The 288358-nt window shown below is 39.8% G+C and overlaps 1 protein-coding gene across 1 annotated transcript; it reads right to left on the bottom strand.

Annotated features, from left to right (window-relative positions):
• Window positions 1-72631: 72631 nt before the first annotated feature.
• SATB2 (SATB homeobox 2) lies at window positions 72632-267754 on the bottom strand. Its single transcript, XM_023542575.2, has 10 exons — window positions 267533-267754; window positions 245220-245396; window positions 183652-183778; window positions 182170-182293; window positions 171211-171313; window positions 149608-150080; window positions 130265-130477; window positions 124099-124254; window positions 107792-107989; window positions 72632-73625 (listed from the first exon to the last, which is right to left on the bottom strand). The coding sequence occupies exons 1-10, from the start codon at window positions 267699-267701 to the stop codon at window positions 73164-73166; spliced, it is 2202 nt and encodes a 733-aa protein (XP_023398343.1). The 5' UTR covers window positions 267702-267754; the 3' UTR covers window positions 72632-73163.
• Between the last annotated feature and the right edge of the window lie 20604 nt (window positions 267755-288358).

The raw sequence follows: 288358 nt of genomic DNA, 5'->3' as shown, positions 1-288358 counted from the left end.
CTTCTCTGACCATAAGGTCATAAAAGTGGAAATCAATACTGGGAAAAGAAATCAAACACTTGGAACCTGAACAATACCCTGCTCAAAAAAGACTGAATTATAGAAGACATTAAGGATGGAATAAAAAAATTCATAGAGTCCAATGAGAATGAAAATACTTCCTATCAGAACCTTTGGGACACAGCAAAAGCGGTGCTCAGAGGCTAATTTATATCAATAAATGCACACATCCAAAAAGAAGAAAGGGCCAAAATCAAAGAATTAGCCCTACAACTTGAACAAATAGAAAGAGAGCAACAAAAGAAACCCTCAGGCACCAGAAGAAAACAAATAATAAAAATTAGAGCTGAACTAAATGAAATAGAAAACAGAAAAACAATTGAAAGAATTAACAAGACCAAAAGCTGGTTTTTTGGAAAACTCAACAAAATTGATAAACCATTGGCCAAACTGACAAAAGAAAGACAGGAGAGGAAGCAAATAACCCAAATAAGAAATGAGGTGGGCGATATTACAGCAGACCCAACTGAAATTAAGAGAATCATATCAGATTACTATGAAAAACTGTACTCAAACAAATTTGAAAACCTAGAAGAAATGGATGAATTCCTAGAAACACACTACCTACCTAAACTAACACAAACAGAGTTAGAACAACTAAATAGACACATAACCAAAAAAAGAGATTGAAAAGGTAATCAAAAAACTCCCAACAAAAAAATGCCCTGGTCCGGACAGCTTCACTGCAGAGTTCTACCAAACTTTCAGAGAAGAGTTAACACTACTACTACTAAAGGTATTTCAGAGCATAGAAAAGGATGGAATACTACCAAACTCATTCTATGAAGCCACCATATCACTGAAACCAAAACCAGGTAAAGACACCACAAGAAAAGAAAATTATAGACCTATATCCCTCATGAATGTAGATGCAAAAATCCTCAACAAAATTCTAGCCAAGAGAATTCAACAACATATCAAAAAAATAATTCACCATGACCAAGTGGGATTCATACCAGGTATGCAGGGATGGTTCAACATTAGAAAAACAGTTAATGTAATCCACCACATAAATAAAACAAAAGACAAGAATCACATGCTTTTATCAACTGATGCAGAAAAGGCATTTGACACAAAGTTCAACACTCATTCATGACAAACACTCTCAGTGAAATAGGAATAGAAGGAAAATTCCTCAACATAATAAACGGCATTTATACAAAGCCAACAGCCAACATCACCCTAAATGGAGAGAGCCTGAAAACATTCCTACTGAGATCGGGAACCAGACAAGGATGCCCTTTCTCACCACTCTCACTCAACATTGTGCTGGAAGTCCTAGCCAGAGTAATCAGGCTAGATAAAGAAATAAAGGGGATCCCAATTGGCAAGGAAGAAGTAAAAGTATCTCTATTTGCAGATGACATGATCTTATACACAGAAAACCCTAAGCAATCCTCCAGAAAACTACTGAAACCAATAGAAGAGTTCAGCAGGGTATCAGGATACGAGATAAACATACAAAAATCAGCTGGATTCCTCTACACCAACAAAAAGAACATCAAAGAGGAAATCACCAAATCAATGCCATTTACAGTAGCCCCCAAGAAGATAAAATACTTAGGAATAAATCTTACCAGAGATGTAAAAGACTTATACAAAGAAAACTACAGTACACTTCTGCAAGAAACCAAAAGAGGCTTACATAACTGGAAGAACATACCTTGCTCTTGGATAGGAAGACTTAACATTATAAAAATGTCTATTCTACCACAAGTGATCTATACGTTTAATGCAATTCCAATCCAAATCCCAACAACATTCTTTAATGAGATGGGGAAACAAATCACCAACTTCATATGAAAGGGAAAAAGGCCCCGGATAAATAAGGCATTACTGAAAAAGAACAAAGTGGGAGGCCTTACTTTACCTGATTTTAGAACCTATTATACTGCCACAGTAGGCGAAACAGCCTGGTACTGGTACAACAACAGATACATGGACCAATGGAACAGAATTGAGAATCCAGACATAAATCTAACCATATACGAGCAGTTGATATTTGACAAAGGCCCCAAAACAGTTAACTGCTGAAAAGAGAGACTTTTTAACAAATGGTGCTGGCATAATTGGATAGCCATCTGCAAAAAAATAAAACAAGATCCACACCTCACTGCATGCACAAAAACGAACTCAAAATGGATCAAAGACCTAAATATAAAATCTGAAACAATAAAGATCATGGAAGAAAAAATAGGGACAACGTTAGGAGCCCTAATACATGGCGTAAACAGTATACAAAACATTATAAGGAATGTAGAAGAAACACTAGATACCTGGGAAAAAAAATCAAACACCTATGCTCATCCAAAGACTTCACCAAAAGAATAAAAAGATTACCTACACACTGAAAAAGTTTTTAGCTACGACATTTCTGATCAGCACCTGATCTCTAAAATCTACATGATACTGCAAAAACTCAACTACAAAAAGACAAATAACCCAATTAAAAAATGGGCAAAAGATATGAATAGACACTTCACTAAAGAAGACATTCAGGTAGCTACCAGATATAGGAGGAAAAGTTCATGATCATTAGCCATTAGAGAAATGCAGATCAAAACTACAATGAGATTTCATCTCACTCCACCAAGGCTGGCATAATTCCAAAAAACACAAAAGAATAAATGTTGGAGAGGCTGTGGAGAGACTGGAACACTTATACAGTGCTGGTGGGAATGTAAAATGGTACAACCACTTTGGAAATCAATTTGGTGCTTCCTTAAAAAGCTAGAAATAGAACTACCATATGATCCAGCAATCCCACTCCTTGGAATATAACCTAGAGAAATAGGAGCCTTTACATGAACAGACATATGCACACCCATGTTTACTGCAGCACTGTTTACAATAGCAAAAAGATGGAAGCAACCAAGGTGCCCATCAGCGGATGAATGGATAAATAAATTATTGTGTATTCACACAATGGAATACTACGCATCGATAAAGAACAGTGAGGAATCTGTGCAACATTTCATAACATGGAGGAACCTGGTAGGCATTAAGCTGAGTTAAATCAGACAGTTGTAAAAGGACAAATATTGTATAAGACTACTGATAGAAGAACTTGAGAAATAGTTTAAACAGAAGAAAACATTCTTTTGTGGTTACAAGGCGGGGAGAGAGGGAGGGGCAGTCACTAATCAGGTAGTAGATAAGAACTACTTTAGGCAAAGGGAAAGACAGTACACAATACAGGGGAGGTCAGCACAGTTGGACTAAACCAAAAGCAAAGAAGTTTCCTGAGTAAACTGAATGCTTTGAAGGCCAGTGTAGCAGGGGCAGGGGTCTGGGGACCATGGTTTCAGGGGACATCTAAGTCAATTGGCATAATAAAATCTATTAAGAAAACATTCTGCAACCCACTGTGAAGAATGGCATCTCGGGCCTTAAACGCTAGCAAGCAGCCATCTAAGACGTATCAATTGGTCTCAACCCGCTTGGATCAAAGGAGAATGAAGGACACCAAGGACACAAAGCGATTATGAGCCCATGAAACAGAAAGTGCCACATGAACAAAAGACTACATCATCCTGAGACCAGAAGAACTAGATGGTGCCCGGCTAAAACTGATGACTGCCCTGACAGGGAACACAACAGAGAACCCCTGAGGGAGCAGGAGAGCAGTGGGATGCAGACCCCAAATTCTCATAAGACCAGACATTGGTCTGACTGAGACTGGAAGGACCCCTGCGGTCATGGCCCCCAGACCTTCTGTTGCCCGAGGACAGGAACCATTCCAAAAGCCAACTCTTCAGACATGGATCGGACTGGACAATGGGTTGGAAAGGGATGCTGGTGAGGAGTGAACTTCTTGGACCGAGTGGACACTTGAGGCTATGTTGGCATCTCCTGCCTGGGGGGAAGATGAGAGGGTGGAGGGGGTTAGAAGCTGGAGAAATGGACATGAAAAGGGAGCGTGGAGGGAGAGAGCGGGCTGTATCATTGGGGGGAGAGTAGCTGGGGGTGTGTAGCAAGGTGTATATTGGTTTTTGTGTGAGAGACTGACTTGATTTGTAAACTTTCACTTAAAGCACAATAAAATTATTAAAAAAAAGACAAATTTATTAAGAATCAAAGGATGGAAAAAATATATATATCAAACAAACAGCTGCCAGCAAAGATCAGGAGTGGCAACACTAATCTCAGATAAAATAGACTTTTAAAAAATCCACCATAACAGACAAAGAAAAAAAACAAAAAAACCAAACCCATTGCCGTAGAGTCAATTCTGACTCATAGTGACCCTACAGGACAGAGTAGAACAGCCCCATACAGTTTCCAAGGAGATCTTGGTGGATTCAACCTGTTGACCTTTTGGTTAGCAGCCCTAGTATTTAACCACTATGCAACCAGGGTTTCCTTCTTTGTAAAAGACAAAGAATGGCACTATATAATAATTACAGGGATGATCCATCATGAAGACATAACCATAGTAAATATCTGTGCACCCAATGACAGAGCTCCAAAATGCGTAAAACAAACTCTAACAGTACTGAAAAAAGAAATTGACAGTTCTACAATAATAGTAGGAGACTTCAAAACACCACTCTCAGTGAAGGACAGAGCATCTGAAAAAGAAACTCAACAAAGATACAAAAGATCAAAAGGGCACAACCAGCCAACTTGAACTCATAAATGTATATAGAATACCCCACCCAACAGCTGCAAAGTACACATTCTTTTCCAACACATATGGAATGTTCTCCAGAATAGGCCACACCTTAGGCCAGAAAGCAACACTCAACAAAATCCAAAATATTGAGATAACACAAAGTTATTCTCTGATCACAATACCATCAAAGTGGAAATTAACCACAGGAAGAGGACGGAAAAAATATCAAATACATGGAAACTGAATAACACCCTGCTTAAAAACCACTGGTTAATAGAAGAAATCGAAGATGGAATTCAAAAATTCCTACAATCAAATGAGAATGAAAACACATCATACCAAAACCTTTGGGACACAGCAAAGGCAGTGTCAAGAGGTCAATTTATGGCAATAGATGCAAGAATCAAAAAAGAAGAAGGGGACAAAATTAAAATATTAGCTACACAACTCGAACAAATAGAAAGAGAACAGCAAAAGGAGTCCACAACCACCAAAAGAAAGGAAATAATAAAGATCAGAGCAGAAATAAATGAAATAGGGAACAGAAAAACAATAGAATCAACAAAACCAAAACTTGGCTCTTTGAAAGAATCGAGAAAATCAACAATCCATTAGCCAAATTAACCAGAGAAAAACAGCAGGAGATGCAAATAACCCAAATAAGAAATCAAAGAGGGGGCATTACAAAAGACTCAACTGGAATAAAAAGAATCATAACAGAATGCTATGAAAAACTGTACTCCAACAAATTTGAAAACCTAGAAGAAATGGACAAATTGCTACAAACACACTATCTACCTGAACTAACCTAAACTGAAGTTGAAAGTCTGAACAGACCCATACAGAAGAGATTGAAAAGGTAACAACAAAAAAAACTCCCACCACAAAAACGTCTGGCCCAGATGGCTTCTCTGGAGAATTCTACCAAACATCAGAGAAGAGTTTACGCCAGTACTACTCAAACTATCTTAGAACGTAGAAAAGAAAGGCGCACTTCAGAATTCTTTCTATGAAACCAACATAACCCTGATACCAAAACCAGGCAAACACATCACAAAAAAAGAAAACACAGACCCATATCTCTCAAGAACACAGATGCAAAAATTCTCAACAAAATTCTAGCCAATAGAATTCAGCATCATATCAAAAAAATAATACACCAGGACAGAGTGGGATTCATACCAGGTATGCAAGGATGGTTCAACATTAGGAAATCAATCAAGGTAATCCACCACATAAATAAAAGGAAAGAAAAGAATATCATGATCATCTCAATCGACGTAGAAAAGGCATTCGACAAAGACCAACATCCATTCCTCATAAAAACTCTCTGTAAAATAGGTATAGAAGGAAAATTCCTCAATATACTAAAGGCCAGCAATACAAAACCAACAGCCAACATCATTCTTAATGGAGAGAGGCTGAAGACATTCCCCTTGAAAACAGGAACAAGACAAGGTTGCCTTTTATCACCACTCCTATTTAACATTGTGCTAGAAGTGCTAGCTAGAGCAATAATGCAAGAAAAAGAAATAAAGGGCACTGAAATTGGTAAGGAAGAAGTTAAACTGTCCCCATTTGCAGGTGATATAATACTATAAATAGAAAACCCAAAAGACTCCACGAGACAACTATTGGAACTAATAGAAAGATTCAGCAGAGAAGCAGGATAAAAGATAAACATGCAAAAATAAATTGGATTCCTATACACCGATGAAGAGAATAATGAAAAGGAAATCAGGAAAACAATATCATTTATAATACCCCCCCCAAAAATTTAAAAAATTAGGAATAAATCTAACCAGAGATGTAAAGGACCTATACAAAGAACAGTACAAAACACTACTGCAAGAAACCCAAAGAGAACTACATAAATAGAAAAACATACCATGCTCATGGATAGGTAGACTCAACACTCTGAAAATGTCAATTCTATCCAAAGCAATCTACAAATACAATGTAATCCTGATACAAATGCCATTTTTTAAAGAGATGGAGAAATTAATCATTAGCTTTCTATGGAAAGAAAGAGGCACTGGATAAGTAAAGCAATACTGAAGAAGAAGAAAGTAGGAGGACTTGCACTACCTAACCTCAGAATCTACTATACAGCTATGGTAGTCAAAACAGCCTGGTACTGGTACAACAACAGATACATTGACCAATGAAGAGACTTGAGAACCCAAATGTAAATCCATCCACCTACAGTCACCTGATCTTCAACAAGGGCCCAAAGTCCATCAAATAGGGAAAAGACAGTGTTTTTAACAAATGGTGCTGGCAAAACTGGATGTCAATCTGCAAACAAGTGAAACAAGACCCACGCCTCACACCGTACACAAAAACTAATTCAAAATGGATCAAATACCAAAATATAAAACCAGAAACTATAAAGATCATAAAAGCAAAAATAGGATCAATGCTAGAGACCCTAAAACATGGCATTAACAGGATACAAACCATAACTAACAACACACAAACTTCAGGACATATGGTAGATAAGTGGAATCTTCTAAAATTAAATACCTACACCCATCAAAAGACTTCACCAAAAGAGTAAAAAGAGAGCCCATAGGCTGGGAAAAAAACTGGCTATGACAAATCTGGCAAGAGTCTAGTCTCTAAAATCTATAGAAAAATCCAAAGCCTATACAATGAAAAGGCTAATCCAATTAAAAATGGACAAAGGATATGAACACACACTTCAACAAAGAAGATTAGAGAAATGCAAATCAAAACCACAATGACATTCCATTTCACCCCAACATCACTGGCACACAAAAAAAAGAAAATATGTTGGACAGGCTTCAGGGAGATTGGAACTTTTATGCACTGCTGGTGAAAATGCAAAATGGTACAACCATTTTAGAAAATGATATGGTGCTTCCTTAAAAAATTAGAAATAGAAACACCAAATGATAGGCAGGGCCAAGATGGCAGAGTAGTCAGATGCTTCTGGTGGTTCCTCTTACAACAAGGACCCAAAAAACAAGTGAATCAACTATATATGACAACCTAGGAGCCCTCAACATCAAAGGCAAAGTTAGGAAATTGGGCAAAGCAGCACGGGGAAGGAGAGATGGTTCAGAAGTGGCAAGCAGTTGCCGGACCTGACTTGGTAGTAATCAGCTCCCCTCAGGCACAATGGTGGTAGTGTTCTGGAAGCAGTTTCCTCAGGGAGAGCAAGTCGCACAGAGTCTACTCATGTCTCTGGAATCAGCAAAGAATGGCATTCTCCGCAAAAAACAAGTGCCTGCATCTAATTTACCACGCAGATCTAATAGCCCCCCTTGCAAAAGAACTCTCTCCCATTTATCTGACCCCTCCTCCTTTTGCCCAAGCCCCCAAGCTTGCTTCAGTAGCTGTCAATTTCCCTTGGTCTGAGATAGGTTCTGCTGCATATTCTGAGCCATTCTCCCAGTCTTGGAGAAGGAATAAATTACAAATGGGGGAAAAAGTAATCTGCTGGCTCCCCTAAACTGATAACTCAGGGCAGAAGCAGCTTCTGTCCAGGCAAAAATGGTCCACAGACTCTGAATGCCTTTCATGCATGCATGGACCTGTGTGGGCCCATTTCAGCAGCCTAGTCCCTTGTTGGCAGACTGCAACAGTGTATGTGCCTGAGTTCTGGCTTCAACTGTTTCAGCTCTGCAGTGGAGAGGTGGGTGTTTGATGTTTGACACCACTCTGCCTATTAAACAGGGTCCTCCCCTACCCACATAGGGGCCTGAGGATTGGTAGCTCCACCCTCACCACCTAGCTACCCACGACAGGAGTCCAAGAATAGGTGTTGCCTCCCAGTCCATACAGCCAAAAACATTGGTACCCATGGTCTGGCTGCAGAACCCACCTGCCTGTGTGCTCTAGGGAAAAGGTATGCACTTTCCTCACAGACACTCTAGGGATGGTTGTCAGACCCCTACCTTTCCCAGAGCATGACCCACTGCTGCAGCCAGATACCTGTGCCTTCACCCATCACCCCTGCTCCTCTAAGACTGTAGGAGAGAGCTTGCACCCCACATTTAGTGACTGTCTACCTGGACACCTAAGCAGAATCCATAAAAGAAAAGTGAATAGACTTCTAGGCTTATACACCTGGTAAAAGCTCTAGCCAGCTGGGGACAGGACATTCAAGCTTCAAAGGTGCAAATAATCAAGCTAGCTCACTCGAGCAACCTATTTGGGCATATCAAAACAAAACAAAGCAAGAAGCTAGGACACAGCAAACAAACATAAAATAAACTAATACAATAAGTTATATATAGTCAGTATCAAATCACATAAAGAAGCAGATCATAAATGCTTCAATAAGCTCCAAAAACAAAGATTCAAGGAATCTTCCAGATGAAGAGATATTCTGGGAATTACCAAAGGTAGAATACAAAAAATCAGGAACTAGATCAGGCAAAACACAGAACAAGCCAAGGAACACACAGACAAAGCAGTCAAGGAAATTAAGAAGGTTACTCAAGAACATAGTGACAAAACTAATAGGCTGCAAGAATCCATACAGAGACAGCAATCAGAAGTTCAGAAGATTAAGACTAAAATTTCAGAATCAGACAACTCAGTAGAAAATCAGAGGAGCAGAATTGAGGAAATGGAAGTCAGAATTAGTGAGAATGAAGATAAAACACGTGGCACCAATATATTTGAAGAAAAATGAGATAAATAAATTAAAAAAAATGAAGAAACCCTAAGAATCATGTGGGACTCTATCCAGAGAAATAACCTATGAGTGATTGAAGTACCAGAACACAGAGGGAGAACAGAAAATAAAGAGATCATTGTTGAAGATTTGTTGTCAGAAAACTTCCCTGATATCGTGAAAGATAAGAAGGTATCTATCCAAGATGCTTATCGAACCCCACATAAGGAAGATCCCAAAAGAAAGTCACCAAGACATATTATAATCAAACTTGCCAAAACCAAAGATAAAGAGAGAATTTTAAGAGCAGCTAGGGATAAACAAAAACTCACCTACAAAGAAGAGCCAATAAGAATAAACTCAGACTACTTGGCAGAAACCATGCAAGCAAGAAGGCAATGGGATGACAAAAATATAAAGCACTGAAGCTTAAAAAAAAAAATTGCTAGCCAAGAATCATATATCCAACAGAACTGTCTCTCAAATATGAAGGTGAAATTAGGACATTTGCAGATAAACAAATGTTTAGGGAATTTGCAAAAACGAAACCAAAACTACAAGAAATACTAAAGGGAGTTCTCTGGTTAGAAAATCAATAATATCAGATATCAACCCAAGACTAGAACACTGTACAGAGCAATCAGAAATCAACCCAGATAGGGAAATCACAAAAATAAATCAAGATTAAAAAAACACTCAAAACAGGGAAACAGAGATGTCGTTATGTAAAAGAAGACAGCATTAAAACAAAGAGGGACTAAGAAATATAGTCATAGATCTTTCATATGGAGAGGAAGACAAGGTGATATAAAGAAATAAAAGTTAGGTTTAAACTTAGAAAAATTCAGGTAAATATTAAGGTAACCACAAAGGAGACAAACAATCCTACTCATCAAAACAAACTACAAGAAAAAAATAGAGACTCAGCAGAGACAAAATCAACTACAATGAATAAGGGGAAAAGACAATATATAAACTACTCAGCACAAAAAATTAAGTGGGAAAAAGAAACTGTCAACAACACACAAAAAAAGACATCAATATGACAGCACTAAACAAAAAAAAAAAAAAACTCATACCTACCCGTAATAACGTTAAATGTAAATGAACTAAAAGCACCAATAAAGAGACAAAGAATGGCAGAATGGATAAAAAACATGATCCATCTATGTGCTGCCTACAAGAGACACACCTTAGACTTAAAGATACAAACAATCTAAAACTCAAATGGTGGAGAAAAATATAACAAGCAAACAATCACCAAAAAATAGTAGGAGTGGCCATATTATTTTCTGACAAAATGGACTTTAAAGTTAAATCCACCACAAAGGATAAGGAAGGACAGTATGTAATGATTAAAGGGACAATACACCAGGAGGCTATATCCATATTAAATATTTACGTGCCCAACAACAGGGCTTCAAGAACATAAAACAAACTCTAACACAATTGAAAAGTGAGATAGACAGCTCCACAATAATAGTAGGAGACTTCAACACAACACGCTGAAGGACAGAACATCCAGAAAGAAGCTCAATAAAGACACAGAAGATCTAAATGCCACAATCAACCAACCTGACCTCATAGACATATACAGAACACTCCACCCAACAGCGGCCAAGTATACTTTCTTTTCCAATGCACGTGGAACATTCTCTAGAATAGACCACATATTAGGTCATAAAGCAAGACTTAACAGAAACCAAAGCATCAAAATCATATAAAACATCTTCTCTGACTGTAAATTCATAAAAGTAGAAATCAATAACAGAAAATGCAGGGAAAAGAAATCAAACACTTAGAAGCTGAACAACACCTTGCTCAAAAACTATCAGGTTATAGAAGAAATTAAGTACGGAATAAAGAAATTCATAGAATCTAATAAGAATGAAAATATTTCCTATCAGAATCTTTGGGACACAGCTAAAGCAGTGCTCAGAGGTCAATTTACAGCAATAAGTGCACACATACGAAAAAGAAGAAAGGGCCAAAATCAAAGAATTATCCATACAATTTGGAAAAATAGAAAGAGAGCAACAAAAGAAGCCCTCAGTTGCTAGAAGAAAGCAAATAAAAAAAATTAGGGTAGAATTAAATGAAATAGAAAACAGAAAACTACTGAAAGAGTTAAGACCAAACGCTGGTTCTTTGAAAAAATTAACAAAATCAATAAACCACTGGCTAAACTGACAAAAGAAAAACAGGAGAGGAAGCAAATGACCCAAACAAGAAATGAGATGGGTGATACCATAACAGACTTACCTGAAGTTAAAAAAAAATCATATCAGATTACTATGAAAAATTGTACTCTAACAAATTTGAAAACTTAGAAGAAATGGATGCATTTCTAGAAACACACTACCTACCTAAACTAATACAAACAGAGGTATAACAAATAAATAAACCCATAACAAGAGATTGAAAAAGTAATCAAAAAACTCTCAACAAAAAAAGCCCTGGCCCTGATGGCTTCACTGGAGAATTATGCCAAACTTTCAGAGAAGAGTTAACACCGCTACTACTAAAGGTATTTCAGAGCATAGAAAAGGATAGAATACTACCAAACTCATTCTATGAAGCCAGTGTAACCCTGATACCGAAACTAGGTAAAGACACAACAAAAAAAGAAAATTACTGACCTATATTCCTCATGAACTTAAATGCAAAAATCTTCAACAAAATTCTAGCCAATAGAATTCAACAACATATCAAAAAAATAATTCACCATGACAAAGTGGGATTCATATCAGGTATACAGGGTTGGTTCAATATTAGAAAAACAATCATGTAATCCATCATATAAATAAAAGACAAGAACCACATGATCGTATCAATTGACGCAGAAAAGGCATTTGACAAAGTCCAACACCCGTTCATGATAAAAACTCAGCAAACTAGAAATAGAAGGAAAGTTCCTCAACATAATAAAGGGTGTTTGTACAAAGCCAACAGCCAACATCATCCTAAATGGACAGAGTCTGAAAACATTCCCCTTGAAAATGGGAAGCAGGCAAGGATGCCCTTTATTACCACTTTTATTCGACGTTGTGCTGGAGGTCCTATCTACAGCAGTTAGGTTAGATAAAGAAATAAAGCGCATCCAGATTGGTAAGGAAGAAGTAAAAGCGTATCTATTTGCAGAAGACTTGATCTTATACACAGAAAACCCTAAGGAATCTTCAGGTAAACTACTGAAACTAATAGAAGAGTTCAGCAGAGTAATCAGGATACAAGATAAACATATAAAAATCAGTTGGATTCCTCTACACCAACAAAGAGAATGTCTAAGAGGAAATCACCAAATCAATACCATTTACAATAGGCCCCAAGAAGATAAAATACTTAGGAGCAAATCTAACCAGAGACATAAAAGACCTGTACAAGGAAAACTACAAAACACTACTGCAAGAAACCAAAAGAGACCTACATAAGTGGAAAAACATACCTTGCTCATGGATAGGAAGACTCAACATTGTAAAAATGTCTATTCTACCTAAAGTGACCTATAGGTACAATGCAATCCCTATCCAAATTCCAATGACATTTTTTAATGAGGTGGAGAAACAAATCACCAACTTCATATGGAAGGGACAGTGGCCCTGGATAAGTAAAGCATTACTGGAAAAGAAGAGTAAAGTGGGAGGCCTCACACTACCTGATTTTAGAACATATTATACCACCACAGTAGTCCAAACAGCCTGGTACTGGTACAAGAACAGATACATAAACCAACGGAACAGAATTGAGAATCCAGACATAAATCCATCCATATATGAGCAGCTGATATTTGACAAAGGCCTTAAGTCAGTTAAATGGGGAAAAGACAGTCTCTTTAACAAATGGTGCTGGCCTAGCTGGATATCCATCTGCAAAAAAATGAAACAAGACCCGTACCTCACACCATACGTAAAAACTATCTCAAAATGGATCAAAGGCCTAAATATAAAATCTAAAATGATAAAGATCATGGAAGAAAAAATAAGGACAACACTAGGAGCCATAATACATTGCATAAACAGTATACAAAACATTACTAACAATGCACAGACACCAGGAGAGAAACGAGGTAACTGGGAGCTCCTAAAAATCAAACACTTATGCTCACCCAAAAGCTTCACCAAAAGAGTAAAAAGATTACCTACAGACTGGGAAAAAGTTTTTGGCTACGACAAACCTGATCAGTGTCTGATCTCTCAAATCTACATGATACTGCAAAAACTCAACAACAAAAAGACAGAAAACCCAATTAAAAAATGGGCAAGGGAGCACTTCACCAAAGAAGACATTCAGGCGGCTAACAGATACATGAGGAAATGCATCTGGGGTGTTAAAAGCTCACGGCCTTCTAAGATACACTGGTCTCACCCAGTCTGAAGCAAGGGGAATAAAGAAAACCAAAGACACAAGGGAAAGATTAGCCCAAAGGACTGATGGACCACAGGTACCACAGCCTCCACCAGACTGAGTCCAGCACAACTAGATGGTGCCGACTGCTCTGAAGGGTATCACAATACAGGGTCCTGGACAGAGCTGGAGAAAAATGTAGAACAAAATTCTATCTCACAGAAAAAGACCAGAGTCACTGGCCTGACAGAGACTGGAGAAACTCCGAGAGTATGGTCCTCAGGCAACCTTTTAGCTCCTTAATGAAGTCACTCCTGAGGTTCTCCCTTCAACCAAAGATTAGACAGGCCCATAAATGAAAACAAGACTGAAGGGGCACACCAGACTAGGGGCAAGGACTAGAAAGCAGTAGGAGACAGGAAAGCTGGTAATACGGAACCCAAGGTCGAGAAGGGGAGAGTGTTGACATGTCGTGGGGTTGGTTACCAATGCCACAAATCAATATGTGTACTAATTGTTTAATGAGAAGATAGTATGTTCTGTAAACCTTCATCTAAAGTGCAATAAAAAAAAATCTGGAAAAAAAATGATAGCGAAAGAAAATATATATATATTGCCCATCCTAAATACCCAGTCTCTTTGTAAACTTTACCTGTCAAACTTTTATCTGAGCACTTCACTTAGAAAAATATTTTACTTCCTTGAGATTCTATCCCCTAATATTCACCCAAGGTGATCTCAGGCTCAGTATGTCAACAACTGAACCTTCAAAACTTTCTCTCAAAACTCTCCCTGCGTTCTCTGTCCACCTGCCAATCATTCACCAGAGCTTGAGATCCTGATGCTGCTTTTGACTCCTCATCCTTTCACATATTGTTGTTATTGTGTGCCATTAAGTCAATTCTGCGTCATATGTTAAAAAAAAAAAAAAAAAAAACCCATTGCTGTCAAGTCGGTTCCGATGCAGAGCAACCGCATAGGACAGAGTAGAGCCACCCCAGAGAGTTTCCAAGGAGCGCCTGGTAGATTTGAACTGCCGACCCTTTGGTTAGCAGCCGTAGCACTTCACCACTACACCACCAGGGTTTCCAACTCATATGTTATCTGCAGCTAAATTTCTATTAACCACTAAAAGATCTCTCAGTCTATGGCTTCCTCTACCATTTTACCATCTTAGTCTTCATTCAAGCTCCCTGGACTTATAGCCTCATTACCATGGTCATAAACATCGCCACTAAAAATAAGCAAAAAACTGTGATCATAAACATTGCCACTAAAAATGAGCAAGAACTGACAGGACAGAGGTGCCAGAGACAGAGAGAAGAGATGCAGGAGAGAGAGAATGTCAGCCTACATGGGAAGGCCTAGGCCTGAAAGAGAGTGAAAAAGCGAGATGTGAAGGGTGGGGAAAGGAGTGATGACAGGAGTTGCTCAAAGCTTGAAGGTGGAGAAATTGAAAAGAAGGTAGGAGAAAAGTGGTTGAGATTATGAATTTGATCCCTTTAATTTACCTTTGTGGGCAGTGGTGGTTCAGTGGTAGAATTCTCTTTCCACGAGGGAGACTTGGGTTCAGTTCCCAGCCAATACACCTCAAGTGTAGCCACTACCTGTCTGTAGAGGCTTATATGTTGCTATCATGGTGAACAGGTTTCAGCAGACCTTCCAGACTAAGACAGACTAGGAAGAAAGGCCTGACAATCTACTTTTGAAAAGTCAGTCAATGAAAAATCTTATGAATTGCAACTGTCTGATCCACAACTGATCATGGGAATGACACAGGATCTGGCAGCATCTCATTCCATTGCGCATGAGGTTGTCATGAGTCAGGAGCTGACTCAGTGGCGGCTAACAACACATCTACTCTTAGAAGATAAGCAAAATACAACATTCCTTTTTAATTACTTTTTAGCTGTATACTGTTCTTCTCTGACATAGATGTCTTCTCCCAACCATGGAGATAGTCTTTCCTAGCACTGTATTGTCTACAACTCAGCTCTCAATTGTCTACTAAAATTACCTCTGCTTGGCATTCGAGGCTCTGAACCAATGGCTCCAACCCACCATTCCTTGCACCTGGCCCCCATCACAGTGCACCACCAATAGCTTCCTCCTCCATATGTATCTTTACTTTGCTCTTCTCTGTCTAAAACTTCTAGTCTCCAGCCCTGCCTCTCAAAATCCTCTCCATCCCTCAAGGCCTCAGGAACATGCAACTTGCCTGACTCCCTTATCTGGATGTGTTTTTGCTCCCTGTTTTGAACACAATCAGTGCTTTGAGTTTCGTCTCTTCGGCCCTGCTTCTTCTCTAACCTTGCGTGTCTCAAACTGGAATACTCATCTGTCGTTCTTGTAGAAGATACACAGCCCTGAAGCTGAGGACTAGGGCTTATTTATCTTGAAACACCTAACTGAATATTTTGCACAAAGTAGACACTGCATACATATTTACCTAACAAATAGTATTTAATTCCGCTGGCCTTCTTTATTTTTTGCCCCTTTTAAACAACAAGGTAAATTGTCCACACGGTTTTTGCGTGGGAATACTTCTCATGGAAAATCTTAGCCTCTTTATTATAGATGAAGCATCAATTAAAAAGCACAAAGTGACACAGTCTGAACCTAGAATATATACTGGGGCCGAGACCAAAGAAAGAGACAAATTTAAAGTTGTACAAACCAACAGTGGGAGGACCGACTATACTTAGTGACTAGACTGTCAGAGTGAAAAACCTCAAGTGGGTTGTAAATATAGGGTTGATTCTTTGGGGCGTTTTTTTCTTCTATTTGCTGATTTAGCTCCTACAATCAAGAGATTTTATTGTTATTCAATTTTACTGAAGGCAGACTAAATCAACTGATTTCATGTTTATTCCTGATTTTTGTTTTGGTTACCTTGGCTAAACTCTGTTTTACAAGGCCCTTTCAGTTTTTTTTTTTTTCAGTTACAGTGATCACAAATATGCTTTTATCTTTTTTCAAAAAAAGTCAGCTACTTCTTTGCTTGTGTCTTCAATGGAAATCCAACTAATTTGTTACAAAATGTGAGTTTTTGAAATTTGCAGAAATCCATAGTACTCTTGCCTTCTAACTTTCTGATTGATGAAAGTGCTGTAATTTCTTCCCAGCATTCAGTAGGGCCACTGCACGCACTACTTGCAGATGTTTGGTAAAAGAGGGATGTCTTGACATTTTGTATTCCCGAATGTAATGCCAATGAAACTTTCTTTTGTGCTCCTTATTCTCTAAAAAGAGAAGATAATATTAAAGGCATATCTTTCAAGGGACTGCTCTTTTCAGAAAAGCGAGTCTACTGAGTGTTTACTTACATATGATGACCTTAAATGGGGAAATTAGCAAAACAGCAATGATTAGTTTAAAGTTTCCCAAGCGTTGATTGTGCAGAGGTTTTAAAAGGCTGTCTCCTGGAGCTACATGATATGGTCATTAGGCATTTAGGGGAATGACTAGAAGATTAGACAAAGCAGACCAGCCCTCCCTCCAAAGTTCTAGGCAAAAAAAAAAAAAAAAAGAAAGAGAAGAAAAGAAAAAGTCCTTTTCGGTCCAATATACATTAACTAACAGAGACGTATATTCCTCTTGAACAATTGCTAACTTTCACATCCTATACCCATCTCCCTAAATAATAACCTTCCAGATCTAAGACTCTGGTTTTTGACAGTTCATCCCCATTGCAGGCACCCACATACATGCACGCACACTCAAACATTGTACACACACAAAGTTTTTCTTACGTTCTTTTATATTTGGATTTGCAGAGGGGACAAGGGATAAGGGGAAGAAAAGACTTAAAAAAAAAAAAAAATCCAGTAAGTTTGATCTAAACAAAATGGTTATTCAAATGGGTCCCCTACTAATTTCACAAAGATGCGTGATAATATCCAACATATGGCTTTAACTATGTTTTTTAATATTAGAAATTGAATGCACATTTTAAGACACAAGTTTTCCTGATATGCCGTTGATAATGCAGGAGAACTATTTTCCATTTGTTTCTAATTATCTTAAAGACAGCCTGGGGATCATTTACCCATGGTTTAAGAGCATTCAGATAAGCGCACAGATGCGACAGGCGGGCCTGTGTGTCAGCTACTGCAATGGGGCTGTGTGAGGGTGGCTTAGCCAAGACTATCCTCTTATGTCTGAAAACACTAGATACAGTTCCTAAGGTCAACCAGTACTAAAAAATAAAATCCTTCCATTGTCAACATTTTTAGGGTGTAGGCTCTGGAGACAGACTGCCTGGCTCCACCACTTAACCAGCCTGCTGACCTTGGGCAAGTGAGTTGACCTTCCTTGCCTCAATTTCCTCATCTGAAAAATGGGGCTGTGCCTCCATCATATGCCCATCATGAGGATTAAAGCATCTAGAATAGTACTCAAAACATAGAAACTTCTTGATAAATGATCTGGTACTGTTTAACTCTCTACTTCATCCCTCTCTGACTCCTTTCCCTTCATCTTGCCAGCAAGGTTTCTTCCAATCCGTGTGAGGTACTCTCCCTTGCTTCTGCCTGAACCATTTTCTCTTATTCTCTTAGCTTACCCACACTCCTGCTACAAGTCTCAGTGAAGACACCATTCCCTCCAGCCTGAGTTGGGTGGTCCTCACCTACATGCCCACAGCTCCTTGTGTTTCTCCTATGATGGTCCTTAAAGTGTGCCATTTTAATACTGACTCATCTTCCCCTTTAGACTCTAAGGTGTGTGTTGATATACTAGATGTGTCTTGCTCATGCTGCAATCTCACCTCATGAAAAAGTGCTTTGCACGTGTAATAACTGTATCTTTTATTTGCAAAGCGGAAAAAAAAATTCAGAGTGTACCCACAGAAAATAGACAAAAACACAGAGGAGGTAGGGGCAAATTATACGTTTGCCTTGAGAACATTTTCAATTTTAATCTTTCCTGAGACTCGGTGAGCCCTTTCAATTGGAAAATCCCAGCGCTTCTTCAGCTCAGGGATTTATTCACACACATGTACACACCTCACGTGCACATGTGTGCGTATACACATGCACACACCGTTACTGCTTCAGCTTTATTTCTTCCTTGCTCTCCTTTGGCCATGTCTATTATTTGCCTTGTCCTGGCTTGTCTTTCTTGTTCTTGTCCCATCTTTTCACTCATCATTTTCATTTATTTCCCTTAATTTCTTTGCTGCATGTTTCAAATTTTTGCTGCATTTGCCCTTACCGATCAATAATTTTGTTTTCAGCAGGATGGATTCTCTTTTTTTCTTCTGCTAGTGAATTGTTTTAATTTGGAAAGGATGGTTTTATTATTCTCATCATTTACTCTTTAGCATCCTTAATTCTTTATTGGTTTTGTTTAAGTTCTCTTCTACTTCTGTCTTTAAATCTGCCTCAATACATGGCAGCTGTCTCTCTTCTTTAAGTGATTGAAATCTCATAAAGGAGCTGAGCTCTTCCATTGCCTACTCCTGTCAGTGCATGTCACAGAGCAGCTCCCTTAAGTCCCATGCAGATCAAGTTGTTGGGGTCTGGGCAGAGGTGGACTGGCTGGCTGTGGGAAGTAAGGTTAGAGTGTCTTCTCCAGGGGCTGGTCAAGAAGTGCCAGCAGCCACCTAGGGCCTCTGCACTGAGGCTGGGGTCCAGCGCTGCAGGTCTGCTCTCTCCTCCCCAGGCTCCACTGGAGAGGTATGTCTCCCCACCACCCTGGCACCAGAAATGTGCTCTGCACCTGCTTCCCACTCCCAGGGCCTGTCCCTTCTTCTTAAGGATTCCAGACCTTCGGGGGACTGATTTTCCTACAACTTAAGTGTACCCAGGATGGCACCCAGAGGAGGATGACACCATGGGCATTTGTCTAGTCTGCCATTTCCCACTTTTTCATTTTAAAATTATCTGATGGGTTGGGATAGGGGAGGAATATGACAAACCACTTTATATTGAAGAAAAAAAAAAGCTCAAAGAAGGTGAAATACTTAAGATTAAAACAACCAATTAGGAGCAATTTCCAGTTTTTAAGAGAAAACTACAAAGTAAAACTTCTTTGAAAGTCACCCAAATTCAAACGGGAGAAATAAGCCTTGGAGCTTGATGAACTCTGAAATAACTGCCCCTGAAACACTGAATAGAGAGGCAGCGTGGCGATGAAGAACATAGGGCCAGGGCAAGTTGCTTCCCTTTCATTGCCTTCATTTCCTCATCTGTGTGAAGGGGTTAATATAGTACCGACCTCAGACAATTTTGTGAAGATTAAATGAGTCAATATTCGAAAAGTGATTAGGATAGAAATTGGCATATAATAAATATTCAAAAAGTGCTCAGGAGAGGAAATGTCATATAATAAATACTATAATAAAAAAAAATAGTGTTCGCTAAATAAAGTAAAAGAAAATATGTATCAAACTGGTATTTAAAGCCGTGAACACCATAGGGAAAGTTTTGATATCCAGGATGTCATTGGAATTGTTGTACTTTTAAAAATACCTTTGCCATAAAATGGATTCACCATCTGCCTACCTGAAAATGATCCTCTAATAGATACTATACAAGGAATGTTGCACAGACCACCCTACCATGCCAAGGGCTTCCAGTGAGAGGAGGGAAATGGGTGTTTTTACTTTATAATGTTTATTCAAGGCTTATGGTTTGTTGCAGTCCGTTTTCAACTTTGTGGTGGGAAGACAGAATACTATCAATTAGATAATTTTCAAAACAGCCTGTACTTTCAGGTACTTCAGAGATCACTACATCCACAAGACAAGGCAGAAAGGTATGTCCCAGGGCACCTGTTTTTTAAGCACCCCACGCATGTGCACACAGTTAGTTGCTCTATAGATTCTAACAGGCACTTGTACTCAACAAAGCCATCTTTCTGTCCCTTTCCTACCTCCACAGTCACAAAGGTGAAAGGAAGAGAAACATTATCAACATCTGAACAATGATAGAAATGCCAAAAGTCCTGGTACTTAAATACTTGTATAATGATAAACAATAAAAGCTAGCATTCCTGGATGCATCCTGGGTAAGCAATTTGCATTCATGATTTGATTTTCTAATAACTAGGATTTTTTTTTTTTTTTTTTTTACTTACCTAGTTGATTTTCACTTAGCTCTGCATGTTCTTAGTTTAGCTGCATTTTTTTTTTCCATTCCTAAAGGCCAGGAGATTAAAAAAAAAAAAAACAGATTTAATTTTATTTTAATAATTTTGATGAGCCAAAAGAGAGCGGCTGCGGTTTGGGATAAAAATGTGGTTTTGATCTGCGCAGAGCAGGGGTGTGAAGCAGCCCAACATAACTGGTTGGTGCCTAACTTCTGAACAAGCCTCAATCAGCTGTATAATTCACGCAAAACATTCAGCTTGATCCAGGCAACCAAGGACAATGTGGCATTTTATCCTACTTGATCCGGAGTGGAAGCATTGACTCATCCCATTTATCGTCAACCTTAGATGCTACTTAATGTCATAGGGAATCCAGTTCAGAGATAATCTTTTGATAATGATTTTTAAGAGCAGCTGAGGCTCATGCATTCAAGAGAAAACAAATATATGTGACACGCAGAGCCAGGAGGAGGTCAAGTCAGCCACAGATTTGGGTTTTCAAATCTCCATCATCGCCCAGGTCCTGACCCTAACCTTCTGTCTCCCACTGGCAAAGAAAACCAGGGTGTTCTGCCTCATATAACATGAGAAGTCACTCTACTGTGTGAAAGCCCCCATCAATTTTGCAGAGGTTTGCTGCCGTTATCACACTCCAGGTAAGCAGTTGTCATGAAGCATTAGAGCTGAAAGAGGCTGACAGCATAACTGTGGGCGAGCTCGAGGCTCAGCCCGGTGCAGCACCTGCCACCTGCTCAGGCAGCAGTGTCCTCTGTCAAGACACAGCCTGGCAAGAGGCTTCTGGAAGCACTTTGTATTGTGCCCTTCATTGACAGCACACTGGAGGGCAGCCTGTCTAGCAAGAGCAGGACAGAAACCTCTGCCAGCCACCTGCCTGCCCCCATATGGTGGCCATTTAAAAGCCCGTCACTTTCATAAAAAAGCTCTCAAATTATTCATTCATCAAGTGCCGTTTTGACCGGCCTGACTGCCTCAGTGAGTGATCGCCTGATTCTGTGGATTGGAGAGCTTTACTTTCCCAGGACTTCATTTGGGTGTCACTAAAGAAGAGTTCTGGTTGTGCAGTGGTTAAGCACTCAGCTGCTAACTGAAAGGTTAGCGATTCAAACCCACCATACCTCTCTGCAGGAGAAAGATTTAGCAATCTGTTTCTGTAAAGGTTACAACCTAGGAAACCCTATGGGGCAGTTCTACTCTGTCCTATAGAGTCACTATGAGTTGGAATCAACTCAATGGCAATGGGTTTATTCTTTAAGGAAGAGATTGCATAAATACAGCTGGATGAACAAGTCCAGTCCACTCGGTACTCTGGACTCCACTGCTTCCAGGAAGACAGCCCTAGGGAGCAGGGGAGATTTCACTTAGAGCCGGAATCCGACAAGACTCCCAGGATCCTCCATCATGAACAATGGGTGAGTGTCTGAGCAGTCTTACACATAATGCCTTGTTTCTTCACTATCCAGGTTCAGGGGCAAAAAGTTGGAAAAGGAGGGAGGACTCTGTTCAGAAGCCATAAAAAAAGAAGCACACTTGTGTGTTCATCTGAGATGTGAACAATACTCAGTACCAGTTGCTGTCGAATCAACTCCAACTCATGCAACCTCATGTGTCTTAGGCTGAGTTCTGTAGAGAAACAAAACCAGTGCAGAGTATAAATATATATAGAGAGAGATTTCTGTAAGGGAAATGGCTCACGTGGTTTTAGAGGCTGGAAAATCCCAAGTTCGTAGGTCAGGCTGGAGGCTTCTCCTGACTCATGACATGCAGCCACAGATTCTGGTGAATCCAAGATCAGAATGTCAGACAGCAGGTCACTGGCTCACATGCTGTGGAGGCCAACAAATTCCATGATCGGTAGGTAAGCTGCTAGCTCAAGTCCATAGAAGCACAGATCAGAACAGGAGCCAGCTGCAGGATCCAGGGCAAAAAAAAAAAAAAAAAAGCCAGTGAGCCTTGCCGGAAAGTTCACCTATATTGGATGCAAGTCATGTCCCCAAGGAAACTCTTTCAACTGACTGCTCACAACAGATCTCATCAGGGAGGTGATCACATTATATCAGATATCATTATGGAGGTGATTACATCATTAAAAAGCCAAACTACATCATAACTGCCAAACCACTGAGGATCATGGCCCAGCCACGTTGCCACACAACCTTATCACATCATGTGTGTCAGAGTTGAACTATGCTCCATAGGGCTTTCAATGGCTGATTTTTCAGAACTAGATTGCCAGGCCTTTCTTCCAAGGTGCTTCTGGGTAGTCTCATACCTCCAGTCTTTCAGTGAACAGCTAAGCACATTAACTGTTTGCACCACTCAGGGACTCCAAGATGTGACCAGTTTCCAGAAAATTTGCCAATGGAAATACACTTTAAAGAGGCCCAGAAATCCATTACTACTTGCATGCATGTCAAAATTCTACCATTATTTATTATTTTTTTTTATTATTACATTCATGAGATAATGTAAGTGTATTGTAACATTGGAATAAATATGTTGAAATTTTCTTCCTCATTTGTTTCAATGTTTTCTGACTATCTCCCTCCACCATCATGTAACCTCTATGAGATTAGGGCTCTTCTCTGTCTTATACAGATAGCACTGTAACCCCAGGGCCTGAATAGTACTCAACACATAGAAGGTACTCAATAAATACTTATTGGACAAATAAATGCATGAAAGAATTAAAGAGTAAATGAATGACACCTGGGGTAAAGCACCAGCTGTCTTATGACATGGCTTGTCACCGCTTTTGTGCAGGGGTGAACAGGTTGTAAGTGAAGCTAAGAAATAAGGAGAGAGAGTAATAATGATTTTTTTTCAATTATTTTTGGTACATTTTAGCTTAAAATCTACAACTTAAAAAAACCACTGGAATAGTAAAGAATAAGTGAACCAGGCACCCAAGAATTGGATGAAATTCTCTGTTGTATGAACATAAGGCTCATTCTGTATGCCCTACTCTCCAGAGGAGTGAGTTTAAGAAGGCAAGCAGGTGAGAATTTCTACCCTTTCTTCTAAAACTAGCTGCTAGACACCAGGTCCTTTTTCTTCACTCTTCCTGCCAGTGTCATCATCCATTCCTCTTACTTCAAGCCAAGCCTGTCCTCAGACAATCCCCACCCTGGAGCTCTCTCCTGAGAGCCAGCTCCTTCTATCTAACTGCTTCCTAAACATCCAGCTCCACCTGAGTATCTGACAGACCTTCAAATACAGCAGTCTAAAACTGAGCTCCTGGCCATCCTCCCACACCTGCTCCTCCTCCTGTGTCCTCCGTCTCAGCGAAGGGTGCCGTTTGCTTGCCATCACTCTCTCCAAAAATCTACAGAAATCCTGCACTCCTCTCTTAGCCTCCTCCCATCACACTCACATCCAAGGCTAGTCCTTCGTGTCTCTCACGTCCTTCTCTCCTCTTCTCTCCTTTGCCACAGCTACTAGTTTAGTTCAGGCTTTTATTATTCTCACATGGATTATTGCAATGGTCTCACATTGGTTGCCTGATGATCTTTCTAAAAATCAAACCTGAATATATTACAACCCTGTATCACCCAGGCTGGCCTAAAACCTCTTCACAGCTCCCTGTGTCTCCTAGGGTATGGCCAAGCTGCTGTAGTATGGCCCACAAGAGCATTCCTGATCTGGATCTTATCTCACCTCTCAACCAGCCCCTTCCCTTGTTCCTCTGCTTCAGCAATTTGAGCTAGAGTTTCTCAGTGGGTCATGTTTCATCTACTGGGCGTTGGTTCTCACATACATCTCCTTATAATCCAACATGCCACTTCTGCCCCCAACACCAGGTGAGTTAGGCCTTGAAAAGGGAAGATAGTTCTCTAGGTCTGGGCTATCCCCTCCCCCAAGATGCTAGAATGAGAAGGGAATAAAAGAGAGAAACATGGTCAATTTTAGGACTGCTTACTAAGAAACTTTGCCTGAAGTATATACAAACAGGATTATTAGGTTGCCAGGTGGGGTGAGTGAGGGTAGAAAGTAGACTCATTGCCTAGGAGACACTGAACTTCTGTTAAGGGCGATGAAAACATTTGGAAATGGATAATGATGATGGTTATACTACATGATTAACACAATTAATGTCAATGAATTGTACATGTAAAGAATTTTGAAATGCCAAATGTTTTCTTATGTTATCTATTAAAATAAAAGAATAAATTTAAAAAAAAATTAAAAAATAGAAACTCTGCCTGAGAATTCACAGAAGGTATTAGTTTGAGTCATTCTCTTTCAATGTTGGTTTGAGAAGTATTGGTCAGACTTTCATGATTTCTTATCTGGGCCAGCAGAATGCCTCCTGAATTATCTTGCCTTCGGTTTCCCCTCTAGCCCTTTTTCCAGCCCATTCTTGACACTGCTGTCAGCATCTTCCCAAACCTGAAATAAGTTCATGTCACTCCCCTGCTTCAACCTCTTCAGTAGCTCCCAATCTTCCACCCACCTCGTATAATATCTTCCTTCCATAACTCCCAGTGCAGTGCTTGGCAGATGCAGCAAATTGATCTTGAAGGTAATTAAAATTAGCAGTTGTAGATTGGGCCAACTAAATGTTTAATTTTAAGTGGGAATTTGTTAATATTGTTGTTAGCTGCCATTGAGTCTACTCAACTCATGGTGATCTCATATACAATAAAACGAAACATTGCCTAGTCCTAAACCAGCCTCTTAGTCCCCAGCAGTTTGAGTCCATCACTGTGGCTACTGTGCCAATTCATCTCAATGAGGGTCTCCCGTGCCCTTCCTTGCCCTCTACTTTACTAATTAATGACGTCTCCCTCTAAGCGATTAATCCCTCCTGATGACATGTCCAAAGCAAGGGAGTCTGACAATGTTCTGTTGTGATCCCTCAGGTTTTCATTGGTTCTTTTTTAGTAGTAGATCACCAGGCCTTTCTTCCTAGTCTGTCTCAGCCTGGAAACTCCTGAAACCTGTCCACCGTGGTTGACCCTGCTGATACTTGAAATACTGTTGGCATAGTTTCCAGCACCACAGTATAGTAAACTGACAGACAGGTGGTGGTGAGAATAGACAGATTTAAAACACCGACAACAAACATCACACTGGGGATGCCTCTGGTTAAGGTTAAAGGCTTTGCCTCTTTTCCTCTCCTAAATGTAAGCAGCAAGAAGTAGCTGAAACACCATAGGCTAGGAAGGCATAGGATTTGATCCAGATCCTGGTTCTGCCACCTGTGCGTGACTATGACTTACTCTCTGTGAGCTCTCATTTCCTTATCCATTGTGCAGATAGGAGTCCCTGGATGGTGCAAAAGGTTAATGAGCTCAGCTACTAACAGAAAGGTTGGAGGTTCAAGTACACCCAGGGTACCTCGGGAGAAAGGTCTGGCGATCTACTTCCAAAAAATGACCCACTCAAAACCTTATACAGCACAATTCTACTCTGACATGCCTGGGGTTGCCATGAATCGGAATCAACTCAATGGCAACTGATGAAAGTGAAGATTGTGATTCCTGTATCAGAGTAGTTGTGAGGGTCAAGCAGTGGAGACTCCCAGTTCAGAAGGAGACCTAGTAAAACAATACCCCTCCCCCATTCTGTTCACCTGCCTCAAATTTAAAAGGCATTATGGTTTATTTTTATGGAAAAAAACTTTTTTTTTTAAATGAAACAAAAATAACAACAATAAAAATGTTTAGTCCAAGGCTGGAGGTAAGATTTTGAGGCTTTGCAAGATAGCCTGGCTTTTGGTTTGTGTTTCCTTCTCTTCCACAAATATTGGGTTGTGAGAGCCTGGCTGAAATGGAAACTATAAAGGGATCATGTGACAAAAGGAGTGAACTCCAAGGGCGGAAAAACTCTGGTTTAAATTCTTTTAAATCCTTAAGGTCAGCGTCAGACAGGGAGTCGGGATAACCTAGCCAGATTGGCAGTAACTAGGAAGTGACTCAAGCCAAATAGCAAATTACTAGCTAATAGAACCAAGTCACCTTTATTGCCGCCGCCAGTCGAGGCCCAGGTTTGCCTGCCTGCCACTGGGAGCACGTTGGAGAGTCTATCCCCAGAGGGACCACCTACCACAGATGCCGGCTCCAGTTGAGGGCTTGGATGGAAGGTATTTAGATAAACTAATAATTGCACAGGGATGTGGTTTGCACTGGAGAAGTCAAGACTGTGTTTAAATGTCTGAAATTCCTGGTGTTGCTAATAATTGTAACCTCTGCTCCAATAAAACACACAATGTTATTGAAAAGTGTCCAATCACAAGGTATTATTTTTGGTCTAAAACAGATGCAGCCCTCGGCACTTAAAAGGAGAATGTCTGGATGGCTCTACCTCTGCTTGAAGGAAAACAAAACTCCTGAAACTTTGATCAAGGCCTCATTTCTGAGACACATCTAATGGAGAGACAGCAGCCTAGCAGCATGACTGTGATGCCGTTTGCAATCACAAGTCGGTCTACATTGGGAGCCCCTCTTATGGTGCTGGAGTGGAATGAAAGCCAGAATTCTGATCTAAGAGAAATGACCTAGTATTTGTTCCAGGCTGCGCATTAATATGTATTACCTCATTTAACCCTTACAGCAAACCCATTTTACAGATGAGAAAACTAAAGCCTAGAAAGATTTTAAAAACTGGCTCAGAGTTACCCTCCTATTCAGTGCGAAACTGGGATTTGAACCCAGAGCTGTCTGTCCAGAAAGCCCACATCCTTTGCATTCTATCATACAGCCTTCCCATGGAATTACAAAGTGCTAACTCCAAAGAGGGGTAACAGGAGTCAACTGCCATTTTTCAGATTCCTGCTTCATCATTTGCTATCTCTGTGACCAAGGATAAAGCATTTAACCTCTCCGTCCTTCAGTTTCATCACAATAAAATGGGGGCAAATAATAAAAACCAAAACAAAACAAAAAAAACACCTTGCCATAGAGTTGATTTTGACTCACTGTGACCCCATGAGTTACAGCGTAGAACTGCTCCATAGGGTTTTATTGGCTGTAATCTTTACAGAAGCAGATCGCTAGGTCTTTTCTTCCATGGCACCAGTAGGTGGGTTTGAACCACTAACCTTTAGGTTAGTCATTACTGTTGTTGTTGAGCACAAGCTGTTTTTGCCACCCAGGGACCTTACCTACCTAATGTTGTTGTATTCTTGTTAGGTGCCTTCGAGTTGGTTCTGACTCTTAGCGACCCCCTAGAACAGTTTGTTTTGTTTACCTACCTAATAGTACTGTATTAGAAGAGGTAATACAGGTAATGGGCTCAGGGTTGTGCCTCTAACCGTGTGCCCAATCCCTATGTTAAGACATCAACCCTCAGGCAAGCAAACTGGCTTCTCTCCTTGGCCCAGCCTGCTAGGAAGGACACCTGAGTTAGCTCAGAGGCTTCTCACCCTTGCCCAGAAGAGAGGCCAACCCCAGCCCCTACTAAATACCCTGCAGGCATCAATGACAAAAAGCCAGATGCTTCACACACCACAGGGCACTAGGTCATCCCACAAATTTCACATTGGGTTGCCCACCTAAGCATGCCCTGAAGAAATACTCAGCTGCCTCTGAGTCTTAGCCCAATGGCAGTAACTCACATTTCTTCAGTATTTCACATCGTCCTGGAGTATACCAATAAAGCTTTCCTGGGCACATGTGGAAAGCATTAGCGACTATGTGGATTCAGGCAAAGGGTAGTTAGTACCCAAATAAATCAGATTGCTGCTTTATCTAACAACCAGTAAAGGAAGGCCTGAATTCAAGATTTTCTGGCTGCAGACGAGGCTTAATGTTATAAAAAGAAAAAAAAAAATTACCCCAACTGGAAAGAACTAAAATCTTTAGGTATGCTAGTGCTTTCTCCTTAGCCAAAAATACACGTACACCAGTGTCATACCAGTTAATATCTTTCATGGGATATATTAAACAAAGATAAGGTATTCAGCAATTGTATGGAATTATGAAAAATTAGGCAGTGAGGTAAAAGAAATTCTTCGTTTTTCAAGTTAATCATTAACATTTCTCCGGGAAACAAACAACTGAGACTATTGTCTTATTTCCAAAGGTTGCCCACGGGTGAGTTAAAAAGCTAATTTCGTTAGAAGCAATACATAATCCAAGGGTGGTCATACAATCATTGCATGCATATGTGTCTGACCACAAAAACAGCTCAAGGAATAAGAAGTTTCAAAGTTAATGTAAAGATAGGATATACGAGGACATTTTCACACAGCTTTTGAACATGAGTATGCATCAATCAAATGCACAAATAATGTATTCATCGTTTAAATATGGCCAATTGACCATTATTCAATACATGTCCAGTGCCATGGCAGAAACTGACTTCCTCTTCAGTGCTGGTCCTGGATTCTTAGAGCAAGAGGTATGGGCTGTGAAAACAAAACTTCAAAGAAAGCACCCAAGTAAAGCATCAAGGAGAGGGGGGAAAAAACAGGATATTAAAATTTTTAATAACCAAGAAATTAAAAAGAGAGATCAAAGTTATATAAAACATCAGTAAAGTTATGAGAAGTTACACTTTTTTCATTGCTAAATATAATTAAATTCCATTAAACAACTATCAGTAACTGGCTTTGAAATGTAAGGAAAGCACTTAGCGCAGTGCCTGGCTCATGTAAGTACTTTGTTGTGATTATTATTAACTATTAACCCTTGTCCAGAAATTGGTCTTACCAATGGAGTATGTTACATCTTTTTTCTGCTCTTTGAATGTTTCTTCTCTGGGGAGCCAACGCTGAAGGAAGATTTTTGCCTCCTTGGGATAAAGCCTTGAAAAAAGAGATTCAAATCATGGTGTGACGAAGATACACCAGACACTTGCTCAGAGGCCTGGACAACTTTCATTTGCTGAGACTCTCAATGTATGAAGGGGGAAAGGAAATCCCAAAACAGGATTACAAAATTTATGTTTTAAAAACACAGTCACAAATTTATGTCTAAAAACAAAAATTACCCATTGCAAATTTACATTTTAAAAACAAAAATTACAACACATTGTGCTATGCCCAATAGAAAGACAGGATTTACTTTTAAGAAATCGAAATGTTTGGTCCTGGAATGAGAGAGACATTTCAATTTGCCTGAGGCTTGTAGTACTCCCTTTACCACCAAGACTGTGTAGAGCCTCAGAAGCCCATCTAGTCTAAATGTGAGGACCCCTGTGATGGGACAGCCTTCCAGGTGGCTGTCATGTCCTCCTCCCTGCTTCAGTACCTGACCACAGTGTCCCAACCCTTACATGTGTGAGGTAGCACGTGAGTCAGGTCAAAAACAAAGCCTGGTTTCCGCCATGTGATGGAATTTGTCTGCTGTGTAATCGCTGGTTTCTTTGGGTATGCTGTGCGTATGAGGGTTTAATAGACATGATGGATATTTTTGTACCATTACAAAAGGAAGGCAAGAAAAGAGACAACACTCTTCTATATTCATTTTAGCTACAGGGTTATAAGTTATTAGGTAAATCTTTGATCTTTCTGTGATTACAAAACTTAACATAATTTTCTAAGGTGATGATAGTTCTTGGTAAAAAGAAAAAAAAATGACAGACTACAAACATAGCCAAAGTTTCCAAAGACTCACATCCATATCACAGCCTATGACAAATTAATATGTTAAGCCAGTCAGTTGGAGTATATTTGAGTATATGTCGAGCTCAGTTTTCTTTTTGGGCAATTTTTTTCATTTTCTGTGCTCTGGCACCTCCTCTGCCCTGGAAAGAGTCCCTGCAACTGATTATAATAATAATGATGATAATAGCTAATATGTATCACATGCCACCCACCATGCCAAATCTTTTATATGCTTCATTTCATTTAATCCTCATAACAGCCTTATGAAATGGGTACTATTATTTTGTAGATAAAGAAACAAACTCAGAAGATTTAAGTAACTAGCCCAAGATCAGAGGATGAGTGAGTAGCAGGAACAGATCTTGGGCACGAAATTGCTTATGTCAAAGCCCCATAGTCTTAAGCACTACACAGCTTCCCCTTTGGTATATGTTTCCACCTCTGGCATAATTTAAAAAAAAAAAAAAAAAACAGTTGCCGTTGAGACTATTCTGACTCATAACAACCCCAGGTGTGTCAAAGTTTTCCAATGGCTGATTTTTTGTAAATAGAACACCAGATGTTACACCCGAGGTGCTTCTGGGTCTACTTGAACCTCCAACCTATCAGTTAGCAGCTGAGTGAAAGGTTGTAGGTTCAAGTCCTCCCAGAGGCACCTCAGAAGAAAGGCCTAGAAATCTACTTCTGAAAAATTGGCCACTGAAAACTATGGAGCATAGTTCTACTCTAACACACTCATGGGAGTCACATGAATTTGAGTCAACTGGATACCAACTCATTGCTGGCATAATTTAGGTAAGGCTGTATGCTTCTTTAAATTGATAGTTCTCATTCTCCAGTGGTTAGCCTTGAGCTTTGTGGAGTGACTGGTTGGCCAACGTGTATATATAAGTATCAACAGAAGCCATGGAAGTTATTTGGCAGTGGTCATGTTCTTTCCATTGATTTGGAGTAATTCATTCTTAAACTCTTAGTGAACCAGTCAAGGTCCACTTTCAATGTCTTTTGATAATTTATGTATGCTTAAAAGAACCCAGAGAGTTAATTTTGACTTCAGGCCAGCTATCAATATTAATCAAATTATGATTTTCTTATGTGATGTTGTTGATGTTAGGTGCCATTGAGTCAGTTCCAACTCATAGCAACCCTATGTTCAACAGAACAAAACACTGTCCAGTCCTGCACCATTTTCATGATCCTTGTTATGCTTGAGCCCATTGCTGCAGCCACTGTGTCAATCCATCTCATGGAGGATCTTCCTCTTTTTCACTGACCCTCTACTTTACCAAGCATGCTGTCCTTCTCCAGGGGCTGACCCCTCCTGATAACATGTCCAAAGTATGTGAGACGAAGTCTCGCCATGCTTGCTTTTTAAGGAGCATTCTGGCTATACTTCTTCCAAGATAGATACCCTGCTGGTATTTGAATACCAGTGGCATAGTTTCCAACATCACAGCAACAGGCTAGCCCCCACAGTACGACAAACTGACAGACGTGTGGGGGCCTGTCTTATGTTGTAAGGGCCCAAAACTGAAATTTACAATAAATTCACAGCTGCACATTAGACATTTTATATTTCCAGGTCTCTGGTGATTCAAGATATTAGGCCAAATCAGCATCTGTTAAACTCTGATGCACAGAAATATTATGTCTATCACGATACATTATGGGAGAGTCTTCAAATAAGAACAAACAATCCAACACAACAAAAAGAATAACACTTGGGTGCCTACTCAAACAGCATGCCAGTCCCAATACTGAACACTACGTAGAAACTGATCATATGCCCCTCATTTTACAGATAAAGAAACTGATGCTCCCAGGATGTCATAACTTGCTGGTGGCCTCGCAGCTAGTAAAGGACAATGTGGGGATTCTAACAGAGGACAGACTCTTAACTGTTTCACTACCCTTATTCTCTAACCACACTATCAGTGCCTTGAACTTAGGGACAGATAAGAGTCATCGAGTGACTGGGGCATAGAATGGAATCCTGCTTCAGGCAAGCCATTTAGTCACTTTTTCTGCCTAGAGACTATTTCTGGAGACAAAATGAAATGGAGAGTTATCTTCAACTGTGTCTATAATTCTGATTAAATAATCCAGCTCCTGAAGCCTCTATTGGTTTTAAATTCAGATTATCTAAAAAGATAGAAAAATCACTCAATTATGCACATTCATCATCTTTTCCAAGTATAAAATAGAAATATCAAATCAAGGCAGCAAATGGGGCTCATCTCGGGTGGAGGGGGCGTAAATCAAAATTAATACTTTTATTAGTCAAAAATACATTTACTCCAACATTGCCTTTGATGCTGAACCTCATTGTAAGTGCTCACTAGTTACTAGTTATTTTGTGGACCTCGGTGGACTCAGAATTGTTATTGTGTGCCATCGAGTCAATTATGACTCGTAGTGACCCTATAGGCTACAGTAGAATTGCCCCATAGGGTTTCTAAGGCCATAATCTTTACAGAAGCAGTCTGCCACATTTTTCTCCTGTAGACCAGCTTGTGGGTTTGAACTGCAAACCTTTCGGTTAACAGCCAAGCACTTAGCCGTTGCGCCATCAGGGATCCTTGAAATCAGAGTCAGATTCAGTTATTCTCTGACAAGCCACGCCACCCTGAAAAAAAGCGCTAAGGTATTCTGAGCCACAGTTTACCATTGGTAATATGGTGAAAACATCTGCTTGTCTATCATGAGTATCAAGTGCTGCACAAATTCAAGGTAATCCAAGAGAATGTGGAAATTATTGAACAGTATCATTAGTATCACACACAAGTAAAATTATTCTGAAAATCATTCAAAAGCAGTTGCAGCAGTACAGCAGAGAACTGCCAGAAATTCAAGCCAGATTTAGAAAGGCCATGGAATGAGTGATATCATTGCTGGTGTCAGATAGATCATGGCTGAAAGCAGAGAATACCAGAAAGATGTTTAACTGTGTTTTATTGACTATGCAAAGGCATTCAACTGTGCAGATCATAACAAATTATGAATAACAGTGCTAAGAATGGGAATCCCAGAACACTTAATTCTGCTCATGTGGAACCTGTACGTGGACCAAGAGGCAGTTGTTTGAACAGAACAAGGAGATACTGCATGGCTTAAAGTCAGGAAATGTGTGAGTCAGGACTGTATCCTTTAACCATACCTATTCAGTCTCTATGCTGAGCAAATAATCTGAGAAGCTACACTATGTGAAGAGGAATGTCGCATTCGGACTGGAGGAAGACTCATTAACAACTTGCATTATGCAGGTGATACAATCTAGCTTGCTGAAAGTGAAGAGGACTTAAGTACTTGCTTATGAAGATCGAAGACATAAAGAAAACAAAAATCCTCACAACTGGACCAATAAGCAACATCATGATAAATGGAGAAAATATTGAAGTTGTCAAGGACTTCATTTTACTTGAATCCACAATCAACACCATGGAAGCAGCAGTCAAGAAATCAAATGCCATATTGCATTGGGCAAATCTACTCCAAAAGACCTATTTAAGGTGTTCAAAAGCAAAGATGTCACTTTAAGGACTAAGGTGTGCCTGACTCAAGCCATAGTTTTTTCTCAATCACCTCATATGCGTGCGAAAGGTGGACAACAAATAAGGAAGACCAAAGAAGAATTGACACCTTTGAATTGTGATGTTGGCAAAGAATATTGAATGTACCATGGGCTACCAAAAGAATGAACAAATCTGTCTTGGAAGAAGTACAGCCAGAACGTTCTGGTGCGACTTTGTCTCAGGTATTTTGGACATATCGGGAGGGACCAGTCTCTGGAGAAGGACACCATGCTTGGTAAATTAGAGGGTCAGTGAAAAAGAGGAAGACACTCGATGAGATGGATAGACACAGTGGCTGCAATGATGGGCTCAAGCATAACGATTGTGAGGATAGTACAGGACCAGGCAGTGTTTCATTCTGTTGTACGTAGGGTTGCTATGGGTCGCAACCAACTCAATGTCACCTAACAACAACAATACTACCACCGCATCCTTTTTCTTTTGTTACATTCAAAACTTATTTCCTGGCCGTCCGCCACCAGTACTAGGAAAGTTACTTTTTTTTTTTAATTCCAAATTTGACGTTATTATATATAACAGAAGGTTTTATTAGTTTCAAGAGTGGAAAGATATTTTTGGCTTACAGCTTTTTAACTCTCCTAATGACTATACAAATATGTCTAATCTGATTTGGATTTGTGTTGTGCTTAAAATCTTGATTTTATTCTTTAGAAATGTTTTAAATTATTGACAGATAACCTAGTACATTGCCAGTAAGGTAAGGGTATTATTGTCAAATTAAGTATATTTCTTCAACACCCAGTTACTCAAACCCAACCAAATAACTGGTACAGAGAGAAAGTATTATTAAAAAAGTATTTTTATAAGGAAAATTAATGAGGCAAAAACATGTGGTCATCTCCCACATCAAAGAATCATAGTTTTTAGAGCAGGATTGTCTGAAATGGCAGTAAAAATACATTTTAGGGGTGGCTGCAAACATTAGATTCTCACATAAATACTTACGGATAAGGTTCAAGGCAGATCCACACAAAAAAATTCCAGTGGTGAGGTAAGACAAAACACTTCAAAGGTCTATACATTTGCTCAGCCATCAGAAAAGACCTTTGCAGCTATGTTCCTAAATAATTTTTCCTTGCTTCTTATTTGGATCCCTGGTGCTCTAACTCTCTTTTTCCTGCTTTTTAAGTTTTGGAGAACTAGGAAGATAGTTTACCACGTTCTAACTTCTTTGAGCTTTACTTCTGAGTGCAACCACAGTTAAGGTCTATTCCATTTGCATAAGGACAGATGATACGAGTAGCATCAAATAAAAGTTTTCCATCATTGAGCAGCAAACTGAACAGTCAGTGGGAAATCACCTTGATTTGTGGTAAATTCACTTTCCCTGGCTTTTAGCGATCTGACAAAATCAATAGCAACTATCACTGGTGCGTAACGCAGGTCACAATTGTATTTTCTTACTCGTGTTCTAAGTCAACTTTAAACTTTGAACCACTGAGGCACAGACTTTTACCAGCTGTCCAGAGCAAAACATTTCAATTGGATCTTTTTCTTTCTTGGCTTATTATTGTTTTTATGTAGTTTTATGCAGTCAGTCTTCATGAATACAGAATCGTTTCAGATTTTAGAGAAAAGCACTGTGGCCACATCCAGCGTCTACCTTCTCCTCTACCAGGTGAACAAAGCCAGCTCTAGTGGCCCGGCTTGGAGCTGCGGCAGGAGACAGCAGAAAGCTCCAGTCAGGCTCCCCTGAGCACCCACCCCGCTCCCGAACCTGCTGGGTCTCCAGCCAGGCCCTGTCCATCCACCCTCAATGAATCGAGTCGCCAGGCCTGACACTATTTACTATTTACTCTTTTTATTATTATTATTATTCCATTCACATCCTCAATCAGAAGAATTTAACTATTGTTTTTTCCTAGACAGTCACCCTGAACTTGTTAGCAGCCAGTGCAGAGCCATCTACTAGCAATGTACCCCTTCTACCCCCCACTCTACCTGGTCTACCTGGTGATAAAACATGCCTGACACTGACATGGTTATGTTCAAACACTGTGTCATTCTTGGCTTGCTAAATGATGTATGATTGTTAGCGTTGTGTGTCCATGATTCTCATGGTTTGGCAGTTACGATGTAGTCATATAATGATGTAATCTCCCTGATGAGATTTATATAACGTGATCACCTCCATGATGGGATCTGCTGTGAATAGCCAATCAGTTGAAAGGGAGTTTCCTTGAGGGTGTAACCTGCATCCAATATAGGTGGACTTTCTGGCAAGGCTCCTGGGCTTTTGTTTGCTCTGGATCCTGCAGCTGGCTCCTGTTTATCTGATCTCTGATTCTTGGGACTTGAGCTAGCAGCTTGCCTGCCCATCTTGGGATTCATCAGCCTCTACGGTCTGCATCTTGGGTTTGCCAGTCTCTGCAGCTATGTGAGTCGGGAGAAGCCTCTGGCCTAACTCACAGGCTTGGGACTTTCCAGCCTCTACAACTGTATGAGTCATTTCCTTGATATAAATCTCTCTCTCCCTCTTTCTCTCTCTCTCTCTCTATATGCATGTATGTATGTGGGAACCCTGGTGGTACAGTGATTAAAGCGGTTGACTGCCAACCAAAAGGTCAGCGGTTCCAAACCATCAGTGGCTCTGTGGGAGAAAGATGTGGCAGTCTGCTTCTGTAGAGATTTACAGCTTTGGAAACCCTATGGGGTTGTTATGAGTTGGAATCCACTCCACAGCAGTGGGTATATATGTATATATGTGTGTGTGTATGTGTGTATATGGCCTTAGTGGTTGGTGTGTAATTTGAATAACAGTCGTATTAACTGGTCTTCCTTGTATGCCTATGGATATTATCCTATCACTGACAGCCTTGTACTTCAGGATAGATCTTGAAATGCTCTTTTTGACGATGAATGCAACACCATTCCTCTTCAAGTTGTCATTCCCAGCATAGTAGACTACATGATTGCCCGATTCAAAATGGCCAACACCAGTCCATTTCACCTCAGCAATGCCTAGGATATCAATGTTTATGCATTCCATTTCATTTTTGACGATTTCCAATTTTCCTAGGTTCATACTTTGTACATTCCAGGTTCCAAATATTAATGGATGTTTACAGCTCTTTCTTCTCATTTTGAGTCAAGCCATGTCAGCAAAAGAAGGCCCTGAAAGCTTTATTCCATCCATGGCATTAAGGTCGACTCTACTTTGAGGAGACAGCTCTTCCCCAGTCATCTTTTGAGTGCCTTCCAACCTAGGGGGCTCATCTTCCAGCATTAGATCAGACAATGTTCTGTTGCTATACATAAGTTTTTCACTGGCTAATGCTTTTCAGAAGTAGAATGCCAGGTCCTTCTTCCTAGTCTGTCTTAGTCTGGAAGCTCAGCAGAAACCTGTCCTCCATGGGTGACTCTGCTGGCATCTGAATACCAATGGCACAGCTTCCAACATCACAGCAACACACAAGCCCCCACAGTACGACAAACTGACAGACACGTGGGGGTACACACCAACCACTAGGGCCAAAGATGAAGAAATAGAAGATTTTTATCAGCTGCTGCAGTCAGAAATTGATAGAACATGCAATCAAGATGCATTGACAATTACTGGCGATTGGAATGCAAAAGTTGGAAACAAAGAAGAAGGACCAGTAGTTGGAAAATATGGCCTTGGTGATAGAAACAATGCCGGAGATTGAATGATAGAATTTTGCAAGACCAACGACTTCTTCATTGCAAATGCCTTCTTCCACCAACATAAATGGCAACTATACACTTGGACCTCACCAGACAGAACACACACAAATCAAATTGACTACATCTGTGGAAAGAGACGATGGAAAAGCTCAATATCATCAGTCAGAACAAGGCCAGGGGCCGACTGTGGAACACACCATCAACTGCTCATATCCAAGTTCAAGCTGAAACTAAAGAAAATCAGTACAAGTCCACAAGAGCCAAAATATGACCTTGAGTATATCCCACCTGAATTTAGAGACCATCTCGAGAATAGATTTGACGCACTGAACATTAGTCACTGAAGACCAGACGAGTTGTGGAATGACATCAAGGACATCATCCATGAAGAAAGCAAGAGGTCACTGAAAAGACAGGAAAGAAAAGACCCAGATGGATGTCAGAGGAGACTCTGAAACTTGCTCTTGAGTGTCGAGCAGGTAAAGGAAAAGGAAGAATTGATGAAGTAAAAGAACTGAACAGAAGATTTCAAAGGGCTTCTCAAGAAGAGAAAGTAAAGTATTATAATGATATGCAAACAGCTGGAGATGGAAAACCAAAAGGGAAGAACACGCTCGGCGTTTCTCAAACTGAAAGAACTGAAGAAAAAATTCAAGCCTCGAGTTGCAATAGTGAAGGATTCCATGGGGAAAATATTAAATGATGCAGGAAGCATCAAAAGAAGATGGAAGGAACACACAGAGTCATTATACCAAAAAGAATTAGTTGATGTTCAACCATTTCAAGAGGTGGCATATGATCAGGAACCGATGGTACTGAAGGAAGAAGTCCAAGCTGCTCTGAAGGCATTGGCGAAAAACAAGGCTCCAGGAATTGATAGAATATCAATTGAGATGTTTCAACAAACAGATGCAGAGCTGGAGGTGCTCACTCGTCTATGCCAAGAAATATGGGAGACAGCTCCTGGCCAACTGACTGGAAGACATCCATATTTATGCCTATTCCCAAGAAAGGTGATCCAACCGAATGTGGAAATTAAAGAACAATATCATTAATATCACACGCAGCAAAATTTTGCTGAAGATCATTCAAAAACGGCTGCAGCAGTATATCGACAGGGAACTGCCAGAAATTCAGGCCGGTTTCAGAAGAGGACGTGGAACCAGGGATATCATTGCTAATGTCAGATGGATCCTGGCTGAAAGCAGAGAATACCAGAAGGATGTTTACCTGTGTTTTATTGACTATGCAAAGGCATTTGACTATGTGGATCATAACAAACTATGGATAGCATTGAGAAGAATGGGAATTCCAGAACACAGGAACCTTTACATAGATCAAGAGGCAGTTGTTCAGACAGAACAAGGGGATACTTATTGGTTTAAAGTCAAGAAAGGTGTGCATCAGGGTTGTATTCTTTCACCATACCTATTTAATCTGTATGCTGAACAAATAATCCGAGAAGCTGGTCTATATGAAGAAGAACGGGACATCAGGATTAGAGGAAGACTCGTTAACAACCTGTGTTATGCAGATGACACAACCTTGCTTGCTGAAAGTGAAGCGAACTTGAAGCACTTACTAATGAAGATCAAAGACCACAGCCTTCAGTATGGATTACACCTCAACATAAAGAAAACAAAAATCCTCACAACTGGACCAATGAGCAACATCATGGTAAACGGAGAAAAGACTGAAGTTGTCAAGGATTTCATTTTACTTGGATCAACCATCAACAGCCATGGAAGCAGCAGACAAGAAATCAAAAGACTCATTGCATTCAGCAAATCTGCTGCAAAGGACCTTTTCAAAGTGTTGAAGAGCAAAGATGTCACCCTGAAGACTAAGGTGGGCCTGACCCAAGCCATGGTATTTTCTATCACATCATATGCATGTGACAATGATAAGGAAGACCTAAGAAGAGCTGACGCCTTTGAATTGCGGTGTTGGCAAAGAATATTGAATATACCATGGACTGCCAAAAGAACGAACAAATCTGTCTTGGAGGAAGTGCTGCCAGAATGCTCCTTAGAGGCAAGGATGGTGAGACTGTGTCTTACATACTTTGGACATGTTGTCAGGAAGGATCAGTCCCTGGAGAAGCACATCATGCTTGGCAGAGTACAGGGTCAGCAGAAAAGAGGAAGACCCTCAACGAGGTGGATTGACACAGTGGGTGCAACAACGAGCTCAAGCATAACAACGATTGTAAGGATGGCGCAGGACCAGGCAGTGTTTCATTCTGTTGTGCGTAGGGTGTCTATGAGTGGAACTGACTCGACGGCACCCAACAACATCTAACAACATGTGTGTTATATATATATGTACATATATATATATAAACCCATTGCCATTGAGTCAATTCTGATTCATAGAGACCTTATAGTATATAAAAAATTGAAACCAAACCCATTGCTAGTGAGTTGATTCCGACTCATAGAGACCCTACAGGAAAGAGTAGAACTGCCCCATAGGGTTTGGAAGGAGCTGCTTTGCCGGTTTTACTTCTCTAGAGAACCCAGCTTAAGACATGATGCTACAGGATTGAAATTGAATTTCCCATCTCCATCCCATCTCAGTTTCTTCCATTTTTTATGATCAATATACACTCTTACCAAGAAGAAAAGCCCGTTAGCTCACTTTCTGCTTTACCTTTGTAAAATATAAAGTTTGTTGGTTTTTAATTGATAATGTCAAATCTCTGACTCTTCTTTTACTTGCTTTTTTTCCCCCTCAGATGGAAAGATGAAAAAAGCCAGATGAATTACATTCATTCACTCATCCTTCTCCAACAAAAAACAATTATTTACAAAACTAGCAAATGGCCACCTAGTATGAAGCTTATTAGCAAGCTATTTAGAAGACTGTTTGAGAACTTGTCGGCCCACTCTCATCACTCGGGGAGTTTTAAAAACACTGATGCCTAGGCTCCACCCCTAGAAATGTTGAAATAATTGGCCTAGAGTATGGCCTGGGCATTGAGATTTTTAAAAGCTCCCATGTGTTTCTAAATGCTGTCAAGTTTGAGAACCACTGATTTAGAGCTTCAGGAAAGCTAGATTTGAGCAAATTTAGCAAGTCAGGAAAAAAATTAAAAACTTGTAATAGGGGAAAAGACACCTTGATTTTTCCGTTGGTAGAACATAGACGCCATTTTTTAAATTCTTGCCATGTTCTGGTAGAAAGTTCAAGGGTCTCTACTCCCTCTACAATTTTCCTAATATCCTCCTTTCTCTTAGAGTTTATTCCTTGGGTTTCTTTGGTTTTTACTTGGAGTGAATATATTTTTTAAACATTACCGAAATCCATTCTGATCTTTTTTTTGCAGTACCGCAACTTTTAATAAAGAAGATCAACTTTCAGACAAAGTTGGAAGTTGCTTGGTAGGAATTTCTTTTTGAAGTTGCTTGGTAAGAATTTTTGTAAATACAAATCCCAGCAATGAAAACAGAGGACACAACCTAAGGGATTGGGATCATTTCTCCCCGAGTAGTGACTGGTGACTGAGTGTCAAAATGACAAGCCAGGAAAACAGCAGGTGAAGAAAGAATCCTGGTTGGTAACAGCTCAGATCAGTGCAGACTGAAAGAGACAGTGTGGTCCTGAATATTCGACCTTAATTTGGAATTTCCTTGTTTTGGTGAATTTCAATCCCTTGCACTAATGTCATGCAGTTATTTTTGCATGGTTTATTTTCTTTTCCTTTTCGTCATTCAATATTCAAAACAACATGAGATGTACGTTCTTCTTCACGTGGAGAATGAATTCAGCAACAACTCAAGCCCATAATTCCTCTCTGCATGGAAGGAGATGCTGGACATCTGCTCACCCCATCTACAGAACAACGTGGTACGTTTATGTGGAATCACTGAGGGATACAAAAATGTAAGCTGAATCAGGAGTAAGGAACCTATTAAATACACTGTTTTCTTTAAAAAAAAAATAGTAATAATTTATCAGCCTGTCTACTTAAGAGTGAAGTTTACATAAGACCAGTGTATTTGTTCTCATCATATTGTATCCCAAGGCTAAACAGTGCCTGGCACATAGGAGGCACTCAATAAGTATTTGTTAAATGAATGCCACATTCTAGAGAGAGTCCCTGGCTGGTGCAAACAGTTAACAAGCTTGACTACTAACCAAAAGATACCCAAACATACCTTGGAAGGAAGGTCTGGCAATCTACATCTGAAAAATCAGCCATTGAAACCCTTATGGAGCACAGTGCTGCTCTAACATACATGCGGTCACCATGAGTTAGAATAGACTCCACGGCAACTGATGATTAAAAAACCAAATCCATTGTCATCAAGTTGATTCCAACTCATAGTGACCGTATAGGACAGAGCAGAACTGCCCCATAGGGTTTCTAAGGAGTAGCTGGTGCATTTGAACTGCCAACCTCTTGGTTAGCAGCCAAACGCTTAACCACTATACCACGAGGGTGGTATCAATTCCAATTCCAAATGCCAAATTATGAAAGCAGAGAAATTCTCAGTGTATTTCCGTCTCACTTTCACTGTAAAGACATGGGATTAAAATGGGTATTTTTTTCTTAAGAAGGAGTCCTGCTGGCACAATGGTTTAACACTCAGCTGCTAACTTAAATGTTGGTGGTCCCAACCCCCAGCAGCTCTGTGGGAGGAAGATGTGGCAGTCTGCTTCTTTAAAAATTTACAGCCTTGGAAACCCTATGAATCAGTTCTACTCTGTCCTATAGGGTCTATGAGTCTGAATCAACTTAATGGTAATTTTTTATTTCTTTTTTTCTTTGATAGTCAAGTTTGACCCTCTGTGCACCCATCCTAACCCAGGCAATGTTCAACCACCACTCTACCATAATGTCCAGGAGCGATCTCGTAGAGCAGCCAGACTCCCATAGAGGGCCCCACCTTGTTCGCTCAATAGCTCCCATCCTGGCCCCATCCTTAATCCTCCTCAACAGTGGTTCATAAGCATTAGAATTCATAAGAATCACCTGGAGGGCTTGCTAAAGCTTAGTTTGCTGGGCACCACATTCACGCTACAACTGACTACACCTGTGTAGTAAAAGCGCCCTCTGCCTGGATTGTTTGACTAAGCCCTGAGTTTGCACCAAGACTAAGTTTGCACTAGACTAAGAAAACTGCCTCCTATTTTGTGCCTCTGAATCTGAGTTCTGACTTTGATAACCTACTTCCACTGCAGTCCCTCCCAGAATGGTTTTGCTCAAGCTGCCTAATTTCTGAGCCCTGAGCCTCAGATTTCTCATCTATGAAATGGACTCATTTCTTTTTATAGACTATATTTTACAGCAGTTTTAGATTTATAGAAAAATTGAGTAGATAGTACAGAGAATGTCCACATACCCCTCCCCCTGCACACAGTTTCCTCATTATTAACATTTTGAATTAGTGTGGTACGTTTGTTACAATTGATGAATCAATATTGATAGACTATTATTAACTAGATTCCATAGTTTACATTAAGATTCACTCTTTGTATTGTACAGTTACATAGGTTTTAGAACTTCATCTTACTAATGAAGAGCAAAGACTACAGCCTTCAGTATGGATTACACTTCAACATAAAGAAAACAAAAATCATCACAACTGGACCAGTAAGCAACATTGTGATAAACGAAGAAAAGACTGAAGTTGTCAAGGATTTCATTTTACCTGGACCTGCAATCAATGCCTATGGAAGCAGCAGTCAAGAAATCAAACAGTGTATAGCATTAGGAAAATCTGCTGCAAAAGACCTCTTCAAAGCTCTCAAAAGCAAAGATGTCACTTTCAGGACTAAGGTGTGCCTGACCCAAGCCATAATATTTTTACTCTCCTCACACGCATGGGAAAGCTGGAAAAAGACTGAAGAAGAATTGACATCTTTGAATTATGGTTACTGGAAGAGAATATTGAATACACCATGGACTGCCAGAAGAACAAACAAACCTGTCTTCTAAGAAGCACAGCCAGAATGCTCCTTAGAAGCAAGGATGGCAAGGCTTTGTCTTATGTATTTGAACATGTTATCAGGAGAGACCAGTTCCTGGAGAAGGACACCATATGTGAGAAAGTAGAGGGTCAACAAAAGAGAGGAAGACCCTCAACGAGATGGATTGACACAGTGGCTGCAAAGATGGGCTCAAGTATAGCAAAGATTGTGAGGATGGTACAAGACCGGGCAGTGTTTCATTCTGTTGTACAAGGGGTCAGAACTGACTCAATGGCATCTAACAACAACATAGATTTTGATAAATACATGACATGGATCCGTTCTTACAGTACCATACAGAATATTTTCACTGCCCTAAACATCCCCCTTTCTTTCTCTATTTGTTCCTATCCTCCATTCCCTGAACCCACGGTAACTACTGATCCTTTACTGTCCCTATAATTTTGCCTTTTCCAGATGTCGTATACTATGAATCATACAGCATGTAGCCTTTTCAGACTAGTTTCTTTCACTTAGAAATATGCACGTCTTTTTTGTTCCTTAATAACTCACTTCCATTTATCACTGAATAGTATTTCACTTGAGCTGTGACCTTCAGAAGCATTTAACCTTTTTTTCTTCCCTTTACCTGATGCAGGAAGGCTAGAGGATGCTAGAGTTGTCTTATTGCCTTTTCCGCCGTCCAATAACTCATTGCCATTGATTTGCTTCCGACTCATAGCAACCCTATAGGATAGGATAGAATTGCACCATAGGGTTTCCAGGGAGTGGCTGGTGGATTCAAACTGTGGATGTTTTGGTTGGCAGGAGAGCTCTTAACCACTGTGTCATGAGGGTTCCTCAGGTCAGATAAGGAGCATTTCTATCCTGCACATGTGGGGTCGCCATGAGTCAGAATCAACTGGATAGCAACTAACAACAACCAGTTACTGGATCCAGTGGCTTCTGTTCCCAATAAGCTGATCTTGGTTGTGATTCTATATTCTGTCTCTCAAGTTTATGGGGTGACAGTTTTTCCCTGTGATCTCAATTTTGTGATAGATTTAAGAAAAATTACAAGTTTTCAGTCTGTTCTGCTTTTTTCTTGTTGTAAGGATTGAAGTGATACTTCGAAGTTCTTTACATATATGGTGGCACTGAATGCCACATTTCTTAGTTTGTAAGATTGTTGAGAAAACTAAATGTCACAATGTGTGTAAAACTCCTATCATAAAAAAAAATAGTGTCCATCAAATAGCGAGTAATAATAATTATAATGATAAAACCTGTTGCCATTAAGTCAATTCCGACTCATAGCAACCCTATAGGACAGAGTAGAATTGCTTCACAGGGTTTCCAAGGAGCAGCTGGTGGAGTCGAACTGCCTACCTTTTGGTTAGCAGCTGAGCTCTTATGGCAAGACACTTTCTCCAGTACTTTACATGTATTAACTCAATTCTTACAACAACGCTATAATACAGGCAATAATAATGTTCCCATTTTACATGGGTGGAAACAGGTACAGAGAGCCTTTGTACCTAAGAGGGAATTTTAACCTGTGCATTCAGACTCCAGGATACAGGCTGACATAATCAATGCCCCCAGCCCCACCCACCTTCACCAGACCCTGCCTTGTCCTGGAGAGCCCTCCCAGGGACAGGAGTCCTGCCTCTGCACCCATCCATGACTGAGGTCCCGCTGCTGCAGCCAGATCTCCCAACTCCTCTTTGTATCTCCCTCAGTGCACGGCTCTGGAGCCACCCAATTATTTTGAGCCACTAGTCACATCTGTTCCCCTTGCCAGTCACATCTGTTCCCCGGTCTCTCTCCCCACCTGCTTCATGTGTCAGCATTCTATCCTGATCTCACTCAGGTTACAGACAGTCTGGAAGAAAGACATTTCAAAGATGAGTTCTGGGTTAGCAAAAAATGAACATTAACAGAAACACACACATAAACACACACACACACACACACACATACTCACCATTAAAAAGAAAAACTGTGGCATGGTCCTCAGAGATCCTGCCCTGCTGAGGGGGATGATCAAAGATTTGAAGAGGCTGTTGAGCGACAGCTTTCCTGGGAATAGAAATGATAGAATGTGACAAAGAGCAGTAAGACAATGAGTTGGAACTAGAAGTACCAGCGTGGCGCAAATGGTTAAGCGCTGGGCTGCTAACCAAAAGGTTGGCTGTTGGAACCCACCCAGAGGCTCTTTGAAAGAAAGCCCTAGCAACCTGCTTCTGAAAAGTCATGCCATGAAAACCTTATGGAACACAGCTCTACTATGAAACATGTGAGCTTGCCATGAGTCAAAATTGACTCAAAGGCAACTAGTTGGGGTTTCTGGTAGCATCCAAGTAAGAGTTTCAATGTCCCCGACTAGTTAAGACCTAATCATCCAAGGGGAAAGCAATCTTGTCCAGGGAGAGGCATCCAGTGAGGGCAAGAAACTGCAAGAACTCTCCGGAGACCCACTGCTCCAGGCATGCAGACCTAATGACTTAGAAGTCATTCTTGCTTCTCTCCTTGTGGATGGCATGTGCCTTCTGTGACTCATTCTCTCATGGAAAGTGAATGGTGTTGGGGAACTACATTGTGGTCACTCAAGACTTCACACCTTCCTTGTCATCTCTCTCTGGCACCTGGTGCCTTCAGGGACAGCCCTGGCAAAAATGCTTGATTTCCACCAGTACCTCCTGCATTGATCTAAACGGTCCTTTACGAGGGATCAATTTACATCAGGAGATCAGTATTCTAGCATTGCTGTTCATTAGAATTCATTAGTAGCTAAAATCAATTTCCCATTCTGTGTATTTTACTTCCCTGAAATCATCCATCCAGCATAGCTTTCTAAGAATTTTTGGTTCAATTCAATACCTAGTGTCTCACTTCCATACTAACAAAAAGGATCAGTGTCCGAGTGGTATACTGGTAAATGCTTAACAATTGGTTCTTAAAAACAAAAAAGGCTGGGGCGGGGGGAGCGGGTGGTGATTTGTAGCATTTATCAATTCCTATATTGTAAGTACTCCCACCATGGCCAATGCCAAGCTATCAACATGTCACCACCAAACATGGAGTTGTGAAGAGATGCACATTAGCACTACATCATATAGCATTACCACCTTGTTGTTAGGTGCTGTCATAGATTGAATTGTATCCCCCAAAAATATCTGTCAACTCGGCTGGGCCATGATTCTCTGTATTGTGTGATTGTCCACCATTTTAAGTGATAGACCACCATTTTATGTGATTTCCCTATATGTTGTAAATCCTATCACTATGATGTAATAAGATGGATTAACGGCAGTTATATCGATGAGGCCTACAAGATTAGGTACTGTCTTAAGCCAATCTCTTTCGAGATGTAAAAGAGAAGCAAGCAGAGAGGCAGAGGCACCTCATACCACCAAGAAAGCACCACGAGGAGCAGAGTGCATACTTTGGACCTGAGGTTCCTGTGCTGAGATGATCCCAGACAAAGGAAAGATTGATAACAAGGACCTTCCTCCAGAGCTGACAGAGAGAGAAAGGCTTTCCCTGGAGCTGACACCCTGAATTTGGGCTTGTAGCCTACTAGACAGTGAGAGAATAAATTTCTCTTTGTTAAAACCATCCACTTGTGGTATTTCTGTTATAGCAGCACTAGATGACTAAGGCAGGTACCACTGAGTTGGTTCCGACTTATAGCGACCCTACATACAGCAGAACAAAACACTGCCCGGTCCTGTGCCATGCTCACAATGGTTGCTGTGTTTGATCCCATGCTGCAAACACTGTGTCGATCCATCTCATTGAGGGTCTTTCTTTTTGCTGACTCTCTACTTTACCAAGCATGATGTTCTTCTCCAGGGACTGGTCCCTCCTGATAACATGTCCAAAGTACATGAAACGAAGTCTCACTATCCTCGCTTCGAAGGTGCATCTGGCTGTACCTCTCCCTAGCCCCTAATCCCTAACCCCATATATACCATATGTATGGTGAGACTGTACCACCATGTAAATAGCCTCAAAAGCATAGATAATAGTAAAATGTTGGAAAATAATTAGGAAGTGATGAGTTTTCAGTATTTATAACCTCTGTTTTTTAACATTTTTTAATTGTAAGTTTATATAATTTGATTTTTTATAGTGACTGTATTTAGCAACTAGCTCAAAACATTCCTGAAAATTTAACAATCACCATGCTGATCTGAGTGGGCTCTAACGTGCTCTAGAAAGGCAGAACAAGCATTGCAATAAAAGGAAGGGCCCCAAGATTTAGCTAAGAGAACCTAGGTGACCTGCTTAACTTTCTGGTTAACCCAAAAACCAAACACCTTGCCATCAAGTCAATTCCAACTCATAGTGACCCTATAGGACAGAGTAGAGCTGCCCCATAGGGTTTCCAAGGAAAGCCTGATGGATTCAAACTCCCAACCTTTTGGTTAGCAGCTGTAGTTCTCAACCACTATGCTTAACTTTCTGGTTAGAGTAGGTAATCTCTTAAGGTTTATTCTATGATTTCAAAATTTTCCATCACCACTGCAAAGACTCTGTTCTGTTGCCCTTTACATTTTGTACTTGTAGATTCCTATCTATTCAAACCAAATAATAATAATAAAAACCTTTGCAGTTCAGTCAATTCCTTTGCCATCGAGTCAATTCCAACTCATAGTGACCCTATAGGACAGAGTTAGAACTTCCCCATAGGGTTTCCAAGGAGTGTCTGATGGATTTGAACTGCTGACCTTTTGGTTAGCAGCCATAGCTCTTAGCCACTGCACCACCAGGGCTCATAAATTAATAATTTTCAATAGCAATAATGGTTAACATTTATTGAGGACATACCTGTGCCAAAAAAAAAAAAAATTTTTTTCCAGAAATGTATTAATCCCTTAAATCTTCACAATTCAATGACATAGATGCCATGATGATAATCATTTCAAAGAGGAGTAAGTGAATAAATTGCTGAAGGTCATGCACCCTGACCTCTGTGCTCTTAATCATTACACTCCAGATACATAAATAAATAATAATTTCATTATGCAGAGAACACTTTTGGGCTATTTGGAGTTGTCATTTCTAAAGGAAACCCTGATAAAACAAGATGGTGTATATCTGGGAGCAGATAAGCTGGTTTGAGTGGGCTCTCACATGAAATTTCTTTCTTTTATCCATGGTGAGTTGTTTTGGGTTTTTTTTTAATGGTTCTAATTCTAAAATGTTATGACCATGATGTATGGTCCCTTCTTTTTTATCTAATATCTATAATGGTTCCTGACAAAGGAAAGAATACTTTATTAATTTTTAAAAATACTCTTTTACTACACAATAAGAAAGATGGCAGCATTCAGTAACGTAAACTTCCATAAACAAATTAGATATTCCCTTACCCCCCAATAAAATCTTATAAGAAACCACCAATTACTGTGAGAATTATCTTCATTTTAACCATCTGGTTCTTCTGAATAGAGTGTGTGTGTGTGCGTGTGTGTGTGTGTGTGCGCACATGAGCTTGAGAATAAGACAGAGAACTGTTGTTATCTTGATATATTGCAACATGTGAAAATAATTGCTTTTCGTGTGGTTAATACTCGTATCACACACAATACAACTTTAGGGCAAAATTCTTGTCTGTGTTCCATATAAATAATTTGACTCCAACATTCAACTTTCCATATATGTACAAAACTGACTAGACATTCTAACACTGACTTAATTTTGCATAAAATTTTCCAAACTAATTCAATAATGAAAACCTATCCCCAAGAACAGGGAGTTAGTTTATTTCCATAATGTGCATTAAGCATGTGATTTGAGTTCTTTAAAAAGGATACTATATGTGTACCCTAAATGCTGCTTATTCTTTTTGCCCTCCACATCTACTGCTCACCCTCTATTGCCTGGCTCTGTGCCTGGGAGGCTGACCTCTTTATTTCCCATCACCAGCCCCTCAGCCCTTTGGCTTCTGGTTGGTTTGAGACAATGGGAGGATTTGACAGAGGAATGAAGCATGAAGAAAAGCGATGGAACAAGGGATTTACACCCCTGCCTTGCTATGGTTCTGAAGGACTACTATATTCTGAGGCCGCTGCTGCTGTCATACAGCCCCTCTTGTCCTTCCACCTCCTGGTTCTTTTAGACCTGTGATAACATCTTTCTACTGTTACTAATCCCTCGGGCACCCAACATTCCCTGTTGGTTCCCTTAATGCTGAGCATACCTCTATAAACAGGCGTAGTGGTTAAAGTGCTCAGCTGCTAACCAAAAGGTTAGTCGTTCGAACCCACCACCCACTCCATGGGAGAAAGATGTGGCAGTCTGCTTCCATAAAGATTACAGCCTTGGAAACACTACAGAGGCAGTTCTACCCTGTCCTATAGGGCCGCTATGAGTCAGAATCAACTTCACGGCAATGGGTGGGTTTATTAAACTCACTTTGGCTAAACCCTTCACATATGCCATCTCTTCTCTGCCAAGATATTCACTGAAACACCACACTTAAAAAAAGTTAAGTGTGTATATAAAAAATTGAAAATTATGGTTTTGATGACTTGTTACATAACGTGTCATACATACACACACACACCACACAAATATATACATTTTTCTTCTCTCTCAATAGTCCTTTAAATAGAGAGTAAGTCCTGGGTTATTCAATTATTCACATAAAACTGACTTAAACAACTTTTCAGGAGACATACTTGTTGCATAAATTGAGTTATCCTGGAAATTCAGACACCTAAGAAAAGACATGATTAAAGATGCATCTTTATTCTCTGACCATAGTTTTGGCTGTTAAATATTGAAAGCTGACAGATCCTGGAAGAAAATAAGATCCATCTTACTTCAGGCTGTAGAACTCTGTGATTTCAGTGGTTAAGAGCTCGGCTGCTAACCAAAAAGTCGTCAGTTCAAATCCACCAGCTGCTCCCTGGAAACCCTATAGAGCAGTTCTACTCTGTCCTGTAGGGTTGTTATGAGTGGGAATTGACTCTATGGCAATAGGTCTTACCACCTCAAAGAACTCTATCTTGCTGCCTGTGCAGTCAGTGTCAAGCCAGTCCAGGGAGGCTGAGATCATCTACCTCTGTAAAAATCTCAGCTTCCTTTGCCTAGTCAGTCCAAACACCAGCTACTCGAGGCAGCTCCTTCTTTCTTATCCCCATTCACCCAGGGCTAGGTCAGCAGGAACCCGCCCCTTCTCTGTTTTTTAGGTGGTCTGATAATCTATTGAAAGCACTCAAAAACTGCAGGGACAGGGCTACTTTTGGTCTGGGAGAAAAAGGATACAAAGACAAGGGGCAAGTTCTGGGAGGGGTCTCTGGGAACTTCTATGCCGCTAGCAGAAGCCTTACCTTCCCTGGAGCAGATTTTCACTTTAGGTGAGCCTCTGTCTTCCAAGACCTTTATTGGCCTCACCAAGGGCCTTGCCTCCTAAGGCTTAGTCAGCATCAGAACCCCAGGTAGTTCCTCTTGGTAGGGTTGGCCCCCCACTCATTGGCATCAGGTGTCGTTTTGCTCTGAGAATCCAGAACCAAAGGCTAAACAGTTTACTGCAAAGGGATTCCACAGCTCACATTGTCCTTTGTACTTTATGTCCGTGGATTCCTTTCCAGTCGAACACAAATGAAATGAATTAATAATAAATTTCTATAATAACAGCTAACATTTATTGAGCCAAATATTACATGGGATATCCTTTTAAAAACCGTTCATTGTTTATCTAAAATTCAATTTTAACTGAATGCCCTGTATTCTTTTTCTTCCAAATCTGGCAACCTCACACATATATAAGTGGCACTGGTTACCCTATTGGGTAGCACAAATGCAGAATGTTTTCATCATCACAGAAAATGCTACTGTAGAGTGCCGTTCTAGATTATTGTGAACTCAGTTTACATAAATGTGCTTATTGTTCATAAAAACCAACTATAATGCTAGACATCATCATCTTGCTATTGACATTTTGACAAAAACAAACATCTGTGTAGTTGAAAGTCTGAACGTTACAATTAGTTTGTTTTGGGGGTGAAATAAGCAGAGACAAAGCTTTTTGACCACCAGCTTTCAAGTTAACATTTTAGGGAGCAGGATAGTCACTTTCCCAATAATTAACCCATTGAAATAGTCTTCCTTTCAATATCCCACAATGAGATCCTTTTTTAAAAAGTTTTATTGCAAAATACAGTCTTCACACAAAAATGTGCATAAACATATTTGTACAGTTTCAAAAATAATCATAAGGGTTGACATTCCTTTGTGATGTCTGTTATTAATGTGCTGGTTACTGCCATGGGATTGTGCAGATTTCTCCCCTTATAATTTCCTAAGCCTTGCCAGAATTTTTTTTTTTTATGTTTTAAATTCCCCTTTAATCAGCACATGGTAAATGTGTAGTTAGAATTCTTAATAAATTATTTAGAAACAAAAGAAAGAGGTTGTATTAAGGGGAGGTATTAAGAATATTGACCTCTGTTTCTCTAATAAGAGTGGGAGAAGCAGGACTCTTCCAGCCCAATCAATACCATTAATTGGTTATTGTAACAAGTGAATAATTCTCTCTACCTGTTCTCCTCCAAGTTTAGGAGGAACTAATCTGGTCAATTAACCTTTGGCATCATGGATTTGAAGCAGTTTGGAAGAAGGTTATTTTTCAGTTCCCTAGGCTATTCTTTTGTTCCATGCACTTTAAGAGGAAACTCTGTTCAAGACATTCCAACAAATCCAGAAGGAAAAATTCTGACTCCCCTGATGCTTCGGAAGTGAGAATCACAAGCAGGCCTTGGGCCTTTATTTCCTAAAGGAGACAGCTGTAGCAAGCTCTCAGTGAGGGGCTAAGAGCATCTTGCTCTTTATCTGGCTTCTTTGATCAGGCCTTTAGTTGGGCATCAGTTTACCCATTGGTAAATTGAGTTGAATAATATATACTTACAACTCCATAGTAAATGAATATTGAAGATCTTTGGCTAAAGAGGTCTATGAATATGTAAAAGCACTGTGAATACAAATCAAGAATTCATGACTTAGTAAAAGCTCAATATGTTGGTAAATCTTGAATTTTTGCAAATGCTGAGATGTTTAGCTTTTATTCAGAATATATAATAGTTAGGGATTGAGGTTTAGCCAAAGAGGCTTTATGCAAAGGACACATATGTAACTACGTACAGTAAAAGCTGTACAGCTGGCATGTTGGGAGAAATTGGAGGCACCAATCAGTCAAAAGTTCTGACTAACAATTAATTTTTCATTGCTTTTGGTAGCTCTTGTTTCTTGTCTTGGCCTCCCTACTAAAGCCTAAATGAAGCAGGGGAAAGTTGGAGATTTTATTCTAGCAAAGCACCTTGTTGGCACAAAGTTTATTGGAGCAGAGATGGAGCTTAGCCCCACCACCATGCAAAGCCCCAAAGAGCCAAGGAGAGAGCAGCTCCCTATGTACAAGGCATGGGATCCTTAGAAGGGGCATTCAGACACCAGACAAGCACATGCTGAAATGGAACACATACATGCAAATGGATTTACAGATGAGTATGGGCAGAGCCGTTCCTTGTCCTTTATGACTTTGGTGCTGATTAGAAAAATAGATCCTTTTTCTGGACAGAAGTAGCTCCATTCCAGAGCATGTGATTTGGTGAGCCTCCACTTGCCTCTTTACCTGGGCAGCTGTGCTGCGAACAACCCAGCATCGTATGAGGTGGTCCTGAGTAAAAACTCTGGGGAGTTCTTTGACCTCTCCAGGAGGTCAAAGTGTGAAGAAGTTTTATTAGGTTTAATTTTTTATAAAGTTGACAACTTCTTATTGGTTCCCAATTCTGGGGATTGGGAGCTATTATTGGTCCATGAAATCCCCAAATCTAGGAATAATTCCATGGACTATCTTCCCAGCGTGGCACAACCCAAAGTAGCAGATAGCTGAGAGTCATCCCTGCTGATGAGGACTTGGCTTTAAGTGTTTTTGTTCGATGATGGTGCTGAAGATTTCAAAGCCTTCCTAATATTCCCAGTGTGGTAGGCCTCCTCACTGCCACCAGAGCTGAGCCTCCAGGCTACTTGCAGGAAGCAATTTTGGATATGCTCAAGTACTTTAACACATAATTGGTCAAAGCCCACTGTTCTACTAATTGAATCTGCAGACTTTTAAAAGTTATATTATTTCTAACCTGCCTCTGATGTAGAGAATGTTTTCTTAAGTTTTGATGAGCCTTCTGATGTTTAGCACCCCTCCTTGATGCTTATCTACTGGAGCATTAGCTGCAAAATGTATTCCCAGATAATCTAATGAGCTTGGCTGCCGTATGGAAATATTTAATAGTGTCCTACTGAATGTAGAAAAATGATTGATGAAGACAATTTTACTTTTGACTGAGCTATTTTTACGGGAGCGAGGTATCAGGACTAGATATCACTGGGGGCCACTCCTAGTTTCTGCTAATAAAAGCATGGCATCAGTACATTGGAGGACACCTCCCCAGCCAGGGTGGGTCTAAGTTATTCCACCTTGGATTTTACTGTTTTCTGCTTTACTTGTTCCCCACTCACTCACATTTGTCTGGAAGGCAAATAACATGACTTTAACAAACATTTCCATATTTCTTTAAATTGAACACTTTCTACTAGGCATCCTGCTTGGTTTGGAATACAAAGATATTCAGAGAAAACTATTATTTGCAGTACACGCACTATGCATTATATTCTTTATCCATAATTCTAAGAAAAAATACTGCAAATAGGTATTATTTTCCTCTTTTTACAGATGCAGAAACTGAGATCCAGGTTAACCAATAGTGTAAAGTCACAGAAAGGTAGCAGTGGAATAGTCCAGATTTTCACCAGATCTTTCTAATTTCAAACCAAATACCATGCTGTTTGAATCAGACACAGTATCTTTCCTCAAAGAGTTCACAGTCTAAAAATTCCATCGCCGTTGGCATAAGCATACTTTTGGGCCCCAGCACCTCTGAATATCTCTCCTATGTTTAGAGAATTTCCCACCTATTAATCTATATTTCTCCAAGACAGAAGACAGAAATTCACTTTCTCAGTCTTTCTTACGTATGACTTAGGCTCCTCCAATCAGATGCATGTGGATACTTTGATCTGAAAGGGAGTAGAATAAATAAAACATGTGTTGGGGATCCATTCTGCTAAGGGTAATAGTGGAGACACCCAGCCTTCAGAAGCAACAGGAGTAGAGATTCCACAGGTAGCATCCAGTGCCCAGGATCAGGGTACCAGGTTCTGATGTCTGTGCCTCATTGTACCATAGCACAGCCTTTACTGGAATAGCCTTGGACAACGATCCTAGCTGTGTAACCTCTGATCAGGTTTTCTGATTCTCCCATAAATTCTTTGATATAGATAATCTTTTAGTAAATTCCTTTTCAGCTTCACTAGCTAGAGTAGGTCCTATCATTGGCAACTAAGGATCCTGACTTTGTTTCCCCACAATGACTTCTCTATAATAGACATTCCATAGGTTTGGTTTGTTGGTTGATAAATGTTTGATTGAATAGAGTAAATTAATATAAGATTTCTAGGCCCTTCAGCCTCCTGGTCAGCCTTTATCTTCTGAATAGACCTCAAATTATCAATATCCTTCCAAAACATGTCATCCAGAGCTGAAAACAATGCTATAATGTGGCCTGATTTGTATAGAAGAATAAAGGATGATCACCTCCTTTGATCTAAGCCATATAGCTCTATTCATGCAACCTGGAATGGCATTAGTTCTCCTGTTAGCTATATCACATGGTTAGTAAAAGAAATCTAAAAACTTGTGAGATTTAATGGTCAAAATCCAATGTGAGCTCAAATGCGTGAGGTGGTTACCAGAAAATTCAATGCAATCTTAGATGGAATCAATAATAGTTAAGGAAAAGCTGAGCTTTATAGTAATTAGAGCTGACTGAAGGTGGAATGGGTGGGGTTCCAAAGACAGAAGCTCTTAGTCATAGAGAGACAAAGGCTGCATGGCCTCCAGACAAGAACGCCTACTTTGAATAAGAGGATATGCCAGACAACAAAATCCTTGGTTCAGTGATTCTCTCTTCCAAGACAGCATAGAATCCCAGACTACAAATTGATTCTGAATTTGGGCTTAAAAATATCAGGCTTGGAGGCTCTTTAAGATAAGGGACTTACACATTAGGTGCTTTGGTTATGCATTACAGAAATATTCAGGTGAAGTGTATGTCTATAACGCAATTTAAATCCTTAGTCCTGGTTGAAGTGGGCGAAAATTCAAGACCCAACTAGATGAAAACCTCTACAAAATGTTCTCCATTCAACAAAGATTTATTGGTTAAAAATAAGTCTCCGTGAGGCAGGGACAAGATGGCAGAATAGCCAGATGCTTCCTGTGATCTTTCTTACAACAAAGACTCCCCGCTCCAAAAAAAGCGAATAGATTATATATGACAATCTAGGAGCCCTGTACAGGAAGGACAAAGTTGAGGAGTCAGACTGAGCAGCAGCAGGAGGGAGAGACAGTTCAGAGGCAGCAAAGAAGTGCCAGACCTGACCTAGCTGGCATCCTACAGACTGGATCATTTGGCACACGCTAGCTAAGGCAAACAGTAACGCTCAGGACAAGTTTTACCACGCTGGGAGAAATCGAGCAGTGTAGAGTCTGCACAAGCGCCCGGACTTGGGGAAGGCAGTGCTGGATGTGCAAAAGTTAAGTGCAAGTGTCTAACCTACCACTCAAAATCAAAATAACCTTTACCTTCTGGGACTTCCATAAGGGAGAAGTGCCTCTTCTCCCTTACCTATCCCTCCCCGCTCCGCTCTGGTGCTGGTCCGGCAGTGTTCAGCAGTTACCGCACCCCGTAGGCCAGAAGTGGGACTGGTTGCACCTGAGCCAGCCTTTCAGCTTTCGGGAGGGAGCAAACAAACAAAAGAACAAACAAACAAAAAAAGAAACCGCCATCCCGTAAGCTGGGAGCTCAGGACTAACTGCGCCCAAACCAATCTCACAGCTTTAAAAAATGCCCACATTCCCTAAGCCGTAAACTCAGGGCAGGCACTGCTCCTTTGCCCAGGTACAGGCATAAGGGGTCCACAGACTTCGAATGCCTTTCACCCTTGTCTAGACCTGTGTGGGCCCAATCAACAGCGTAGGCCCTCATTTAGCATAGTACAACAGGGTATATACCTGAAGCCTATTTTCAACTCTAACAGCTAAAGGGGAGTGGCAGATTCCTGATGTTTGACACCACCCTGCCTATTAAGCAAGGTCCTCATCCACCCACCTAAGGGGCTGAGGACTTGCAGCCTACCCCATTCCACCTAGCCACCCATGGCAGGGGTCTGAGAATAAGTGGTGCCTCCCAGTCCTTACAGCCAACAGCATTGGGTGCTCAAAGTCCAGCTGCAAAACCCACCCACCTTTGGGCTCTAGGGGATAGAATCATGCCCCCCACCTAGGCATTCGGGGCAGCCATCAGCCCTCTACCCAGCTTAGCACATAACCCCCTACTGCAGCCAGATACCTGTGCTTACTCCAATCACCCCTACGTAGCCCTGCCTGTCTAGGGCTATAGGTGAGAGCCTGTACCACACACTTGGTTACCAACAACTTGGACACCTGACCTGAATTCACACAAGAAAAGTAAATGGACTCCTGGACTCACATACCTAGTAGCAGCTCTAACCACCTGGTGACAGGATGTGAGAGCTTCAAACATGCCAATAACCAAAGTAGCTCACATGCCCACCCTATTTGGGCATATTAAAAAGAAACAAAACAAGAAGCTAGGACACAGTAAGAAAACATACAATAAATAAATATAATAACTTATTAATGGCTCAGGAACCCTGGTGGTGCATTGGTTAAGAGCTATGGTGAGGTATGACTGCTAACCAGAACAAATGTTGGCTGTTTGAATCCACCCGATCATTCCTTGGAAACCCTATGGGGCAGTTCTACTTTGTCCTAAAGGGTCGCTATGAGTCAGAACCCACTTGAAGTCTCCTAACAGCAACAACAAAATTGATGGCTCAGAGACAATGGTCAATATCAAATCACATAAAGAGGCAGACCATAATGGCTCCAGCAAGCAACCAAAGAAAGAGAAGGTCTTGGAATTACTGGAGGTAGAATTCAAAAAAGATTAATATACAGAGCTCTTCAAGAGATCAGGAAGGAGATTAGGCAAAACTCAGACCAAGACAAGAAACACACAGACAAAGCAATAGAGGAATTTAGGAAAGTTATATAAGAGCAGAATGACAAATTTAACAGGCTGCAAGAATCCACAGACAGACAGCAAATAGAAATCCAAAAGATTAACAATAAAATTTCAGAATTAGACAACTCAGTAGAAAGTCATAGGAGCAGAACTGTGGCAATGGAAGTCCAAGTTAGTGAGACTGAAGATAAAGCACTTGACACCAATCTATTTGAGGAAAAATCAGATAAAAGAATTTAAAAAAAAATGAAGAAACCCTAAGAATTATGTGGAACTCTATTAAGAGGCATAACTTATGAGTGATTGGAGCATCAGAACAGAGGGGGATAACAGAAAATACAGACAGAATTGTTGAAGATTTGCTGGCAGAGAGCTTCCCTCATATTGTGAAAGATGAAAAGATATCTGTCCAAGCTCATCAAACCCCACACAGGATAGATCCCAAAAGAAAGTCACCAAGACACATTATAATCAAACTTTCCAAAACCAAAGGTAAAGAGAGAATTTCAAGAGAGGCTAAGGATAAACGAAAAGTCACCTACAAAGGAGAGTCAATAAGACTAAATTCTGACTACTTAACAAAAACCATGCAGGCAAGAAGGCAATAGGATGACATATATAAAGCCTTGAAGGAAAAAAAAAAAATGCCAGCCAAAAATTATATATCCAGCAAAACGATCTCTCAAATAAAGGTGAAACTAGGGCATTTCCAGATAAAATAAATCTGTGCCCCCTGGTGTTTTCATTGATATGAGGCACACATAAGAGACAAAAAACATAAAACATAAGTAAATTATAGACTATACTAGAAGCTATGAAAAAAAACTAAAGTAGGACAGGACAAAGGCAGTGCAGAGGGCAGGGGCAGGGTCAGCTGGCAATTTTAAATAAAGTAGTAGGAGTTGTTCTCACTGAGAAGGTGACATTGAAGCAGGCTTGGAAGGAATTAAGGGAGCCAGCCATGTGGCTGTCTGGAAACAGAGCCTCACAGTCAGAGAGAAGACCTGGAAGAGCAAAGGCCTTATGATGTGAGTGGGCCGTATGTGTTCTGGGGCCAGCAGGGAGGCCAATATGGCCAGAGCCAAGTAAGCAAGGGGGAGAATAGTAGGATCAAAAGTCGAAGGAGGGTCATATCATGTAGGGCCTTGAAGGTCATTGTAAAGACTTTGGTTCAGTCCTAAGTGGGCTACAGGTTAAATAAAGCAAGAGAGCATTTAGGAGGCTATTGCTACAATCCAGGTGAGAGACGATGGCAGGTCTGAGGCTGGTAATAATGCTGATGGTGAGAGGCTGTACGATTGTGAATATATTTCGAAGGTAGAGCCAACAGGATTTTCCTGACAGATTCAATGTGATGTGTTAAAGAAAAAGAGTAAAGGGTAAATCCAAGGCTTCAGACCTTGACAATTGGAAGACTGGAGTTGCCATCCGCTTGGTGGAGAAAATTTGGTGAAGAAAACAAGGAGGTCATTTGGGGACATGTTAAGTTTGCCATCCAAGTGGAGGTGTTGGGTAGGCAGTGGAACTTACTGGATTGGAGATCAGGAAAAGGTCTGGGCTGAAGATGGAAGCTGGAGTGTTGTCAGCATAGAGGTGTATTTAAAGCCCTGATACTGGATATCACCAAAGAAGGTGTGTGGATTCAGAAAAAAAGGAAAGTGGAAGGAGTCCTGGATCACTCAGAGCATTGCAGGGTTACAGAGAAAAGAAGCGATCAACAAAATAGACTGAAAACAAACAGAAACTAGGTTTGAGTCAAATGAGAGTATGGTGTCATTAGGGTTTAAATATCTCATTCTTAAGGCTTCAGAAGGCTACAGATCACCTTAGCCATTTCGTTTGTAATGTAAGAAAGAAAACCGTATTTTAATTCTTGACAGGAGGAAGGAAAGAGGAAAGAACGGAGGAACATAATAGAAAAGAGAATGGAAGAAAGGGAGAAAAAGAGGGACAAAAAAGAAAATATAGCATAGCAATCTTTTAGGCACAAGTGTTTTAACTCATATGTTAAAAATCAGACTTAGTCCTACTCTAAAACTCATCTGAACAATTTTCAGGTCATGTTTAGCATTTTATTAACTGTCTGAGGAGAGAAGAAAGAAAAAAAGGAAGGAATTACCTAGATGCTTTTAAGTTGTTATTTAAGTTTTACACTGATTCTGAGATGTAAGAATTATATTAGTTCCATTTTATGGATGAAGAAACTGGGGACCTGAAAAATAACATACTCAAGCTGTAAAATCAGTTAAGAAGTGGATACTAAGACAGCTCACTGCCTTTTCACAACCAACATGAGACAGGTTTGCTATAAAGAATTTTCTCATTATCTTTACCTTAAGGGTGGGTTCATTGAACTTCTGAGTTCAAAGTTGCTACTGAGTCCCCCAGGACTCCTTCAGTCTGTGCTGGTTTGTGTCGCAATAAAATTATGCTTGTTAATGGACATGAATAAATTATATTTATCTCTTTAATTAATCATTGGTCTGCACTATTTATTATACTGTTAATGGAATATATTTGCAATTATGTTTCCATATGTGAAGGTAGCATTTTAAACTTTTTAAAAAGTCCCCAAAACAGCTACTTCTAGATTCTTTTGGGACAGTCCTTGTAACAGAGCATGGTGTTATTTAAAACTAGGTTTTTCCTTCAGAAAAAAACTCCACCAGAAATGTCTTACTGGGTCAAGATTATAAAAAAGTGTGTTCAAAAATGTTAAAAGGCCACCTCATATAAAATATGCTATCCAATATATTGATATTCACACAGCCTTCCCAGGACAGTCTAGGACCCAAAAAAGAAAAAAAAAAAGAGAAAATGTGATACTAGGGAGAAAATGCAAGCTTTGGAGCCAGGTAGTCCTGGCCTGGAATCCTGGCTCTACTACTTCCTAACAACATTAAATTTGCAGGGTGGTCAAAAAACTAGAGAATCCAAACCACCTGTCTCTCATTGCATCTTTCATTCTTAGACTCAATATGTCAATCCTGGACATGTTCACCCAGAGGAAACACTGTCTCCTCTGTCTCCATAGGTCCTGTGTCACCTCCACCTGCCCACTCCACCTCTACTTCTACCTGCCCACCTCTATCTTTGCATGGTCAAATGTATTCAAAGACTTCATGCCTTTCCATTGCACTTTACAGAGTCCCACTTCACCCCCATCCCAGATGAGTTGTTGTCCAAATATTTCTTAATTATCTTTGATGCAGACTCTAAGAACTTATCATTCTCTACTCACTTTGAAATGATAAGTATAATCTAGATATTAAACAAAATGTGCCCACTTCATGTATGTTCGTTCTTCAATGATAAGCATTTGAAACCTAAATTGATGTCTTAAACTTCACTCTTGGAGCTCCTTGAACTGGCATCCTCTGGGGTTACAGAAAACAAAACTCTTATATACTAATCAGTTCAAATGTATTCAGAGCTGTTTTGACTCTGCATTAAAAATTCGGGCTACCTTTGGTGAAGGGTAAGATAGTATACAATACTGGGCAAGCCATCACAACTTATTCAAGGCAAGGTCATGGAAGCTCCATAGGCACATCCAAACTCCCTGAGGGACCGAATTACTGAGCTGAGGGCTGTGGTGACTATGGTCCCGGGGAACATCTAGCTCAATTGGCATACCATAATTTATAAAGAAAATGTTCTACATTCTACTTGGGTGAGTACCGTCTGGGGTCTTAAAAGCTTGTGAGCAGCGATCTAAGATGCTCCACTGGTATCACCCCGTCTGGCACAAGGGAGAATGAAGAAAACTAAAGACACAAGGGAAAGATTATTCCAAAGGACTAAAGTACACAACTACCACAGTCTCCACAAGACTGAGCCCAGCAGAATTAGATGGTGCCCGGCTACCACCACTGACTGCTCTGAAAGGCATCACAATAGAGGGTCCTGGATAGAGCTGGAGAAAAATAAATAAAACAAAGTTTTAACTCACAAAAAAAGACCAGACTTATTGGTCTGACAGAGACTGAAAAAACCCTGAGATTATCACCCCCAGACACCCCTTTAGCTCAGTAATGAATACACTTCTGAGGTTCGCGCTTCAGCCAAAGATTAGACAGACCCATAAATCAAAATGAGACTAAAGGGGCACACCAGCCCAGGGGTAAGGACTAGAAGGCAGGAGGAGACAGGAAAGTTGGTAATAAGGAATTCAAGGCCAAGAAGGGGAGAATGTTAACATGTCATGGTGCTGTAACCACTGTTATGAAACAATGTATACAAACAGAAAAACAAACCCAGTGCCGTCGAGTCGACTCTGACTCATAGCGACCCTATAAGACAGAATAGAACTGCCCCATAGAGTTTCCAAGAAGTGCCTGGAGGATTCAAACAGCCGACCCTTTGGTTAGCAGCCATAGCACTTAACCACTATGACACCAGGGTTTCCACAATGTGTATACTAATTGTTTAATGAGAAGATAATACGCTCTGTAATGCTTCATCTAAAGTACAATAATAAACAAATAAATAAAAATTCAGGCCACAATTGGTGCTTTATAAACATATTTGTTGAGTAGATCATTTGAGTTGACTGTATATTCCTATAGTCATACCACCAATCTTAATTAAAAACAACCTCAAAATGTTTTTTAAAAAGCTTAAATGTTGCTTTATTTTCATCAGGATCCCCGAAAATCAATAAACAATATTAATGAAAAAGAATGTTGAATCACTATTTGGAAACTTTTAAAGCAATTATTCTTCCACGAACTACTGCCTTGTTTGTCACGAGGCTAGAGTACCTGGATGATGCCTGGCTACCATTACTGAACGTTTTTATCAAAGAGGCTATAGAAGAATCTTGATCAAAAGGGGGAAAATACGGAACAGAAGTTCAAATTCTCATCAGCTCCAGACTTTCTGGAGTCACTGAGGTTGAATGAAACCCTGAAACTATTGTCTTGAGATAATCTTTAAACCCTAAACCAAAAATATCCCCAAATGTCTTCTTAAAACCAAACAATAGTTTAGCTTAACTAGTAAAAAATGTCTGCCTTGAGCATTATGCTCTTTTAAGATCTATCAATATGGGATCAAAATGACAACAGCAACTCAAAAATTAGATAGGAATCTCAGGGAGCACTGAGTTTATGTTACTGGGAGGAGGGAAAACTCAGAAAAGGAGCGTGAGAACAGTTGAAAAACTAGAAGAATGTAATCAATGTCACTGAATTATACACGTAGAAACTGTTGAAGTGATGTATGTTTTGCTGTGTATAGTCTCAACACCAACAAAATACTTAAAAAAAAAAAAACTGCTATTCCTTCAACAACCATGTAATTGCCATAAGCTTAACAGTGTTCAAAACATCTTTACACCATTGGGTTCTCTGTAATCCTGTGAGAGTTGCTGGTTAGGCATTTACTGTCCTCAATTACGAAATTAGCTGAAAGATGTAATTTGCCCAACATTGCACAACCAGGAAACAGGGATGTCAACATCAGAGCTCAAGTATAAAGCTCCGAGATTCCTTCAAAGTTTAGGATATTATTTCTTTAATAATATCATCTGCCAAGTTAATTCACCAAAAGCCAGAACAGAAACCCAGGAGATATGAAATAGACACACAAGAGCTATCTCTAAACACTGATTTATTTGCTCAGTGGGTGGTCTTTTTAGTTATTTAGTGCTTTTATAACAGAAATACCACAAACGAATGGCTTTAAACAAACAGAAATTTATTTTCTCACAGTTTAGAAGGCTAGAAGTCCAAATTCAGGGTGCTGGCTGTGTTGTCAGATGCTGCAGAGTTGGTTTGAACTCATAGCAACCCCATGTACAACACAATGAAACACTGTCCAGTCCTGTGCCACCCTCACAGTCACTACTATGCTTGGGCCCATCGTTGCAATTACTGTGTCAATCCATCTCATTGAGGGTCTTCCTCTTTTTCGATGATGCTCACTTTATCAAGCATGATGCCCTTCTCCAGGGACTGGTCCCTCCTGATAACACATCCAAAGACGAAAGATGAAGTCTTGCCACCCTTGCTTCTAAGGAGTATTCTGATTGTACTTCTTCTAAGACAGATCTGTTTGTTCTTCTGACAGTCCATGGTTTATTTGAAATTCTTCACCAATACCATAATTCTAAGGCATCAATTATTCCTCGGTCTTCCTTATTCATTGTCCAGATTTCAAATGCAATTGAAGCAATTGAAAATATCATGGCTTGGGTCAGGCACAGCTTAGTCCTCAAAGTGACATCTTTGCTTGTGAACACTTTAAAGATGTCTTTTGCAGCAGATTTGCCCAATGCAGTGCGTTGTTTGATTTCCTGACTGCTGCTCCCATAGGTGTTGATTGTGGATCCAAAGAAAATGAAATCCTTGACAATTTCAATCTCTTCATTTACCACGATGTTGCTTATTAGTGGGGTGGGTTGCTTATTAGCCCAGTTATGAGGAATTTTGTTTTCTTTATGTCGAGCTATATAATTCATACTGAAGGCTGTAGTCTTTGATCTTCATCAGTAGGCGCTTCAAGTCCTCTCCACTTTCAGCAAGTGAGGTTGTATCAACTGCATATCACAGCTTGTTCATGAGTCTCCCTCCAACCAATCCTGATGCCACGTTCTTCTTTGTATAGTCCAGCTTCTCGGATTATTTGCTCAGTATGCAGGTTGAATAAGTATGGTGAAAGAATACAACCCTGATACACACTTTCCTGATTTTAAATAATGCAGTGCTGGCTCTAGAGGAAGCTTTCTCTCTCTGTCAACTCTGCAGGAAGGTCTTTGTCTCTGAGTTTCTGCTCCTGGGCAATCTTCATGTGGCTGGGCATCTCTCTTCCACCATCTATGCTTCTTTTGCTTGCTTAATCACTTTTATACCTCAAAAGAGTTTGATTTAAAACACACTCTACATTAATCCTATCCATTAACATAACAAAGACAACCCATTCCCAAATGGGATTATAACCCAAAACCCACAGCCATCAAGTCAATTCTGATTCATAGGGACCCTATTGGACAGAGTAGAACTGCCTCATAGGGTTTCCAAGGCTGTAAATTTTTATGGAGTCTGACTGCCACATCTTTCTCCTGTGGAGTTGCTGGTGGTTTTGAACCACCAACATTTTGGTTAGCAGCTGAGTGCTTTAACTACTGTGCCACCAGGACTACATGTTTTTGGGGGACCCAACTCAATCCATAACATTTCACCCTTTTGTACCCCCAAATTCATGTCTTGCCACATGCAAAACACATCCACCCCATCACATCATCCCAAAAGTCTTAAATCAACTGTAAGTCCAAAATCTCATCTTCTGAATCATCTAAACGAAATATGGGTAAGACTTTAGGCATATTTCATCCTGGGGCAAAATTCATCTTCATCTGAAAGCCTGTGAAAACTAGAATACAAATTATCTTAATCCAAAATACAATGGTGTAACAGGCACAAGGTATACATTTCCATTACAACTGGGAGAAATTAGAGGGAAAGAAGGGATAATGGTCACCAACCAAGTCCAAAACCAGCAGAAAAATGTATTTAGCTCTCAAGCCTTAAAAATAATCTTCCATTCTCTGGGACCATCTAGGCAAATGGCCCTGCCCTCCAGACTCTGGATTCTGGGTGGAAGCCCCTCAGCTCTGGGCTTCAGCTCTGCCTTCTCAGGTCCACTGGGATGGCGACTCCTCTCTTGGCTTTGGGTGGCCCCATTCTCCTAGTCCATATGAGTGGCGACCCCATCCCCTCAGCTTTGAGCAGCTGCCCCATCTTCTTGGACAAATTGAATGGCAGCCTCACACTCTGAAACCATGTAAGTAAAGGTCTGACTCTTTGAAATCTAGGAGGCTGTGGCTCGACCCTTTGAGACCTCAGAGATGGTAGCCCCACCCTTTGAGACTGAGGCAGCTCTACTTCTCGTGCTCCTTCCAACAGTTCTGCTAATCTCTGAGCTGCTCCAGGGGTGGTTCTTATCTTTTCTTGGAGGACAACAGATGTAGTTCCTTTGGCCTGTTTCCCCTCTGTAGAATTCTAAGAGGCAGGCATCACTCTTTCCTTTCATTCTCTCTCTGTCCCCTTCAGTCTAAGCTGCTTTTTCTTCTTCTGTGGTGGTTGGTTAGATCCATCAATCACAGGCTTAATCTCTTTAACAAAAGATGGTGTAGCCACGTTCTTGGTGAACATTCTAGGATGCATAGCCTCAGTTTGTTCAACAGAATTTTCCAAATCTTTAAGTTTTGTTTTCATTTTGCACTTTTCATTTTTAAGTACCTCTCTTCCCTCTACCATTTTAATATAAGCGGCAAGTAAAAACCACATGGCCCCTTTAGGATCTTGCTTAGAAATCTCCTCAGCCAAATATCCAAGTTTATCATTTACAAGTTCTAATTTCCACCAAACATTTGAAATAATTCAGGCAAGTTCTTTGCCACTGCATCACTCTTCCTTCATTGCCCAATCACATATTGATCATTTTATTTTAAAGCCTTATCAGAAGCACATTTAACATCCATGTTTCTAGCAACATTCTGTTGCTGGTGCAACACGTATTGTCTAAGACGGTGGAGACGATTTCTCTATAGCTCTCCTCACTTCCTTCTAAGCCCTCATTGTCTTTGACGTCCATAATTCTAGCAACAGTCTCTTCAAAGCAATCTAGGCTTTTGATAGTAGACACCTTAAAACTCTTCCAGCTTCTACCCATTACTCAATTCCAACAAGTCCACATTTTAGGTATTTGTTACAGCAGTACCCTACTCCCAGTATCAAATTCTGTCTTAGTTAACTAGTGCTGCTGTAACAGAAATACCACAGGTGGGTGGCTTTAACAAACAGAAATTTGTTTTCTCACACTTTAGGAGATTAGACATCTGAATTCAGGGTGCCAGTTCTGTCGGCTCTGGAGGAAAGTCCTTGTCTCTTCTGAACTTCTGCTGCTAGGCAATCTTCATGTGGCTTAGCATCTCCCTTCTGCATCTCTGCCTCTTTTGCTTGCTCATTTATTCTCTTTCATGTCTCAAAAGAGATTGACTCAAGAGACACCCTACCCTAATCCTGTCTCGTTAATATAACAAAGAAAATCCATTCCCAAATGGGATTATAAACACAGATGTAGAGGTTAGGATTTACAACACAAGAATATGGGGGAGCCAAAAGGTGGAATGTTATGGATTGAATTGTGTCCCCAGAAAATATGTTGTAAATCCTAACCTATACGCCTGTAGTTATAACCCCACTTGTGAATGGGGTTTTTGTTGTTGTTGTTACATTAATAAGACAGGATTAGTGTAGCATGTATTTTGAGTCAATCTCTTTTGAGATATAAAGGATATTAAACAAGCAAATGAGGAAGCAGAGATGGGAGAAGAGAGATGCCAAGTCACATAAAGATTGCCCAGGAATAGAAGCTCAAAAGAGACAAGGGCCTTTTTTGCTCCCTCCAGAGTAAAAAGAGAAAGCCTTCCCCTAGAGCTGGCATCCTGAATTTGGACATCTGACCTCCTAAACTGAGAGAAAATAATTTTCTTGTTTGTTAAAACCATCCACTTGTGGTATTCCTGTTATAGCGGCACTAGATAACTAAGACAGTGGTACTGACAAATGCAATGAATTTGAAAGAGGAAAGACTATTATCTGTGAGCTAAAATGGCCCTGGAAAGTGGCTCATTTAGGATTCGGTTCGGTTTTTGTGTGTGTGTGTGCTTTATTTTACAACTGCATTAAGAACAAGGAGCGCTTGTGATGTAGTGGTTAAGGGCTTGGTTGCTAATCAAAAGGTTGGCAGTTCAAATCCACCAGGCACTCCCTGGAAACTCTATGGGGCAGTTCTACTCTGTCCTATAGGGTCGCTATGAGTTGGAATCAACTCGACAGCAACAGGTTTGGTTTCTTTTGTTTTTGTTTTTGTTTTTATTAGGAACAACATGAGAATTCAGAAGAAAGACTTTGGGTAAACAGCTCTAAATTCTACCTAAAATTTTCAGCCTGTTGCCATCGTGTTTATCAGCCTCCCAATTTTAACTATTTGGAAAGATTTAGAATGCATAAAATATTAAGTGTATGTCCTGAATGATTGAATAGACGTGAGAAAGAACATAAACCCATTTTGGGTTCTGGAGTCAGGAGACTCTCCTTCCTCCCCTGTTAATTGAGGATAATAATATTGCAAGGAGTGGTCACGAGGGTGTAAAGGGAAATGAACATGGGAGGGGCTTCTTTTCTCCTGCTTCTCTGAAGTCACCACCTATCTGCTCACTGCCCTGCAGTTGCCTTCTACTTCTGTGATTCAATGTCTTTGAATGAATTGGGGTTTTTGTTGTTGTTGTTGTTATTCAAACATTCGATAAACAATCAACCAATCATTCAGTCAAAATGCATGTTTTTGAGTGCTGACTATAGATTAGGTGCTATTCTAGATGCTGGGTAGCCTGATAACTGAGGTGCAACTAAAGGTTTCAGGGGGTTGTGGGGAAGAGACAGTTGACATGACATCCACAATTAGTCACGAGTCCTACAATAATGGAATACCTGGCAGCTCTGTGAGCAAAGAAGGATTTGGAACCACCCTGGCGGAGCAGATCAGATCAGGAAAGGCTTCCTGGAAGAACTGATGCTTGAACTGAGCCTTGAAGTTAGGGGAAAAAAGACTCAAGATGGGCCTGAGTTGAAATACAAGACACAGGGAGTAGTAGCAGGGCAACCCTACACTTAGATAACCCGTGACAGAGGCTGTTAGTTGCAAATGTCTACTCCCTCTTCTCTTGTGAATTAATGGAATAGCTAGAAACATTTACTAGTCTTACTTTTATTTAGGTGTAGGACTTCAGAAATCTAGATAAAAGAAAAGGAGTATGCCATTCTTTGTCCCTTTTCTATCCTGGTGCCTGGAAGGTGGGTGTGATGGTAAAAGCTCTAGCAATCATCCTGAACCATGAAGAAGAGGAGCATACACTAGGAAAAGTGGAGCTGTGAACTGAAGTGTGAGTCCTGGACAACTCAAAGCCAGTTTTAGTAGGAACTTCTTTTGAGACAGATAAACTTACACTGTATGAGTCAATGTTACTTTGTGGGGCTTTTTTTTTTTTTTTTCCTATTATATGAAGCTGAACCTAATCCTAAATGACCCACCTTCCAAGACCATTCTAGCTCGCAATTATTCTCTAAATTCATAGCTCTTGTCTGTACCACTCATTAAGCAAATCTCTGCCTGGAGACAGCCTTTGTATGGCTATTTCACTCTTCCTGGATTTATGCCAATTTTTTCCAATAAGTTACAAGCTCCTTGAGGGGTGAGAGCTAAGTCATGCTTTTTTTCTGTGTATGAGTAGAACTGCCATTGAGTTTCTAAGGAGCACCTGGTAGATTCGAACTGCCATCCTTTTGGTTAGCAGCCGTAGCTCTTAACCATATGCCACCAGGTTTCTCAGTTCCTAGCAAATTATCTGGCATACAGCACATGTTTAATAAATTTTTACTGCCTGCTCTTTAGAAGGAATGAGGGAAAATTTCAATCTTTGTTTAAAACTCTTCAGAGAAAAGTAACGGTGTAAAGAAAAATATTTCTTCTAGGAAAAAAAAGACAAAAACTCAACCCATAAATGATGGCTTGAGATGTCATGAGTTTCTGTCTATTCAAAAAATTTCTTACTTTGCTTTCTTGCAAACAGACATCTCCAGCACAAAGACCACCTTCTCAGCCATCACCCATCAGTGCAGCAGAGCCTCCCACATTTTGAGTTTGTTACCTCTGGTGACGTTGACTGCTGAAAACACAATCTCGTACCTCGTGCATGCGGAACGTACTTGTGTTAAAAGTCAGATTATCTCACAAATGCTTTGCTTGCATGTTTTTATCCCAAAAGCGGAATACATTCGCATTTGTGTTAAGTAACGTTTCAACCTGTGCTGAGGCTCTACTTTCTCATTAAAAATCTTCAGCGTTGTCTGCTTTGGAACTGTCTGCTTTTCTACAAACGCCAGTTTGCACAACTGTCCTTAAAATATATCTACACAGTCTGTGGGCTGGTAACTCTCATGGAGAAAAAGGCAAGTGAAACTGAAGAAAGGAAAGAAACATTACATCTTTATGTCAACCAAATTCAGAAAAAGTCAAAAAAGAAACAAGACCAACTTACGGTACCAAAAGAAAAGAAAATCACATTTTAATTTACTTTCTCTTTGCCAGCTCTGAAGCTAAGCACTTGCTCCTTCCTTATTAACTTTAGTCTTTGGAGCAATTTTTTCCATTGTAAGCACTTTCTAAAAAATCATTTTCACACATTTCTCAGCTACATCAATCCTTCCGGCATTCCTCTACGCACACATTATGGTACCCCAGCTCTAAATATAAAAGACTTTTATTACGTCCATTAACCACGGACATATGTGCTCCAAAAGTTTCCTGACACGCAGTTATTTGTGGTTTTTTAATTATAAACAGAAAATATTCACTAGAAAAAATAAAGAAGCCCATAAATATATCTGTAGAATACATTTGAATTTTGTTCATATATGACCAAACAATTGGAGAAATGACTTTCCAAGTCTCCAGCTCCAGGCTGTGTACGTGTGTTTATATAGACCCAGAGACACTTATACATTCACATGTGCACACATGCACCAAACTGAACTCAGACATCTGTGATTGCTGGTACCACTGTCTTGTTTCTAAAATAAGAGAATGGATTTCCCTTAGACTCACCAGGTTTCACTCTACATGCAAAATTAAACAGGAAAGAAAGCAATGCCCAGTAAAATACTTGACAAACAAAGTCATATTTATTGAATGCGTTTTATTTTAACAACCAAAAAATTCTAACAGCCTAACAATGCACATAAGTTAAAAATTAATTATCACTTAGTGATAACAAAGATAGTTGATTTACATGGAAAAAAGAACATTTACAATATGTTAATCCTTATTCACATTGTTGATACCGCAATAAAACACAATTTGTTTTTTTTTTTCATTTCACAAAAAAAAAAAAAGGCGAGAAATTGTGCTTTGTCAAGAGGCACTACAAGAGAAAGTTTTTTCTTCCAAATAGATATTATATGACAGATATTGAATAAATAGACATATATGCATTGTAATTCGCAAAGATCTGGCAAGACCACAGGCTAAAATGCCCACAGATTCACTTAGAACCACTGCAAACTCCGCAGTGAAATTAAAAAATAAAAGGCAAGACTTAGCATTGAAAAATACCTAATAAATTTTTGGTTGAAGTGTAAAAGATTCCAAATGTGGATGCCATCCATAGATGAACCACGGTGTAAGAGCTTGGCAAAATCAGTTTCCATGACGTGTACAGAGTGACCTTCAGTAACAGTGTAAGAAGACAATTTGGAAAAAGTAACTCGGAGATCAGGAAGCAGTCCCGATGGACTTTCTGCTTAAAGCTGCAGCATACTACAGAAAAGAGAAGGATGGGCCCAGGGCTGAACCGCAAACCCCCAGCCTTTTGCAAAGGTATAGGACGCTCGTGTCAAGATAATTTTTTAAACATCGTTATTTGAAAAAGTACAGGAAAATGTCCCTTTAAAAACTCCAGAGGTTACTGAGCAGCTAGAATTAGCTTGTATTGCAACATGTCTTCTCCCTGTATATTGTTGAGTTAATATCTACACATAGAGGTTTTGTTTTTGCTTTTTTTTTTAACTCCTACCTTTTATACCTTTCAAATATATAAATAGTATTAACAGTTATATTACAATGTTTGTGTAGTAAACAGAAAATAACTTTCAAAGTGATATTGTATGAGGTCTTTGACAAGGTTGCATGAGAGCACAACTCAAAAAAAAAACAAAAAAATCCAACCGTGTGGGACTGTCTGATGGCCATTCTAAAGCACGGATTGGGTGCCTAGGCCAGTCCTGAAGGTGAGGTCTCCTCTTGCAGTTACTAGAAGTGGAAGTGGAAAGTAATGCTACCGGTGTTTCTGATAGGAAGCTGAAAAAGGGTTGGAAAACTATAGTAGATTGCAGCTTTAACGCACATTCCACTGAACAGCCAGTCGGCATTAGTTCTGCTTTACATAAGGTAATTGCTATGTAGGTTACTGGGGAAATGTTTCCGTTTATGACGAGTAGGTGATTCCACCGATATCGCTTCACTTACTCTATTGCCTGGAGCTGCACAATGATTCAAAAACAGGTTCTTGTTAGGGCGGCCATGCCGGGGAAAGGGATGAAGGCTTGTGAGATCAGGGATGGAAAATGTTTGGGTTACATGGATGGAATGTGGACAAAGCAGAGGAAGTCCAAAGTGAAACAGAAACGAGAAACGGCTTTTGGGAGAGGGCAGATTGGAGAATTATTTGAGAGGGAGGCCCTATACACTGGGCAGCAACTTCTTTTCTAACCTAACAGTATATTGAACTACTTTTTATTAAACCAAACAAAACGAACCAAAAATAAAAAATAAAATAAACAACAACAAAAACAAAAAAAAAACACAGTAATGACGAACAACTTTTAAATGAGCAGGCTTATTAAGATTTGAAGCCACGAGCAGGTAAATGAATTTCACAACAAAATGTGGCTCATACTATGAATTTCATATGTCCAACATCAAAATGTCATTTTATCAAGACTGCAGTAATGGACACGTTTTCTCTGCACTGAACTTCAGTTTTACTCATTTGGAATTTGACAAAAATGCATCTCTTCACTACAGTAATGACAAGTTGAATAACGGAACACATTGAGTCATTGTAAGTGTGCATTGTGTCTTTTAAGAGTAATTTGACTTGCATCATTTTAAGGTGCCCTGATTTTTTCCTTTCTTTTTCTTTCTTTCCTCCTTTCTCTTCCTTTTTCTTTCTCTTTCTGTTTTTATGGCAGTGTTGATTTATTTTGTTAAATACATACCTCAAAAATTACCCATCAAGCTGCCAGATAGGAAGCAATAGAATTAAAAAAAAAAAAAAAATCAGGGACAAACACAGAAAATAAATAGGAATTCAAAAATAGTCACCCCACCCTGAGAGCAGGCCGCAGTTTATCAAAAAGCCAAAGCGACTCACTGTGAAGTGGTTTTTTTTTCTTTAATACATAAACAAGTCTTTTCTTTAAGAACTCATTTCACAGTCTATTCTTTCAGATTGTAAAGTTCTCTGTCCCATGCAATTTTTATATATATATGTAAATATATAGATATATACATATACACACACACACTTGTAGCTTCCTTCATTGGTTTCGTAGGTCTTTTCATCCTGAAACTTGCCTGATGTCTCTTCCATAAGTGCAAGGATAATGAAGGCAGAGTCTCCTGTGATTATAATTACTATGACCCAGTCCATTGTAAAACTGTAACACTTTAGTGTCTTTGCCAAGGCGATGTCTGATTCGGAAATACTGAACTTACTCAGTTTACAGGTGTATCCTGTGCCACAGAGAAATGTCCATAAGGATAAGAAAAACAAAACAGACAAAAATAAAGCAAAAAAAAAAATTTTTTTTTTTTTTTTAAGAAACTAAAACAGAAAATCCTTGGACCGATGTATTGCTTTGCCTAGATGGAGTTCACATTATCTCTGGTCGATTTCCGCAGGTGCCGCTTTGCTTTTGTCAGCGTTTTCCTCCTCAGCCTCCACTTTGTACATCTCCTCAGAGCCTTCCTCGCTGTCATTCTCCTCAGACTCTGTCAGCAGCTCCTCGTCCTTATACTCAGCCACATCCACCGCGGAGCCCAGGTGCTCCTTGAGCTTCCCATGATGCTTCACGTGGTACCGCTGGTTCTGGAAGAACTTGATGATGGTGTGTTTGGGGAGATCTAGCTGGGCCGAAAGAGTGTGGATGGCTTCCTGGTCAGGGTACAGGCCTACATCATGAATAAAGCTTTGGAGGATTCCGAGGGCTTCTAAGGAGATCTTTGTGCGAGACCTGGGCTTTTTGGCACAACTGTCTTCAGTTGAAGGAGGTGGGGGAGGTGCTTCTTCTCTGGGAGGGGAACTCTCCTTGGCCGGCTGAGATGGTTGTCTATGAAGGACCTGATAATCAAAAAATAAATAACTAAATAAACATTTGACTTGCAATTTTCCGTTTCAGAAGCCACCAACCTTCTGAAATACGTATAGTCTATCTAGCATTGGATGGCAGCAGTGGTGGTTAAGTGGCAGAATTCTTGCCTTCCATGCCACAGACCGACCCAGTTAGATTCCTGGCCAACACACTTCATGTGCAGCCACCACTACCCGCCTGCAAGTGGAGGCTTGTATGTTGCTATGATGCTGCACAGGTTTCAAGGGAGCTTCTAGGCTAAGACAGACTAGAAAGAAAGGACTGATGATCTCCTTCCGAAAATCAGCCAATGAAAACTCTACTTCTGGATCACAATAGTCCTATCCACAACCAATCATGGGAATGGCACAGGACCAGACAGCATTTTGTTCCATCGTGCGTGGGGTTGCCATGAGTCGGGGGCCATCTGGGAAGCAGCTAACAACAACAGTATCTAGCACTGGAGTTATGCTATAGTGGTGTAAATTCGGGTGTTTGGAAAACTTAGAATCATTTCTGGAGATTCAGAATCTTATCTACAGAACATGGAGTTTAATAACAGTAATGTTTACTAACATTTATATTCTGAGGCATAAATAAGTTTAAATCATTTGTTGGCCAAGGTCATTTGAATTAAGCAGCCTGACTTCAGAGTGCTGGTAATCACCAGGACGTGTCACCACTCTCAAGGCCAGTAACAAAGAAATTGAGCCCAGAGAGAAGGCGCAGGCTCTACAATCAGACCTCAGGGATTCAAGTCCAGACTCTTCCACTTAGCTGAGTGTCCTTGGGCAAGTCACTTGATATCTTTAAGCCTCAATTTCACTATCTATAAAAGAAAGATGATAAGGCACAGACCTCCGAGGAATGCTGAAAGGGTTAAATGGCAAAATGTATGTAAAACACAGTGCTTGCTTTAAGTCAGGGGTTGGCAAACTTTTTCTATAAAGGGCCAGGTAGTATTTTAGGCTTTGTGAGCCATCCAATCTCTGTTGCAGCTACTCAACTATGCTGTTGTACCGTGAAAGTAGCCATAAGTAATATGTAATAAAAGAACATGGCTGGGTTCCAATAAAACTTTATTTACAAAAACAGGTGGCAAGTCGTATTTGGTCTATAGGCCATAGTTCACCCCCCTCTGGTTTGGAGCGAGCATCCAGTTGTCATTATTACCATCAGCCTATAATTATTCTCAGGCTGTTACAGGGGAATAGTGGGTAGTTAAATCAGACAATCAATCCTCTGCAACATTAGAAACAGCTTCTTCATTTTCTTTTAGTTCTTATTTTGAGCCTTAAACACTGTTTTTAAATAAAAACTTCCAAATTAATGTAAAAATATAACTGTTATTTAAATTCTGAATTTTAAATGATCATTTTATATTCATACAAATGGATTACTAATCATCTGTTTTGTGTAGATTTCCTAATTGCTGGTTTTTATCCTTAATGTCAAGATTTTTCAATTGTTGTAACTAATTCCAAATTCTCTTTTATCTCTACCTAGCCCCATTTATTAAAAAAAAAAAAACAAATCTCTAGTTAGTTGAGCTTACCCTCGATCTTCATAACTGCTTCAACATTATCTCTCTGATTAGAATAATTTCCCATACATTACTTATTCATGAGCTTTTTTAATCGGACTAAAGAAAAAATGCAATACAGGGGAGAGTGTAGAAAGCTCCGTCTCTGCTCTCACCATAGGCCTATCTGAGAAGGCCTTCATGGAGACAGGAAGGGAGCAGCAAGGCACTCCAGCCACTGCTCACCCCTTACATCAGTGGCAACACACTATAATTAAAAGGCTACTGTGATCATCCCATTAAAAAAAGTATTATGTCAATTCCAAAGGCAATCTCACATTTCCTATACTCAGATCAGTGCCTAACTTTCTGGACCCTCCTAAGACATTTTAGAATAGTGAGTTCACTTTTTAAAAAACACAGTCTACTCATTTACCATTCGCTCCTGTTTTAGTGATCTTTTTTAAGTTAGAGTAACAAATCAAATATTTTCCAGAATTCAGTGGGAAATCGGTCCAATCAGTGCAGAAGAAAACACGTCTAGTTAAAGAACCACCTGTGCCACCGTCCTCACCACTGTTATTACCCCCACCACACACCACCCACATGGCCCCAGTTTGTAGCTCAGAAACATCGGCATCAAAGCAAGCATTTAAGAAAAGAATATCTCTGTCACATCCCAGTTTAAGACCATCTGATGGAAAAATAATTTCCCACCAATATGAAAATATCAGTCTTCTACTTAGAACTTTAATAAATAGTAGAACAAATACAATCATCACCTAAATAAGGTAAACAGAAACGATAAACAGAAGAGGTTGAAACTTTTCAAGTAATAATCAAGTAATGGTCAAATAATCAGATGGAAATAAGAATATCTGTAATAAAAAAGTTGACTGCTGGGGCAGAAAGAAATCTAAAACACTGAACGATAAAACAGTGGCACTAAAAGCCCATATAATGTGGACCAATTAAAATGAATGTTCTTGGCATTTTCTTTACCACTTTCAACTAAGAGTAAACTCATGTGGTCCGTTGTGGTAAGCTGGCATCAGCAAAAAAGTGAGAGCTACGTTACTTAAACATCCTAATTATACCCGGCAGGGAAAGTACAGCTCCATGGTGGGCCTGTGTGGCTCACGTCAGCCTTGGTGGCTGAAAGATATTTGCTCTGAGGCCATAATCTGGGCAGTCTGCACACTGTAATAAATGAACCTCCATGTCAACAGGTGAGGCTTTTATTTCATGGTGAAAGAGAGCGACTGAAATGATGTACAGAATACATACTTAAAGAACACATACTCAAGCAGGAATATGACCCCCCCCCCATTAGAGCAATTGCGTTAATTGAAAAACAAAAGAGAATTAAAATACCCCATTTTCTAAATTATGCTTGCCTTCTGTAGTAAAAGACAGCATAACGGTTCCATTTAATTGAATAATTAGATTGGGTCTTTAGGGGTTTTCCATTGTGCATTGGTTAGATTTAAAAGGATTTTCCAAAACTATACTTTGAAGTTACTATAATCTTTCTGCATGATAAGGTTCGTTCTCCTTAGGTCCAACCAATTGGCCTATTGCACCTCTCCTTATTCTTTAGAATCTACTAGTAGGAATACACATGTACAGAGAAGCCACACGTGAAATACAGAAACAATAATATGTACCATGTAATAAATGCTTAATCCGTGTCAGGCACAGTTTTAAGAACTTTACATGGATTAAATCGTTTAATCCTCATGGTTCCTGACATAGGTTGTATTTGGATCAAGAACAAACTGGAAACATGTAACATCTCAGGAGAACCCTCTAAATTGGAAATTATAAACATAGGCAGCTGAGAAAGTAGATTTCAAGGCAACAATGGCAATAATACTGTCCATCACAGAAAAGGGAGATGCTTCTCAGACACGTAACAGAAATATAAAAATAAAATCTAAAAAGAGCAATAACTAGTTTCTGGTCTGACAATATTCTATAGTGAATTGGGCAGTAAGATAATATTTACATGAAGAAGGTTAAGTGATATTTCCAGGACCTTTGAACAGATAAGGAAAGAACAGCCAAAATACAGCATAACATAAGGGGCAGCTCCAAACTGAAACCGCCTTGTGAGTGACTAAAGGACTTGCAAATTCTCCATTTCACTGCCGTTTTTCTTTGGTATAACATCCTTTCAACCACACCATGGATAATATCTGAGATTAAAAGATTCCCAGTTATCTGTCCCAACTATCTTCATTCTCCCAAAATGTTCAAATTACCCCAGGCAAAGGATCATTTATTGTCTGCAGTCAATTTCTAGTAAAAAAAAAAAAAAAAAGAAAAAGAAAAACTACTTGAATTTCCTCTCCAGCCAATTGCAGTAGCTTATTATTATGACAAAGAATTCTTCTTGATAAGGAGTACTGCTTTTTTCTACTTGTGAGCACTCTGAGCAAAACAGAGCAAAGCCTAATGCTTACAATATGGTCTCCTTTAGACCTGAAGATCAACTCAAATCCCCTCCTAAAATCCTTCCATCTAAAGAGCAGGATCAAGTCGTCCAGTCTTCACTCTCTCACATCTAGAATAAATAATGTCAACTCTTTTAAGCCTCCCCTCATAGGACAGGTTTCTGACCCCCTATTTCATCAAGTTTTAGATGTTCTATCCGACCTTCTCAGAACATGTTCTCAATTTCTTGTTAGCTAAAATATATCAAGTTTGGTCCCTGTACCAAGTAAGTCCCCTCTGAAACTTTTAGATGAAGTCATGACGCTGATTCCTACTGGATGGCTCAGTTCCTCAGCTCATTTTACAGGTTACGTATCTATTTCTGGTTGTTTGATGTTTTTATAATCACAAAACTCACAGTAACTTCAGTTGAGACAGTGAACACTCTGCCAACTGAATAGAGATAGGCTTTTCTCTAATAAATTCTTCACATACTCAGATTATTGTTTTCTGGGATTTCCTTTAAGTTGAATCAAACATCCTCACAGCTATTTATGTAAAACTGTCCAAGTTCACAGGCTTTCCAGACTCATCCTTTTTCCCTTTTCCAAAATGGGCTCAATAGTTGCCTTCTTCAGTTCCTAAGGTACACCATCTCTCTTTATGCGATCTTCCCAAATGACAGAATATATCGTTCTGTAAAGATAGCTATCCATTTCTTTTACTCTTAACCATTGCATGACAAAGCCTGCCAATTCACACTAGATCTATTTTGGTTTGGATTTTTCTCCATTACAATTGAATTTAAGTTAATCTAGTCAATAATTCATTTCTGAACATTTCTGTAACCAAACAAAAAGAGAGTATCAAAAGGTTAATGTAAAAGCCTCCCTCTTTTTAGTATCCTCTATTGTCACTAAGAGTTGGAATCGACTTCACAGCAACAGGTTTGTTTGGGTTTTTTTTATTGTTGATTCTTCTCTATGACAACTGGAGCTCACAGTAGTAAGCAGCTTCAATACTACTGCTACTAATAGTAATAATAGGCATTAGAACTCATGAAATGCTTAAGTGCTTTAAATATGTTTTGTGTTATTTAACGCTCACAGTAATCCTGAAGGTAGGTATACTACCCCCATTTTATGATGGGAAAACTAGAGTTCAAAAAAAAAGAGTTCAGAGAGTGTAGGTAATTTGACAAGGTCGCATAATTTGGAAGTACCAGACTGGGATTCTAAAACATGTATGTCTGATTTTAAAGCCCATGCCCCTAAACATTATGTTCTCTGTTTTCTATGAGCAAGATTACATAGGCAAATTGAACTGAGAATCTAGAAGAAAGGAGACAGGCCATAATAAAATACCAGGTAGTAATAAACACAATGGGCAAAAATAGAGCAAAGCATGAGGAGGAGAACTGGAAGGAGGAATAAATATTTTAGATAAGGTGACTCAGGGAAGGCTCCCTGAGGAAGCAGTATTTAAGTAGAGGCCTGAACGAAATGAGGACTAGGCCATGGAAGCAGAGCATTCCAGACAAAAGAAACAGCAAGCACAAGGGCTGTGAGGCAGGAAAATGCTTGGTATATTGGAAAAGCAGCAAAGAAGCACACATAGTAGCCTTGTGCTGCCCAATATAGTAGCCCCTAGCCATGTGTGTCAGTTCACACTTACATTTAAACTAACACTAAAAAAAAAAAAAAATTAAAATCCAGTTCCTCAGTCACATTAGCCACATTTCAAGTACTCAGTAGCCACATGTGGCTATTGTTTAATACCACATTAGACAGGATTGTCAAGGATTTCATTTTACTTTGATTCACAATCAACACCCATGGAAGCGGCAGCCAAGAAATCAAAGACACATTACACTAGGAAAATCTGCTCCAAAGGACCGCTTTAAAGTGTTAAAAAGCAAAGATGTCACCTTGAAGACTAAGGTGTGCCTGACCCAAGCCATGGTGTTTTCTGTAGCCTGATACGCATGTGAAAGCTGGACAATGAATAAGACTGAAGAACAACTGATGCCTTTGAATTGTGGTGTTGGGGAAGAATGTTGAATACATTACGGACTGCCAAAAGAAAGAACAAGCCTGTCTTGGAAGAAGTACACCAGAGTGCTCCTTAAAAAGCAAGGATGGTGAGACTACGTCTCACATACTCTGGACATATTATCAGTAGGGATCAGTCCCTAGAGAAGGACGCCATGCTTGGTAAAGTAGAGGGTCAGCGAAGAAGAGGAAGACCCTTAGAGAGATGGACTGGCACAGTGGCTGCAACAACGGGCTCAAGCATGACAACAATTGTGAGGATGGCGCAGGACAGGGCAGTGTTTCGTTCTGTTGTGCACAGGGTCACTATGAGTCAGAACTGAATCAACCAACGGCATCTAACAATACAACAACGACATATTGGACAGCACAGATGTAGAGTACTTTCATTATCATAGAAAGTACTGTTGGTGAGCCACACGCTAAAGAGAAGAGAACCAGGAGGAGAAATGATGATGGAGGTAGCAAGGGCCAGATTGTGCAGGGCCTTGGCAATTCATTGCAAGGGTGATGGAAAGCCATCACATGAACTACAATCATATAATCTGATACAGCCAAAATATAGTAAGACTTAAAAATAGCTACTTTTACCAGAGAGAAGAAAAAAGATTCATGTATCTACACACTAAGTTAGAAAAACCGAGCTTGTAATATATTCCTGGCAACAGAGTATCACAAATAGCAACATAATCATAAAAACAACCAGAAGGTTGTATTGGCGCTTCCTCCTCAGGAGAATGGCTAATTTATATTTAACTAATGACTGCCTTCTTCATTAGGGCTGCTTACCAAATCTAAAAAGAATTATGTTTAAAAAACCAGCCTTGGGTTAAAAGAGTAAAAAAATACCCATTTATCAAATATTTATAAAGTATCTAAATAGCTAAGAAGCCCTGGTGGTACAAAAGTTAAGCTCTTGGCTGCTAATTGAAAGGCTGGCAGTTTTAAGCTACCCAGCAGCTCTTTGAGAGAAAGACCTGGTGATCTTGCTCCCATAAAGATTAGCACATTGCTGTCAAGTTGATTTCAACTGGTAGTGACCCAATAGGACACAGTAGAACTGTTCCATAGGGTTTCCAAGGCTATAAATCTTTACAGAAACAGACTGTCACATCTTTCTCTCATGGAGCAGCTGGTGTGTTTGAACAACCAACCTTTCAGTTAGCAGCTGAGCGCTTAACCACTGTGCCACCAGGGCTCCTCCTGTAATGATTACAGCCAAGCAAACCCTATGGGCAGTTCTACTCTATCCTATGGGGTCGCTATGAGTCAGAATCAACTTGACAGCACCCAGCAACAACTACAACAGTTAGACTTATTAATCTGCAAAACTTTCTGAAAAGTAGTCTTATATCCAACAATTAAGTTGTAAATACTTACATGTTTAAATAATTTATATAGAAGTATAAATATAAGCAACTTATATAGAAAAACAGATAACTTATTCGTTATTCCTACGACATAAATAGAAAGTTAAAAGTCTAATAAGTTCTTATTTATTTGCTGAAAGTTCTCTGAGATGAAATATGACATTTATGAATATAAATGGACATGAAGATGATGATGAAGAAACAGAAGTTGTAAATATATTCAAAACATCAACTTCAAAATAAAACTTGACCCCTCCCTGCCCAGTCACAAAGCACAATCATAACATGGTCACGCATTGTTTCAAAACTGCCTTCAAATCTGAAAATTTTGAAAACAAAAGAACGAAACGGTAGGAAGAAAAAGTTGACTAAGAAAGAGGAAGCACCTCCTCTTAAAGCTCCCAGTGTTCACAGAGATGGTGAAGGCCCCGATGAGAACCAGCTGGGAGCCATGTGTAAAATATAATGGTTCCTGCCTGCAGGGAAGGAAGCCAGATCCTGAATGATTAAGTTTAGGAAAGTATATAATTCACTGTATCATTATGGGGTGAACTGGATTACTTATAATAAGCCAAGACTTTGTGGTCTTTTTTATATAGAGAAAATGAGAAATTATTAAGGAGGTGAGTGTATGGGGTGGCGGATGAAGTAGAGTAGTAGATTAAAATGAAGTTTCCCAGGTGGCTGCATCCGCCTCTCCTTGACCAGCCTCACCCAAAGGGCTGACTTGGCGTCAGGTCCTAAAGGGTAATGGTTAATTCATTTATTTTTGGTTAAGAGCAGGATTTCATTGTCTTCTTTAATTTTCCCTCATCTATGACAAGAGGATACAAAATAGCTGATTCAAAAAAATGAAAGCATTCTTCCACTGAAAATTCAGATAAAATATATCATTCATGGGCAATAAGAATAATTACTTGGAAGCCATATGCAGAACTCAATACGAACTTGTTAAATAAATGAAAGAGTAGTTATTTTAAAAATATACTCTATATAAAATATCATATAACTGTGGTATTTGTCTTAAGTTTAACAACCTAGTTCTACCCCCTAGTATTCTCCTTCTTCAAAACGAACAATGTAATTTTGGTTCAAAATTTTAGCTGGGAAAACTTAGCATTAATAATATGTAAATATTATTGAAACTGTAGGGTCACTATGAGTCGGAATCGACTCAAGGGCAATGGGTTTTTTTTTATTAATGTAATAATGCAATATTGTAATGTAAATATTATAACTATTAATCTAATACTGTAATGTAATAGTATAATGTAAATAGCAATTAATATAAATAATGCAAATAATCAATAATAATATAAATATTAATATAACTATATATATCTTACCTATTGGATAGTGAGCTATATACCGCCACACCATATGCTTGGCACACAGTAAGTGATCAATAAATCTTTGTTCTGCTAAACTGAATTAATTCCATATTCTCTCTTCTTTTCTTTCAGACCAGTTATTACTCTTATTCAACACAATTAGTTATTATTTTTCTTGTTATTATTCTTCTGCAAAACAATGTTTAAAAGAAAAGAAGCTATCACTTGTTATAAGGACTGAGAACCAGGATACAAAGTAAGATGGCTGTCCCAAGAAAGAGCACTTGTTTGATTGTTTCGGTTGCGAGCTGAGCTAGCTGCCTTGGCCATAGAGCATCATTTTTACTCGAAAGAACAACTAACACAAACTACGGTCATTTGGATTGGGTAACTGGCAGGTATCTTCTGGAAAATGAATGAAGTGAGCCTGTCACATAGGAACAGATTTGTTGCCAATGATAAAATTTGACCTTTCAAATAAAAATTGGCATTCTTGAAAACTTGTAGCTGCCACCATGAGCTTGACAGCTTCCCAATACTTAGACATTTCTGATGACATCATCAGTGATTTAACAAATGTGATTTTTTTTTAATATTGTATAGTGAAACGTGTCAACATTTAGAAGATCTGTGTAAGTCAATAAACCATTATTTTCCAAATGACTGATGGATGATGGTACAAAATCATGCATAGGGAAAAGATCCATTCAAAGTGCAAGGCAGGAGAATGGATTCTGAAGTAACAAAGTACGAGAAGAGAAGTACCTTGATAAGGTTTCAGATTTTACTTTGCAACTCATCCCTAAGGAACTAATGCTTGCAGAGTTTTGCCACAGTAGTACAATGATCTGGAAGGCTATTAAAATGCTCCTTTCTTTTTCAATTACATGTCTGTGTGAGGCCTGAAATCCAGTTGTCTTCTTTTAAGCAAGAGAGTAAATATATCTACAAAAAAATTTAAAAATTCCACTCTTCTATTTTTTGAAATACAGATATTTTACATAAAGTATATATTATTTGTGTCTATATGTATATATCAAATACAATTATAATTGTGGATATATGTATATATAATTATAATTCTCTTAAAGATAAATAAAAATTTAAAAAATTTCTCAGTATTAATTTTTAATATAAGTAATTTTTGATAGCCTTGGTGGCACAGTAGTTAAGAGCTCGGCTGCTAACCAGAAGGGCAGTTCTACTCTGTCCTACATCTTTGATGTCCTCAATGCTTTTTAAGAATGAAAAGGGTCCTGAAGCCAAAAAGTTTGAGAAACTCTTCATACATGAATCGCACTCAACACATAACTCTGCTTTCCCCATAAGGAAAACCAAACACTTCTCATAAAATTCAAAATGGACCACACAGTTAAAAACACCCTTACTTAAGCCAAGTCACTGAGGAAAGGGTTGGAAAGTGAGTATAGAAGAATTCGCACATGCATTACAACTTGCCTTTTGACTTTATCACTCAAAGACATTTTCACAGGCAAATCATATTCTCCTAGATACACAACTCAGCACTATTTCTAACTTCAAATGATGTTACTTGAGGTGGCATTTATGGCTGTAATTTCACATCCTAACATTATAAGACTTATTAAAAACCATGGTTTAGTTTTGTTGCTTTTTTTTTTTTTTTTGGATTATACAGTATCCTAAGGTCAAAACTCAGGAAATCTGTTATTAAAAAAAAAAAAAAAGTATCCATGAAGTGATGACAAATTGCAGGCTACAGGTGTTAGATTACATTTTGACTCCAGGCAGGTTTAATATAAGTTGGTTTCCTTTTACAATTGCTCTTTGCACATACAGCTATAGGTAGGGGATTTAAAAACAGAGAGAGGGAGAAAGGATAAGGAAAAAAGAGCAGTGCTCAATAACAGAAGACCATGTCAAGAGAAATCAATACAAACAAGCAAAATGGTAGGAAGTCTGACATGAAAATATGTGTTCAATTTCATCCAGCCTTAGTCTGAGCTTCCTTTAATATTGTAACAAAAATGCTATTGGAACATCGTGTATGTTTTTAGTGCAGTTTAATAATTGTTTCTCAAAATAAATACTTTGGTCAAAGATAAAAGCATAAAAACACTGTGACACAATAATCTGTTAAAATAAACTTGGGGGTTGGAGGAAGCATGGTTATTAAAACAGCCTTTGGCTTATATCATTTCCTCTTTAGTAATAAATGGAGAACAACTATACCAACAACTTTGGTATATTTGGGAGTAAAAAAAAAAAAAAAAAAAAACACGTTGCAGCCATTAATCTTATTATTGAGAGTGGCCAGAAGATGGTAACATTGAAAAGATAGCTGGATTATCTGCTTCTTCAATATGAGAAGATGAGCTTATAGAAAGTAAATTAAGCACAGTAAAGATGAATATCTCAGTCAAATAGACACCAGGACAGCGTAGAAAACAGTCATCTCTCCAGTTAGAACTTAAGAGAAGGAAAACATGGATGCATATTGAATTTAATGATAAGTGTATATTTCCCTTCGTTAGCATCATCTGATAAATAGGTTTACTTGACCATTTAGGACCTAACACAACCAAACCACTCCACAACATGAAAGGCAGAATCCATGAAAGGATTCAGGAAGAGCAGACCCTTCAGAATGGTCCAGGGCACCACCATCTATCTTTCAGCTTCGGAGAAACCCTCCCACGGCCCACCCACTCCAATCTCATTTGCTGACATCCAGGAGCATTCATTTCCTCCCTGTTCCCACATACCTACACCACCTTTTACAACATCTCCAAGCACAAAATCAAATTTCTGTGGCTTAGCCTAAAAATTCACAGAGAAGGCCTATCTTTTGAAAACCATACTCAAGATCCTAGGAATACTAAAGACTCATTAAGGACCTTACACCAGTAGCCAGCTGCCTTTGAGTTGGCAACCCCACTGTGTTAGACAGAGTAGGACTGTGCTCCACAGGGCTTTCAATGGCTCATTTTCTGAGATTAGGTCATCAGGACTGTCTCCCAAGGTGCCTCTGGGTGGCCTCAAATTGTCACCCTTTCGGTTAGCAGCTGAGTACGTAACAATCTGCACCACCCAGGAACTCCAAAGACCTTATGCTTTTGTTAAAATTAGTAATACAGACATAAGTAGGGCTAACAGTTATCTCATGAGGGCATGAGTTGCTTTATTTGTATAACTCAGAAAAGAGTGCCCTTTTTTGCACCAACATAAATGGAGTGGCTAGATCTAGTTGAAGATAACCAGGTGACTAAATAAAGAGGTGAAATGTTAGAATGATTTAGGTACCAGGAATTCATGATGATATTTAAAGCACCAACCTGGAAATTCACGATACCTCGTAAATGGCAGAGGGCCTAGAGAGAAAGATGTCCAAAGGCTCAAGTTAAGGATGATCCATTAGAATTCTTAAAAGCTTAATCCAGTTGGTTAAATAATTCTCAAATGACGTAAAAAATATTACCCAAATGAAAACAACTTCATTAAATGCCAATGATTCATGATTTCGAGTGACCTCGAAAATTTGATTTTTGAGACAGACTCAAGGTTAGCTTTAAAAAAAATGGAGTAGAATACAGAGGTTACTTCAGATAAGCAAATTTTATCCTATAAGTCTAACTGCAACAGAGTTATTAGTACTTTTAAGAGAAACTAAACCAAGAACCAAGCCCATTGCCATGGAGTTGGTTCCAATACTATGTTAGGTTAAATGGAGGTAACAGACATCTCGTAGCCAGCCAAGAACAGAGCGGATGATGACTCAAATAACAATTCCTATGGTAAAGTACCAGAGGATCAGAATTCAAACCATTCCCAAACCTCTGGTTATTTATAAATTCAATGACAAAAATATAATTTGAAAGCACTATTTGGAAAAGAAAGATTTAGAAATACAGATGATATGGGGAGAAAGAATAACTATGTACACTTTCAGCCATAAAAAAAAAAAAAGCCATAGGGTCTCAATAAATTATGTTTAAGTCTTGTTGAAATAAAACATTACACTTCCTGATGTACACATAGATTACAGAATGTGACTTGGTAGTCATATGTGGAATTTCTAAAATTATTTAAATCCTATGATTGGTATATTTACAAAACTCTTTGCCATCTTTTGGGCTTCTTGGTTCTTCAGAACAACAGCAATAACAACAAAGCAATCCCACAATGTCGGTGGGTACTGTTGCATTTATTCTTCCGTGGAGGAAATGAAGACAGGAAATTGTGCTCTGACCTCAAAAAATCACAGACCCCTGAGTTTCACATGTAACAAATATGCCCTAACTGCTGTTTAGTTGTTGAGTGGAGAAAAAACACAAAAAATACGTTCTGTTTCAATTTAAGTTTTGAACACAAATCCATTTCAGGTTGAATACACATCTAGTAGCAGAGGTTACTTACTCAATGTTTCAAGTTTCAGTCTAAAAGTGAAGACAAGGAAGAACTTGGGAAAAATCAGAATATATTTTGCAGAAGTTCCTTTCTCAAAGATTAATTTTGAATGGCTTGTAAAGGGATTTTTACTTTACTTTGTGTACCATTTTAAAACGGCATACACCCAATTTCATCAAAATTTTCTAGCACAGAGACCCTTCCTGACAAAATTCAGCCAAGAACTAATTTAAGATGAAGATGAAAAATCCCCATCATTGTGATGGAACTAGCAACAATGCAATCATGCCATTTTCCAACATAAAGGAGGAAACCAAAAAACCAAACCCATTGCCGTAGAGTCAATTCCAACTCATACTGACCTTGTAGGACAGAGTAGAACTTCCCCATAGGATTTTCAAGGCTGTACATCTTTGTAGAAGGAAACTACCACATCTTTCTCCCATGGAGTGGCTGGTGGGTTCGAATCACCGAGCTTTTGGTTAGCAGCCAAGCGTTTTAACCACTGCACCACCAGGGCTCCTTTCTTAAAGAAGTGGCTTTGAATTATTTAAAAAGAAAGTGTGGCTGGATTAGATTCTTTGCTTGGGGGGAGGAAAGAAGGTAATCCATGTGTTTGAGGCCTCACATGCAGCTATTTAGAATCCCATGATAGGCCACATTTTCTGTATAATTTTTACAGTTGGGGCACTCAGAAGTCAGAACAATCTGACAGATATGGTTAGTGAAAATATCAGACGTCCACCAATAAAATACTAACTCAGCATATTTTTTGCTTTCTGGATGTAACCACTTAATAACAGGACTTGAGAAAACTGCACTGTGTGAATCAAACACATAAAAGTACAAATATTCCTCTTATAGAAAGCAAATCTTAAGCCATGCATTATAATCAACTACTCTGGGAAAAGACCAAGTATCTAGCATTACCACACCACTGGCATATTATGGCTTATTACACCCTAAAGTCCAAACTGGGTAAACAAAGTCAAATGATCAAAGAAGGGTTTTCTCCTCAGACCACAAGGTAGAAGTTATTGGTCTCTAGGGAGAAGCAGCAAAAATTCCTGTGGCTTAGCGCTTAAAAGGTGTCAAATGAGTGCTTATCAAATACAGTCTTCGGTTTTCAACTTTATTTAACTTCATCAAAGACTGGCTTCCTTAGTATTATTTTCTTTCAAGAGAAAAGGAACATAAAAATTAAATGATGTGAAGCAAAACTTCCCAAAGATTGTTGCTGTTAGATGGTGTTGAGTTATTCCAAGTCATAGTGACCCAGGAGACAGAGCAGAACTGCCCCGCAGGGTTTTCTGGGCTATAATTTCATGGGAGCAGATCACTAGATCTTTCTTCTGCGGAGCCGCTGGGTAGGTTTGAACCGCCAGCCTTTAGGTTAGCAGTGAAGTGCTTAACCATTGCACCACCAGAGCTGCTTTCTCAGCAGGCTCTTGATTCTAGAGTATTCCTTTAAATTCTGAGTCACTTTCAGTTCATTATGAAGATAATGAATCCTTCACATTAATGATCTTACTAACTGAAACCAGTAGAGGGGACTTTTCTTTCTGAACTCTGTAGCAGGTACACCAAGTGAGGGGTGGAGGGTATACAGGGTCCTGTACTCTTATTTAAACCAGGACTTCCTCAAGAAAGTGAGTCTATTTTTTCTCCCAGGGTACCAAGACGGGTCTCTGGGAAGAGAACTCTCAGTTCCTAATTCCCCAAGGCCAGAGGCGGATTATCCAATGGGCAAGGTAAGCCTTGTTTACCATATCATCTGTAATATAACAATTCCAGTTTTCTCCACATCAAAGATTCTGCTTCTAGGTATGGTTGGCATCAGTCTCTCTCCCAACCCCACAGCACCTTCCTACAGAATCAAAGCCTCTTTTCAAATTTACAATCCCTGAAAGGAATGGAGGAGCCAGTAAGCAAGGTAAGCACAGGCTTGTGATTACTTACTAGTCTGTAGTGAACAATTTCACATGGGTTTTACCACATCATGTTCACTATGGATTAGTAAGTATACAGAAGTAAGCCCATGCTTACCTTGCTTACTGGGTGATCCGCTTCTGCCCAGGGCAAAGCAACTAGACTGGTGTTTTCTTTATCCATAAGAAAGATTCTAGTCTCCAAGCTACAGATGAACTATTATATGTCCATGTGATAGGCTATGCAGCATCCTTCTTTACTCAGATTCACAAAGAAAGTCCAATTTCGTCTCCATGCCATATAGCCTTGGCTTTTCTAAGCATATTTGCTTACACTCTGTAAAATGTCCTCAGAAACTGGAACTGTCAAATCATTATACTTTCAAATATGAATCTGCTTAGGGGTGGATTTAATTTAATAGCTGAGAGCTCAGTACAAAACAAACATAGTTACAAATGACATTAGCAGGGAATTAATCATTAATGTTCTCGGTTGGTGTTTCAAAACCCAAGTTGGCCCAGCCAGGACCTGAGAGTTCTTGCTGACTCCTTCCCCTCTCCTGAACCTCCACATCTAGTCAATCCCAACCCATTGCCATCAAGTTAATTCTGACTCATAGTGACCCATAGGACAGAGGAGAACTGCCCCATAGAGTTTCCAAGGAGCGGTTGGGATTCAAATTGACGACCTTTTGGTTAGTAGCCAAGCCCTTAACCGCTGTGCCACCAGGGCTCCAGTCAACCCTGCATGCTGCTAATTATTCCTTCTAAAGGCTTCGTTTTTTCCTCTCCACATGTACTCCCATTGCTGTAATTCAGACCCTTATGATCTCTTGCCTGAATTACTATGATTTCCTCCCAACAGGTTTTCCTATCATGGCCAGCAACATCTTGCTAAAAGCCTTCAGTGGCCTTGAAATGGGTCAAGGCCTCTTGCATACTCAAGAAGGCTATTGCCTGACTGCGTCCCTTCCCTTGCTCCTCACCTTGTGGGCTGTGGTCTAACAACTCCAAAGCTGTAGTTCCACGCACTCATATGTTTTATACCTCTGGCCTTTGCCTATGCTGTCATCTTTACCTGACGATGAATTCTTTAAGTGAGCCTGAGCTGCACCACTTCCTGGAAGGCTTCTGGGTCCTCCCATCGCCAGGTTAAGGTCATATATGTTCCTGCCTTTGTGCTTTTCTTTCTTAGTGCTTATCCCACTGTGTATGATATGATACTCTGTATGATACTCATCTGTAGGGTACTTGTCTGTTCTCACACCTGTCTCTCCACTAATCTGTGAGCTCCCTTGGGCAGATTTTGAGTTACGTTCATCTCTACATACTCAACACTTAGCACAGTGCCAGATACTGTTTTTGAATGAAGAGTTGAAACTTAAAACTTATCCTAAAATTTACAGAATACCTCTGTACGTATAATAGCCATATTATACAGACTGAAAGGCTTAAAATTTACAACACATCTAATAGCTCTAAGGGAAGAGGTGGCAAGTCCACGTAAGCATTCATTAAAAATACACTTATTTCTGAAAAGAGCTGACTTACAATAGTTTGGAATAATTTATTAGATTCGCACATGCATGCCACATAGGCTGACAATGCAATACAGTGATTCACACAGTTCTTTAATTCCCACCAAAAAATTTTTCTGATTGAAAAATGGGACTTTCAGAGAAATACATTTAGGGTGTTCCTGTTCTCAGGAATAGAAGCTGGCATATTTATTCATCAGTTAGCACCAAGAAGGCCTGCAGCAGACAGCTTCCACCACAAGAAAAGTAGCTGGAGGCAAAACAACAAATAAAAACAAGAGAATCCATACAAAACAGAGGCCTTTAAAAAAAAAAAAACGAAATTTATAGGAACTAGATGTATTTGCCTAAAAATGGATCAAAATGTATAAAATGACAGTCTTGAAAAGGTAAAGATTTTCAAATGATTGAAATGCAAAAGAACATTGCCTATATACAAAATGCTATAGAAAGCACCAAATGTCCAGAACAAAAATTAAATCCCCCCAATTTTTTTTTAGTAGACTGAATGACATTAACCCACATGTGAAAAACCAACGAAGACAGAAAAATAGCAAAATTTATTCAAAGTATGTATCCCCCCCCACCCCCGTTTTGATTCAACCTCTGTAGTTCCAGCACCACACACTCCAAAATGAGCAAGGCAGATGGTTTAAAGTTAGGGCCAGAAATCACTTTTACTGCTTCCTGCCTGCGTTTGTAGCTTATTTAGATTTTATCAAAATTTGTTTTTAAAAATATTCAACTAAAACTAAATAAATCATGGAGGTTAAATATAGAAAATTCAGAGACTAAATCTAAGCCAGGTCTCATTTATATTTACGGAGACCGAAAAATCATTTTGGTGTTAAAAAATGCTTTTTTTTTTTTGTGGGGTACAGTTCTCTTAAGGTATTATAATGTTACCCTTACTGCCAGTATAGTTTTTAGCTTTGTCATGGTCTCTGTTGGAATTCTAATTCCAGACTTAGCAAAGAATTCTATCAAGTTTTACTATCATATTAAAACCCTTGATCATGTGTACACTCAAGATTCCCAACTTTCTATTTCTGAAAACAGAACAGATTTAAAGGGAGATTTTCAAAGTAGAGCTGGTAAAGGGAATATTTGCGAAAAGTACTGCCAAAAAGACAATCTATTTGGTAGACACAGAAAAGGCAAGAGTTACCACATAGACTGCAGCAATGGGTATTAAATAAACATCTCTGAATAAACCCTGCAAATCAATAGGATCCTTTTGGTCTAAACTAAGGACAGTGTTGCCTAGGAAATCTCTAAGGTCAACCAGTAATTAACTGAAAGGTTTTGATTAAAAATGCTATTGACTGCTTTCATATCAGGCAGCTTCCTGGTTATTATGCTTCATGGGCTAAGTAGGTGCCAAGACATTAAACTGTCAATAATCTATTAATACCAAACTGTACACTCACACTCCCTAAACCTGCAGGGAAATGCATTCAAACCAAGTACCTGTTTACAACTCACGCAAATTCCCCAACCTTGATATGGAAATCATGTCTTTATCCCCTAATGGTGTCGAATGAGTATAAGAAGAATATGCAGATAGTAAGTGCTTATTTAGATGAGTTAAATTAACATTTGCTTTTTAAGAGATTACAGAAGAGATGGGGGAACATGTCCTGGAATCTGACTTTTCTTTCTAAGCCACATTTAACAGTTTCTAAATTGAATGTAATAAACACTTTACAAAGAGAAATGAGAAGTTATTTAAAATGAGGCCCATAGGGCCCTGCCACTCAGCATCTGAAAAGCAGTTACACATTTAAAAAAAAAAAAAAAAAACTTTTAATGAATTTAATAGAGAAAAGCACTTTAATTAAATGCTGTCAAAGTGGATTGTATTAATGACTGTACACAGAGGAATTTAAAGCAAGCCAAGTTTATTTAGCAAATAGGAACTGGGCTTTCAAAGGCTGCAAGTATTTATGTTTCTGCAGTTGCAGTACATCTAGAAGATGATGGTGCCAGATGAAACCACTGAGTTATTAGATACGATTTTATTTATTATGTATTATTAAAGTTTCAAAGGCCTCAGGGGAATTAATTTCATTTTCCAAATGAAATACTGCATTTGATCAAAAATGGCTAAGAAAAGAGAATATTGTCCCCCAATCTTTTCCTGTGCCCTGGAAATTAATATTTTGGTCCAGGTGAGTGGCTGACGGGGAGGACTTGTTCTAGGTTCACCCAGTCAGAATTCACTGCACTGCAGAGTAGTGGCAAACTGATAGATGACAATATGTCTCCATGGCTTTGTCCCCTGTCCCCACCACCACAGTGATTTGCCACTAAATACTTCATTCTATTACACATAGAAATAAGCTGAAAAATGACCACAACTCCTAAAAATCTCCATGAAAATTTGGTTGCCATAACTTTCTTAATCAAAAACACGAGCAACACAAATTTCTACAAAGGAGAAGGTATCAAACGTTTGATTGGGGGCAAACAGTAAAAAAGGGGTCTTCCTCAGTATCTTCTATGCAGAGGCTGACCACAGAACAAACCCATTATTAATGAAAATGTTTTAAATATAAACAAAGAAAACATGAGCCTTAGGGCATGAAAGCTGTGAAAGATTGAAAAACTGGGCGGCCTGGAAAACACTCTGTGTGTGTCAAAATGATTTTTTCTACCGTTTGTAAAAATGTAATTATCCATGATATGCTATTATCCACGATATGCTACAAGGGTGAAGGATTTCAAGTAAATCCACTGGAAGCTGAGGGTTCGTCTTTGGTCTTTAGTCCCTAACACCACCGTGTCTGTGAGATCACAAACCACTGCCATGATTTACCACATCCTTCTTGCAGTTATATATACACTCTTTCGGTCTGTCGTTAGGACTTAATTCAAAACATGAGGGAGGAGGAAGAAGGAAACATGAAGATGGGAGAGAGAGAAAAAAAAAAGAAAAACACAAAACCCAGGCACCTATTTCCTTTTGGGAAGACAATCATGATCAAAAATGGAGATTTCCAACTTTCCATATAAATAATCTAATTTTTAACCCTCCTTCCTTGTTCAAGCTATTTATTAATATCACATGTTTGATCTGTGTCTTTGTAGTTCTGGAACTTATAAGCAATTCTGCTTTCTCCATCTGTGCCGGGATATCTTAGACTATTCTTTGAAATGCTGCAAATGCAGATGAGTATGACATAAAATAGGAACTGATTACATACACATTCTATATGTGAGGAATGGCAACACAGAACACAGATCACATTACATGTTCACATAATGCTTCACATATGCAAATATACAGAAAAAGTAAAAGTACACCATGCTGTCTCTAGTTTATCTGTTCTAGGAACTCAAAAATAAAATTGGTTGGTTTCTTACAAATAGAATGACGAAAATCTTCTTCTCCTCTGGTACAACAGTACTTCTAATTTGAAGATGTGTCAAAGAATCGTCAACTGATGGACCATACCAAGGCATTTGATCCAGATTATGTTTTACAAGCTGAAGAATCATTCTACTTGCTTCTCTCCTTTTGTTACTAGGGAAGTAACTGTATTAACTATTAAATTTCTGTGTACAGTTTTTAATTATTTTGGCCCCTATCTTTTGGGGGGAGATTTGCATTGCACAGAAAGCACAAACTCAAATAAGGATTTCTGTCAAAAGTATGCTCTAAATTACTTCTACATAAAAATACTGGACATTTGCCCACCCCAATTCCTTGACACCCTTCTATTACCACACTTTTGAGTACATTATTGATGTAAATTATCAGAGTATATAGCCACTTTATTACATTCTATTAACTCAGATTGCACAGAAATAGTAAGGCATTTCCATATTCACATGTATTTACCTTTAAAAGTTTATGTCATAGAATTTAGCTTCCTAAATTTAGAAAAATTTTTTTAAAAAATTGACTCCTCATTTTGAAGTACACTGAGTTCAGGTTAAAGCACCTGAAGCAGGAAATCTTTTAAAATAATGTGCTTCCCCTGTTTTCTACCCAGAATCCTCAAATCTGTTGGGTGTTCCAATCAAAAAAAACCCAAAAAACAAAAAACCAAACCTGTTGCCATCGAGTCACCAGAAAATCATAGACTATGGGCTCATTATAATGCCTGATTCTGCAAACTAGATCCAACCAGAACTGAAGAGCAGTGTGTGCATTACATATAGAAAGAAATAGAACACAAACATCTTGACCCTCTTGAACATGAAGAACTAAATTTAAACTAAAGGAATGGTGAATGGGGGGGGCGGGGGACAGAAACAATTGCTATTTAAATAAACTATTTTTGACGTCTGGAGGATTAAATGAACTGCAATACCAATCAGCCATTCAGTTCTGGAAAACACCTGATTTTTATTTTATACAATGGTTTTTGGCATGTTTTGTTTATAGAAAATAAATGCACGGGAGGCCACAGAGCTTAAAAAACAAAGAAAAAATCTTGTTAACTGGATTCTATTCTGTGTTGTGCTGGTCAATGTGCAACAACTGGCTCTCTGGTGAAAAAAAGTCCCAATCTGATCATTTGCCAATATCCGTGGTGTGAATACTCTGACCTTGGCTGGTTTCATGCTGCCAATGGTGTATGTAGCAACAGCTTGCAAAACGCCAAAATTTAACAATCAGGTCCTGTTAGCTCGTATAAGCTTACTCCAGCACACCCTGAGTCTACTACAGAAAGTGAAACCTCATCCCTCCTTTGGCAAGCTGCATACTGCTTTCCAGACTTGCATGCTGGCTGGAATTCTTTTGCCTGGCCTGATTTACCTGTCATTTTCCTGTAATCAGGATGACCGTGATACCAGAAGGTGAAGGGTTATATGATTTGCAGTGAATTAGATCTGGAAACAGCTTGTGAGGAAATTGAACTTGTGACCTTAGAACTGTCAAACCTATCTAGCATGCTTGATCTCCCATTTCTAGGGTTAAACCAAGTAATAATAAAATAAATGAATTTCAGAACTTTGGCAGTTCTCCTTTAATTGAAAGTATGCTTTTCTATCATTACAAGGGGAAGTTCCAGACTTCAACTTAATAAAAATCAGCAGTAGTTTTCAGCTACATTAGATTTCCACACTAAATAGAAACAACTGAGAAGCCACAGTAGGTAGGTTTGGCTAAGATAGTTTAAAAGTCAGTGGCTGGCTTTCTCTTGCAATTGCCTAAACTATCAATCATAAGAAAATCAACTGGATCTCTGTGAGCTCAACATAAAGTCTTCATAAGCTGTTATTTTGTTACCAGTTTGTTTTTCCCAAATGCATTTGAACCTCCCAGGTGCAATGTGTTTTTGTTTTGTTTTTTCACACTGTCATTGAAATACCTAAAATGGGGAGTCAGAAATAGATAAACCAAGGCACAGGACAAGTGTCTCAGATCCAAAGGGTCTTTGAGGTCACCAATTTATATAATAGTTTACAAAACAGTAGACAGAAACTCAAAGAGATAAAATACCATGTCCAAAGTCATGTGCCCAACCCTATGGCTGGAGTCTATGTCATTTACAGAGACACTCTACCCTCCCCAGCCATTTTTTTTTTTTTTTAACCATACCGTCTTTTCTGCCATTTGGTCAAATGTTCATTGAAAATAGAGATACAACAGCTGCGACAATGGGTCCAAACATAGTGATGATTGTGAGGATAGCACAGGACTGAGCAGCATTTTTACTTTTCTATGCTTTTAGCATTTAAAGAAAGAAAGAAAAGAAAAAAAAGCACTAACCAACTTTTGGAATACCCAATGGCATTTTATTATGCCCTACAAGAATTTCATTCAGAGCTGAGAAGAAAAAAATCTCACTTACTTTTAAATAACTTACAATGACTTTTAAAAGAGCTTACAGTGTAGAAAGATCATATGAAACCAGACAGTTCTCAGGTTCTCAATCTGTATTGAGACAACTATACAACACACACACAATAAAGGCAAGACATGTTCACATCTCTTGCTATAAAATTATATGCTGACAGCATCCTTGATTCGACTTGAGATTCTTTTGAATAGAATTAGTCACTTTATCCTTAATAATAATACTAATAATATTCAGATGTTACTAATATTTCCCATGTGCCTTCCATGCAATCACTATGTCAGATAAGCCTCGAAGAACCCTATAGATTTGAGATTATTATCACTTCTTCCAGAATTTTAAGTGGCCTCTGCAACACCCCCAAAAAACAAACCAAACCTATTGCCATCAAGTCAATTCCGACTCATAGTGACCCTATAGGACAGAGCAGGACTGCCCCACAGGGCTTCCAGGGAGTGGCTGGTGGATTTGAATTGCTGACCTTTTGGTCAGCAGCTGAGTTCTTAACCACTGTGCCACGAGGGCTCAACACCAGGGAGTTTCAGTTCCAGTGGTGACACTAGAATTCAAACCCAACCTTCGGGAGGTATTGTGCCCTGTTCTTCCACACTCCTCACAGTGATTCTGTCAGAGCTATTATTTCCATCTACTTTGACTAAGCTCTTTGACATTTTATCTCACTTAAGTTTAAAAAGGAAGGAAGGGAAGAAACAGGAAAAGGAAAGTAGAAGAATCTAATTTTCATTTGGATATTTTACTTTCTATTGAATTTTTTTTTTTTTTTAAATCACGCAGTCCAAAATGGCTGCATTACTATGTATATGCGGATCAAGTTTGTCAACTCACTTAGGTTCTCAGCATATGCAGCCTTTTAAGTCTCACAAAGGCAACTGGGACTGCGCTTCCCAAGCTATCCTCATGCCCTACATCAGTTGCAATCATTTCCCAGATATACGACCTTGTTGGGGTGATTAGACCCAACCAAAGTATCTAAAATAAGCAGCCCTTCTCTGACCAGAGTCAGCTGTTGAGAACTTCATCCACACGGGCAATCCCTTCTCTGCAGATGTGCATTTGTTTCCTCTGTAAAAATGATGAATAACTTTCAAATCAACAATTACCTATGAGTAAGAAAAGCTCTGGTGGAAAACTTCAGGAGAAAATGTGAAGTAAGCTCCATTAGACCTAGCATAGCATGCCTTTCTGCCACAACAGCTCACTGTTTAGATGCACTAGCACACACACCTGGCCCTCCAGGGCCATGGCTTTATTCGACGCATGTCCAGTGAACCAAGCAGTTCAATACAAGCACTAACGATGATTTAGCCCATGCCCCAGTGCCAAGTAATAAGGTTGCTACTTGGAGAAGTTACTCTGGTGGACAGACGGTGGAGTGGACATACTCATTATTCATCAAAACTATCTTTAAAAATGCCACTCAATTACTAGTCAACAGATGCAATTTGTTATATAGCTCCATAAATCTCTTCGTATTCTTTAAAGTAGACTCAGAAGGTCTGCTACTTTAAAATAGACCTTTTAAAAAAAATGAAATCTTTTCTTTGAGAGGTTCAACATGTTTTCAAGATATTAACCGGTTCATTCCAGAAACATCTAGAAAAATCAAAGGACAGAGATGTCACCATAGGTTAGCACCAGAGGATGAATTAAAATGTATGGATTCCAATAAAGCATAGTCTAGATTTCTAGATTAAGACAATGTTGCCTGAGGAAAAAAATGAGAATAAATGGAAAAACCTTTCAAAATATGTGTTAAATTTTATGTTTTATTCACTGCTGCAAATGTAATACCTAGAACAACACCAGTCACATTGAAGGAGCTCGTATTCAATATTTATTGAATGAATAAGTAAAAATGTAAAAATAAAAAGGCCAGCATTCTCAATCATGTCTGTAACTTGAGGTCTGAGAACTGGTTTATCAATCAATTTTAATCACCCTTCCCAAAAGCCAAACTTTGCTGGATATCTACAGAAGTACAAAGGAATATATTTTCTTTCTCACAGATGAAATGTAGTGAAGCTCCTAATTTGAAAAATGACACACCAATATCCACACATCTTCATTTTCATTTAGGTTTATCAATGTTTTTTATATTGGAAGCAAGGGGGTGGGAGGATGTACTCTAATGTACTTTCTATCACAGTCTATTTATTTTGCTTCTCTTTCTCAATTTGCTTCACACGGCTCATATTTAATTACTTTTCCCTTCACAAAATTTATTAACCATTGCCCTCTGTTATTTCAGGTTAGGGGAGGGCAGAGTGTTTCACATTATTGGAAAAAAAGGAAAGGGAGGGAGTCAGAGAGGAAGGGAGAAAGGAAAAAGAAGACAGTGGCAAGAACAGCCCCTAATGAATTCCATACCCAGTAACCCAGTGTCATCGAGTCAATTCCATAGCAATGTTTAAAAAGACAACTAAGCTTTATGTTCAAAAGTCTTATTTCCTACCAGAACATTAAAACAGCCAAGGTGCCACAGGCTTCATATTATACCTGGTTTCATTTAACATTTAAAAATAGGCATAATCTTCCATATGATAGACAATTTATGTTACTGATATTAGTGGTTTCTGAGCACTGAGCAATGCAGACACATGTCTAAGTGAAGGGTATTTGTATTGTTGTACCTGATACAGCTAATTCTGATTCTTCCCTTAATCTACAGAGCAACATTGGGCAAAGCACCTTCTATTCAGTTTTAGGATCCTCAAAACAGGGCATATATCACTAATCCACAGGATGAGCTGAAGGAATTGTACTGCCTCTTAAATATGCAAAATATTAAAATTAGACAATATTTTAAAGAAACATAGCAATTATGGAAGAGTAAGCCACTCAAGAAACCAAGGTTTTCTATGTTCTCACAGGGCAGGAGAAGGACTGGGCAAAGCAGAACCTCGCTGTTTGACATTTCACTTCCAACCAGGAACTAACCCTGGATGTTTACATTTAGAAAATGGTGTGTTATGAAGGTTTAGTCCCTCACAGGGAGAGCTCAGCTTGGCAAAAACACTAGAACAACCCCATGAAGAATGAGAAGCAGAAAGCTAACTCCAGTTATGAAAACGATACGCTTAGTAAAGTGTTGAACCCACTTTAAAAAAAAAAAAATAAGCAGGGTCAGAACTGATTACTATAAAAATTTAAAATTACTTGTGTCAGTATCCAGAGCACAATGTTCGGACCCATGGAAGTACTTGATGTTTGAAAACTTGCAATAAAATAAAAAGGCACAATACTTTTGATACTCGTAGAACTTAAAAATAAACCTTTACATGTTGGTTTCCTACTGCTTATGTGTTCGCAGCACTTTGCATTAAAAAAAAGTCGCATAAGCTTCCTTGATATAGGAAATTTATGCTAGACTTGTCAATCATGTCTGCAGCCATCATCCCAAGAAGTCCTTGGAGCCAGGTTCTACCAAATGGCTCTTGTTTTTTGGCCCAAGGGCAGCCTACCTGTGTGTGGTGTACGGCCAGTTAGCTTTCTACCTCTCACTCTTCTTGAGGTTGTTCCAATATTTTGCCCAACTGAGCTCTTCCTTTAAAAATGCAGTGGCTTGCAGATTAAGAATTCAGATTACTGGTGGGAAGTTAAATGTCAAGAAGTTCTGCCTTCACAGGGATAAGGTGGATCAGTCAATCTTCTTCTCAGAAAAATTTAGGCAGTAAATATGGTGTTGGCAACAGAAGCTGGCTTTGATAAAGGCATGGAGAAAGACCATGAGGTAGGCTAAGGGTCATAGGCAGGCCAAGGTTTTGAGGAGGCAAAATTATATCTCAAAAAACTATGAGTAGTAAGCAGAAGTTATAAGGCAGACAAAGATAAAGAGTAAATGGTACGTCAGATGATGCTGGAATGAAAAGCTTGGTAGCAGAAAGGAGCTGATGCTGGGAACAGGCATGTATGTTAAGGACAGGAAAGGAAAGGGAACTGCAGCTGCTGAATTCCCCATTCCAGGGTCAGACAGACCTAACCATTCTCGGAGTCCTAAACCTACTGTCATGAAGCTCTATCACCTTCAATTCCTATTAATATATCTCCAGTAATTAAGACAAAATTTCTATGTCTTGAACGACAACAAAAAACAACAACTTTAAGAAACTTAAATATTTTTTAAATCTAGGCAGGCAACTTGCCTAAAGTCTCTAGGAAAAAAGAAGCCATAGCTCCTGGTTACCAACTCTAATGAGCTTCTTCAACCTTCTGATGTCATCACAGACAGAAATCTGTTCACCGCACTTGAACAGGTAAACTGGAACAGATGAACTGAGAACACAGTGCTATGGATAAATTGCATTCTCCAAAAAGATATGTTGAAGTCCTAACCCCTGTACCTGTGACTGTGACCTTGTTTGGAAATAGGATCTTTCTTTTGTTATGTTAACAAGATCAGATACGAGTAGGGTGGGTCCTAAACCTAATCTTTTCTGAGTGGTGTCTTATAAAAAGACATGAAAAGAGGCACACACACAGGGAGAAGAGAGGCCATGTAAGAATCTGCCCACAAGTCAAGGAATACCAAGAAATGCCCCAGCTGCCAGAAGCTGAAAGGGACAAGGAATGATCAATGATACTCACCTAGAACAGACAGGGCATGACCCTGTCGACACCCTGAATTCAGACTCCTAGCCTCCAAAGGTGTGAGGCAATAAATATCTGTTCTTTAAAGCCACCCACTTGTGGTGCTTTTGTTAAGGAACCACAAGGTAACTAAAGATAATAGAACTGAAAAATTCTCTTCAAGTTGAATTAGTATATGCAGAATAACATTAATTAATATATAAAAAGCTTATGTGGCCCCTCACTTATGGTCAGAGACTCCTAAACTTTTCCCAAGTGAAGACCTACTTGTACCCAACTGCTGCAATAATCTATTGAAGTTGGCAATTGTTCATCTGCAGCTCTGCTCAGGACTAGAGTGGGGTTCCAAAACTCTGGAGCCACATTCAAATGGCAGGCTTTGAACAGGAGCTTGGAATGAATCCAAGGAGAAAAATAAATTCTAGTAACCTGGTTAGAAAATTTGCAAACATCCTTAATCAATTAATTAGTTGATTGATTTTCTTAGAAGCTGTCTTTTGGAAGAAAACTTACAAATAAAGATACAGCCTATACAGCTGGAGTAGGAAGGCATGATTGAATTCTCAGTACTGAAAAGGAGACTTCAAGGATTAGCAATGAGAATCACATTCTGAAGCTATTTAAAAAATGCTAAGACAGCTTGACGAAAAATGAAAATTTCAGTCACATCGGTTCTTTGACACCACAACAGTGAGTTGTAGGTTCCACTGCATTAGGTATCCTGTAAAAAACAAGGCTTATGAAGCTAGATCTATTCAGTAGAATGATTAAAAATTAAAAGATGTACATAAGCAGCTTCACATAAAACCAGATAGCTAATAGTGCGTGTTCAAGGAATGTTGGCTGTTGCAGTTCCTTCCAGAACACTGATAAAAGTCAGACTCCGAAGCCAGACAGATGTGGATTCAAGTTCTCACTTTGAGCAGGTTACTTAACTTCTCTATGCTTCAGCTTCTCATCTGTGAAAGTAGATAGAAACTACCACACCCTTGGTTTTTTACAAGGATTAAAGGCGATAAAATATGTCAGAAGCTCATATTTGGAGGGCTTGGCTCTCAAAGCTTATTGGTTAATGATAATCATTATGATCATCATTGTTATTATTACTGCATTTTGTAGAGGAAAAACTCACAATCAGCCTCAGAGGTAATCATGATTTTTTCATCTTATACTACTAGGCAATTAATGGTATGTCTATATCAGAGTTTCTCAGCTGCAACACTACTGACATTTTGGGTACTCTGTGCATTGTGAGATGTTTGGTAGCATCCCTGGCCTCTACCCTCTAGATGCCAGTAGCCAACCAAACCAAACCAAACCCACTGCTGTCAAGTCGATTCCAACTCATAGCGATCCTATAGGACAGAGTAGAACTGCCCCACAGGGTTTCCAGGGAGTGGCTGCTGGATTCAAATGGCCAACTTTCTGGTTAGCAGCCAAGCTCTTAACCACTGCACCACCAGGGCTCCAGTAGCACCAGTAGCACCCCCTGGTTATAAGAACCATGTCTCCAGACACTGCCAAATATCCCATGGTGGAGGAGGCAAAATCACCCCTGGCTGAGAACCACTGGTCAATCAATACCAAGGACAGAGAATCCATGGTTTAAGACAATTCTGAGCACCCCTGGGGTGAACAGCAATTCAGATGAGCAGAGGTACAATACTGGTATTGGCAGCTGCCACCAACCAGGTCTCAAATTCTTACTCAATGTACAGCATGGAATTTTAAAACAAGTACTTGTCAGGGAACCACACAGCAGCAAGCTCAGAATTTCTGAACTTACAAAATAACCCATGGAAAGAAACTCTGTGGTGGAAATATAACAAAGCAATAAAGCACAAACTACACAGACATGAACAATTTGGCAAATGCTCCCCAATCAACTCCACTCAGTGACCTATTCATAGTATGAGCAATGTGCTTTCTTCTCTAGTTCAGTGAGAGAGGAGTGTGGTCAGGGGAAAGAGCGGATGCCAAAAATGCCCGAGTTTTCATTCAGCTGGCAATCCTGGCTTTAGGCAAGGCCCAACACCTTCACTCTGGTTTTTCCAATTGTAAAATAGAGTTGGTAATAATAAATACCCTGGCCGGACTAGTTTGTAACTCTAAGCTGAGGATATCCATTCACTATAGGTCCCTGGGTCATAATAATCACTAGGGGAGAGAGAGATCACTACAACCACAAGGAATAATTTTGTCTCAGATCTTTTGGGGTGAAAGACAGAATTTATTTCTCTGAATGTTTTGGTTTGCAGGGCCATTGTCTCACTCATGTTGATCTTGGTTGTGCTACCTATACATGGACTGGATACATTATATATAAAGGTGTTTCTCAACCTTTTTTGTCATTCTAGCCCCCCTAAGAAGCCTTGCTGGCTCAGTGATAGAATTCTTGTCTTCCATGTGGGAGACCTGGGTTCAATTTCTGGCCAACGTATGTCATGCTCAGCCACCACCCATCCATCAGTGAAGGGTTGCGTGGTGCTGTGATGCTGAACAGGTTTCAGCAGACCTTCCAGACCAAGATAGACTAGGAAAAAAGGTCTGGCAATGTACTTCCAAAAATCAGCCAAGGAAAACCCAAGGGATCACAAAGAGCCAATTCCATTGTGCTTGGGGTCGCCAGGAGTCAAGGGACAATTTGATGGCAGATAACAAGAAGTCATGTTAGGCATTTTTTCCTAATCACTTCCATCCCTTCCTGAAATTTTAATACCACGAAAATACAGCCTATCTGTTTATGTATTATGTCCCTTTGGAGGGCCACAAAACACTGTAAATCTAAAAAATTTTGCTCCTCAAGAACCAATTTTCACCTCCTTGGGGGAATACTGTCCCACTGAGAACCTACAGTATAGATGGGTCTAGTTTACATAGTACTCTCAGAGCCCAGAAGGTCACCTTCTACGCAGCAGGAACTTGAATGGGGGTTTCTGAAGAGACAGGATACCAAAAAGAAAACTAGAGAGACCAGGTAATTCAATGTGACGTTGAAGTTACACATCACCTGGAGAGATCTGACTTCCCAAGCAAGAGCCATCTCATTCTTCCAGGACCCCAAAATCCCTCAGTGGCCACAAGCACGAATCAGCTTCAATAATAACCTTGCTTCATCTCCGAAGTGAATTTCCATCAACATGCATTTACTGGTAAGCACACAAAAGACTGTATGGGGTAACGCTGTTGTATGCCGTTCTGTCCATTCTGACTCATAGTGAGCCTGTAGGATAGAGCACAACTGCCCCATAGGGTTTCCAAGGCTGTCATCTTTATGGAAGCAGACTGCCACATCTTTCTCCCATGGAGCAACTAGTGGGTTTGAAATGCTGACCTTTCAATTAGCAGCCGAGCACTTAACCACTGCACCACCAATATTAAAAGAAAAAAAGTTTTCATGCAGTTGATTCTGACTGCTAGCAACCCTCTAGGACAGAGTAGGACTGCCCCACAGGGTTTCCAAGGAGCTCCTGGTAGATTCGAACTGCTGACCTTTTGGTTAGCAGCCAAGCTCTCAACCACTGTGTGTATTAAAAAATATATATATATATTAGGACTGTACAAATAAATGGCACCTAAGAAATCAGAATCAATGGGGTGGGGGGCAAAGGCACTTGAAGCTTTGGCGTGGTGGTTTCAGATATAGGGGTGGAGTCACAGGAATGAGGTGACATGACAGAGGTGAGGCCTACTGAAGTAGACTGGATGTCATACGCATAAAGAGTGTGATGATGGGGAGCTTGGCAGCAGGATAACAAGTGTGTGTTTCATGTAAAGGGTATCAGCTCCAGTCATGTGGGACTTCAGGCCCAGTGGGTCAGATCTTTTGATTTTCTGGACTATTACATGAAATCTAGAATGTACGTGAAGTCTCCAGATTTTCCAACGTAGCATAAATTTCTTATACCCTTCGTAGGCTTAAACACATTTGCAAGCAGCACTATAAGGCTGTCCAGGTGTAAACTCTATTTGCAAACAAAAAAAATATACAAAAAACAAAAGGCAGGAATAATTTCCCATCTTCCATGATAAGAGAGGCTTTGACACGAAGTGACTTCTCAATGTCATAACAAAGGACTAAGTGGGGAGAATGTGATATAAAGCTCTCTCTTTTATCCAGTACATCTTTGGGGCACTAGGTTAACAGACTGATCTGGTGGGTATTTATGCACAAAGACCACTGCCTTATATCTTTATCATTTAAGAAAACTTAGGCAATAGTGTACCCTAAAGAGTCCCTGGGTACACATGGTTAAGCACTGGGCTACAAACTAAAAGACTGGCAGTTTGAAACCACTCAAAGGGACCTCAGAAGAAAGGCCCAGCAATCTGCTTCCAAAAGATCACAGCCACATAAAAGCCTGTGGAGTGCAGTTTTACTCTGAAACGCATGGGGTTGCCATGAGTTGGAATCGACTCCATAGAAACTGGTTTTGTTTTTGTGTTTTTAATTACTTATAAAGAAAATTTAAATGGCACTCTTCCATAACCACAAATGGGGAGGACTTTTATGTATTTTTTAATACGCTTCATATATCAGAAGTTCTTAATAATCACTGGTTTTGCCCATATTTAACAATTTAATAATGGTGCATTTTCTACCTGATTAGATGAAATGTAGCATTGCCAAACTAATATTACCCTATACATGAATTTTAAAATTCCAAAAATATTACGCAAGCAATTACATCTCCCTAAAATTTTAGTTGATATAAGGGCACAAGTGAATTTCAATGCTGTGTCCAATGCCTTGGCTTTTGGACAATTAAAGACTTTTTTTTTTGTAGCTTGGGGATCTTGAATGCCATCCTTCCCAAGTTACACAGGCTGTACCAACTGTGTTCTCTAGTCTCAAGAGTTCTGTTGGCTGGCTCCAGTTATTTTTCTTCATTTTTCATATTGCAACTGTAATAAATAATCGACAGCTTTGTATTTTGCTGACAAATACAAATGCAGCATCGTAAAGCAGTGTTACTCAGAGACTAGCAAAATAGGAAAAAAAAAAGTGATGTACTGAAGAGTTTAACAGTACTTTATGGGATCAAGGTCAACAGCTAAGACAAAGTCAATGCAGTGAAAATTACCTTATTTGTAAACCCTCTAGCTGAGATCTGAGCACCAGGAATAACCTTTTATAATAAATGAATTTCTTTTAGTGATATCAGAAGTTAACAACGTTAATTAATAGCCACAATGCACTTATAACTGAAAGAAGAAATAGACTGACTCTTGCTTAGCCATTAAGCATTGTTAGGGCACTCCAGTTTTAACATGCTAACGTAAAAGAAAATAAAATTCATAAATCAATCGGCTGCTTGCTTTTAAGATGTACTTTACTCAAATTGGTTAATTATGTTGAATATCCTTTTTGCTACTAAACATGGGGACCTCAAGAATTTGTGGACAAAGAACAGAGACTGGTATGGGGTAGGAGTCATCATCCAAATGAAGGAAAGGTCCTCAATTATAACTAAAAACAAAAACAAAAAATAGTTGTCGGTAAGTCAATTCTGACTCATGGAGACCCTATGTGTGTCTGCACAGAACTGGCAACCCCATGTGTGTCAGAGTAAACCTGTGCTCCATAGGGTTTTCAATGACTGATTTTTCAGAAATAGATCACCAGGCGTTTCTTCTGAGGCATATCTTAATAGACTTGAACCTTCAACTTTTCAGTTGGCGCCCAAGTTTGTTAACCATTTGAACCACCCAGGGACTCTCAATTATAACAGAGAATGGGTTTTTACTTCAAAATTCTCTGAATTTCCAACTTCTTCATCACCCTATGGAGCCCTGGTGGCACAGTGGTTAAGTATCTGGCTGCTAACCACAAAGTCGGCAGTTTGAATCCACCAGCTGCTCCTTGGAAACCCTATGGGGCAGCTCTACTCTGTCCTATAGGGTCGCTATGAGTTGGAATTGTCTCGGTGGCAACCTTTTTTTTTTTTTTTTAAATCACCCTATGACAAAAATGGGAGGCTATCACTGTCTAGAATAAGTTCATTTTCTCCTCACGTTCACTGTGGATATTATATGAGACTACCTCTGTAGGGGCCTATTAGCTCTACAAATCCATACTTCTTACGGTTCAGGCAATTTGTTTTGTGACTTTGGCCCTGGAAATGGACCAATGACTGCATGAAAGCATTAACTTGAGATGTCAATATCTGGATAAAAAGTGATGTAACAGACCAGTCGACTTCTGGCTTTTCCCCCAGGAGACACAGAAAACTCAGGGTAGAGCATTTCCCATGTCCTTTCCCACATGTTCCTACTATATCTTTATCAAGAACCCACACCCACCACCCTTCTTTCCTTCTCTCCATCTTCTCTTCCATTCTTTACATGCACACTCGCCCCTGCTTCCACTCTCCTCTTCTTGGTACACAAAAGGAGATTCAGGCAGAGGTTTTGGAGGGTCCTTTTTGGTGGCAGTTGATATTGGTGGCATTGGGCAATAGGACTAACCTCATAACCTACTAAAACAGTTTGTGAGCCAAAATTCTAGGCAATCTAACCTTGGAAACCCTACTTACCATTTCTTTTTGAAAGCGACTGATTTTAGACTATAGAAAAAGTAAAGAGTTAAACCCAATTATGTTCAGGAATAAATATGATTTCTCTCAATGAGGACAAAAACTAGTAAGCAAACAAACGTGCAAACCAAAGGAAGGCAGATTTCTAAAACAGAGAAAACCAAAGATGGTGAATGCTCATCTTAAAATTCTACGAGTCTGTCGCAATTTCTTGCAAAGATTCAACTGAGTTCAGTGGTCATGTGGCTGTTTCCCTCCTGCAGCCTAATCATTCCTTGAGGAGTTCTGGGTCAATTCATGGGCTATTTCACAGTCCTTCTTTAGAGAATGAACTGATGGGAACTTTTTTTTTTTTCTGATGGGGCGATTTAAGTCTCCACTTACACTCTGGCTTCACAATCCCACAAGTAAAATGCTCTCAGAAGAAAGTAGCTGCCTTTGACATTCTACCTCTCAGCCATTTCTCTCTTGTGCACACACACACATACACACAGTGCCCACTGTGAGGACAGGGCTCTTTGTCCTTGCAGACATGGGCATGAGATACCCTCCCACGGAAGCTGGTGTCATGTACCCCCCTTTGGCACTGGACAGCTGCTGCCACCAAGAGCCCTGCTCACGGGAGGTGGGGGCTGACCTGCACGGGCTCAGGGGGAAGCTGGACCACGTGCTGCATGCGCTCGCTGTGGTGATGCCTGGACTCCTCCTCATAGATCACATCCCTCTCATGCTGGGGAAGGTTCAGGAAGCGACGGATGGTGCACAGGTTTTCCCAGAGGGTGCGGTTTTCTGGGCTTGGGTTCTCCTTCCAGCGGAGCAATTCACACAGCCAGCCCTAGAGAGAAAGAACGTCATTTGAGTTAACCTGTAGCATGCAGAGGAGCTGACGGAGGGCTTGACTTTAGTTAGACATTCCAGTTTACCATACTGTTCTGTCAAAATTGGTACCACCAACCCAGGGAGATACTGACACAGAATGAAAGCCCTAAAAACCAACCAGTGCCTACATGGGTGGTTACACTAATGCCCAAGAATCTTTACTCTTGTTAGTTATTTTATCACCCATCCTATAGAATATATTTCCAATTAACTTATAGTTTCTTTGTAAAAGATAATTAAGCAAGGCTACAGTTATCCAATTCCTAGAAAAAGGAATTAGTGTTGGTCAGCTACAACATTAAAAAATTACCTAATTGGATAATATTCCATTCCAAGAAAAGAGAATGAACAAACATGTATTATAAGATGGCAAATTCTAAACAAGAAAAAAAGAGTATAAGTGTAAACAGTACTGAATTCTCTAAGGAGGAAATATTATTAGAAATGATCAATAACTCCAAAAAACCCAAAACAATAACTTTAGTTAGAATTAAAAAAAAAAAAAGATATATCTGCTCAATCTCTGAATGCCGTGGGCTCTGAGCCCTCTTATCCATCACCTTCCCACAACAGCCACACCTACAGAAAGGTAGGCAGTTGGCTGGGTCACACCTGCAAATGCCTGCCTCTGGCATCCGGATATTCTCTCTCTCGCAACTGCACGAGAAAGAAAATGTAATGCAAATAATGATGGATTATATGAAAATAATACAGAGGATGCTGTCAACATCGCTCACTGGCTCATGTCAAAATATTTTACCCAGTAGCTTTCTAACCCATCATTTCCAAGCTACATCACTAATTTTAAAAACAAGAACTATCCCACATCACGCCTTTCGCAAAAGAGTAAGAATTTTTCTAAAAAAGGTGCCTAAATAAACACAAATGACTTAAAAAAAAAAAAAAAAGAAAAGAAAAATCCCCAACCTCCACAAATTTGGTACCATACACGTAAGCCAATGAAAGTCCCTGACACGCATTATAAAAACTCCATATAATATCATAAGCTGTTGTTTGTCTAACTCTCCACTGTGTCTTCTGCCTTTACCCAAAAAAAGGCAAGATTTGATTATCTCCGCTGCATCAGCCAAGACAGCAACACCAGCTGTTCTCATTGTACAGCCTCTTCCTCGCGGCCTCCATGTTAATAACCTGATCATTCCATTTTCTCCTTCAACTGCCGGCTGCAGCACCGCGAAGAGACAAAAACCCAGGCCCATCTGCAGCAGCTGTAGGCACTGAACTGTGAAGCCACTGGGGATTTATAAACTAATCTGTAACACAACACTGCCTTGTTTTTACAAGTGAGAGGCCACATTTGCGCAGACCTGATCCTTTCTTGCAATAAACTGGGAGCTGGGGAGAGTTAGAAGGTTAGGAAGAATGAAAACAAGATATCTAATCATTTGCTTGGGAATGTTTTTCCAAGTGTTTTCATAAATTTTTTTTCAACTCAAGTGAGGGACAGTAATGGTTCATTTTCAAGACACAATGTATGTGAAAAATGAAGAAAATTTAAAAGTTTTTAATCTCTACCAGCAAATAAATTATATTTTTAAAAATCTCCTGCTCCCAAAGTGTTTCCTCAGGGATTTCTCTGTACAAAGGAAAGAATTCTTGAAATGGAAAATAAACCATCTGTGGAAAAAATAAGCTCCTAATTCTCTGTCTTTTCACAGATCTGAATAAGTCTCCAACTGAACTCTTCCAAATATTTCAAACAGGTACATTTAACATCTCCCAGAGGAAGCTACAGCATGGAGACCAACCATTTAACAGAAAATAAAAACAAAAATCTACATCTGTTAAAAGATGAAGTTCTGAGATATCCAGGCCTTAAGGAAGACAGCACCTGCTGTTCCACTTGAGGAGTGAATTGCATTGTGGGAAGCTGCAGCTTGAAAGGAGACAGGTGACAGCTGAGTGGTATCTCCACTTATGACACTCGGAATGTCTCACACAACATTCATTGCTGCATTTGATTTATATGCGCTGTTATAATCTACACTCATTACAATCACTTAGAACAACACTACAGGCCTCGTTATGGACTGTGTGCTGTCTGCCATCAGTCTTGAAGAAGTGTAGTGCTCAATTTGCCCACTGACATGCAAGGTCCTGACCTTGAAGCTATTAGGGAGTGGATTAGACACAAGTGTGACCATGTGTGCAGACATAAGCAAACCAAATTAATTTCTGGCACAGGGAGGTATCCAACAAGACCCTGTTCTCAGGGCACCAGAGAACTTCGTCAAATCCCTGATGGAGCTGAGCTAATAACATGTTTAAGGGAACCCGGTTTTGAAGATGAAGCACATTCATGGTATTTAGAGGGTTATTAATCTGGTTTCCCCACAAAGTGTTTGCTTGGCTGATCAGATTAAGGGATGGAGCCTTCAACGGCACACCCCCACCACAGCAGGCCCCAAGAAATCTGTGATACTTCACAGCCTTGGACATATTGCACCATGTGTACCCAGCTGCTTCAATAATTAGCTTATGAATGTATCAGCTGGTTCTGTGATTTTTATAAATAATAACTAACCTACAGAACAGAAAGATTGTCAAGAGCCTCCTAGTAGCACAAAATTGCAAGGTGGTCCTTAACTAACTTGCTCTTCTACTAAAATGCTGATATTCCCCACTAGCAGAGCTCCTGCTATGCCATTTACAAATATTTATTTTGCATCTGAAATGGCAATATATTTTTGTCAGTTTTCTTTGTGGCAGCCATGATTTGCGTTCTCCTCACTCTGACTCACTTGCTCACTCTGTGTATTTGTAAGACTGTCTTCAGGAAATCTCCTCTTCCACCTCATTTCCCATCTCACCCCCTCCATCTTTTCATTCCACCAGCCCATTTGGGATGCTTATCTCTGTCTTCTCAATAGTGTCTCTTATTAGCTTGTTTGGTGCCTAATGGATGTGTGAGAAAGTGTCATGCTGTTGCATGAACACATACATGTAATTGTGAGTGAACCCCATCACAGAAGAGATAAAGGGTCCCCACACTGGGATTTCTTTTCTTCATTTATATAATTTTTGCATTCCATCCAAGAAAGTTTTGCAATATCAGGCAGAAAAAAAGTGTAAATGTCAAATAAAACAGTGACAGATGACAGTATTCTCTATTGAATAGCACTGTTTCTGTCGTGCATGTTCAATGGGAACTCATGAATTATTAATAAACAAATCTCCTTTTTCTGTTAAAAATCTCGAGTAGGTTTTTTTTTGTTGTTGTTCTCTATGTGCTATGTGGAGCATTCCAGGAGAATTATTTTCATTTCAGAAATGCTGATTATCTGATTTCCAGCCGTGGCCAGCTCTGAGTGGGCAACATGAACTGTGGAGGGTATACCTATTTGTGATTTCTCTTTTAGTCCAGTTGTAAGTTGACCAAAGGCTGCTTGAACACCCATATGGTAAATTTAGCTTTTTTAACATAGCAAAATCTAAGACTAGTGAATTACAAGTTTTTGAACATGGCTAGGAAGCACTGAACTTAGAGCCTCGAGACCTGCATGCTAAACTCCTGCTCTGTCATTCACAAGTTGGATGACCTTGGGCCAGTGGTTACCATCCTGGAGCATCAGGGCCCTTAATATAAAATAAGCGGTTTGCAAAAGATGGTGTTTAAGTTCCCTATCAGCTCCACATTCCATAATCTGTTACCTTGTTATCTGCCAGAAATAGCAGATAGTGATTAGTAGTGGACAGGGTTAAAAATACAAAGAAGACGCCAAAGAAACCACCTTGACCAAGTGATCAAGGTCAACATCATAAACCCTGTGACTTCAAAGGATACATCACATCTGTGGCAGAGAGTCTTGCCAAAAATGCATAAGCTCAATCGAATCATGAGAAAACATCGGACAAACCCAAATTGAGAGAGGTTTCACAAACTAATTGATCAGTGCCCTTCAGAAGTGTCGAGGTCATAAAAGACAGACTAAGGAACTGTCACAGACTGCAGAAAACAACGGAGATAAAAGGACATTAGTGAGAAAACTGGTGAAATTAGAATAAGGTCTTTAGTTAACAATATTGAACAATGTCAATATTCTGGTTTTGATAATTGCACCACAGTGATGTAAGATGTTAACATTAGTGAAAGCTCGGTGAGGGATGTATGGAAACCATACTATTCTCGCAACAGTTCTGCGAGTCTAAAATTTGTTCAGTGTAAAAAATTTTTAAAAAACACACACACACACACAACCTTGAACTTTTATAGAAAATATACATAAGAGTCTAAGTGTAATGATGTCAAGGAATACATGATTAAAACGTGTTTTTACTTTCAAAATCTGAACCCAGAGAAGGAACACAAGTTCAGCAACTGCTTCCTTGCAATCAATGGTTAAAGACTTCCCAAACATTCAGTGCATATGCAAATAATAGCCATTAACATCCTATTTCAGCCATCTCATCAGCCTCTTAAGCAAATATATTTCCCTGAGTAGAAACAACTCTGGTCACCCTTACCAACTATGCAGGTGAGGCTTCACTCATGCCAATCAAGCTATAGTTTGTTTACTATCCACCAGTTCCTGAAAATTGAATGTCAATCTAAATTTACAAAACAAATCATGCTGTAAATGTATTAGGAAGGTAAATGTATTAGGAATGCTTACTACTTAAATAAAAGAAATGTTAATAATTCTTTTGAAAGATGAACGATCAACTCCATAATCTATCTTTTTAGTACATGGATAGTTTCACCGATGATATACTTAAATGAAATGCCTCTAGTTCACAAATCAAGAGCACTAGAAAGAGGCAACCTAGGAACCACAATTTGTTCCTGCTTTTCATTCATGGCCTTATACCCCCACTTCGGACTGACCTGTGCTCCAACCACAGTGAATCACTCACAGTTCTCAAATATGCTTAGCACATTCCCATTACATGCTTTTGCTCCTGTTACCCCCTTGGCTGGAATATATCATAGCCAACTCTTCGTCCCCCCATGAGAAGCTGTACTTCACGGCACAGCTGACATGGTCTCACCTGATCTCCTCTGAGAACTGGTTGCTCACTTCCACATGACCCCAAAGCATTTTGTTCAGACATTTTCATGATTTGATGGTCATTACTATTAATGGTGGGCATGTCTGCCTCCCTATCAGAACAGTCAGCTCCCTGATAACGGGTCAGCCTACAGTTTCTTACTCATTTTAGCATTCTCAGAACAGAGCATGGTTCCTTGCTTATAGTAGATGCTCAACAAATGCCAGTTAGAGAGAAGTGAAATTATTGTTGATGTTAGCTGCCGCTGAGTCAGATCCAACTCATAGTGACCCTACATACAACAGAATGAAACACTGCCTTGTCCTGAACCATCCTTATGATTGAGACCGTAGAAATTAGCCTAGAGGAATGGTTTACAGTCTCAGATTCAAACAGTTATTGTTGGAGAGGAAAAATAAATCTTAGAAGTAACCCTGTCAACGTCTGTAGTTTTCCCATTTCCGGGACATGAACATGATGAAGAAAGGGGAGTGACCCAAATTACCCCATTACATAAATTGCAAACAGTCTCTCAGAACATTAATTCCATTTACAATCTTCTATTAGAGCACCCACATACTGTGTGCCATGCAGTAAGCTGGTACTTTACCTATATCATTTAATTCTCATGATTTCTTTTTAATTAAAAGTATAATTGGGATCACTGACAAGGAAGCGATTAATTCTGACCATAAAGCTCAGGAAAAGCGCCATCATAGAGAATATAACATTTAAGGTGGATCTGCCTGAGTGGTGAGAGGAAGTGAAAAAACATGAGCAAATTTAGGGGCATATCATATCCAGGAACTCTGAAGCAACTTTGTGGGGTAAAGAATAGTTTAGAAATGTAGGTAGTGGTCAGATTATTAAGAAATATCACGCCAAGAAATTTCATCTCAATCCCGTGAGCTGTGAGAGTTCATTGAAGGCTTATTTTTGTTGTTAAATTTTTATTTATTTTTATTAATTTATTTTTCTTGTTTTATTTTTAATTTTCATTTATTTTTTCCGTCTTACCTACCTTCCTTCCTTCCTTCCAAGTCTTTGGGGCAAGGACTACAATAAAGTCAAGAATACCACTTACAGTAGCCTATACGTAATATTTTTCACAGTGAAATCATGTTTTTGGTTATTAATCAGAACCCACAAGGACCTGGTAAAATATATATTTCATAAGTGTCATTCTTTAGTTTTCATTCTTAAAATAAATGACATACATCATAAGCACTAAACTATATCAATTATTTTAAAAATCTGTTCTCATAATTTTAATTATTTTCTTTATTGTTGTTGCTGCTGCTGCTGCTGTTCATTTGGGAGCTTCTTAAAAGCTCTCCTGGGTTGAAAATGAATAAAGAAAAACAATGTCTATTTTACCCTTACAAAAAATTTTAAAGGTTTAAAAATTTTCAAGTAGGTAATAAATGAGTGACATTCTCCAAACCACATGCCAAAAGCTGAGAATGTTCCGACGACCAGTGAGGTCTTTCACAAAACAATAACACAGCCTAGCGTTTGAGAGTTTGGAGTTCATCAGATATGGATCTGAATCCTAGCAGTGACGGGGGGGAGGAGAGGAGCGGGGCTCCTGTCCGTGGTACTGAAATATCACTATGTACTGAGCTACTTGATTTTCCTACCCCAGGACACTGGTTATGATTCCAACTCCTCCAAGTCCCCATGTTTGTGTTGATGGCAAATTTTCCAGTTTTTACAATATTTCAGAACAAATAAAAACCCAGGAATCTCGCAGCAAGCAACACAAGTTCACAGCTTGCCTGGGTCTCATTCAAGACAAATGAAGTAAATAACTTTGCTCCAATTAAAGTTTTGTACAACTTGAAATCAGGGCTTTGTCACAGTTATTACTGGTCCCCTCAATGTGTCTAACACAGAGCTTATGGGATGGGTTCAATCTATTAAATAATAAGTAGCCCCCACCTTTTTTCCCCTCTGGAAACTCCAAAACCAACAAAAGCAAACCCACTGCCATCGAGTTGATTCTGGCTTATAGTGACCCTGAAGGACAGAGTAGAACTGCCCCATAGGGTTTCCAAGGCTGTAAATCTTCATGGGAGCAGACTGCCACATCTTTCTCCCGTGCTAGGAACTCCAGTGGCTAAATAAGTCGGCAAATGAACAGTTCTTCAGGAGAATGACTCGAGGCTTCTTGCAACAGACATGTAAAAGGCCATTTACTCACCCACATCTTCAGTACAGAAAATGTCAGCACATGTAACCAAAAGGAAATGCTTTCTAAGTATCTTAAAAGAAAATTCATATTATTAACCACATACAGTTCGCTTTCTAAGTGGAAGCACATAAAGTCCCCAAACAAACTTTTGTAACTGTGACAGGATTTCTCTTCAGCTGGTTGAGACTCTTCTGAAGTGTGAAATGAGCCAGATAATATTCAGCTCTTGTTTCTTTAGTCACCGAATTCTCTTTTCATGAATCCAATAAGTGTCTATTAAAATAAATAACCCCCCTAATGATTCGAGATAACCTAATCAAGAAAACTGAAATGGATAAAGGGCTAACTACAAGGGAGACTTGTCAAGGGCTTCAGTGAATTCCTGACGAGGAGGTCATCTAAACTTGAAAAAAAAAATTGTATTGAGCATTTGGTTACAATTCAAGGTTAATTACTTTAACCCTGAATGTGGTAAGTAAAAATGATCTGCTTCTTTTTTTTTTTCAAAGTTGTACACTATCTTCTAAGCTGTGTTTTCCTGGGTACCAATTTTCAGCTGTCTCTGGGTTACCTTACACATGTCTCTCACATTTCTATGGATGCTTTTGCAAAGACTGCATCTGTAATTTAGAGTAATGAAAATTTTATTTCAGAACAACTCTTTAACCTCTGTTATAAACGGCTCAAGTTGAGAGGGGATTTAAAAAAAATCTTGTTGCCCTCCTTACTATGTAGACACACATACACACACACACACACACACACACTATCCACAGCTACATAGTACTAGGGGGATTTGGTGGTCTTTATATAAATATATACATCCTATATACATGCATACATGGGACCATGCACTTGGAAAAGCCATCCACATTTATCAGAAAGAATGAATCTGGGCTCCTCTATTTCTCCTCTTAAATAACTGAAAGATATTGACAGCAACACATGCTAGGCAAAAATTTCAAGCAGAAAACAACCAAAATGTTTCTAATCTCTCACTTCAAGTCCAAACTCCAGGAGGTGGGGGAAAAAAAAAAATCCAGACACTCAGAAAACCAGGAGCAAGACTTTTTTTTGAAAGAACAGGGGTAGGACAAGGGTGAAGCAAGTAAGCACCCAGGGCACAATATTTAAGTGTGGCCCTGAACGTATGAAAGGCACCTAGCTTGTTTCACCCTACTCTTGATAGTATAAAAGAAGATATGAAATAGTTCTACAGCAAAATGTAGGAATGATTTCTAGGTACCAAATTCAACTATAAGAACCATGGTTTAAATCAATGTCTTCTTCCCAAGAGACTTAGGGAGAGTTCAGAGAGGTGGCTTTAATATGTCAACCGGATTTGCTTCAAGGACACATGCCAAGTTTCCAATGATGCCATGTCATAAACAGGCAAACTAATGCAACTCAGAGATTTCTGCTGTAGATAAAGATGCACTTAAAACCAGTACACAAACTCTAGAATGGATTAAAGGCATCTGGCATTTTAAGAGCTGCATATGAACTCTGTGCTTAATCTTCATTTATGGTTCTCATAAATGCTAGTCTTAGGGCTTGATGCATTAATATATTTAATTGTGGCAATGGCAAAACGAACCTAATTTTCATAAACAAATGCCTCCTTTGCCATGAGACCAGAAGACCTGGATGGTGCCTGGCTGCCTTTACTAAGTGTTTTGATTAAAGAGTCTATAGAAGAATCCTGATCAAAAGGGGGCAAACGCAGAACAGAATTTCACACTCTCATGGTCTCTAGACTTTCTGGAGCCATGGAGGGTGGATGAACCTCTGAAACTATTGCCCTAAGATAATCTTTAAACTTTAAACCAAAAATACCCCCTGAAGTCATTTAAAACCAAACAACAGTTTAGCTTAACTAGTAAAAAGAAAAAAAAAGTCTGCCTTAAACATTATGCTCTTTTAAGTACTATCTATATGGGATCAAACTGACAACCCAGAAGATTAGATAGGAACCTTACTGAGTTTATCTTAATGAGGGAAGAACAACTCAGAAAAGCAGGTGAGAATGGTTGCACAACTTGAAGAATGTGATCAATGTCACTATTTTTTTTATATGGGATCAAACTGACAACCCAGAAGATTAGATAGGAACCTTAGTGAGTTTATCTTAATGAGGGAAGAACAACTCAGAAAACCAGGTGAGAATGGTTGCACAACTTGAAGAATGTGATCAATGTCACTAAATTGTACATGTAGAAACTGTTGAATTGGTGTATGTTTTGCTGTGTATACTTGAAACAACAACAAACTAAATAAAATTTAGAAAGAAAAAAAGAATAACCTAATTCTTCACTCTTAGGTTAGTATCAAAACTGAGATATAGAGGGAATTCTGCTGATAATCCCCCAATAGAACCTAATTCTTTGAGATTGTGCAGGAGGAAAAGGGAGAAGGGAGGGCTCAATTTGGTGGCATCATTATGTTGACTGCCTATTTAGTTTGGCATTTGGGAATTTTGAAAAAACTAATTTCTTCACTACTTGGTATAATAATTTTTTTAATGGTATAGTGTAAATATATTAACATCTTTTGAATGTGAATCTTGCAGACAGCACCTATATTGTAGTCTACATGCCCCAGTTGACAAGAGTGTACACTGCTCCTTGATAAGCCTGTCAAATGACTGTGTTCCAAAGAAACCCACTGAGAAGAAAGGAATAGCTACTCAAGCAGGCTGCATGCCTCATTTTAACCCACCTTACATGACAAATGGAGTCTGTGGGTGGTGCAGTTAACGCTCTCAGCTGCTAACCAAAAGGTTGGCAGTTTGAGTCCATGCAGAGATGCCTCAGAAGAATGGTCTGGGGGATGTACTTCTGAAAAATCAGCCACTGAAAACCCTATGGAGCACCGTTCTACTCTAACACATACAAGGTTGTCATGAATTGGGATTGACTCAATGGCAGCTGGTATATGAATGTATACATGCTGAATACAAGTTGGCAAAAGCAAAAGCATCAGGAGCGAGACTGAGACCACCAATTAATCTTACATGGGGCCCCACCTGGCCTGTACCTTCTCTACTTTACACCAAAGAGATCTGAGCAGCCACACATCTACACACTTCAACGGCCAGAGCTATCCCACTCCCAACAAACCTATCCCATAAGGAAAGCCTAGTAATATAAGATAAACATCTAACCATTTTATGTACAAAGTAGCATAATCCCGATCCTTGTGCAATATTTTCTAAAGGCCAAGAATCTTAAGCGATAACACTAAAGATATTTTATATTACTACGAAAATTTACTCTTCTATATGAAAAATGGAAACCCTCGTGGCATAATGTTTAAGTGCTACAGCTGCTAACCAAAAGGTCAGCAGTTCAAATCTACCAGGAGCTCCTTGGAAACTCTATGGGGCAGTTCTGTTCCATCCTACAGGGTCGCTATGAGTCAGAATCAACTTTATGGCAACGGGTTTTACATTAAAAATTTACCTTAAAAAAAGGAGTTGTTAGTTTTAACTTGTCTTACTATGTATTCCACAGCATGATCTTAATTAGGACATAAACGTGTATGTACACTCCCCCCTACCCGCCACATACACGTTAGAAAAAAAGGCTGTAAAATGTTAATAGTAATTACCTGTGGGATGTGGAATTATGGGTGATCCACATTTTTGCCCTTATAATTTCATGTTCTGAGTTTTCTAAGGTAAGGATAGCATTAGTTAAGTAACCATTAAAAAAATATTTCTTTATAAAAGAGATATGTGCAACTAAGTGTTCTCTGGAACATTTTTAAGAAGAGATTCAAAAGCAAACATTAATACAGTAACCTGGGAGGAATGAAGAAAATATGTTAGTTCAATACTGATTATGATATAAATACCAAAAGGAAAGAGCAATAAAAGGAAGGAAAAAAACCCAATAATACAGTCATTATTTTCCTTTATGTAAATGAAGAATTTTTTTCTTTATGTTGTCTTCCTTCATTTTCGCTTTATTTAAAAGTACCTGCCATGAAGACTGGTATATCCTAAATCACCCAGCTTGTCAGCAAATTAGAGCCATCTATAATGAGAAATTTGAGGATAAAAAAAATCTTCATAAAATCAGAGCTTGTGAGCCCAAGTAGCATTCCTCTTAGGAATACATTTGTCGTTAAGGCAAGGATTGGTAAGTTGGAATACATTTTTTGGCAGAAATATGATGATAAGACATGAAGTTCAGTACACAAAAGGTACTTAATCCTAATGTACATGAAGCATAGAATACAATGAAACCCAGTCACCATGTAGAATGCCTTTTCAATGGGGAAAATGATTCCAGACTTGTGTATTAGTGGCCAGAAGCCCATCTTCTCCAGCTGCAGCAGGATCATAGACTCTGTCTCCCTTTCCGGTTTCTGTTATAGAAGTAAGGACTCTCTCTTCCCTGGACGCTGGTGGTAGCTCCTGTTGCTTATGACAGGGTGACAGGTGGGCCTAGAAAGGGGTGCATGGCAGGGAAAGGAACGCCAGGATTGGCAGCGGCCCTTCAGCCTCAGTGGAGTTGGGAGCATCCTACCAAGGTAATCTCAGCAGACACCCTTCTAGATCCATATTTGTTCCCAAATCACACATTTTCTTTTATCCCAGCAGCCCCTGGGGTTGGCCTGACTGCTGTCCTTTCAATGTTCACAATTTGGGGTTTATAACCAAGCTATCTCTTCACTCTGGTCCATGTAGAACAGAATGCAATGTCTTGGCTTCTCTCTACCTTCCTAATACAGAAAGCAAGCCCAGTGTATTACTGAAGATTTTATTATTTTATTTTTTTTAATGCAGGGGAGGGAAGAACAGAGAATAAAATAAGCCCCTTGCCATTGCCCTGCATTCTCTATTTTTACCCAAACCTGGTAGGAAAAGGCAGTCTTATATATACAGTTAGTTTGTAGAGTATACAAATAATAAAGATTTGCTCTCCTTCAAAAGAAAACCAACCTCAGATGTCCTCAGCATTCTGAGATGAACTACTATGGGCTACAAAAAAAGAAAAGAGCAGAATAAGAGAGAAACACTGGGTCAGTGCTTGGGGAAAGAGCCAATTAATGTCAGGGGAGAAATGTGAGGGAAGATGTTGTCACAAAGTACATGGCCAGCCCCGGCGGACTGCAGTGGGAGTGCCCACAGGTTGCTCTCCTTTCTCCCCTCGGGATTTCCATTTTCCAGATCACAGGTGATAAGCTGCAACTGGGGAAGAAGGGGGAAAAAGTAGCCCTGAAGAATTTGAGTAAGAGGGATAGGGAGATTACAAGAAGCTATAAAGGAGACAGGAGTCCCTGGATGGTGAAAACGGTTAACATGCTCAGCTGTTAATCAACAGTTTGGAGGTTTGAGTCTACCCAGAGGCACCTCGGAAGAAAGGCTTGGAAATCTACTTCCAAAAAACCAGCCACTGAAAACCCTATGTCATACAGTTCTACTCTGACACACGTGGGGTTGCCATGAGTCAAAATCAACAAATGGCAACTGATTACAGAGGGATAAGTAATTCCTGTGGCCACTCACTCTGCATGATGGGGTGGTCACTCCCTGATGGCCCTTTGTAGATAAGGTTCATACTGAAGTCATACAGAAAATGTACAATATGCCTTGACATTGTGATTCCACACTAAGGACATCTCATTCTTATTTCACAGAGGAAAATCACTGACCATAGTGTCATCCTATCCCTTGGAGACCAGTGATCTAAATGATTAGCAGAAGAAAAAGGAAGATAATCCTCAGAACTAATACACACACACACCATTCTAAAGAACTAAGTTGATCTAAATTAAAAATGAGGGAAAGGTGAAAAGTATATATGCATAATTTTTTCCTCTTCCTATATTTTTCCTTCTGCTTTTTCATCTTTGACTCCTTTCCCATGAAGAAAGGGGCATGGATCAGAATAGGATGAGTGGACTGGCCTGGCCAAGAGAAAGGAGCTAAAGCTGAGCTGTGGGAAGAGGTGATCTGCCACCTTAAAACTCATCCTGACATTAACCTGTGCACTAAGGAGACACGTGCCCACACACATGCTTGCATGCAAAACACATTCCAGAAATACACCTTCACCAACAGTATCATAAGTAAAACTACAAAAGTAAAGTTTGTCACCCTTTCAGTTCTCTTCCTGAACCCTCCTCCCATTGTGTCTGTTCCCTAAACACTTAGAGCCCTCCGCCCCCACCTGCTACAGTGTCCTAAGTGTCCTACCCTTAATCTTTCTTAAATAGTCCTTCTTTTTTCCTACTCTGCCTTCAAAGCTTGCCAAACACAGTGTAGGGTTAGGTATTATTCTCAATAGCTGATTAGAGTGATTCACAGCAAAGAGCAAATAAGGTTTAATGGAAGGTTTATTTCTATTTCAAAAAATTTTTAAGAAATTTCAAATGAAAGGGGAGGGGTCACTATGAATATTTGAACTGGGCCATCTGGGCTCAAAGCGCACTCCAGTTCACAATAGTTCCTCATTAAGGGTTCCCCTAATTTCACCTCCAAAAGGATGTACAGTTCTTGCTATTCCTTTGCTTCCTAAATCACTCTAAGAACTCTGATCCCACCAAAGAAAAAGAACGGAGAGAAGGAGGGGATTAAGAAAGCAGGAGAAAACCTTTGTTCTCTTAATCTTCACAATCCTGTAAAGTTGGTGTGGCCACTCACCATTGCTGCTTGGGGAGGTCACGTACGTTCGCCAAACAAAGTCCCACCACTCTTGATACATATGCTTTATAGGTATGCACCAAATATTTGTATAAGGTACCAAACCATGTTTATTTTAACTAAATATACTTTGTGTCAATCAAATCCTGGCAATTATAAAATGGAGTGACTATCTTATGTTAAATTGCCTCTGAAACTATCAATTAATTTTTGTTAGGCTCTGCTACTTAAAAAAAAAAAGAAAAATAACACTTGATTTTCTACTATAGTCAGCTATTTATATCCCGGTTCCCTATTCGTAAATAAGAATGGGAACATCGCCCCAGCAAAAAAAGAAAAACTTCAAAGCACCTTTATTCCCACTTAAGCTTTATCTCACCCTTAAGCACAGTAATTCCAAGAACAACAGTTTCCTCCCGATTCTAGAAAATCAGGACTACTGATTTTTTCAGGAGGCATCAACAATTTGGAAAGCTGTGCTTCTGCCAATTGGCTAACGCAGCTTTCATTCAGGCACCTGCATTACTTTGCGAGGATGGAGGCATCACTATTTCCAGGAGCCATGGTGCCAAGTCAACAAGAACATTACAAGCATTTTGAATCAAGTTCTCAGACTGTGGTCTTCAGTTTTTCTTGAAAGCTGCTTATAAAACAAGGACTGAGTGAAACGTTGATGTTTACATCAAATCACAACTAAGGGGCAGGTTTGCAAAATCAATTGTGCAGCTTTTATACTCACTGCACATTCACCACATATGTCCTTTATTACACAGTGGAAAACCATTAAATGCACAGTAGTTTGTGCCAAGTGGCATTACGCATTTAACAGCTTTATTCGTTTAACAGCTCCAACTCTCATTATATTGTGCCATGTGGTACATGGGATTTTATGCATTTAACAGTTTTAGAAAGCTTTATGGTATTTTCTTTTCATGTACTTCATACTACGGTTGGACATCATGTCTTAGTAAACTATTTCACTGATTTCATTGATGAGAGAGAGGAAGAGTAAGTGGGTGAAATTACTACATTGAAACTGAAAAGGAAAACAAACATCTCAATCCTTTTCAAAGTTCCTTGATACTCTACTCTTTGCCTTTTATCAACATCTGAAAAATAACTCAGGTCAGGTTACCACAAAACTGCAGGTAAAAATGGCTAATCTCAAAACCATATAATCAATCTCAATATAACATTTAACTACCAATATAAAAACTTAATTTTTATTGAAAACTGGATTTTCTTCTATAGTAAATGCAATATCCAGGAACTTCCTTTCTTTACAGCTGACAACAGAAGATCTGTTAGGAAGATGATGGACCATTTTAGCATTCATACATGTAAGAATGAAAACATTTGCCATGCAAAGCCACGGAGGAAATCAAGCTCAGAATCAAGGGACTCTTAAAATTGTGCTTCAGCTAACTTTCGTTTCCTCCACCCTGCAACAAGTCTTTGTTCGGCCTCAGGATGCACAAGCAAGCACCTCAACTTAAACCCATTCTAGGATTGGACAGTAGTTCTTTAAATGCTTTAAAACAGATAATAGATCCTATGAACTGTTGTTCCTTTCAGAAATGAAAAACCTAAGCAGCTGTCTGCTCTTTTCCCTGGAGCACTGCATTCTCCACAATCACCACACTCTGAAAATTTTTACCGGATAAGCTTTTTTTTTTCCTGTTAAAGATTTTAGCACTTACTCTGGACTCCCCCGCGTGTTTTTTTCTCCTGGAAGAACAACTGTATTCTATACATAAAAGAAACACCTGACATCCCAAGGTGTCTCTGGGGCTTGGGAAAGTGGTTATTATAACAAAGTCAGTCAGTCCCCTAACGGGAATAAGAGAGCTGATGCTGCCGGGCTAAAACGTGGTCTCAGAAAGGTGCTGTTGTACACATTCAAAGTTTTGCTCAAATACCACCAACCACCAACAACAAAAGATAAACAGCAGGGTTCAGAATTAAGCGAGGAATGATTCTTTTTGAAAAAAAATTCTTTAAAAAAAGAAGAAAGCTGGTTTTTGACTTAATCTCTATTTTGAACTCCGATGAGAGTCAAAGCAAACCATAGAGCAAAAGGCAGAATGTGACAGGTTCCCTGGGGGTTATTATTGTGATTATTATTATAGAACAGATGTATTTTTATTGGTGGGAGGAGGAGAAAGGTCTAACTCCAGCCCTTGCTTCTGCTCTTTTAAAAACCACTCACCTGACTTTTATTTGCAGCCACTTTGGCAAACAGGGCTTGAGACACCTTGGCCCTTTTCATCTCCTGTTGGATCTCGTCATAAATGGCAGCTGTGATGTTGACGTTGGCGCCATCCACCTTAATGGGGAGGTCTGTTGTCGGTGTCGAGGTTTTGGCCTACCGAGAGACCATGAAAATAATAATTTAAAAAGTGCTGCATTCAGCCTAGCCATCTGTGCAGAAATTATCAAAGGATTTCAGTCAGCTGATGCCAAACTGCATTAGCTACAAAGGGACACTTCCTGTCCATTATTCTAATCAGGTTAATTGTGATTGGAAATAATTGCAGTGCATTCCTATAGGACATGCAGAGTGCTGTCAACCTTGCTCTTTCCCTCTCAGTATCCTGGACGGTTCACAGGTAGACGGCTACCCTGGGCACAGAACTATAAGTCATCATCTAACTGCAAAGCAAGTGCACAAAACATACAGTTACCTTTTTCTTTCTAAAAATGGCACACCTTGAAGGAAGAGCCAATTCTTCCAGAGAAATGAGTAAATGGGTAGAGGTCTCTAAATAATAAATTATTACTCAATTTAATGCACTCCCCTGAGTCTCTCTCATTCTTTATTAAAGCTTTACGTATGTCATTCGAGTATGTATGGTTTCCTATCATTATCATCATTATGCTATCCAGACAGTCACCTAATTTCACCTAGGAAATCAATGGAAATGAAACAAAATTTCATTTCACAAAACTAGGCTTCGGAATGCCTTTGACGTGCTGTTTTCATTTTCTTAAACTCATATTGTAGTTTTATGTATTCTGCCGTGCTCGTTTTAATTGAATGATTTCCCATCAGCTTCAGAGACAAATGAAGGACAATATAGAAGGTGTCTGTACTTCCTGGGGTTAGGATAACCCTAAAACGTTTGAATCTACTTGTAAGAGCATTTGCTTGGTCTGGGCCCTACCAACTTGGCTGATGTCTAGTGAGAAGAGGCTGAACAGCCTTCTCAGAACCACCATCTGGACTCCAGGAAAGTCTGCACTGATCCTTGGGCTCATGAGCACTGACGGCTGATTTAGTCTAGGTGGGTTTTTTCCTTTGTTCCCCCAAGTTGGCCTTGAATTCCAAACCAAGAGAGTTGTCCTCACATCACAGGAAGAAAGGAGCTATCCAACGTTTCCTCCGTAGATGCCCTGAGTTGTTCCCCCACTGGATTGAGCAGCACCAGGTCTAAAGAAGGCATTGAATGCAGTTCTAGGGGCTCAGGGATCATTCTCAAAGGTGCCTTGAATCTGGACTTAATGCCCTAACTTTACATGAAGGCTTTTATTCCCAAGAAGGCTCAGTGATTTTGCCGTTCTCTTTCTGTCTCCATGTATCACATTATTGTCTAACTACTGCATAATAATAATAATTCATGGGGTAGAAGGCATTGGTGGTTCAGTGGTGGAATTCTTGCTTTCCATGCAGGAGACCTGGGTTTGATTCCCAGACAAAGCATCTCACACTCAGCCACCACCTGTTTATCAGTGGAGGCTTATGTGTTGCTATGATACTGAATGAGTTTCAGCAGAACTTCCAGACTAAGATGGCTAGGAAGAAAGGCCTGGCAATCTACTTCTGAAATTCAGCCAATAAACAACCCTATGGATCACAACAACCCAGTCTGAAACTGATCATGGGGATGGTGCAGGTCCAAGCGACATTTCATTCCACTGTGCATGGGCTGCACAAGTTGGGGACTGACTCGTCAGTAGCTAACGACAACAACATGGAATACTTTTTATGTGCCAGGCACTCCAGAAAATATTTTACTTTTGTTATTTCATTTAATTCTTTTAAGGACTCAGTGAGTTAGGCACTATTATATTCATTTTACAGAAGATGAAACTGAAAATAAAAGATACTCAACTTTCCAGAAGTACATGTAGTAGCAAGTGAACATGAAAGAACCATAATCTGAACTCAAGTCTTGCAGGCACCAATGCATGGGCTTGGGACCACTGTGCTTCACTGCCCCCCGAAATTCCAATTTATACTTGACCGCTATTTTTACAGGCATCCTCTTCCCCTCTAGTTTAGGACCTTCCTATAATAATCCAATTCTACATATTTATTTTTCAAAAACTCCTTTTTCTTCTCAAAGTTTCTAGTTAACCACGGTGTTTTTCCTGTTAAATGCATGTTCTAGCATATCAATTCTGTTTTTCTCAACTCGGATTTCTTCATTTGTCCTACTGATGGTCTCCTCTTACCTGATGGTGAGAAATGACCTCATGTGAAATGCTCATCACAATACCTAATACACAGTAAGTGTTCAACAAATGATCATTATTATCCTTGAATTGTTGTTTTGCTATTAAGTTCACCAGTGAACAATGCCCAATTGAAGGACTATGAGAAGAAACTCTGGGCAGTTAATTTTGAATTTGAAATTTCTTCAATTTGTTTTTAAGCCATTAAAAAAGTGTTAATGGGTCCTGGAAAATAATCTATCTGCCTGCATCCACAGAAGACTGCCTGAGTGGTTTGGATGCTAACTCCAACTAAAAAGCTGAGTCAGTTGGTACCATTCTAACATTTATTCTCACAATGGAAGCTTTAACATATTATTGAGATATATTTGTAAAGAATTTTGACTAGGTAATCACGAAGGAGCCCTGGCGGAACTGTGATTAAAGCGTTTGACTGCTAACAGAAAGGTCAGTGGTTCAAACTCACCAGCCACTACATGGGAGAAAGATGAGGGATTCTGCTTTCATAAAGATTTACAGCCTTGGAAACCCTATGTGGCAGTTCTACTCTGTCCTATAGGGTCACTGTGAGTTAAAATCAACTTGATGGCCATGGGGTTTTTTGGTCTTAGGTAATCATGAAATGCTTTAAAAGATTTTAATAACTTCCCTTTTCTCAATCTTTAACAGAAAAAGAAGAAAGTTGCAAAGAATCTACAAATGTAGATGTTATGACTGTAACATGTAAATATTTTGTATTTATTTTCAAAAGTCTCAAAAGTGTTGGTGAAATTAAATTATTATTAGTTTCCCTGTTATATTTGTCTCTAAAGACACCTTTATCTAGGAATTTCTTAGATGAGATTTTCTACTGTTTAAGAAAACCAAAATACTGACCCTGTCTGGTCTTACAAGTTGATCTGGCTCTGAAAGCTATCAGGTCTTCAAAAAGGTGCCTAAATTATAATCTTGTTAGAAAAATGTTTTTAAGGAGCTAAAAACACATGATCTGTGTTATTTTCTAACAAACAGGAATAACTTTCTGAGAAGAGCTACCTGGTTAAATGGCTAAGAAGCATGGCTGAACTCTCTTATGATGATTTAATGAGCTTTAAAAGTAGCAAAAATACTGGTGAACTTACAGAAGTAAACATTAGTATAAATTAACAGCTCACCCAACTCAGTATATTGTTGTGCTCCTAACTCAATATGTATGCCTTCCCCTAAAAAACTTTTAAATAAGAATGTGTCCACTATTAAGTGATGCCTTGACACCTGGTGAAATCAACAGGGCCTTGAGTGGCCTAATTGTAAGTTCTCCTCCCCACTTGCTCCCATGAACCAAAACACTCTCCTTATCAAACAGACCAGCTGCAGTTCCTTCTTATCCCTGAGCAACACTTTCAGGTCCCTGCCAGGCTGCAGAATTATTCAAACAAGCCAATCCCATTACAGGAGCCAGGGGAACCTCTCCCTCTTGTTACTACAAAGCTTGCTCTCCCACAGTCTGTTTGTTCAGTCTATTCCCAAGTGCAATGCCTGTGTGACCCTGTGTGGCATGCAGTGTCCCTCTCCCCCAGGCTGTGAGTCTATGTGATTTATAAACTGCTGCCAGTCTCATGTGTCCAGTAGTGGGGTGTCCTGTGTTCAGCCATCCCTGTAACCCAAGGCAGGGGCATACTAACCATTAAGCCAGGTACTCGCAGACTTATTGGGTAATCTGTCTCTGTTCATTCCTCAACATCAAAGCATGAATGAACTCAATTGAAATCTTTTGAAAAAATATCTAAGTTGTGCTCAAAACATCATCTTCTGTGTGCAGGATATGGACCGTCTACTTCCTTTAGAGGTGGCTTATGATTTCAAGGCACTGCCTACTGCAACAGATATATGAAAAGTCTGCATTCTGTATGAATAAAATTATACACAGCTCACGCTAAAGGAGTGTCAGAGGGAAGGGTTAATGGGTGCTCAAGAGCATTTTTTAGGCTCAACTTTTAATTTATTGTAGTGCAAATATACACAACAACATTCACAAATTCAACAGTTTCTACATGCACAATTCAATGACATTGATTACAGTCTTCATGTTTCACAACTCTTCTCCCTTTTTCCTAATTATTCTACTACCATTGACATAAACTCAGTGCCCCCCAAGCTGGGGTAGATTAGCCAGTAAGCAAGGTACGCACAGGCTTACACAGGTTTTCCACATCTTTGACATGGTGAAATTGGGCACTAAAGATAAGTAAATAAGCCCATGTGTATCTTACTTATTGAGTAATCCATCCCTGATCTAGGGAAGGAATCCTCCCTCACCCACAGGGTAAATAGGAAGGGATCAAAACAAAAGGCTTGGTTACACTTATCCAAAGTAAGCTGTCAGGAGACTTATTTTTGGTTTAATGGTAACTAACACTAATAACTTACTAAAGACTAGAGTGTAAGTATCACAAACTTGGCAATGCATGATAAACCATCTTCAACTAAAAATCCATTGCAGAATGCAAAAATATAAAAGGAGTTAAAAACGTGTGGGGGGAAAAGAATAGATTGCTTGAAAAAGCTCAAATACTTCCACTAGACCAAACTTCTGCTTCTATGTTTAATCAGTTCCTTGGAATTTACCAGAAAATAAGCTTATAAAACCAAAAGTATAGAATCTAAGCCAAAGAATCTTTTGGTGTCAAAGTACTCCATTTTTAGATTTGTACAAATGTGTACCTGTTACCTCTTGAGAATTATCATTCAGGCAGAACATGCAACCTTCTTAGCCACAGCAGAAGGGAGGGCTTTCTCTCAAATATACCGAGTTGTAAAACTTTAGGCGAAATAGGTAGCAGGTTAGAAATGAGTGGGCTCAGATCTGAGATGGAAATAACTCCTAAGTGCTTTGAGACCTTGATCCTCCAGTGAGTATCCTTCGAGTACACGGGCTTACTAGAATTATACATTTCCAGAGGGCCAGAGAACAGAATACTGTTAAAAGAACGTGGGATGTTGAGTCACCAAATCACTCTAGGAAGGAAAGTAATGAAGACTGACACTTCCACTGGTGTCCCTGGGTATCATAAATGGTTAGTGTGCTCTGCTGCTGACCAAAAGTTTGGAAGTTCAAGTCCACCCAGAGGTATCTTGGAAGAAACACCACTGAAAACCTCGGAGTACAATTCTACTCTGACATGCCTGGGGTCACCATGAATCAGAATCAACTCCATGGTAACTAGTTTTACTAGTTTTAACCACTACCATTTTCTAAGGGAGCACTGAGTGGTATCCCAGGCCTTCTGACATAGCCATTGCCTATCCATGCTTCCATTATGCACGGGTTTCTTCTCCGATTTGCCTTCTTCAGACTGCATAAGGTAGAACTTAGAATATTCTGTCTGACCTCTGCCCCCAATCACCCTCCTCTACCCCAAATAAACATGCAATTTAAGGAAAAGCAGTATGCTTGCTATGCAAACTCAGCTTCAACACAAACCTCCTAACCTAAGGAGATTACAAAGTGGCTACATAGAGACATCCTAGAGCCCTCTCTGGCTTGGAAGAATGGGACTTCCCTAAAGGGATGGAAATGGCATACAATATAGTAAGGGATTAAAAAAAAAAAAACCATTGCCATGGAGTCAATAGGGCTCATAGTGACCCCATATGACAGAAGAGAACTGCCCATAGGGTTTCCAAGGAGGGCCTGGTGGATTCGAACAGCCAACCTTTTGGTTAGCAGCCATAGCCCTTAACCACTGCACCACTAAGGTTCCACAGTACAGGATAATCGCTATTATATGGTCAGAGATTCATATCCTCTAACCAATACATTCAGTGGATTAAGAAGTCTGTGAATGATGACCCTTAATTTTAGAGGGAAAACACAGAATCAGTGAAGGCAAGATGTACCCAAGGTAAAGAGTAGACAGCAAGTGGAGGGGGTATCTCACCTGGGGGGTTCGGGAGGAGCTGGGACTGCTAGAGGCTGACGAGACCATGCTCACGTTGGGGTTCATGCTCCGCTCTCTCTCGTCCTGGTATATGCGATCCCGCTCCACTTCCGGCAGATTGAGAAAATTCTGCATAGCCCTCAGGTTTACTAAAAGAGACTGAGAGGCCGTCCGAGGGTCTTCTTCCTTACGCAGAATCTCAGACAACAGTCCCTGATTAATTTTAAAAAAAGAGAAAAAAAAAAGGCCAAGTCATATCTGCACAGATAATGCGTGTGACTTCCATCTTCTACTCCACCTCCCTTTGTTTGCCATAACCAGCTGTGCTGTGATGTCAAGAACCTCAGTCTAATTCCTTAGGGTTCTCCAGCAGGAAGATTTGGTGGGAATGCACTTGCCTTCTGAGGGCTGTGCCTTATTTAGGGGCTGTTCTATTCTGGCACTTTATCATCCCTGCAGAGACGCCAACTAGCAAGGTAGGCGCTGGGGAAGAATTGTGAAACTGCAATTACCACCAGGTGCCTCCTACAAGTATTTCTGGAACTGTTAAAACTCTCTCTGCTTGAAGCTGGGAACACTTGTCAGTCCTGCTCAGCTTTACAAATCTGCCAAGTTTGGTAAATTTAGTTCCGACATTTAAACAGCATGGGAGATTTACATCGATTTAAAAAAAAAAAAAAAGTTTGGCTGAATTTCTGTGTGACCGGCCACTGTTTTTCAATGTAGATGTATCTTACAGCAAAAAAAAAAAAAAGACACAAAGCAAATGGCTAGAACTCATGGAAACCCTCTGATAACTTCTCAATCCATACGCAAATCATAGGTGCCTTACATATGGACTGGAGGGCACCCAAACCTTCTTAGGAGATGCCCTCTTAGGAGAAGCTCTAATCTCAGCACTAAAAAAAAAAAAAGCAATGCAAATAAGTCACAACCAGTGAAGGACTGGAGCATACCCTAACTAGTGTGTGCACAGAATGCCATGATAGGCTCAGATATTTTCTGAATGTATAGCTAAAAAAAAAAAAAAATTTTTATAGCTGATCCAAATAGAAAGCTTTAAAACGGAAATGAGTGTTTGCATGTACCATGATGACAGAGAATACGCAAAGAAAGGGAGAAAGCTTCAAGCCTAGAGAAAAGTAATACGGACTCAAGACATGGGCTGGAGAATCGAGTTGGAACATTCCAGTACTTTGGGCAAATGTAGATCCATTTTCATTCTGCACACTTGTTAGATTATCACAGGGAGGCTCACTTTACATTCCCAGCTAATACTGCTCTCACGCCACTATGGGATGAGAGCCTAAGATTATCCCCTAGGAAGAGCTGAGATCTTGACCCTGCATCTTAGAACAATGGGACAATTCCAAATCGTAAAAGGTCACTTCTTTGAACAGCAGTAAAGTGGTACAGACACAAAAGACGTTTCTACTGAGGAGAAAATTAATGCAAAGGAAATTCTATCAGGTTTCTATAATATGATTTAAATATGAGAAGACACTGGATGCAAAAGGAATATACCATCTCTGGTTAACAGGATAAGGTACGTGATTTTTTAATAAAGTGTTACATTGTAATACAGTGAAACAAATGCCATTTATAAGGAATGTGCATCACATAGTCCTCAACACTCCAAGGAGGTAATCATCACTCAAAACATTACGCAAGACAATCTTACTCTAAGGAACCTACAAGTTGTACGGCATCTGATAGTTCTGCAACTTGGATGTTATGCTAATTTGATTACAGAGCTCCTAACTAATACTTGGTAGAAGCACTTATATAAGCACTGCTGGAAAGGGCTGGATAAGTGTGTATGTGTGTGTGTGTGTGTGTTTCACACAGGAATGTCAGGATGGGGCTAAGAATATCCTACTGATAAAATGATTTAAGAAACTCCACATTTCTTGTCACACTTTTAGAAGCAACAAGTGAGACACTTGTCTGCCAGAAAATGTTACACAATCTAGGTACTGATTCTCTTTCTGAAAGTAAAAGTTGGTTCTGCCTTAAGCTATTCTACGTACCACTTTCACTAAGCAACCTGAAATACTCAAAATGAGTTGTTGTTTCAAAGATAAATCTCCAAATAAATACGTGCAGAAGCAATAAGGAAATGGATTTAAATCATTACCCATGTCCCATAGCAATAAGACACTAAGATTGATATTTCCAGATCCTTCTTTGATGGTGAACCCTATACATAAAGAATGTCTTTCTTCCTTTCTCCTTCCTTTCTTTCTCTCTTGTAAGTTGCTTTAGTATTTTAACATATCTCAGACTATTAAAATTTGGAGGAGTCTTAGGGTCTACATGGATATATTTTTATGATATTTATTATTAGATTATACTTAACTCAAAGAAAAAATTCCATAAACTTATTCTTCCTCCGTGAAATAATTATCACAAGTTGTGGATTACAACAAAGATCTTGCATACAGGATAATGAAACAACAAAAACTATTGTTCTAATGTACCACAGCTCAAAATATAAGTTTGTTGGTTCCTAACCAGTAAAAGTCATTCAGAAGCATACAGTGTTTTCAATTATTTCTTGTTTGTTTTTTTTTCCACTTTGAAATTGTATAGTTTCTTTCTCTGCATTTTTTACATGTTGAATAACCATATATGAAATTAATCTATCTCTAGGAAAAATAAAGACAAAACATTCTTGAAAATGACTGCTCATCAGCATAATTTTTTAAAAGAATAAGACACAATATTTGTCTTTTAAGGGGCTGGTAGGATATATTGCTCCTGCCTCTGGTTCATTTGCCTAATTGAAGATAAAGTCTCAAACCAACAAGGTGGCCAGCATCGTCTCCATTTATTGCCCCAGAGAATTAGAACATTGTTCTAAATTATTTACTTATACTCTCATCTGTGGAGCTTATGGTCCCAAAGCAAGTTCTTTTCACCTCAGACATTTTCAATAACAAGTGGCTAACTGGTACCACAGAAAGTGTTTCAGTTATCCTGTTGAGACCTTTTTCTTTGTGGTTATTTAGGTGCTTTAAGTATTTAAACAGGGATTTAAAAAAAAAAATGTGGTCCAAATTCCTCAGGCTCATAAATGTAAAGGGAGCTTAGTTAGCTACTTAAAAAATCAGAAGAAAATTGACAGCATGACTTACATACGCCACAAATCACCCCATCTAATTATCCACATAAGTAAATGTTTATCAGATTGAAACTGTCTCGAATAGAACATAAATTAATAATTTATCTCACATAAATATTTCTAAAGCCCTTGCTACTATGTTGTCTGGCATTTTAATTATCAACCAGCTAGGCAGGAAGTGTCACTTGGACATTGCCATAATGCAGGCTCAGATATAGAAAACGTGACACGGCACCTGGGCACTGAGAAAAGATGTACTTTTCTGAAAAGTCATGAATGTTGAAAATGTATAATAAATAGAGAGAAATTAATAAATTAACCAGGATATTGCTTACTAAACTTTCCTATCAGTAATTATATTAAAACATATTGTAAATAGTGCGTAAAGTGGTCATTAAGTATTTTTCTCATCAAAGCCAACAGAGCCTTCTCAAGGGACAGATTATAACAATTCCCTCCATGGTGTTAGCTGAGGTTAGGTAAGACCAGGAAACATGTTGACTGAAAGGAGTAGAAGGGATATCTGCACAGACTAGAAAGACACCCAGCAAAATAGCTCTTGGGTTACCAGACATAAAAAAGGAGAAGGGAGTCAGACAAAGAGAACTTCTAACTGGCCTTTTCCCTAGACTATTAATGGTATTTATCTTTAAAGCATCATATTATTTCCAGCATCAGCAAAATTTTTACATAAGTCTGGCAGAACACTCTAAAGCGATTTAAAGTACGAAACGAGAAATAATATAATGCCATCTAGCTTGGTTGCTAATTTGTCTCCACAGACAAAGCAAAGAATTTTGGCTAAATTTTTAAAAAATAAAATTAAAAAATGAACATACTTATTATTTCTAGTATTTTCAGATAATATTTATTCATAACAAACTAAATGTCCCTACATTTTTTGAATCTGCATTTTCCGTCAGTGAGCTTTCTTATTTATGTTGTTATGGTTTCCAAATTTCTTCAACAATTTATATATTTTCCCATAAATTATGAGTGTGCACAATATCCACTTATACTATAAATGTTTGGGAAACATTACCGTGGCTGGCTTTATAAAATTTACTTCCAAGTTTCTGTACTAGCCCTTGAGGCCTTGTCTGGAGTGGGTGGGAAATTCTACCTTTGATGGGCCAAGCCCACCCTCCTTTAAGAAACACTGACCCTGAGTCCCTCTGAGCCCCTCAGGCCACTCCAGGGCTGACAGCAATAGTTAAGGTTACTACTGACTAGATTTTAGCAGATGTCCACTCTCTATGGCCCTCAGATCTTTGGTAACTCTCTCGGATTGGGTTATATTTCCCATTGGTTATCTAGGAAATTCCCAAACTCAATACACTTACCTCACCTTCCTGGAAACCCTGGTGGCATGGTGGTTAAGAGTTCGGCTGCTAACCAAAAGATCAGCAGTTCGAATCTACCAAGTACTCCTTGGAAACCCTGTGGGGCAGTTCTACTCTGTCCTATAGGGTTGCTATGAGTCGGAATTGACATGACAGCAATGGCTTTGGTTTTTTTTTTTTTTTTAATCTCTCCTTCCATGCAGGAAGACTGGGTTTGATCCCCAACCAATGTAACTCAGGTGCAGCCACCACCCATATGTCAGCGGAGGCTTGCATGTTGCTGTGATGCGGAACAGTTTTCAGGAAAGCTTCCAGACTAAGACTAGGAAGAAAGATCTAACAATCTACTTTGAAAATCAGCCAGTGAAAACCCTTTGGATCACAATGGCACAATCCACAACTGATCATGGGCATGGCACAGGACTGGAAAGCATCTAATTCCCTGTGAACGAAGTGGCCATTAGTCAGGGCCAACTCCACAGCAGGTAACGGCAACATTACCAAATGAATGACAGATTGGTTCATTAATTCGTTTCTCATTGATGACTGGCACAAATCTCAGAAGGGATGAAAACACAAATAAGAGAGAGATTCAGCTCCCAAGGTGTTCGCCATCTGATGGGACAAAGAAGATTTTATGGCAAGAACCATAGTAGTACAATGTAAAAGACATCAAGTGTCATAAATGTGAGCTAGATCCAGTGCCATCTGGGTTCAAAGGAGGGAGAAAATATGTCCAACTGCAGGACTCAAGGAAGCCTTTTTGGGAGAGGTGGTATTTGACTTGGCTGGGACTTGAAAGATAGATAGAGTTGAATGTAGAAATAATGATGAGATGGGGGGAGAGGAGGAATGATTGGGCAGTATTAGAACATTTGAAGAAAAAGAAATCTCATGCCTAACCCATAATACAAAGAGAAGATTCTATTTCCTTAATAAAAGATTTTTTTAAGTACAAGAAATGATAAAGTGGTAGAAGACATTTTGAAATGAAAATAATACAGTCCATATTAATATAATTCTGAACTACCGGAGTATATAAAACTAACCAGTATATACAACTACCCCCCAAAATGAAGTAATACTAGATAATCTGTTCAGCCTTTTTGTCACCTGCAACAAATTAGGCTTTCAATATGCAAAACATCTTCCTTCCAGAAAAACAAATGATCATGATTCCATTTAATTGTAATTTAATGAGGCATAATTTATTCTTTAAAGTGATATACACCAGGTGTGTACTGAGGAAACTGGCCCAGCCAAACCCCAGTGCTTCTCTTTAGAAAAAGTCTCAAACGAGCTGGAAACTGCTTTCATTTCTGTACATTTTGTTTCTGTTTGTGGCAGTTGAAGTGGGAGGTAAAAAGGGTACCTTTCAGTGGTCACACATTTATTATAACATGTACCTTTGAAGTAACTCAATCTAGTAAATACTCATTTACCATATAAAGAGAACAGTTTGAATATGTTGGTTTCCAATCTACCCAAAGGTAAATATTAGAATGTCATATAAACCCCAAAGGTCACTTATGTGCACTGCTGATTGCTATGCTAAAAGTAAAATCATATTCTTGACACTTCTTTAGAAACATTTAGATTACTTTAGAGAAAATAAACCCTATCCCCTAATAATTGGTTTAAATTACTAATTAGGTAATGCATGAACAATTATGTTGTTGTTGTTGTTGTTAGCTGCCATCGAATTCGTCCCCGATTCATGATGACCCCAGGTGTTACACAGTAGAACTCCACAGGGTTTTCCTGGCTATAATCTTTATTTATGCAAGCAGCTTACCAGCCCTTACTTCCACAGAGCCACTGGGTGGGTGTGAACCACCAACCTTTAGCTGATTGCAAACTACCTGCACCACCCAGGCTCCTCTGAACAAATTATATAAGGTATTGAATGACAGTCCTCTTCAGAAATAAATTTACAACTCCTTAAAGATGCATGATTCAAAAACATACCTAGAGTTTTTAACAGAAACACATGGTGCTATAATCAATCAGCAAGATTTAAAAAAAAATCTGAGATCCTTTCATTATACAGATTAAAATCACAGAAGGTCAGAGCTGGAAGAGGCCTTGATGCTCCTACAGACCAAGCCTCCATCATGCCCCAAGCATGACCTGTCACATACTTCACTTGAAATTACTTACAGTGAAGGCAAAAAAATTTTCTCCAAAGGTACTCCTCCTGTTTCACTACCCCCTTTTGCATGCTTATGTCTATTAATTTACACAGCATTCTGAAACGCCTGGGTCCAGCCAAAAACTGGAATCCTCACAAGAAAGCCAGGTAATACCATATTCCTGGCCTAATCACAGTGAACTCTTAAATTTCAACGGCTAACCCAGGGTGAGCTGAAGCAGTGAAATCAGTTGCATGACTGTAGAAGGTGTTGACACCCTACCATGAGAAAGCTGACCCAATGGAGTCCTTTCTCTCCTAATCCCCCATCTCATTTCCTTCTAGATGCTCCTGAGAGCATTTTCTCCTCTGCTCACAAATATAAAGAGGCTTCCTGGGTCCCATAATCATAATCTACAACCCTACTATGAACCTGCCTGCTGAAATTCATTTGTGTAATACTAAAAACATTCACACACCCCCACGCTCCCCAGCGTATTGCTTAGCCATGAAACCAGAATACTTAGTCTGATTTGAATAAAAGGTATACAGGTCACAACAATGACAATTTGATTTTTATTATTAAAAATGATGGGTTAAATCCTCAAAGAAAATGTCGTTATTGCATTAGTTTAATAAAACCTCTCTTTTATTATAATATTTCTTTATTAGGAAAGACAGCCTATGCACGTGGCATTTTTGTAGGATAGGGGTGGACAGAATTGAGCATCTAAAGGGAATTAATGTACTTTGCAAATATAAATGCATATACAAAAGTAACATTAGCAGACAAATGTTACAGAGATGAATGTTCAAAAGCTCTGTGTATATAGGTGTAGATGTATGTATACTCCATGTACATCTAAATATACTTATTGCACTTAGTGGCTAGAATATAAGAAAAGAGGGCTCTAGAAAGTACTGAATGCAGATTTTATATGTTTCTGAGGAGTGGGACTCATATTTTTGCTGAACAGCCAATAGCAGCGCCTAGTAGGCCACATTATTGAAAGCCTGACTCACATTATACCAAAGATCTTTTCATTCAGCCTATTGAAAACAATTAAGATAATCGAAACTAAAATTTGGGGCCATGCAAACATCACTTTAAAACCAATATTCCATGTACCCAAAATCTGCAATTTATGAAATGAAGCACTCCCCTCGCAGACAGCTTTCTTTCTGGTGCATATAATAAAAAACTTCACTTGTGCCACCTGACACATAAGAATACAGTGAGCATGGAACACATAGCGAGTGGGTGCAACAGAACATTCTTGAAACTAAAGCAGTCTGAGCTGTCTTAACTGCAGTACCTATGTCCAAGCCACACTTGAGCATACACAATGAGGAACTTAGCCAAAACCAGACTCCTGGCAACTTCACGATTTTTTACTTCCTTAATCTATGCAATGATAGATGCAAGTAGATAAACAGCTCCGTCTCATCATGTTCCCCCTTATCTCTTCCCCTCCTTGTCATTAGAAAGTCTCAGATACTGGAATAGGGGGCTACACACAATCCAAGTCAAAATTTTCTAAACACATTAGCACAAAAAAGCAAACAGAACTGAACAGGTTCCCTTTGGAAACATTTTACCAGTGGTGTTCTCAGCTCTGGGCACGTACGTGGTTTCTACTAACACCTCAAGTACCTGGCACCATGACTATTTCATTCACAAAGTTTGGGCCACTGTTATTCCTAGTTTCCATGCGTGTTCACTGTAACAACTGTTGGCAATCTGCCCCCAAAATTTACTAGCTTTGGCTACTTTGTCAAAACATTGGCAAAAATAGCATTTTCTGAAAACAAAAGAATTACATTTACTGAATATTCATATCTCAAATGTATCAAATGCATTCAGATATAAGGAGTAAAGCAGTCTATTAACATACATGTTAGCTCTGTCCTAAAATAACTACAACACATTACTCTCTCCTGCCTAAATGTTTTCCCATTAACTTCAATCACCTACAGGGTCAAGGGCATCTGCTCTTCCACAGCACCTGGGACACACATTGCAGTACTTATTATATACTACACTGGGGGTGCTAATTTGAAAGACTGTTCCTTGTACCTCCTTTAAGAAGGGGTTGTGACTTCTCCATGACAGCAGAAATGATTCAGAATAAAGTGGTTATGACTGTGAGTTCTGAAGTCAGACTTTCTAGGTGCAAAATTGGCCTCCAATTGGACAAACCTGTTGTCGTCAAGTTGATTCCAACTCATAGTGACCCTACAGGACAGAGTAGAGCTGCCCCATAGGGTCTCCAAAGAGCAGCTAGTGGATTCAAGCTGCCAACCTTTTGGTTAGTAGCTGAACAATTAGACAAGGATTAATTAATTTCCCTATGCCACAGTTTCCTCACCTGTAAAATGGAGTCCCTGGGTAGTGCAAACAGTTAACATGCTTGTCTACTAACTGAAGGTTGGAGATTCGAGTCTACCCAGAGGTACTTCAGAAGAAAGGCCTAAGGATCTACTTCTAAAAAATCTGCCATTGGAAACCCTGTGGAGCACAGTTCTACTCTGACACATGTGGGGTGGCCACGAGTTGGAATCGACTCGAAGGCAACTGGTTTAAAATTAAGATATAAGTCTACTTCCCTCACTGGGTTCCTAAAAGAGCTTAAAATAGTACCTGAACATACTAAGTGTTCTAGAAATGTTAGCCATCATTAGAATGCCTAGCATAGTTCCCGAATGCTTAATATTTGTTAAATAAGTAAATACAGAACTAACATCAAAGTACAATTCTCATTTTAAATTTGTAACTTTAAATATTCAAGGTACTCCACTTATATTTTGCTAAAATGTCTCCCCATAGAGAAGGCAGAAAATATAAAAAATAACTTTTAGGAAATGGAATAATTAAAATTTGGGGGGAGAGAAGAGGGTATAATGAGAAACTGAATAAGCTATATAGTGAAATAACCATAAAGATATTCAGGGATAACACTAAACTAAGATATTCACTTTATGCTTCAGAAAAGTAAAAATTATCTTTAAAAAAAAAAAAAGCTTTTTTTCTTTAAGTAACTTTGCAATAATTTAAAATAAGCCTTAATCTGTGCCATTGTTTAAACTTGGATCACAATTCTTAGTGGATCTTGAAACTGATTTATCAAATCATAATTAGTTTTTTTATGATGAAATGGAATTAAATAAATCAGAAAATACCAGAGTGTTTCATACATGGCAAGGGTATTGTTTCCTGAAGGTTTTGTTTTGGAAATATAGAGATAAAGACAAAGATGGAAATGAGATAGAGCTAGAGATGTAGGGGTGTGTGTGTGTGTGTGTGTGTGAGAAAACACCAACCCATGATGTAAAAAAAGTGTTTCCTACTGGGTGGTGTAGTCAGAGAAGTTTGAAAGTAAATACTATAGTCCACAGTGGTAATTTTAGGCACAAAAGTTATAGACAGAATTTAAACAATGTTGTCACTTCCAATTGACTTCAAATTGATTTTCAATTATATTTTTCTCACAGCATTTCTGGCCTTTAAACTCAGTTCCCTTTATTTGAACAAACATGCACTTAACCCCAGGCCAAGTGGTCATCATTTAATCAACAGCCATAAAAGGAACACTCCTTGTGTATGATTTTGATTTTTTGTTTTGTTTTTTCATTACATTGCTTTAAAGAAGCAATGCTGAGAAGAAGTATATAAATAACGGGATCTAAAGCTAGAATTTCCTTGTTTTTGTATTATAAAAAATTCCACTTTAATTATGAAACATCACCCAAGATTTGAGGAGACTAGCTGAGTAGTGGAAACCCTGGTGGTGTACTGGTTAAGAACTATGGCTGCTAAGCAAAAGGCCTGCAGTTTGAATCTACCAGGCACCCCTAGGAAACCCTATGGGGCAGTTCTACCCTGTCCTACAGGGTAGCTGAGTTGGAATTGACTCCGTGGCAATGGGTTTTTTAATTTTTTTTTAGTTAAGTAGTAAAACAGTAGGCTTTTACATTAACTGTGAAGGTCTCTCCTGAGACTGACTCAATAGAAGAGAAATAAAGTCTTTATTGGGGACAGAGACCCCTATCTGTGTAAAATGAGTTTACCACTCCTTGTTAGAAAATGGTGCCAAAAGCTTATAAAACCATCAACAAAAGAGAGAAAAACCTGAATTTTCTATAATTAGTACCCCCCCCAAAAAAACTCATTGCCTTGAGTTGAGTTAATTTCGTTTGATTCACAGTGATCCTATAGGACAGAGTAGGACTGTCCCCATAGGGTTTCCAAGGCTGTGATCTTTACAGAAGCGGACTGCTACATCTTTTTCCCTTGGAGCTCCTGGTGGGTTCAACCTTTTGGTTAGCAATACGCGCTTAACCACTGCACGACCAGGCCTCCTTTTAGAAATAGAGAAGGTTGACTCACCTGCTGTTAGTCATTCACATTTACATACTCTCCTATTTCACAAACAATGCCATCTTCTCCCTGGAAGCTGCTTAGATTAGCCCTTTAACCTAACCAATCCAGGTTTTTTGGCCTGAGAGAGCCTAAAAACCCAAAGGTGCTAAATAATGATAGTTTTTATACATGTAGTGAAATCACTACTTAGAGGGCCACCCTCAAGACACTGCTATCCTGGGAGATATTAATACTATTATAATCTTTCAATCTATGAATTCAAGCCACTGATTCTGAAATGAAAGATTGCTTATTTTATGAAGCAAGCGGGGCCATCCCTTCCTACTTTATTAATTTAATGTTCTGAAATCAAAAGAGGGTATATTATTTACTTCAAAACCCAATAAAATGTTCATGCCTGATCTGCGGCATTTCATATTTACAGCCCTTCTTTCAATGGGTGGACTTCCTTTTTCCTCATGGGTTTCCTTGTCATTTTATAACCAGTTCACTGGACCATGGAGTCCAGACACCTGGATTTACATTTTTTTTTTTTTTTTTTTCTGTTACTGTATGGCTTGCTGAGAGCCTGTATCTCTATTGGATACCGATGACTGAGACCAGATGCTGGCAGGGAAAGAATTCAGAATCTCTTGGAAGTAAATTTTTCTAGAAAGATAAGCTGTGCATGTAATTAAATTATGCCTATCTTTGGCTAACAATACATATAAGTCAAACACAGGAATTAAAAGAGAAGTTTCTCTTCCGTCCCCACGGGCCACCCCCCCGGAAAAAAAAAAAAATGACTAGCAATGTATTGAAGCTCAGACTCCCAAATATTTTGGTTGCCAGGATTTTCATTTTGCTGCTACGCACAACTCCATGTACAAAGCATAATGTTTATCAAGTCCTTGGACATTTTTAACCCCAATAATATGGGGGGTTCATACACCATAAATACTGTGTCAATAAAGCATAGAAGCAATATCCACATCATTTCACACAAAGACATTTTCATTTCCAGTCGTCGGTTGGTTGGCCTTACTGCCAACTTTCCAATCATCAACTAATTTTCCAATCCACTGAAAACATTCTCCAATTGCTAAGTGACTTCATAAATTTTACTTATGATCTCAGCCTTAAGGTTCTTTAAAGGGTGTGGCTTTGACGAGCAAATAGCACTTTGTTTTTTGTTTGTTTGTTTTGTCTTGTTTACAAAGTCTCATTTAAAAAAAAAGTACTCAAACGAGGACAGGCCAACTAAATGAGTTCCGAAAGGATCTTTAGAACCTTCGCTAACAGCTAAGGGCAGGATGCAAAGCTTTCTCAAGCAAGGACTTTGGCAAAAGGTCGTGAAGTGTATTAACTCAGAGACTTTTTCACTGAACTGAAGAAGGAGCAAGGTACCAAGCTGAAGACCTACTGTTACAGAATAACAGCACATTTTACAAAACACATCTGTGCTTCGACTGAAAACATGCTTCAAAGAACTGGCTCAACAGAGCTACCTGAGACACAAAATTAACCTGAAACTTTCTGAGTTATGACATGGTCTGCTAGAGAAAAAAGAAAAACAACTTGACTACATAAATAATGAATGTGGCCCAAGCCTCATTTTCAAATGATACAAGCTTCTTGCTGTTTTTATGTGTAAGGATGCTTCCTGAACTCAACTACCAAGGTAAGGGGACAGAGGAGCTGCGAATCACAGATTACGTGAGGATCATACCCCTTTTGTGGCTAAACTCTAACACTCTCACTCACACGTGGCAGGACATCCATTCCAATGGATTTAGCCTGGTTTGGATCAAAGCTTCCTCTACTTCATTTAACAGATTTGCTGAGATGGAAGGTCTCAGAGGAGAAACAATGTTAGTAAATGGGGGATTTCTGAATATATGAATATGTAGGTCATTGGATCCTTAAATAAATTAAAGAATAGTTTATCTATTAAGGAAGACTCATTGTACATATTTTATGAAACCATGCTTATTATAGGTTAATGGACATCCCAGAACCATTCCTCAGTAATAGCAAATCTTTTTTAACACTGTCATAGGCCTCTAATTAATTTTTTAAGTCTATAAAATGGCAAGGAGCAAAATAACACCTAAGGTTAGGCTTCATAATCAAACTGTCAAAATGCAAAGATATAAACAGCAAAACAGTCAAGCAATTTATTTTATGTCCATAGGCCTAGCAGGTAAAAATATGTCAAAACTAAAATAAATTCAGAATTCAAAAAAGGTAAGAATGATTATGCAAAAAAAAAGAGAGAGAGAGACATGATGGAGCACTGCCTAATCTTGCTTCTCAAGGTTACTACTCCCACAGACATCAACTGCATCACTGACAGAGCCCTGGCGATGGGCAGGGCCCAGGTGCACAGCTACGCTGCCGCGCATATACCTAAGTCACCATTCAGACACACTAAGAATGATTTCATTTAAGTCACGTTTGGCGAATCTCATGGAGCCTCCAATCCTGTCTCTCTTACCTCTGTTCTTCTCCTCTCCCTTCCCTTTCTCTCCCCACTCCCCCTACTTTTGATATGCATAAGTAAATCCGGCCAATAGCAGTATCAATCCATTGAATTATACAGTTATAGGAAGCTCAAGTTTAAAATAATAATAGTAATAATATTTTCAAAACAAAAGTAAATCTGGCCAATAGCAATATCAGTGCATTGAATTACAGAGCTATAGGAAGCTCAAGTTTAAGATAACAATAGTAATAATATTTTCAAAAGTATTACATACAGTAAAAAATCTTACACTATTCACATAATATCTTGCATATGGCTTGTGAAGGGAATGGGTGTAATAGTGAAAAAAAAAAATTTTTTTGATATGCTTTATTCAAACTACAACGCCATGGCATAACCAAATGCTAATTAGGCTAGCAATGGCACTGACCTACAATCTGGAATGAAAAGCAGATCCTGAGATAAAAATTCCTGTACAGGTGATTTATTAAGGAAGTGCTTCCAAGGAAAACAGATGAGTGAATAGTAAAAGCAGGACACGGAAGGAGGAAAGCCAAGCCAGCCTCTGGCTCAGCCTGACCCTGAGATCTTTGGAGTGGAAGTTACGTCTCAGTCACTCCTACTACAGAAGGCAAGTGAGCCGGGCTTCCATCCTCCTGCATCCATCAGACATGGACCAGGCATTTCTGGCTCTCTGCCAGTATGAGCAAAGCAGGCTCCAGCAGCCTGAGGGGAGTCCTTTGAATAAAGAGCAGAACAACAGATACAGGCTTTCAGAAGTGAAAACATGAGGGAAGAGGGCTGGGTGAGGACAACAGAGGTGGGGAGCATCAAAAAGGTAAAAAAGGAACTGAGGGGACTAGAGCAGAGCAGGGACTTTATCTACATTAACCTTCTTCTGCCTTAACCTTGACCTTACCACCTCACTTTGTGTCCAGAAATCAAAATGCTTAGAAATGCATCATGGGATCTCCAGAATATTAATGACCAGATCAGAAAACATCTTACCACTTTTACCTTACTGTTCTTATGGGTCCCATTTGCCACAAAGGTCTTCAGAGACATGAAATATTCTTTCAAAAGACTAGTAAAGAAGAAAGTGGTGGTAGATACTCAGAATATATTTTATATAAGCTTATAATAGCAAAATAGCCTTCTGCCATTGTAAAAGTATGGACAGGACACAACACTCTGCTATACTTTGCATCTTGAACTACGTTAGTCCCACGTCCATGCTGGAGATCCAACGTCTGCCAGGGTACTGCCTACCAAATGTGATGTTTCCCTTGCTCAGAATATGTGACTTAATTTTATGTTCTTAGTTAGATGGTGTATGTTTGTGTTAACAAACCAATAGCAATAATAGAAAAGAAAATAATAGAAATAAATAATAAATAAGATTGGCAAAAAGGTTATCTATTCCTGATTCCAGTAGAAGTCAAGGAAGACCTTGTCATGAAGAGTAGATGGAGAGCCACATTATCAAACAAATGTATCTTATTTTTTAAAAAGATATATTGGTTAAAATAAAAATGCATTAAAACAAATATCTCTATTCCCTTAATTGTTATTTTACATCATCATTCAAGTGATATACTTTCAGTGGCAATGGCTCAGATTTACAAAGTAATTAATAGCTTCTCTTTGGAGAATTGGCACTTTCAAATGTTATTTATTATGAATCTGAGTTTTTCGTCTGAACTGAAAAACTAGGTATATACATGTTTTTACAATTCTAGCTTTATTTATGAGTGTTGTGCATATGATTTCATCTTCTACACACGCGCACACATAGATTGATTCTCGGTACAAGCATCAATCATAAACCCAGAAACACAAATAGTAGGGTGACAAAGCGCATCAAGTTGCTTTGGTAATAGATGAGTAATAGAGATCATGAGCTATTTCTGGAAAATATTCAATGAACTGGGGATATGCTACATATTAGTGAAGTAAGTCTGAGGTTCACTTTAGGTTTCCATTGAAAATGAATGTTACGATTCTATTTGCTTTGAGGGAAAAAAAAGCTGAGATTCTTTTCTGATCTAAAAATCAAAAATTTCTTCATTATCTATAAAGTTGTTGTTATTTCGTTATGATAGCTTAGAAATTATTATATTATTCATAGAACTATGATTCCACACAAAAGAACCTCAACATTTGGAAAATCCAGTGGTTGATTTCACGGGGCATAGCACACCATATTTTCCATTTAACAATGCTGCTGGTAAAACCCAGCTGGCCGGCTTTGCTGTTAGTGACTACAGTACATATACAGCAAAAACAATCTGTCTGCTGACCTCCTGCTTAAGTTCAAACTATGTCATTCTGTCAATACCATCTACCTTGATTAGGTTGGGCTTTATACACAACAGGTTATGATCCCTGAGGGATGAAAAGCTTTCCCAAATTAAAAGCAGAATTTTAAAAGGAAATACTCATACATTCCTATGCAGTTTCCATTTGATATCCTCAAGGCTGGCCCATGAACTCAAGCTCATGTTGATTGGAAGTGAATGTTTCTTTCTGGGTGTAGCCATCTCACAAATTTAATGGCAGGAGGAAAATAATAAAATGTGCTCCATGCTTCAATTAGACCTTTTATAACTTGGTATTTGAAAGATGGCAGTGCCAAAGAAAAATCATTAATGCATAAAAATAGACAAAAAGGATTGTTCAGGAGAAGACAGCCCTCCAGAAGTCTGGGGCCTTGGCAGAGCACACCCTCACACCAACATGGTCTGTTTTTTGTCATGCCTCATTGTGAGACTTCTCTCATGCTTCATGCTATTTGGATAAAATTTACACTATCTTTGCTTCTAAAACGCAAAGTAATACACCCATGCTTTCAATTTTCTCCTCAGCCAAAAAAAAAAAAAAAGGAGCTGTATATATAACCTGGCAATAATATGTTGGCTAGCCATGAATGATAAATGAAAGAACACATACAACTGCAAAATGCAGAGTCAAAAGATGCATCCTTCCCATTTGTATTTTGAAATACCATGCAAAAGACTTGCTCAAAAGGACTACAGCCTTTCATAACCTTAGTCCAGATAATTATGGACACAGGAACGCTGCCTAAGTACTTTGAGTCGTTAGTAGAAAGTGGTGCAGTGACGTATGGAACATGTGCAGACCTCTCTGAACCTCTGAACTCATTTTCAAAAGATGTAAAGAGACTCTGTCAATAATAAAAAGAATGCATAAATTAGCGAAGAGTCAAGGGAGCAAGAGATTTCACTCCTCTTGGTCTCCTGCCATACCTAATCTGTCAGCACCAACCTCAAACAATCCCACTGTGTTTCTTCCCTGCTCTACTCCTGCAGTTCCAGCTTTGCTGAAGATTGTTACCAAACCACAGTGGTTGGTTCCATTACTAACTCATGCTGTTTAACTTCAGCTGAGGCTACCAACTACTTCACAAATTTTCACTGACTCCCTATCACACTCAAGCTGTCAACCACTTCTGGCTTCCCTTTGAACAACAAATCTTAGAAAAAGTAATTTACAGCTCCTGCTTCTGTATCCTCAAGAGCTTATCACTCCTTACCTCTTGAATTCTGGCTCTTGACCCCACCACTCCAGTAAAAGTATACTGTAAAGTTTGGCCAAGACCTCTCATGGCATGGTTTCAAGCTACTTTCTCCGAGGCTTCTCAGCTTCCCACATGTGGGCCAGTCTTCTCTGGAAACTCTACTCATATCCTCTACAACTCCCACTACTATTCTTCCATCTTTACCTGTCCCCAACTTTCCTAGTATTTCTTCTCTTTTCCTGGTATGTAGTGATGGTAGTTGTTTCTCCAGCTCTTTCCCCGACTCTAAGTCCCAGACTCTGTCAATAAATTTCTAATCTCTTCTCCTAACCCTGACAACAATCCTTAGCACTAAATTCATGTTTTAAATTATTGCTACAAATCTTCACTTAAGGAATCTGTCAGCACTTCGAAGTCCAAGCCTTACTCTAATCATCTTTTTCTATATCGTCCTTGATGCTCTTAAAATTTTCACCTCTATTCTCTCAGTCGCCAGGCTCAAAACCTTAGTCTTATCTTTACTCCCTCCCCCACTACCTATCCAGGCAGTTGCACTTTCGATCAACTTTACTTCCACAATACCCCCTTGACTCAGCACCCTCCACTTCAGTGTCACCAGCCTAGTTCAAAACCACCATACTTTTCAGCTGGACAATTATGGCAGCCTCCTAAACAATATTCCTACCCTTTTGCTGTTGTAAGAGGGAAAAACCTTCCTAAGGTCCAATTCTAATTATTGAATCATGGCATGTTCCTACATAAAACCTTGAATGGTTTCTACTGCTTATTAAATAAAGTTCAAAGTTCTTAGCATGGCCCTCAAAATCAAGCCTCACTCCACCCCATATATACACCTTGAAGTTGTATTATGTAGCTTTACTATCAACTACAAACTATTCCTGCATTTTTCTGAATTCATTTTCTAATGAATTTCCTTAGCCTAAAATGCCCTTCTTTATCTTTGCCTGTTAAATAATTTTCCTCCTTGAATGTCTAACTCGCAGGCAGTCTCACACTCTAGTTAGTTGTTTATACACGTCCTCACTCATGATGTTTCTTCATTTTTGCATCTGCACAGGCTTTGCTTCCTGCCCTGCATTTAGAAGGGTAGCTAAGCTGAAACCCACTGTCCTCAGGAAGATTTACAGCCTTCACTCTACTGGAAGTATTCTTCACCCCCAACTTACCACCAACCCAGGTACAACCATTGTTTACACCCTCCTACGTTATCCATGGGTACACTTTTTTTCACTACGAGAGAGTTAGCTCCTTGAGGCTACGCATACTTTTTTATTACTCACATAAAGGCTACATTAGTGGTTCAAACAACATCAGCATCACCTGGAACCTTGTTAGAAAGGCAAATTCATGAGCCCCACCCTAGACCTACTGAATGAGAAACTCTGCAGCAGGGCCCAACAATTTGTGTTTTAACAGCCCGCAGGGTGATTCTGATGTACAGTGAAATTTAAGAACCACTGATGGAGAAGAATGCCTTAAACATATGAGACCTCAAGAAAATGTACTTGAATAAACGGCTTACCTTTTCATCATTTAATATTAGATTAGCATATTATTTCCTCAAAACATAAAAATATGAATAATTTATCCATGATTACTTTACCAATATATTAAACCTAACATGTACATTTTGAGGAGCTTTTAAAAATTATAGAAATGATGACAGATAATGACAATCTTTTTATAAAGTTTAGTAACAAGCTAAGCTAAACTATACAGTATATTGTTTTACACTGATAGTTTTAGAATGGCTTAAAATAAAAAAAAAATTTGATTTTAAGTCGTTCTAAAACTATCAGTGTAAAACAATTTTTTTAAGTCAAGGGGGATGATAATCACAAAATTCAAGATTGTGGTTACATCTGGGGAAAGGCAGGTGGAGAGGATGGGGAAGGGGCACACAGGGAGATCTGAGTCATTGGTAGCATTTTGGGTCCTGGGATGGGTGGTGAGTTAATAGGTCTTCATTATATTATTGAAATTAATTAATTAATTGGGTTAAGAACTAAGGATTATTAATTCTGTGTGTTCTGAGATTCATAAGCCTTTTTAAAAGAGATTAAGACATGTCACCATTCTATCCCTGTTGTGTGCCATCAAGTCAATTTTGACTCATAACAACCCTGTATGACAGAGTAGAACTGCCCCATAAGGCTTCCTAGGCTGTAATCTTTACAGGAGCAGATTATCGGCTCTTTTCTATCATGGAGCCGCTGGTGGGTTCAAACCACTGACCTTTCAGGTAGCAGCCAAGCACTTAACCACTGCACCACCAGGGCTCCTTCTTCTGTCCCTAGGATTATTCTCAACCATCAGTCGCAACTTCCAATGCTAATTGTACCTGTGTGCGGTTGAATGCCACTCTTGCAAAGACAGCTTGGGACACACTGGCCCTCTTCAGCTCATCTCTGACTTGCTGGTAGATATCTGGAGAGACTTCCACAGACGAGTTGGTTGGCTCTGGCTTAACTGCTCGGGGAATGGGCGGATGGTTCAGGAACTGCTGGTTGATGGCTTGAGGATGCTGGTGAGCCAGGAGCCGGCTAACGGCAATCTGTTGGTTTATCAGATGGGCCATGGCTATTTGTTGCCTGACAAGTTGTGGACTGAGCTGGGGAGAAAGAAGACCAGGGCTTATGATGGGCTGTAATGCGGGCACTTGGTTTCGGATTGGAGTACTGTGGTGGATTTGGCTATGAGGAGACTGTTCGTTGGTTTTCCCCAGGGATGCCAGCTGGTTCATATTTGGTAAATGCATTGGACGCTGGCCCAGAACACAATAGTCTGATAGGTTTTCTCGTTCCACTCTTTCCACTGTTAAGAGATAAAAATGATAAGTCACCATTATTTTAATTGGTATAATTTATTGCTAATATATGTAGTACTGAATTATTATATCTTTTATGTATTGAGATAAACTTTTTTAAAACAAAGTTGAAAGCCCCAGAGTAAAAGTGAGTTATTCCTTCCTGCAAAATGGTATAAGAATAATTTGTAATAGAAGATACAGAAGTAAAAATATTTACCACGTCAGTTTTCTTAAAGTCCTAGAAGTAGGCATTTTACTGGATAGCCAAGACTGAAACAATTAGCTATCACAATTCTAAATCCTCACATATTACCAAGCTGTATCATCTCCCTCATCACCCTCTCTTACAAAAGCAACGGCTATTCTCATCTTCTGTAGTTTGTGGTTAATAATGCAATTCCTGGTTATAACAGAAGTGACAAGGATAGAACTCCTACCAAATTAACTGTTACCTTCTAATAAAAATCTCACATAAATACTAGTATGAAAACATGGAAACATTCACAGAAAATGTCTATCACCGTATATCCATCTATCTACTCACGTGCTCTCTTTTTCATAGAAATATTGCTTTAAGAAATGGATACTTTAATGACTGTGATATGCACTAAGAAAAAAATCTTACAAAATTAATCAGATCACCTCAACTTGCAGTTATAAAAGGTTCTCCTCCTCTTCAGGTTATCTACTTTGTTATAGTTTATTACAGATTTAAAGGGTAGCCTTGAAAAGGGGAAGGAGAAGAAAGTGAGTATCATCTATGTCCAAATATACGGCAGATATTTTTCTTCCCCAAAGATTATTTCTTAGAAAAGAGGGAGTCACCTCAGTGACAAATCCTTATCTAAGTCTCATTACTTTACTTTGTAAAACAAGGTTTTGCTTGGAGACAAAAAAAAAAAACTCACCACCACATTAGGCAGAAACAACCTTAATCGTTGGTAGTTTTAAATGCTTATATCAGTTTTTAAGAAAAGATTTCACATAGATTTAGTAATTATTTTTTACAATTGCAAATGTTGGATATGATTACGCAAAACTCTATTAAAGTTAACCTTAAAAGGTACTACATTTGGCAATTACATGCTGGAGATCAAATGTATTCACCTATAGGACAAATTTGTTAAAAATAACTGTCCTCTAATTATGTAAACGGTGCTTATAGTTTGGAATACAGTTTATAGTGACAGCATCATACTTGAATCAAAAAGTACTAAATTCAAACAATTTAAGCCGAAGTGACATGTGCTGGAAATGGCGAGATGACACAAAACAGTGGGTTCAGTGATGACAAAGACACTGGTGCGAAATCACGTGAAGAATCTGAATAAAATCAATCAGTGAACTCTAAATGTGGATGTTTCTTCTGAATTAATATTTTATGTAATGTGATTTTTAAAAAGCATATATGGAAGTAATTAATACATTAAAAATATAAGTAAGTATTTGACCATTTTATCTACACATCTAGAAGTTTATATATTCAAAACTAGTCACTGGGAAAATAAGTGAACACCCATATTTTGAGATCACCATATATTCAGACATACACAGTATTTTTTTCTTTTTTCTTAAAGAACTGAATGCTTTCTTAACTTTCCTATGAACTCCCAAATAAGTCAAAAGCTTACTTAAAACTTCTTTAAAGGTTCAATTTCTAGTTTAATCCCTTCAATGTAATTAACTTAGCTATATGTCACCTTTCCTTCACAAGGTTCAAGGTGGACAAATTATTTTAATCTTATCCTCCAAAGGCAAACATTCTTCAATCATCGTATTAATTAAACTTTAAGGTACACGTTCTTATAACCCAACCAAGCAAATGGTTAAAAGCCTTCAGATAAGGTGATCTAGCATAGTTTCCACAGAACAAAAATTATTATTATTATAATTTCCTTCTTCGAAGAAGAGGTAGAGATCATGAACAGCTTTCTGAGCAAAGGTATACTTTATAGGCAGAAACACTTGGCCTGAGGTAGACACTCAATTCACTTTTGTTTGTTTGCTTGCTTTTGAGTTCAGCCAAAATAAAGACAACTTAAATATTAAATTGTGTTTGTTTCCAGGTATTTAAAAAGCCAAAGTTTTAACCATTTTTTTCAAGTTAAAAAACATACAGTCATCGCCTTCTAGGCATGCTCTGACCAAATGCTCATTTTCCAAAATTTCAGTATTTTAATTTGTTGACTATTTAATTATGTTTGAGTGAGCTTAGTTTCTCGAGATGTATATCTAAATCACCACATTAATAAGAAACAGTCTATTCACAAAGGTAGCCTTAATTATACATACAACTCTATAAATGTCAGAACATCAGAGCTCAATGAAACCTGTATGAATTGGTACGAAAAGTCAGAATCATGGCAGGCCATATTCTTTTAAAGTTATACATAATAATTCTTTTTTGTATGAGTTCTCAGATCCTTATGAATTCATGTAGTTAAGAACTGGGACCATAAAGGTATCCTTAGAGACATGTCAGTAACACCATGAAGTACTAACTACTACGTAAATCTCAATGAAGGAATTGCAAATGCATATGTCTACATGTCCAGGAAGACAGCAACAGCAAAAGTAGCCAGCTCCAGGCATACCAGGTAGAATAAGAAAAAAGCTGCCTGGTCCACAGGGAGCAGCCACTACCTTGCCCAAGCAATTTTTGCCTTTCCAGTATAATCATTTCTTCAGATTTTTTTCCCTAAGAAAATGAAAATTCTGAAGTTTCACATGAAATCTCCTAATTTTTACCTGTTGACGATAAATCTCATGTCAAAACACAAGAAAGACCAAACAAAACATTTCTAAAGACGAGATCTAGCCCATAGGCTGCCAATTTTAAGATTTTGTCTGGAGGGCTAACCAAGCCAGCTGCTATCGAGTTGATTCTGACTCACGGTGAACCCATCTATGTGTGTCCGAGTAGAGCTGCATTCCACAGGGTTTTCAATGGCTAGTTTTTCAGAAGTAGATCGTCAGTTCTTTCTTCTGGGGCACTTCTGGGTGAACTTAAAACTCCAACCTTCTGGTTAGCAGCCAAATGTGTTAACTGTTTGTACCACCCAGGCACTCCCGATAGGACTAAGGACATCTGATAGAGTTTTCAGCCAGTGAGAGCTCTACCAGTAAAAGTCAGGTCCTTTACTCCTAAGGAAGGAAGAAAGTTACCTGACCACTTTAGAAATCCCTCTGAATCAAATGACTTTAAAAATGCTTCAGAATCAAATACTCATCCACTGACCAAGACAGCGCATGACTTCAGGAATCATTTGAACAGATTTTGCCCCTTTTGAAAAACTTTTTTGTTTTTCTGCTACCAATCATGAGCAATCAGAATGCATTGGGCAAATCTGCTGCAAAAGACCTCTTTTAAGTGTTAAAAACCAAAGATGTCACTTTGAATACTAAGATGCGCCTGACCCAAGCCATGATATTTTCAATTACCTCATACGCATGTGAAAGCTGGACAATAAATAAGGAAGGCCAGAGAAGAACTGATCCCTTTGAATTATGGTGTTGGTGAAGAATACGGAATACACCAAGGACTGCCAGAAGAAAGAACAAATCTATCTTGGAAGCACAGTCAGAATGCTCCCTAAAGCGAGGATGGCGAGACTTGTCTCGTGTATTTAGCACATGTTATCAGGAGGAATCAGTCCCTGGAGAAGGACATCATACTTGGTAAAGTAGAAGGTCAATGAAAAAGAGGAAGACCCTCAAGGAGATGGATTGCCACAGTGGCTACAACAACAGTCTCAAACATGGCAAGGATTGTTAGGATGGCACAAGACTGGGCAATGTTTAGTTTTGTTGTACACAGGGTTGCTACGGCTTGGAACCAAATAGATGGTACCTAACGACAACACCACCACTCATGACCAAGCAATCAGAATGTGCCAGACTCCATCTGAAAATTGAGCCTGGGCATGGGCGTGTGCCTTGCTTCTTTCCTTTCTGCCTTCCTTCCTTTCCTCTCTCTCCCTCCCTTCTTCCTTTCTTCCCTCTCCCTCCCTCCCTTCTTCCTTCCTTCCTTTCTTTCTTTCCGTTTCTCTCTTTTCTCTCTCTTCTTATTTTCATAATCAGAAACTAATCACAATGGCTGAAACACAGACTTGGCAGCCTAGTGTTTTTGCTTTTTCACTCTGCGATGGAAAACATCACGTAAAATCTGTCTTAAGTTAAACCAAGACCAAAGTCAACATGTTGGTTCTAAGAACCCATTTTATTCCTGAGATATTCAGCATTGGCGAAAAAATCTTGAAAAAAGTAGAGGATAAAAAGCAATGCTGCCTCTGATCGTAAAAGCAATATTTACATACATAATAGAAAATATTCTAGATGAAGCCAAAATGCTTACTTATTAAAGAGCAGTTAAAAACACAACTGCTTCCAGGGCTTTAAATCAGAGCTGCAATTTAATTCACAGTGAACTTGATTCTACTGTTGCAGTGCTCATGGAGGAGAAACTGTGGACTGGGAAGTGCCTGGGAAGGAATGACATCCTGGCTTCAAGTACAAGTATACCAACAGGACGTGGCTTGAGGAACTATCAGGCAAGAGGGGCTGAGACGTTTCTAGGTCAAGTAAGGGAAAGAAGTTCTGAAGTTATTACAGCGTTGTCTTTTGAAATTATACCAGGTATTTATAACTGCCAGGCAGGGATGGATTAACCAGTAAAAGCAAGGTACACATGGGCTTGAGCGTATTTATCTGCTAATCTGTAAGTCACAATTTCACATGGGTTTCACCACATCTCTGGTGGCACAATGGTTAAGAGCTCGGCTGCTAACCAAAAGGTCCACAGTGCAGATCCACCAGTGGCTCCATGGAAACCCTATGGGGCAGTTCTACTCTGTCCTATAGGGTTGTTATGAGTCGGGCTTATTGGGTAATCTGTCCCTGCTGCCAGGTTGATTCTGAGGCATTCTAAAATTTGAGAATCACTGTGCCATATTGTCTTTGTTTTTATGTTGGGTGTTCTTTTTTTTTTTTTTTTAGATTATATCAAACAGTTATAACTGTCACATTTCCTTTTTTCTCTTATCTTTAAGGAGCCCTGGTGGCACAATGGTTAAGCACTCAGCTGTTAACCAAAAGGTTAGCAGTTCAAACCCACCAGCAGCTCCTTGGGAGAGAAGACCCGGTGATCTGCTCCCGTAAAAATTAAAAACCAAAGAACCAAACCTGTAACCATCAAGTTGATTGCAACTCATAGCGACTCTGTAGGACAGAGTAAAACTGCCCCATAGGGTTTCCAAGGAGCGGATGATGGGTTCAAACTGCTGACCTTTTGGTTAGCAGTCGTAGCTCTTAACCACTGAGCAACCAGGGCGCCACCTGTAAAAATTACAGCCTAGGAAATCCTATGGGGTAGTTCTACTCTGTCCTATAGGGTCCCTATAAGTCGGAATCAGTTCGAAGGCATACAACAGCAACAATCTTTAATGACATTCAGGATCTAATCTTACTGAATATTCATTATCTTACACATGTATCTACACACTTTTTAAAAATTTTTCTCAGTGACTCATTGTACTTTTTACTGATGATCATGTTATATTGTAAAAGAATTGACTGGACCTGGCATTACAAAGCTATATTTAAGTCTAAGCTCTACCTTTTATTAGCTGTGGTATCTTAAGCAAACTGGCGATCCTCTGGACCTCAGTCTTGCCATGGGGAAGATATTATTTAATCACAGAGCTGTAATGTCATATACTGGCTTTAGCAGTAGTTGTAGTAGTGCTTTTGCAAGTTTATTAACACTGCTAGGAAGGTTGATAGTATTTCCAGAACTATGATCCTAGTTTTTTATGCAAACCTTAACACAGATGATCAGTATTATTATGTAAAAGATCTTTGTTAAAGGCCTATTATAAATTTCAGGATATCTGTACAATTATGATGAAGATATTAAGCTTCCCAGACCAAATTTTCCTGATTAGGACATTCTAACCAATGGTTGCTCCTTTCCAAAAGGCCATCTAAAGAACTGCTATCTCTTCTTTTGGTTCAATTAACTATACCATATTGCATCAGTTCACTTTGTAAAATAAATCCCTGAAGTTTAAGGGAATTCATTATCAAAATAGAACTGCATGTCTCTCAGTATATGAAGGAATATGTTGCTATTCAGCCCACACAGGGCTTAACAGTTCATATTCTGACCTTTGAGATAGAAGATGGATGAATAGATGGGGAATAAAATCATGTAATCAAAAAAACTCTTGAAAATAAATTTATAGAAAATGCTACATAATAAGTTTTAAGTTTAAAAAATGAATGTGAATTTTTTTAAATTAAGGAATAAAATACATTTAAATGCATATAATTTACATCAACCAACGTGAAGGCGGCAAGCATTCTACAGTATTTTAAAAAGCAAATGTTTAAAGGCTGGCTTTTATTTTTTATTTTCCAGGGAATGAATAAGTATCAGAAATACCCTAATTTCTAAAAATAATAATTTTTCTCTCTGGTTTATTCTCCGTTAGATTTCATTATTTTTATTGTGTCTATTTTTTTATAGCAGGAACCCTGGTGGCACAATGGTTAAGAACCCTGCCACTAACCAAAAGGTTAGCAGTTGGGCCCATCCAGCTGCTCTATGGGAGAAAGACTGGGTGATCTGCTCCCTGTAAAGATTAAAAAAAAAAAAAACACAAAAACCAGTGGCTCCCTGTAAAGATTTTAAAAAAACAAAAACTGTGGTGGTCAAGTCGAGGAGCAATTCTACTGTTAAATGGAGTCACTGTGAGTTGGAATCTACTTGATGGCACCTAAAACAACATTTGCAATAGATGCTATGAAAAGTAGACCTAGTAGAATTTCAGTACTCAAAATATACTCCAGTTACCAAGTTCCCCAAAGTATAGCTTCCCATGAGGATTTTTGAGCAAGATGAAAAGCACCTGACTGGTACAGATGCCTGCCAATCAGAGCAAGATGGCATAGGATAGGTGGAAGAAGGTGCAAACTGGCATTTTTTTTAAGGAGTGGGTTCTAAATAGGGATTATCTGTAAAATCAGAAATTGAATTGGTCTTTAAGCAGTCCTCCAGGTTACTTATCTAGCAGCATCTTAAAGGGTAAGGTTGCTAAAATGTTGAAAACAATTCCCTTTCTCAGAATACATGCTTTTGCTTCTCACCTCTTTACCAAGAGTTTGACTTTCCTAAGACATGTTTCTTCACAAAATTCCCCACTACAAGAACAACAGAAGTTCATACAGTGGCTTTAGCAGGTTGTAGTAGTGCTCTTACAAGTTTATTAATACTGCTAAGAAGGCTGATAACATTTCCAGAAGCATGGTCCTAGTTTTTTGTTTTTTGGGTTTTTTTTTATTCAAACCTTAACACAGTTGCTTTTGTGGAATAGATCCTGGGGTTTGTCCATAGCTGTAATGAATGGGAAGCAATGAGTTGGGTAAAAGGCTTTAAAATTTCCAGAATTTCTGGTCTATGGATCTTTCCTTAGGCCATTAAGATGCTTACGCAAATGTAAATGGATTAGCATGAATGAGTGCTAATGGATTCCTTAATAAGATAATGCTCTAGTATTCCCCAGAACCTCTTCTGGAAACCCTGAATAGAAAAATAGAGGTCAAATACAAGGCAAAAAAAGAACACCACAATTTCTCTGTGACTCCTCCAACGTCAGAATGTACTCTGGAAGTGATTCTGCAAAGGTAATACAGGCTTGCCTTTAGCACTCTTGATGAGAAAGTTGCCAGTCAAATGAATAATTTCTAAGCACAGAAAAAAGATATTCCTGAGCATATGATTGCCTTGGATTTTCAAACCTCCACCCCACCTTCCCTGCTCCCAACTCAACCCTAACACCTTGGAGCCCAATTTCAAAGACAATGATCTTGTCTGATACCAAGGAAGTTAGATATCTAGTTCAAGGTCATATAGCTGTCCAAATGTAGGTAATCATTTCAAATATGCAAAATGGTTAGGGTTGCTGGCTTCAGCCTCCTGAAGAGAATAAACACATGGCCAGTGGAAACTTTTTTTTTCTCTGCATAACTCAAAATCAAATTCTCTAGGCCTAAACGCTTCAAAGTATTTCTCAATGGATTTTGTGTAAAGAAAAGTTCCCTTATAAGTGCAGGAATATTCATATCTGTATTGCTAATGGGAACTCTGGTGGCATAGCGGTTAAATGCTACGGCTGCTAACCAAAAGGTAAGCAGTTTGAATCCGCCAGGCACTCCTTGGAAACCCTATCGGGCAGTTCTACTCTGTCCTATAGGGTCACTATGAGTCGGAATCGACTTGATGGCAGTGGGGTTTTTTTTTTTTTGGTATTGCTAATATACCTCTTTCAGAGTGTGTTAATAGTTCAGGTATTACAAAGCCCTACCATTTATACAGTAGCTGAGGCACTAAGCTAAATTCTATACATCCAAAAAAAACCAAACTCGTTGCCGTTAAGTTGATTCTGATGCATAGCAACACTATAGGACAGAGTAGAATTGCCCCATAGGGTTTCCAAGGAGCAGCTGCTGGATTCAAACTGCCGACCTTTGAGTTAGCAGCTGAGCTCTCAACCACTGCGCAACCACGGCACAGTGATTTAATTCTCACAACATTGTATGTATGTATGTATGACATAGGTATTATCATCACCACTTTATAGAAGAAACTTAGAAAAACTAATGTCACAAACCTATAAAAGTAAGAATCAGATTTCAAACCTATGTCTTTAAGGCCCTAAAGCCTGTGTTTTACTGTTTATGCTAAACTTGCCATTTTGGGATATATGATATTAATAGTTTTAGGATTTCGGCCAGGACTGATCATATTTACTACAGGTAAGTCCTGCTTTCTGTGTCCATGTGTGCATGCATGAGCACGTGTGGCACGTACATGCATGTGTAATAAGATCAGCGGATGGCCATTCAGATGGCTTGTCTGGGCGGTGGGGACTCAACCTGATGTTTCCTGGAAGACTGTCTCATGCCACATAGACTGAAAGACTAGCCAGTTCTAAAAAGTGATGGAGTCACTGATTTCTCAACAGTTGATTTGGCTTCATCACTACAGCAGAATTGCTCACATTTGTTTGATCCATTTTTAATTCATAAAATGAATATTTACTAATCACTATTACGCTTCAGAAACAAAGCCACCCCTAGAGACACAGTACTGAACAATATTAGCTTTGAAAAACTCCATCTATACGTTTGCTGCAGACAACTGAACTGTTTGGTACACAGAGATAGGCCTATTACACTTGCCCATGATGTCTAATGCATTTTTATTTGCCAATAAAAACGCAGTTTCTCTTAATTCCTATTTTGTCAGTTAGCTATTAGCAATTTGTCCTAGTCACCTGTAACACAAATTCATACTGACTGTATTAATCTTCAGGCATCTCCCATTCTGTTATTTTACTTGTAGCAAAAACAAAAAAAACAAAAAAAAAACTTTCTCCAGAAATGAGTGTGGTCGGCGAGGACTCCCATCTGACTGATGAAAGACATAAATCACACCACGGAACGCTTTTGCAAGTAAGTACTCTTTATAAACTCTGTAAATGTAATGTCTTTCTTTGAAAATAAGTAACCAACAAGAAATAAAACGGGGTATGCACACTCACATAACGTGGTAATAGCCTGAGAACCCAGGGCAATCACAACTAATTCATGTAAGATTGAAATACAGTTGGCCCTCTGTATCCGTGGGTTCTGCACCCACAAATTCAACCAACAGCTGATGGAAAATATTTGGAAAAAAAAAAGGAAAGTTCCAAAAAAGCAAAACTTGAATTTGCCGCGCACGGAGCACTACGCTGAATCCACACGAGTGAAGCAAAGCGTAGGCATACCGTGCTGAAGCCTCCCACCATTTCACAGATTCTCAGTTCCTCTCCGGCACTTGTTGTTTGAGCCCCCAAAGGCTGAGAAAGTATTAAGTGTCACGTGTAAGCATTAACAACTATTTACATGGCATTTACGTTGTATTCAGTATTTTTTAGGGATAATTTAAAGTATACAGGGGGATCAGCATACGTTTTATGCAAATATAATTCCCTTTCATATAAGGGACTTGAGTATCCTTGGATTTTGGTATCCCTGAGGGAGGGGAGAAGGGGGTAGAGGAGCTCCCAGAACCATCCCCTGCAGATATTGAGGGATGACTACATAAGAAATTGGTGATATACAAAATTTTGACCTATAAAAATGGCGAGTTCATGTGGTCCAAGCTAATATTTGACTCCTCTCTCTGAGCTGGCTACAGATAAATGCTAAACCACCCTACTGCAGGTACAAAGTCAGTTAGTTATATAAAAATCCTTTTCTCTTAACACAAACACATACAGACATTTTTGCAGTAGGCAAGACTAATATGCAGTATCTATCAGCTATAAATCCCACACCATAAAAAAAATAAAACTATTACCAAAAGAGTTCACTAAATATACTACAGAAAATATAAGGAGTTTGAAAGAGCTGAAGGGCAAAAGGGGGGAGGGGGGGAGGCTAAGTCTTTTAGGACTACCAAACCTAAAAAATTTTTTTTCTCTCAATTTGTTACAGAAAATTTGTTTCTGGGCTGAGAACTTGCTTGCAAAGTCTCTGCCTACAGCAAGATATTTGGAGCCAACTTGTTAACTCCTAATAAAACAAGACTTGGAAGGAAAATGCTTCCAGCCCCATAAGCTAAGGGCCTACCAGGAGGCACTGTGAGAATACCATGTGACTGGTTTTCTTAGGTGTATTTTCCCCTTATTATCAACTTCCTTTTTCCATCATATTAAACTCCACAGAAACATACATATCTACAATAAAGCAACTTGAATCTGGACACCTCTGTCCCTTTGGCAATAAAAGCTCACAGGTCCAATTATGCTCCATGGAAAAAGTGAGCCTTATCCACCTTTAGCCCTACTGCAATCTCAAGCCTCTGCACTAGAGACTATTGTCCCTTTAGTTCCAAACTATGCTCTATCACAGTTTTATATCATTGATCACTTCAAATAATCCTGGAACTTTCTGGATAGGCTAAAGCTACTTATATCTAATAACATCTTTATTTTTATTCTTTATTTTAATCTGAAACTATGTTTCAGACGGGAATTCAGTATAGAACACAAAAAAAATTCCCGTTTCAGAAAAATAACACTACTGTTTAGAAGCATTCAACTTTTGTCAGATGGTATGTGTACTAACTCTTTAACTCAACCTCTTGAAGAAAAATTAATTAAGGGAACAATCAATCCACGATTCATTCCTTTCCACTGGTCATTCTCACTGACCATATAGGCCTTATGTTTTAAGCTACTATTTTAAGTAATAAGTCTCAATAAACTAGCTGGATTAACCTCAATGGATGTTTTCTTAGGCTATATAAATGGTCTCCAATTTGTACTTAATAAAGACGTCACTGTCCCTTTGAGTTGACTATTGTTGAATATTTTGCTCAACAATTAATTAATATAAAATGAAAATGATCCTAACAGATTATACATTTACCAAGGGCACGTGTAACATGAATTAAACAAGCAAAGATTTCCTGTAGTTAACTGCTGCCTACTCAATTGAGAGATCAGATAAGCAAATAACATTAGTCACAATATAAATGTGTGCAAAAATATACAACTGTTCTAAGTACATAAAGTTCAAATAAGTTCATCCATCTTAAATTCAATTCTGTTAATATTTTTAAGCACCCACAATGTTCAAGGCCCTATGCTCATGGCCCTGAGGAGGGCATAAAATGGATGAGACTCCCAGATGTCCCTTCAAGGACCTCACGGTCTTACAGGGGGATTAGTCAAGAATCGAAATTACTACAGAACAGAGAACTTAGAAAAGTGACAGCGTGAAAGGCTCAATATTAGGTAGAACTTGTAGCCTGGCTTGTACTCCAGATAACTCTAGACACATGTCCATTCCCTTGGTCAAATACTCCCAGGTCAGAGGGTCTCAAATTCCTGCAAAGGACAGAACAGCCCATCATTAACCAGGCATATAGTTCATCAAGCAACTGTCTCCATTAGGTAGTTGTCATTTTAGTCCTAGTGTCTTACATAGCACTTATACTGAAGAGCTTCAAGCATCTTAAGAATTTAAGTGCTTTTTAGCTTTTAACTTTGTAAATTGTCTCTGAGGATGAGCAGATGATAATCTTTATTTAAACTGATGAAAAAAACAAGATCTGATTTTAATCTGCTAGTCTCCCCAAAATAAGAGGATGTCACCATAATCAGAAAAGGCATTATATAAGCTGGACATTCCCTGGTCTATATACCAAATATCTCATTTCACAGGTCTGTGGATTCTTCATCAGGCACTAGATCTGTTTTTGTTTTATTTCTGTGCAGGACAAATGGAAATCTTAAAGTATGAAAAATCTAAAGCACACTGTTTGAGAAAAACTAAGAACTAAAGGGACCTAGGTCATTAAAAACTCTATCACTCCAATGAGCCCTCCTGTTGCTCCCTCGTTGTTGCCCGAACAAGGTCCTTCCAGAACCTATTTAAGTATTCTTATCACCAAGTCCCCATCCCAATCATTCTCTCCTTCACTCACAGATATTCATGACACCCCTCCCCTTCACCCTCTTTACCCACCTCCCTATCCCCATCTCCAAAACCTGTCTCCTTATCCATCTCTTTCCTTTCCCCAGGCTCTGAAGAAGATATAGCCATTTCTCTTTCTTTCAAAGAGAAAACTTCATCTGTGCCCCAAATCCCAACCCTCCCTAATTTGTGAACTCTTGTTTATCACTCTTCTTCCTCTTCAGAGTCTTTGGCCTCCACTGGCTCCATCCTCTTTCCTCCTGACTATTGAGGAGTGAGGGGGGAGGGGATTCCAAGAAGCCTTAATGTGGCAGTTAGCTGCTTTTATATCCTTTCCTCACAAAATTAGAATCTGTTCTCTCTATCTTCTTGCCACTTCCTTCCTCCATACCAGTTGCCACTGAGTCTGTTGTGACCCTCTGCATGCCAGAGTAGAACCGTGCTCCATACGGTTTTCAAGAACTGATTTTTCAGAAGGAGATTGCCAAGACTTTCTTCCAAGGCAACTCTGGGTGGACTGAACCTCCAACTTTTCAGTTAACAGGCCATGTGTGTTGACCATTTGCACCATCCAGTGACTCCTCTTTCTCTGTAGATGCCTATATTTTCTTTGCTCTCAAACTACAGAGAAACAGGCTCCCTCCATTGTCATTATGGTCTCCTATTTGATAAAGACAAGAGCCTCCAAGTACCTCTTCTCCTCTGCCTCCCCCGTCACCTTTGATAATGGTTCCCCTCTGGTAACTCCTCTTCACAACACCTCCCTTTCTCCCTAATCGCATCTTCTTAACCCACAACCCTTCTCTCAAAGCTTCCAGTCCTCTAACCACGCTTCCTTACAGAATGCCCCTTTAGTACAGTTTCAACAATCATGTCCAATAAAGTGACTCAAAAATCTATTCTCTAGTCCTGTCCTTTAGTCGGCCGCTTCCACATCTTGACTGCCTAATGGACATTTCTACATAGTTGCCCAACTATCATTGAAGTATCCACAACTTCCTCTCCATTCATATTGTCCTATGTCTGTCGAAACCATAAAGAGTCACTTAAGCTCAAAACCTTGACTCCTACTTTGACTTCTCTTTCTCTTTTCCATTCACTCTCACCAAACCTTATTGCTCTTTTCCGCTTGCATCTCTTGTATTGGTCACTTCCTATCTTTCCCACTGCTGCCAGCCAAATCCAAGGCCTCACTTCCATATATCATTGAAACAGTGTCTATGTGGCCTACTTCCTTCAGGGTGTACGTGCCACCACCCCTTCCTGACCCACCCTTATATCACCACGTGCACATCATACCTCGTACAGATATAGACTGCTACTAGAAGAATCTTTTTCCCTTGTCGAAAAACCTTCAGTGATCCTTGAAATACCTCAACAGGGCTTTCACAGTCAACTATGGTCTAGCCTCTACTTTTCCAAAGTTCTTTTCCGTTGCTACAACACAAATGCTTCCAATAGCTGGATCCTGATCATTTCTGTTCCTTCACCTATATTTGCTGTCACCACCATCTGCACACCCAGCCAAGCCCTGCCTTTCCTTTTCACAGATCAAAATCTTAGCCATTCGGGGCATCTATTACAACATCATGATAAATGTACCTGCCGTCTAGACAACAGGACTACCATCCATAATTTTCCAAACACACCATGCTCTGCTGCTCCTCTTGAACTTACAGTTGCCTGAAATGTTCCTTTTTCTCTTTTTTGTTCCTTGCAGAACCCTACTTGTCCTTAAAGGTATAACTCATGTGCTACTTCTCTAGTACCCTCCCCTCCTCAACCCTGACACCCAACGGGTAGAATTTATGGACCTTTCCATGTGCTACCAGGGAAGTAGTTTATACCACAACTATATATTTGCCACAATATATTTACAGGAACACCTCCCCTGCTAGATTGAGGGAAGCACAGTCTTACTGTTTCTGGGTGCTTCTCACTGCTTCTAGCACTGAAGATGGTATATAGTAGAAGTATGCACTAAACATTTGTTTAATTGAAATAATTTATTTTTGTAAATAACTATAATTTTAATAAATAAGTGACTAATTTTCTTGCAAGGAGTGGATGGGTGGATGGACAGATGGACGGATGCATGGACAGATGGATGGATGGATGGGTAGGTGGGTGGATGGATGGATGGGTGGGTGGGTGGATGGATGGATGGGTGGGTGGGTGGATGGATGGATGGACGGACGGATAGATGGATGGACCGCTGGCTGGCTGGCTGGCTGGCTGGCTGGCTGGCTGGCTGGCTGGCTGGCTGGCTGGATGGATGGATGCATGAGTGGATGAGTGGAATGAAGGAAGGAACAGAGGGAAGAAGAGAGGGAGGGAGGAATCTAAAAAAGTAGATCATTCTTCCCTTTCCATCCCTTTTTAACATGTATTTAAAATGGCTTTATAAATCATATAAATATGAGCAGATTGTTGTTGGTAGGTGCTGTCGAGTCAGTTCCAACTCATAGCAACCCTACAGGACACACAGAGTAGAACTGCCCCATAGGGTTTCCAAGGAGCAACTGGTAGACTTGAACTGCCGACCTTTTGGTTAGCAGCCGAGCTTTTAACCAATATGCCACCAGTTCATTTTAATCTACACACCACATGGCTGACAAACAATTGTTTTTACTTCTTTTGAACAAATTCAGGCCAAAGAAGCAGCTACCAATACAGCCAGAATGAGTTTCTTAAGGGCCAAGCAAGGAGTTAACCCGCATCTGAGTTGAGCACCCAAGGCATTTCCCATGCACCATTCTTCCACCTGCTGATATAACCGATCAGTTTCCAATCATTGGGCCAGGCAGGCTAAGGTGACTGATGCATACTTATTAGTGACTGTTGCAGTGAAAATACACAAAGCTATTCCAAATGTTGGAAGACCAATGAAATGGAAAATGATTGGTTATGGAAGTGATGTTTCTATTTCCATAAATTCAATATTTACACAAAATTTCAAAGGATTTGATGTTGGCATTGCTTTCGACAAGGTACAAGATGGGCAGAGAGCAGATAAATTTCCTTCCCAGAGCACCTTGATTTAGATCCAAAGCTAAAAGCAAATTTCTTTCATGACTCAAAAGAATTAGGTAGACAAAAGTAAGTTACTTTTACCTCATCAGGGCTAAACAACAGCAGAGAAAGGAGTACGGGGACTTGATTAAAGCATTGTCCTGACCACCGACACCACCATGGCTAAGCAGGGGCTGCCTTATGGAACCAGGTCAGTGGAACATTGATTTCTCTATTCAACTCTGAGGCACCACTTTGTAAATGACACAATCATTTTCGGGTACAAGAGGTGCTTTAAATGTGGTAACATTATATCATTTCAGCTATAATGATCATAATTACTTATTTCTTTTAATCACAACCCACTTAACCACTTTAGTACAGAGGACTAGTTCAAGGAGTTTAATTTTCATTCAACATCTAATCTTTGTGTTTACCGAAACCCTTCTTGGGCTTTGTTTACTGTCTGCTTGCTGGCCTGGACGTTTGATCTTGCAGGACTAGATCAGACAGGGTCAGATAAAATACTGATTACTAGAATAAGCCGGTCTTGAGGAAGTTACACTGTAGTACTAGTTTTTAAAATCCTCTTTTCTCCCAGCTTTTTAATATTTTGCAAAATAAACCCAAATAAACAAATGAAATTAAGACAACCAGCAATCAGTGGGTGCTTGAGCAATGATTGAGAAAACGAAAGTGATGGGGATAATTTTGCACTCTGGCCAAAATAGGGGGTTTGGTTAGGGTCACTCATTCTAACGGTATTACTTTATGACACAAATAATTTTATGACATCCACCAGTATCCCTGTGAACTTTCAATGACCCCTTAATTCTTGAGACCTATTAAATACTTGAGATTGACCTAACCAAATATGATAATTCATTTGGAGTGGGGTACCAAATGAAAAACACTTTAGATATAAAATTATTTTCCTTTAACTTATAAATTTTTAATTGGGATACATTTAAAATATACAAGACCGTTTTTTGTCAGGGCATTTTCTAATTCTGATCCCCTGCAAATGCAGATCGCCAGAGAGTATAATTTGTGATGGCATTGTATTCATAATTACCATTTAGTTTCATAAAAATGATAAAACAAGTTCACATTTAAATAGAGTTCATATAAAAGAAGAGTTAGATTTTTTAAAAATAAGCATTTTAATAAAATGTGTACAATTTATTAAAGAAAAACTGATGGGGCAAATCTGTCACAATGGAAGAGAAAACCCATAAGAAAGACTTCTTGAAAACGTATCTTGTAACACACGAACATCACTTCGTTTCTATGGATTATCTTTGTGTCCAACATTAAAAACTCCCAGACATTAAACAACTGTTAATATTGGTGTTTTGTTTTGTTGCTTTTGGATAGAGTATATATGCTTTTCTTGCATTTGGGAGCTTAGGGGCTCTACATCGAAAAATCTAGGCCAGAAGCAATTGTAGTACGAGATGAACAGCAATGGAAACTGCTGTCTAAACCACCCTATCCACCCATTCCATTTTCTTCAGTATCAAAAAATCCTGGGAAGCAGGTTCATGGTTCTGGACCTTAAAACAAGAGTATACAAACTCTGTCTCCCCTTTTACCCGGAATTTACGCTAACGTTAACTCAAATATGTCTGTGTCAACCGTGATTGTCTTTGAAATTAAAGAATAAAGGTAAACAGAATGTGCTTTTCTATGATCACTAGGGAAAATAAAGTTAACATGCTAAGCCAAACCAACTTAGGACTTTTTCAAGAATAAGTGTAAATAGTTTAGCTATAATAACAACAAATTCAAAAAATGCACATTAAAATGTTTACTTCAAAAATTTAGATCTTTCCATTTGTATATACATTTTACATCTGTTTTTAATGATATCAAATTATTGATTGTTCATTTTTCTCATATTTATTTAAGCATTAACTATAGAATTTGCAATCTGATCTTTTTTTTTTTTTTTCTTCCTTTCGGTAGACTTTTATTTTTGCCAGGTTTTAGTCATATTTACTTTGATCTTTCAGAATATATAATTATTTTACTGTTTATTTATTTCTATGAGAAGAGAAAAAAAATTTGACCTAGGATATCTATATGTGGCAATTTGTAACAGAATCACATAGCTTATATTTAGGAAATCATGGTTTTGATTAAGAAGTAACCATTTAGTTCCCACTGTTTTATTAAAACAGACATTAGCAGGTAATAGGAAACATATTTAACAATGTAGCCTGCATTTCGTTTGGGACATCAGTAAGTTAGCTTGAGATTTTCTTCTATACTAAATATCAGCTACAACACATGTAAACTGGTGATTTGGGGGTGGAAATAAGGGGTTGAGGAGGCAAGGAGGGACATGGTACTCTGACCCCTGGGTTCTCAGGAATATCTCTAAGAGAGAATTCTGGCGTCGCTACCTACTCAATCCAGATTTGCAATTCACTGTTACTGCTGTGGTTGCTGTTAGTTGCCTTGGAGTCTTGGTGACCCCCCCACCGCCGCCAAACACCACCACCATGTGTACAGAGTAGAAGTGCTCTATAGGGTTTTCAAGGCTGTAACTCTTTGGAAGTTGATCACCAGGCCTGTCTTCTGAGGCACCTCTAAGTAGGTTCAAACTACCAGTCTTTCAGCTAGTATTTGAGTGCTGAACCTCTTGTGCCATCCAGGGAGCCCTGCAACTCATTACTTTTTTTTTTTTTTTAAATGGACGGACACAAAAACTTTAAAAACAAAATCACTACTTTCCCACATGAAATGGGTCCTCCTAGATAGGAAATTCCACGGCAACATCTAATCATAACAAAAAGCTTCATCAAATGAAACATGCGTGTATAGGTCCAACACTTCCTTTTTTCCAAGGGTCGAAAGTTAATAAAATACACTCCTCTGGCTGTTTATTTTCTGCACACCATTATACCTGTCATGAATTCTTTGTTTTTCCTCCCACTCCCCTGCTTGGTGAATCAACACCACTTGAACTGTTTTACGGCAGCTTGTGTTTACTTCACACATACCTAACCTTCCCTTTTCTCCTCCTACTGACACACACACATCCACACACACTCTTTCAAGCAGCAATGACGAGCTCCATCTCTTTGAACAGCATGTGTACACAGTGTCTGACAGCCCCTTCACGTGTGGATCCTTGACCTCCTGATTGGAATCAAGGTCTCAGTCTGCTTTTACAGCACTTAAAAATTTAACTGTGCATTTACTATCTTGAAAAAAAAAAATAGAGCTTGAAAGAACTGAATCTCTAAGAGAGAAAGGAGAAAAGTAGAAAATGTGTGTGAATGCATGTATGGACACAACACACGCACACACACACTCACTCACTCATTCACTCACAGGTTCTGTAGTGGCAATTCTGAAAACACTAGAGTGAAGGGCTTCCAGTCTTTCTGAATCTGGAATTATACTCCAGCCTATTCAAAGAGGACACTCTCTTCCTTTCTCTTATAACAGTAAGTAAATGAGATCTAGCAAATGACCTTGAAGCTACGTGATTCTTTTGATTTTTAGCCAAAGAGGATATGTTCAAGCACTTTAGCAATCCTATTTAAAAAAAAAAAAAAACTTGGTTGGTAACACAGAAAAAAAAAAAAACATTCTGAATCACACAATCATGTTTTATCCTATACAAGGGGGAATATTAGTAATATTGTAAATCAAATACCCAAGCCAGAATCTAAAGGGCTCTAAAAATTTTAGACTATGTTGAAAAGAAATGGATCTTAATTCAATTTTCAGTGCTCTTAATTTTTCCTGGGTAGTTCAACATCTAAGAAGCCCTGGTGACGCAATGGTTAAGAGCTCAGCTGCTAACCAAAAGGTAGGCAGTTCCAACCCACCAGCTGCTCAGTGGGAGAAAGATGTGGCAGTCTGCTTCCATAAAGATTTACAGCCTTGGAGACTTTTTGGAACAGTTCTACTATGTCCTATAGGGTTGCTATGAGTAAAAATTGATTTGTCAGCAATGGGTTTGGTTTTTGTTTGTTTGTTTTAGTTCAACATCTTGACTTTTGTTATAACTTGTATACCAAAAACCAAAACCAAACCCACTGCCGTCAAGTCGATTCTGATTCATAGCGACCCTATATGATAACTTGTATATCTAGCATAAAATGCTCTCAGTCCTTTATAATCAGAAATGGGCATGGAAAGCTCGTTTCCTCAGCAGGTAACCTTGTAAACAAGCTTCCAAACACTCAACAGCCAATAAATATTACTTTGACACCCGGTCTCCCCAAAGAAAACCTACAAGTAGTCAAATAAATAAATGCATCCTTTATTTACCTACCCACCATAAATTGTCCTGTGACCCTCAGATGGGGGCAGTGAGCTGTCAGCAAGGCTATGCACACCAATAATAAAGCAGGATGGATGACGTTATAATAGTGCAAAACAGGGACTGGAAGGACCCTCAAACACCAAACTATTATGTTACAAAAATGTTCCCTAAAACCCCTCAGAGGCTACTAGCATTTATCTGAACTGAGGTGAGAACAACAGGATTTTTCCAACATTGACGTGCTTGCAAAAGCAGATAAAAAGCTGGGTGGTGTAAATAGTATGCTATTTATTACATAAGGAACTGTATTTTCAGGACCAAACACAATTTCTTATGTGTTACTACTAGAACTATCACTAATCAAAAAACTAAACCACACCCACTGCCATCTAGTCAATCCCGACTCATAGTGACCCTATAGGACAGCATAGAACTGACCCGTAGGGTTTCCAAGGCTGCAGTCTTTACAGAAGCAGACTGCCATCTCTTTCTCCTGCAGAGCAGCTGGTGAATTTGAACCACTGACCTTTTGGTGAGCAGCCCAGCTTTTTAACCACTGACCCACCAGGGCTCCAGGGCTATCACCACCAATTTTTATTAATATGTTCATATAGCTATTATTTATGAAGAGGCTACTTCATGCTAGTATTATCTTATTTAGTCCTCACAGCTACCCAGTGACCAATGTGCTGTTATTTCCAGTGTTCAAATGGGGAGATTGAGGCTTGGTGAAGTTAAATAATTTGCTCCGGCTCACACAGCTAGCAAGTGGAAGGCAAAGATTTGAACACAAGTCTGCCTGGCTGAACAGCTTTGCTTCAACCACTGCTCTGGAATTGTCTCCAAATAAACACAAAATCAAGTCCAATTTCTGACCAAAGATTTACTGCTATCCCACACCTGTCATTCCAGTATGTTGATCAGTGGTTAAACTGTGAGGATTTAACCTAAAATGACAGCATTTAAATTTCCACTATCATATGAATAGAAATGACTTGCTGATTGAGTTTTTTAAACAGACATGCCTATCTGGAATAAACCATTTCAAAATATTTCTAAAGTTTCTGGGCTTCCCATGCATTTCTTGTGAAAACTACAAACTTCATATATACAGTCTAAGAAATTTATTTTTCATTCTAATACCCTCTTAGTTTTTAAGGAACCAATTTGGATCACATGATGGAAATAATAAGAATCTTACCTTTGTACAAAACTATACAAACTGTATCTAAAATTAGCATGAATTCCAAAGAACCAACACTTCATTTTGCAACTGAAAATAGGCTTTAAAAACAAAACGATCAGTTTACCTTTAATCTTCTTGTACTTCTTATACCATCTCCCAAACTCCTGGCACTTGGTTGCTGACACATTGGCATAATATGTGCTATTTACAATGGATGAAATCATACTCTGGAAAGAAAAATAAAACAGTTATTTTTCCATAATATGGGTATTCCTTTTTAGGGACCAGGACAAGTACGTTATAGCCCATACTAATCTCTTTTGTCTTCTAAACTTGAGACCCTCACTCTCCTGCAAATGAAACTGACTGTTTAACATCAAACATGATTACCTGTGTTTATATTTGTTGGATGCCAGTGCTTTCTCCAAAAAGCCAACCCTGGGGCAATGTCAGAGATGGGGATTGGGGAGCGGGAGGGTCATACAGATTAAATGCCAAGAGGAAGGAGAGCTGTGATTTAGGACCAGAGCAAAAGGTGAGATCAGATGCTCCAGCATCCATAATCCAAATAATGCCTTTCAGATGTTTCTGTTCGCTTCCAACGGCAACAGGCTTACCCAGCCAAGAATCTGAGAACATCCGTGCTACTCACTGCAGAACAACATTTAGGGAAATAAGTTAAATTAATATAATTTATAGAAACGTGTGATTAGCACTTGTGTGAAAATCCACCAAATGAAAAAAATTAACAGGGCTATTTTAGAGCAGAGCAAACTAAACATAACACTTGTACCATGTTTCAACCAAAAATGAACCAAAGCTCAAACTTTCTGAATGCTTAAATACACAATTCCTCCTGGCTCTTCATCTTCCTCTCTCTCCTCAGGTCACCCCTTAGCTGATTTGTTTGTAATCGGGGATAAACAGAAAGAGATGGGGAGTACAACCTGACTTACCACTGAAAATTTAAAATTAGAGTTGCACACCTTGAATTAAATTTCCTACAGAGATACGTTTGCAGTCAATATGACATGTTTGGGCCAACATATGTGACAGATGTTAACTTGCACTTGAACTGTGATAGTACATGTATACATTTCACACATACATTTTATTTCTATAAATTCTGTCTAAAAACAAACGCACACAAACAACTCAAGAGGCCCAAATGACCTGTATTACGTTTTATATCTTGTCTTGAAATTTCACCTATCTTAAAAAAAAAAGTTATCCCCAGACACAGTGTAGTTCAGAGAAATCTCAGAACTTGTAATGACATTCCTACAAAGTAGAGATTAAAAAAAAAAAAAAGGTAACAATAAATCAAGGCAATGGCAAGTTATTTACCAGGAGGTTCAAATGCCAGCAGACAGTGCTTCATAGACTCCCATTGAAAACATTCCCCTCTGTGAGCCTATCAGCCTCTTTTTTTTTAAATCACTGTTCATTATTGCAGGCAGGGGGCAGGGAGGGAGTCCTAATTCAATTCACAGAAATTTCTCTGGCCCTTTCTACACAGCAGATGGTCATCCTCCCTCAGTTGTTGATCTCTAAATGACAATTTTGTTCTCTAAGGGAGGAAGAGAGTAAGGAAAACCCTTTGAATCTGAGGGACAGTATCACCTGAGTGTGTCACTGAATTTAACAAACCCTGCATGGTTTTTTTTTTTTTTTTTTTTTTTGCATGCTATTTTAGAGCATCAACAGAACCCTAACTGCCCTGAGGCGGGGTTCTGCTTTGACCACCAAATAAGTCTGTCTCCTGGTTAGCTGGGCTAGCTCCCTACCTGCACTGAGCTTTTCCCTTTTCCTAGACTGTGAGACCCTTGAGGACAGTGACTATAGCTGCTTCATTTTTTTCTCCTTAGTGTCTAACACAGTTCTAATGTGGGATATCTGAGTCACTGCAATATAACAGATGAAAAGGGACAGAGATAACTTGAAAATGCTAAACCGAAATAGCATAATAATAAAATTTTGAACATGAAAGCAACCTAATAATAGAATGCACCAGCCATTCTGGTGTATGTGAATAACTGCAAATGTACTTGTCATCTCTCTGTTGTTTGCATGAATGTTATCCTCTGGGAAGGCATAGGATATATAACTATAGCAGGAGTTAGTGTTAAAGAGGTCTAGAAGACAGACTAAAATTGAAAGTGACTCAAGTGTAGCCTGGTGCTGTCCCTCAACTCCTCCTAGCCCAGAAGATGAGGCCACGAGTTCACATCACACTGGACCAAGACAATTTACATTTCCCTCTCTCTATCCTCTCTACCTTGTCCTTGCTTCAGGTGCACCTTCATTGACACTGCCAAGGCCAATGTCAATCAATCTATGTGACAAGCAAAAGAATATCTGGGCTTCTATGAGCTCCATCACCAGGTCCTGTACTACAGTCAGGTTCACATGACTTATTTAAAAAGGAGGAGTTGGCTACCCAGAGTCTCAATCGCATTTGTTCTCTTCCCCATCTTATTATAATGAGTTCCTATCTCTACTGATCATAGGGCAAGAAAAGAAACAGGTTTAAGCTATGAACTGAGAAAAGAAATTAGGTAGCAAATAAAGGCAATTTCCTAGAAATAAGAATCTTTAGACACCTGAAATGTTTATTGAGTTTGTGGCATCTTATTCATCTTTTAATTTTCTGCAAGGCTTTCTACTTAGTTCACACACAAAATACTTTTACCAATAAGAATTGCTATCAGAGAGCTTTAAAAACAGAAAAGGTACATCTTGAGTATACTTTATATAAAAGGTCATGTTATATCTTATTATTCCAGTTTCAAAGTAACGTGAACATTCTGTAATCCTAAATTAGACTGCCATGTTCTCATAGCCTGAGTCTGACTCACTAGGTCTCACTAGAACACTCTGGACCCGTAATAAAAAGTCATCTTCATGTTAATGTCCTTTTTTTTTTTTTTTAATCAAAGCTTAATTAATTAGATGGAAAGTTGAAAGAAGCTAACACAGACCTAGTACATGCTGACTTTCGCCCTACAGGGAACAGCATCCTACAGAAATCCTGGGGTACAGAGAATCTCTATTTGCCATATTTAATTCTTCTTAAAGCCACGTTTTTTCATATTTTAACATCACTGAAATCAGGAGACACCTTAAAATCAATAGCATCTGAAACCTGATGATACATTTGTTGCAAAATGGAATAAGTAATGATTTAAACTCCTCCTGCCTACCACTCTGCCAAAAAAGATCTAATTTCATTTCCTGCTTTTAAAAATATATATATTCTTTTTCATTTTGTGTTGTTCTTTTATGTTTTACAGTCATAGAATAACCAACAACTGGACTTTTACAATCTTTTTGATAAACGAATGAGATCTGAGCTGACTTTTTCAATCCATAAGGCAACCAACTCTTGTGTATCCACACTAACATAAAGCAATACCGATACAAATAACCCAGAAGATATGTTATTTTTAACACTTAAAAAAAGGAATTATGTTTTACTGAGGCTAATATTAAAACGACTTTGCATTTACCAAGCACACAACACTATGCATGGCGGTGGGGTTGTAAGAAAAAAGGGAGGGGGCACACATATAATAAGCAACCACGCAACCCCCGCTTAAGGTACTTAGACACAATCACAAATACCACCCAGGCAGATAAAGCTGTTTTATGAATAATGCTATCTATTAAGGTAAGTAAGAATGTTTAACATGTCTCCCCAACTATAGAAACTCTTGGAAATTTTTAAACTTGTTTTTCATTAATTATGAAATTGTAAATATGAAGATTTTTGCATGGGGGGAAAGTAAAATCAACAATTTCTTATTTGCAGTTAATCTGGCCACAACAGAATTTGCCGCCTATATTTGAAAGTTATTTTTGAAAAGGCAATTTAAAGTCAATAGGAAAGAGCAAAACGATCAACACAAGACAAAACAATTTGTACAATATACTCGGGAAGATACGGGCCTGAGCATTCCCCGCCCAAGGAAAAAAAAAGATAAAATAATTAGATATCCTTCAGCACATTCCCTTTGGCTTAGTGGGATTTGTATGTTTGAACAGCAACCTTATACTAAGAGTAGCTAAGCTGCAGGTACATAACACACTCACGCTATAAAAACTGCACATTTTCAAACCAAGGTGAATGATTACATGTCCTGCCAGTGGCAGGAAAATCCCCGGTCTGAGCGGCCATCAGAGTTGGGGGAGAAGCTGACATCTCCTGGCACCCTTTCCACATTCGCGTGGGGAAGAAAGCATGATGCAGTCAATGAGCAACTTGTACCTTCTCTGCTCATTTCTCAGTCTTTTCATTTTGCTTTGTGATATGTACGCGTGGGGTCGCCATGAGTCAGAATTGACTAGATGACAATGAGTTTTATTTATTTATTTTGTAGTATGCTGTTCTAAGTAACATATTAAAGATGAGGAAATTATAATACTACTTCAGTTAAGTGCTGCAAAGGGAAAAAACTGATCTGGAGAAATTACTTTGTCATGAAAAATTCATTTAATGTCATTTGACAGCCTTCTACTATCCCTATCCATCCTCATTTCTGAGCTGCAATGTCAGAATTAGAAACTTTGACTATTCTAATTGAAAGGAAAACTTCTGGGCTTTAGAGTATGAAGTACATCTGAGAGTCCTTCCCTTAAGTGGCTGATGAATGACTCGCTTGTCTAAGCCTCAGCACCCCCATCTGTAAAGCTGGGATATCAATGCTGGCCTCAGAGGACGGAGAGGATTCAGTGAGGTGACTTGCATAAATGGCCTGAAACAAAATGTGAAGTCAACCAGTGTCAGTTCCCTCTCAACCAGGCAATCATGTCATATATCATCACCACTTGGTAGGTATCACCTTCTAGCTGTCATGTGTAAACCTCTTTCAACATGAGTTCATAAGGCTGAGTTCCAAACTAAAACAACCTTGCACAAAAATAACCAAAATGGACAGTTAGCAATTGTTGAACATGTCACTGTATGTATGTCCACTACATACATGAAGTTAAGATTAAATGAAGGGGACAGTTGACAAGTGGTTACCATGAGACTTGTCCACATAGTTGATCAGACACTTGTCAGTGGATGAACACACAATCAATTTGCTTTTTCTACTGACCCAACTGGCTGCTTGATTTCACACCCAATTATTTTGGCACGTTATACATAGGCCTGATCACCAAATGGGCAAGGCTTGCTTAGGATGACAGAAATAGTTATCTCACGGTCAATTTCTAAAGGCAGACTATATCAAAGTTGTATCACTATCATACAGTAAATCTAGTAACATCTTTGCAGTTCAATAACTTTAATCAATCATTGTATTCCTCGAATTTTTAGCAATAAAACTTCAACTATAGCCATGGGGTAAAGCTGCTTTAAAAACATTTTAAAATCATGCCCAGGGTCACAGAGACCATGAGTATGGGGCAGGGGCACACTGGGAGCTACAGGGATTTGCAAATTGTATCTTCATTGCAATTTTCATTTAACAAAATTGTCTCTTTAATCATCCCATTTGATCCTCATGACAGCCTAAAATAGAGATAAGGAAGGCACTGTTAGCTCTATTTATTTTAATGGATCAAAACACAGAGGACTGGGCGGGGGCGGGTCGCATAACTGTCAGCCAAAAATAAAACTTGGATCTCTTAACTCTTCCTCCAGTAAGAATAAATAAGCCACAGAAAGACACATATCCATAATGTTTTCATATTGGAGCAGTTAGAGAAGACCATTTAATAATGGAGGGCGGTACCAAAGGTATAGAAAATTAGGATGCTTGGGGTAGTCCATGTGGCCAAAGGAAGAAGCTGTAAGTGGTGACTGGGGGGTGGGGGGCAGTAAAAGGAGGAGGCTGTCAGCATGTAAACATGTTTTTAAAACGTGAAGTCAAAAATAAGGACACAGACACACAAACACAACCTATACTTTTCAAGCATCTGGCCAAACGGAGAATAGCTAAAACATTGCTTCCCTCACTTTAAATACATGTGCCTCAGGCTACAATTGTTGCCCATTTATGGACCTCTCTCTACTCTTTCCTTTTGCCCTCAAGGCTGCTCTTTTGAACTGTAGACCACCGGATGGTCAAGAAAAAAATGTACTATCCACGAATCACTCCTCAAATTACCAAACTTCAGTGAAGAAATGTCTAATATGGTTTGGCTTGGGTTAATAAGAAAGAATTATTTCAGAAACAGACACCTTTTACACATGAACCAAGTCTATTTTTGAAAAGCCAATAATCTACCTTCCTCCTTTAAGGTAAGGAGTACTTATTGGATATCTCACTTTTTCCTGGATTGAAACCTTAGCCGTCTCTCTTCATCACTGTATTCCCAGCCGTTGCAAAGTTCCTGACTCTTAAATGGGACTCCCATAACGTGGGTAGAATGTGTGGTTGCATTACTGTTTCATCTTGCTTTTAAAATAAAAATACATTCTTTTTCACATTAGATTGGCTGAACTCCAAAAAATGTTCTATGTACCAGTTCTCAGGCAACTATGTAAATAGGTGAATCTTTTTCCACATTGAAATACAACATAGCTATGCAAATTAAGTGAATAATATGGAATGTTCAAGGACGATAAAAAAAAAATCCAAACCCAGTGCCATCGAGGCAATTCTGACTCGTAGTGACCCTATACGACAGAGTAGAACCACCCCATAGGGTTTCCAAGGAGCCCCTGGTGGATTCAAACTGCCGACCTTTTGGTTTGCATCTGTAGCTCTTAACCACTGTGCCACCAGGGTTAAGGATGATGGGTAATAGGAAAAAGTAAGGGTAATAGCTGCAGGATTAACCTCAGGGCCCACATTACATGTTCTTACTGGCCAAGAAGGGCTGCCCCAGTAATGTTTTTCATAAGTAGACAGTAATGCCAGATGCTTAAATCAGATCTCCCCAAAATCCTAAACAGGAGTGGGTCCCTATATGACTGAAAATGTATTGGGTATCAACCATCAAATTACTGTGTTTGCTGTATCTAGTTCGAAAACATTTTGGACCTGCCCAGAACACTGTAATGGTGTTATGGATTGAATTGTATCCCCCAAAATATGTGTTGTAAATTCTAACCCCCATACTTATGGCTGTAATCCCATCTGGGAATAGAGTTTTCTGTATTGTGTTAATGAGGCCATATCAGTGTAGGGTGTGTCTTAAACCAATCACCTTCAAGATATAAAAGAAGCAGATTAGGCACAGAGAAGCAAGCAGAAGTGGGGGAAGATAAATGCCAGGCCACGTGAAGATCACCAAGGAACCCAGGAACAGAAGCTGAAAAAAGACAAGCACCTTCCCTCAGAGTGGACAAGGAGAGAGAGCCTTCCCCTAGAGCTGGTGCCCTGAATTCAGACTTCTGGCTTCCTACACTGTGCACTACATAACTAAGACAAATAGTTATAATACTTTAAATTTTACAGTACTTTCTAAAACATTTTCGTATTCATTAAACACATTAGAGCAGTGGCTCTTGACCAGGGTGATTTTACCCAACTTATAGAAGACTTGGTAATGTCTGGAGACATTTTTGGTTGTCACAACTAGTGAGTAGAGGCCAGAAATACTGTTAGACATCCTCCAATGTATAGGACAGCCATCCACGACACAGACTTAGGTGGCTCCAAATGTCAACAGGACCGAGGTTGAGAAACCCTGCAGTAGAGCAACAACCGCATGCAAGATTTACATCGTGCTGAATGCTGAGGATACAAAGATAAACAGGAGATAGCCTCTGATATTGCGGACAGTCTGGCTAGTGATGGGAATTGGCAGGTGAACGACGACAACAGGCTGTGATAAGTGCTGTGACAGGGTGTATGCAAAGTGCTCCCTGAGAGAGAAGAAGCAACTACTTCAACCATAAGGTCAGAGCACTTCAGCAGTGATGGCTTTCCAGCTGGAAACTGAAGGATGATTTTCATCAAGTAGAAGAGAACAGTACATTCAAGCCAGAAGAAATCATATACAGAAAAGCCAGCAAGGGTCAACCTGAAGGACTCCAGTGTTGCCGGCACTGTGTGCGTGGTTACCAAGGCCAGAGATTCATACGTGGCATCTCCCTGGAGCGCCACTTTCACAGGGAGGAAAGGAGACTAAAAAAATTAACAGGTAAAGTGATTTTTTTTACTACATTTTTAAGATCATTAAAAAGAAAAGTATATAAAAGATCATTAAAAAGAAAAGTATATAGGGTAGAATATAAACTTTGCATGCATTTTTAAGAAAGTTGCTTTGTTAGACTCATAATATTAAGGGTCCTAGTGGGGTCTCTCCAGCCCTAAGGGATATTTTAGTAGAGAAGTCTGAGCAATGATGAATGTTCGAGAATAAATTAATTTGGAGAGTCTGCAGCACAGAATGGGTGCAGGCAGAGGGAGGAAGGTGATGTGATGGGAAAGAAGACTGAAGGGCATCAACTTGGTGGCGCTCATAGGCCATGCCATGGAGTTTTCACTTGCTAATAGCAGTTGGAGAAGCCCTGGTGGCATAGTGGTTAAGTGCTACAGCTGCTAACCAAAGGGTCAGCAGTTCAAATCTGCCAGGTACTCCTTGGGAACTCTATGGGGCACTTCTACTCTGTCCTATAGGGGTCACTATGAGTCAGATTCGACCCGATGGCAACAGGTTTAGCTTGGTTTTTGTATAGCAGTAGGGGCAGGGTGTGGGAGTCACAGGAGAGTTACAGATGAGGAAATGGCACAACATTCGTGTTGGAGATAAGATGGCAGAAGAAAAGTTGTGAGGCAGGAAGATTTGAAATATTCAGAATGAGAAGAGATGAAGGCCAAAATGAGGTGGTGGCACAAGAGAGAAAGACTCTAGATACAGGGGCAGTGGAATCCACGGGATCAAACAAGAGATTGAAGGACAAGGGCCTTTTTAATTTAGGCAGCTGGGTGCGCAGGTAATGACAACAGAAAATAGGGGAGAAAGAGAGTTTTTTTTATGGTTCGGTAAAGATGATCTCATTTGAACCTCAGAACACTTTCAAATTATGTGAAAGATGCATTTACAATCATGTCCAGTTTACAGGTGAGTTTAACAAGGCTCTGAGAAGTGAACAGACCTACACAGGATCACACACTCAGTATAAAAGAACTGAAATTAGAATTCAGGGCTCTCAGATCCTGGTTTGGGTTCTTTCAACACGTGCTGCCTCTGGATTCACATCTATAGTTACAACCAAATATGATAATCATGATACATCAGTTTGAAAGACTGGAATAAAATCTAAATTTGTCATATTAAGTTAGGAGCTTGTCCATATCCAGGCAAAGCCCATTTTGACTTTCATGTGATTCCAAGGGACGATTAATAGTGCCCAATTGCGAAAGTTAGGACAAATGATTGAAAGTTTGCTCCTCACTTGTTCTTTACCAGTCCCTGTTTGTTATCAGGATAATCAAAATATTTATTTTTATAACTTAATAAGCATTTGCATTAGAATAAATCAAAATTCTAGCAGCAACGCTTTAGCACCTACACAGTACCTACAGGTGGGTATTAAGGTGTCTTGTGTGAAAGCCCAAAGCACAAGACCAGGCATATAACTGATGTTCAAGAAATATAAATGTCCTTTTCCATCTAGCATCCTACTACCCACATGCATGCCTTCTTGATTTTTTTGGAGACAAAAATATTGATAGCATGCTTTGTCTCAGAGGACCCAAATTTCAAAATACTTTCTAAGACACACAAAAAAACTACTGAGTTCACACTGACAGTATCATGTCTCCATAATAAGAGCTGCTACTGTTTATGGAGCATTATTGCAAGCCAAGCACTGGGCCAAGCATTTTATGTATATTATGTCATTTAATCTTCATTATAAGACTTAGTGGGAGTCCTTAGGTGGTGCAAATGGTTAACACGCTTGGCTGCTAACCCAAAGGTTGGCAGTTTGAGTCCATCCACAGATGTCTTGAAGAAAGGCCTGGTGATCTACTTCCAAAAAAAATCACTCATTGAAAACCTGCTCTGACGCACATGGGGTTGCCGGCAATCAGAATTAACTCAACGCAAACTGGTATATGACTTGTAACTATTACTCTCCTGGTTATACCTATAGAGAAACAGGCTCATAAAGGTGAGGTTACAGAGGCTTGTAAGCCAGGACATGAATCTAGGTCTATCTGACTCTAGAATACATGCTCTAAACCACTAGGCTTCCTGCTTCCCAGAGGCTACACTACTCTGGACCACAGCTGATGGCACCTCAAGTTTCTAAGGTTCTCATCATTCTCCTTTGAACTTGACAGGCACGTAATTAGCCCCCAGTCCTAAATCAAGTGTAGCAACTCACACCAGCTAATGGATTTCCACTCATAGCTTCAGATAATGTCAAACTGAGTTCATTTTCATAGCAGTCCCAAGCTATCACAGGTGAAATATTAGAAAAGTGGGGTCCTAGCTCATGGACACAAATGGACAAAGGCAGCCCTTCCTGCACCATTCCTTTGACTGGTTCAATCCCTTATTTCTGTGGCTTCTTTTAGTTTATAATCAGCTCACTAAAAATGGAGCGTCACTTTTTATCCTGGTGCATTTTCATGTGAGGGATTAGCTACAAAATTTCTACAGATGTATATGATGCAAAGATTATCTCCCTCCACTAGGCAGAGAAAAGGCTCAGTGAGACACGTAAAGATGGGCTTAGCACAGCTGACCTGTTCCACTGACCAAGTAATGCAATGATTTGGAGGATGGGCATTGGAATGGGAGGTCTGGATTGGGGTCTCCACCTTCAACTTAACCAGCTGAGTAACCTTAGGTAGGTAATTTTAGTGCTTCTCTGAGCCTCAATTTCTTGATCTAAAACACTGATACCTACCTCCTATGACAGATGTGAGAAGTTAATGACAAGTATGCAAAATGTTTTAATATACTCCCAATACATCAAAGCTCTCAGTAATTGACATCTACTCTATAACCTAGAGCACCACCATCTCCATGTTTTTTCCTCCTGAAATGTAGTGTGACCTCTAAAAATGAAAGAGAAAGAAGACAACTGTCTACGCAGGACTCCCCCTCCTGTTCGACAGCCCACCAGAGGCTTTCTGTGTTTCTTAGGACCACGCCTGGAGATACCGACCTGGGAGAGAGGGCATTCTTTGGCTAATGTGCTCTGGTTCATCTCTTTAAGCAGTTCCTTTAAGGCATTGCGGACTGTGGCGTGGTTCCACTGCTCTGCAGGCAAGTCTTCTAACTTCGAACAACTAGAAAACAAAACAAGAATGAACAGCATGCAAACCTTGGAAAAGGTCCTCAACTGCAGCAGATACAAGTGCAGCATTCACTCCTGGCCTGTGCAGTATTAGGAGACCTGATGAAGAATGAGATTTAAGGTGGGGCCCTCAATGAGCAAGTGGAACAAATCTGCTTCTCCAGGACTTTGACGGAGCCCAAATATGGTCTCTTCAAGTTAGTTATCAAGCTAGCCTCAAAAAAATAGTCACTTTGGATATGAAGATATGCTATTTAAAAAAAAATACAATTTTTTTTTCTAATCTGCTTACAGAAATGGGATGGCAGTGTGACTCTAAATGTTCACAGTACAAATTTAACTCTGACACTCAGAAGTTTCACTGTAAATATTACATCGAATTTTGAAGTTTGAAGGCCTACACCTTATCTACAAAGAAAAATTCATGGCTGTGACTTTCCTATCCAAAAAGTAAGTTTTAAGGTAAGAGAGTAAAACATTCCTACACAAGGATGGGGATGCTGGGTCTCTATGAATATACAAAGCCCCCATATGGGGAAAATTCAAAACCCCTATGCCAAAGGGGACCCCTGGTGATGCAGTAGTTAAGAGCTTGGCTGCTAACCAAAAGGTCAACAGTTTGAATCCAGCAGGTGCTCCTTGGAAACCCTATGGGGCAGTTCTACGCTGTCCATAGGGTTGCTATGAGTCAGAATTGACTCAGTGGCAATGAGTTTGGTTGGTTTTGGTATACCAAAGGACAGCATTCCTTAAGTCTTCACCATAAAAGACTCTGCAGAGAACTTATAGATTCTTTAGAGGCATAACTTGTTCTAGATGCCATATCTGAAAATGGAAACCACTCACAGGACCTCTGCAGGCCATGGAGTGTGTTTCTTTGAGGTGATCTCCAGAAAGGAACGGACGAGATCTCCAGTGCCAGCACGTTCTTGGTAAGTCTGTTACGAGAGCAAAACTCACCCCTCACAACTCAAACTTGAAAGCAACAGAGGTGTTTATTCTTCAAATACTATATGCTAAGTATTTAACCAGACCTTTTTTACCCATTAAATCAGAGGCTGTGGAAAGATCCCCTTTAAGGGCTTCAGATTTTTAATGATTTATCAAGCTTCCCTTGGGTTACCACTTCACTGCTTCTGAAAACAAAACATAAAACAGTTGGAATGTGGACTATAAAGATGCCTGAAGAAGTGGCCCGCCTTCCCTTCTCCCTCCTTCTCCTTCTCTTTTTTACGTTTCATCCGAAGCCCAGAAATTAATGAAGACAGGATGAGCTGATTTCTGCAGTGAATCTATGACTGACGGAGCAGCTCCGAGAGTAAGGAAGGGCAGATATTCAGAGACACCCACCTTTGCAACTGGATTTTCAACGTCACAACATGATAGACATCTTGTAGCATGTCAGCCACGGTCGCGTCGGGTGCATCTGTCACGTAACTGAGGGGGAGAGGGTTCCACCTCCCCAGCTTGATTATTCCTGTACGGGGAAGAAAAACATCATAAACACATTATCTGCTATTTATTAAACCTCCCCATTGTTTGTTCAATGTTAAAAAGGTCATTCAACAGTCAACATTCAAGGCTCACTCAGTGATACTTTACAACCCAGTGCAATAAGCGATTTCTTTCTCGCTGAGAATTTAGTTAGTTAGCTATACAGGAAAAGGTCGGAATAAAAAGATGAGGCTTACTCACAGACAATCAATTCTTCTATGTTTTCCTGTTTCTTAAATTACTTAGAAAACCATACGGATACTTGCTTCCCCCAAAGTCTTATTTCACGTTCTAACTTAAGACTGATGCTAAATATACTGGACTGCTGATTTCATAGATGCACCAAAAAAGAAGCCTTAAGTAAATACAAGATTCAGTTTTGAATTGTACAAGAAAATTCTTGTGTGTGGGCTCAGCACACAGCTACATCCTGACTGTGGTGTGATTCCCAGTGTGAATAGCATTTGGGGCTGATGAGACAATTAGAGTTCACTTTCAGATCCGTGTTTCATCAGACAGAGAGTTTGCTTTCGTAGGCCAAATGCAACAGCACAATGATTGACCACAGATCAGAAATAGCAGAGATGCCTTTGACTTCCCTTTTTTTTTTTAATCCTCAGCTCTTTTTAGAGTGACAATAGTACCCTTTCTCTGTGTTTCCTGCTGCATGTGGCAAACACACATGACAACAAAGGGAGAAAAAAAAATCCTGGTCAAACTTAGACTATATAGAGCAGCGACGTTAGAAATACCCTTCATGGGACAGCCTCAGCAACATGTGGTGAAATGTTAACGTCTTAACAAGATGGGCCCATCATGTTCGGTGTGTGGGGCACACATAACACTGATGAAGAAAAATGAAGAGAAATCCCCTATCACAGCCACACAGAGTCACAAAAACTTTCTTTGTATGCCATGAAAAATTCAGTGTTCCCCAGGATGTCAGAAATTGCCACACATAAAAAACATTTATATTTTAGTGATAGAAAAGAAAAGAGAATTTTTATTTTGGACAATACAGGTGAGTCTAACTACATTCTTTTTAAAAAACAATTATGTTTCATCCTCAGAGAGTAAGAGCACCTGTATACCCAGTGACCTTGTAAAAGCTTCACAGTATAATGCTTTGGAGGTATGGGGCAACCTTTCAATAATAGGAAATGAACTTTCTGGTCAGGGCACGTCCTGTCCAAGATGAAATAAATGAATGCACAATGCTTGACATAATGCTTGAAAACAGGGAATAAACAGAACAAAAATATTAAAATGATGCACTGTTTCAGTATTAAGATTTAACAATCTGGTGCTGAATATGCTGCAGTATAAATAGTGCCTGGACTCAGATCCAATAAAGTAACACAGCACTCATTCATAGTACCGTATGTCTCCAGTTCTGGCTCCTTAAGTCATATTTCACTTGCCAAGAAAAGCTGTTTTCTTGTGGGGATAGTTTTGTTAACATTCTTTCTCATGACAATGAAAAGTGCACAGCAAGTAGCGGGTAGTAGTTGTGAAGTGAACATCCGGGGCCCACTGGGCAGCCACCCCCGAGAGCCTCGGTCTGCTTGCCTTGCCTACTTCACTCCTCTAGTCATTTGAAAATACAAAAAAAAAAGATACCAGGAAACATGTTTAACATGTTTCCAGTTTTTTAAATCACTCACAATTTTAAATTTCTTTCAAAAGTCCTTACCACGATAGCCCATGAGATGGATATAAAGTGAACAGATTCTAAAGAGCCCCATAGCTCTAAAGCATTATACTGTGAAGCTTTTACAAGTTCACTTGGGTATACAGGTGTTCTTATTCTTTGATTCAATGATTCCTACAATAAGAAAGTAGAGGAGCGGGGAATGAAGTCAGCAATCATGCACTATGAAAGGATAAGCAGCAGCAGATTCTGTGGGTTATTTTGGTAGCTAAGAATATTCTATCTATGAAAAATGAACCATGCCAATTTCAATGCACAGCTTTCTGGGAGATTCATCCATGTTGTTGTGCATGTCAGTAGTCCAGTCCTTTTCATTACTGAGTACTGTTCCATGGCGAGAACATAGCACAGTGAAGCCAGGCACAACAGACTATACTTGTAGGATTTCCTTCATAAGAAATATAAGAACAGGTAAAACTAATGTATGATATGATAGAAGGCAGGAAGTGGTTACCTCAGGGCAGAAGGAAGAACTGACTGGAAAAGGGACAGAAAGGAAATTTCTTGTTCTGGCTGGTGGGCACATGAGTATAATAACCGTCAAAATTCACCAAACCAAACACTTAACATGCGTATGTTTTATTGTATGTAAATTATACCTCAATTAAAAAAAAAAAGAAAAAGCCAACAAAGGGGAGATGGAATTATCTCTACAGGAACTGACAGACAAATCACTCTGCTAGAAATAGTAATTTCCATTTAGGTAGATTCTTCAGGAGCAGGAAGGAGACTTATTTGGGCTAGAATTAGACACACACAGGTGTTTCCACAACACTTAATACCTCCACAGAGAGCAGCTGCTACAGATTGGTTGCTACATCTTGGAAGAGAGCTGTTGACGCGTGTTATTTTCTCAGGCAATGGGAGGTGGTGCGTTCTTTTTCTCTTTCACACCATATTGACTAACCTGTGCAATTGCTAGAAGCCATGTTCTTTGCTCAACTATCTATGAGAGTCTACAGACGCAAGATCTACTAGGAGAGCTATCTCCAGGAGGCTGCTCTCCTCCAGCTGGGCAGGAGCTTGGAGTAACTCACGTAAATATGTCTTTCCTCCGAACAGGGTCTTTGTCTAGTCTGCATGTATTAACCCTCTCTGGAAGTATGTTCCTTAGATACAGTCCTCCTTCCTTGGTACACACACAATACACAAAAATTACTTGAGCTAGTAAGGAACCGAACCGAACCCACTGCCGTTGAGTCAACTCCAACTCATAGCAACCCTATAAGACAGAGTAGAACTGCCCCATAGAGTTTCCAAAGAGCGCCTGATGGATTTGAACTGCCGACCTTTTGGTTAGCAGCCATAGCTCTTAACCACTAGTTCGCCAGGGTTTCCATTCGAGCTAGTAGTCATGTGTTAATTGAAGACATAATTGCCACAACAATGAACTCAAAAATACCAATGATCATGAAGGAGGCATAGGACTATGCAAGGTTTAGTTCTGTTATACACAAAGTTGCCATAACCCAGAGCTGACTGCACAGCAACTCACAGCAGTCATTTATGAATTACATAACTCAGCAAGTTACTTAATTTCTCCATACCTCAATCCTCCCATCTGTAAAGTGGAACAATACAAAGTGTCAAGTGCACAGGAATACTGTGCAGATTAAATGTTAAGGCCTTACAGAGTACAGAGCCTGGCTATAATTTGCCCTCAATAATTGTTTACTATCATTATTTCAAATGCGTCAAATCTATTCTTGAGATGGTCTCTATGAGATATACTCAAGGTCATATTTTGGATCTCGTGGACTTGCTCTGATTTTCTTCAGTTTCAGCTTGAACTTGCATATGAGCAACTGATGGTCTGTTCCACCGTCGGCCCCTGGCCTTGTTCTGACTGATGATATTGAGCTTTTCCATCGTCTCTTTCCACAGGTGTAGTCAATTTGATTTGTGTGTGTTCTATCTGGCGAGGTCCATATGTATAGTTGCCGTTTATGTTGGTGAAAGAAGGTATTTGCAATAAAGAAGTCGTTGATCTTGCAAAATTCTATCATTCGATCTCCAGCATTGTTTCTATCACCAAGGCCATATTTTCCAACTACTGGTCCTTCTTCTTTGTTTCCAACTTACGCATTCCAATCGCCAGTGATTATCAATGCATCTTGATTGCATGTTCTATCAATTTCTGACTGCAGCAGCTGATAAAAATCTTCTATTTCTTCATCTTTGGCTCTAGTGGTTGGTGCGTAAATTTTAATAATAGTCGTATTAACTGCTCTTCCTTGTAGGCCTATGGATATTATCCTATCACTGACAGTGTTGTACTTCAGGATAGATCTTGAAACCTTCTTTTTGACGATGAATGCAACACCATTCCTCTACGAGTTGTCATTCCCAGCATAGTAGACTGTATGATTGTCCGATTCAAAATGGCCAATACCAGTCCATTTCAGCTCACTAATGCCTAGGATATCTATGTTTATGCGTTCCATTTCATTTTTGACGATTTCCAATTTTCCTAGATTCATACTTTGTATGTTCCACGTTCTGATTATTAATGGATGTTTGCAGCTGTTTCTTCTCATTTTGAGTTGTGCCACATCAGCAAATGAACGTCCCGAAAGCTTTACTCCATCCACGTCATTAAGGTCAACTCTACTTTGAGGAGGCAGCTCTTCCCCAGTCATCTTTTGAGTGCCTTCCAACCTGGGGGGCTCATCTCTCAGCACTATATCAGACAATGTTCCGCTGCTTTTCATAAGGTTTTCACTGGCTAATGCTTTTCAGAAGTCGACTGCCGGGTCCTTTTTCCTAGTCTGTCTTAGTCTGGAAGCTCAGCTGAAACCTGTTCTCCATCAGTGACCCTGCTGGTATCTGAATACCGGTGGCATAGCTTCCAGCATTGCAGCAACACGCAAGCCACCACAGTACGACAAACTGACAGAGACGTGATCAGGAACCGATGGTACTGAAGGAAGAAGTCCAAGCTGCTCTGAAGGCACTGGAGAAAAACAAGGCTCCAGGAATTGATGGAATATCAGTTGAGATGTTTCAACAAACAGATGCAGCACTGGAGGTGCTCACTCATCTACGCCAAGAAATATGGAAGACAGCTGCCTGGCCAACTGACTGGAAGAGATCCATATTTATCCCTATTCCCAAGAAAGGTGATCCAACTGAACGTGGAAATTATAGAATGATATCATTAATATCGCATGCAAGCAAAATTTTGCTGAAGATCATTCAAAAATGGCTGCAGCAGTATATCAACAGGGAACTGCCAGAAATTCAGGCTGGTGGCAGAAGAGGACATGGAACCAGGGATATCATTGCTGATGTCAGATGGATCCTGGCTGAAAGCAGAGAATACCAGAAGGATGTTTACCTGTGCTTTATTGACTATGCAAAGGCATTCGACTGTGTGGATCATAACAAACTATGGATAGCACTGCGAAGAATGGGAATTCCAGAACACTTAATTGTGCTCCTGAGGAACCTTTACATAGATCAAGAGGCAGTTGTTCAGACAGAACAAGGGCATACTGATTGGTCTAAAGTCAGGAAAGGTGTGCACCAGGGTTGTATTCTTTCACCATACCTATTTAATCTGTATGCTGAACAAATAATCCGAGAAGCTGGACTATATGAAGAAGAACGGGACATCAGGATTGGAGGAAGACTCATTAACAACCTGCATTATGCAGATGATACACCCTTGCTTGCTGCAAGTGAAGAGGACTTGAAGCACTTACTAATGAAGATCAAAGACCACAGCCTTCAGTATGGATTATACCTCAACATAAAGAAAACAAAAATCCTCACAACTGGACTAATGAGCAACAACATGATAAACGGAGAAAAGACTGAAGTTGTCAAGGATTTCATTTTACTTGGATCCACAATCAACAGCCATGGAAGCTGCAGTCAAGAAATCAAAAGACGCATTGCATTGGGTAAATCTGCTGCAAAGGACCTCTTCAAAGTGTTGAAGAGCAAAGATGTCACCCTGAAGACTAAGGTGCTCCTGACCCAAGCCATGGTATTTTCAATCACATCATATGCATGTGAAAGCTGGACAATGAATAAGGAAGACCGAAGAAGAGTTGACACCTTTGAATTGTGGTGTTGGCGAAGAATATTGAATATACCATGGACTGCCAAAAGAACAAACAAATCTGTCTTGGAAGAAGTGCGGCCAGAACGCTCCTCAGAGGCAAGGATGGTGAGACTGCGTCTTACATACTTTGGACATGTTGTCAGGAGGGATGAGTCCCTGGAGAAGGACTTCATGCTTGGCAGAGTACAGGGTCAGCGGAAAAGAGGAAGACCCTCAACGAGGTGGATTGACACAGTGACTGTAACAATGAGCTCAAGCATAACAACGATTTTAAGGATGGCGCAAGACCAGGCAGTATTTCGTTCTGTTGTGCATAGGGTCTCTATGAGTTGGAATCGACTCGACGGCACCTACCAACAACAACATCATTATTTAGACCTTTATGTTTTAGTGATTCTTCTTGAAGGGAAGATATAATTAATTTATTTTAATAAATACTGACTCAAGAATTTTTTATGACTTCATTACCTTTTAATCTTTAATTTGATCATGTGCCTATAAAAAGCCCCTATTATTTTAAATCACAGAGGACTGCATATCAATTATGTTCCTCCTCTATTCCCACCTCCTCCACCTTCATTTCTTCCCTCTTTGTTCCTTGCTGGCTCCTTTCCTTTTTTTCTATAAGTAGGTTTGGAGTACCTGGGTGGTGCAAACAGTTAATGTGCTTCACTGCTAATAGGAAGGTTGGAGGTTCCAATCCACCAGAGGAGCCTTGGAAGAAATGTCTGGCAATCTACTCCAAAAAAATCAGCCACTGAAAACCCTATGGAGCACAATTCTACTTTGACACAATGGGGTTGCCATGGGTCAACAGTAACGGTTTTATAGGTATGTTCAGGTCTCCCCTACTTTAACAAAAACTCAACTATCTCTCTTTCTCCCCTCAATCTCTCATTTTTTACCCCCACCAAATCTCCTGTAAGAACACCTCCAATTTCTTTATCAGTCCTTTACCCTGGGGTATCTAGTTTCAACTCCTTCCATGAGAAAATAAGGGTTCAGAATGGTTGAGTACTAATAAGCAGCAAAGTCCAGATTTGCTCCAAAGCCTATGCTCTTGTTCTTCTCATTAGATTATCCTGTAAGTCACACTAACTCATGCATGAGGCACATTAGAACAAAAGACTGGAAAAACAGGTTAGTCTCAAGTTTTGGAAGGCCTTGGATGCCTGACTCAGTAGCACACTGTATCAGTCAGAGATTAGAAGCAGAGTCTGGAGTCAGAGGGGAGTTTGCACCCAGCATTTTCTGCTTGTCTGCTGTGACTATGGACAAGTTGTTTTAACTCTTCAAGTCTCAGTTTCAATATCTGTAAAATTGGGATAATCACAGTGCCAACACCATAGGGTTGTCATGAAACTTTAGAAGACAGTGAGAGGTTAGCACTGGGGTTTCAATGTAATAAGTGCTAATGAAAAGTTAGGAGAAAATAGACCTTGAAGTTTTTTGAGTATAGACACAACACCATCAAAGTAAAACATTAGAAAGATTAACCTATAGTGGAATGCACGTGGATTAAAAGAAGAAAGCATTCTGAGGGCAGAAAAAAAACAAAAACTGAAATAACCTAGGTATGTATGTCTAATTACAACCATAATAGCCTCCTCCTGGCTTCCACAGAGAGATAAGGACCTCACAAAATGCTACACTGCAGCGCAGGAGAACAAAGAAGAGCAGTTCATATGCCCATTGGGGATATCCGACATGCAAAGCTAGAGAATCTCAATAATAATGGCAAAATGATAAGTATACAGAGGAGTCCCTGTGTCACGTAAACAGTTAACTAACTAACTCAGCTGCTAATCAAAAGGCTGGAGGTTCAAGTCCACCCAGAGGTGCCTTGGAAGAAAGATCTGGCACTCTACTTCTAAAAATCAGCCTTTGAAAACCCTATTCTGACACACATGGGGTTGCCATGAGTCAGAGTCAACTCAGCAGCAACGGGTTTTATAAGTATACACATATCATTACCAATTCTCACACTTTATGAATAGGTTTTGTAAACCTAATCTGAAAAGTTAGGGGAACAAATGATGATTAACTTAGATAATATTAGACACACACGCACACAGTAGATGCTCAATAAGTGGCAATTCCCACTTCTCCTTTGCATACATATCACACCCTCACCCTGTCTGGTGTATAAAAAAAAAAAAAAAAAAATGGATCCCCCATATTGACTTCCAGAAATCTCACACATTCCTCAAATTCCACCCGGATTAACTCCTTCCCCAATGAACCCAGCCTGACGTCATCCTTCCTCTACACAACCACATAATCTATGTTCTTGATTGGTTTGTATTCCTTCTAACGAACTTAATTTATCACAATATCCCCTTAGTTACTTTACAATTTGCAAAATGTTTTTTACAACCATTAGCTCAACTTCATGAGGAAGGTAGAGAATTTGCATTTTAACCAGATGTGAGCTGCAGCCGGAGGAGAATGACTTTCTAAGGACATTAGTTGGTGACAGGAGTAGAACCTGGGCTTCATTTTACAGGTTTCCTAGCCCCTAGACGGATACTCTTCCTACTGGGCTCTGCTACTGCTGCCCTGAGGATGGGCCCATGAGCCAATGTCTCAGCACACGACGGGCCCCTGGAAGGCAAGGCCATGGCTCATCCACAGCCACATACAAGGCTGGGTCTCAATGTTTAATGTTGAACAAAGGAACAAATGAGACCAATGAGCAAACAGGTGATGGGCCCAGATGCCTGAAAAGCCAGCTACATTTGGGCTTGCTCTGGAAAAAATAGTCTTCCACAACAGTGCCATTTCAGACATAAACATTGTTTCTCAAATCATCTTTATTATTTCCAAGGAATTTATCATCTGCAAACATTTAGAAAATGCCTGGTGCTGAAGACTATTATAGATGCAGTTTCAAGGTCTTTGAGTCACAAATTATGGGCCTTTATTTTGGGGTTGAAATTCATACAAATGTTAACATGATTGAATTGAGCACAATATAAATAAAACTGTTTATATCCAGACAAATCTGTTCACTAAAATACAGAGTACCAATCTACTCTGCTTGTAATGCCTTCAGACCAAATAACAAAATGCAATTGTAGGTAAATTTCCCATTAGTGACATAAAATTAGGTTGGGAATGGAGGCAATTTTTGTGTAAAATTAAAAAGATGCAATAATGGAAACCAGTTTTTTACTCCATCAGTATAGTATTCTGCCAGAGTCAGAGTTGATGTTTCACAAAAAGAAATATCAATAGATGTGTTCATATGTTTTTGCTATTTTTATCAGTTTGTAATCTAGTTCAAAGAAAGCAAATACTCTTCTCAGTAGATGCATAATTCATATCTTTAGTATTATTTGCCTCCAACGATATAAAAACCTAAGAGTGGTGATAATACACGTTACAGTTCATCAACATTTGATTCAAGCTTTTGGAAAGCCGATCACTTCTGATCATCAAATATAAATATAATGATAAAAAAATATATATACAATTAATAGAACACCAGAGGGATTAGTACTAGGCACCAATTCATTCAATAAATTTTGCTTGTGTTTCTCCAGCATAAGTCATTGAGAGGCAAAGACCACCCAATGCACCCTACCCCTATACTATTAAGCTCAAAACTGAGTAGAGAAGCTTATTATTGCTAAACACATAGCTAAGTGAAGCTACTCCGAAAATAAAACGATAGCTTTTACTCCCTGTACCTCAAATATGAAAAATATGAAGGCCTGAGACAGACTACCTGAAAAGTACCTAGGAATATTTTCCATAGTCCGCAGTGACATACAGATAAATGCTGATAAAATAGGGATATGTTGAGTACATTGCAGAATAAAGCCCACAAATCAACCTGTGACACAGATATATGCACCCCAGCAACATATCGGCAGTATTCTTACAATGTGGCTCACAGAATAATTTCCTTTTATTCCAGGTGCATTTTAACATTGATTTTAACAGCAAAGTGAAAACTCAGCCTGGGAAAGAAAACAAGACATTAGTTTTATTATCCAAAGGCTGGAGTTTATATATCTCATAATTCCCTGGAAAAGATCACAGCTAAAGAGTGTCAATAAAAACCCTAGCCTCAAAGTAACTAAGCCTTGGGGCTTCTGGTTCATGGTATTATTTCCACAATACACCAACTGCTGATGGGCCCCTTGTAAAAAAGAGAACTGATGACATTGATTGCATCTGTTTATCCTCCTCAGAGTGGTGGTGTTCCTATACTATAGCATATAATTTTCTGTTGTTCACCTATGCTTTGTTAAAGAAATTAAAAACTGTCTGTACTATATAATAAGAACACAGAATTATTTATCCATAAATCAGTTCACAGGAACTCACTACCCAGCAGTATATAATAACCTGTGTTTCTAACCTATGGCCTGACTGTGGTAGACCATCAAATTGTAGCAGTGTAAAGGCATAAATTGTAGTTATTATTGTTAAACCTAAGGTGGAAATGACTTTTCAATGAAGAAAGAGAAAAAAGGCAAAATGAAAATGGGTTTTGAAGTATACATATTTTCCTTTTCAATGTATAGCTTAGCAGTACCCCAGTACAACTTTCTGGAATAAACCAAACTCTTCCACACCTTCTGCTTTGACTTTAAAGGCTTTCTATATATCAAATGGCTTGTTTGGGGGTAAAAGTAAATGGAAAATGAAATAGCATTCTCCAGGCACTTTACATTGTTCGAGTCCCTTTATAACCTACACAAATTAATGAAACCTCACAACAAACTTGTCTGGGAGCCTATAATACACTTAATCTTGTGTTTATAATAATACAAAAGGCAACACCAGACAGAAATAAATAATTCAGCAATTCAGAATAAATGTCGAGGCTGTATTGTTATATAAACTTACCTAAAAATCAACAGATACACACACAGACTGAATGAACTATATTCCCTCTGCACCAGACAGATCCCCAATCCGCAACACTTTGGGTACTACTGACAAAGACAAACAAGGGAGTTTTCAGCTCTTTAAGAACAATGACTTTTATTCTTAGATTGTATCATTGCCTTTCAGGGAGAAATTATCATCAGGAAAATCATTAGTATTTAAAAAGCTGAAATTATGAATTTTAGAGCACTTTCCAGATTTTTTTTTCCAAATAAGCTATAGTGATATACAGCTGTCTGCTACGATTGTTTTTTTTTTTTTTTTTTTTTGAGCCAACTACCCCCTTATGCAAAGAAACATTACATTCTACTTAAAAAATATACACAGTACCACTTGGTGCCTTGTAATTCTATACAGGACTTTTATATTTTACAGGATAAAGATTTTGTCTCATGTAATAAATGCTGCTTCACATTTGGGAAACGTTATGTTATAACCCTGACTTTTATTAGATTATTTAATATAAGCACTAAGTAACTAGACTAAATTAATAAAGACCCTATTGGAAAAAAAGAGAGAGAGAGAACAAAATTATTCCACAAATTAAATAAAACTTTCTGATGTTGGTATTTTAGAAAGCTTTATTTAATTTTCCAAATTCCAATTCTCCTGAAAAACAGCCAAAATATTGGTCAGGATATGAAAAAAATATGACTGGTGTTTGGTTATTTATTTCATCAGAATGCCATTCAAAGCTATTACATGGAGGAATAGGACAAATGAGAAAGAAAAGTGTCATGAGAAGTTATTTGGAATCAGTTCTAACCTTCTGTCACTGGTTAAAAGCTGTTTCATCTGGTATAGATTTTCTTATTCTTGTTCTAAGTTTAATCATTATCTAAAAGAGTTTTGAATTAAAGAACTAATTTGGGCAGCAAAGACAAACAAACTTCTCTTTTTCCTCCTTTCTATTCAGAAATATATTTGCATAAAGAGCTTTTCCTCTAGCATTTGTCCCCCTAAAATATCTTCAATAATCAAAGACCCAGGGGGGAAACGCAAACTTTTTTAAACATACTTGACTACATTCTAGCAGATGCTATCCATAACTTATGTGTAGCCAGTGTTTCTGCATCTTCTGGGGTAAGAAGTATTCACTGAAGATCTAAAAATACAGTTGCCTCACATATTTCACATCCTAATTAATTATAGGTATTCTTTCCAGACAGGAGCTAAAATGTTACAGCAGGTTTTCCTGAGGACTTGGCTTTCCAGGTTCTCTGTCACTCAACTCAACACCCTTGAAAACCCTATGGATTGCATGCTCCCAATTACATATTCCAGAATTGTCCTTCAGGCATGTTCTGTTTCCTATAATTTAGGGTTACATAATACCTGATCTTAAGGACAATATTATGATGGCATATTGATTATCAAAGAAAATGTTGACATATAATATGAAGCGAAAAACATTCATTTATGTTGTACATTTTTATTCATGTTCTCCAACTAAACTGATTTCACAGTAATTTGTTAAGAAACTACAAGACATGGAAGCAAATATGGCTGGAACTATTAGAAAATGGCAACTGCTTTGGGTTTGAACAGTTGGCTTTTTTTCTTTTTTTTTTAGTTTCTTTAAGAACATTTTTCAGAAGAAAATGTTTACTCTCAATTTTCACGTCTGTGTGTATATCACATACATCTTCATATATAGTCTACTATTAAGCCTAATAATGGATACATTTGTAGGTTTCAGATATTTTATATTCGATGAAGTCCTTGCAGATCCTTTATTAATATAAAAAGAAACTTGATCTGCATTTCTTAAAAATGTCATATCCAAAGGCTAAAAAAACAAAAAAAGACCAAACATGTTATCATCAAGTTAATTCTCCTAAGCGACCCTCTAGGACAGAGTAGAACTGCTCCATAGGGTTTCCAAGGCTATAATCTTTACAGAAGCAGATTGCCAGGCCTTTCTCCCATGGAGCGGCTGGTGGGTTGGAACTGGCAACCGACCTTTTGGTTAGCAGCCAAGCGCTTAACTACTGTGCCACCAGGACTCCTTCAAAGATCACAAACCAAACTTTAAAATATGCCAGTCCGGCTTTAATGACTCTAAAAGAAGTTAAGGGGCCTGTACAAAGAGGAGGTGCTCTCTCATTAGGCAAATGTTTCTTGAATTGAACTGAAGATAGGCCTATATCCATAATATGCATGGTGACAAATAATAACAATGGCCTATTTAAGCACTCTGTTGTTGTTGTTAAGTGCTGTCCAGTCGGCTTTGACTCAGAGTGACCCTGTGCATAACAGAACAAAACACTGCCGGGTCCTGCACCATCCTCAAAATCATTGTTATCCTTGAGCCCGCTGTTGCAGTCAGTGTCAATCCATGTCATTGAGGGTCTTCCTCTCTTTCACTGCCCCTCTACTTTACCAAGCATGATCTCCTTCTCCAGAGATTGGTCCCTCGTGATAAAATGCCCAAAATACGTGAGACAAAGTCACGTTATCTTCATTTCTATGGGGCGTTTTGGCTGTACTTCCAAGATAGAATTGTTCATTCTTTTGGCAGCCCGTGATATATTCAACATTCTTTGCCAACACCATAATTCAAAGGCATCAATTCTTGTTCAGTCTTCCTTATTCATTGTCCAGCTTTCACATGCATGTGAGGTGGTTGAAAATACCATAGCTTGGGTCAGGCGTACCTTAGTCCTCTAAGTGATATCTTTGCTTTTGAACACTTTAAAGAGGTCTTTCGCAGAAGATTTGCCCAATGCAATAAGTCATTTGATTTCTTGACTGCCGCTTCCATGGGCTTTGATTACTTCCAGCACACTAAATTATTCAAAAAACTTTTTATGTGAATCAGGGGCAACTGAAATGATGCAGAGACTTAGAGATTATTTCTGACAGGATGTCTAATTATCCTGTGGCAGGTAGAAGAAGGTCAGATATGGGTTCTTTTTGTCCCCATTCCCAGTAATTTGTAGTTAAGTAAGGATCATTGCTATTCAGTGTTGTCCGAACAAGTGAATGGGCTCCAACTTAATCTCTAAGGTTTCATGGGTCCCACTCCAGCCTCTAAAGCAAAAGCTCCAAGAATGGAGCCCAGCAGATGTTGATAACTAGCCAGGTTTGGAAGTGTGGCCCAGGGTACCCAGCAAAAATGAAGACCTGGAGCACAGAGAAGATCAATGCCACCAATTCTCCTCAAGAGAAGGACAGGAGGCCAAAGGACTCCCAAATTCCTATTTTTCAATTCACCAGCAAATATTCTCACTACTGTCACGTAGGATAAGCAAAGAGAAAGGAAAACATTATGGTATACGAAGGAAAATGGGGGTAGTGGCACATTGTAACTGTTGTATTTCTTTTAAGTATAGATGACTAGGCATGGATTGAACTGGTAATAGTCAGAGGGAAGAATACATTTTACTGCATAAAAACCAAAAAACCAAACCCATTGCCGCCGAGTTGATTCTGACTCATAGAGACCCTATTGGACAGGGCAGAACTGCCCCATAGTTTCCAAGGAATAGCTGGTGGATTTGAACTGCTAACCATTTGATTAGCAGCCAAACACTTAGCTACAGCACCACCAGGGCTCCAGTTTAGTGTATAAAAAAACCAAACCGGTTGCCATCAAGTTGATTCCAATTCATAGCGACCTTACAGGACAAAGCAGCACTGCCCCATAGGGTTTCCAAGGAGCAGCTGGTAGATGCAAACTGCCAACCTGTATAGTAAACTTCAAAAATGATTTACCACATTTAGACTATAAACCACCAGAAGGCACAGATTATGTCAGTTTAGCTTATCTTATACAACCCTAGGTACACTTTCTTAAGCATCAGGATAGCTAAAATATAGTGGAAATGTGACAGTCACATGACAAGACAGCCATTTCGTTTTAAAGAGCACTGGACCGGGAACGGTCTTGGGCCTGCCCACTGTTGGCTGTAGCCCTGCAACTCACTTATACTACCGAGACCCCTATTTCCTCTCCTATAAAATGGGAATTTAAAAGGAAAAACAAGACAAACCAAAAAATAAAAATAGCTCCCCTGCCTGACTCACAAGATGGTAATAATAACAAAATGACATGAATTAAAGTGCACTGAAAATTATACAGAGCTGTATAAACATATACTGGCATTAACGAATTATAAGTTAATATAAAAGAGGTAAGAATTATATTCTTTAGAACGTTTTTAGGTGAAAATTTCCTTTACTTAAATCAGCAAAATCATGAATCTTCTAAAATGTCACCAGCTGTTTTCTGATATAATCAAAAGAACCTGGGCTTAGAAAGTTGTCCTATCTAAATGACAGGGGCAAGTCATTTAACTTCTCTAAGCTTTCATTTTTCTATCTTTTAAGAGTGGCCTCGTGGTGCAGTGGTTAAGAGCTGCAGCTGCTAACCAAAAAGTCAGCATTTGAATCCACCAGTCACTCCTCGGAAACCGTATGAGGCAGTTCTACTCTGTCCTGTAGGGTCTCTATGAGTCGGAATCAACTCGATGGCAATGAGTTTGCTTTTGATTTTGAATGTGAAAACAGTTCAGCAGTTCATCAGAAAGTTAAACACAGAACTACCATATGACCCAGCAATTCCAATCCTGGGTGTAAACCCAAAAGACTCAAAAGCAGGGACTCAAGTAGATAGCTGTACACCAATGGTCGCTGCAGCATATTATCCACAAAAGCCAAAAGGGGGAAACAACCCATGTGTCCATCAACAGGTAAATGGGCAAAATGTGGTATATCCATACAATGGCATATTATTCCTCTATAAAAAGGAATGAAGTTCTAACAATGCTATGACACAGATAAACCTTGAAAACGTTATGCTAAATAAGTCAGTCACAAAAGGACAAATATTGTATGAAAGCTGCTGATATGAAATATCTAGAACACAAAGAGAGAAACAGACACTAGATTCGTGATTACCAGGGGCTTGGGGCAGGCGGGAAAGCAGTTATTGTTGAATGGGTACAGAGTTTCTGTTTGGGGTGATGAAATAGTTGTGATGGTTGCAGAACACTGGGAATGAAATTAATGCCACCGGATTGAACACTCGAAAATGTTTAAAATGGTCGATTTTATGTTGTGTATATTTTACTGCAATAAAAAAATTAAAACAAAAAACAGAGTGGCTGCTGAAAGGAGGCATCAGGAACTCCCTCCTACCATCAGTATCTGCTGTAAACGTCTAGGGATCCTGTGAACTTGTAATTACTTAATATCTCTACTCCTCACTAGACCGCTAATGAGGGCAGAGAATGTGGTATTTCTTTGACTGCTGAGTCCCCAGAACCCAGCACAGTGCCTGGCAGAAGGCAGAGGCTCATAGATATGGAAAGAAGGAAGGAAATGGGGGAAGGGAGGGAGGGAGGAAGGAAGGCAGGCAGGAAGGGAGGGAGGGCCACCCCGCTATGGCCCAAGGGCAGACCCAGCTCATGTACTTCGTAGGTTCACCTTGTGCTCCCTACCAGGTCCCTGCCCCCAGTATCCCATTAACCACCAAACAAGCAGAAAACTAAGCTCACAAACCCTTGACACCCTAAACACACAGGAAGACCAACACAGCTGATGAAGGTGCAGAGAAAAGCCTGAGAGGCTAAAGCCCTCAAATTGAACTCTCCGGTGAAATTCCCTTCACCTCCAGAGGCTCCCCAGCATAGCATCTAAAATGAAGGGGTTGTCCATGATCTCCAAGGCCCCTTGCAGCTCTGATATTCTGAATCAAAACACTGCCCAAATACTTTGGGATCCAGTAATGGTGGCTTTGATTACTGTCATTTAAAAAAAAAAAAAAAATTAAGCCTTTAAAACTGTGAAAATAAACTCAACATTGAATTGGTGGGTTGATTTTTCTTTCATTAAAATTCTACTTTTCTAAAAAAAAGAAGAAATAAATGGCAAGCATCCAGCTTTTTGTTTCTTAGGGAGGGCTCATTTTTAAACTTTCAAAGTTTAGTAAACAACTTCTAAATTCAGGATAATTGAAGGTCTGCCAGTTGGTGAGCAAAACAACAATGGCTTTTATATCAACCAAAAAAGGGAACGTGGCTCAATCAGGATTTTTTAAAGCTAAATATCATTCTGCCAACTGCTTTTCTTACTAAAATAACAAAAGCTGCTGTCTACAGGCTACTAATGGACTACTACCTGAATAAATATAATTGGGTTCATTATTTCTTTACATTAAAATTATCAGTTAAGAGTGACTTTCCCAAGGATCCTTTTATGTTAATGAAGTATAATAACACATTAGGACAAGTAAGATACTCTCAGATCAATTTTGCATTTCTATAGCACCAAACAGAAGAAATAAATTGTTCACTTGCCTTCATAAGTAAGTAATTTCAACTTCTCAAAGATGTATTTGTATATGGGCAAAACCCACATGAGTAAATAAGCCTAATTCATTCAGGAAGTATGATGCTGAAAATCAGGGACAAGATACTGAAATCTCAGGATTATCTAATTATAAATACTAATAAGTGCCCTAGGAATCACTGATATACAAAGACCCTCAAAACATAGACAAGACTTATTTTTGCTCAAACCCAAAACCAAACCTATTGCTGTCAAGTCAATTCTGACTCATAGCGACCCTACAGGACAGAGCAGAACTGCCCCATAAAGTTTCCAAGGAGCCCTGGTGGGTCTGAACTGCCGATCTTTTGGTTAGCAGCCATAGCACTTAACCACTACGCCACCAGGGCTTCCTACTTTTGCTCGGGGATTAAAAAAACAAAAAGGGGTTTATTCCATTAAAAAAAAAAGGCTAGGAAGGATCCCCAAGGGCTATGGTATCCTGTGGATTTTTTTTTTTTTTTAGTTCAATCATTCTTAAACCAACTTAAATGGTGTTTCATTTTGATTCCAATACCATACCACCATCAACTTCTACCTCTAAAGGGAAGGAAAGCCACAAATCTCATACATATTCAGTCACTCAGGTCACTAGTCACATTTTCAAAACAGGAATCTGCTTATTTCACTTTGTTATTGTTTTGTTTGTTGTTGTTTAACATATGAATTCCATAGTACGTTGGGGGCACAGAAAATACTCACTATGAGAAGACTGATTTTCCTCATGTTAAATCAAACGACACATTGCATTGGGTAAATCTGCTGCAAAGGACCTCTTTAAAGTGTTGAAAAGCAAAGACGTCACCTTGTAGACTAAGGTATGCCTGACCCAAGCCAAGGTATTTTGAATCGCATCGTATGCATCTGAAAGCTGGACAATGAATAAGACAGACCAAAGAACTGATGCCTTTGAATTGTGGTGTTGGCGAAGAATATTGAATATACCATGGACTGCCAAAAGAACGAACAAATCTGTCTTAGAAGAAGTACAACCAGAATGCTCCTTAGAAGCAAGGATGACGGGACTGCATCTCATATACTTGGGACATGCTGTTAGGTGGGATCAGTTCCTGGAGAAGGACATCATGCTTGGCAAAGTACAGGGTAACCAGAAAAGAGGAAGACTCTCATCGAGGTAGACTGACACAGTGACTGCAATAGTGAGCTCAAGCATAACAACAATTGTGAGGATGGCGCAGCACCGGGCAATGTTTCGTGCATAAGGTCATTATGAGTTGGAACTGACTCAACAGCACCTAACAACAACAACATAATGAACAGCATATACAGCATACCCACTGCTGTCCAGTCAATTCCAACTCAACAGGACAGGTTAGAACTGCCCCATAGGGTTTCCAAGGCTGTACTTTTTATGGAAGCAGACTGCCACATCTTTCTCCCATGTAGCAACTGGTGGGTTAGAATGGTGGACCTTTCAGTTAGCAGCCAAATACTTAACCACCACACCACCAGGGCTCCTGATGAACAGCATAAAACCCAAAAACTAAGCCCAATGCCAATGAGTCAATTCCAACTCATAGTGACCCTAAAGGACAGAGGAGAACTGCCCCCACAGGATTTCCAAGGCTCTAAATCTTTAAGGAAGCAGACTGCCACATCTTTCTCCTATGGAGCTGCTGGTGAGTTTGAACCACAGGCCTTTTGGTTAACAGCTGAACACTTTAACCATTGCACACCAGGGCTCCTGTGTATAGCATACAACAAAATCATTACCATGGCATCAATTCCTACTCATAGTGACCCTATAGGACAGAGCAGAACTGTCTCATACGGTTTCCAAAGAGCGGCTGGTCGATTCGAACTGCCCAACTTTTGGTTAGCAGCCGAGCTCTTAAGGATTGCTCCACCAGGGCTCCCTGTACAGAAGAGTGGGCCCTAACTTTCCTCTTCCTCATACTCATTTCTAGTCGTTTGATAGAAACTTAATAAAGACCCATCAAGAAATTGGGCGTTTATTTTATGCTCACCATGGTATTGCTATGTTGCTATGCTTAGAAGAAAGTAGTTAACAAAGTTATCCAATACCACAATAAAATTAACTCATACCAGAAACAAGGAATAAGTTATTAATTTTTAAGTTCTGATATAATACTTTTCAATATCACTGATACTAAGTTGAACTTGTTGCTGTTGTTAGTTGCTGTGGAGTAGGCTACAACTCATGGTTACCTTATGTATAACAGAGGGAAAAGTTGCCTGGTCCCACACCATCTTCATTATCTTTGAAATGTTTGAGCCCATTAACTTGCTTAAGTTAAAATGCCCATAAACATTTATGTATTAATTTGTGGTTCTTAAGTGCTTGGATACATCTCAAAACCAGTCGAAATCAGCCAGAGACTATCTCATTCAAATGAATGTCCTAGCTTGTTGCCTTCTACTCATAGTAGAAGCTTAAAAGTGTTTACATAAGAAGTGGACATCCAAGAGCCATCAATGGGTCTCAAGCCACCTGGAGCAAAAGAAAATGAAGAACACCAAAGACACAAGGTAATTATGAGCCCAAGAGACAGAAAGGACCTCATAAACCAGAGACTACATCAGTCTGAGACCATAAGAACTAGATGGTGCCCGGCTACAACCAATGACTGCCCTGACAGAGAACCCCCGAGAGAGCAGGAGACTAGTGGGATGCAGACCCCAAATTCTCGTAAAAAGACCAGACTTAATGGTCTGAGACTAGAAGGACCACAGAGGCCATGGTCCCCAGACCTTCTGTTAGCCCAGGACAGGAGCCATTCATTCCCAAAGCCAACTCTTCAGACAGGGATCGGACTGGACTATAGGATAGAAAATGATACTGGCAAAGAATGAGCTTCTTGGATCAAGTAGACACATGAGACCATGTTGGCATCTCCTGTCTGGAGGGGAGATGAGAGAGCGGAGGGGGTCAGAAGCTGGCTGAATGGACACGAAAATGGAGAGTGGAGGGAAGGAGTGTACTGTCTCATTAGGGGGAGAGCAATTACGAGCATGTAGCAAGGAGTATATAAATTTTTGTATGAGAGACTGACTTGATTTGTAAACTTTCACTTAAAGCACAATAAAAATTTTTTTTTAATTTTGCATAAGAATATTGAAACATGACTATATTCTAAAGACAGCAATTGCAAATTCTCTCTCCAGTCACATGTATGTGACATATAATTTTAGCTTTTGATTTGTATTTTGTCAAATAAAATAAAGAAATAAGGAAAAAGAGCTTTGAGATTCTTACCCTTCCTACCAATTTACTTGATAAAACAAAATATTGGGTGAGGGTGGTACATACAGTAATGCTTATAATAAACCAGAAAAAGAGCCCCCCAAAACAAATATTTTATTCACCAATAAACCACTTCATTTTGAAGCAAACCCATGTAAAGGATTTTTATATGATATTTTGAGCACAGCTACTTCTCTCTCTAGTCTGTCGTGACAATGCAAAAAAATGTCACCTGTTCAATATGTTTCTTAATCTTTCACTGGTGAGAAAGAATTTGGATTACAAAATGACTTCACATGAGATATCACTCATGTAAAACACCAGCTATTTTCAACATGGGCTGGATTTAGACAGCTGACAAAGCTAACTCTATTGTCTATAACCTTATGCACCCAAAGCTGATGATAGCATCCAATTTTGTCTCCTTGAACTTCCAGTCCCTGCTGGACTCATACAAAACTTTTATTCTTTGACCAAAAGATTCAATCATTAATATAAAAATACTTTCTCTAAATCTGCTCTAATAGAGTCATAAGATATGCCTGAGATTTCCATATTTGCTGTCTCTGTTATCTTTTTAGGAAGATAATTAATGTTTCACCCTGGGGTATTCAAAATGGCTGTCGGAATAATCCAAAAATTCAATTGCCCAGAGTCGGTGTCCTCATACAAACATTCATTGCGGATAACTCACAACTCTTGCTGTTGCGAATGTAAGGCATTTTATAAGGCCTACAAATGTGTTTTACAAAACAACAATAACATTTTGCACTTGAACTGCAGAGCAAAACGTTCTTTCGAAGCAGCCACAGCACAAAGGGAGATCACAGTCCCACTGGTCCCTGCAAACCCCAATGTCCTCCAGGAGAAAAAGTCAGTACGGGTGGAGGATATCATTATGCTGAGGCTGGTCGACCAGTTGACACTCTCAGAAACTAGAAACCTGACCCATAAGCATTAGTGGAAATATCACCTCCATTGTTAACTTATTCCCAGCAAATTCATTTCTGCTTTAACAGAGAAAGAAGATCTGGGTTCACACTAATCAGGCCCAACGGAAGGCCATATTAGCAATTTGGCAGGTGCCCGAGGGCCATACCTAATCTGCATAAAATGGAGCAGATTGCAACCGCCCTCATCTTTTTTATTTTTAAACTGTTTTTTGAAGCCGAGCAGACATAAAATCTCAGAGGGAGAGACAAGGAGATGGTAGTGCATACACTTTCTTCATGCCTTTATTTTCATTCTTTTTGTACAAACCTTCTTCCCGAATGGGTATTTACTAAAACAAAGATAGCAAAATGAAAGGTGCTAGGAAATGGAGTAGGCAGTGAGTGATCACAAATTATTTTTCAAAATGTCTTAAGGTCTTGTATCTTTAACAGAGCTTCACAATCCTCTCCTGTATAATTTCAAATCAGTTCTAGTTTTAAATTTAGTGTTTCATATTTTGTGAAGACATTCTAAATGGAAATGTGCCCTGGATTTGGGGAAAAGCCTGAAGCTAGCAGAGATTCCAAGACTAATAATTATTTGTAAACCTGTGATCTGGTTAATGAGCAGAAACATATTAAATATCAACACTATCACCTCAACACAGGCTTCTGCTACCCATAAAATAATTTAAAGTGGCAGTGCTCTTCATATTCTAGGAATTTTATAACCTAAGTCATTCAACTCGAGTGTGAGTAGCTCTGAAAACTAACTCATCAAAAATGAATTGTGAGTAACACAATGCACAAAAAAAACAGGAAAGAAAAATTTTTTAAAAACCACTGTATCGGGTAATTAAAAAATGGAGTAAATGGTAAATACAGAAGTCCCACCACCTGTCAGTTTGTCACGGCTTGAGTGTTGCTGTGATCCTAGAAGCTATGCCACTGGTATTTCAAATGCTAGCAGGGTCACTCAGGTAGACAGGTTTCAGCAGAGCTTTCAGACTAAGCCAGACAAGGAAGAAAGACCAGGTGACCTACTTCCAAAAATTAACCGAGGAAAACCCTGTGAATCAATATGGTGCTGCAAGATGAGTCCCCTAGGTTGGAAGGCACTCAAAATACATATACTATATGGTCAAGTCCATTGTTGGCCTCAACAATGGACTTGACCATATAGACAATTGTGAAGATGGTGCAGGACTGACCAACATTTTTGCTGTATGTGGGGGGCCACCATGACACAGGTCTAACTCTGTGGCAACTAACAACATGGAAGTCTCAAGTCTAGAGACAGCCATGATGGAAGAATTTGACTTCTGTTGCTTTAGAAAAATGTATAGAAGATGCTTAGCAAGGTGTCGTGGAGCAAAAGGATGCAACAAGTAAAATGGTTCCGCCTTAGAGAAGCTATAACTCTACTATACTCTATACCTCAACAGATTGGGGGAATTTAGGTCAAGAAATGGGGAATGCCTGGTGGTTTTGAGTAAGACAGTGAAAGGATCTTCGAGTTGCTTCGCAGGGCAATAGGAAGCCAGCCTGAGCATTAAGAAATGCTTGAGAAATGCCAATCAATCAATATCAACAAAAGGACAGGCACAAGCTTTTCTAGAGTTATGTAATCTGGCTCATAGGAGACCACTATACAGTCCAGTCCATATAGGCACTAACTCAAGACTGTTGCAATAGAGGGAAAAAAAAAAAGGGCAGGGGGGGAATGAAAGCTGGGAACCATGGAATCAAAAACAGAATCTGGAGACGGACATAAAAAAAAAGGCAGATATGGTATAAAGTGAAAAGTATTGGATTTGAATCAGAAGAGCTAGTCATCCAGTTCTCAGTGCCTTTCAATCTCTTCATCTGTAACAAGATCATAATGATCTCCATCACGAACGGTTATTGCAGGTATTAAATGAGGTAGTATGAATGCAGGTTCTCCGTAAATTCTAAACTGTTAACCAAATGTAAACTGCTATTACTGTTGATGTTATAAAGAGTAAACACAAAGAGCTTAAAATGACTGATTTTTTGTTTAAATCTTAGAGAAAGGGAGGCATTATTCCTTCCGACCATGGATGAGAAACTTCTCAAGAGCCAAGAAAATGTCATAATAAATTTAGTTTTAAGTGGTGGTGAACATATAATCTTTGAATTTTTCAAGACAAAGGGATAGGTAAGAATTAGCCAAGTGAAAAATTCCATGTTTGACCAGGTAGAGACATATAACTATGGATTTTGGGGGAGTAGAGGCCATTGGGTAATTATGCATAGAGAAAAGAACAAAATTCTAGGTGACTATAAATTTTTTTATTTTTTTTTATAAAGAATCAGAATTTACCAGGTTCTTACTATGTGCCAGACATTTTCTCATTGTATTAATATTCACAAAAATCCTCTGACATACACACTAATGTTCCCATTCTACACAAGGCTAGATAACTTGACTAAGGTCACAAGAATGTTACATGCCAAAGATTGGAACCCAGGATTCTCTACAACCAAAGCCCATATTCTTTCCCCCACAAAATGGTACCACTTATCCTCTGGCAGTGCAATGGTTAAGTGCTTGGCTGCTAACCAAAAGTCAGAAGTTTGAACTCACCAGACTCTCCGTGGGAGAAATATGTGGCAGTCTGCCTCAGTAAAGATTGCAGTCTTGGAAACCCTATTGGGCAGTTGAACTCTGTCCTATAGGGTCAATATGAGTCAGAGACTCCATTCTATGGCAATAGGTTACCCTCTGAAAAACTCCTCCTTAGCCTCTGAGATCCAACTCAAACAATCCCTCCAGAGGGAAGCACTTGTTCAATTCCCCCAGACAGAAGTAATTTCAGTGTACTTTGCATTTACTGATGAGATAAATGAAGACATGATTCATGTGAAATCCCTTTTCTTCATTGAACTGCAGACTGAACTACATCCTTGTAGCTCCAGCACTGAGCTGAGCACCTAACCATGTATCTAATAAATAGCTGGCAAATGAATAAATGAAACCTAAAGACTCCAAATTGCCACCAAGTAACCGGACTACAATTCCTTTATGTTTCTATTTTTATTGACCACCATTATGCATATATTGAGTGTCAACTATGAGCCAGATAGCATTGCTCCAGTTTCCTCATCAATATATTTATACACTGAGTCATTTAATCATCAACTCATTCCTAGAAAGTATTACCATCCCCATTTTATAGAGAAAAAGAAGCAGAGAGGTTTAAGCAACTTGCTGTAGGTACACATCTAATAAAATAATAATAGTATGCTAGTACATGTTTTGCGGCAAGCACATGCTAGGATTTAACATCTATTTTCTCCTTTAATCTTCACAACAATCCAGTGAGGTAGGCATTATTACCACTTTTTGCAGATAAGAACACCAGGAGACAAAAAAGTTAAGTAGTTTCCCAAGATTAGACAGCTAACAAACAACAGAATTACTATTTTAATTCAGGTTCTTTTGACTCCCAAGCCCACATTCTTTCTACTGTATCAAGATCCCTCCACATTGCCTAAAATCTTTCTATTTTAAATACCTAAGATTAGCACCTCAGATAAAGTAAATTTCTAATTGGCTATTTGGAGCCCTGGTGGCACAGCCACCAAGCCACTTCTCGGAACCCCTATGGGGCAGTTCTACTCTGTCCTATAGGGTTGCTATGAATCCGAATTGACTCAATGGCAATGGTTAGTTGGCTATTTAACCTAAATCAGTTAAATTTAATAAACAGATTAGTAAATTTAAAAACCGCACATGTTCTAGTTGTTAAGTGCTGTCTTATGTACGACAGAATGAAGCGCTGCCCAGTCCCACATGATAGAAGAACCAAGCATGATGTCCTTCTCCAGAGACTGGTTCCTCCTGATATCATGTCCAAAGTACCTGAGACAAAGTGTCCCCATTCTCCCTTCTAAGGAGCATTCTAGCTGTACTTCTTCCAAGACAGATTTGTTCGTTCTTCTGGCCATTCACAGTATATGCGATATTCTTTGCCTACACCATAATTTAAAGGCATCAATTCTTCTTCAGTCTCCATTGTCCAGCTTTCACACATATGAGGCAATTGAAAATATCGAGGCTTGCATCAGGTGCATCTTAGGCCTCAAAGTGACAACTTTGCTTTTCAACACTTGAAAGAGGTCTTTTGCAGCAGATGTGCACAATGCAATAAATATATTGTTTGATTTCTTGACTGCTGCTTCCATGGGCATTGATTATGGATTCAGGTAAAATGAAATCCTTGATAACTTCAATCTTTTCTCCGTTTATCATAATGTTCCTAATTGGTCCAGTTGTGAGGATTTTTGTTTTCTTTATGTTGAGGTGAAATCCACACTCAAGGCTGTAGTCTCTGATCTTCATCAGTAAGTACAAGTCCTCTTTCAGCAAGCAAGGTTGAGTCATCTGCATATCACAGGTGTTAATGAGTCATCCTACAATCCTGTTGCCCCGTCCTTCTTCATACAGTTCAGCTTCTCAGATTATTTTCTTAGCATACAGATTGAACAAGTATGGTGAAAGGATACAACCCTGACACACACCTTTCCTGATTTTAAGCCATGCAGTATCCCCTTGTTCTATTTGAGCAAATGCCTCTTGATCTATGTAAAGGTTCCACACAAGCATAGTTAAGTATTCTGGAATTCCCTTTCTTCAAAAGGTTATCATAATTTGTTATGATCCACATAGTCGAATGCCTTTGCATAGTCAAAGAAAAAAAAAAGGCACAGGTAAACATCTTTCTGGTACTCTCTGCTTTCAGCCAAGATCCATCTAAATCAGCAATGAAATCCCTCCTTTCAAGTTCTCATCTGAATCAGGCTTGAATTTCTGGTACTTCCCTGTTGATGTACTGCTACAACCATTTTTTAATTATCTTCAGCAAAATTTTACTTGCATGTAATATTAGTGATATTGTTCGATAATTTCTGCATTCAGTGCAATGGTCTTTCTTTGGAATAGGCATAAATATGGATCTCCGCCAGTCCATCAGCAAGGTAGCTGTCTTCCAGACTTCTTGGCATAAACAAGTGAGCACTTCCAGTGCTGCATCTCTTTGTTGAAACATCTCAGTTGGTATTCCATCAATTCCTGGAACCCTGCTTTTCGCCAATGCCTTCAGTGCAGCTTGGACTTTTTCCTTCATCTCCATCGGTTCTTGATCATATGCTAACTCCTGAGATGGGTGAATGTTGATCAATTCTTCTTGGTACAGTGATTCAGTGTATTCCTTCCATCTTCTTTTGATGCTTCCTGCATCACTTAATATTTTCCCCATAGAACCCTTCAATATTGCAACTCGAGCCTTAAATTTTTTCTTCAGTTCTATCAGCTTGAGAAATGCCATGCGTGTTCTTCCCCTTTGGTTTTCTATTTCCAGGTGTTTGCACATGTCATTATAATATTTTACTTTGTCTTCTCAAGCTGTCCTTTGAAATCTGTTCAGTTCTTTTACTTTATCTTTTCTTCTGTTTGCTTTAGCTACTTGACATTCAAAAGCAAGTCTCAGAGTCTCTTCTGACATCCATTTTAGTCTTTCTTTCTCTCCTGTCTTTTTAATGGCCTTTTGCTTTCTTCGTGTATAATGTCCTTGATGTCATTCCACAACTCATTTGTTCTTCGGTCATTAGTGTACAATGCGTCAAATCTATTCTTAACATTATCTCTAAATTCAGGTGGGATATACTCAAGGTCGTATTTGTTTTACTCAGGGACTTGTTTTAATTTTCTTCAGCTTCAACTTCAGCCTGCATATGACAAATTGATGCCTGTTCTGCAGTCAGACCCTGGCCTTGTTCTAACTGGTGATACTGAGCTTCTCTGCCATTTTTTCCACAGATGTAGTTGATTTGATTCCTGTGTATTACATTTGGCAAGGTTCACGTGTATAGTCACTGTTTACGTTGGCGAAAAAAGGTATTTGCAATGAATAAGTTGTTGGTCTTACAAAATTCTATCATGCAATCTCCAGCTTCATTTCCAACTATCAACTCTTCTTTGTTCCCAACTTTTGCATTCCAATCACCAGTAATTATTAATGCATATAGACAACACGTCTGATCAGTTTCAGACTGCAGAAGTTGGTAAAAATCTTCAATTTCTTCATCTTTGGCCTTAGTGGTTGGTGCATAAATTTGAATAACACTCAGATTAACTGGTCTTCATTATAGATGTACATAGATATTATACTAACGCTGACAGCATTGTACTTCAGGATAGGTTTTGAAATGCTCTTTTTGACGATAAATGTAACGCCATTCCTCTTCAATTTGTCATACCCAGAATAGGTACAGCATATGATTGATTGATTTAAAATAGCCAGTAGCAGTCCATTTCAGCTCACTAATGCCTAGGATATTGATCTTTATGTGTTCCATTTCACTTTTGATGACTTCCAATTTTCCTAAATTCATACTTCGTGAATTCTACATTCTGATTATTAATGGATGTTTGCAGCTGTTTCTTCTCATTTTGAGTCATGCCACATTAGCAAATGAAGGTCCTGAAAACGTTATTCATTCCACATCATTAAGGTCGACTCTATTTTGAGGAAGCGGCTCTTCCTTAGTCATACTTTGTGTGCCTTCTGGCCTGAGGGGCTCATCTTCCAAAATTATATCAACAATGTTCCACTGCTATTCATAAAGTTTTCACTGGCCATTCATCTCTCAGTTTGTCATAATGTGGTGGCTTGTGTGTTGCTGTGATGCTGGAATTTATGTCACCGGTATTTCAAATACCAGCAGGGTCACCCATGATGGATAGGTTTCAGCAGAGCTTCCAGACTAAGACAGACTAGGAAGAAGGACCTGGCAGTCTATTTCTGAAAAAACTGGCCAGTGAAAATAGCACATATGGCAGGCAACTGCATTATGTTGGACCCAAAATATCATATATTGTTTTCAAACATAAAAACTATGCAAAATCACAGAGGAGAAACAAGTCTACAAGGCTGATGGTCTACACGAGCCAGAAGAGAAGGACTAGATAGTGCCCAGCTAAGAAAAATGCAAAACAAAACTCAAATTCTTAAAAACAGACACATTAACTAGACTGCCTGAGATTATCGCCCTGAGATGCTCTTTAAACCTTGAACCAAAACTGTCCCGATATCACCTTTTACCAGAAAAGCAGAGTGACACACAAAATAAAGGATGTTGCCTGTTAGGTTGGTGTTCTACTTAAAAAACACCTGTATTAGTCCAAAATGTCAACATTTAATCCAAAGCAAAGATGAGAAGATAAGGAGGCAGGGAAACTAGAGTACTGGAAACAGAACCACCAGGACACAATGAAAATGTTGACAGAATGTGAAAAATGTGACTATCATTGATCAATTTGTGTGAAAATTGTCAAAGGGGAACCTAACTTACTGTGTAAACTTTCACCAAAACACAATAAAATATTATTTAGAAAGTTAATGCCATGGAAATGCTATTAAGTGAAAAAATAAGTTATATGTAGACGTAGTCCCTTGCCAATGAGAAGGGAAGGGAAACGACAATGAAAGGGGTAGAGAGAATACTTTAACTTTTCAGACTTTTTCTTAAGATAAGAAATAAAATACATAGAAAATGCAAACTATACATTCAGTGTAAATTCAACTGTGTAAAAAATCTATAGGCATAAGACAGACTGGAAAAAATATATAATAAAGGGTAAACAGTAGTATATTCCCAGGACCACAGGTGACACCAAGGGAGATCTTTATCTTTCACACTGTTTTGTATTTTTCAAATTTTCTACATTGTGTATTTGTTATTTTTAAAATAAAGCGCTGTGCTTACCTTGCAAATTGTCAAAGCAACCTACACACAAAAAAGGAAGCTATTTGCACTTAGAAATCTCAGTTCTTTTTAATCTTGACTATTTTCAGATGAGATACCCTCCAGTTTAGAAACCTTTAGATAGAAACATGAACAGTTCTGATGTTACCTAAGAGGATATTAAGCAAGAAAGCCTTGATATTCAAAGCCCCTGGCTAGGAACACCAGCAAGTTAAAGCAGTCTGGTCAGTTTGCAGAAGTTTTCTCCTACTCTTCACCATCTATTCAGCGAATATCTACTAAGCAGTACCTATAGGGATAGCAGGATATCAAACACAGGGAACACAGAGAACCAGAAGACAGTCTCTGTCAACAAGCAAGCCATTATCACCTGGCTGAAGTAAGAGCAATAGTACAAGGATACCCAGAACCCACTGCCGTCGAGACAATTCCGACTCATAGTGACCCTATAGGACAGAGTAGAACTGCCCCATAGAGTTTCCAAGGAGCAGCTGGTGGATTCGAACTGCCAACCTTTTGGTTAGCAGCTGTAGCACTTAACCATTATACCACCATGGTTTCCGCAATATAAGGATATTAGGGACAATTCATCAAGTAAGTATTATGATCCACGTGCAGATGTGAAGGGAAGGCAAAGCAAAGGGAAGAACCACCTTTGAACACTGTGTCTTCTGAAATATCCAAGATGATTGCCAAAGGAGACAAGTAGCCAGTACCTACACAGTGAAAGCAATATTAACACCAGGTCAGGAAGGAGATAAGTTCTTCTACAGAGTAACAACCATCTCAAAGCTTGCACTCCTGACTCCTGATAGGAACCTGTTTGCTGTGCATAGTTCTCTTTGCGGACTGCCTAACGAATGATGATAATGTTAGCAGATAGAAGACAAAAAGTGAGTGGCATCTCTGACATAACCAATAACTTCTGGTTAATGGTTACTTACCTTAATTAAAACTGTGCACATTATTTAGAAGAAAGTTTTAAAATACCATGGGGAACAGCAGCGCAGGATATAAAATGGCTCAGTATAATTTTAGTGCAGCCACAAAAGAAAAATATATAATTTAAGCCAGAAATTATTCATTTACCATATACACTTAGCATAAAGAAAGGATATTCACTTATAAGTATGAATACTGTGAGTATTGCTTTAATGCTCTGTCTTTTTATCCCTCCAACACAAACAACATTTATAAAAGCATTGCTTTTAACTACCATTTTAAATATCACACAAATCCCAAACAAGGAATAAAAATTTTTTAAAAAGTAATTCATCATTCTTTATTTTTGCCTCCAAAGTATTGTATTACATAGATTAGAATATTGAACTACCTTTTTTTTTTTTTTTTTCCTTTCTGGTTGTGCCCTTAAAACAACTGTGATGCTCCTGTAGCTAAGAGCTTTAAACTTGTAAATAACCCCTCCCAGAAGCCCAATCTCCATATCTTAATATCATGAAAGCTGGAACTGTAAAATAAAATCTGTTAGCAGCTGAAATCTTAATGAGGTTCTACAAAGGAGCGGCTTTTCTGCAATGACTCAATGCATGGAAACAGTTGAGTAATTATAAATGCATGGGCTGAATGTGAGTTGGCAAATATAATACCACAGAATGTACCCAGAACTAGGGTTGTCCCAGTTCAAATGAGACTCTATTCCTTCACCAGTACAGGCACACGACTAACCTGAAATGTCTTTGGCTGAGAGATAGGTGTGAGCCCATAAAATTACATCCCTTGACTCCACATTTACATCAAGACAATCTGTTCTGGCCCACCAGCAGCCTGTTCTTCAACGACAAAGCACTTCAGAAGGAGCACTGCATAATGCTGGCTTCATCAGACATAACAGAAGCCATCGACAACGGGACTGGAGCAGTGGTCTCAAACCTTGGGGGCAAGATTCTGGGAAACCAGTGCTACCACAGGACCTGATCCCCTATGTGGGTCCATGTGGGTCCAGGTATCTGCACTTAAATAAGCTGCCCTGAGCCACAGGGGACAGCTCTGAGAAACATACAAATAAGGGTGCATTCCCCTGAAGGAAATGTAGGAAGATCAAAGAGAAAATGCCAATGGAGGGGATACATTTTTTGAAGTACTCCACCGCTATCACCTTTTTTAGGGAAAAGGAAATGAGTTTCCTCAAAAGTGTTCTGAACCTTCTCACATATAATTGCAAACTTAGAACATGTCCTAGAAATATTTTAGTACAATTATTCATGGTAAAGATATCAAACTTCACATGTTTATTTCTGGATATATATATATATGTATACAGATTTTTTTTTTTAAAGCTCTCGGGGCCAAATTCTCAAATCCATTCTTACTTAGGAATTCCAAAAATTTAGGAATGTCTAATCATATGAATATTGCATGGTCTATGTTAAGTACTGTTATTACTCTCCTTGTACTGCAGGTAAGAAACAGGCAGTCTTTACAATCACACACCTCACAAGGCTGTGAAGTTAAAATGAAAATATAGTGAAACCCTGTATTTACACGATTATGCTTCCACAATTTCCACTTATTTTTCCCTAAGCCCATTAAATTCCAAGCCCTATATGCTAATAATATGTTCAGTTTACACATTGTGCAGTCATTTGTGAGAAAACCCAGGTAATATCAACATTGTTGTCTGAGAATCTACCCCACTGAAGAACAGAGGTTTCCACAGAGCCTGCAGAGAGCTTAGTACCTGGAGAGCTAAGGGCCATCCCCGTAAGTCATTTGGCTTATAGTATTCACCACAGAACACATAATGAGTACCTTTATGAAGCTGAACTATGCTGGGCTTAAATCTGAAGAATAGACTTTTGAGAGATATGCAGCCATTGGAATCTAGGAGGTACAAAAGCCTGCTTCTCCTGGAGCTTTCAATAGTTAAGCAATGGAATTCTTAGTACAGATATGTATCCTATAGTTTAGGAAAAGCAGACATCCAAAAGCTGAAAGAAAATATAGGTGTGATTTTATGGATAGAGTTTTTGTTAGAAGAGATGGTTTTAAAAAGTTATGAAGCTGTGAACATACATGTACAATCACAAATAATTACGTTCAAGAAGATGAGTGGGCACCATCGTGAGAAATAACAGTAATAACAGCAACATTCGTTGAGCACTGTGTCACCTATTAGACATTAAGTTATTATCTTACTTAATCCTGAAGAACCCAAAACAAACTCGTAGCCATCGAGCCGATTCTGACTCATCGAGAGACTGCTGTATCTTTCTCCCACGGAGCGGCTGCTGGGTTTGAACTGCCGATCTTTTTGTTAGCAGGTGAGCACTTAACCACTGTACCACCAGGGCTCCCCAAATCCTGAAGACAGCCCTACAAGAAGGAAGACTCTTATCCCCGTTTTACAGATGAGGCATAGAGAGTTTAAGTAACTCCCCTAAGGTCAGGCTCTTCCAGTGAGGAGTGAAGCCAAGATCTGAACACTATGCGAAAAAGCCTTCTGTGTAGGGCCAAAGTTTTTAAGATGACAGAAGAACAGTAGGGAGTACAGCAGAGAAATAAGCAGGAATCTTACCAAAGAAGCTATAGCGCCGAAAGGCTGGAGGCACATGAAACATGCTAACTTTAACAAAGTTTTTAAGTGAAGTCAGAACTAAATGATGGCCTAAAAAAACACAGGAAACTGCTTGTGGGAGATGATGTCATGTTAAAAAGAGAAAGGAGGCAAAGCTCCTCAACTGCCCACCTATTTTCATTTTACCTGTGAAAGCAAAAGAAGCTTCAAAATGGAAATACTAGAACAATGGCTAAGAAAGCCCTGAAATCTAATCTAAGAAATAAAACCATAACAGAACATCTGGCTGCATAAGTCTCCTGGCCCAGAGAAGAATGTGTCAAAGTGATATGAGATAGCAAAAATAAAAAAAAACCCGTTGCCATCGAGCCAATTCCGACTCATAGCAACCCTATGGCAAAAATAAATAACTAAATAAAACAGTAAAGAAAAAATCAGAAGAACTCCAGAACAGGGCAAATTTTAACTCAAAGTTCAAAATTTAAAAAGCAAAAAGATCAGTCAACAAAAAAAGTGTTTGCCAAACTAAAACCGTGTCCTTTGACCGGGGAAACAGGAATGACGAGGAAATTATGTGTCTTGACCTCAGAAACATTTAAGAAAGTCCTTCTTAAAAGGTTGGCAGTTCGAACTTGCCCTGAGAAGCCTCGGAAAATAAGCCTGGTGATCTGCTGCTGAAAAAGTCACAGTCTTGGAAACCCGATAGAGCAGTTCTACTCTGCACACATGGGGTCTCCGTGAGCTGAAGTTAACTCGACAGCAACTAACGACAACAACGTTAGTGATACTTTAGTGCACCTGATAAACAATGCAGTTAGGTACTTTGTGCTTCGTTGAATAACTAGTCACAAAACTAGCAGTCAGCACTGAAAGGCGGTCTTTAGACTATTGACCTAGCATTCTTTCTTCGGCTCTGACCATTCAACATTTTATCAAAGATTTGGATGAAGATGCTTACAAAATTTGTAGAGTTCATGAAGCCAATATAGTTGATAACATAATTCGAGTCAAAAATAATCTCAATGACTAGACAAAATGAAATTTAACAAGAATAAATGCATTAATTTCTAAAATAAAATTATAACTCCAGGTTGGGAAAACCTGACCTTATATAAATTCTTGTAGGAAAATAATTGTTTTAAGGCAACTACAACCTTAATATGAGCCGCTGTTATGAGAGCATTTGCTAAAAGGAATTAATGCATTTGTGGAATCAAGATCACACCTGAGGCAATGAGATGCGTGGGTTTCACAGGGAGGCGCACAACTAGAAAACAACCAGATACAAGGGCGATACAGAATGTGAAGGAAACCCTGGTGGCATAGAGGTTAAGTGCCACAGCCGCTAACCAAGAGGTCAGCAGTTCAAATCTACCAGGCGCTCCTTGGAAACTCTGTGGAGCAGTTCTACTCTGTTCTATAGGGTCGCTATGAGTTGGAATAGACTCGATGGCAGTGGGTGGGTACAGAGTGTGAAAGAAAAGGCACCAAACAGGCACCAAACATACATAAGGCCCTGTGGTTGTTTAGCCTACAAAACAAAAGTCTTAAAAAAAAAAAATAGGGAGGGCAAAATCCATGATCATTATTTTTAAGTAGCTGAGTCGTGGGAAGGGAAGTAATACCAGTACACTCTATCTGAAGAACGGTAATTCCTTTTACAGTCCTTAGGGATGTAAAATCAGAGTAACCGCTTTTATCTACAGCCTCCCAAATAAACGAGCTCCTCATCCCTTGAAGTAGCCAAGCAAAGGCCTAATGACTCTCCACCAGGGAAGTCGGGAAGAAGATTTCGGAACATGGTGGGAAATGGGAAGAGATCATCTAGCCTCAACTACAATTCCGATGAAGTTCCCGGGTACTGCAAACAGTTAATGCGCTCAGCAGCTAACCAAAAGGCTTGAGGTTCCGGGGCATCTCAGAAGAAAGGCCTGGTGCTCCACTTCTTAAAAATTCAGCCATAGAAAACCCTATGAAGCTCAGTTCTACTCTGACACACACGGGGTGACCCGGAGATGGAGCTGATTCAACAGCAACTAGTTTTTTTTGTTTTTGTTTTTAATACTTCTGATAGTCCATCCTGCTCTTTCTCTTGTCACTGCCAGTTCTAAACACTACCCAGCTATGCTATTTTAGTGGGCATCTACATTTCACTGGAGGGGAGGGCATTTACAGTAAATTTACTGATGTAACAAAGGCACTGAATAAAATAATAGTTGCTATTGCCCTTGAGTCAATTCCAACTCATAGCGAACCCATGTAACAAGGCAGAACTGCTCCATAGGGTTTTACAGGGGAAACCCTGGTGGTGCAATGGCTAAGAGCTACAGCTGCTAAACAAGTGGTTGGCAGTTCAAATCCACCAGGCGCTCCTTGGGAACCCTATGGGGCAGTTCTACTCTGTCCTATAGGGTCACTATGAGTCGGAATCGACTCGACAGCAATGGGTTTTGTTTTGTTTTAATCTTTACAGTAGCAGACTGCCAGGTATTTCTTCTACGGAACTGCTGGGTGGGTTTGAACCGCCAACCTTCTTGGTTAGCAGCCAAGCACTTAACCATTTCGGCACCAGAGCTCTTTAAAATAATATTTAGAAAGTTGAATTTACATCATGTGGACATTTAGATCTTCTGAACACTTCTACAGAGCACTCTTTGGCTAAGACATTACATAGTAATACTGCTTCCCTGAGGAATAGCTATTTCCATGGACAAAAATGGTGAATTAAGACATTTATCACGGCTAAATTAATCTGTGCCCTACAATTCTGCCTACTTTATATTTTCAATACGTTACTTAAAAAAATCAGAACTCCATTTTTCTGTATCATGCGTCATACCACCACCTGCAATAAATGCCAAGGCTTCAGGAAGGAGGAATCTTTGTTGGAAATCTGCACACACTGTTTAGCATTGTTTTGTTTTTAAAAGATAGGTCACAGTATGAACGCCCTTTCTACTGTAGGGGGTAATGTTAAGAAATTTAACTTCAAAAGAGTTTCTAGCTCATCTTCACAGCGTAATGATACTGCTGCTAAGTCTGGGTTTAATTACAAGGCTGCAAAGAAGGAGAGAGGAGAGAGGAAGTTTGTCTGCATGGCTCCCTCCCTCTCCATCACTGTACCCCCACAAGCCCCCTACCCCCTACCAACCACTTTTTTTTTTTTGGTTTGTACACACTCTATAGGCCAGAGCCATTAATAACCCGTGCAAACAGACTCGTACAGAGATCACTAATTGCCTTTTTCTGTGTGTGTGTTAGTTTCGCAGTTAAAGCTGTTTGAGGGGTTTTAAAAGCACTCTAGAATGAAACCTTTGTTTAAAAAAGTATTGTGAGCAGGTTGTCCTCCCTGCTCCCTGAAACTGAACCAGGACTCCTTGAACTCTGACCTAAAAGTACATTTGGTCAGCCAAACCTAATCCCAGGCACTGAGATTAGTTTGATGAGATTTGAGGCAGCTAGGATGAACCCTCCTGAATGGTGTGGTCACATTGTAAAAAGGGTCATTGTTCCTCAGGTGGGTGGAGTACTCTCCTCTCAATTGATATTTGAGTTAAGCTGGTATTACTGATCGCCCATTCCTCAAGGCAGATAACTTCACAATTAGAACAGAACCGTATTAATGCCTCATGTATCAGAGCCCGCTCTTTTCCAGTATCATCCGCAAACATTGGTTCTCCCCAAAGAATTGGACAAGAAGTGATGGGAATTCTCATCTTTACTGATCTCCAAGCTTAAGGTGAGACTACCACTCTGAAAAGCTGACCTCTCAGCATACGCTACTATAACTTTAACTATGGAATATTTCAAGCTGGAGTTCAAGAAGAATGAATGCTTCATTATTTTTACTGACTGTTCAGGGTGGTCACCCTGTTTTTTAATGCAATGTACTACACAGGAATGACATCATAAGGCTTTCATAAAATCAAGTGTTAAAACCTATGATGAATTTTCCTACTATAACTAAGCAGTTAATAAGTATAAAAGTAGATCAAAACATACACTTATGGTTTGGTAAAACATTTATATTCACCTTTGTAAATACCAAAATTAAGTTTTTTAAAAAAAGCCATAAAAGGCCTTTTTTGCCTCTTATACCTAAGGTTCCATTAGTGATGGGAGATGCCCGGAGACTTTTTTCTAATTAAAGAAACCCATTAGCCATTGCTAATAAATAGCCTTTATTAATTTTGAGTAGTTTCTTTCTTCTTTGGATAAAGATTGCATTTGTGACTCATTGCAACCCTATGCACAACAGAACGAAACACTGCCCAGTCCTGTGCCATCCTCACAATCCTTGCTATGTCTGAGCCCACTGTTGCAGCCACTGTGTTAATCTATCTCCTTGAGGGTCGTCTTCTTTTCCTCTGACCCTGTACTTGACCAAACATGATGTCCTTCTCCAGGGACTGATCCCTCCTGATAACATGTCCAAAATATGACAGACAAAGACTTGCCATCCTCACTTCTAGGGAGCATTCTGGCTGTATTTCTTCCAACATAGATTTGTTTGTTCTTTTAGCAGTCCATGGTGTCTTCAATATTCTTTGCCAACACCGTAATTCGAAGGCACCAATTCTTGTTCAGTCTTCCTTATTCATTGTCCAGCTTTCACATGCATATGAGGTGACTGAAAATACCATGGCTTGGGTCAGGCACACCGTAGTCCTTAAAGTGACATCTTTTGCTTTTTAACACTTTAAAGAGATACTACAGTATGTCATATTCAGATCACACTGAATTAGTGCTCTCCTCTGCCACATACATTTCCTTTTCAGTCTGCTTAACAAAGCTTTCACTTCTGAGCAGGCTTCCTTCTGAGTCAGTCTGTATGTCTCCAGGAGAAAAAAAAAAAACTTCACTTCTCATCTTTATTATCCCACTCTCATTTAAAACTTAATTCCATTCAAAGGAGAGAGCCAGTATTACCAATAAATGAATATTATTCTGTTTATTAGTATATTTCATCAGCAAATATTTTTTAATACGAATACCTACCATGTTCCTGGCACTATGCTAAGAACATCACTTGTTAGGTGCCATCCAGCCGATTTCAACTCATGGTGATCCCATGTGACAGAGTAGAACTGCCTCCATAGATTTTCTAGGCTGTATCTTTGTAACAGTGGTTAACACAATGGATTAGTTTTATATCTGTTTACTTATCTCTCTTCTCCTCTTGTGTGTTATTCTAGTCTAGGGACCCTGTCTCATCAACACCTACTGCTTGCCATATAGCCCAACCTACCAAATAGTGCTTAAAGAACAGACTTTTGAGTCACGCTGCAGGAATTCATATCCTGACTCTACCATGTGCTCACTTTGTGACATGGGATAAATTTGTTAACCTCCATGAACCTCAGTTTCTTTAACTGTAAAAAACAATAGTATCTGCCCTTACAATATTATGACAAAAAAAAATAGTGGCATCCTGATGGCACAAGTTAAGCACCCAGCTGCTGGCCAAAGTTTGAACCCACCCAGCAGAAGAAAGCAATTAGAGTTCTTTGGTGAAAGGACAAGCCTCCCAGGTGAACTAGAGAGGCGTCAAGCTTTTCAGAAAATGCATAAAGACAGAAATTCATGAAGGATAGTGTGCCTGAGGAATGATAAGAAATTCAGCTCCAAATAGGAGTAGGAAATGAAAACTGTTAAAAAGTGGGAGGGGATGAAAAGGAAGACTCAGACCAGATTGAAAAAAAAAAAAAAAAATTTTTTTTTTTTTTTTTTTTTTAAATTTGGTGACTATAGAAGCATTGTTAACCTGAAGGTGAGGGCGTGACTTGAGACGAATGTGAACTAGATTGTAAGGATGGGTGCTTGGAAAACACTTAATGCAGAAGAAATAAAATATGATGGCAGCCTGAATAAGGGAGTAAATGTTGAAAAGATTAGTTTGTTTTAGTTTGGGGCAGTCTTTATTGAGCATTTCTGTAAACCAAACAGAAGGAGCCAATGGAGAGGGAGAAATAGAAAACAGAAGAACTCTGGGGACAAGGTCCCAGAAAAGGTGAGGGAGTCAGTGACTAAGGGTACAAGCCAAGACAACACCCTTGGGCAGGAGAAAGGACCCCTCCTAGAACTGCACCCCACTAACAAGGATAGCACACAAAGGCTGGAGCACCTGCTTCAACACGTCGACTTTTAGTCTTTTGCGTTGTTCTCTATTCTGTGTATCTTTCTCTTTTCTCCCCAACTAGGTAATAAACCCCTGAGAATAAAGACCAAATTTTATATTTCTTGTACTTCTCTCCATCTCTAAAATAATGTGGACACACATAAGCTAGTTCTATACATTGGCAGTTGATAGAGCAGGGGCGAAAACATCTCACCCAATGGGACAATTCACAGATGAAAAATAAAAACTGTGTATCTTTGCTTTGTGTGATATGAGCTGTCCTGGGTGGAACTGTGAAATACATGGAGAATGTAACTGAGCTATTTATCATGAAAATACTGTATAATAAATTGTCCCATTATAAATAATTCTGTGAGAGCAGGGGCTCAAGGGTGAATCTCTTATCTCCTACTTCCCTTATAATAACTAAATGCAAGTATAGTTGATAACAGAAAACACCAGTGCCAAGGAGTATTACACAGTGTTGTTTTAAAGGCTATACATGTTAAATTCATACATAAAATACTTTCCCTAGCTTTTTGATTTCTCAAATTAGGAGAAAACAGTTTAAATAAAATTGACATCTTCTTACAAATTTATTTTTATAATTTGCTCAGTGTTTAATCTGAAAATATATTCAAAAGCATATATGCAGTCATTTTTTAGCATCATAGATTCTGGCCATCTAGGCTTTGAAGCTCCCAATTTATAGATAAGAAAACAGAGGCTCAGAGACGTGACTTCTCCAAACACATGCCCGGTTAATGATGAGGCCACATTTAGAGCCTAGGTTTCCTAACTCATTGTTCCATATTACTTCATTAAACAAATCTAAAATGGAAACCAAATTCTGAAATTGTTTCCTCTGAATCTGATCAGAAATCCTTGCTGGCACTGTTAGCTCTCTGTCCCTCTGCTCTCTGACTTCCTTGATTTCCCACGACAGATCTCACAAACAAGCTGTGGCCAACACTGCTACACGCCTATCCAATATTCACTCTCCTCTTCTTTCTTATTAGAGAATTCCAATGTTTTTTGTTTTGTTTTATTTTTCTTCTATCAGCATTGTACCAAATACAAAACTTGATTTCCCAGGTTCTCAGACCTGGGACTGATATAAATGCCAAAGTCCTCGCAGTGGATGTCCCTTCCAAAATAACAAAGGCAGAGTTTCATGAGAAAGGCACTTGGCCTTTTCCCTTTTTCTTTTAACCCTCTTGCTGCCTGGAATCTGAACTGGATGTCTGGAGGTATAGCAGCCATTTGGCAACCATAAGAAGAGAAGCAGAGCCCAGGCCCTTGGCAGCATTGTGGAGATACTGCATTAGCACACGAGACAAATAAAACCCCTATTTGGGTGACTACTGTAGAGTTTCTGCTACATGTAGTACTTGCAACCTTAACTGATTAATACCTCAGCTAACTTCTTAATGTACACTGATATAATTATTCCTAACACATTACTCAACTGACTCAAAACCTTTCAATGAGGGCCTCAGCAAGAGACCACTAAATAAAACGTAAACTCTTTAGCCTGGCATTCAAGCCTCGTTTCAAGAGATTCTGGAGTCCTGACACCTCCAAACATAGCCTGCACACCAGTCAAACAGAAGTCTCTGCCAACTGTCTCTCTCACCTCATTCCTGCCCATCAAAATCAAGTCCTGCCAAGGCCCGGCTCACATATCACCACCCTCATGAAGCTTAAACTATTCCTCCAATTCGATGAGCTTTCTCCCTCCTTTGAACTTTCAAAGCCATGCTGTTTGCCACTCTCTTGTGTTACTCTTCATGATAGCCACAGTACTCATATGCTCTCACAGGCAGGGGGCACCTTGAGGGCAGGGACCTTGTCTAACTGACTTGGAGAAACCCACCCTCAGCCCCCAGCACAGTACCTGACACATAGCAGATGATTAATAATCACTCCTTAAATTGAATTAATAAACACTTCCGCCTCTTGTAATGCATCTCTGACTGATTCCGGAAAAAGTCCACGCCAACACTCTAATGACTTATGAGGGAGCATGTGTGACAGCAGGAGGAAGCTGAGCTGCAGTTCAAACTGCTGTATTGTTTTGACACCAGCACAAGTGATAATGGGCTGTTACTCAGTGTGTCAAAGCGCTCACTCAAGACTCCTGAGCCAGCCTCTCCTGCCTGTCACAAACCCCAGTCTGCAAAAGCCTTTCCTTTCGTAACACCATGTGGCTTCTGCTTAAGAAAAGCCTATTGCTGGTCACTCCTCTCCCAGTGGATCACGAATAAATCAGAATGATTCAAGCAGGAGAGGCGTCTCGGTAGAATTTGTGGACACAGGCCTGTCCCTCCAGGAACCATCCCTCGCACATGTGAGAGAGGGGTAAACGAGCAGGAAACTGTGGCAGGGAACCACGTATGAGAGCAAAACAGCACAGTTGTCTTCTGATTAAGGAAAGGCTTTATCACTAACAATACTGAGGAGGCACTGAGTTCTGATTATAAAAAAAAAAAAAGTCGGGGTGAAAAAATCCACAGGGTGAGTGCAACAGAGACCTTGCAAACTGAATACAATCTGAAAAAACAAAGCCACTCAAATAAGAATGAGAGCCATGAAAATTTACATATTAAAATATAGGGCCTGGTGTGAGAAACACGCTGTCCTTTTACACAGTATTTGCTACAGGGGTTATAACAAATACCTTATATATGTCTGGCTGCAAGCCCCAAAAGGAAAATGTTATCTTCAGGAACAAACAGTTCTAAGTTTGTCATCTGACCAAGGTCTCAAATAAATGACTGTTCAAAATAACTAAAACCAAGTAATTATTACATACTCAATTATAGTCATCTGTTTGTCACTTCACATATACGATATGTTCTGTGAAACAGGATGTTGTATGATTTGCGCTTTATGGGAACCTGTCTAAATCACAAGCAATAACTGTCACTGATTTTCTACCTCCATGTTGTTTAATAATAACCTCCTGTTTCACGTCAGACCGATACTTCTTTGCCTCTTGCTGCTGCTTTCACTAGCGCTGGTTTTGCTGCATTTCAGAGCCATGATGCATTTCACAATAACATTTTGTAAAGAAAATTAAACAGAGAGATAACACTACAACACATGAGAGACACATGATACACAGGATTGGATGCTGTTGCCTACAAGTCAAAGCACACACTGTTACACGGTAAACTTTTTATTTGTAAGTAGGGAAAGTTCACATTAAAATAATGATAGAAAGTACAATACAGTACATACATAAACCAGCAACACAGGCATTTATCATGACTATCCAGACTTAGGTATGATAGGCTATATATGTACTGTACCATTATACGGCTGGCAGCGCAATTGTTTTGTATACAAGAGACATGAGAGGCACATGTTACATGTGGGAAGCTGTTTCATCCACCACGTCCAGTTACATCCCCTAAATCCCATTCTCTGATAGGGGTTTCTGAACTCTATTATAACCTTATGGAACCACAGGCAAATAAGCGGTTGGACACTGCCCAAACGGACGTTATAGAGTACGTGACTGTAATTGACACAGAGGCTAAATCATAAATATTACCATAAACCTCTGAGAAAAGTTGCTAATCACTAGCCATTGAATCATTTAAAGTACCATATAGCATTGTTTTAACTTATTAACTACCACGTATGATATGATTTAAAATGTTACTGCTATAAACACATTGCCGTCTAGTCAATTCTGACTCATAGCTACCCTATAGGACAGAGTAGAACTACCCCATAGGGTTTCCAAGGCTGTAATCTTTAAGGAAGCAGACTGCCACATTTTTCTCCCTCAGACTGGCTGAGTGGTGAAAACCACTGACCTTTTGGCTAGCCCTGAGCACTTAACCACTGTACCATCAGCTCCTTGTTATTGCTATAGAAATCAAACCAAACCTGCTACCATCTAGTCGATTCTGACTCACAGTGACCCCATAGGACAGAGTAGAACTGCCCCATAGGGTTTCTAAGGCCGTAATCTTTACAGAAGCAGATTGCCACATCTTTCTCCTGTGGAGCTACTGGTAGGTTCAAACCACTGACCTTTCAGTTAGCAACTGAGTGCTTAACCACTGTGCCACCAGTGCTCCTTTGTTATTGCTGTAACAAGCCTTTAATAGTAATAATGCATACTGATTAAAAAATAACTGAGTGAACAATAGGGTAAGGTATATGGATATCCAAATTACATTAGAATACTGTAGATAAGTTATTTAATTTGATGGGATGGTAAATACTTTATTCATCGGAAATCTGATCAAACAAATAAATCTCTCACTCCCCCAGTGAGGTTGTGCTTGCAGGATGCCCAGTGGTCCACCATGTCTCCCCATATAGGTTTTCTGTGTCCTGGTCCAAAACCATTATGGATGGAAACTAGACTTGGGGTTCCTGTACCGTGGTCCTGTGGTCCACTAGAGGCCTGGCCTAGCCCTCCTTTCTGGCTTCCCAAGACCTCCAGGCTCAGTGCCATCCCCTGTGAGTTCTACCCTTCCATCAGGCTGCCCTCAGCCCACCAAGCCTGGATGCCAACTTGTAGCATCACCACCACTGTCTACAGCAACTGCAGATGGCTACACGGTAAAGAGGTGGCTGTCAACAACATAGGCCTGGGCAGGAGTGAGCACTTGGGGGAGTTAAAAATAGGACCATTGTACCCGGAAGGGAGTGGGCATCAGGACTTGGCAGAAGTCACATCATAATATTTGTCAGAAGGAACATTATTATATGTTTACTTTAGTGTAGTTCTATTATACCAAACTAGATTATTTTGTCTAAGATCTAGTAAAGTATACTTTGTAGGGAGCTGAATTGATTTAAAAAATACACAATTAAAAAAAAAAAACACTGGTTTATGCACAAATCTATGAATGGATAATTAGCAAAGAGAAGACCATCCACTAATAATTATATTTGATTTTGAGGTACACCATGCAATTTTTGATACAGATTTACCCTCCTAATTATACTTTTCTTACAGTATTATTAGCTTTTAGTTGGTAATTCTAATATTAAAATAAACACACACCAAAACACAGTGGGATCACACATCTACTAGTTGGCAGGAGAGAATTCTTCTTCAAATTCTGTTTTCCCACAGGAAATTCAGATTCACATTTTTTTTTAGAATAGAATATAGCTCAAAAAGGCGGGGGGGGCAGAAAGGACGATTCCAAATACTAAGAAAAAAAAGGGTGAAAATAGTGAGAATGAAAGAAGACTGGAAAGGGGAAGGAACAGAGTAATAAATTAGAATTAAGTTACATTCTACTTGTGGGTTTATTGCCATTTCAGTTCTCACTGCCCTGTTCACAAGTTAATTGTATTATGCTATAACATAACTGGATATGACATATCATAACCTAACATCTTTCTCAAGGAGCCCTGGTAGCACAGTGGTTAAGCTCCCAACTGCCAATCAAAAGGTTAGGGGTTCGAACCTAACAGGTGCTCTATGGGAGAAAGATGTGACAGGCTGCTTCCATAAAGAGTACAGCCTTGGAAACCCTATGGAGCAGTTCTACTCCGTCCCATAGGGTTGCTATGAGTTGGAATCAACTCAAGGGCAATGGATTTGGTTTGGTTTTGATTTAATGTCTTTCTCTAGTTGGGCTCTTTAGTCACACAAGTATCATCGTTTACTTTTTTTTTTTTTAGCAATGACCATTTAGTCCAGGTAAAAGTGCACCAAACAGTGGTATTCAGCCATGAAGCTGTCTCTTGTGAGATGTTCCAGGAGAGAAATTGAAAAAAAGGAGCAGTGATTCATAGGTGACAAGTTCAGTTCTGATTACATTCAAATTTTCCAGGATACAAATACCTACTGACAAAGTGTCCACAGAGGAAAACATTTGCATTCCTTCTGCTCCACACAGACCTAGGTTTGCTTCAAGGCAGTTCGACAAGTGCAATCACTTGAGAAAAGGAGACAAGATACGAACAATTATTTTGGAGGAGAAATAGAGGGGAAAAAAAAAATCCATATGTTTTCAACACAACTGTGGAGAAAGTTAGTTAAATAAGATGGCTTCCCTGTAGTAAAGTTACGTTTGTACTTGGTAACTTGATATCGGGAGCTCTAAAAATTTTTGAAGAAGGAGAAGACAGACTGAATAGATGCAAAACATTTGTTGCTTGACTAAAAAAAAACTAGTACATTGATTACAAAGCCATCAGTGAAAGTTTAAGTTTTCAGTTGTCATTAATTAAAGCTATTTCATTTTTTTAAGTGCACGATTTCAACCAGATGATTTTGTGGAGAAGACCTATGGCACTGTCAGCATATATAAAAAATATGAAGTGCTTTGCAAAAACAGTGAAGAGAGGCAATGTAGTACAGAATACTGTATCCACAAAAAGCAAAGCAATTCTTTTTCAAGTTAATGCAAAGCCATGGAATAGGATTTTATCACTTAAAAAGCATGACTATCAGAGAACCTAATATTCCTATGTATAGGAAAATATAGATTAAGGAACTAATTAAGATTAAGGAATTAATGTTGGCAATTCACATCTAGTATCTCAAAATGAGAGGTTATATGAATGAAACCTATGGAACATAAAATTAATACATTATATCTGCCTTTTGCACTGTAAAGTAATAATAATAGCAACTAACGTGTATTAAGCCCTTACCCTGTGCCAAGGGCAATGGAAAGTACTTTGCATACACTGGTTCATTTAATCCTCATAATAACCTTACGAAGGAGGTACTATATTATTATACCCATTTTATAGATGGTGAAACTGAAGCAGAGAATCACAGAGCTGGGAGGTGGTAGCATCAAGATTAAAAGTCTGGCAATGAGACTCCAGAGTCCACCAACACCTAACCACCACACAATGCTGTCCTCAATCAGAACAGAATTGGAAACCAGAGCCCTTATTACATCAGGTTGGACAGCTAACCTGACAATTACAGGAGATAAGCCACCATGATCCAACAATTAATAGTGTCATACCTCAAAACAAAGAAGGTGCTTAATCTACACAGGCTTTTCTAGTTCCTTAGGAAAAAGAAACTAGTAAACCAATATACTTTTAACCATTTATGTTAGAAGTTATTTAAAAAAAAAAAAAAATTAAGCACAACTGTGAAATTCTATCAGTGAATTTTACTTTCCAATCCTCACCTGGTTTACTTCTGTCTCCTCAGCTTTTAGTGCAATATTATTTATTGTTCAATTTGGATTGTTTAATAAATTCTAACATTTAAATTTGGTAACTTGTTACACATAACAGAAAATGTACCTAAAAAGAAAACATTACAGAAAGCATCTATTTTAAGTCCCAGTTACACAGAAAAATGCCTCGTATATATTTGATTTGCCTTCTGGATTAGTTCCATTTTCTCTTTCATTCTACGATCTGGTCTCCATTCCTATTCCTGCACACCCATCATAAATCAGATGTCATGGACCACAAAGGGGATCAGGTAAATGACTTTGGCAGGCTCAGTGAAAACTCCATCACTGCACAGCAAAATCACAACAACAACCCAGTCCCGCTGGCAATCAACCAATATCAACCTCCTCCCACCCGGAAGATGACACTTTCATTTTCACAAGAATCCCTAGTACTATAAGCAGAACTATTTCGGTTCCACATATTTCAAAGCCCTTTTCAAATTCAGGACAAACAAATGACTGTGACAGCTTGAGGACACAGGTCCTTTGAGAAGTGCTTCAACTCACAACATCCAAATTTTGAGTTTTCACATTCCACCACCACAGAGACCTAGAACACACTCTGTTTTCAGTCCACCCGACAGAAAGAAGAATTCTTACTCAGTCTTACTATGAATAAATTACTCTCCAGAAGAAGTCAACACATACCTTCCAGGAATCTATTAAATGTACTAAGAGAGACAATTTTCTAAATGGCATCCCCAGCCCTCCAATAGTCCATTCTCCCCACAGGATTAAACAACTTCTGAAGACTAGTTTATTCTAAAGAAGGTCAATTAGAAAGATACATCTGCATTCCATGACTTTAGAAGTTCAACCTGGGCTTTGCTCCATGGTGTGTTTTTAAAAAATTTTAGTACGAGTTGTAAATCACCCCGAGATGTCCACGTGAAAGCAGTGCCGCCTGGGAACAGCTCATGTCATTTTAGAGCATATTCAGCTGCTCCATCCGCACAAACGGCATTTGTAATGAAAACACTGCCATATATCTTGATTTGTCAGAGAACAAATCAGTTTTATCTGTTCATTTTGTGGTTTAGTGTCATAGGTATTTTAGAAAACATAATTTATAATTCCTCATGCAATTATATATGAAATTAAATCATCTCACTTTTCCAGAAGCATCAAAATATTTCAGATTAAGTAGGATGCACTCATATTGTCTTTGAAGTTCTGTGCCCCTCTCCCGTCTACCAATCCACCCCCAGGAGAAAAATGGAAGAAATGTTCAGCATTTTAATGAGTTAGCCTGTTTATACGAGCCCAGGCCTTGTAAAGAATTTTATTTATATTCTTAATAATAACCCACTGTCATAACTATGGGGGCAGTGGTGGTTCAGAGATAGAATTCTTGCCTTCCATGTGCAAGACCTGGGTTTGATTCCTGGCCAAAACCATGTGCAGTCACCACCCGTCTGTGAGCAGAGGCTTGCATGTTGCTATGATACTGAACAGGTTTCAGCAGAGCTCCCAAACTAAGATGGACAAGGAAGAAAGGCCTGGCTATCTACTTCTGAAAATCAGGCAATGAAAACCCTATGGATCACAATGGCCCAATCCACAACCAATCACAGGGTTGTCTCAGGACCAGGCAGCATTTTGTTTCGATATACATGAGATCACCATGTGTCTGAGGCTGACTTGATGGAAGCTAACAATAATAACACCAAAACGATGCCTTCATCATGCCATAGAGAGGACTGGTGGGGGGAAAGGCATGTAGTGGCTAAGCCACGTTCTCAAGAAGCAGAATGCCTATGTTTGAACATTTGAATCCTGTCTCTATCACTTAATTGCTGTGTGCCTTTAGGTAAGTCACTTAACCTCTCGGTGCCTCATTTTCCTCACCTGTAAAATGGAGAAAATTGTACCTATATCACACAGGGTTTGTAAGCATGAAATGCATTACATATGTGACATACTTAGGACAGTGCCTGACACAGAGTAAGCTGTGTTTGACAGAATTATAATCAGCAACAACACACCTCTCTCTCTCTAAGACTAAACAGGTATGAGAACAGAGTAAGGTTATGTCTTCTTTGCTAGTACTGAGGGGGAGAAGAAAAATAACCTACTAGGCACGTGTTTGGGATGATAAATGAGTTATTTTACTGAACTTCATTAAAATAAACCAAGAAATCCCTCAGTCCCCTAGGAGAAGACTCCACCCCTGCAAGAGTTTTAATCCTCAATTTACAACAGAGTTGGTCCTATTGTTCTTAATTTACCTGGTTAAATTAATATCTGCCAAGAGACTCAGACAAATTCAGTCTTATCATTAGTCACAACAAGAAATTCCTCCTTAATAAGTAAGACAGAAAAGCAGTTGCAGATCTTAATAGCATTAGTTTAAACTGCAAATGGGTGTATTATCGACTGGGGATTACAAATAAAAAAAAGAACATAGTAGCAAATTTTAACATAATGTGATACCTAAGAGCTTCCTGATGTGTATACTTATGAAAAAACATGGACTTGATAATTAAAACTTTTCTTTCGTAAAATTGATATTTTTGGTTACATGGATAAACTTTCATAGATAATTTGAGTTACATAAATGCTGGTTAATCTTTGTTATGTCTACTACAAAAAAAAAAGTCACTGAAATATTTATTGAAAGTAAATTATTCTCTCTATTTAAAGGCCACCAACATAATCACATAGGAAGAGAATAACCCCTACATTGAGGACTGATCTCAGTCTGAGCTGAACAACTCCAGAAAAGAGACAACTAAAATGGAGCCAACACCACTGTTGAAAAAGGCTGCGGGGTAGGAGTCCCTTGGTAGTGCAAAAGGTTAACATGCTTGACTGTTAACTGAGAGGTCGTCGGAAGTTCAAGTTCACTTAGAGGTGTCTCCAAAGAAAGGCCTGGCAATCTACTTCTGAAAAATTAGTCATTGAAAACCCTCTGGAGCACAGTTCTACTCTGACACACATGGGGTCTCCATGAGCTGGAGCCAACTTGATCACAACTTGTGGTAGATGACCAAATACTTTGAAATTCTAACCATATTCATCTCACAACTGCTAAGCTACAGGGAAGACTGTGAAAAGAAGCAGATGGGTCATTCTTAGAACCATAAAATAGGGAAGGGAGACATAGATGCTTGTCTCTTTTTCATGCCCAGCAGGACGGGAGGTGCAGTAGAAATGAATCACAAAAAAGAATTCCACACCACAGCCTTCACAATTTGTTTGACGAAGTCTCTACCCCCAATAGCAGGCTCTCCTCAATCAATTCAAACATAGGAAAAGCCTTCCTTAAGCATTTCCTCCAATGACTCTTTCATAAAACCTCTATCCTACTGTGCATAGCACAGACAAGAGGCTAAAAAACAGACAAACCATCATCAGTTATTAATTCCTGGACCAAGGGACATCTTTAATACAGGACTGTCATTATGAAACTAGTAAGCACTCAGTAACTAACCCACACAATGCTGTATATGTGTTTTTTAAAACAGGAAAAAGGCCAAAATGTGGGTAAGAACAAGACTACTATAAAAACAAAATATGAAATCAATTAACTAAAATTTCCTGAAAGACACAATGTCTTTTTATCTTTCTTCCACGTTAAAAAACTTAACTCTTTAGCACAAGGCACAGGTGAGAAGGAATACAGGTCAATGACAGAAATTTTTTAAATAACTGCCCTTTCACCTGCATGAACCAAGTAAGAAAAAACTTATTTTGAAAAGATAACTATATTGTCCCATAAAGATCGGAGTGAATTATTCTGATTACCCAGCATGCGCTAGGCAAAGCATTTGCACTTAACACTTCTTAATTTACTGACCATCCCTAAATCATTCTGGGTAATCAAAAGATATCTAACGTTTCACGTTTGATTTGACAACCAAAAGCTTCACAATTATATAGCAATAAAAATAATTAAAATATGGAAAGGACACATTATAATATTAATTGAAAAAGTTACAGGTTAAAATATTGCATACGTATGATGTCAACGAGGTCAAAATGCATTTATAACTATGACTAAAGGGAAATACTCCCAAAATGTTACGTATGTTTATCTCTGAGTAGCTGAACCATAGAGATTTTTATCTTCTACTTTTTCTGCATTTTTTATATTTCTAAAATGAACCATCATTACTTCATTATAGAAAAGTATTAAATAAAATAAGTTCTCATAAATGCCATCCCAAGATAGCAAGTTCAATTTTATTATTCAAACTCAAAGCAAGCTCCCCACTCAATTTAAAAATATATATGTACATTTTTTATGTACATTCAGTTACAATTCCAAAATGTCCATCTTTGGTTTATGCCTATAAAATATTTTTTAAAAATTACTCTTAATTTCAATTCTAGACTCAATTGACAGACTAGAAATATAACACCACTGAATGGGACCCTGGCTAAGTACACATTTTCTGGAGCCAGTTTTTGGTGTCAACTATTCACCTCTCTGAGCCTCAGTTTCCACATCAGTAAAGTATGGATAATAATATTGTGCACTTCACAAGGCTATTACAAAGACTAATTAGTTAATATAAGTTAAGCACCTAGAACAGTGCCTGGTACCTAAGAAGCACTAAAAAAATATTAGATAATTAAACATATTCATAGCACATCTATTGTCATGGATAGCTAATTTTTGTGTCCTCCAAAAATATCTGCCAACTTGGCTAGGTCATGATTCCCAGTATTATATGACTGTCTACCATTTTGTCATCTGATGTGATTTCCCTCTGGGTTGTAAATCCTATCACTGTGATGTAATGAGATGGATTAGTGGCAGTTCTATTGCTGAGATCTACTAGAGTAAATGTGTCTTAAGCCAATCTCTTTTGAGATATAAAAGAGAAAAGCGAGCAGAAAGACATGGGGACCTCATACCACCGAGAAAGCAGTGCTGGGATCAGAGCCCATCTTTTGGTTCTTGTGCTGAGATGCTCCCAGACCAAGGGAAGATTGATGACAAGAACCTTTCTCCAGAGCCAACAGAGAGAGAAAGCCTTCCCCTGGAGCCAGCGCCCTGAATTCAGACTTCGAGCCTACTGGACTGTGAAAGAATAAATTTCTCTTTGTTAAAGCCATCTACTTGTGGTATTTCTGTTACAGCAGCACTAGATGACTAAGACGCTATTCTGTAAAAATGTCAGTTTCTTTCACAAAAAACTAAACCATGATTTAATTAAGCTAATCTAAAATGTTACATTTAACCTATTTCGGATGTGACTTAGACCACATAAGTAAATTTTTCAAAAAACTTTTCAGTGTCTACATCATTTTCTTTTTAACCCTTGTTCAGAGTAGCTTTCTAAAATAGTATGTTACTATCTGCCTGCTGAAAAAGGAACGTGAATAGAATCCAACCTCTCCTTGAAGTCTCAAGGTCATCAGTGGCTATGCTATGTAGAAATATTGAGAGAGCATCAGGGTCTCCTGAGGTGGGAGGAGGTACACCTTGTGCCAACACTAAATGGCTGCAGACCTTTGTGTATTTACAGCTATTTCATCATCTTCCGCAATTCTCACTTAGTGGCCATTTCTTTCCACCTTGTTTCTATTGAAATCTTTATTTCCTACATAGGGGGTTATTTCTGTTGTTATTGGGTGCCACTGAGTCAATTCTGACTCATAGCAGCCCCACATGACAGAGTAGAATTGCCTCATGGAGTTTTCTTGGATATAATCTTTATGGAAGCAGATCACTACATCTTTTCTCCCGTTGAGCCATTCAGTAGGATCAAACTGCCAACCTTTTAATTAGCAGCCAAGCACTTAACTTTTTCACCACCAGGGCACCATACACTGCCATCTACTCAATTCCTACTCATAGCGACCCTATAGGATGGAGTAGAACATAGATAGTAGGAGTCTCAAAACGGCCCAGTCTTTTCTCCCTGAGATTTGTGGCAGTTATTTTTCTCAGTGTTCAAAACCTACACAAAATCTTCATTTTTATCCACATTTCTGGTTAAGCAGCTATTTCCAGATGCTTAGATTTGCCAAAATCCTAACCCTAGGAAGATAAGATGGCAAAAATAGAATCAACGTACATATAAGATAATGCTAGGCACTACCTAATATTTTATACTAAGTTGTTCATTTTCTATTCTCCCCTACTGAAATGTAAGCATCTTGAGGGTAGGGACATTATAGGTTTAGTTCTTTGCTGCGTCCCCAATACCTAGAAGAATGCCTAGGCACTCAATAAATATCCACTAAATAAATGCATGAAATGATAGTGTACTAGAGAACCAGAGTATCAAGGTATGATCTTAAGAAAAGTCTCTTTGTAATTTTTCTGTCCACAAAACGGAAATATTAACACTTAACTACATTTCTTCATATTAGTCTTTTCTCAAAAGACCAAAGACCTTAATTAAATGCTTTCTTTCAAATAATTCTGATATATCCTCCATTACCAAGTACATAAAACAGGCCCACTTTGAAAGAACTATTTTCCCCCCTTAAAGAATCACTGTATTCATAATAATTAAACAAGTCATTTAGAATTGTTATTTATTACCAGAGGTCCCTGGATAGCACAAGTGGTTTGCACCTAACTACTAACCTAAATGTTGGCGGTTCAAACCCACCGAGTGGCATCATGGAAGAAAAGCCTGGAAATCTGCTTCTGTAAACACTATAGCCAGGAAAACACTACAGAGCAGTTCTACTTTGTAACATAAGTCAGGATCAACTTGATGGCAACAGATTTTTTTGTTTCGTTTTTCTTTTTTTTTTTTTTTTTTACCATGACTCTGAGGCATATGGAAACCCTGGTGGCATAGTGGTTAAGTACTACAGCTGCTAACCAAAGGGTCTACAGTTCGAATCCACCAGGCGCTCCTTGGAAACTCTGTGGGGCAGTTCTACTCTGTCCTATAGGGTCGCTATGAGTCAGAATCGACTCAACCGCACTGGGTTTGGTTTTGGTTTTGGTCTGAGACATATATTCTTAAAAAGTACCATCACTCAGGTTGGCAAAACTGGTCAGAGCTTCTGATCAAGAACAGACTACCCCTCCCCACACATACACACACACAGACTAGGTCCCTAAGACACCCTTCTGACCTAGAACTAAAGCTATTCCTGGAGACCACTCTTAAGCCAATAAAAACAAACCAAACCTGTTGCCATGGAGTTGATTCCGACTGATAGCAATCCTACTAGACAGAGTAGAACTGCCCCATAGAGTTTCCAAGGAGCTGTCAACCTTTTGGTTAGCCGCTGAACTCTTAATCACTGCGACACCAGGGCTCCAAACAACACACAGGCCCATAAAATAGATACTAACAACCGAGAGGAACATGTTCCTTAGAACAATCAATTATCCCAGATCAAAAGGACATCTGCCCAAAAGCAAAGACGAGAAGGCAGTTAGAAAATCCAGAGGAAAGTAAACGGAACCCAGGGAGGAAATGGGGAGAGTGCTAACACATTGAGGAGGATGCAACCAATGTCACAGAATACTTTACATACAAACTATCGAACAGGAAACTAATTTGCTCTGTAAGCTTCCACCTACCACACAATAAAAATTTTGAAAAAAATTATTAAAAGGAAACCTAAAAAAAAAATTCTACTCTCTCATCTTGGCTCCCATGATGGTGGGTACAGCTTTTATCTGGGAGATTATTAGGCCCTGAACAGCCAAATCATTGAGGGTACAGATTTGAGCTATCCAGCACCTCATTCCTTAATTTACAAAATTGTCAGGAAGAATACCTGGGTCTTATTTCTCTGACAGGGGGAAGCTGAAAGCAGAGAAGGACCTTGGGCGCTGTCTAACAGCAATCTTTTCCAACCTGAGTAAGGAACATGTAAAACAGCAGCACAGATTTGCTGTTCTGTCCCAGGTAATATTTCTTCAAAAAGAGATAGGCAGAGGAAAACTTCTGTGTTTTCTCGCATTGACACACAAATAATTTTGCCAGTCACTGCTTTTGAGCAAACAAATGGCACGTGTTCCAGAGGTTTAACTTAAGTCTCTTTAGAGCTCTCAAAGCTGCCATCAAAAAGCAACCGTTTCAAAGCACTGGGTTTTAAATGCTCATCACAGTCATACAAAGTCTATCTGGCACCTAGGAAGCCAAACCAAGGCACCCAAGTGTGACCAAACGGCCAGCTGAACGCTCCCTTGTTACCACTGCCTCCCACAACCACATGCTGAAGACAGAAGAGCTCCCTAACTGCTCAGGGTCACGCCTCACATACTAAGCTATCCAAATATGTAATTAATAGATTGCCCATTACTGATACTCTGCCATTAAGTGTACTAGTATGGAGTTGAAGTCCTGTAAGAATTTAAAATACAGTAACACCGTACCTGAGGAATTTGGACACTCAAAGTATAAATGTGAAATAAATGTACATTAAAATATGAAGTGAAAGAGCTACAATTCTGGTATTTCACACATTCGAAAAGGATTAAGTGAAATTACAAGATGTAGATGAAGAGAGCCCTTTTCCAAGTAAAAATGAAAAAAACAGGAACCAGGGATTTTGAATAAAGCATTTTAATGTTACAAAATGCTCTATGGCCAAGAATTTTTACTGCCCATCATGAATGTCAACACAGACTTTAATTTAGAGATAGAATATGAGGGTATAACACAAAGACAGGGAGATTTATCAATGGAGAGCTTTAAATTGAAAGGATCTACCCAAAACGGGTATATGGGTACCCAAAAGGTAACAGCGTGATTAAAGCATTGATAAGTGTTTAATGAATGTGCTTTTTACTAAATGAGTTCCTTGAACGGCATCTGTGCAGCATCTTTTTAAAGCCAAACAGATCTGGGTCTTTGGGAAATGCTCTCTGCCTTACATTTAAAATCTATACACAGTAAAGTTAACTTGAGCTGTAAACTTTCACCAAAAGTACAATTAAAAAATAAATAAAATAAAATCTATACACAGTAAAAGACAGTAGGAAGGAATAGAATAAAACATTAATCACAATATAAATTATATCAGAGTATCACTAATTTCGGGCTGCAGGTTTCCTACTTTTAAGTACTCGAAACTATGCTTTCAGTGGAAAATAATCTTCATTATTAAATAAAGGTCATGATCATTGAGGGTGGGTCCTTTTTACCTGGATCACTTTACGTAAAAGCCAGGACATAGAACTCAAAGGGAGTCCCCTCCAGGTCACGGTTATTAACACCTAAACTCCAAGAAGGAGATTTAGGCAGTTTTAAAAACATACCAAAGCTAATTGCTACCATGGTCTATGGCCCCAAACAAAACAGACACTGAAAACATTGCTAAACACTTCTCTCATCTTTCCTCTGATATGATTTTTTTTAATGGGTGTTCAAATAGAAACTGCAAGGTCACAGGTAAAGCGAGGTCACTCTTTAACTCACTGCCCTCAAATACTTTTTATCAAGCCCCACCTACTCAACTGCTAGGCATCCCGCAAATCAAGTTGGATGGGGTCTCTACCCTCTGGATAGTTACAGATACTCAAGGATTCCATCGACTGACCTTCACGAGTCATAATTACATATGTATACATTTCAAATGACATGTATTTATGACAATATAAACAAATATAAGGAACACACAACTACAAACATTTATTATTAGATGTTCATTCTTAAGTATGTATTAGACAGGGAAACAAGGTGGCTTTATTTTTCCCTCAGCATTTCCTTAGAAAGAAGTGTTACAGGTGTGTGTGGTATATATATTGATATTTGTAATAAATAAATAAATGCATACACACACACACGAATATTTAGTTTTCTGTAGCAGAGGTAGGGACAGCATAGAAAGCCTGATAAGAATTACATAGGCCCAGCCAGTGTTCTACATTTTGGCCTGGTCAGCTCTACTGGGGGCTAAGACAAGGTTAACAGCAATTTGGTGTCGTTTTTTTCAGCTCTTTTGGGAGTCACAGAATTTTTTAAAAAGCAGCTTGTTTGTTAAAAGTTTGCTTCAAGGCCTAAAATATCTAAATAGCATCTTTTTTTCAACATTCCCCTTATAAAGAAAAAAAAAAAAAATGCTGAGAGTCTCCCAAACATGAGAGTTTAAATAAAGAAGGAAAAGTGGAGAAAAAAAGAAAGAGAGCCAAAGAAAGAAATAAAGAAGCAAGGCAAGGCACAGGATAATTTTAGACATTTTCAATAGGGAAAATGTCAAACTTTGAGGGCATGAAAAACCTTCTGGCCCTACACAACGTATATCTTTTAATCATGGTCCCTCAAAAAAAAAAAAAAAGTAGGAATTTATGAATTCCGTTTTCAAGGTTATGGTTGAGCATACTAATTTTTACTTGAAATCATAGTATTTACAGGTGCGGGCGGGGTAAGGGTTAGTGTTTACATTAAATGTAACAAAACAAAAATAATTCTGAGTTAAAATGTCAAATATAAGGGTTAGAAAAGAATTTTTAAGATTTCAAGGGAATGGAAAATCTATAGATTCCAAATGGCTTTAGAGACACAAAAACCAAATGCAGTTTATGGATTCACATGGTTCCTAATTTGAATAAACCAACACTTGAAAAAAAATTATAAAATAAACAGGGAAATTTGAACTTGACAGGAGATAGGTCATGATATTAAGGAATGGTTATCTTTTTTTTTTTTTTAAAGAAGTGATGATGATGGTATCATGGTTATGCCTTTAACAGCAACTTTCACTTTTAGAAATGTATAGTAAAATATTTTTGGATGAAATATGGGATCTAGGATATACTTTAACATAATCCAGTGGTGGAGGAGTGAAGAGTGGGTGGAGACAGAAATGAAACAAAATTGGCCATGAATTGCCAATAGTTGGTCTTATGTACTCTTCAGTATTTAATACACTAGTCTCATTACCATATACATGCAGCATTTTTATGTAATAAAAAACTTCAAAAAAATTTAAGAACAGTATTTTAAACAGTACACAATTTAAATTGAAAATATCCATTTCTAATAATAAAACTTATGTTAAAAGTAGCTTCTAAAATTATTCCCAATAGCATTTTGGAAAGTGCTAGTCCACTACAAAATTAAGAAATGAAGTTGCTCATTTTTTATATAGATATCTTCACTGTTTCAGTTTTAAACCTTATTCTATTTGTTTATTCCTATGATTGTTTCTAGTTCATAGACTAAAGTCATTTTCCCCACATGTAATGCTTTCAAACAAATGAGATCCAGATAACACCAACAAAAGATCTCTAAGTTTCAATCAGAAGAATTGGGACTCCAGCAAGTCCATAAGTAATTCTTGAATAAATACCCCCTCATGATTTTAAAATTTATTATTGCAGTATTTTGCCACCATAAGCATAGTCAAAACATCCTTGACTACGGAATGATAACATGGAATAATCCAGAAATACTAATAGCTGATTAATACGGAGCCAAAATATATTTCACTTCTGATAAAAACACCTAACTAAAGGAATCGGAGCCAACTTCATAGTGATACATCAGGGAAAAATTCTTCATGGGTAAAAGTTAGTAAAATAAAACTTTAAAACTGTGCATTCATCAATTCAACAAACATTTACTCAATACCTGTGGGCCTCACATTATGCTATGTATTACTTTTTTATAAGAGAACAAAACGGTTTCCAGTCCATGTGTTCAAATGTAATTATTGAAGAAAGTAAACCAGCACTTTTTAGGAATATACATATTTCTCTAACCAGGCCTTCTATTTGGTTTTAGGAGATGGCTTTATTGGAAAAAATTTCTGAGTTTTGTTTTTTTTTTTAATGAAGTTTGTTTAAGTTACCTTGAAAAAGTATCTCTATGTATTTCATCATGGGAATGCAATATATGTAATATTATCCAATATATGTAATCATTATCCAATTATATTTAGTAAACACTCAATCCAAAAAAATAAATAAATAAAGCCTAAAATTTATGTTTAAGTTACAGAAAGCAGGGGAGAGATAAGGTGCCCACTCACAAATCAAGTCAAATGTGCACAATGCGGAATTGCCCTACTACCACTGCACCATCCCAAAGCCCACCATGCAGGTTAGCAAGCACATATAGCTACTTCATTAGTGGGTTAAAGAACTCTCTGGACAGTATGGGAAGGTCGATGGGCATTACCAAAAAGCTCTAAGGGGCTGAAAGGATGACAAGCGAAGAAGAAAAGTAGGATAAAGGAAGTGGTGAGTTTAAGCTGAGAGGGGGTTCTGATGGCCCCCTAGGAGAAACAGTGCCCTGGGTTAATACTCTTCCCAAAGACTGGAAGACTTTGGATTCAGAGACCTAGACGGGTATGCCATAGTACAGTGTAAACCATCCTTGCTTTTCATTACACTTCAGGCTAACCATTCTGGGAGAAGCAAAGGAAGTGCCATCTTTCTGTTGTCTACATAAGCAAAACAGCAAGTCAGATGAATCTTGCAACTCATATCTCAGATCCTTGAGAATCACAGAAAGCCCTACCTGTGTTAGGGGATGGAGGGTTTAGGTCAGCTAGAAGCATACCCATGATTTACCACAATGTCCTGTGTTCCTTATTATCTCCTGGGTCCCAATGTCTGGTCGTCAAATAAAATTTGAAGATTACCATTTTTGTAGAACATCTGATATATAGTAAAAGAGGAAAATTAATTCCCTAAACTCTGATTTAGTAAAATTTCTATCATCCTTTCGAAGCAAATATTCTTTCTTAATAAAATATCTTTAAAGCTCACCTGGAGGGAATGGTCTCTCAGAAAAAGAAACTTGCTACTCCACACTCACAAGAACACGGGTCCACTATGTTTTGTCATTGGAACCCGAGCACTACTCCAAAGTAATCGCACTGCAAATATATTTTCTCTTTACAAGCAATCTAAAATACCCTTTTTTTTTCCTTAAATTTTATTTATTTTGTTGTTGTTGTCAAGAATCTAAAATACTCTTTCAATTCAATTACCGAAACTCTTTTTTCTGGTCACATCAAAAGGAAAAATCATGTTTCAAGAATTCAGTTTTTAAAGTAGGCTCAAGCAATCCCCTGTCCTTTTAATTCAGCACCGCCCAACTTTCCCACTTGTAGGAAAAAGAGATTCAGGAACACTAGTTTTTCTGCTGGAAATGAACCCGCCAGGAAATCCTCCAGTGACTCCCCTACAGTGGGGAAATTGCCTAAACACTAAACTAATAAACAAACAAAACCAAAAGACAAAAAAAAAACTGCACCCATGAAGACCTCATGCCTCAAATACGCAGTGATGTTTTGCTCCCCCTCTTTTCCCTCTCGCTCCTGCTCTGCCGTTTACCCAGTACATGAATGGGCTCTCATCACGCATGCTGCTTGGCCTGTAATAAAAATGCAGCCAACTGCATACTTTTAATGACCTGAATGAAAAAAAAAAACAAAAACTAATACATTCATGTCCAAATAAACAATCCAAAGGTTTTCCATTTGCCCAAAGCAGAGATGAGCAGCCTAACTTAAAACAAAATAAAAAAAAAAAAGATTTTCCCTCCCCTGTGAGATTATAGTTAGGACCTAACGACAAAGTCTTTGCTTACTCACAAAATAAAGTATATCTGTAATCTAGGGCACCTTCAGAACATGGATTCAACTTTTACCAAAAAAAAAAAAAAAGGTAAAATTTAGTATTTTTTAACCTTAGATTTCAAACACTTTGAGGAAGCAAATATTTGCTTTTGATTTTCCCGTTTTATCCACTACTGTTTTTTATAGACTAGATTTATTGGGAGTATATCTCACCTTGGTGAGTAAGACTCTCAGTCCACATCATTGAATGGAACAGTGTGACTCCCCAGTGCAAATTTCCTGAGAGCCCCTTCCCTCAGCATGTGCCAAGAAGCAAATCTTGGCCACTTAGCGCTCTGTGTTCCACATGTTAGCTCACGACGCGTTGAGCAGCCGTGCTAACTGAGATGGATAGCCCTGTCAAACAGGAAGCTGGCACACCAGGATGCAAGCAGTGGGATACAATGACCTTTACATTCAGAGAAAAATATCCCTAAAATGGCATGAAAAGTTTACGGGGGGAAGAGAGAGGAGCTTCTTTTATTTCATTTAGGCACATAGCATGAAAAAAAAGCAATGGTGTCCAGGATGCAATTTGCTCAAGATCAAATCCTGAATCCCTCACACAAGAAGGAAAGTCGCTGCAGAAAGGAAATGATTCATCCCTTATCACGCTGTTTTGAAAGCAGCGGGCTCTGGGATTCAGCTATGTTACTGCACCCAGACTGGCTAAGCACTTGGATTCAGACGGCACTTGGACTCATAATTATCAGTGGGGTACTACTTGCCCTGGGAAAACATTCTTGACCCCTGGTTTGAAATCAGTAGCTTTATTGGTAGAACTAAGATATAACGTAAGTACTTAATTAAAACATTTTTTGAAAAAACAATGGTCTCACAGACCAGAGTCAAGAGTTTAAGAATTTAAATCTCATGTCCTCTGTCACCATATTTATAACTTTGTATACATTGCAGAGCCCTGATGGCACAGTCATTAAAGCACTCAGCTGTTAACCAAAAGGTCAGCTGTTCGAACCCATGAAACACTCAGGGGGAGAAAGATATGGCAGTCTGCTTCCATAAAGATTTCCAGCCCTGGAAACCCTATGTGGCAGTTCTAATCTGTCCTAAAGGGTTGATGTGAGTCAAAATTGACTGTGGCAGTGGCTTAGTTTCTTTTAGTATAAATTGCTTTATCACTTATAGTTTCTTTATCAAAATAAATGAGACTCCAACTGATAGTTCTCAGGAATGGTAAGAAGATGGACTCATAAAAAAGATAGCAAAGATTCTTGGCACATGCACAAATGTTAAGTAAAGATAATAATATAGGAAGTTAATATCTAAAAAAATAAGACCTAGGAGTTACATATTTCCTTTAATATAACAATAATCACAAACTATGCAATTCAATCACTTCAGCTGAAACACAAGTATAATCACTGCAGTGAGTTAAAAAAAATTATTTTTCCCCATTCTTCAAGGCTTTGGGTTTTTGTTGTTGTTGTTTGTTTTCGTTTTGTTTATTCTTTGGCATGAAAGAACAATGGCCTATGCTCCAGAATGAAGCAACACAAGCTCACAATGGGCTCCCCAGAGTTGTACAATACATGCTGAAATAATGATACCATTTTAATAGTTAATTAAATGGGTAAAAGGAATTGATCGCAAAAACACTGTGATTTTTTTTAAACGAATGGACCACATCAAAACTACAGAACAGTTTTCAAAGATACAAAAGGGTACAATGCATCTTTTTTTTTCCTGTTTAATTAAAAGCTGATGATAAAGTACAGCTGCCATACTCCCAAAGAGATAAATTTTAAAAACAAAATTCTTATAAGTCATGTATTAAAGTTGGATAAGTTAGGAGGCAAACATTTCGGCACTGGTTCTGAGAACACCAATTTGCACACTTAGAGAAAGTAACAGAGAACGATGAATGACAATCAGTTTGAAATTCAAGTGGATTTGGGAAGCTTTAGAGGTGCTGGTCAAATGCTTCCCAAAGCAACAAGACTCTGCAAGAAGCTTTCTGCTGTTCATCGTTTGGGAAGGATGGTAAATCTGACAATTCTCCTTCAACTCTTGTTTGGAGAATTATTTCAGGGAACATGCTCTTCCTGAAATCATGACACACAAGAGGCAATGGGAGAGGAGGGGAGACGCATTAATACCTTGTGCCTGAGCCGCAGAGCTGTGGGAATACCCCAGAGCCAGGAGCGCGGTCTCCACCAGCTGGCTAAAAAGCACGTCTTTTCGAACCAGTACGAACTCGGCATGTTCTTCTCTGTTGTCATATTCAAGAGAGCCGTCCAACTGCTCCACCACACAAAAGACAGGAATCATCAAACCTAAAGGGACAAAATTCAAGAGCAAAACACAAACATTACAAAGCAAATCTCAATCACCACGATGAGAAGGGAAGAGACAGTTATAAAAGTCACTCATCTGTGATAGACAGCGGTTTAGATTAAACAAGCCTCTTAGTCGTATGGGCCTAATGGAAAGCTGTAGACTTTTTCCCCCTCCATTATTACTATCAGACTGCAGCAGGATTGCCCAGGGCAGTGGCAGAAGCCCTCTGATTCCAGTCATTAAAAAGTGGAATGCACTAATCAGAGGTATCTGGACTGAGGGACCTCACGCTCATAGCTGGCTCATGGGAGAGGTCAAGGTGAACTTACATGGCCTTGTATCCTTGGTGGCTATAGTTTTACCATTAACTAGTAATCAACATTCATATTTTCAGATCAAACCTGATTTTTTAAAATGAATCTGGAAAAGTATTTTAAAACTTCCAGTTGCAAGATACCTACCAGGAAGGCATGTTTGATTTCAAGGCCTAAACTGTTGTGTGAATATGTATGAGGAAAAAAAAAAAAAGTAGAAATTTAAAAGAAGTCCTTTTCGTATCTTTTTTTTTTTTAGTTCTGGTAACTAGGTCATCAATTAACCTGAAAAATCCCCTGATGATGAAAGTCTTAACTTAAATTTAACTTATACCAATAAAAAAAACTAAATACAAAACTTTGTCTTTTTTTTAATTACCATTTTATACATTAACTTGTTTCTTCTTCTGTTTTCAGAGAAAAGAAGTAAACTATCCTAAAGAATAAAGCAAATTAGCCTAATTGAAAATCTGTTGAAATCTGTTGTCACTGAAATATTTCTCTGCTTTGTATCAAAGTGTGAAAAGCTAAAAAATGTTTAATTTGCCAAAGATTTTTTTAACTTTTTTTTTTAATTTAAAAAAGTCATACAGGCATTTAAATCTAAACATAGACAAAGCAGAAGAAGATCAAAGTCTTACCAACATACAAGTAATAAACACGGACTCTGTCCTACGTAAATCACACAAATTAGTCTGCTACGGAATAGGGACCTGCTCTGGGTCTTCTCTTTGGGTGTTGTACAAGAAAAATCAAAAGCTGTGAAGGATAGATAAGCAGGCAAAGAGATGGGGAGGTGACAGTTTAGCTGGTCATGGTGACGGCACTTCACAATAAAAATCCAACCTTTATGTAAAATGACAGTCTATGTGAGCATAGCCTCTGACACATAGGATGCACAGGAATGAGTTTTCTAGAGGTCCCTCCTTGTTGCCCCGACCCTAGAAGCCTCCTGACTCACTCTGATCTGGAAAGCAGAGGGTGGGAGCAGACACTCTGAAAACTACCCGGTCACAGATTTAGATTTTTGTTCTAAAGATAATACAATGGTGCAACCGGTTCCCACGTGCTAATTATTATTATTAAAGATAATAAGTATTGTGTATAATTATTAAATATAATCATTATTAACAATAATAATACTCATTAAGAATTGTTATCATTAAAGATCATGGTAATTATTATTAAGACTGCCCAACAGTCTTACAAGTCACACCATACCAGGGACAACTATTGACTAAATTCTTGAGAATAACAAAGCAGCATTACTGTCCACAGCAAAGGCATTATCCATGGTATGGACTTATGGGGGGAATGAGGTAAGAGTAGAAGAAACCACTATTTTTAAACAAAGATAAAACTTAAGGCTGTTCACGTGACGCTTTATAAAAATTTTTTTTAACTGTGACCATCACTGGTATATCAAATGCTTATGCATTTATACCCAGTTTATTCCCAAATGTTTTTTAAGGTATGTAATATAAAATGTTATAATATGAAATAATTTCCTCCAAATTATCTCTGCCATCATTCATTTACTTGACAATTCACCAAATACCTACTGAGTGCCAGGCATCACCCCGGCTTCAAGGATACAAGCGAGAACAAGTCAGATACTGTTTTCGCCCTCAGTGTAGTTGAAGGTGTAAAAATCTTCCTAAGCAAGCATGATGGCATTTTACAGGACTATTCATTAGAGTCCTTACTAGCAGGGACTAAGCCCATTTAGACCTTTTAACTCTTACATACTAGTATATGATCTTTGTCCAAGGAAGCAAGTTGATTTCTATTTTTAATGATTTAAGCACATGCACACATAATGCCACGTAGTCAGTGGTGCCATACGCTACTTCACTACTAATATCTGTGTGTACATAAGTTTCGATGCTGAAAATCTATGTGCAGTTCCTAATGTCAACATTTGAGTGTCACACACCTGGGAATCACAGATAAGATCTTTCAATGAATCAAGTTGTTCCATAAGCTATCGTGTCCATTACACCATAAATCATTCTCAAGTCTATGATCAACTGAAAAACTTAAGACCCTGTTAATTTCTTTTTTAATATTACAAGTTCAGTGAATTAGATATAAGGATGCAACATTAAAGTACAGGGGTCTAGGACATGTAGAGGGTTATGTTTAGAAACTGTCAATACAGAAATATTTCCAACACATTTCAATTCGGTGATGGAAGGTAGCAATTATCTGCCGTGTATCAGTAACTCCCTACAGTCAAAAAAGCAGCCACCCACCCCTCACAGGTATCACCAGCTTTAAGAAAAAAAAAAGGACTTTGAGGTCATTTACAAAACAAAACAACATTAAACAGGAGTGTATGATAATAGCATTTTCTCTGAAGGACATAAAAATGAGATACGGGAGAACATCATAAACAGGTTATTTTTAACACCTAGCAAAATTTACCTTTTTACTAGAATTTGATCTAAATGATTATAGTTTTTATAATGCAATGCAATTTTTACAAAAGCAGAGGAAAGCATGAAAAATACATGCAATTACTAGTGACAATGATAAGAGAGATGACAAACAGTAAATAGTAAATTTAAGGTCCAAGTGTGGTGAAGAAGAAAATGAAGGGATCGGCTTAAAAAGTTAAAAACAGGAAATTCCTTGGAGAGGTGAACTATAAAAAGATGAACAGAAATATATACAAAAAAGGGAGATTTAGCCATTTGATCCTATCACTGTCTCAAGGAAAAAAGAAAGAAAAAGTTACAATGGGTTCAAAGAGAGGGACCATGTTTAGAAAACAAATTAAGATCAAAGAAAATTAAAAAACGAGTTCCAATAAAAGAATAGCAATATAAAAAGAAAATGCATTTATAACAAAATTTAGATATGGCTAAGAAGGAAAAGAAGGAAAAAAAAGAAACTCTGATTCCAGTCTTATACCTAGAGCTTACTGCATTATTTTTCTTTTATTATAGCACAGACCCAATTCCAGATGATCCACTACAGAACTTTGAACCTTTCGATTATAAGCCTTGCTAAGCCTTTTACAATTGCAGGAGGTAAGCAGGTAGTTTAATCCAGAGGACCGGCACATGGCACCAGCCATTTGCTAAAAATTAAGAGTCGCTCTGGCAATTGGGATAAATGGTGAATGCTGTTGTCATAGAGGCAAAATAAACACGGAGCCCTCTCTACACTGGAAAAATGTATTTTCCTAACTGTCATTAGTTATGGTGCTCAAACTGTCATTTTCATTATTACTTTATTTCTAAAGAATTGTGTATCTTTATGAGAAGTTCACCATAAGTCACTGCCGCCCTTTGCCACAGCAGCCTTGAGAACCGAGGCCAGCAAGAAGACAGTTACATGTGGTAGCTAAAGCCCAGGCTGTGGAGGGAGGCAGCCCTGGGCTCAAATCCTGGCACTGTCACTCCTTAACTGTGTGAGTGACAATTTGACCTCTGAGGCTCAAATTCCTCCTCAACAACATGTGAATAATAGTATCCGTATCACAGAACTGTTGTGAGGATTCAACAATGTAATATAGTTCAGTTATCTGACACACAGCCCTCAACAATGTTACCTATTTATTTTTTGTTTGTTTGTTTCAAAACCACTATTAATTTCATTTTGTTGCTGTCACTGTTAGGTGCCATCAAGTTGGTTCTGACTCATAGCGACCCTATGTACAACAGAATGAAACACTGCCGTGGCAAATTTCATTTTACAGAGAAAAAAGAGACCAGTTATTTTTCTCAGGGTCAGTAATCAATGCCCACAATACTTACTAAGAAACATTTCTTCCCAATAGAAATGATACTGATCATCAATGAATGACCTAATTATTTAAGATGTAAATTATAATGGCTTAAAATTTTCAGCAGGCCCAATGGAAAAACGGTGATGGTATTAAAAGCACCATACTTCATCTTTTAATACTGCCTGCTCAACGAATTGATCACTAGCCACATGTGGCTATTTCGTATGCAAAACGTGGCTAGACTGAATTGAGATGTGCTGTGAGTGTGAAATACACACTGGATTTCAATGACTTAATACCAAAAAAATAAAAGTAAACATGCTATGAATAATTTTTATATTGATTGCATGTGGAAATAATAGTATTTTTATATACTAGGATAATACATTATTAAAATTAATTTTTTAATTAAAATTAAACTTTTTTTTTAATGTGGGTACTAGAAATTTTTTAATTACATATGTAGCTCCTATTATATTTCTTTTGGACAGCCAGCCCTGCTCCAAGCAATCTGGCAAATACTAACACGTAAATGGCTTTTCTGATACAGGATAAATTAATAACAAACTGATAACTAGGACAATTGTGGGACTGTCTTGACCATTTATTTCTTGGATACCCCCAAGTTATCCCTCCTCTGCGTGCCAGAGCTCAGGAGACTGGGTGGCAGAAATGCTTTTAGTTAAACTCCAAAATCCAACATGATACCCCCTCTGCATCATCAAGCAAGTTGCAGTCTGTTGTTTTATTCTGAACTATATTAATCCAGCCTCTTTAATAAGGAAAAGGTTTGTTTTCCCTATCCCCTCATTTTAAAAAAAGATTAACCATCTTCAGGAAACGCCACAACACTGGTTATGAGAGAGACCTGAGGAACAAGTATTCCTTCAGGCTCTGGATGTTTAACCTCAACAATGCAAGATGAAAGATGGTTCTGCAGCAGGGAGGCTGCCCACAGGATGCAACCGCCATTCACTAAACTTGGGACAGAAAATAAACCTCTCATTCGCACAGCGCCTCCTGGCTCACCATGCACTCTGATGTGTTGTTGTTTTTGTTAGGTGCCCTCTAGTTGATTTCCACTCATGGCAACCCTATACAACAGAACAGAACTGCCCCATATTTAGTAGGCTGTAATCTGGGGCCGGGGGGGGGGAGGGCAGGGAGGGCGGCTGGTGGCACAGTGGTTAAGCATTTGGCTCCTAACCAAAATGTCGGCAGTTCATATCTATAGGTTCTCTATGAATCAGAATCACTCGACAGCAACGGGTTTGGTTTTAACGGGTTTAATCTTTATAGGAGCAGATTGCCAAATTTTTCTCCCATGGAGCTGGTGGGTGGGTTCCAAATGCCAACCTTTCAGTTAATAGCCAACCATACCTTTATTTTCTCTGCACATTAATGCTGTGGGGGGGGGGGGGGAGGGTGATTTTTATTCTCATTTAATAAATGAGGAAACTAAATCTATGGGAGAATAACTAACATGCCCACAAAAACACATCAAGGCCAAGAGTAAAGCAGTCCAAGTTAACCAAGTCTAATGGAAACCCTGGTGGTGTAGTAATTAGGTGCTATGGCTGCTAACCAGAGGGTTGGCAGTTTGAATCCTCCAGGCGCTCCTTGGAAACTATGGGGCAGCTCTATTCTGTCCTATATGAGTCGGAATCGACTGGACGGCACTGGGTTTGGTTTGTTTGTTTTAATCTCAAACTTGTTAGGGTTGAAAATAGCACTCCAAAATCCACACCCACTGAAATCTAAGGGCTTGGTCTTTTAGTAAAGGACCCTTCAACAGTTGTTACGTCCAATGGGCAAACTGTGTTCCTTGGAAGTGAATTACCTTTTGAATATCTACCATGTCAGCTACTGTGCTCATGGGGAGGAACCAAACAAAGCTCCTGCCCTTAAGTCATTCAGAGACAACAAAGAAAGAAAGAGTCAAATAAGTGGGTCATACTGTCGTGTGAATGAGTAAGGTCTCTAGCCTTGTCCCTAGCTCTTTTGTTCCCATGGTCCACCCCCAGTTTTGAAATTGGTCTCTGAATGACAGGGGCGCAGTCTAAAATGATAGGAGTCCAGCCTTTCTCCTCCCCTCTTTCAAAAGGCTCCAACACCCATCTGTTTCCAGAAGGAGGACAGTCACAGGGCCCACTCCCCTCCCTGGGGCCCGCAGCATATCTGGTTCTATCACCAGAGATGTTCCCAGGGCAAACTGAAGATTACAAAGGCTTTAGGGCAGAGCCTCTCCCCTCTGTTCTTTGCATAAAAGTGAACCTGAAGTACAGTGTCACACTCAGGAGCCACCACAATAAATAAATCATAAAACACATCTCTGAAACTCTGAAACAAATTCTACCCCATAAACTGAGTGACTTTCTGGGGACTTGAAGAGAAAGGGGTGAGGGTGAGGCCTATCTTTTCTCACTGCAAATTTACTAGAAAAATGAACTTGATAATTTATTTGCTCTATAACCTCCTTCTCTGTCTCTTTCTTTCTCTCTCTCTCATACGTGCACACGCGCACACACAGACACGCACATGCACATACTGAGTTACAGACAAGAATAGAAGTAACTTGTCAATATTAACCTCTAGCCTTTTCTTCCTATCCTTAAACAACAAAGGCAAGTTTAAGGGCCAACAATTGCATCCAGAGACAGAAAAGATAGTGTGCTTTTCACCTTCTTCTTAGGGTCCCAGACAAAATTTCAAATCAAATCAAGTCTGTCTTTCTTACTCTCCTCTTCCTGCCCTTGCTGTCTTCCTCCGGGCTACCCAACCTCCTGAGCTACCATTGCCATAGGCTCCACATTCCACCATTCCTCTCCTCTTCCCCTGGGGTTAATCTCGAGAATTCCAAAAAGATTAATAGATAAAAGGATGCTATACTTTGCCGTATGAATGGTTATGAGTCCCTTAGTCTCCTGGGATACATTTTCATAGTAAAAGAAATGCATTTTATCCCAGATAAATTCCTTCAAATGGAAAGAATTTCCGGTAGGGTAACCAAGTGAAGTAGAAATAAATTTTTACACCTCGAGAGGGAAGAGCAAAAAAATTGGGGTAAGGGAGCCACCCATAGGTGGGCCAGCCCTGGGGCCCAGAAGGCCTCTAGGCTCCCTTAAGCTGTTCCAGGTTTCCAGAGTCCCTTCTCATCCTTTGCTTGGGAACCACAGATTCTCTACAGGATAAAGTCATGTGTTTTTGTCATTTTTGTTTTTCATAAAAACTCGTACTGTAGAGGAAACAAGTCCTGGTCATTGATAGGTGGGGGATATGGTCAATTCTACAAGCATGGTGAGGCAAAATGTGCTTAACGATTATTCTAAACAGAGTCATACAGGCAGAAACTTGATTTCATGCTTATCCATGACTTTGTTTTTTTTGTAACTCAGGGTTAGATCTCCATCTACAGTTTCAAAAACAAAGCTTTTGATGCCTCTCCTCCTATCCCCAGGGGGGGAAAATGACTATCAAGAAATACTTTATTCTTACAACTCCCTCTAGACAAACCAGCCACTGACTACTTTGCAGTCCCTGAGGCAGATCTGACCTTTGGAAGATAAGAGCAAAAACTAGGGTGGGGTGGGGCTGGGAGGGCGAATTCTGGTCTTGCCTCACTTATCACCCAAAAGGCTCGAATTGGGCCTAGAATGGTAGGAAAGGGAAGCTAAGAGGCCACAATTTTACCTGAAGTTAGTTAGTCTGAAGGCCGAGAAACTCCAGGTCTCTCAATACTCTTCCCTGACAGAAATTTAGTAGCAGGATCAAGTTGGCCCAGCAGTTCACAAAACAGGAATTTGTGGGCACACAGGAATCACATTGTCGCTACTTATCTAAGCAAAAAAGCCTGAGCTACATCTGGGAACTTTGATGTCACGAGCCTGACCCAAGGAACTGAGCTCCCTGCTGTCACAACGCATGGGCCTCTGGTGCGAGTGAATGAGAGGGCACCTTTTTCTTGCTCCGACATGAGCTGGGCTTAGATGAGTCGTCTTCACTCCCCCCTCCACCCCCGAGCCCGATATTACAGACCCTGAATAAATGTCAGTTGGGTTTAACAAAATGCTAACTCCGGTTAGACATTAATAACCACCATTAATAGGTGGTGTTGATACTGGTTTTTTGCTGTAATTCCCCAGCTGTCGAACTTGTCCATGTCACCTAGGCCCTACTGCATTGCATTCAGCATCAGGAGATGAGGAAAGCTTTCCAGGAAACATCTGCACAAGTGGACTCAGGAGCTCACTCCATGTTTTAGGGGGGAGGCGTGTCAGACTACAGGGCTGCACACGACAACTGCTGATAGAAATGGTTAGTTTATCACCACAAAGACCTCACAGCCATACATGGCGGGGGACGGACAGGAGTGCCTTACTCAAAGTAGCATGCTGTATAGCATGCCCTGTGATCATACACACCAGGGGCTATGGTGGTATTACTGGCAGTGGTCTCGCACTGAAGGAATGCAGCTTACTTTTTAAATTTAGTAACTACCCCCACCAAAAACGCACTGCATCAAGTAGATCCCAACTCATAGCGACCCTACAGGATAGAGCAGAACTGCCTCACAGGGTTTCCAAGGCTGTAATCCTTTTTTTTTAATCTTTACGGAAGCCAACTGCCACATCTTTCTCCCGTGGAGCAGCTGGTGGGTTCGAACACTTTAACCGCTGTGCCATCAGGGCTTCCCTTTGTAACCACAGAGAGACAAAATGTTTATCAATGCTGGAATCAAGAGTGGCATAGGTATAGAATATGAAAGCTTAGATATTCCAGAAAAGTTAAAACTTATCTGTCCTGTTTAAATATCCTTAGTTCAAAACTAATTTTTTTTTTAAGGTTCTTTGCACAGTGGGTTAGAAATGATACACTAATAAATCTTGAGACTTAATGGCATGTTAAAATTACTGTACCATAATTCATTAATACCAGAATTTCTGTCCTTGTCTGTTGAGTAAAATTCTAGAGATTTTCGAAAGAATTATTTTTAAAACAGTATTTCAGAGGAGACGTATGCACCTCTCCCCTCATTCCATTATCCTCTTTGGAAAAGCTGTTTGCAACTCAGAGTCCCATGAGTCAAAAATAGAGTCAATAAAAATTGTCTTCATATTAACATTTACTATATCACCTCAGGTTTTGAGCTCTGCCTAAATGTTATTTTATCTAATTCAAACAATATTTTTTTTAAAGTTTTATTAATTTCTCCAGTGTAGTGTTAAGGAAAGGTTAACTGTATTGAGGTTCTCTAGCAAGGAATTAATAAAGGAATCAAGCTCTCAGCTCTCAATAAGACAAGACTACCCAGATTTCTACTGGGAATATTTCATAGCGCAAGCATGTTTTCTTTGGGGAGTTTAACGCACCAAAATTATTAAAACTTGAGATCAAACACTGGTGCAAAACCCCAAAGGAAATCATACAAGAGTGGAGAGATTTTTATCAAATAAAAAACTGAAAAGGTAAAGTTTCATAGGAAAAAATAAAAGGCTTTCTCCCTCACAGAAAGAAAAAACCCATTATCTATGTTTAGGGTTCAAACAGCAAAACATTTATGGATATTTCATAGATGTGTGGAAATCACCTCGGCAAAGCGAACGCAGATTTCACAAAGCTGAGCTTCAATAAACAGAGGCAACCAGCACTAACCATCCTCTCTCAGCTCCTAATGGTCACTCTTACTCCCGTACTCAGTGAGACATAATAACAACCAAGTCCTGGAAAGGTAACATTGGGAGGAAAAAAAGAAAAGAACAGGAGAAGAGACAGCAAGAAAACTCAAAGTCACAGTACATCTGTAGTCTCCAGTTCCTTTAGGGGATACTGGGATCTGTGGTTTCCAATACGTAGGATATTATTGTGGTGACTGAGATCGAGTTAATAAAACCCAGCCTATAGACTGGGGAAAGTGCGGTTCTCCCTGATGAAATACTCCCCAGACAAGATATTTGAAGTATGTATGTATATATATTTTAAGGTATATATGTATATATTTTACATATATACCTGGTAATTTACAGCAATTTCTTAAATAAGAAAAACAGAACAGAGAAAGTTTATATATTATTACTATCACTTTCACTTTGTGGTTCTAAGACAGCCTCTTTATAATATCATTATTTCCCCCAAGAAATGTTCAAGTGATATATAAAGAACTAAAGAGATCTTTTAAGCCACAGCATATAAATCCATTGATAATCTTATTTTCATCCTTTACATGCTTATCCAAAGGATCTCACCCAACCAAAAGAGAACTGTTGCTCTACTTTTATTACCTTTGAGAAATGTCACCAAACCCCAAACCAATCAGCAAAACCAGTGAAAACTCTTTAGAAATCCTAAAGAAAATAGTTTTCTACCTTCCTTAAAGCCAAAACTACTGGAAACCCCATTTTAAACTCTGGGTAATCCCAGGTATGACCATCTCAATCTCAAAAAAGATTTTACTTCTCCTAGATTTCCTGGATTCATAATTTACTTAACACTTTAAACTCTTTACCTGTAAAACAATTTCTGAGCCACAAAATGAAGCAAATTAGTGCTGTTTTTCCCCAAAAGGACACAGTTTCAAAATATTTCTACTCTTAGAGCTCAACACAAAACAACAGGAAGACAAGTCAAGTACTTTTTTTTGAACAGTATGAAAGGAGGAAGGGGGCTTCTTTAACTCCAGTATGGCCGATGCCTATCAGTGTCTTAGGACTATCACTGCCCAGATCTAGATGAAGATGATAAAACCAACTATACTTAACAGTTTCCATGAGCATAAGTTCATTTCTTTAATTTGGTAAACAGAAGTAGGATCGACAAACAGGTATGTTTTCAAAGAGCAAACCTCTGTTTATTATATAGACAAGAGATTGGCTGTGAGAAAGACAATTCACAGAGTCATTGTATCAAGGGAAGAAAAGAACTACATCTCAGAAGGTTTCCTTGGTTAAAAGAACTCACTTTCAAGCTATACATCAATCTTCAATATAATTATGTTTGACAGAATATAAGCTCTTGGCAGTTAACTTGTTTACAATAAATGCTTAGTTTGGGTACATGGGCTGTATTTCAGTCTTATAAATATCAAACACAAACCTACAACAGTGCCATTATGGGGCTGAGAATTATTTTGCTATAAATCTTTTTATTGGGGGACCGGGGGAATTACTTCACAGCTTGTTTTCCACTAACCCCTTGGAACAGTGTGAAAAAGGTACATTTATACTCTGACCCTGTGTTGATTGGAATTCTGTATGTTACCATAGGAGAGAGGGTGGTATCAATCCTAAAACTGTGGGTCTACCCCCAGACGCTTTTGCTTGGGCGGCATAAAATGCAAGCGCAACAGAATAGTTCTTACTAAAGTCATCGCATTCTCTGACAGTTGTTTTTTTGTTTTTTTGCCTCAAAGTCTCTTGGGAACGAATGATCTTTTGTGACAGCACTGGCACACCTTCAGTGGTAAGCTCCAGTTTGGACAGTTTATAAGTTAGGTGTAAAAAATGTGCTTAAGGCCCAAACTTGCCATATGAATGAGCCTGTGAATAGAGTTAGCATCGCTGAATATTTCCAAGATAACTCATTTAAGAAGGAAAAAATCAGGATCACCTTATTTGTCCTCTGTAAAGTGCCTTCACCTGGTTTGAAATGTGTAATAACAATTTGTTCTTCTTATACTCTCTCAATAATAAAGGGGTTTTGGTCTCTTAATGCTACATCTGCCAAATCTATAGGACAAAAACTTGAATGAACAGAGCCTTACCCTGAAAGCTCGGCAAAGCCACAGAAGTATGCTGGCTTAGCCCCACACTGCCTCCGTTAAAACTCTCCCTTCTGGCATTGCTCGCACATTGACTAACATCCTGAATACGTTCTGGTTTTCTAGATGACAATTTATCATTGTAGTGATTCTGCACGTATTTATTAATTTCTGAATTACCAATATAATCGGATTCAATTTTTAATAATTAGTATATAGAAATACTTTAAGATTCTTAAAAATCATTTTAAGAATTCTAGTTTAAGTATACTTTCCAAAAAAACTAATGCTAGAAAATTCAGTCACTTTTTTAGTTAATAGCGAAATTCCACCTTCTTTCATTCTGGTCAATGTCATAATTGCACATGGTATGAAATAAAGAAACGTTGATGTCTCTCAGCTTCTAACAAAGAAGACAAGTAGCGGATTTACAGGTTTCAAGGGTTATCAAATATGATTTTACAGGAAAAATTTACTACTTCAGTTTCTTGCTTACATGGGGGGGGAGGATTTTCATTGCACTATCGACCTCACAGATCTTTTTTCTTAATAACAAAAACATTAGTTTGCAATGTGAACTAATGAAAAATTGTTAAATTCACCTAAAATAATTACTCCTTTTTTTTAAATTAAAGAAACCCTTTTAAAAGGTTGACTATTTAACCTGTGATTACTTGAAGGATGCGGGACATGGAGAAGGAGATTGTATGGAAAAAAAAAACTTTTTTTTTTTATTGTGCAACAAAAATTCCCTCCAAGGCAAAAAGACACTATGCCAAGTTCCACCCAGAATTAATGTTTAGGTTTAAATCATAAAGTCCAGAAAAAAACGGAACCACTAATAGACCCTTAAAGCTCGTGGCATTTGTCAATGCTGTTGGGTTATGTAAATGTTAAGACTAAAAAAACCTCTGCTGACAAAAGTATTTTAATGAAGGTGCTATTAACTAGATTCTCTGGACTGAATAAAAAAAATAAAAAACCTTTTTGGACTGTTTGCTAAATTCCACTCTGAAGGGGATATTATACTTGGGACAGTCTGGGATTATGAGACCTCCACCAGGAAAGGCCTGCTACCTCCCTTATTCCTTTCATTTTTCCACCCTCAGAAAGGTTTTTAAACATTGGACCCACAAAAACTCTCAGAGACAGATCAAAGGAATGTTCCCCCTGAGTCTGTCAAACTGAATCCAACCCTGGGCTCCAGCCTCTCTGGTAGCCAACACTCCCTGCAGTTTTAGTTCCCACCGTGAACAGGGTGCCTGGGCTAACTCCGCTGTCATCTCCCCACTGTTCAGTAGCTCACAGTTTCTATGACTAGAGTAAGAAATGCAGCCCAGGGTGAAGGAAAACTAGCCACTGATTTTGGCTGCTGCTTGCCAGTTGCCTCCAAGTTCCTGAAAGACTGCCTCCTGGGAATGTGGGCTGGAGGCCCAGCAATGTTAAGGATTATCGATTTAATGGTTCAAATTATGGTAGATGGAGTCCAAAGCCTCTACGTCTCAGGTGACAGTACATGTCAGGTGATGTGTATACATGGAGACTCAGCTTCCCCTACAAACCCATGTGTGCTGCGAAGACATGAGGGTGGTCATGATTCAGCTTCAACTCTCTCCCTCCCTTTTCCCTGGTGAGGATTTTCAGAAGAGGAAGGAGAGCAGGCCACGGACCACATCTCAGGCTTACTTGACAGGGCTTTGTAACAAGAGGAACATTCACTATTTTGACTTGCATTTAGACTGCTTAGAAGAAAAGTGGGGGAGGGGATCACACCTCAGGTAGAGGATACAAAAACGTGGTTTCCCCTCTCAAATTATATATGAAAACAAAGTCACTGAACACTTTGAATGTCTCGTTGCGCAACCACTTTGCATGAGCTTCTCTCTGAACTGCCCAGGGAAGACAGAAAGCCAAATGGTCTCTCCCCCACACAAGATTTTGGCTAATAAACATGACAAAGTAAGTGAAAAGCACTTCAGTTATTCTGCATCTTCTCTGAGACTAAAAATTTGTACATTGTGTGACAGGTCCACTTCATTTTTCTTAATGATGTTTTTATTATTCTTTCACTCAATTAAAGCAGAAATGGATATTGCATCTTCTGACTGTATAATTGTTATTGTAATCTGTTTTCGATCACTGCTTGGGAAATGGGTCCAAAGCAACATAAAGCCTCCAACGCCTCAGAAGATAAGTCATTTTCTTTTACTACGTACAACACTTAAAGAGACATTCATCATGTTGCTCTGTTAGCATCTTTGGATTATGACAAAAGAAAGTTCTTGTTCTGGTAACAAAAAAAAGAATGTTTCAAAACACACTCCTATTTGAAGAGTTTTGATAGGAATACATTTTCCTAATAAAGTTGCCTTTCCTTATATTTATAAGTAATTGAACCGAATGCAATTAAAAACATGTAATTTTAACACAGGGCATTATCAGGAAATTTGAAAATATGGTTATTTTTATTCTATCCCTTTGGTCATTTCCCAGGAGACTGGGGCATGATATTTAAACAAATATGTTCTCTTTGCAAAGAAAATATTTTCTTGTGTGAAAAAAAATTGTTCATATTCAGTTATAACTGATATACTTGCTTTCCAGTTTAATACAAAACCAAGTAAAAAATATTTTTAAAAGGAAGAAAAAGGTATCTGTGGTTGATGTGATGAAATTCAAATTGTTTTTATTAAAAATACCTGCTAGTCACCTCTGTCAGATCTTAGAGCTCTGGAAAACATTTGTTCTCACCAGCATCTCTATTATTATTTTTTTTTTTTTTCATAACTGTACAAGTCTCCAATGACACAAAGAAAGATACTGAGCTGCTGTGGACATTTCAGTAATTAAGCAGACATCGGTGGACATCAAATAGTTACCCTGGTGTGAAATACATCCCTTTTTATAAATAGTTGCTGGCACTGTTAATTTTCCTCTTTTCCCTTAACTGTTTGAGCATTGTTGTTATGTTATAGTTTAATAACCGACTGTGCTAGGATACAACTCTACCCCAAAGATAAGGCAACTGGTTAAGGGTAGAAGTGAATTTGCCTCATACACTAGCAAAACAGTATTGGTAACAGGAGCAGCTGAAATCAAAATAAATTTTCCCAGAGAGTTTTAATGCCCAAATGTGTCATCACCACAAATAAAGAATATTCGTACTACAATATAAGACTGACATGGTTTGCTGATAACTTTATTGCAAGGTTCGAATTCTTGAAATTTCAATTAATGCTATTTCCTGCATTTTTTAAGTATTTTTTGTCAAACTAGGGGATCGGAATGGACTCCAAGTTCACTAACAACAAGTAGTTATAATATCCACTAGTTTTTGTGTGTATGTGTTTTGTTTTGTTTTTTAAGTTTCAAAGGTATAGACATGAATTAAAAGGGGAAAAAAATACACACCATAAATCTAATTGCCATAGTTAAATATCCAAGGCACATTTACATCATTTTTACCTGTTATTTAATCTAGAATAAGTAAAACTTTGCAAATGAGAAGTAAACGACGAAAACTGTAGAAGATAATTTCTGATGTAGCCTTTCACTGATATTTAATTATACTGATTTTACCACAATTTTTAAATCACTTCCTATTAAACACCAAAGCAATTATGTTAATTGAACACAAAAAAATTATGTAGTATTCCATGATGATTTTGGAAACTCCAACATGGAACATGTTACATAAGTAACTTTATTGGAAAATTACATGTAGCATGTCATGCTCTGGCACTTGGTTCTATGTAAAAGAAGAAAATGAATGGTCTATCACTGACAATAAAGGAACCAATGTGGCTTCATAGCGGGGAAAATAGCATACTAAAGGGACTACATCTCTAGTTTTTTGTTTTTTTTTTAAATCTGTAAGTCCTCAATTGTCCTTTGTTTTAACTCATACTCAGTTCCACTCAGGACTGCCTCCTTTGACTGAAATATCTATCACATGACCCCTAAGTAGTAGGATGATAAATTCTTTGTATATAAAAATCCATTTTAGACACATAGACATTTCCAAAACCTCTCCTGCACTTTAAAATAAAAGAAATTCATAGCTCTCCTTACTGGTACCCTAAATTAATGCTGGAGAACAGGAGTGACTGGAAGTGAGAAAGGACCCATATAATCAAAGTCAGCAGAGGGAAATCACTCTTTCTGAAACTGCTGTAAAGAAAAGAACGGAAACTAAAAGGCAAACTCTCTTCTTCATTTTTGAGCTAAGCTTAAAGGTCTCCTACTTGAAACCATTTTCAGTTCTTTCTTTTCCTTTTAAATAATGATTTTAAATGTATGATGGGTTAGATCCAACATTTCACTGCTGTTCTTACTCTTGGGGAGTGGGGGTTGGGGGAGGGAAACTTGCTGCCAAAGCTTCTGAAAAGAGAGTTTGAGCTGCTAATTTTCCGTTCACAAAATCTAAATTCCTCTTATGCATCTCACACAACTCATGAAATAATATGAAACAGTATTATATCACTGCAAATTGAGACATTTTTATCAAAATAAAGAGTGATGATGCCAACATTTCATTTGTCATTTTCCACTTGTCACTTTTCCCTGACAAACTGTTACACATACAACTTTTGTCAAATGCTCCTTCTTTAAATATGTTCCAAAATGCCATTGTATCTCAGCATGCATATAAGGAAGTCAGTAAAAACTATGTAAGGAAGACAGTAAAAACTACTGTTACCACATGTTAAAATATTGGTTTTAAAAAGAAAAAAGCCTACTTATTAGATAAGAGAATATAAAGTATTTTTGGTTGCTTTTTTGGGTTTTACATGCTATGTAGGATGAAATTTGACTTCAGGAAAGAAAACATATCATGTATTTTATACAACTTATGTGGATCATTCTTTGTTAAAAGAAAACTTTTTTTTACAAGGAGAAATTGTGTCGTCATTTTTACCCTGAAACTCTAAAAGAAGTGACTGAAGAAAAAATAATACAATTTAGAATCTATCTAGCCTTGTTAATTTAGCATACCTTTTTTATATTTTCATATAAACTGCCTTTATAATGAATTCTTACAAAAAAAAAAGGAAAGGTTTTAATTTATCAAAGTAGAACCACCAAACTTCACTGCTTACCACCTTGCCAGAAATAACATAATTACCATAGTCTTGCCTAGACTAAAACTGATGTGCATATTCTTAAAATAACTCAAATTCCTATTTTTATTTTTTTTTTTTAATCAATGATAATTAGTCTGCTTTCCCCTGTACTGAGATAGATGACCAAAAAATTTTCAAAGGAGAATTAACACAAGATATCTAAGATGTAAAGTCCGATTCCGCTGGTTACAAACCCCCTGGGAGAGGGTGATATTACATATTTTCTGTAGGGGTTAAAAAACAGATGCCTTAAAGATGTCTATGTAATTCCAACACACACACACAGATACACACATTTCACTGCAGATCCTGAATATATAATGGTCAGTGGGTTTCTGCTGATGGAACATAAGGCTTCCAAAATTACTCAGAACATCAAATTATGCTCAGGACATTGAGGGGCGGATACCCTATGTTCTGTTTAATGTGTATGTTTCATTGCATATATTTTTTTAACCAAGTATGTCTTTATTTTAATAACAGGCTAAAAACACTTTAGAGAAGGGCTATTTTTCTACCTCAGCAAAACTACGGAGGGCATGCTAGATTGCTGGATGACCCCAAAGTCTAAGTTCATTCTATTTAAAAGATCTAAAACCCTTTAAAAACAAAAGTGGGGTGGGGGAAGGAAGCACAATCTTTTCTCTTTTGAAGTTATGAGTCTTTGCTACAAGCATTATGGTGCTCATCCTTGGCTAAAATTATTTAATGAGTTTTCTCTATCTTGTCCCAGGTTGACAATCTATTCCTAAATTTCTACGTATTTTATACATTTCAATACAGAAATGTCTATACTCTTTTCACGTGTACTTCTTTCAAAAAGTAAAATGTCTCTCCGCCACTGTTAATATGGTGACTACACCTGATCTGAACATTTCTTTTCATCTAAAAGGAAACGTTCCACATGTAGACAATCAAACTAACTGTTGTTGTAGACAATGTTCAGCTCTAAATGAGGCCCTGCCTAACAATCTTGATCACATTTGCTTCCCTATTTGAACACATCAATGTGTATTGCATAATGATTTTTCCCCCCTTGCAACAAGACAGTTACATTCTTGAAAGGGCTGCCTGGTAGCATGAAAAATTGATCTGCTACAAGGAAACCAGCTATAAGACAACTTCACAGACAGTTCTTCAACAAAAGTAAAGTCCTCTTTTAAAAATACACAAATTATTTTTGAAAAATAAGCAAAAGGATATTTCTAAAAGATACGCCCAATGTTTTAACATTTTCCCTAAGATCTAGAATTTTTTTTTTTTTAATTACAAAAATGCATAGGAAAGTAAAAAGTATCGAAAAGATTTCGGATGTTTAATGCCTCCTATCAGCAAATACACCATCTGGTATATATTCAAGCACTATTCATTCAGTTTAAATAAAGCTGTCTAAAAGTTCGTCTTTAAGCCAAACATTTAAAAAATGAAAATGCTTGTGTTAACAATGAATGAAGCACAATAATTTACTGCTGTTAAAGCGCAATTGGCCAGCACCTTTCAGTAGTCTGGGAGGAAAGCTGAATGCCTGGCCTCCTCCAGCAACAGGACTGGCATCACTTTCATTTTATCTTCTAGGCTGCATTAAGCATATCAGAACATTTTAGGTACTTAAGCTAATAGCAATTAAAAAAAAAAAGATCATCTGATTCTTATTTTTGTCATCCTTAATAATCTTTTATTTTTCTAAACTTCAAATAGATCTCTAAGTTTTAATCAAATGATTTTGCAAATATGAATTTCCCCACCATTAATCATCCTTTTTCAAAATCCTTATGGAGTGAATTACTAGCTGAGAGGGGACGCCAATTCTAGTAAGTGAATGTTACCCAGCAGGGATATAAAGCTGTCAACACCACCGTGCTCTTGCTTGCTCTCAACTCTCTCCCAGCCTTCATATGTTTTTTAAAGAGATATTAGTCTTTTTTTTTCCTTGAGGACCTTCTATAAAAGCTGACTGTCATACACATTTAAACACTTATATTTTATTACATATGTGCTTTAAAACACACAGCTTAAAAAAAAAGGGCAAAAACATCCTAGAAAGTGTTAGAAAGTCAAAGCAAAATTGATCTAGTTTCTAATAGAGTCTTCTCAAGCTAACCACATGGTAAACAATGCACTAACTTTTAAATCTGTTATTAAAACAATCTGGAGATCATGATAGTGTATCTACTACCTCTATTAGTTAAATCTGGATACTAAAATAATGTCCTCTCTTCATAAACACTTAGTTCTCATCAAAAAACATCAAACTCCCTTTCCCTAAAAAAGCAAAATAACAGCAACAAAATTTACTGTTTCAACCAATGCATTCAGAAACATTTATTCACCTCACTGCTTATCAAAATCAGGAAGATAAACTGCCATTGTTTTGGGGCAACCAATTTATTTAATGATATTTCCCAGTTTTAGAGGAAGAGCTTTTAAGAGGACCACTAAATATCAACAAATACATACTCCCAAATCTTGAGCTCTATATTTGGAATGTATTTTACTATAGCCATCTTTACAACATTGACAAGGCTATAATATACCTAAAAATGGTAATAAACAACACAGAGCTACAAACATATTTTTATAATTGTTCCTACTTGTTACATTGATTATACTGCTTCATAAAGAAAATTTAAAAGGATATAGGGTTATAGAAATAGAATTCACTTTATATCTATCCTATATTCTAAAAAAAGGTCTTTCAATTATGAAGTACCTCTAACTAGAAATATATTTTAAATACTTTTTTTTAATTTAGAAAGTGTATTTTTTAAGGCTTTGCTTTTCTCCAATCTATATACATGATTAAAAGTTACCAAAAAATGAAAATATTAAAGTCTTAATATACATTTGGAAATACGTAACTTATACATAAATGTAAATCCACAAAAGAATTACTATCATTCAATAAGAAAGCTTTGTACTATCAAAATTTTATATTCTAAGTTGTTGTGTTTTGAAGTTTTATAAATTAATTAAATCTCTTTCCAAACAACCTATTATGCTATTTAGAGTAAAACTTCTATTCAAAAAAAAAAATTAACTCATATAAATTATTTTATCCATTTTACTATTAAATGCTGTAAATGGTATATATTGAGACAAAATAACATCTTTATTTTCAGTTTGGGAGGCAGTTAATAAAACCTTTGATATCACTAAATTAAGGCTCAGAGAAAGTGACAATAGCAGTTTATTAAAACAAATCTATTATCCCTCGCCAACACTTAATAATTTCAGTTTATATCAAATTTACAATAAGTGATCAAGTGTAAATTATAATCCCAGAAAATGCGAAAAACAACCATTAATTTATCCTAAAGGTATTCCTGGTCAACAGAATAAGGCAGTTATGTCACACAGACCTATGCGACAGATCTACTGAATTCTATTTCTATCATCCTACATCCTTTTGTTTGAATTTTCTTTATGAAGCAATATAAGCAATACAGTAGGTATGGACAATTACAAAAATATGTGTAGATCTGTGTTTTTCCCCCCATATCACATACATCTATGTGATATGGGGGGAAAAATACTGTTTTAGTGAAGCACAGTTGTTAATATTACATCCTAAAATGTTTAGAAACTTTTTCTAACTTGGTGAATTTTATTAGGTCTTCAGAAAGAAACCCAAATTTCCAGTCCAAGCTTTTCCTCTGCACATAAGGCCACAGTGAGAACACATCTCCAATGATTGCTAAAATTTCCAACTGAACATTATCAGCACTTCCATACCATCTCGTGGTTGGGTCCACCATACTCATTACATGTTTTTCTTTCTTAAAAAATCCTAAAAGATTACCCAAAAAGTTTGAAACTACTATCATCTAGGTACAACACATTAATAAAGCCTACTTAGAAAAAGTAAGTCACAGAAGTATTCAGTTCCCTTTTTCTTCACTAAAGTATATTTTCAAGTCCCCAAAATTGAAGAGACACAAGCTACAATATATTGCTAATTTTTTTTTTAACTTTAGGAGGATGAGGATTTCTCAGGGAAGATGATTAATGCAAGCGACTAAGGCAAACCATCCTCAGTGTCTACCATGAAGAAATAGTAATTAGCAAAATATGTAAAAAGAAAAACATTCTAATTTATAACATGTATATTTTAACTCTTTAAAAAGGAGTGAACATCTAGAATTATGTATTTATTTAGAAATATACACTATAGGCACTTAGAACAGGGGGGGTGGGAGCTTATCACTAAGTTTTGCTAGGATTTTGTTTCATATCAGGCAGGCTAGTATAAAGTAATTATATTAACTAGACTACTGGTGAAAATATTAGGGAACAAATTTAAAAGTAAAAAAAAAAATTAAACCAGTGATTTCTCCCAAACACACAAAAAACTGCTTTCAATGTAGAATTGCGCGTTTTATATATAAATGACAACTAAGCAAATGCAAATAAACTCCAACATATTTTAATAATATTTAAATTTATCTTTCTTTAATTTATAAAATTACTTTTCCTAATCACTTTCAAAGGAAGTTGCTTAAGTTGTAAAAATTACAATAAGATTTTCTTCAAATAATATTGCATTCTTTGAGAGGGAAAAGGCATGTTTATTGGCTGTTACTTTTACCTGTTTGATATAAATGGTAACAAAGTTAAAAATGCATATTGCTTTAAACTTTATAAACAATTGTAGTATTAAATCCTCTGAGGACCTGACAGATTCATGGTTTTGCTTTTGTCTTTGTATTTCTCACTTGAAATGTAGCACAAAACATTCCCAATTACTACTCATTTATCTTGAAAGATTGTCTCAACTACAAAATAATACCAACATTCTTGTTCATGTACTGGTCTGAGCATTAATGACAATTCCATAAAAACGAGCGCACCTAAACTTCATCTCTCCAACAGATACTGTGAGGCAAGGCAAAAGAGTTAAATCACTAAAAAGCTCTCTAGGAAAATCTAGAAACAGTTAGCTGGCTGTGACATAAACCTGCCAACACCTCAGCACACAGTGGCAAAGTGCCCAAAAAATGCCACCCTCTGGGTAAACCACTTTCTCGTCTTAACTCGAGATGAAGCTACTAGTTGCAGATGAGAGACGACGGGGGCATTATTTGGCAACCTGGAATTCACTTCCTGTAATCCTACACCGCGACAGTGCCTAATCAACCTGAACCCTGACACCCGGGCCATTATCACCGGGGCCGCGGGCTGCGCGCGCCTCCCTGCTCCGGGCTGTTACCTCCCACGGCCTTGGCCACGGCGCCGTTGGGCCTCCCGCGGGCTCCCATGGGGCTGCCGTTCTGCTCCAGCCGGGCCACCTTCACCGGGGGAGGCCCCTTGACGTCGGGGCTGCCGCTTCGCCGGTCGGGGCTGTCCCGCAGACACGGGCTCTCGCTCCGCCGCTCCATGCTGCTCCGACTTGGAGACAAAGTTCCCACCGGCAGGTCGCAATAAAACGCGCAGGGACCTAGGGAGGGGGCGGGGGGGCAAGGAAGGGGGAGGGAAAAAAAGAGGGAAAACCGCTCACACACGTGATAGACGTTCAGGCCAGTGGCAGGGCGCTGCACCACAGCCACACAAATTTCCTCCCACGATGCCCACCGGACCTGAGCCGGGCAGCGGGTCCCAACCTTACCCTGGGCGGCCCGAAAGGAGCTGGCCCTCGGTGGTGCGACCCCGCGCGCGCCCAGGGACGCCCAGAAGTGGCCCATTTATGAGGACGGGGTTGGCATAAACCGCTCCCGAGTGAGACATTCTCGCCGTCTGGGGATCAGGGTTGAGGAAGAAGAGAACTTTAGAAAAAGGCAGCTCCCCCACTCGGGGACGGAGTGGGGGGAGTACACAAGTCCACAGAAACCGAATTGACCAAAGGATGAACATGGGGCGAACGGCGCGGCAGGAACCAAAGGCTAGGCTATCTCCGCTCTTTACCTTTACGGAGCAAGTCCTGAGACACACACACACACTTTGCACAAAATCAGTCCTAATTCCAAGTTAATAAGCATTCCAAAACACTTTTAGCTATTTATCAGAATAATCTCCAGAAAAACCTCCATCACAAGAGCGGGGGCTACAATCGTTATTATTTTGGAACGTTCTTATCTTCATCTGATCCTGAGTGTGTGTGCGTGTGTGTTTTTAAGCTCTTCAGCATAAAACACAAAACCAAAGCGCTTTTAAATTCTTGGGTACAGAAGCAGCCTTCATCAACCTCAATTTTAAAATCGCTCCAAAAAGTTTCCCTCTGGGTCGCTTGGCTTGCAGCGCTCTCCTCGCCGAACCCACAGGGTCTTGGGGAGGGCGGGGGGGACACCTGATGAAACGGCGCTCGCGTCGCCGTGACATCCCCGAGAAGCAGGAACCCGGCACAACAAAGTGCACTCGGGATCCTCGCCCGCGCTCCCGCCCCGGGAGCAGCGGCATCGCCACTGGCCAAGACGACAAGGTGGGGTGGCAGAGGGCAGGTGAGAGGAGGGATGCGGAGATGCAGAGACGCAGCGGGCGCGCTGTCGGCTAGGACTGCGCCGCGCCATTCCCGGCTGCTTGGCCGGAGAGGGCAAAGCCGCAGGAAAGGGATTTGGGCGGTCGGGGGCTTCCCAGCACTCCAGAGCGAGGCGCGAGCCCTGGCCGCGCATACTTACTGCTCACGGTCTGTCTGTAACTTGGCTGGCTGGGGCTCTGTCCATGGAGCAAAAGTAGAGAATCCAGGGTGGAAAGTTTCTGGTGCTTTGACTTGCAGTGTTCCCCTAGTCTTCCTTTCTCTTTACTTCTTCCCCTTTCCTCTCCCCCAGGTCCTAACGTTTAAGGTCCTGGGTCAGGGTGTCTTCTTCTTGTGCGGAGATGGTTGTTATGATGATGATGGGGAGGGAGGGGGAGGAGGAGGAAAGGGAAAGGAGGGCTCCTCCAAAGGGGCGCCCGAGCGAGCGGGGGAGGGGACGGCGGAGGAGGGGGGAGAGAGAAGGAGGCTGAAGACCGCCTTGTCACACCTTCGGGAAGGAGATCGGTTCTGGAGAGAAAGGGCTGAGAACCGGGAAGCGGCGGCGGCTGGCCGGGAGTGCGGGTTCGTAGGGCCGCTAGCTCCGGAGGAGGAGCGGCCGGAGCCGCCGGGCCGGTGCCACCGAGAACCGGGAAGGCGCCAGGACCGGGACCACGCGCGGGAGAGAGCGCGGCGGGCGCCGGAGCTGTCACCCCTAGCCTCTCCCCTCTCGGCCGCCGCCGCCAGCAGCCAGAGCCGGACTCACTGACAAGCCGCAGAGAGAGACGCACTGAGAGGGAGATGATTATTAGTTGCGTTGAGTCATCAGGCAAAGTGAGTCCTTTTGGGTTGTCCTCGGTTTCCGATTTCTCCCCCTCCCCCTTTCCGTCCCCAGATCTAGCGCCTTGGAAATAATAATTTGGGGTGGGGGTAGGGGAAGTCTTTGGGTTATTTCGGGATGGGGGTGGGGGGGAACAGATCTAATCCCAAGCCAGACTGGTCCTCCGCAATCAAGGAGGGGAGTGGGGGTAGGGGAGGAGGGCTGGGGAGGTTGCGGGGGGAAGGGAGCCCCGCCTGGCAGGAAATTAAACATCAATCAATCAATCGCTGTGAAAGCGGCGACCCAACAGCGGCTGGGCTGCAGAGCAGGCAGAGGGACAAGCAAGGGGCGGGTGAGAGGGAGGAGGAGGAGGGAGGAGGAGGAAGGAGAGAGTCGGCGGTGGGAGCAGGGTGGCGAGGACCGTGCACGCCAGGCGGCTGAGGACCGATGGCAGAGGACGGAATGCAGCGCGAGACAGTGGCCGCGGCCGGCGGGCGGGTGTGCCCGGGCGCCAGGCCCGGGGTCTGGTCCTCCTCCTCACGGCGGGTCCAGGGCGCGGCCGCCTCTCCCAGCCCGTAGGCGCGCTTGTCCCGGCGCGGAGGTGGCAGCGACAAGGCAGGCACTGGGTGCCGAGTCTCCCGGCAGACCCACGCGCAGGCGGTGGCCGCGGCTGCCTCGGCTCCCGGCTCTGCTAACTGCGCCGAGTACTTTCGACTTTGGAGATAGGAGGGCGATCGCCTCCCCCACCCACCGCCTCCGCCCACCCCCCAACGCCTCCGCCCCTCGAAGCAACTTTTCCCGGTGCCTGCAGCTCCCCCTCGGCGCGGAGCCGGCCGTCCGGGCCCGCCGAGCAGCCGCGCTCCGCGCCGCCGGCTACGGAGGGAAGGCCGCTTTTCCCTCACAGCGGGCACAGCCGCGGGTCCGGAACAATAGCCGGGGTGTCCCGAGCGGCGGGAGCTTGAGCACTGCCCTTCCCGCTGCGGGTGGCACCGGAGAGGGGGCTGCGTGGGGGGAGCAGGGCGAGGGGCATCCCTGGATTGCGTCCCTGAAGCGCTCGCAGCGCCGGAGACATCGCGAGCGGAACAGCCTGGGCCGCTTGGAGCTCGTGGCGCGGTGGCAGCGATGACAGTAGGGTTGCCTGTCCTTGGGCTGCGGGGCTGGGGCTCCGGAGACCCCAAGTGACTCGGGCCTGGACTGCGGGCGCTGACAGAACTGTGCGGTGAGGACCCGGCCTCCCCGCCCCGGGGGAGGCCGCGCGGGGGCGTCCCCGGTGGATCCTGCACAGGGGTCACAGAGCCACAAACTTTTGCCGACTCGCGCGGCCGCGGCCGCCGCCGCCGCCGCCCGCAGCTGGGCTCCGGCCGCGGCGCTCATTTAAGGTGGCGCAGGCCCTAGCCGAGCAGGCTGTGCTCTGGCCGCGCTTTTGTCCCTGCGGTCCCGCTTAGCCGCCGGGCCTCCTTAAGGAGCTGCTGCACGTGGGCAAGAGCCGCAGTCCCTGCGAGACGCCTAGGGCGCCGGCGGACACTCGCCGCTGGAACCCGGGGCGGGAAGATGTGGGCCGGTCCCGTCGACCTTCAGGCCGACGAAGTCCACTCAGCTGGCGGCGCCTCCCAGCTCTCCCGCACACCTAGGTGCTCTTCCCTAATATCCAGGACCCCGAGGATTCCCCCCTCTATCTAGTAGCCCTAGCCGCCAGTCCCCCTTAAGAAGCATTGACTGTACGGCGGCGCCAGAGGGCCAAACTAAGTTCGGTTTCGGGAAACGCGCTCCGGGGGGCAATTCTGGAAATTCCGGCCCAGAACTGGGACAGCGGGAAGCCACGTTCACTGAGCGTGCCAGAGATCGGGTCGAGAACCCACTCGCCGCACCTACCCGATGGACTGCTGGCGCGCAGTCATCTCAAAAGCAGGGGCCGGAGAGGCCGGGGAGCCTCTGGATGAGAAAGGGTCCCAGAAGCGAAACCTGCCCCCGGCCTGTCTTGGCGCCCAGATCCGGGTGTACCCCGCACTCAGGCACCGCCCACCAAGTTCCAAAGGAGCCGAAGGCCGCCGGGGAGGCAGCAAGAGCCCTGCCGACAAAGGGAGCGAGCAAGATAGGAAACCTTCGGGGAGCCACCCTGGGGATTTAGGCAGCGCTTCACTTTCCCTATTTTTCTTTCCCAAATGCTATTTTTCCCCCAAACAAATGGGTTAGAGGAAATGCACAATTCGAAGTCGCTGAGGGCAAAGAGCCTCAAATAAATCAACCCGTGGTGGTAGCTAAAAGGTTTTTGGCTGCAAAGAAACAAACTGTAAGTTCGATCGACAAACTTTTTTTATCCGTAATATCACGTCGAAGTAAGAAGGGGGGTGGTGGCAAAAACCAACTGCCACTGTCCAACTTTGAGCCCATTTTCAAAATGGTGAAAGACACATTTCTTATTAATTCCTTGAGAACGATAATGCTGTCTCTTTCCTTACCTTGGTGGTGAACTGCGGAATCCTCCTCCGGATCCGTGTCCAGGAACTTAGAAGGATTTGTGATATTAGGACTTCAGTACTTCTGGAAAAAAATGGAAGTGGTTTAGCCAGAATCTTTCCTGTCTGATTCGTCACTATTATTATATCTGATGATGCGGATGGTTGGAGCGATTCAATCCTAAGCCATTAATGAGCTATTTTATGAACACCACTGTCTGAAGGTCTTCATTTACATTTTGGGAAGATCACTTTGCTAACCTCACAGGCTTGTGTCAACAGCAGGATTACAAGACTTCAGTTACACTCTTATAAACAACACAGCCGTGTTGTTAATCGGTTAATATTTCATAAATTTAAATATTTTATTATATTTTGAGGGAACTATTGACTCTAAATTATTAAATCCCTGAGAAGGACGATTTAAATAAAGTAAACAATTAAGTACAATTAATTTTTTTTAAGTGTACATTGTGATTAAGTTTGTTTTCAGATTCTGCACTTTTAAATTCATTGATTTTTTTTTCTCTTTATTGGAACTTCCTCCTATCTGTTTTTTTTATAGTGAACAAATTCATTTGGGTTAAAGAAAGTCTCTAATTATTTAAAAGTGCATTTAACATAGAGGAAGATGTAAAACAATTATTATCAGAAATATAGTTTGAGGGTTTGTAGAGTTACACTTAGCAACGCAGATTACAAATTTCTTTCAGTTTAAAAAAGGAGAATCCTAGGAAGTTTTGTGATGTATGCCCAGCTGAGTTTTTTTCCTTGGGTTTTATCCCTAATAAAGGCCTTTTCTGTTTCAAATTACATACGCTTTTTAGAGCACAATATTTGTATTGACCTTATTTCTATTGAAGTAAGCTATTTCCAGTATGTTTAATTTTGACAAGAAGGGATATTTAACATTTTTTAATCTTTCACTAGGATTGTCTACTTTTTAAGACAGTAAATAAATAATTATGATGATTCAAAATTTTTGTTTGGCTTCGCTTTATGTTCCTAAGTTGTTTATTCCCATTTTTGAAACAAAATCACACTCAAGAAAAGAATTGGTTTTAATTACTTTTGTCTTTTTTTAATACATATATATATTGATCCAAAACGCATTTTGTGCATTACGGCTGTCCTTTGTCCCGGTGCTCGAAAGCATAAAGTTCACATTTGGGAGACATTTTTATCCCTCAGCTTGCTTCTCACTGACATTTTAATCCGGAACTGCTCCGACTTTTTCTCCTTCCCCCACCCCCAATTTTTTTCTTATGTCACTTAGTCAAAGGTCGCCTGTCTTTCAGAAACACGGAGATTTGTTATTTTAAAAATCAACGGATCTTCATATACTGGGCTTAAATGCGCATGTTTTTTCTTATTTCCACGTCTCCCCCATTTCTCTCTCCTCAGCAGGCCTCCTTTCTCTCAGGGCCTGCACATTCAGTGACAACACTTCTGATTTTTCTTAAGACCGATGCTCTGCTGTGCGGGCTCCCGCTGCGGACGGCCTAGGCCCAACTGCTCGGGCGTAGGGTGCGGGGTGTCGGGAGCGGGAGCCCCGCACCCTGCCGGCCACCTGGACCTCTTAAGGCCCAGCAATCCTTCCCTAGGCCCCCGGCTTTCAAGCCGGGTCATCCAAGCAAAGGGGCTCTCCCGGCCGTGCGCTGCCTCTCAGAGAACACCGGAAAGTTGTGCGGCGTCTTGCCTCCAAACTCAGACGCACAGGGAAAACCGTGGGAATTGCCACCGTCAAATGCCTTAGACGGCTCTTGGGAACAGACGCAGGCCTGCCTCTACCCCCCCCGCCCCGGGCTTGCCCTGTGGGGGGCGGGAGGAGGGCAGGAGGGAAGTGTTCCTCTCAAATGAAGCCCATATCAGCTCTGGAGCCAATTTTCGCGGCGGACTGTCGGTGGAGAGAGTAGACGGCCTACATGTTCGCGGGCGGCTTAACTGCACCGGGCTTGGATTGGAAATTGGCTGTGCCAAGGGGCTAAGGACCCAGGGCCAGGACCCGCGCAGAAAAAACAGGTTGACTGTGGGGCGCGAGCCCTGGAGGAGTCTGGGGACCGACCGAGCGCGCCGGGGGCGGGGGGGGGCAGGGTTAGGGCGGGGAGGGCCACTTACTTCGTTATGGGTCCGCCTTCCTCCTTGGCATCAGAGCGGGGCAACCCTAACCCGCGCCCGGCAAAGATCAATTGCCCCTTCTGACCCCGCGGCTCCTGGGCCTGGGCTGGAGCCAAGCGGCCAGGAAGCCCTCGGGACGCCGCAGGTCCGGGCGGTGGAGGACCTGCTACCGTCCTCGAACTAGCCAGCCTCTTTGGCCTAGACGGAGAGATGTGTCCCAGTGAGACAACTGATTGGAAAAGAACGGTGGGCAACTAGTCCACGTTAGGTGGTGAACCAAGCACCCAGGAAGCGGGTGCGTCGGGGCTTAGCGGAAGGGACACTGCAAAGGCCCGGAGGACGGGATGGGAGGCAAGAAAGGCAGCCCAGGAGCTGCCTCCAGAGGAGAGGGAGCTTTCTGCACCCGGGTCCCAGATGTAGGGGGTGGGAGACGGCGTCGGGGGTGGGCCTTGCCTGCCCTGGGGAAGGAAAGCTAGCGGAGCAAGGCGGGCCGTTGGGTGGAGGTCTAGGTGTGCATTAGCTGAGGCCCGGGTTAGGAGGCCCCAGACAGCAAAGGGTCTGCAGGCTCCGAGCACTCCCCAAGCGACACACAGCAACGTCCCCGGGACTCCCGAGGTCCCTTCATTCTTTTACAGAGTCAAGAGCTTAGAAGCCTGATCTCTTTCTGCGGCAGCAGCGAGAGAATGACTGCGTTGCTAATCTAGCTTATTTATAGGAATCGACTTTAAACGACGGTATAACAAAGCAAAGGGGGAGAGAAAACGAAACCCCAAAGTGGCCGCCGCTCCCTCCCGCCCCCACCCCGACGCGGCGGGGTTGGGAGCCGGGAATCTCTCTCCCGCCCGGCTGAGTCTCCTTTCTGGAAACACAGAGCCGGGCGGAAGGGTTCGGTCCTATCTGTAATCTCCCGGCCAAAAGGCGGTGGTGACAAGTCCACGGCCTCGACTCATCTTTACGGCCTTGTCACCTCCGAGCGCAGGTCACTGCCCGGGCCCCGGCCCGGAGGCTAAGCGTCCTCTCCCGACAGCGCCACCGCGTGGGCTGCGACGCCCTGGGCTCAGCCCGCGGCTCTCGGGAGTCGGCGGGTCTGCCGAGCTCCAGTCCTCTGGTTAATGTTGTGGCGGAGGCTGAGCAGGGCCAGACTCTCGGCCCATCGAGATCAGCCAACACCGAGGATGCTCCTCGCGCGCACAAAATGCCGGCGCCCGCAGTCGGCCCCGACCACTTTAATGAAAAGAATATCTGGTAAGGCCAGGCCGCAGTCCCCACTTGCACCCTAAACTCCAGTAGACAGGCAGACTGCGCCATGGAACCTGGGCCCACCCTTTGCCAGAGCAGGCGGGCCCCAGCAGCAGGTCCGAAGTGGCACAAGCCGGAGAGTTACCGGAGAGGTCCTCTGTGCCGATCCCGAAACACACCTAAAAGGACGAGAAATCCGGCGCCCCGCCCGACCACCCTTGCTTCTGAAGTGACACAAGGTCCTGGCCATTTTACTGGAGTCGAGGATCGGGCGGGGAGCCGGTCTGTCCAGCTGTCTGGTCCGGTCAGGCGGCGGGGAAAACCAAGAGGGCTCTCCGAGAGGGTGCCCCGCTTGTTCTCTCGGTCGCACGAAGCCCCTCGGACATCCTTACTCCGTCAAGGCTTGACCACCAGGCTAAGGCCCAGGTGGCAGTAACAGAGGCGATCCAGCGCTGAGCAACTGCCCATCCCAAGGGGCCTGCCCTCTGGGCCCTTCCCCAAGCCCAGCGGGCTGGACATCACTTTGCGCTTCGCGGCAGCAGGCCAGGACTTAAGGGCCCCCACTTTGGGTTTAGAGAACTCTACTGGGTGGGTTGGGGCTTATTTTAAATAAATTCGATTGTTCGCACACGTGCGCGCACACACACAAATTATGCGACTGGCGGCTATTGAAAGGGACAACCACCCAGAAAGGTGTAAATTCACCCGGTCCAACCCAATTACAAAGCTCCCAGCCCCCCTCCACACACACACACACACACACACACACACACACAAAACTGGGGTGAGCTCGGGATGCCTACGCTGTCCCTCGTCCGGCGGCCACCGACCGCACCCTTACAGGGGGCCGGGCTCGCGGCGCCAACTTGCGCGTTCCTGCCGGGGCTGCTGGGCTAGTGCCCCTGGCGCCCGAGGTGCAGCTGCGAGGCCCGCCAGCTGCTCCCGCGCTCGGCATCTGCGGGTCCTCCTCGCTCACACCGTTTATCGTTAGCTGTTACCTGTCCATTTCTAAAATGTGATATCCCGAGACCTGCCCTAGGTCACACGGAGCTTTCTCCACGCGTGCCAGGCCTGACCCCCCAGTCAAGTGGCTCACCTCAACTCGCTGCGCCTGCCTTCGCCCCCGGTGCCCACCACAGAGCGACGATCCGCGGGTCAGTGCAAGGACGCTTGCTGCTCACCTTCAGGAGCCAACAGAGGGTGCCTGCGGCGTCGCTTGTCCAGCCCTGGGACTGATTTAAATAACTAATAAGCTCAGAGAAATTTTACGAGGGGAACTTTTCCTTTTAGTATCAATAAAGCCTAGTAATTGGGTTTGTTGGTTACCTAAGCTCGAGTTTCTCAGTCTCTCTCTCTCTCTCTCTCTCTCTCTCTCTCTCTCTCATTGAGAGAGGCAACGTTTTCAAAAACCGGTAACTGTGTGTGCGTTTGTGTGAAGTGTGAGTGTGTGAAAGAGGTTGTTTGTTTCAAAAGTCCTTCGCCTGGAGAACAATCATTATTGTCGCTCTGTGCTTACAGAGTTATGAAAGGTGAACTGTTGTTATTTCAGAGGAGAAAAATGTTGACAACAATTCAAGTCTCACAGTACAAGTATAACATAAAGGGGGCTTCTAAAGCTTTTCCCTTTGTATGTGATAGAAAGACATTGGCAGTGCTTCCCAAATAGTTCGCGTTTTAATTAACTCTCACTATATTTTGACTTTAGTTCATGGACTGTAGTGCTATCTGTTGTTCTCAGTTAAGACTTTATACTACAATACATTCTAAATTTTATTCTGATTTTCTAATCTTTTTGGAAGTATGTTCTTAATGTTAGAGAATTTTCCCACCTGGGAACCATGCCTCAATCTAAAATCTTAAAGACCTTTAAGGAATAACTGCAAATTTGCCTTTTCTTGGGTGTCCGCGGAGTGGTTGGCGCCGGTATAAAATGTCGGAAATCTAAAGGCAATCTAAGCGTATTTCTCTCCATACTGATAATTTTTTCATTTATGTTATATAGAAGTAAAAGCACCTTTACAAGGACTTTTTAGCAAAGCACAATGCTAAATTTGCCTGAATTTAAATTCATCACCAGAAACGAGTAATATAACTAGAAGCTTGCGAGTGTCAGCCTAACGAAATAAAAAGTGTTTCTAAATCAGATTGTTGTTGCAGCTAGATACTAAATAGTCATCGAAAAGAAATGGGAATTCAAGCTTGCAAACCAAGAGAAAATAAGCCAGCTCCTGAAGTTACCAGGAATACACCCAAACCTGTGCGCTCCCTATCTGCAGTGTTTATATATTATGAAGAACTTTTCCCTTGCGTTTTTAGTTAGGAAGTTGCTGGGCTTCCCGTAGTTCGTCTGGTTTTAGCCTGTGAGACCCAAAGTCGGCCGAGGGTTGCCTCTGTCAGTGGCCCAGGTAGCCTTCGGGAGGCCCAGAGTTATTTGGAGACATACCCGGCTTTTTGCACCTCTCAGGCGGAGCAGGGCGTCTCTCCGACCGTTCCCTGCTCTACTACTTCCCAACCCCTCCAGCCCTGCGGACTGGGGGCACCCGAGAGCCTAATCCGCCTCTTCCTCCCTTTCGAGATCGCCCACAATCCCAAGCCTGCATTTGGCTCCAGCGGGAGCGAATCTTGAGGTGCGGAAGTATAATCCCCATTTCCCGCTTTCGGAGAGGGCAACAGTCAACGAGCCTTCCCGTCTGCTCCAGATTCGGCTCCTGCTTCCACCAATTGCGTTGCCCACTTCTGGCTCCTAACGTCCAGCTGCTCCTGCCAAGTGTTAAGGGCGCTCTCACGGCTGCCTCTGCCCCCCAAACTGGCCAAGCCAAGCGAGGACATATCTTCCCGGTGCTGTCCTCTGGCTGCCAGGAAGCCTAGACCAATGCCACGGAAAGATGGTAATACTGGCAAAGGACGTGCAGGGCCGAGCAGGGTAACTCAGAGCCGCAGTGATGGACACTTCAGCGTCCCCAAACGATCAAGGGCCTCCTCAACCCTTCCACTACTCAGGACCCTGGGTTCCCACACCTCCCTTCTGGTCCCTGACACAGCTGCTCTGGGAACCCAGGAATATCTCCTTGCTTTTATCTCCCTCCATCCCCATTACCCCTCTGCTATGCCTTGTTTTGGTTTCAGTTCAACTGTTTCCTTAGGCTAGGGAAACCCATTACATCTTCTTTTGTCTTTGCCTCACCGGCTTTCAACTTCTTCTTTTTTTAAGTGGCCCCCAAGCCTGGCTTCTGTGTGATCTCCCAGAGCTCTGTGTGCAAGAGCAAGAAGTGATTTGTCTGTTTATAGCAGGTTTAATTAAGACAGTTATGTGCTGTGAACTCTTTGGGCCCCAATCAATGCACTTTGATTTGAAAAGTCAAATAGAATCACATCTTCCAGGAGCAGAGCCCTGTCCAGCCTGGGGACAGAGGCTGCTGTCTACACTGGCCTCACTGGACTGGCGAGTCCCCGCAGAGCTGTCCTCCCTGGTGGTGTCCAGCGACCTTCTCCAGTCAGATCTCCTGGCTAGAGGGAGGCCTTCCTGGTAAGGACATGGAGGGCTGGACGACTAGAGTGGCCAGAGAGGTGAAGGAGCCAGGCGCCCGACTTCTGCGGACCCACTTCCGGATTCCCTGCACTCTCCAGCCAGAGGCTTTAACCCTAAGCCCCCCTGCCCTAGTCCCAGACAGGGAGGCAAGTGTCTCCCTCTCCCAGTTGTATATCCAGTAGCGCCTCCCTCCCCCTTCCAACTCTTAAGGTGCTGTGCTCCTACCGAAGCGTTTTTCTAATTTGTCATCATTGGAAACCTCAGGCAATTGGAGTGCAAAAGTTTAAGGGCTTCCAGGGATGCTCTGACTTCAGGCACTAAGTGAAAGGGGGGGGGGAGTGGAGGGAGTGAAGGCGGGGCAGAAGGACTCGCCACAGATGCTCCAATGTGCTCTCCTGGACTTCCCTCTTTCTGCAACCGAGTTACAGTAGCTCGGGCACTTGTCCACGGTTCCCTCCCCTCCCCCCAGATTTCAGAAGTATCTTTGCCATATTCTTGGGTCCTTAGGAAAGGGGGCGGTCGGATCAAGGTCACTCAGTCCTTCACTCATGTTGGCCCAGGGCCCAGGGCTGTGTTGCCTTCAATTCACACAGTAATGCATCTGGGGTGTGTGCACCTCCACTGCTTCTCTTTAACCCCACCCCAAGCCCCAGGGCCAACGTCCGGGTCGCCGCGAAGCCGCAGAACTGCCGCCAACTTCACCACATCCCCTTTAATCGCCCCCCTCGATTTTCAGGAGATTTGAAATCCAACTAAAGTAGCCCTTATTTTATTTATTTATTTTTTAGGAATTGGGGCGCCTGAAATATTCTTAGCGAGCCTGCGAGGGGGAGGAGGACTCGGGGATTCGGAGGAGTTGTTCCCTAAAAGTGCTGGGAGCGGCTGCCTTCGCTGTCGCCCAGGCCTTGGCAGAATTTGCTCTGGTGGGCTGTGTGCCCTGTAGCTGCCGCGGCACCCTGATGGCCTCCTGCAACTGGTATAGGAAGGCTAGAGTGTATGGGTTGAGTTACCCGCCCCCCGTCCGTCTTTACTTCTGTGGAAGACTGACCCCGACACCAGAAGGATGCAGCCATTGACCCCAAAATGGCCGGTGACTCACCCTTCCCCCAAAGAAGTCAGGTGGAGGGGAGGGGACAGTCGGGAATTAGCTCTGGCAGGGAGACCTGGCAGAGACCTTTGCTTTGGGTCTCTGCGTTCAACGGAGGCCCTGCAACCCAGTTCGCGTGTGCATCCAGTTCAGGGTTTTTTTTTTTTTTTGCCGGGGGAGGGGGGGAGGGTGCTGTTTCCGCCTCCTGGTGTGAGGCTCCAGTGTAGACCTAGGGAATGGATCCATGAATCAGCTCCACAGCGGAGGGGTCTGACAAACAGTGGTCTTGGTTACGTTCTCTGTGGGCAGTTGGTCCCCCCGGCCCCCCATACACCACCCTTTCCGTGGCCCGCTTCCGGGCCGGAGTGAGGTGGCCCGGGAGACCCGCCAGCAGCCCCCGCCCGTCAGGCGGAGTTCAGGCCCTGGCAATCTCTGCACTTTGTCATCACGCCCGAGTATTTGACATTCGCAATTATCTGCAAATACCCTGATCGGTTTGTGTATGAAACACTTTTTTTCCTGCCTTAAGGTTGGAATCTGGTAAGTTTCAGACAAGTGGTTGCGGGGGGAGGTGACCCGAGGGACCGCGGGGGACCGGCCCGGTGAACCCAACTCGACGAGGAGGTCCTCGGGAGGGACCAGTCTGCGTCCCCCCTGCCCCTCGTCCCCTCTTTGTGGAAAGGCCCTGTACCGAGGGGGCAGGGAAAGACCCAGGCGGCGGCCCTCTAGTTGGAGTGCCTCCTAATCCCTGCGAGGGGGAGGTCAGTGGGGGAAACGGGGATCCCGTCTGAGGCAAAGCACCGAAGTTAATCATCTTGATAACCAGAAAGGGCGCTGTCCTGCTTGTTCGCCATCACCGAGAATGTCAGTCACCAGCTCTCGGCCCCGCCGCAGAATTACCTGCCCCAGGGAGCCCTCTGCTCCAGGCCACCTTCGCCGAAGTCTGAGGGAAGTAAACTGCGTCATCACTCAAAAGAAGCGAGTACCCCTCTGACCCTCCTCCGCGCCTCCCTCTAGTGGGTCCTAAATCTAGGAGGGCAGTGCGGTCCAGACTACTCACGACACCGACCTACATCGCAGCTCCGGGCTTACTGTCCATTACTGCTAATCTACTAAAAAATAGAAAAACTAAGGGGTAGGGGGAGGAATGGGGACGATGAAGACGCGAAATTCCTTGTCTGACTCGTGTGTCTCCTCGGAAGCCTGACCCTCGCTCCTGGCAGACGCCAGCCACAGACGGCCGGCCCTTGCCCGTGCGAGGCGCGCACAGCCTGGGCGCCCCGGGCTGGGTTCCAGAGCCAGCTCGCCTAGCCGAGCTCCTTCGCAACCTGCACAGACACAACTTCAAAAAGAAACGCCGAGCCCTTTAGCTAAGGCCCTTCCCCATGCACCCAGCCTGCGGCTCTTGCCTTTTACACAAATTACTCACATTTTCCAAGAAAATGGAGGAGGGGTTAGAGAAAGGTGTGTGGGGCGGTATTGCAACACCTCCAAAAAAAAAAACGGAGGAAAAAGTTTGGAAAGTCTCTGTATTGGCCCAACGCCAGATCACTGGCGCGTTCTGAAAAGAAAGACGACTGAAGAAAGCCGGCGGGAGCGGAATCTCTCTCGCTTCCCACCTCCATCCTGGGGACCCGGCCGGTCACCCGGGATGGCCACCTACAGTGCGCGACTGGGAGGACACCAGCTCTCAAGTCTCTGGCTCGGCCCAGGCGGGCAAGGAAACGTGGACAGCTTGAGAAGGTCATAACGGTCTCCCGTGGCGCCCTTGACCCACGAGAGCTCCAAACAGGCAGAAGCAGCTTCTCCATTCCCGGGTGGCAGCCTTGGGCGTCTACCTCCCTTTCCCCTGATTCCCTGAAATTCTGTCCACAGTTAGAGCCCGGCTGCGCACCCCAGCCTGGGCCCCTAGGTTAGGCCCCACCTCAGACTTAAGGCTAAGGTGGGTCACAAACCGCGCCGAGGTGGCAGGATTCTGCCTGGGTCAGAGGGTCACGACCTCAGCTGCGCCCGGCGCGGTCGGGTGACACCCACTGCACCTCGCACTTTGAGCAGAACGGTCCTCTTCCTCGGTCTGCGAGGAAAGAGGCGAGAGCAAGACGCCCGGGGTGGGGGCCTGCAGTTAAGTCAAACCTCCACCCCCCTTTTTTTCTTTTTTCTACTCTCATATTCTTGCTAGGTGGGCATACAACCTCTATATTCCGACTGCTTCTTCTACATAAAACGCCCCGAGGACTGGTCTAGGCTTTCCAAATTTGTTTTCCTAGGGGATGTTCGTCAGTGTTCTGTCCCCCCTCCCACCTGTGTGTACCTGGGGCTGCCCCGGCCTAACAGAGCGCTCATCGCACTAACCTGCACTCCTGAACCCCGGGGCAAGCTGGAGACTCCGAGCACGTGCTAGATCCTGCGCTTTGAAACGAATTCTCACCCTTGTCCCTCACCCCAAAAGGGTCTGCCTTTAGGGAACTGCTGGGACCCAAGACCCGGACAGAAGGACCTAAGAGACAGCCGAGGCTGAGGATCCTCCGCTCACCTCAGTCATTGACTTCAGAACCTCGAAGGCCCCAGTTAACTACCGGTTGTGCCAGAGTCGGCGGGTGCAAAGTGGGTGCGCACCGCGGAAGCGCTTGTTCCGGGGTCCGCGTCTCCGAGAGCATCCAGAGTCAGGGTGGGCTGTGCAGACTACCTGCGGCGCGTGCGGAGCCGGGGCCAGAAGAGGGGCGCAGTGTAACGGGGATGATGGGTCACTCCTCCAGGGATCGGCCCTGACTTTGCTGGTAACTTAAGAAGCGCCTCTGAACTCGGGGAGCGCGTGTTGGGCACCTCCCTGCCCCCCGCCCCTGGCGCGGTCCGGGGCCTCGCGTAGTCCCCTGCACTGCCCACCTCCCGCGGCCCCGCCCGGCAGTGGCGAGCGGCTGGCACTGGGTTTACAGAGCCGCGGTTTCAGATGTTTATTCTCAGCTAAATGCTTGTGCAGGAAAATGCTCGTTACCCGGTAGGAGCGCTTCCGCTCTTAGCTGGCCGGCCCAACCGGCTGCAGCTCGCTCAACCCACCCGCGCAGCCACGAGGGATCCGGTGGCAGGGAGGCCTGGCAGGGTCACCAGAGCTGCCCCGAACTCTCAGTAGGGGGAGCAACCTCGGGCGCCAAACCCGCTAGAGACCAGGCCCCAGCTCAGCCATGCAGCCAGCGTCAACTAGGAGGCGGAGCGCTGGCGGCCTCCTCACCTGCCCACCAGGTGCTCGCTGGGAACCGAGAAGGGCACACAGGGTCCAGTCCGCTCCTAATTCCCGGTGTTGCAGAACAAAGATGATAGCCGAGAAATGCGTATTTTTGTTGGGTCCAAATAAAAACCAAAAACAAACCCGTTGCCGTCGAGTCGATTTCGACTCATAGGACAGAGTATAACTGTCCCATATGGTTTCCTAGGAGCGACTGATGAATTTGAACTGCCAGCCTTTTGGTTAGCAGCCAAACGCATAACCACTGTGCCACTAGGGCTTCTTAGAGGTAAGGAACTTTGCAAATGAGGAGATCGCCTCCTTTATCCACATCCAAGGAGAAAAAAGATTGAGAACTGATCTTTGTTCCACAAATTTTTAGCCTTATTTTAAATATTTTAGGTGACCTAATCCCTTTCTAGTGTGTTTTCCAAGTCATTTATTTCCAGGAGCTTCAAATGGTCCCAGCAGAAAATAGGAGCTCAGGTGAGACCTGCTGGCTTATGCTGCAGAAATGTTACCAACAGATTCTCTTCTTTTCTGACTCCATAGGATTAAGTAAAAATTGAGGAGCTTTTGTTTCAAGGTATAACCAATGTTTAGAGAGCAACACTAATCCAGAGTCTGGAAGAGCACTTACCTTGGGCTCTGGACCCACAGATCACCCCATTGTGCCCAGTGTGGCAGCACACCTATGTCTAGGGGCCAGGAACTTCCTGATCAGTTCTCCCACTGATAAAAGACTGCAAGACCTCCTTATACATAAATCCATCCTGCCCAAAGGAGCCCACAACTCATAACAGCTCTCCCAATGCCAAGTCATCAAAGCCTCTTCAAAGAATCACAAAAGTAGAGAATTTCAAACCTGGAAGGAAATGCAACCAGCTAGACCAAGACTTTTTGTTTACTGGTGAGAAACCTGAGCGGAATAGAAGCAAAAAAATCCCACTCGAGTGAGGAATACCCTGAGTTGAGACGAACTGTTTTGACCCTCAGTTCAGTACTTTTTTTTTTTACTACAGGGAACTGGAAATGCATTTTACTGTCGTCATTATCATCGTAATTGTTATTATGTTCCCACATATTTTAGATTTCTTCGTAAGGCTCACTGTTTTTAATGCTATTGTAATAACAAAACCTGGACAGTCTGTGTAAAAAAGACTACTACATTTGGCTCAAAGGGAAGCTGAATTTCAGAAATTAAGTTACATATAACTTTGAAGTATTTGGGAAAAGACCTAACAGAAAGTAGTTGCATTGTTCATCCCAATTTAAGAACATTGGATAAATGCAAATATATGAATGAATGACCAAAACACGAATAAAAAAGATGAGATTATTGATATAAAAGCATTTTTCCAAACTGTGCAGTTTTTCTCCAAAAAAGATGTAATTTAGTGCTTTTATGTGTCTGTTTATAGGTTTTAAGTGTTAAAATCTGGTGTTATTTTAAAAACCAAGAGTAGTGAATATTTCTAAAATCAGATTTGAAAAATAAAATCTGATTTCTAAAAAGTTTAGAAACACTAAGGGAATTTTTGAATGAAATATTATGCGATAAACCTAGAAAACACCACCTGTTGGCTTAATAATAAACCCTGGGATATAAGTGATATTTTAACCAATCTTTCTGTAATTATCTTTTTTTTTTTTAATTTGTTAAGGTCAAGGCAAAAAATTATTATTTACAAGGACACTCTACTAATCCTTTCTGTTTTCCTGTTCACAAAGGCAAAGAGATACATTATCAATTGGAAACAGCTCACTCTCTTTCCGTAACTAATGTCTGATCTTTAGCAAATGGCGTTGTGATGTCATTGAAATGGGTATTGGACAAGGTACCAATTGATTTATTGATTTTCCTTCTTCAAAGGCCTTTAGGAATTGGGGAGAAAAGGGAAAAGCATAGGCTGGCTGAGATGTGCAATACTTAGTCTATCACAGACACACAAAAATTACATTTGGCTGATAAAATTGACAATTCAGAAGAATTGCTTACAGAAATTCATAATGGGATGATATTGAGACACTCAACTAATCAACTTGCCTTCCCCCACTTTGTCATTTTATTTGCTCCTCCAATTTCAACCTTTTAAATAGAAGTCAGAGAACACCAAGTTTTCAGTTAGCCCATAGCAATAGAAGCAGAAGGAAAAGAGGGGGTTGACAGGCAAGGGAACAGAATACACACTCTTGCTTCAAACACACAATTTCATAAATTCTGAACTAGGGACCTATCAGTTTGGCGGCACCCCTCAAGACTAGCACTTGCTGTGAATCTCACAAGGGATCTCCGTGGTCCATGAGCTGGATCGACTTCCTGCTTGGAGGGTCTCTGAGAGGCTCCTGTGGCCTAAACCTGAGATGGTTCACAGCATGGCAATAAAAAAAATAAGGCTGCTCTGATTGTCTTTGTTTTTTTGTTTTTTGTTTTAAGAGAATTTCAAAGCAGGACTCCTTTCAGCCTCAATCACTGAACCAGTTTTTAAGGAGAAAGGCTTAATTCGAGTTCTGTTAAAAATGCTAACAACAGACAAGAGAAACTCTGCATTGTAACATCTGCCTAGGAATTACCACATACAACAGTATCTACAGCAAAGCTGAGAATGTATGAATAAAAACAAACCTCAGACTTCCTCTCCCTTGGCACTCCGTATGGGTGAACTGCATTACATAGCAGGGAAGATTTACTATAATGCATCCCAAACACAACTGCATATTAGCTACTTTGTTTTTCCTGTTTCCTACCCCCACTCCAAGAAGAATTGAGTATCTTTGCCTTCCAGAGCTTTTCTATTCATTTAGCTCAATCTCTGGGTTTAAAAAAAAAAAAAAAATTTTTTTTTTTTTTTTTTCTGGGTTTAGCACCACCATCTAGGAAATCCCTACTCTCCAGGGCAAGTTGACTGTTCTCTGCCTGTGTCTGCTGGAAGAAGCAGAAGTGTATGGTGAAGAGAGATCCCCCACCAGGAGAAGGGCTTGCTTCCAGAACATGTGGTTCATTTTACCCCATTCATGCCCCACACCCCTTGAGGCTAGATTCTAGGCATCCCCTTCTCTAGGAGGAGGAAAGATCTAGAACACTGTCTGCACTCCTCGACGTACCCTAGGGAAGGCTGGTGGTGAAGATGTTGGGTAGGCAAGTATGATGAAGGGGGAAGGAGATCTATGACCACCCTTAAGAGGTTGTCAGTATATGCCTGGAACTAGTGCAGGAGGCTATTCTCTTTAAATTATTAAATTTATTCAAACACTAGTATCCATCTTCGTGTAATGTAACTTTAATGACTATTAAGGTTTCTTAAAATTTCTATACATACCGGGGGTATGAAACACTATACCTCAGGATTTTAAACCAACAGGGTAAGTAAATTCTGTCTTGCCACTTACTAGCTGTGTAAGCTTGGGGAGATTAACTTAACTTTCTGAGCCTCAGTTTCCTTATCTGTCAAATGGGCATAATGCCAACAGCCACCTCAGGAAATTGTGATGATTATGTAAGTTGTTTAGACCAATTCAAACAGTTCCTGGTACAAAGTAAAAGTGCACTAAATGTTATATTATTATCTGTGCAAATTGCTGGCCCAGTGGTTGCCTCCCCATACCCATTTTAAATCACCCTGCAAATTACTGAATATAATAAGAAATTGAAGACTGGGTCTCATTGTTCTTTTAGATTGATTTTTTTCTTAGACAAAATAGCTCAAAGAATCCTGTTATTTCATCATCAACAAATATTGTTTTTCTGAATTTTATTAAGCATCTCTCCAGCACCCTTTCTTCCCCTTCCAGAGGTTTCTCGGCTAGATGGGGTACACAGGAGGTTAGCAGGACTGTCTGTCAGAGGCCGTTTCAAAGTCTTTGATGGAAGGCTGTGCTGAGGAATGTGGAACTTTTCATCATAAATTCCGTAGATGTGACATTATGTTGGCTCCGGGTAAAGAAAAAGAGACTTAGAGATTGTGTCCTCTGGTATGATTCTTCTACAAAGACACAGGTATTCTACCAAATGGGTAAGAAGACCCTCACTTACCGAGAAACATCTCTCTGACTCTTCTGCATTAAACTTGTACTGTGACCAATATTGCTTTATTTGGTGTTGACAAAAATATAAAACACTATTATTCCTTTCCCTATTACAATGAACTATTTTTATAAAAAAAGAAAAGGTGGGGGAAAGTTTACACCTTATGAGTTAGGCCATGTTCTCCATCCAGTTCATAAATTCCCAGGCTGTTCTCATTGGGATCAGATTTTCCTCTGGACTGTGTTCTTTTATCTACTTCAAGAGCCTACCAGCCCCAGGAGGGAGCAGTGAAAAAGCAGACGCATTCAGAAAGCAGCAATGCCAAGCCATTCTTTCCACTTACCTGGAAGACCAGACTCAAAAACCAGGGAACTCTGCGTGAAGCCTCAAAGGAGCTAACTCTTTAGCCTTTAGCAAAAGCAGAACAGATTGTAGGAGTTACACTTAAAGACCCACTTCCTCCCTCCTACTGCTCTGCCTGTCTTTTCCTGAGGATTTCTCAAAGTCCACAGGCTAAGCCAAATCAACTGTCTACCTGCTTTTTATACACCTGGTCTACAATTGCCTTTGACTTGAGATATACATATTAAAGTGCAAGAAATTGGGAGACCCAGGAAGAGGGCTTCAGAAGGGAAACACACAAGGCACTGTTCTGTCTGGTCTCTCTTTGATTCAATGCTTTGTCCTTTGTGAGCTCTGCCTAGATATTTACATCAGTTTGAAACATTCAGACAATAAAATTTCAATGACCTACTAGGCTCTGTTCACTCCCACAAACCAAACAGAAAGGTTTGCTTTTTACTAATCAATACTGCTATGCTACGGCTCCAGAGAAGACGCCAAGCTGGGAACCCCTGTACCCAAGTGAGAACCATCAGGCCCTTCTAGGCCAATTGGGTTATTGCACACTAAAGCCCAACCATGGAGCCTGAGTCAGCAACTCTCTCACTCTTTTCCTTCCCACCTGTAAAACAGCCATTTGTTTTTATTATTTTTGTGTTTATGTTCTGTCCTGGGGGAAGGGAGAAGGAAAAGAAAAAGGGGATGGATTTGTGTGGGGAATCACCACCAAACTGGATTGATTGAAAGGTTCA

This window comes from Loxodonta africana, chromosome 6 (genome assembly GCF_030014295.1).
Source record: "Loxodonta africana isolate mLoxAfr1 chromosome 6, mLoxAfr1.hap2, whole genome shotgun sequence".
Taxonomy (NCBI): Eukaryota; Metazoa; Chordata; class Mammalia; order Proboscidea; family Elephantidae; genus Loxodonta; species Loxodonta africana.
Note: the sequence above shows the minus strand (reverse complement) of the source record. Positions and strands in the feature narration are given on the sequence as shown.

Excerpts from the sequence above, each read along its gene's own strand:
- SATB2 (XM_023542575.2), bottom strand. The coding sequence starts at position 267,701 with ATGGAGCGGCGGAGCGAGAGCCCGTGTCTGCGGGACAGCCCCGACCGG. Across the intron at positions 150,081-171,210 it reads GAAGTACAAGAAGATTAAAG|TGGAAAGAGTGGAACGAGAA; the intron begins GTAAACTGATCG and ends ATCTCTTAACAG. Across the intron at positions 124,255-130,264 it reads GCTCCTCCCGAACCCCCCAG|GCCAAAACCTCGACACCGAC; the intron begins GTGAGATACCCC and ends GTCTCTCGGTAG.